Raw genomic sequence first — 232,755 nt, forward strand, 5'->3', positions numbered from 1 at the left:
TCTTCCATCCATTAATAGTGAAGTGAAAGCCAGAAAAGATAAATCATTTGAAGAAGCAAAAGGTTCCATTCAAATTGAGACTCTTAGTTGGAGTCTCTTAACTTTGCACCATTATCCTTTTATGCTTTTTTGCGATATTCCGAATAACATCATTTTAAATTACAATCGATTCGAGCGAATCTTCCAACCGGTTCAAATCTACCTAAACAAACCGCCTAAAGGTATGCAACGCCCAGTACAATATGGGCTGTTCAAAGCTATCGATAGTATTCTATTTTTCTTTCCGGTGAATCTGGAACTTGAATCTTTCTGGTACGAACTGCACAAGATGAAAAGAAACTAAAACTTTACATTTCCTACATGCAATGTGTTTTTGAGGAAGAAAAAAAATACAAATGCAACACACATTTCTAACGGATGCGATTAGAGAATAGGTAAACGAAGAAGAAAAAAACACACACATATCTCGTCAAAAGACGCCGTCTATCTTCGACACCATCAAACGACTTTGACGGAATGCGCAGCATGAAACCAACTTTTTTTTCAACTGCTCCAAGCTACTCAACACAAGTAAGGTTTGGTGTGGAGTGTGGTACAATCTACGTGGCAACGGCCGGCGACGACTGAAGAAGGGCTACAGAAAGCCTAATTTTACCATTCTCCTCCAGATCAAACGCCATCCACGGTGTGCACGAGGAAAAACATGTGCAGCGAACGGTTGGTCGACTGCGGATGGGTGAAGCATCCCTCTCGCTACCGCACGGATCGCTTTTCAAACAAGCAGAAGTGCAAAACAGAAACTTCCTTCCGTTTGGCGTGTGTTTTTCGTTTGCGTTTTATTTTTCTTTCTTTTTTTTTGTACTCATCCTTTCAATCCCGAACCGGAACCGGAAAGGGTCAAAACTGATGTTGGTGAGGATATTCATTAGCTAAGCGTGAACCTGCTCGCCTCTGGCGGAACCCGTCGCGGTCCGTCCGCTCACTATCCGTTTGGCTGGATCTTGTTTCTTGTTCTCTGCCAACGGGGCAGCGGCAGCCTTTGCCTTTGCCGATGTAGTACGATGATGTGTTTACTTAAGACCACAGTTTGCGCCGTACCTTCCACCCGTGCTATTTACACAAGATGGAGTGAATGATAATTTATTTCCAAGCTGTGTGTGTGTATGTGTATGCGTATGATTGTGAAGTATAGAGTGCGCTTTCGTATCTTTTTTCCCTGGCGGGGAGCTTTTTTTATTTACTCCGTTTTCCCTTCCCGCCCCTCACTATAGAGTGGGAAAGAAAACACCACCAACGGCACGGTTACGGTGCAAATGAGTGTGTTTGCATACCGGCTTTTCCTCCTGCACACACCGGTCGGTGGGGGAATTGAGTTTCGCTGCCTTCTTGCATCAAGCATCCGTTTCGCTGATGCACCGTTGCTTCGTGGGACAGTGTTTGCAAGGAGAATTTTTTTTCGCTCTCTTTATCGTTCCCCTCTCTCTCTCTTTCTCTCTCTTGTGCCACCGTTTTGTACCGTACCGATTGCCGTACTGTCACACACATCGAGGCTTCTTAATCACTGGAATGCGCGCTTAGATGCAGCGAACGGTAAAGTACAGCACGAAAGCCTCATTGTTTCCTCGGGCCCGGTTGAATGCTGCTATGGTACTGATTCTTCTTTCAAGGCTTTTAATAACAACCGCAACGAGACAGTGCGCCAGGTCCATCTCGGTCCCGGAGTCAGGTGGGAATTCTAATCAAAAAGAAACTTTTTAATCAAAGACCTCTCTCAATGGGATCGATGGTGAATAGAGAGCCGGTGGTCGTGGTAGGCTCCAATCCGGCTCGTGGGTTTGTGTTGTGGAAAAAAACGCGAACTGGGCAAGGGAATCAATAGCTTCGATTGTTTAATTGAGGGAATGCATCTTACAAATGAGTGCAGTTGGATTGTTTTAATGCGAAATAAATCGTTTGAGAAAAATATGTGTTTGAGTGATAATGCCAATGATTTTCATTCGTCGCTCTTATTTTGTTTGTTTATCTTGTAGTCCTATAGCTTTACATAAATTAATATACCAATTTTCACAAAGCATATTAACATTTATTGAAAGCATCAGGATAACAAACAATTCACATCTTATTTATTATTTTTAATTTAAATTCATTTTATTTTAAAATGTTAATCATAAATAAAATAATTGTTTCTTAAGCTATGTTCTCATAAATGAAGAGTGTAACTGAACTTTTGTTTGAACTGAACTGACATTTTGTAATATATTATCGTTTCTTCTCAAACGCATACCTTTAGTGCCTAAAGGTATGCAATATATTTACTACTTCCACATAGCAAACGCCTGAATGCATGCAATATGTTAGAATAAGGCCCAGGAGTTCATATAAAAGATAAAATTGCTCTATTGAATGTTACAAGCTACACTATTTGTTCATCTAATTTATATTTTACACTGGTTGCAAAGTTTGTTGCAAAGCATGTTGGAATATGAATAAGCACAACAAGACACACAAAAAAAGTTGTCGCCTTAAAACTACTAGCAAATTCATGTGATATGTAAGGTAATACAGTGTGACGAAATGTAGCAAGGTATCATACAGATTTGATTTCCCCTCAGAAAAATCACGCTGCTAGGCTGTAGTTCATGTGACTATATATTAAAAGAATCATGGGAGAAGAGATTCGTTTAAAACTCTGAGACACGCAACGAGTTCCCCGACGAGTAAAAGGACTGTATGCAGTTTCCCCTCGTTGGTTCATCTGGTTAACAATTTGAAGTGTCGCTCTAGAAGGGAGTCATGCGTTATCCTGATACAAAACTACCATTCATTTTCCCCCTTGCTTGTCGCTTTTGTATTCATGTATTCATGCAACTCGTTTTAGGATAGATGTTGCTGTTCGTCATTGAAACACTTCCACACGCCCTACTAGCTCTACAGCAACGTGTTCACTTCATTTTCACATCATGACGCAGCATTGATAGATACAGAAAGAATTTAAACGTTGCAGGGGTTTTATATACTGTTGCAGAAATTTTCCTTAGAACAAAACGTCTCTCCATGGTACGACACAGCAACATAAGGGGATGCTTGGTTTGAATCAAATCACAGGGGAAGTATAGTTGAAGCTAAGCAACAGAAAAAATGAACCACAATTTTTACGGATACATCTGGAAGGATACTTCATGTATGGGATACAGGCGACAAACGTAAATATTTGTTTCCTTTCAAAGATTAATGTGATGTTCTCCAAGTAGTACGATATTTTATTATATTTTTAAGTAGCACAGCAAAGTGTTTATGAGGCATACAGCGTTGTATTTATCATGTTACTGGACGTGAAGCATGCGTTCATGTTTCACACTTTCCACATGACAGAAATATGTAACATTAAAAACCTTGTCCTTGGTGTTACTTTGTGAAGGGAGTGCCGTGCAATTGTAATTAACTTTTCATATTGTGGTAATAATCGTTATGGATTGTTTACAGACTCAATTTCGGACAACAATCTGTAAAAAAATGTTAGCATTTTGTTTACATTGAATATATCCGTGGTATTGTTCGCAGTGTGATTTTCCAGATATGGAAGTACAAATTGAATTATGGATAGTAAAAGCCATCCTACAAAATCATATGTCAAAGAATGGATTCGTTTTCAGATATTCGTCATTGAAAACGCGCTATCATCTTGAATATTCCGTCCAGAATAGACTGGATTTGAGCAACAAATGAATCATCCTTCCCCTATTTTACTTTCCCCTTATTGTTTTCACCCATTTGCTTCCCCATCGAACCGGTTCAAACTGATTTCAAATCGTTTCAGAAACATTTCAAAACATTTCAAAATTTCCCATGCATCGCTCAAAATTTTCCTTGTATCTCATCATCCTCGCGAAGTTGACCAGCTCGTATCTCACTCCGTACTCAACTTAATTCCACACTCACCTTCGTTTCACACTCACTAGAAATCCAAAACGCTCTCACCAGCCCCTGCCGTATCAATCCACTTTCTCTCAGTTTGCTCGTGCTCGTAGCCACCGAACACCGGGTTCGGGTTTCGTACAACCATCGTTCAGGTCCGTCAGGACACTCTGCCATCGCCAATTTTCCACACCGTCCAGCCGAACACTGGCCCGCAGAGTCGGCACTTTTCCACCGGCGCACAGGCACAACACGCACAACAGCAATCGTGTTCGCCCGAGATGCGACGGAAACGAAGCGGAAAGGAAAACAGCCAGCCAACTCGCTTCGGGTGGCGAGACCGTGCTCTGGGGCACACCGTGCGTACCGTCCTCAGTCGCGAACCGAACCTGCTCGACGTTCGACACGACACGTGCGGGAGAAAACGCCGTCGCGCCCGTTTCTCGATTCCGTAAGGGGTGGAAAACGTTCGCAAAACACGGATTAGGAGCAAATACACGTTTTTAAGGTGCGTAAATGTGTGTGTGTTTTTGTGTGTCGCCCACGACAACACAAGGAAGTGGAAATAAGTGACCGAAGTGAGTAATCCTGGTTGGAAATTAATCGGTAAAGGTAAAAAAAAACAAAAACATCGCATCGATACTTTGGGTTTTGGAGCGCGTTGTTTGTGTTCAGTGATGCCACATTAAAGATGGGTCTACGTTTTCTACCCCAAAAAACGGAGCAAAAGGTGTGCCAAGTTCATCCTTGTTTTCGAAAGTGTTGGGTGTACGTGTGACAGTGCATTTGTGCGCCGTATTTTTTGTGTCGCTTTCGCTGAAGCAAAGCAGCAAGAAAAGGGCATCGAGTAACGCGCTCAAAACAAACCCCTTCAGCTCAGCCAGAGAGCGCACACAGTAAACTTGAACCCGAACTGTATCGTCGAGAAACTGCAAAAGCCATTTTGCCATGGTTAGAAGTTCTTCTCCCTTCCACCGCCACCACCACCACCTTCAGCCGGGTACACCTTCCATCAAATTGTGTACAACCGGAGGCCGGAGTTCGAAATAAATGGAGGAAAAAATATCGTAAAAATAAAAAAACCCCTCGGTAGCTTGCTTGCTTTCGCTGCGTGAGAACTTTGGGTCACGCACGCATATCCTTCCGGCAACGAAGGGTACACACACTCACATTTGCGAGTGACTGAAGCGCTGGAAGAAGAAAATTGAAACGAAAAAGAAACAAGCTCGTTAATATCGACAGGAAAACTGAACCACACACACTCACACACACACACACTTGTGACCGCTCCGTTCACGGGTTCTGCAATTTCAGCCCTTTAACGGGACCTCATCGTCCGGGACCACCACTTCACTGCGGCAGGACGGTGAATTGCGGTAAAAATTGAACCACGCTTCCCCACCTTCCCTTTCTTTTCCACCTCTCCTTCTTCTCTGACCTACCAACCGAAAATGTCCTTGTCCCTCAGTGCTGCTTCTACCGCCATTTCCCGGCACAAGTGGTTCTGGTTCCGGTTCGGTATTTTTCCCAGCTTTGTGTACAAGTATTTGTGTAGTTGCGTTAGTGTGTGTGTGTGTATGTGTGTGAACGAAACTGTCGTGTACGGTGTGGAAAACAACAACAGCACAAAACTATGCCGAGGGAGACATGTATTTTACGGCGACAGTGGCGTGAAACGGAAGCTTTCTTTTTTAGTTTCTTTTTTATTTTCGCTAGCATAAAAAACAAATCAGAAAAAGCGTCATTTACAACATTCTAGTGGCATATTCGTAGTGGAAAATAGTGTGAAACTGACACAGTTACACACACACACACACACACGCTTCCATGTCGTGTGAATATCGTCCAAAGTATTGAAGATTAATGATTGACCTGCTGGCTCCTGCCGTCCTGACCAAGGTCCTTGAAAGAGAACAGGTCGAAGCGCTTAGAGTAAATTGACAGAAAGCCATGGGAAAATTTTGACAGTTAAAGTGAACATTGTTTATGTTTAGCGATGGACGTTGCTATGGAGTGAATGAGAGTTTTGTTCAGCATTTTACATTCAATTTCTGTTAGAATATTTGAAGAATTAGAATCCAATTAGAATATTACATGACTGATACAATCCAAGGATCTCATTTATCATTCGTAGCCGGGTTATAAGTAAATGATGGTATGCATATTGTACCAGTGTGTGTCGATTGGATGTTTCATTTTACTCTCAGTGTTCAATTGAAAGTAAAAAGGACTTCTTTAACCCAGTTGAACATGTTAAACATTTCGTTTTTCCAGCAGGGCCGTTGCAAACGGTAGTGGTTTGTGGTCACGGAATGGCAAACAATGAAAAAGGTTATCAATGTTTCTGAATACAGAGTAGACTGCAATTACTTCTCCTTTATTGTCCAGAAGTGATTGACCGCAAGAAATTTAACCAATATAACCTTCCTAATAGTAAATTCGTCCACTTTTGCGCGTTAACTATTAGCCGTTTGTTTGTAAACACTTTTTCATGAAACTGTCAAAAGCGAGCTGAAAATGGCAACCTAGCAACGGGCTTTGCATCGACCTGTTCTCCTTAATAGATCTTGGTCCTGACGAAGAACCCGTACGTGCAGCAGAAGCAGATTGCAGCATTTCAGGCGCAACTAGGAAGACGAGCCGCATTGTGCAGGTGTTATGATACCAGAAGTAAAGTGCACAACGTGCTTCCACCCCGATCGGAGCAAACCGTGAAGTGAAGTGAACGCTTTTTATGCCTTCTTAAAGCAACCGCAAGCAATCGTGGGGCTCGTGTGTTTTGTGTGTAGTAAGGCAGGTTGAATATCGTTTCCTTATTTCTCCACAGTTTCAGAACTCGAGAAGAAACAGGTTTCCCATTTGTAAGCGCAGCACAATCGCGAATGAATCGGTTTCGTCAAGTAGTTGCATAAATCTTGCTGAATTCATCGCAAAAGTTAAGTGATTCCCAACGCTTGAGCGTAACGATTACGCGCCTTTTGCGTCTGTTTTTGCGTACGTCAACAGTTCCAGGCGTGGCCCCAAAACTTCCAGAAGCACCGGAGAACAGCAAGGCCGGGCGTTAAGTGGGTAAGTTTGTGCGGAGAGCACCGTTGCTGGTATTTCTAGGAAATGGTTGTTTGTTCAGCCGCTCTGTTTACTATCGGCAGAAGCTGTAAATTATCTTCCGAACGGAAGTTCTCTCGTTGACCCGTTGCGCTGGAGTGGACCTCGCTGGTTCGGCCTTTCCCAAACTGGACCGTTATTAGACACAGCAAGGGTGTGTGTGTGTGTTTTGGTTGCGCACAAGTTTAGGCTGACTTGGTGTTGAGGAGCACGTGTTGTATATTTGAATGCCAGAAATAAGTTTCCGCAAGAACCCTTGTAATAGAAGTTTTACATGACCGTGGAAGAAGTGGACTGTATTTGGTGGCAAAGTGAATGCTTACTCGCCTGGGGTAGGGAATGCCTCAAATTTGAACGAGCTTTATGCCATTATTTAACAAACGGCTATTGAAAGCAAAACTGAAAGAAAAGCTTTCAGCAGAACCAATTACCAAAGCGACCAAAGTTGGTAGTAACAGCACGAAACTGCCATTCAAAACTGTCCAATCTCTCTCTCTCTCTCTTGCACTTTTTTGACATTTTTTTACACTGCTTCATTTTAGGTTGGGATGGATTCACATTTGAAAGGATGCAAACATAATGAAAATGAGTGGGAGTAAAAAATGAAGCGAAATTTTTACAATAAAACATTAAGAGAAGAATGAGGCCGAACGAATGAAGCACGATGATAGAATTTAAATAAAAATTACCACCAACTCCTGCGTCCACTGTCAAATTGAACGCTGCGGGATTGGTCACGGTGAGTTGACAGTTTTAAAGATATATTTTCTATGTTACCCTTTGACATTTTCTTGTTCAGTTCAGGGAAGATGGATGCGGTTTGTTGGAGGGCATTGCGATTGTAAAAAAACTGCGATAAAACCGTTGGCAATGTAAGCATTAACAATTTGTGTTTTTTTTTTTGTTTGCTTTCCTATTGTAACACGTTTCATTCAACCCGTTTCCTAGAAGCTCAGTGTTTGGGAAACATAATTGATGAATGATCTGGGGATTATTATGGGTTTTACCGTAACAGATGCTTTGATTGGCTCATTTAGAGCGGAGATTAGCATCAACAAAAAGGTTTTTTTTTGTTTTGGTATGATATCAAAGCATTTTTTGCATTTCTTTTTACTTGTACAGAGATTTGTAAGTGTAATTAGTAGATGTAACACTAATGACAGCCTTTCGCATTCGTATGGGGCAGTTTTTTTTAAATTAATTATAATAAATGATTCTGATTCTGGTTACAATAGATCCCCTATTTAGAATTTTGACTATTATTAAACTGTAACAACTCGACGAATTTGTTGCATTTTCCCCTCACCATAGATTAAGATGCATAGCGCCAAAATGTATGCAATATTTGAGATTGTAAAGTGCCCGTATTCATAGCCCGTTTTCATAGCCTAAACTACGGAAAGTTTTGCATTTTGCATACATTTAGGCGCACGTTTTAGGCGTGTACGAGGAAAGCTGTAAAGTTGCGCTCAGACTTCTAGCAATAGCTGTGCCAAATCTTTTGTTATACTCGACCTTTATGAAGGATACAGATTAAATGTATGTAATACATTTGAGGTTATTAGCCAACTTCCCAAACAATCGATCACATAGCATACTTACAACGGTGGTCAAAATGAAGGTTTCAAGGTTTGTACGAACAGTTTACATTCGCCCCGATAACGAGGCTACCAACAATCCTATCTCGCAACTGGAAAATAGCAGAGAGAGAGGAAAAAAAAACAAAATACCGCACTAAAACCTTTATTCACAACCCATTCCAGCCCACAGTGTCGGGTGTCTCACATGGACCCACAGCCGGACTCGTAAAACCGCACCAAACGCCAAACGCCGGTAATGAGTGCTCCGTTATTATGTATGAATTCATAAATTCAATTACAGGATTTGCGACATTTACGGCGATTTCATAGACCGATTTGATGAATGTTTGCCTATCCCCTTGCCCACCCACCGTTCACTATCGGCAGTGGCAATGGCTGCAAATCTTGAAACCGTTACCGTTTTGGAATTAATTGCCATCTCGAACGCTGATAGGAGCGCTCCATAGAAGTGTGCTCCTGTGAACGGATTTCTCTGGCGCAGGACGGTGGAGGAATGAAATAATTTATGCACTCGGACGGACGGAGAGCATGGAATTTCGTCACTGACCAAAAAATGCGTCCACCGGTTTAGTGTCGGCCTTCGACTCCGAGCCTCAGACCTCGAGCAGCAAGCATTAGCGCAGAAAGAGGAGCCCGAACGCCACGGCCCCGGTATCAGTTAATTAAAATGAAACATTCAACTACCACAATTCGAATAAAAGTTCATGTTTTCTCCATTTCGGGAAAAAGCAATTTACGATCCAATGGTCCCGGCCAGCGGCACAGCGTCCTTCCGGACCGTTGCCAGAGCTTTCGGGCCCGAAATTTCGGTCACAATTTGATAAACTAACAGCGACTAACTCCAAATGTTCGGTGGACGTGGGCAGCCAGTGTTGCCAAAAATGCGTCCTCGTCTGCCCGTGGTATGACGCTACCTAGGGCCATACACACACACATACATGGGATAGGCATATGGGCAGCAACTATTACATGAAACGGAGCGGAGTCAAAACCGCAAGCCACGGCGCAACAACGGCGCTCGGCAGAAATTGTAGTTTAATGTACACGCCCGTGTTGGACCGAGCTGGCCTGTGCTGTACCCGCGAACGCTTGCGAAACGAAACGTGTAACGATCGTTCGGTTTCCCAAACAAGGCCCAACTCGCTCGGTAGGCGCAACGTTTTTCGGCACCAATAAGAGAAGGATGAGGCAGGCTAGTTTTTCCCTCCTGCAGAGCCTATAAAACCGTTATCGCAATTTAAATAACATTAGCAGAAATCCATACACTCCGGGTTGGGAAGAAACCCGGCCCAGGCCTTTCCGGTGGGCCATGTGGTTCGAATTTCCCGCACCACAGCGCCGTCGGTGTTGGAGTTGTTTAATATTTTGCTGCACGTTTGTGTACATCTCCGCCTCACTGCTTCGCGCTTTGTACCATTTTGAAAACTCCATGTTTCTGTTACGCCCTGCAGAGAAGCAGAAGGAGGAGGTTGGTTTTTCTTTCTTTGCACGACAAATTCGTTGCTGCCTTTTATTTTGTTTTGGACCAGAGAAGGAGCGTGTGGCGCGTTTTGCGCGTTTCCCACTAAAAATGGCCCATACGTGGTGCTGTTGGCTCGACTGTTCACTTGCACGGCACGCTCGCTTTCTTGAAACCAAGTGAAACCTGACCTCTCCATGGTGGTACCATCGTATCCCCGAAACTCCGCCTCGTACCCCGGCCATTAAAAGTGCGAGTTCGGTTATTGCCGTTTGGGGAAGTTTGATGAATTTTTGATGGCGTTCTCTTATGCGCCCCGACTTTAACGACGCTTTTCGGTGGGAAAGGGAACCGAACCACCCGAGCCCGGGCCAGGTCATTCCTTACACCTTAAGGTTAGCTTTATGCTGCTGCCTGTAGGTCAGCCGTAGTTTTGTGTGGTGTTTCCCCGGGCCATAAAGCCGCAGCTTCTCAAAACGGGTCCAACATCATCGACATTAGCGAAGCGCCCGGGCGCACGATCGGCAGTGGCGCAATTTGTCTCGTATTCACTTTGCCCTCGTGCTCTCGGACGGCTTTAAAGTGGCATCATCAACGTTTGTCGTGGTTGAGAGGAGGGTGAGCTAAAAGGTTTAAAGATGTGTTCTTTGGCTTCCCCTTACCTTAACACTTCTCTTTGCCACGGGAAAACTTCAAACAGCGAAAGGAGTTTTGCTCACACCCGAACGCTTGTGTTTGCCCATTTAGGGTTCATTTGGTCGTCATTTGTAATGTGCCGTGGCTGCGTCTTTACTCCTGGTGAATTTGCACATCCAATCCTCTTCCCTGTGAACTATTTCACCTCTGGTCTGGTATCGACCGCAGCCACAAAACCGACGTAAATTAAAACTTGTGGAATTGGGCATTTTATTTGCCACTTTCGTGCAACACGCCGCACCCCTTTTGTTTTGTTTTTCACTTCTTGCTATTTATGTTTCATTTTGCAAGCCCCCTCGAACTGAACAAACAAACCCGATAACGGTAGCCTAATGAGACGGAGACTGAGGGCGAAGGCTGACAATACGCATTTTTCAACGCATTAACCTCGGCACTGGTCGGCAGGTTTCGCACGCGTGATTAACCGATTTGCGCGTGGAAAAATGAGCCACCGGTTCGCAGGTTCGCTTGCCCGTGCCAGTGCGAGGCAGACAGATTAATGAGTGCGAAAATCAGGGGAAGATCAGAGGGAGGGTGGTAAAGTGCAGCTTAATCGGATAAGGTCGTTACGGTGCGTTTGGACACATCAATAAAATATACCAATTTGTGTAAACACTTCAAGCGAGGTTAATGCATGATGAAGGTAGATTACACAAACGCAAACACACACACACACACACACACCGACACACGCGCGGCGCAATACAATCCGATTGATGAATTACCACCGCTTTGGGCTGCGATTTTAAACATAAAGCCGATGATTGCAGACAGCGAGATAATTCTTTTCCAGCGTAATTACAGCTTTACGATGTGGGATAATAATTTCGTGCAAAAAAATATAAAAAAATACCGGGAGGTTACGATTGCTGAAACGCTCTACGGTTTATATATCGCGTGCGAATAAAACTTTGATCGTTTTACACATTTGGTACGATGATAATTGCAAGTTCGATTGGAAAGCGAGTTCATACTTATCATTATTTGAGGGGCATTAATTGACCATTTTGTATAGCGTATTGCCCACATTAAGGAGTTATTTTACAGGAAGCTATTAAATTTTCCATTTTTACTATGAAACGCCTGTTTGTATGCAATTTTAAATGTTTGATCATGGGTTTGGATAGTAATTTTCAAACATTGTGTAATTTTGTAATTACAGTGGAGTGCCGTTTATCCGGGCTCATCGGGACTAGACCCCACCCGGATATGCGAATAACACGGATAATGAGTCAATGAATATATTTAAGCACAAATTCTTGATTTTTGTTTGAAATTTATCTTATGTTTTGATATAAATTAGCAAATTTTTTATTAACTTGATATTTTTATAATGAAAATATTTAAAATTTTACGTGAATTATATTGTTTTTTGTTATGACAATGTGCTCTGATAACCGCTTTTTCAAATATCCTCCTCAGAATGCAATGTCACCTTTGTATTGAGTTGTCATTTCTCAACAGCACGGATAAACAGATAGCCGGATAAAAGGTACCTGAATAAACGGCGCTCCACTGTAGTTGCCTTTTTTAACGCATATGCTTTTCCTTAAGGTTATGGGTAAATACACATTGCATACCTCTAGGCACTCTTCATTTTAAGCTTAAAGATCATAAAGGTCACAATATTGAGAAGCTCTACATTGCCCACAACCATTCGCCTCTTCTTTAAAGTTTTGCGATCATATTTAAATAAAGCAAATAATCAATTGAGGTGTAGTGGGTATGTTTCGTAAAAAAAGTTTAAAATATAGATTCGAGAAGTCTGTAAAATTCCACCCCAATCGAACTGATTGCCACTTTGAAGGAAGAATGACAACGCTACCGACAACCACCGAGAGCATCAATTGCAATGATTGTTCGCCATTCCTTGCCCACGCTCAGATAAGTTTGCGTTCCATACAACCCACCTACCGAGCCGATCAAGTCGAGCCGACACTTCAGACAATTCAATTAACGAAAAAGTGCGTTCCCATTTCAACCATAACCTCACACGCTTTACGCTTTAGAGAAATTCCAACCAGCGCTTTGTCATGCCAGGTGCTCGTCGGTCGGTTGTGGTGAAACACAATCAATCCTCCCGTACACACCTGATCGATCGGTCCGTGTGTGGGCTGGGTTTTACAAACTTTCCACCCAATACCCCAAAACACTCCTCCTCACTCCGCCCCGTGATCCCGTGATCGGAACGTAATCATCAAAGCAGCAGGTCGCGCTCGAAGCGCTTTGCCGCTTTTCGCATTCCCGCAATTAATACCGCATCAGGCTGGAACGGGGCGAGAGGGCGAGAGGCAAGGACGTTCTGTTGCTGCCCCTCCGGCACGTTTTGGTGGTAAGTGAAATAATTCCTCAAATCAAAACAAGCACCCAACCGTGCTGATTAGTTCGTTCGAAATCAAACACCCACCCGCAACCGCCAAATCACCTTCCTCGGGGCGGTCTTTGGGCTCCGTCCTCGGTCGACGGCAAGGCTCACAACAGGCCGGCGTTGGTGTTGATAGAGTGGTAAACTCCGGTTGTCACTCACGCGGAACTACACCTGCAGCTGAAGATCCTTGGAATGCCTCGGGAGCATCGGTTGCCCCGCACTCACTGCCGGGCGTGTCACTGTTTGCGTTTGTTAAGAGTTCGTTAAACAATCGTTGGCTTCGTGATTGGAATTGACGCGCGGTTGTGGCAAGGCATGTGAACCTGTGCACAAAAGGAGTGTTAGAGCGCTTGAGCTGCTCAGAGGCACTCCATAAAAAGCCCCACTGGAGGAAAGAAGCAAGAATCGTAAGTAATTCTCGAATTATCAATCAATTTAATAATTCCTCGCATGTCGCCACGGCACACCGGGGCCAACCTTGCCTTAATGGTCTTTTGTCCAAGCAAGTCTGTAGCCCACGGTACGGGTAAATAAGGCAAGACATTCTCAAGATTGCACACGTACTCCATCGGCGAGCCACCGCCGGACGGGCAGGCGGCCGTGCTAACTCGAGAAACGTGGCACACGTTGGCCACGAAGGCGATCGCGTTAAAGGGACACACGGTCTCCAGAGATACCTTTGCACAATATGGACCCGGCTCGCCGGACAAATGCCCAGAGCCTAGAAAGGTGCACACGCGATAAGCGGCGCATGAAAAACGGTGTCCAAGCGGTCGATGCTGCGGGCACAAAGCTACTACCTACACACATAAGCGCACTATAATAAACTGTGCATGTCCGTGATTGCATTGCCCTTTGCCTGCATGCCGGTGTGCCTTCGCCACAACCACAACACGCCACCTGACCTGATTCCTGGGAACGTCCTGTCCCAAGCCCGGAAGAAAATAGTCAGCAGCGTTCCAGCAGTTTCCAGGGGACAGTCTTCGATGGAGGCGCTATCGGAGAAAAGAAAATGTTTGAAAACATTTGCGATCCTGTCCCCGCGGGGACGGCGATGCTTGTTGAGCTTGGCAGGTCCTGGCAGGGAAGATGTAGGAAGAACACACACACACACACACACACACACACACACACACACACACACACACACACACACACACACACACACACACACACACACACACACACACACACACACACACACACACACACACACACACACACACACACACACACACACACACACACACACACACACACACACACACACACACACACACACACACACATACACATACACACACACACACACACAGTTTACCTTACGTTTCCTTCCCAATAACAAGCTGCCGTTGCGAAGGAATCGGGTCGGGCCTCAATACGGTCGGTGGAATCTGAAGGGATCGGGTACACGATTCTTTGCAGAAATTCCCCGGCGAGGAGGCGAGCCCTGGGAGAGTCAAATTCGATCCCGTGACCAAGACCAAGGGATGATAATGCAATCCGACAGGCACGGAGACTCGGGGATTTGCTCAAACACCGTTGTCCTGGCTTTATGTTTGGCTCTTGCTTAAAAATCTGCTGCCTCGAAAAGAAAAAGCACAAAAAAGGCAGCAAAATCGACCACCATTTCGACGTTCTTCCGCTACTGTGAACGACCTGCCAGAGCCGTTCCTTATCCCACCCGCCTCCCGGCGCTAAGTATTGCATTCGATCGTCTAAACGGACGGGATCGTAGGCGAATTATGGCAGGCGAGCGCGCAAATCGCATCGGACGTGGCTCGAGAGCGGAATGACCCACGGGCACGGGCACGGTCGAAAGCACGTCCCATGGCTCCGCCAGGGAGCGAACGGACAGCAGCGCGGTGCTCTATTTGGTATTTCTCCCCCTCCGCTAACTTCCTGGTTCCTAGTCCCTCTTTCTTTGCACCCACATCCATCCATCGATGCTTGAGGACGTCATTCTCACGTACCACGGCGTGGGTTTTTTCCCTCTTATTTCTTTCCTCATTCTCCATCAAACCGATCCCGAGTCACATGTGGACGGCGCTTTAAGCGCTGTCCGACGAGGGGGATACGGAATTTGTGGCAGCAGCTAAACTAAACGTTGCTCTCCTCGTCTCGCCGTCAACAGCAAGATGGAAGGCATCGGCCCTCTAACGGTTGACGACGTCCGGCGATCGAAGCATTTCGGGTGTTTGTGCCACACACGAAGACGGCTCGACAAATTCTGCTCCCCGACTCCCTTTGAAAGTGAATGTGTGTGAGTTTTTCTCCCTCCCACTCCAGTGTATTTGTAGCTGTGTGTATGTGTGTGTGTGTGCGGGAAGAATGTTTTCCCTCGTTTCCCGATCACTGCGAAAGCGCTGGGGGAAGCTTGGATGGATGCTTAAAATTTCAATCACGTAATATCGTTTCAAATAGTGTGGATTTTTTTTTATTTCGTTCGCTGTTGTTGTGTTTTTGCCGTTCGTTTGGTTTCGTTTGGTTGCCACATTTTGCCCCGTTCCGTCGTGATGTCCTTTAAAACCTTATGCCTTCCCGCAGGCTGGCCCGTACCCCTTTTGCGAGAAGGGCTTTGGCCGCTGTGGCACGTTCTGGCCTGGCTAGTGATGGAGCTGTGCGGTGGCCTTGCCCTCCTACCTGCCATCCCAGCCAGGCAGAGTTCGGCGGAAATATTTATTAAACCTTTTCCGAGCCAATGGTCCATTAAATATCGAACGAAATTGGTCGGACCCGGTACCAAAGATGCGACGGTCCCCGGATCGAGTGTGTCGAACCCGCCAGGACCAGCGGACAGCTTCTTTGGCTCGCTGCCATCAAGGACATAGCGCCAGTCGGCAAAGTACAGCGAAAATGACCTAACACAACCTTGTGTCCCAGCGTGTGGGCAACGAGCGACCTGGCAAGAAAGAGAGCGACCGGAGACGAGAAATCCTTAATCGTAGGATGATGATTTCGAGCGAAAGTAGGTGGAAAATAGCTCCAAACTGCTGTCGACTTGACAGTGCGGTGGCCGGTGGCCGGTGGCAAGGGTGCTTCGATTTTTTATGATGATTACTTCTGTCGTTATTTGCGGTCCACGAAATACGGTGTGGGCACTGATTTGGCAGAATTTGATCGATCATAATAGCACCGGCGTAGGTTCGCTCTGCTGCGCTGCGGTCAACGGGCTGTTTGCTGGTCTTCCGGGAAATGGGATGAAAATCACTGCTCCGTCGGTATGTGCTCTGGCGTATTTCTGGGCGAGCAGGATAGCTAATTAATGATTCAACCAATCGTGAACTCGTTTCCCAGGATTGGGAGATTAGCAGAGAGATAGAGAGAGTGTGTGTGTGTGTGTGTGTTGGTTTAAGCACGGTGCGCTAGTAGAAACTGAAATCGGAAATCACTAACGCAGAATGGTTTATAGTGGCAATAGGAAATCGATTGAAAGTTTCGAATGGCAAAAAAATGGAATTTGAAAAGGCATGATTCAACATTTCAGCGGTGCTGGATTGCAGCAATCAGACATTCGTGATTTATTTCGAAGCTTTAGTCGTTTTACTGCATTCGTTTCTGCAATTGGGTCGATTTTGTTCTTCAGATTGCATATTGCGCTTTTTGTACGTAGTACTAAATTGTTGTATAAAAACGCCTAGACTTATGCAATTTTCATAACAGACAATCTTTTGAGGCATTTCGTGAGTTTAAATTTTAAATCTTTATTTTCAATTTTCCTGCATAAGGTTTAGGATTATGTAAAACATAATTGTCAAAAAAGGCGAGAACTCGATATAAGGAAAAGGTGACTATATATTATTGAAAAATGTTTGCTCAACATAATATTATTCATCTTGTTAAAAAAATGATGAATTAGTATTAATTTCAATTTCAAGGTTTAAAACATCTACCAGCAACAGCTTTAAATTTTAAATCTTTATTTCAATTTCCTGCATAAGGTTTAGGATTATGTAAAACATAATTGTCAAAAAAGGCGAGAACTCGATATAAGGAAAAGGTGACTATATATTATTGAAAAATGTTTGCTCAACATAATATTATTCATCTTGTTAAAAAAATGATGAATTAGTATTAATTTCAATTTCAAGGTTTAAAACATCTACCCGCAACGGCTAATCGTCCTATTCCTTTCTACTCAACTTCCCGCCGTGATTGTCCAGGAAGCAGAAAAACGATCGATAAAATCATTTCTCTATCTCGCCGCAGTACAACCTCAACAAAGATTCATTTTTCACCACCACCACCATCACCACCACCACCATCACCACTACCAACTACCATCATTACCATCACCCCAAGCGCCGTGCCGCAATCATTACGGCTACCATTCGTTTCGTTTCGCTCGTTTCCAATTATTATTACGTCCTTCACGCATCGGCGCTAACAAAATGCAAAGTTATAACAATAATATCACTAATGGTTGCCGCCGTCGAAACTGAGGGAGGGCGAAAACACCGGTGCCCGTTGCTAACCTTTGCCAACGCACCAAGGCGCGTTTTTCCGGGAAGCCCGCGCCTTTCCTTTCCAGACGGTGGGCAAAAATTGATTTTGAAGATTTTATGCTGTGCGTCTGTCACAGTAGAACAAACAACCGTGGCACGTGCACATGGTGGAATGCTATTTTTTGTTTGCGGAGTTGCTACTTTGCAAAGAGAAATGGCCAAATGCGGTAACGCAACGGGCAGGAAAACTTTTGTACGTGCGAATGGTATGCTTTGGTTGGCGTTGTTTAGCAAAGGGAGCTGAAAACTGGAAGCTTCCTAACTTGTTTACTTGTTTTGGCTGTAAGGTTGGTTTAGAACATTTTTCATCCTGCATTGGCAAGCTTTTTTGCATTCACTAGAGTTCCGTTTTACCTTCCCTTATTAATGACCTTAGCGGATAATGCACGCTTTTCAAAATCGAACACAAACTCCAAATCAAAGTCACTACTTGATAAGCTGCATTTTTATGCATTCGGCAGTAAACAAAATTTGAAGTTAACTTTGATGCTTTGTGGCGAAGCGTATGCAACAACGCAGGCACAAATATTAACTAAGCCGATTAAGGGATTAGTGCTGGTAAGCTGCTACATTAGCAGATTGCAAAGTTTGTTGCGTGCTAAGCCGGCCAGGGCTGGACATTCCATCCAGCGTTTGGTTATTTTAAAGCTTCCTGGAAACAGCAAACAGATCGTGTGCGAAAAGCACTCGATTGCTAAAGAAACTGTTTAAAAAATCACACACCCTGATGGAACCATAAATAGCTAATGCTTTAGCAGAAGCAAAAGTGCCCCTGCCCTCCACACCGCTATGCTAACGACCGTTGCATGGGACGCTTTAAAGTTCGCAACGCAACAAACTGTTGATACGAATCGGTTATGATGTAGAAACGAAAAGAGAGGGAAAGAGGGAAAAATGAAGCAAAAAAACGTTTCTAATACAATGGATTGGAACAGTTTTTGGAGACTAATCGACCAACCCGTCCTCTGGTCGCGTCTCTGAATCGAACGAGTCGAAAGCGACTGGGTACAGGCAGGTTGTTGATACCGTAGCAGGCAATAATCGCTGTTCCGTGTCCTTACCCATCGAGGGGATGCAGCTTGGCGCTCGTGCGGGAAGGAAAAAATAAATTACCACCACTTTAGCTAAAACGTGCAGGGTGCGTGTGCCGGCTATTTCCGTCCGTTCCGATCGATCCAGCGCTCTAGTGTGCTCCAATCGGCTTCAAAGCTTCCGAGGTTGGTCCATTCTGGTACGCTTTCCAGTGCGTTGCGAACCATGAAGGATGTAGCCGCTGGATAAAGTCTGGAATAGAGAGAGAGAGAGAGAGAGAGAGAAAGAGAGCGTCAATCAATAGGCACCCTGCAGGTCCCTTTTCTAGTCGCAAACACACACACACACACATACTCACACAAACAGACACATACGGCGTGAGACCAGACTCTCCGGGGAACACGCGGGCAACAACACCGTCTGGCACCGTTCTGGGGCGAGGACATGAACAACAGGAGAAACCAATGATGAATTCTAAGCCGTACAGCGAACTAATCGCCCGTGACGGCACGCAGTCGACCGTCATGCTGTGCATATCCGGCCACCTCGAAAACACTGCCCCCATTCTCCCGCCGCGTCGCTGAAACGGCCGGCAGGTATTTCCCTCGCCACGGTAATTGATATGCCCGAAGGATGCACTTGCACCGTTCGATTGTAATGGAAATTAATCCCTCTCCACGTTCGCGTTGGGTCTTGCAACTTGAGGGAGGTGCTGGAGTGGGGTGAGGTGGTGTTGATGTCGCTGCGCTAGATGGCGCTATTTTAAGCGGGCAGAGCGCGCCCTCTGCAGGCAAACCACTCGAAGCTACGTTTAGTCCTCTCTTGCCCTCTTGGAGTTGGAATTGGAGGAGCGTTTTTTACCCCGGTGTGTTGATTGCCCCCTCCATCCCCTTGCCGATCGAGTGGCCCAATATTCGGACGTGCCACACGACGGGTCACGTAGGTGTGGTTCATTATGATTTACAATTACCATTGCACCTCCAGCTCCGCTTCCCCCACACCAATCCTCCGTAAAGCTGGCAAACTTCAAATTGCACCTTTCGCTCGGTGCCCACGAGCGAAGGAAATTAATCCAGGAATATGGTGCCGGACAAAAGAATGGCTGGCAATTTCCGGATGGTCGAGAACCTGATGGCGGAAGGTCATCGAGCGAGCACACACACACACGTACGTACGTTCGTTTCTTGGCACCTGCCACCTCGGAGCCCGCAATATTTAAATGCTACCTGGCAAATGAACTCGGACACGATCTGGTTTCGGTGCTGGTTCGGTTAGGTGAAGACACAAGAACAAAAAAAAATGGTGGCACTCTCTCACAGCTATTATTTGACCAAATGAGTGAACCGCAACGAACCGATTAAAGGAATGCATACAGCCTTCGAAAGCGACAAATGAGAGGGCAACGGTGATGGTGTGTGTGTTTGAACCCGATGGCCCCTGTGGGTTTCCGTCTCCTGCAAGCATTACGTTCGAACCGGTGTGTGACCCCGAAAGCGCATTATTCCCTACTAATAGCACTCCCTTTTAATGGAGGGGCTGTATTTTTCGTGTACTTTTTCTTGTTGATGTGCCTTTTCCGCTCGCTACTGCTGCAAACTGGTATTTGATTCGCTGCTAGGTTCAATTCGCCGCTGTTTTTGTTCCATCGCGGACGTCCTGACGCTGTACCGAGATGTGGTTCTTTGAGCACAATTCTGGCAAGATCTATTCAGGTCGCCAGCGGCTTCCGTTTTCATGCAAAATGGTAAATATTTGATGTCGAATGGTCGCTGGTGTTCATGGAATTAAAAGCGGAATAAATAGAGCCGTAGTTGAAATTATGTGCCCACAACGCTTGGGCCTGCAATAGGAGTAACAAAATTGAGGGAAAAACGTCATGATCATTGCTTGCCGAGGCACGAATCGTGTTGATGTTTAACGGGTACATGAATTGAACATTTCGCAGGGAATCTGTTGCAATTTCGAGGAATCCGTTGATAAGTGGAACAATGGGAAGCATACAATGACGAGAAGCTGTTAGGATTTGAAAATGGTGCTTTTATGTGTAACTTTCTAGGTAGTGTCGCGGTAGGTAGGTAGAGTGGTTGATATGGTGTTAAAAGCATCAGTTTTAGGAATGACTATTAGCATTAGAGCGTAAAAACGGCACTTCGATCGTATGTAAGTGTCGTTTGTAATGAAAATTGCATACTTTTAGGGGGTTTAAAATGATTAAATCGAGCACCTCTGATAACAAACAGCTTTTTAGTTGTGTTGTTATTTAACTAATTACACAACAGCTTATGCAGAAATGTTTTGCTAGTAAAAGGTGCTGTCAATTAACGAGCTGCAAATAAACTCTCTCTCTCTCTCTCCCTCTCTTTCTGTTTCAATATCCGGTCATACGACTTGGCGGCAGCCAATCGAACAATCAAACAATGCTGCCAGCTATTCCGGCGATTGTATTTATTGTACAGTGCCAAACCCCTGTTTTCAACATTTTTTTTTGTGTTGTACTCTACACGCCACACAAACATACACACATGCTCGTACGAAACAGTTCTAATTGGTACGTTACAACTTTACCCTTTCGACTGGCAACTGACTAACAATATTCGCAGCAAAAAAAGGATGGAGGACAGCAACAACAAATTAAATAAAATAAAAAAAACTCTCATATCCTCACCATCAGTGTTTACAGTTGTACTTGTTTTTTGTTGTCGTTGTTGCTATTTCTTTTATTTTATTGTCGCTCATTTTAATCAACCCGTGAGCGACAATGAACGATGGACAACTCGGCGAGACCAATCACAATTACCGGTCTCGAAAAAACCCGATCATCCCTCATCCATCCACATCCGCTCGGTTTGTATAACTCTATCTGTGCGTGTGTGTGTGTAAGTGCAAATGGTCACTATTCGGCTTCCGTTCCCATTGGCACCGGCCGATGGCCCGGGAATTCGATTTTGTGCCACAGCACAGAATCATACACATGGTCGAGTTCGCATAATGAGTAAATTTTCAATTCATGAAAATAATGAAATAATGATTTAATGCGCACCGTACACATAATCAAGCCTTTGTCCATCCATCTCTCTCTGGATGCTGGACTGAATGGTGCTGGGGATGTAAAAAGGCACCCGCCCGAGTTGTTCGGTTTTTGTTGCTGTTGTTGCTCATGTTGTCCAACAATCAGCTTTTGAGAACGTGTAGCTTCTGCGTCCGTTGGATGGATTCATCCCGTAATTTTTTGCCCCGTTTTTCGTGACGGCGCTTCATCGATGTGTGTAGTAGCTTCACTCTACAAATGGTTGATTATTGGTTGTCCGGATCGGATATATATTTTTTTGTTCGTTGTGCATTTTTTTTGTTTCTCGATTGTACTTGATTGTACCCCATCCCTGCTGTGAGCCCCTTGCTCTGCAGTGTATTATTGCAATCATGCACTTGCGTGCAATTGATTTCGCATGTGCATGTAAATTAGTTTTGGATTAAAATATAATTTCATCCATAAATTGATGAAAAATCGTCCCAAACCGCACCGACACGAGGTCAGCAAGGGTTTATCGATGAAAAGAAAAAAAAAAGCTCCAAATTTATGTGAGCGGTTAGCCTGTGCATGCTTTTGTTCTTTTTTGCGCATGATCTTTTTTTCCAGAGTTTTAAATGTTAGAACGTCTCGTACGGTTGGTTGCAGTTTCAATGGTATTTATTGCAGCCTGACCATGTCTTGGCAGGGATGGAACTCCTCCGCTGTTTGTATGTTGACCTTGCTGAAGCTCTTTGCTCTTCGTTTGTGTGTGTGTGTGTATTTGTGTGTGTGTGTGTGTGTGTGTGTGTGTGTGTGTGGTGTGTGTGTGTGTGTGTGTGTGTGTGTGTGTGTGTGTGTGTGTGTGTGTGTGTGTGTGTGTGTGTGTGTGTGTGTGTGTGTGTGTGTGTGTGTGTGTGTGTGTGTGTGTGTGTGTGTGTGTGTGTGTATTTGTGTATGTCTGCGGTGAGAAAGGGGCTTGAGGAAAGCAATATTTACTACCGATTTAACTGCCCTTGCACCTTGCATATCGATCCGGAACTCACCGCCAGTGTGCAGATGCGGTGGAGAAATAATCGATACCTTTATGAGCTGGCATTGAACCAGAACCCAACAGGCCGAGAATAGCTGATAGGAAGTACGGAAAATCTTGGGTTTCATCGAGCTTATAGGTAGACATGCCAGGATACATCACACCATGATTAGCCTCCACCATAATGGATAGAGCGATGGGAGGATGAAACAAGCAAACAAACAGACACCGACAACACCAGCGTATCGTATAACGAGCTGGGAAGAATTTGTTCAAGTGCAATGTTTTAATTAACAGGCTTCTATTTTGCTATCGTCTATCGCCAACGTATGATGCTTACTTTGCAAAGAGTTGAATGTGATCATATGACGTGAAAAAATGCTTCAGTTATCAGAAAACAGATATGTTTTATAGCACATTCCATACAATGTGCTTTTTATGGGATACAGATGGAATTTCATTTTGTTTTATTTTGAGAAATCTCCTTGAAATGTTTCTAAAATGTTTTTGTTATGGCATTTTTTTAACGCTTTCATCGACTTTCATTCTCCACATCGTTTGCTTAAAATGATTCAACCCTCAGTTTAACACAATTTTACGGCAATTAGTCAAGCTGCATGACAAAACGCCTAAATGCATGCAACCCGCAGCAACCGTATTTACTTCTTAATTGTGTAGATAATTGCCCTCCTTACTGTTGACAATCTGCACTATAATTCACGTCAAAATAGTTTTGCATGTTATTTATGAGACATCAGCGTTGGGTTGTGTAGTTTGTACACTGAGTGACTTGAACTCTACGATGAGTGTACTACGCCTAAAGGTATGCAAACGGTCTTGTTACCTTGTTGATAACAAGAAGTGCTGCATTTCACTGTTGTTTTTTCAAATCGAATTCAATGAAGAAGTTTTCTATATGTCAATGTCAATGTCTATACTGTAAGCTCAAACATTAAAAAAAAAACTCAGAAAGTACACGTGTGTCTGTGTGAGCTTAACAATCAATTGTTTCCCACCCGACAACAAACCATCACTTTCGGCAAATAATAAAGCGCATGGGAATCTTTAATTAAAAAACTAAACAACATACATAACCCATTCGAGTTCGAGCAGCTCTCGCTTTTTGCAATGTAAATATTCCCCAACATGCTTGCTGTTCGCCAATTTTATGTAATCTACAACCGCTACTACCAAAGACTTTACACTCGGTGCACTGTTGCGTTCCACTCCGCACACCGATCACTACCACAAATATATGAGAAGTCGGTTATTCTCGTATCGTTGGTGATGCGCTCGCTCGCTGCCTCTATTGTCAAATGTCGTTATGAATAAATTTGCTACCACCGCCAGCTACCGCCAACTGCCACCGGATTGGCGATGCAGTTTGGTGCGGTCGGTGCTGGAGCGCGTGGCGGTTTTAATAAAAGTGTTTCCCATATCACCACCACTTCATTTCGCCCGTCCGCCAAATGCAGCAAATGTGCCGCTTCAACCGCGACAACATTCCATCAGCGCATCCATTTTGTGCTCGGGCATGCAATGTAAGGAAGCTTGGCTCGGCAAGCCCCATTGCCTGCAAGCTGCACGCTTCAAGTGCAGGACCATTCTTTGGCAGCGACACTGCCACTGCCAAACCATTTGTAGACGACACCAGCCAGCGATCCATCCACCCCAATCCATTCGCAGGGTCGGAATGAAACTGGGCATACACATACACACACACACACACGATGTATCTTGTTCGCTGCATCCCTGCTGTACACCCAATTGCTGACGTCATTTGGTAGTGGCACGGTCTCGACCTTTTGCTCGCATACGACGCCGTCGCGATTGGGCTTTTCCGACTGCTACAGTTTTGCAGCCGCTTCATTCCAGTCGTTCAAAACGGGAAACTGGAGCAATCGAAGGGATGCAAACTCAAAACAGAACGAACGATGTAACCAGTCCCAAACTAACCGCATCCATCTTGATACTATTCTCTATCCGCAGGTAACCTGTACAGTCGTCAGTATTGCAGCAAGGGGCAAAAACGTCAGCCAGCCCATTAAAGGCCCGTAGCCGTGGCAATGGTCCGCTCTGCTCCAACCGTCGGTCGGTGAGGAAATGGAGCGAATGCTGCCTCGGTTCCGGTGGGATATGTTGACGCGCCGAATCATCATCACCATCATCAGCCAGCACCAGCATCGACATCATCGCCACCGACGTCATTAAATTGAGCATCGACCGGATTCATCACCCGCATCGCACACTCCAAGACCGGGGCAACAGATTGGGTCCGGCCAGGTTGTGCGTCAGATCGCCCACAGGCGCTTGTCGCACAGATTGTGTCGCAAGCAGCAAAACAACAGCCTAAAAAAGGTCCACACTCACCCGTCCAACTGGACACAGCGTGCGTTTCGAGGAAAAGGCAGGCCGAGCAAAGGAGAGAGAGAGAGAGAGAAAGAACGCAGCGAGCCATCCCAACGAGCGTGACCCAAAGATAGCATCAGGCGGAAGCGTTGGGATACTTGAAACAACAAAAAAGAAAACATGAAAACCGACGGTTTCGTACGCGTGCTGTGGTGGAAATTGGTGCTAATTATAAATTTAATAGATGGAAAATCGATGCACGAAAAGGACAAACACGGTAAGTCAACAGGCAGTATTGCACGATATTACCATTTTGTTGTAGCGATTTTTTTCCTGTGCTGCCTCTAGAATCTTGTCCCGATGGTGTTCAGTTTGAACTGGCAAATGTGTTTCCCTTCCCAGAATCGTTATCTTGTTTGAAGCGCTGATTTAACGCCGGGACAGCATAATGCGTTGTGTTAAATTTTAATAACCCCAGCGTGGGAAAATTACAACCAATCGGGTACGGCCGGGTTGTTTGCGGCGCTATTATAATCCATAATTGCGTTACACTGTTGGTTATTGTTTACATGGTTTAGTACAAAACAAGTATTTTCGGAACAATGCAGGTTTAGCTGCCTTCAGGTCTGTTTTAACAAAAACGCCTAGAGTTATGCAATTAGCTTGCCAGTGTAGCCGTTGCCGGCTGGGTGTAAGCTTATTTTAAGGCAAAATGAGCATACTACTGTAAATGAACAACATAATGGTTTATAATAGAGATTTTGGATCATTTTTGAATTAAAAGAATACACACAAAGAACCCCAAGTTCATGGAGGAATTGTAAACAAATTCAAGGATTGCACAACACAAAACCCAAACTCTCGTGGAAAGCAAGAAACGGAAATCATTGCTGACACTGTCGGAAGTGTCATCAAGTCACAATGATTCATGAGACTTTCTACTTTACCTTTTGGTGTATAAATATATATGTGTGTGTGTGTGCTCTGTCAGCTTAAGAACGCGCTTAATGCCACTCCAAAAATAAAAGAAAAAACAGACGGCTCATTTTCATTCAACGCTTTTAGTCCTTTTCTTTTTTTTTTTGTCAATTTGTGAAAACAGTTGAACTTTAGCAAATGTGCTATGAAAAGTGCGCACTGAATAGGACAGCGTACACCCAGGTACCGCCGACCAGGTATTTACCATTTAATTGGTGTGAAGGCGAAGGCTGCTACAAAGAGGTGCCTTCAGATGCCACCCCATGAACCGGTCCAAAGTGACAAAACCCGAGCGCGTCAGTGGGCCATTTCTACGCCGGCCCGCACGTCGGCAAGAAGGTCAAAAAAATGAGCCCCACCCTGCCCCACGACACCTGCTGCACCTGTCGCATTGCACGCCACTTTGCCAATGATTATGAGATTATGCTCTTTAGAAAATGTCTTTTCAAGTGGCACCGGCAAAAACACAATACCGAAGCGATGGTTTTGTGTGTGCTGCTGTGCTGCTCCCCACGTGTTCGTCCTACCATCCATCCCAGCGACTCTTGCTCGAACTCCTCATCCATCCGGCACCTTGCGAGCGAAGCCGACGAACTCCAACCCGAGACCCTCTCCCCCCCCCCCCTCTTGGGTACTCTGCACACCATAAAGTTGGTAAAATTAATGAACTCCTTGATGAGCTGAGTTCTTGAAGGTTTTGGATGCCCTTGGTGTGTATCCATTACACATTGGAGCCACATCACCTGGTGCCAGCGTTCGGTGAGGGAGGTGGGTTGGTTATGCTGGCCACCCCGTTGAAACTGGCATGGTTTTACGTCCAGCAATGCTGCTCCGTTGGCGAAAAGTGAAACTTTCCAACAATGGCCCCCGTCGGTTGGTTGGTTTGCTGCTACCTAATTCAGCTAAGAGCATCCAGCTACGTTCTTCGGCTGTCCTCAAACCCACAACTGCGTGCTGCAATACTTTAGCTGGCTGTATACGAGCAGGAGCACTGTTTTGTGACGACAGTCAACCAACCTGCGCCGAGAGTGAGAGATCAGCAAGTTTTTGACCCCCAGGATGGATGGGAGCTCCGACGTCAAGAAGTTCCGACCGCTTTGTGCCGCTTTGTGTGACAGTGGTGGTGGCAGCACATAACATTAAAACTAAATAAAGAATGCCTACCGCGGTTTTCTTTGAGTTTTTTTTCTGTTTGTGTCGACAAGAGGACGGAAGATGGATAGAAAACTTGTCCACACGGTTCGTGCTGTCTTACACCTTGTTAGCGGTGTGCAGATGGAGCCACAGTTGTACAAGCGAGAGAAACAGAGAGAGAAGTACATCCAAAAGGACTAGTTTGGGGTGTATGTGTCGGATTTAATTCCAATCATTCGCTTGAAGCTCCGTGTGTGTGTGTGTGTGAGAGTTCGTGTGCTGGAATGCTTTTTTCTAATCTCAACAACCAGTCAACACAATTGTGTCTTGCATTCTCTCCCCCCCAACAACTGCTTTGACCCACCGACCTACCGACCCACCGAGCACCTGTTTGACGAATGCCAGTTGCTGTAATCCATGATTCCATCTGCCTGCCACAATTCCATCTTCAGCATCGTTGCAATCGTAGCATTCATCGTGGCTTTTGTAACACGATAAATTAAACTTTTAATATCCTCCTTGTGCCCCCTCTGTACACTCCCCCAGACCTCCAGGATCTGAGCCACGCAACCCTGGCAACAATATCATCCTGCTCACCGTTCCATTCCCATTACGGTTTCTTCTTCTTTCACCATCGGGCGGATAAGTTCACGTGGTTTTTGGTGGTGAAAATCTTTACCGAAAGAATCCATCCCTCCACACAATCGCACACACTCTCGGCGTTGCTTTACGTCTCGCTCGCTTTTGGCGCCAACTGTTACCACCGCAAGCATTTGGGCGAAGGAATGCTCTCGCTTACAGATGGGTTTTGTGCGCCGGTGGCCGCGTAGATTCGTGGATATCAGCAGCAGCACAATACGCACACGCTACGGCATAAATCACACATAACGAATTAATCTTTTGTTGTAATCACATCCGGGGCACGAATCCTCCCGCTCCTCCCAGCGCACGCTTCCGTCGCTCCAATCTCGCGGCAATCTCGCCATCTGTAGCCTTCCGTTGCTAGTTGCTGTTGGTGCGGGGGTGAGAAAATGAGTTTCTGGTTGATTTTTCACCAGCACCGCCCGCCACCCATTAGGCGTTGCTTTCTGCGGTCGGGTACAAGCATTAACCTTAATACAACAAGCGACCTCATCCCGCGCCGGTTACGAGGACACACCGTTGTTAGACAAGAAATGAAGCCGTTAGCTTAAACGCGCGCGAAAGCGTTTGCTACCAAACCGATGTAAGCTTTCGCCACGAGAGTGGGCGTTGAATTGTGGGCTTGTAGCTGGTGGCGGGGACATCTGGAAAAGTTTACATACATTTTCTCGCATTATTCAGCCAAGAACTTGTGTTTCGGGACCAGCCCGCTTGATGGGGACCTTAACAAGGTGGTTTTGTTGTAACGATTGCATACTTTAAGGCGATTTTATTTATACAATATTATTTGGTTTTGAAACATATGCTCTGAGACTTCTAAAATTGCCAATTTACTGCCACTTTGCTTTATAATTTGGAAGAAAGAATTCAAAACATACTTTCCATACAACTGTTGGCCCAACTTTTAACGCAAGGTCACTGTGAAATCTCTGATCGTAGGTTTGGTATCTGCGTAGTATCCCACCTGTCGACCTTATCCCTACGCCCACACGCCGACTGGATCGTTTCGTGGCGAAAGGAAATTGCCACACCAACTGCTGGAAATCCGGATCTTCTTCCTTTCCGTTTCTCTCCCTATTAATTCACCCTCCGTAATAACTACATACGCTCGTACCGTACTGCGTAGCGTACGCTTACACACACACACGCATACCCGAGGTAGCGCGAGGAGGGATGCACAACCGGTTTGCCAAGGCGTAATGGGTGCTCAAGATAAATAAATTTATCTCCAACATTTCCGCCGAAATTTGTCAACCATTTGCATTGCGGCGGGCGGGCGAAAGGGATCGGCGAGGGGAGAGGAATTTAAATTTCTCAATTTTACATGGCAGGTAAGGGGGGCGGGAATTTTGACCCGATTTTCATCCGACACGAGACGCCAATCTAACCTGCAATGGGAGCAATGGGACGCATTTTTCGGGCTGACGAACTGGAGAAAAAGCGAATGGTTTATGTTCTTCAATTTTTAAATAACTCACAGCGCACGCACTCGATGAAGCGATTGTAACATTTATCATATGGTGAGCGCACACGGAAGAAATTTGAAAGGGGAAAGCTGTGGAATACGAAACAGTTGCGAAGCGAAATGGGGTATCTATGAAGTGTGTTTATTGCAATGGTTTGAAGTCTGGTTTTAAAGCGTCTATTAAATATGTTGCCAATTGATTGGACTTTTCCGAAACCTATTTTAAAGCTACTCCTGTACTTGGCACAACTTCCAGGAAGTAAACATAATATGCGCACATATATATTTGCAACATCACTTTGCATGAGAACGGTTTCCGAAAATGTGCAAAATCGATTATTCGTTCCGTTGAATCAGCACCGTCCTTTCCCCAGATCAAACATCTTTAAGCCGTTTCGATGTTTCTTCTGCCAGTTCTCATCTGATCTTTTCGCTATAAATTTGCGCTCTTCTTCGCGCAACCACAGTGTTTTCCATTTTCCTCGCACAATTCCACCGAGCTTACCGAGCTCGCCGTGAAGTAGTATGCTAATCGGCATCATCATTTTCAACGTTAATGTTTTCTCCGCGCTTTCGCGATCGATACGCGACGCTGCTTTTGGAGGCAGGGATAAAGCACGCCACACATTGACATTGAAACAGCATCGACACGCATCAGCGAAAGAGAACAAGTTCTCAAAAGTCATTCTCGGCGAGGGCAAACATCACTCCGTACATCGGAGAATGGATGTATAAAACATCTTTCCGCCGAAATTGGATCGAATTTAGCAGAAAGACGCGTACACCGTGGCTTATGCGCACACACGCTCACACAGAAACACACACACACATGTGCCACCGGTGAGCAAAACTTTCATCTTTCTGCAATCCGTACTCGGAAAACAGCCTAATAGTACATGACAAACTTTCCCATTAACCTTCGCACTACGCGGCAGCGGATGACACGAGGAAGCAGTATCGGTCGCGTGCGTTTCATTTGGTGCCGTGACCGGGATGCCGGAGTGCTGTGTGACAGTAGCGCAAACGAGCGAGAGAGAGAGAGAGAGACGCGCTTCGCGTGAACAAAACTTTGCGCAAATGGGAAGCGTACGTACGTACGAACTCCAGCGCTTGCTGGATCTTTGCCGGGGAGTCAGAATTCATTACCACCGCTGAAGGTTGATGGGACGGCTTCGGCTGCCGCGCTCGCAGCGCTGCAACACGATACTCCGTCAGTCAGCAAGCAAGCGGTGCGAGTATCTGTCACTTTTTTGTTTTTGGTGTTGTCTGTCTGTATGTGTGTGTCTGTTGGTGCTCTCTGTGTTTCCATCTAAGCCGTCTAAGAAGCTCTCGGGAGACGCTGCACCAGCCCAGCGTCCCGCCTCCCAGCCACTAAGAATGATATCTTCATTAGGCAAACAGTCGCCCGCGGGCAACGGTGAGTGAGGGCTAGCGGGTGCTTCGGGGCGCGGTAGAACAAACGAAGTACCGGATAAAGCTCAGCTAACGTTGACCTCGTTCAACTTTGCCCTCCTTCCTTCCTGCACAACGCCAGCACGGCGGTACAAAACAGCCCCAGTCCCGTCCCCATGCCAATGATAACACCCCAAACACCGGGTCCCCGCCAATCGTCTAGTTATTTCTTTTAAAAGCTTCTGCAAATTAATGTGACTCGGCGCTCTTATGACTTTTGCCAACTTTTTTTTGTTTTGCCCGAACCATCATTTTTCATCTGGCTGCGCTTCTCCCGCCGCTCCATTTCGTAGATTGTTTCGATCGCCCGGCAAAGCCTACGCGTGCCTTTATTTCGGGGGAACCCGGGCAAATTTTAATGAAGCACCTCGTTTCGAAAGAATTGGCTCCACTTTTTTGTGGAGCCCCGACAACTACTCGCTGACATATTTATGTAGGTTTGTTGTTTTGGGGGCGAAGCACATGTGCGTTGTTTGTTGATTGATATTTGTGTTGGGCATAACGTTTCCACCAGTTCCGTTGCACCGGTGAGTTGAGCGCGATTCGAAAAAAAAAATAATAAAGCAGGTACTAGAGTATGTGTTAACATCTTTATTTGGGTACGGTCGCTTGGGTGCGGACGAGGCGTTTAAATTTTAACCAGAAAATATTATTTAACATCAAAATATTTCCCAGACTCTGACTATATCAAACAGTTGAAATATTCCGATTCTAAAGAATCCCGACGTTTGTATGTTCGCCAGGTGTAACGCACAACAAGTAACTTGTTCATATTACCAGGAAGCTTTGGGCGCTTGGAAGTTTTTGTCTGATTTCTCTGAACCAGAACGATTTTGAATTGAGTTTGAGAATATAATTACCTTCTGTGTCAACATGCACTTTCTGAAGTATTTTTGCTGTGGTTATTGGTGTTCTTAACGATGGTGTTGTTGTGACCAAATGTGTTATTATACTTTCCTTATATGGACCCTTTTCCTAAGAACCTCCAACACGCCATTGCAGGTTTTAATTTCCCGTTTATATCATCATGCATTTTTCATCGTCCCGGCATTTGGACCGGGTTCTTGTTGAATGTTGAAGACGTCCTACGCACCCGAAAGACCGTTCAGTGCCTCAAGAAATGTTACCCAAAGCTGTAATGCTATCATTCAGTTTGTGGTATCGATCGATTATCTAACGCACGTTTCCATATGAGATATATTTAGACCTATCAGACAGTGGGTTTTGAGCTTGATAACTTCTTTTAGGGTAGAGTAGAATACGTGCAACTACATAAGCTTGAGCAAATAATAACTTTTGAATAACTTTGAAAATGTGATCAGAGCACCAACAGCCATGGAAAGTTATTCAAGTCTAACAAACGTTGGACGATCGAATGAAGTTTTGATGTCTAAATTAGTGACGTAAAAGTTCCATGGGCAGCAACTTCTTTCTGTCCCGTTTTCTCCCCCGAGCTAACGCTGCACATTAAAAACCTTTCGTTCACTGTAGCGTTAATTAAAACTAACCCAACTAATAGCCGCACGGTAAGTGTTTGTTTTCGACGGTCGAAAAACTTTCACCCATCTGAGGCGTTCCTCGACGCGGCCCAACAGTGTCCCATTTCAGCTTAACGCTTTAATAGTTTCCGGTGCCATCACGGACAAATGCTTCATCGATTACCGTCCAACCTAACCAACAAAAAAAAAAAGAAGCATAGCCCATCCTTTCGTCAAACAAATAACGTCAGCAATAGGGCGGGTGTTCGAGTTAGGGTTTCATTTAAGATTTTTCGGGGCTAACCGTATAAAACCCCAATCTTCTTGGCAAACATCCGGTGCTTCGTTCGGGCTGGCTTGGCATGATGGATCCCGATTGGCCGGGGCAATGAAACTAGTTTCCATTTCATGAGACTTTCCACCCCCTAATGAGGTCTCCTCCTCGCGGCCCGGGGGCGTGGAGGAAATGGAATTAGTTTTTCCATTGTCATCGGATCAAGCGGTTAGGAAATTGCTAATTAACTGTTTCGGTTTGCAGAGGCCTGATTCACAGTTTCACAGGTGCCAACTCCTGCTGCTTCTCCTCACAGGTCGCCTAATGACTTATGGGTGTGAAAATAATCCATCGCCTCCCGCCGGAGCGAGGCGTCGGAATTAAGTGACTGATATTGAGGAAATAAAACGGAAGGCAGGGTATCGATTAAACTACCCCACGTTGAACGGACGAGCGTGTGGGCAGTGGGTGTAAAAGAAAAGGCAGATTAAAAGGTTTTGTGTACACTGCCAGGGGTAGTGTGGGTAGCTGTTTTCGGGAATGAGCAGATATATCATGGTTGGATACTGTATCGAGCGAAAGATAATCATGAAAATAATCCATTCTATATTGTGTAGGTGATGCGTTTGTTCAGTATCGCAACAGAAAAAGAGAGAAAGAGAGAGATAGAGAGAGAGAGAAAGAGAGAGAAATAGAGAAAGAGAGAGAAATAGAGAAAGAGAGCAAGAGAGAGAAAGAGAGAGAAAGAGAAAATACTTTGCAGTTTACCTGGAAAGAGCAATTCAAAAGTTAAAAGGAGTTTTCCACACAAAAGGACAATGAAATGAAATTCTAGAATTTCACAACAAAGCAGGAGTGGATTATTTTTATCATTTGTTTTGCTCGTGTTTTTATTACACGTTTAAAAATTTATTTCTATCATCATGCGTCATATAGTTGTGACCAGTACAGCGCCTACCACAACTATATGGACAGTCGTTTTTCGCGATTTGCGAAAAACCCATAAGAGATAGATAAAAACAGTGAATGTATGAGTTGTGCAGAGTACTATTTCACATCTCTGTTTCTTCTTCTTCTTCTTTGGCGCAACAACCGATGACGGTCAAGGCCTGCCAACCCACTTGTGGGGTTGGCTTTCAGTGACTTATTGATTTCCCCCCATAGCAGGATAGTCAGTCCTACGTATGGCGGCACGGTCTATTCGGGGCTTGAACCCATGACGGGCATGTTGTTAAGTCGTACGAGTTGACGACTGTACCATGAGACCGGCATCTCTGTTTATATTTTTCAAATTTTTCAAAACGTTTTTACGCGACTTATTATGAAAAAACAAATTTATGGTCAAACAAATTACATTTCGAAAAACAGGTTTTTTGTGCTAACTAACGCATTCAAAAATCGTTCGAAAATATAAATAACATATTCAAGAAATGTCATAAATAAATATATTTTTTAACGATTTTGTAAAAGTGATTTTATAACATTTTTTAATGTTTTATAAGTTTTATAACAGTACTTATAAACATATAATTTTTAAAAATGATCAAAACATTTCAAACAAAAAATCCTCACATGTAATGATTGTTTTGAAAATGCAAACCAAAGTATGTAAAAAGATTTTCAAATTTTTTTTTGAAATTGCCATGAGACCCTTATCAATTTTGTGACCAACGGTTCAAAACTGATCCGATCAAACAAAAGCGACACAAAAACCTCAACAACGATGTTTCAGCAGAATCTAAATATTTGCTGCTGTTACATACATAGTAAAGGAATGTATTCCTAGCCCGATATGTTTTTCTTCCCACCACCCACTTCACCATCGATGTTCTCTTAGACCGCTACAAAGGCACAACTCATACATTCACTGTTTTTGTCTATCTCTAATAAATTTTCCGCAAATCGCGAAAAACGACTGTCCATATAGTTGTGGTAGGCGTTGTATTTTCAAACTACCAGGCGCCTCCATGATGGAAATTTGTTTTGTTGCAACCACAGATTTAATTTATTTTTAAAACCTATGATAAATTTATTTTATTTTCTTTTTTTATTCGTTTACATTATATTTACAGTACCTCTAGCCTGAAATATATTTTTACTCTACTTCTAAATCGATATCTAATCTGATAATCTGATATCTATTCAAATTAAACTTTACTAGGGTAAATGTACCAATAGTGGTGCAATTTGTAGTGGTACATATGTGTTTTAATGGATTCAAAGTGCAATGGCAGATCTAATGGTAGGCGGACTAGGCGGTCACCTGGGGCCCCGCCGATTTGGGGCCCCGTATATCGCTAGTCTTTGGTATGCCGTATGTATTACATGTATGCCATAGGGACAGAGTACTAGCGACAAAGGCCCCTGGAAGGATGGACGTTGGGGCCCCGAGGCTGGCGAATCATTTGCCCCACCCCCACCCCCTCCTCGCCAGCAAAAAAATTTAGAGTCTGTGACTGATTATCGTAGGGGCCCCTCGACAACATTTCAAGTTTACTGTTCAATCTTAGTGATGGGCGTTTCGGAGCGCACCAACGGCTCCGGAGCCGGCTCCGGACTAACGGCTCCGGAGCCGGCTCCGCACCAACGGCTCCGGAGCCGGCTCCGCTCCGACGGCTCCGGAGCCGGCTCCGCTCCGCCGGCTCCGGAACCAGCTCCGGCTCGGACGGCTCCGGAGCCGGCTCCGCACCAACGGCTCCGAAGACGCACCAACGGCTCCGAAGCCGGCTCCGCTCCGACGGCTTTAACACAATGGACCAAAAGAACTTTTTCAATGAAGTTTCAATCGAGGAAATCCGTAAATAGCGGAATAGGTCATGTTTAATAGAATTTATATGGTAGGCGGACTAGGCGGTCACCTGGGGCGGAAATTGTCTGGAGCCGGTCGGAGCCGGCTTCGGAGCCGTTTTGCCCATCACTATTCAATCTCCCTACAGCCTACAGTTCAGTGCCAGTTCAGTTCAATCTCCCTACAGCAAGTAATACCCCCCCCCCCCCTCTCCGCTAAAACACTAATTACCATTTACAGGGGGCCTCAGCATGTCTTACTGCCTAGGACCCCCGATACCCTTAATCCGCCACTGTTAAAGTGTCAGGAAGGTAAATTCATGAATATTTTAACAAATAGCTATTGGAATATGTTTTATCTTTGCAATCACAACCATTTTTACCATGAAAAACATCAAATTTACGAAAAAATATATATTTTTGTGACTGCTTCGTTGTACCTATAATGGTGGTATGGTTCCTATAGTCGTCGTATTGTGTTCCTATAGTGGTGGTAAACAAAGAAACATCCAAATCAGTGTATATAATCAATTAAACTTAGTTTGGAAGCTGTTTTCGTGTGAATAGTAAGGATTGCTGCCATAATAATGATATCTTGCGTAAATTGATCGAAAAAAACTGTATAAATTTGATTGATAAAACTATTGGCTAAAGCACTGCATCACACCTGTCGTCAATCCACACCAGAATGAGTGTGCTTGATTTTGAGTCAATTTTTCATTCAACGAAATAAGCGAATGTTGGCCTGTTTTTTGTAAATTACCTACATAAAACTCATTTCTGTTGCATGTTTTAGTGAAAACAGTACGACATGTCAAAAATATCCTCAAAAAAATCTAAAACGACCTATTTTTATTGATTTTATAACTATAACCACTATAGAAATATGCCTGTTTTGTGTACCTATAATGGCACTATGGTAAAAAAAAAACACTTCAAAATGCGTAAATATGCTCAAAAGGCAAATAATTTTAGTGGAACAATAATATTTCATAACATTTATGTTGAAAAACTAGTAATTGCGTTGTTGTGTGGTCATTTAGAACGTTAACAGAAATATGAGTTTCGTTATGAAATCCTAAGTTGACACATTTCACAAAATGATGAACTTTTCGATCACTAAGTAACAGAATGGCCCCATTTATCTGTTAAACCCCTTTTTAAAAGGCTAAATACGGTACGTTTACTCTAATGAAGGATATTACAATATTGTCATTTCACATTTTCGATTTCGAAACCCGTGAAGAATGGGAAAATAATGAAAAATAACTGTGACCGAGCTAAAACAGCAACTATTGACTCAATTGAAAAATTCAACGATCAGTCGTTTGAAGAATGAACAGCGTATGCAAGCTCATCTCAAATAATAACCAAAATTTTCAAATTTCACGTTTCCTACTATCGCTGCCTTGGCTACCATACTGTACAATATTGCAAGCTACATTTATTGCTTCTATAATCTCACGTATGTGCAGTTCAGCTTCATGCAATTTCTATGAAAACAAAAGCAACTAGAAGATGATATTGCAACTTGCAAATTCTTTTGTAATTCATTTGTGTACTTTTTTCCCTATGTTCACACACTCGAATCGATTGAATGTTTCCAGCTTACTGAAGATACCTTTTTAATAGCGGAGGAAAATATATCCCACAATTTCCCGCAACTCTTCCGAACTATCAACAGCACTCGCTATCAATAGTTTTTTGTCTTCCATATTCCCGTCACCCGGAAGCCATCCGGGTTTCGAAACCGGCCGTGTGAAGCGTAGTGAGTTTTCATGGAAATTCATCGAGCAATAATTTCCACCTCACTCGTTACGGTCGTTGAAAGCCCGCTCGGCACCACATCCCGATAACTGACCGCTACGCTATATCAACAGTACGCTTCCCTGGCAGCTGGCAGCGATTCTGAAAGCGACTCACGGTAGCGGCAACATCACCGACCAAGTAGAAAAAATACAACAATAGAAAACCTTTAACAATTTTATTACCACATCCAACCATTCACTACCACCGTCTGTGTGTGTGTGTGTATCCCATCAAACCATTTTTCTCCACAGTGAACCCATTCTGCTAGCCTGCATTCCCCGTTTGGAGGTGTTTTGTGAGCCGGAATTGATGGTCCATAGTTATGACAGTAGCCGCAGAATAATTAATGTGGACTACCTCATCCCCCCCCCCCCGGGTAGCTGCAGTACCACCAGTTCGTGGAAAACCGCAACGCCTCTTGGGAGGATTCGGTAAAATGCCGTGCCTGCGGTGCTCATCAAACTCTAATGCTCTCCAGCGTCAGTGTCTTGCCATTCACACACTCACACACCCTGAGAGAGAGCTGGCTTGATGAAGGGGTGTCCACTCTACAGACTAACTCTACACAGACTAACACACACACAGGTGGTGAGAGAAAAGCCACTACACACACGGCCATTTCCAAAAAACACCCGTATTATGTTGTAAAATCCGGCGCACAAACGCAACGGTGGCTCCACGGGGCGTCCTGTTCCGGTACGAAGCGGGACCACTTCCGGGATCTGGTCCAGCCGCACGGTTGACCGGGCACGTGATGATGATAAATTATCGCCACCGCGTACCGCGTGTTGCGACACTTCCTGCTTATCTCGAACACGGCGCCACAGCGTCCGCAACCGTACCGTGTGTAGCAGTATCGAAATCGAACCACCGCCGCGACCACACGGTCCTCTCGGTCCAGTGTCTATCTATGGCGAGGCGTCGCTCAAATTTGCCAACGGATGATCTGCTCGTTATTATGACTATGACTGCACAGTGAAGTGGAAGCTGCCCAGCCTGAGCCTGAGCTGGACCGCAGACGACGGTGACGAGAAACACCCGATGGCTTCGGGTGTACACCATCGCTCGGGTGGACTTTTACGAGGCAACAATTAATCACTCTGATTTCTCGCTTCACACATACTCACACACACTTACGCATTCTCTGTCTCTCTCTACCACACACGCACGTTTGTTCGTCTTTTCGTCCTCACAGCACGACTACCGGATGCATGCATGCAGTTTGACACTAAGCTAGTGCACTAACGCAGGGGCAGCTGTTTTTCGGGGGTCGTACCGGCAAAGTGTTTTTGAAACACTTTTGGAGTTTGCTCATGAATATTCAGGGTACTGCAGGACAAAAATTTGCGACACACGGTGGTTCGTGGGTGTATTAATTGAAACGGCACCACATTCGGTGCAATCTGCTCGCTTACGTCGCTTACGATCTCCGAAGCGATCGGGCCGACCGTGAGACGCGAGAGAGTCTCCCTTCCTTGCCTTTCTATCGGGGGTTTCTTCCTACCTATTCTGTTTTGTTTGCCAACGCCAGCCAACGTTTGAAGTGGGGTTTCGCTTGTCGCTCATTTACGAGCGACCGGCTGACAGAGCTTATCCCAGTTATTAATGATGTGCACGGGATGCTTGTTCACGGATTTGTGACTAATTCTATTGGACGGCAATTCGGCGAACTCTGGTGCGTCGTTTTTTTGTCTTGCTTTGTTTCTTTTAGCCTGAAGCGAATGGAAGAGATTTGAGACGTTTTTAGTGAAGCCCAATAGGGCGTAACAAAGGGATGGATGTAATACAAGGGTAGAGGATTACGTGTTTCTTTAATATTAAAGTAACATATTTTACTTTGAGAAATGGATTTCTACACTAATAAGGATTAAACATTTGAATGCATAGTACGCATGCATTGGAGCCGGTCTCGTAGTACAGTCGTCAACTCGTACAACTTAACAACATACCCGTCATGGGTTCAATCCCCAAATAGACCGCGCCGCCATACGTAGGACTGACTATCCTGCTATGGGGGGGAATCAATTAGTCACTGAAAGCCAAAGCCCACAAGTGGGTACAGGCAGGCCTTGACCGACATTGGTTGTTGTGCCTAAGAAGAAGAAGAAGTACGCATAAAAGTTAATTCTCCATTCTTTCACCTTTGATGTAAAAGTCTATAAATGTGGAAGACAATAAAACAAAGTTAATATTACTTTATTAATTTTTCCTAAAATATCAAAACACAGTGCAACATGCAACACGACAAAGTGCCAAATTTTCCATGGATCAGGTTTTAATGATTTTATGAATTCATTGAAGTGATTGATGTTGAATGTTAAACTCGATTCAGCTTTAAATAATTTCACAGAAACAATTCAGAAATGATTCAAATAAATAAATTAAAGTAAAACAGGAAGTGAAGAGTGTTTCTTACCTTAATTATCATCCTGACTGTACCTTATTTCACTGATATTTTAAACATATAACAAGCATTTAAATGAATTCGTATATTTCTACTGGCGTGATCGATGTGGCACGCGAGTAGAAATAACAGCTACTGCCGCTACTACTGCGGCACCAAGTGCAGAACAATCGCCGAAATTGCACCGACTCGCGCCTATCGACCGGCTGCATAAATCATCTCACAAATCAGTATGCGTTGTATCGCTATGGTGCGTGCGGGTGAAACATTTAAATTCGATAGCTCACCCAAACATAATAGCACAAACACACAAACACACACATACATACACACTCGTGTACTTACGTGATCGACCCCTTCCTTCAGTTCTCCCTCTCTTCTTGGTGCACATCGTGTGCTTCATAAAAGCCGAACTGTTTATCATCGACCAGACGACGAAATGCTTGCATTTCGGCCATTTTGGGGCCACACTGGGCCACTGGATCGATGTGCCATCCTCGGCACTCTGCCGCGCCTTCTCTCGCGGCACTTGCAGCGTACCCAGGCGCTGTTTTATTTTTAATTTTATTTCCGTAAGCGTTAATGAATTATTATTGAAATAATACTGTACCGGTGGGGATTAATCCGGGTCGCCCATAAACCAGAACAACCACCTCCCAGCCTCCCAGGGCGCGAGTGGGACAATTGCTTCAACTTTGCGATGGACACTTTTGAGCAGGGTACACACACAATTCATGGCGGCATGGAGAACGGGTCAGAATCATTGATCAAAAATTAAAACATCCCCAAACGATGGGTGCTTGGGAGATTTTCATTATACACAGACACACGCACCGTCAACGCTATCAATGCCTCCATCACCGTCATCATCACCGTCATCATCATGAACGACAGCATAGTTTATCTGGCAGTGGAGGAAAAAAAGCCGAGGCACTTCGACAATAACCTCTTTTCCAATTTCATTGAAATCAACGCACAATGAGTGCGCGCTCCTTCTGGGGGTTTATCGTTTTCATCGCGTTCCGTTGCGTCGTACGCTGGCTTATTGTTGGGTGATTTTTCAGCTTTACACACACCCAGATACTCAGACACAGACTCTGGTGGGTTTCCGTTTATTTTATTGCCGCGCTCGGGCGCATGAAAAATGGATGCAAGTAAAAGTGGAGCGAACTTATCTCCAAGCAAGCGGGAATCGAAAAGCCGGGGACACAAAAGGACATTGAATTGCATTACGCACGCATACAGACGCAAAAAACCCCGAGCACAGCGATACAGCAATAAAGGGTTTGTTGAAAAAGGATACATCACCGAGGTTGGAATGATTTCGCTGATAATTTTCCGCTACCCGAATGGGGGGTTTTAAAGTAATAGTAAACATTGATTGTTGATTTTTATTGCTGTTGGCGCTTTTAGTGGCAGACAATTATATATTGACCGTTATTGACCTGATTGTAATATTGATGAATATTAGGAGTTTTCTTATAATTCTTTTCAAAACGTTTGCTTAAACTGCATTATCTTTACTTTGAGAGAAAAAAAGCTACGGCTACGCATAAAAAAAAAGCTCAATACAATCACAAAACATAATTTTGTTAACATGATTGCATACCTTCAGGCGCAATTGCTAATAGCTTTCACCGAATGTACCATTATGGTAGCTTTCGTTTGATTTCAAGCAAGCTAGAGACCAAAGTGCTCATGTTCTCGATTAAAGAAGGGTTTGAAATTGTGCTCGCTGTCTTTGATTCATAAAACGGGCTTTGTATGATGAGTGTTCCATAAAACCTCCATTGTGGATTGCACACTTTACGACAATTGGACGTAGATATGCTTACTTAGAATTAACATCACAAATGATCCCAATATGTGCAGCTGTCCGAGCTTATTTATCGTACTAAGCAAATGCATTTTCTCGTCAACAGCAATTTTCCCAAAGCATGCGACGTATTCATAAAATATAATCCTCCCAAGAGGACCCCCTCCGGACTTCCAATATTGATTAAGCAATTTAAGAAATGCACATTAGCTCTTTCGTCTCCTGCCAGCCAGCCCACCACTTGACTCCTGCACTCCAGCACGAGCGCTGCACCGGAAAATACATTTCATTATCCCGTTCCACTACGTCGAGTAGTCGTCGTCGTCTAAGTCGCTTTCCAGCTACCGCCGGAAAGTTAACAGGTGCAGAAATCCCTTCCATTCTATCTCATTCTTGAGAATGAGAGAGTGCGAGAAAAAAAATGCTACATACAATCAGGCAAAAACGTAATATTGCTACGCCACGGTACAGCAAAAGCCCACACTTTGTCTCTCCATTGCTGGCTTTTTTGTTTGCCTTCTCCTGCCATGGCACTACTACTCCAGTGCAATAAATGTAGATTGCAATGTCTTTCTGACAATTTTACCCGTCACCCGGGCAACACTCTCGCCCACAGACACATGCCCGTCAAGATGCATCGTGGAGTGTTGCACCGTGAGGCAGCCCCGTTACCCCGAGATGCAGGCGTACTTCAATGGAAATTTTACTTTTTAATATTGTAAAGCACTCGCACCATTTCTGTAGTAGTGTATATATAGTTTTTTGCCATTATTGTGTGTACTAGTGGGGGGAGGGGGGGTGAGGAAGACTACCCACACAAAGCACAGTGCCAGTCGACAGCGTGACCAGTTGCATCGCAGCTGCTGCTAACAGTCCCGTCCGGCACAACCGTGCTCGCGGAGAACGGCACAAAATGCAACGGCGATGCTGCGGAATGTTTGGCCCGTAGTGGTGCGTATCGAATGCCCGCATCTGCGGAGCTTCTGTATGCAGCTCGTGCGCGCGATAAGAGGAAGATGGTTTTCACTTGATTATAGTGCATCTTCGCTCGGTGGGTTTGTTGGCTGTACGAGCCGCTGTTATGCTGCTGCTGTTGTTTTTTTATGTTTCCCTTTCCGTATTCATTTCTGCACGCTTTTGCGCCGGCCACAGCCCACAAATACCGAATCCGATTCCGTAACGTTCTGTCAACAGTGCACCGCACGCTCTGCAGCCACAAACACTTGCCCGTGTGCCAGCTGCACGAAACGCTCCCGGACCAAGCCGGTTCGGGATGAAAATGAAACATAACCGAAACAACAAACAACAGACCATCCACCATGCGCCTGCCTTCGACAATGGCTTTTCCTTGAAAAGCGGGAAAGGAAACATAAAACCACACACAAACACACGTGCGGAAAAAGAATACGAGGGGGTAGGTTAGACGAGGGATGCTACAAAAAACATTGCCCGCACGGGAAGATTGCACAATCCTAGTTTTGGAATTATCAGCCACGGGTATAGGCGCCGTCCATAACATCCCGACACATCCCGAACAGTGGAAGGCTTCAAACAATAATGGAAAGTGAAAAAAATGACACACAAGTCGAGGACAACACGGACACACACATACACCACTATCTGTACCGCAGGCCAGAAAAGCGAACCTTCACGTCAGCATCAACCAAGAGCTCACGCAAGAACAATAAGCCCAACAGTCCACCAGCCGCCCGCTTCAGTGAGACCCCTGGTGTCCAAAAAAAAAAAACTATAGTGACAGTGAAGGAAAGGAAAGCAGGAGGCTGTAGGAGCTTTAAAAATTATCAACCCCAAACACAGCCGAGCACATAAATCTTAAACAGCCCGCATCCAATCACGGCGCGAACCGCAACCGTCGCGGCGGCGCAAGTCGTCGCGTTTGTCGGTTCACGTCACGGTCACGGGGTTTTGCGGCAATAGGACCTTTTGTAGCCTCTTTATGTGTATGTGTGTGTATGTGTTTCCTTTCCTAGATGGGGTGGATGGGAAAGGAGCGGGAGGAAAGGCCATAGGCAGACCGGGCTGAGTGCGATTGCCACATGGTAGCAAATTAAAAACTGTCAACGGGTTGAACGCGGGCTGGCAAAACCAAACCAACACAACAAACAAAGGTAGCAGCGGGGAAAACAGGAGGGAAATATAGCAAACTGATCCCGATTCAAATTGTGTGTGTGTGGGTGGGTGGGTGGGTGTGCGTTTTTCATCTCGAGTGGTTCGTCCGAGAGATTGCAATCGGGTCGGTTGGGGCTGCCTTTTCCCATTATTATTTCTATCGGTTTGACGTGCCACAACCGTACCCGCGACACGCGTCGATCGTGGAAGGATAGGGGGAAAAGGCTTTTTAAATTATTTTATAAGAATACTTATTGACATGTCTTAATTACTTTGAACAGTTTTTTCTCTATGTAATGGCTAAGTGTTACTGTTTTTATCGTTTGTTATAATTGAATGAATATTTATAGCAGGTTGAAACTGTCTCACTTTATAGTTTTGTAAATGTTGCACGTGAACATGCCCACCCCGTTGCCCACTAACACTTACCTAATATCTAATCCTAAAACTAAACTTTTGAATTTAATTAGGTAAAGCAGTCAGACACATCAAGCAAGGCGATACAAACGCTAAAAATTAAAAGCAAAGAGTAGTTAAAAAAATAAAATATAAATAACAGTTTCGACAACAGATTAACCAGATGCATTCATAGCTTAAAAGAGCCGGCAATGACAACAGTTAAAACCGACAAGAGAGACAACCAAAGAGGCACCAAAATCACAGAAAATGAATGCACTAACAAACAAGTCAACAGATAATATGGCAAATTATGTCAAAATTTGGCTATCCATAATTTGAATCATTGTTATTTCCCCTTTTTGCTCGTAATGTGTTATGTATAGTGCAGACCTTTAGGCGTTAACATTACCCACAACGTAAACCGGAGCAATTCAATTGAAGTTTTATCTACATTTAGGCGCACAACCGTTGTGAAAAAGTGAACAAGTTATTAGACTTGAAATCTTCACGAGTACCAGTCAGTACCTATTCATTGCAAGTAGAACATATTTCAGATCTATTATCCCATACATAACTCATAACTCTACTGATGATATACTAACACTACTTCACCCGCGCGCAATGAATACAACATTTTGCGCGAGACCGGCATCGCGATAATTGAACCTCCTTTGCTGCCCTCCAGCCTGCAGTCTGGACCATATTTCACACACATTCCATCTCGCTGCAGTGCAGTTCACCAGTTGAACGGTGTGCCAATGTGCCCTGTGGGGTCAAACATTCGGGTAAATGGGCAATGGAAGGTCTCAGGCACAGTTTTACGTTCGAACCCCGCTCAATCACTTCTTTCCAAGCGAGTAGAAGAAGAGTGACTCGCACTTTCTACCCGCTCGAAAACCATATTTTCCAACACAAATCACTAACACACGCCCCTAAACAAGGCCATTGCACAGTGTCCCGGTTCCCGGTTTACACACACACACTCATCCCGCACCTGGTTGCCGTGGGATGGATTCTGAAAACTCGGTTTTCCGCGCACAAACACAAAAAACCCTGCCCTGACTGACCGGGCATATCTCCCCCTGTGGTGTGTGTGCTGTCGAAATGGGATTGATTTGAATGTTGGTATGGCAGGGAAATTAGATTACTGTCAGCACCAAACACGCGCTGTTTCTGTTCCACTTTCGCACCGGTGGTCTACTGTCTGGTGCATTTTGGGGTAGGGAAACGGGAAACAACCCACCCTTCGAACCGTCCGTAGCAGAAAGCGGATCAAAAACCGAAGGTGACCCGAGGTGGGTGGCTGGGAATGGAAAATAAAAACCGATGCAAGAGGAAGAGAGGAGGGCCGAAAAATTGCACATCACATCCGAGTGCTCCGCAAACGCAGTCGCGTAGTGCGGGACGCACGCGAATAGTCATTTCATGCGCATCGATGGAACGCGTGATTGCTGTTTTCGAGATCATCAAATATCTCATTCGATGTTTTTAGCCGAGTCCCGTGACCGACTAGTGTGGATGAGTGGAATGGCAGGCATTTTGTCTGCACACTCCCCCACTCCCCCATTCTCCCACTCCACCTCTGATGCGCTGATTGTACTGTGAGGAACGGGGTTCGAAGGAGTACCGGATAAACTGGATTTCCACTCTTTGGCAAAACGGTTCGAGCGACCCGGGTGAACGGGTTTGAAAATTGGACTTTGGAGGTTCCATTTCGTGTGTGTGTGTGTGTGTGTCTCCCTCACCCAAAATATCCATCATCCATTTTCATCCATTTCATCCTATGCACTCTTTTGCAGCCAGTTGCTTTTTTGTGATTCCTTTTGCCGTTGGATCGTTTTTAGTTCGGGGTTTTTAAAACACACCGTTACTCCGCGCACATGGGGACGAACCCTCTTTCCGGACGAAAACCGATGAGAAAACGATTTTCACCGCCTTGCACTCTCTCCATGGCTTTCCCCAACGGTACACTCTTTAGAACGATTTTCCCATCGGTTCGCGTTAACGACAAACGCGAAATGGTACCGCGATGTTCGATTTATCGTTTTCATCATTTCGGTTTGTTTTAATCCCGTTTCCGGTCGATTCCCGGTTGCGTGTGATTTCTACACCCCCCACAACCCCCCTTCCCTCCCTTTATTTTTCCTTTCAATTTTCTGCGTCTCCATCTGTCCCCACCGGATGTTTGTTTGCGTACGTGTGCATGCTGCGTGTGCGTATTTATCAAATTCACTCGCCACGATTGCGGTGCACCAACTGGCGGTGCAGTTTTGTGATCTGTGCGTTTGCTGGCGTACAAAAGCGGCAACAAAAAACACGTAACATATAGAGGGTCGCTTAGAACTGCAATACACACAGACACAAACACACACACACACACACACACACACACACACACACACACACACACACAAGCGCGCAGACTAGATTGCATCGGAAACGATGAAACTAACCGCCACGCTGTGACCCTCGATCGCACGAGAATGGTGGCCACTAATTGGATACGCTGATTTTATTTATAGCTTCAAACTCTTGACCCCTTTACTGGGCAATTGTAATCTGGGACTTGTTTTTTTTTTGTTGGTGTTTATGTGTTTTGATGAAAATGGGAAAGATTTTGGTTTTGCGGTGGGAGGTATTTCAACTCATTGGTATGGGAAAAAAGGAAGATCAAAGAATTGTAAGTTGACGTAAGTTGGGCTGTTGAATGTATTTTGAGTTGAGGAGGATTTGAATTTCATTGTAACAACGATGGATGATTTGTTTAATCATTTAAAGCTGCATTGAAGGCGCCTTGAGCTACATTGAATTATGCATAACTTTAATACTGTAGTTTTATAACATTGTCAATTATCAATTGCTCCGCCATCACATTACAGCTATTGAACAAACCAGATGCCTCCTGATTGGAAACTCTTAATACTATATGTTGATTAGCGCTTCTGTAACAAGGTTTGGCCGGTCTGGTGGTACAGTCGTCAACTCGTACGACATAACAACATGCCCGTCATGGGTTCAAGTCCCGAATAGACCGTGCCGCCATACATATGACCGACTATTATGCTATGGTAACAATAAGTCACTGAAAGCCAAGCTCACTTCACTAGTGGGTACAGACAGGCCTTCACCGACAGCGGTTGTTGTGCCAAAGAATAAGAAGAAGAAGAACAAGGTTGCAGGTATTGCAACTTATTATGAACTCATACTAGCTCTGGAACTCATTCAGAACCCCTTTTGCGTTTGGGAATAGGTCACATACTGGTCTTGAAATTGAACCCAGACCGGTTCTGAAACTGACGCTTATCTCGGTCTTGAAATTGATTCTGAACCCATCCCAGTCCTTGAACATACTCTGACTCACTACCGATCCTAGACCTGGTACGGAACCCAATGCTGGAATTAGAATTGAATCTGAGTCTGCAGGTCTTACAATACATACTGGACCTATACAGTTCCTAGAAATTAACCCCAACACTTTAAAAATCTGGAAGCTTTTACAGAATCGATTCCATTCCTAAAACTCATCTCCATCCATCCCAATCTTGGAATTGATCTTCAGTTCATGCAGGTCCTTAAATATTTCCTGAACCTATCCAAAACCCAAAGCGGTTCCAGAATTATGCAGAATTAATTCCTGGCCCTATAACTCATTCTGAATCCATCCTGAGCTTGGAAATGATCCTGAACCTATACCGGTCCTGGAACCGAGCTCTAACCTATACCTTCAATGATCCATCTGTCCTGATCATGAACCCATATCGGTCCTGAAATTAAGCCTGGCCCGTTTCTCTGGAGCCTAGTTTGAAATTTTCAAGCCAAGCAAAATCCTCCAGGTTCAAACAGTTCCACTCACACGAACAACATCCCAGCCACTACCGGCTGTTACGAACCGTCCTCACCCTACTCTAAACGATTAAAACACCATCGCCCGCAAGCTGGCGTACCACCAAAAACCATTCCAGCTGGTACAAACTCTCCCCAAAATGCGTACCGAATGCTTCCCGCCACTTAAACACTCGTTAACTTAAGAGACCTTCGCCGACTTCCCGTGGATGTGGCGCACGCGGGAACTTTGTTCGGGGACAGTAGTAATGATAGTAATATAATTCGCAATTTCCTTCCATTCCCATTCTCTCTCTCTCTCTTCGTTTGCAGATGTGTTCAGCGTCGAGGGCGTCGAGGGACGCAGCGTTGAGCTGCACTGTCCCATCACGGTACCACTGTCCCAGGTGTACATGGTGCTGTGGTTTAAGGATAATGCCGGCATCCCACTGTACAGGTATGGTCGCTCGGCCGATGGCAGTACATCATGCAGCGTGATATCATATCGTTCATCTTACACTTCTTTTCTTTTCTTCTCGTTTATTTTTCGGGTAATGGTTGCCGCTGTAATCTCTACGAAATGCGTCATCCCCCCCCCCCTCGAAATGTTCCACTCACACAGTGTCGATGTACGTGACAAAATTTCCCGCCAGCCGGCACACTGGTCAGCGCCGGAAGTATTTGGATCACGTGCCAAATTCAATATTGATAAATCACCGGCATCTTTGCTGATCAAGGTAAGTTTCACCAGAGAGGGGAGCGATAGGAGTTGGACAAACTTTCCTTTGCACCACATTCCATTACAAATTTTAATTACGATTGGGATGGGACGGGGACGACCTTTGGGCATGATGGCCGCTCTGGCTTTTTTGTGTTTGAAGTTTATTTTTTTCGATAGTGTGCGTTTTAGGAGGGAAACATGTAGGTATGTTTGCTAAAGCTTCGTGTTAATTACTGCCATGTACTTCATATTGGAAATAAAAAAAGGGAATATGATTTGATAAATTATTAGCAGTTTGGATTTTTTTTCTAATCACTACGACAGTACAATTCAATATCCATTGTCTTTGACGGAACAATGAGCAAACTAAGGTTAAATGTGGTAGTCGTTTCAAGCCAAAATTTGATTTTTACAGAGTTTTGTTAGTTATGAAGAGGTCAGGTCAAAGGTCATTGTTAGAAACAGAGAGTAGAGGCTGAATTCATTAATTGCTCTTCAATGTAGCGGAATTTGGGCCAAGAGTGCCACCATAAGCATTTCATGTTATAACTCACTAAAACGTGTTTTTCAAAAGCCGATTTAAATCTCATAACCATTTTGCATCTATTTCCTCACTTATAAATGAGTTTCGCTTGAAAACAGTGCAAACAAAACTGTTTTTGAGGCGTTTTAAAACAGGGTCCAAAAAGACGTTGTGTTTTAGGCTATGGGGCAAATAAACGTATTTCTTAGATAATTGGAAATAGTTACGTTTGTGGCACTAGTGTATGTATTCCTACATGTCTTGAGTCACCAATGAACCCTTTTTCATCACTAACTGTATCGCAATATGGTTTGTTGCTGGTCTGTTTTTTCCGGGGTGGAATTCTCTCGTAATTGCGCACCATACCGTTGCACGCTACAACAATGTTTACATTTTTGACAGCTCGCGCCTATGAAATATGGTGGCACACTTGCCCCAAATAGAGATGGCTCTTTTGCCCGAAAAGTTGTAACTTTTTTGAAATTGAATTTTCAGTGACAAAAAGAAAGATTTTTTCAACTAACCCCACAAAAAATTTCACGTTGTCTCAGCTTTACGGTGGTGTAAATATTTTCTAGGTTGAGTGTTCGCATGATTTTTGAGAGCTTTTTTGGTTGGATTAAAAAATTATAATATTCCGCTCAATTTGGAACTCAACATACATCAATTTAAATACCTAGTCATTGGAAAGCAACCAACTGTATACACAATTGATCATTTAACTAAAGTTTTTAAGGAGAAAATGCTTGGTGGCACTCTTGCCCCTATGGCACACTTGCCCCAAATTTAAAACCATAAATAAATTTCCCCATAAGCCATGAGAATATTATTTTTATTTATCGCAAACCAGCTGTTGCCATGGACTCGCGTTTGCATTGGTTGAACTGTCAGCCAGTTATCGGACATCTAACGAAACTGTACGCTAAAAAAAGTATAAGGTTTAGGATATCTATTTCTTCAACCATCGGACTGACAATGTTACAAACAATAAACAATAAACGACACGCTTACTAGAAAGCGCTCAACAAATGCATTCCTTGCAAACAAGCCTAACAGCCAACAACAAAGCAGTACGTGCAGAAATGCACACAACTGGAAAGAGCATGCGGGTTTTTGTAATCGAGACGTTTGCTAAGACCAAACAGCAACATTGACTACATCGACCACCCACCGAATTCACGGTCATGACGTAAACATTTCAATTAAAAGCCCTCAACAAAGCATGAACTTTAAACCCCTACACATCTGGACCGTTGGTGACGCAAATAGTAAGGTCCGCGGGATTAACGTTTGACATTTTGTAAACAGCCCACTAGTGGTATGGTTTTTGTCTCGCGCGAAATGCATCCACTTGCTGACATGCAATCCACACCACCCTCTCAATCACACCACCCTAACGCGACATGCACACTTTTTCAATCAAAAGCGTGTGCCACGCGCAACAATGAGAAGCTTCTAATTTGGTACTTCAAGCAGCAAGGACACGGACACTCGCAAACCCGCTCGTTAAGTAAGCACCCCGTTGAAGCTAGGCGGTGGGTCGCTCTGACGTCCACACGCACGCACACACACACACCAAGGTATTAGCTTTAATAGGGTGTACAGTGCCCATTTTCACTCCTCCTCTGAGCTCACATACGCTCCTGTTCGCGGGGTGGGCAAGAACTATGAATGGAAGGTTAATATAAATATCAACCATAAATGACTCATAAATTCTTGCTGCTCTACCTGTGCCATGCTACTAGCAGCGACCATGAACGTGTGTTTTAGGGAGGTGAACGTTTACAGCGCCACTTCTGGGCGACGCTTCCACCCGATCATGGACCCCACGTGTACATCCAATCGGAACTTCCGCTATAAACACACACACACACACACACATAAGTCCGGTCGGTCACGCTCGTGTGTGTGTGTGCATGTTCTTTTACAAGACCAATAATTTGCTACAGATTGCTCACACCGTTCACAATTCGATAAGATTGCCGTTTTGCACGGGCAGTGGCGGAATCTCGTAATCATAAAAAACAGCAGCAACAGCAACAACACGCTCCCGTGACACGCATACCGACCAGCCAAGAAGTTGTAAAATTAATGAACAAAATAAAATGGATGACAAAAAAAAAGAAGAAACACAACATACACACGCGTCACTAACAACAAACTTCAACCGCGGGTTGCGAGCTGCGTCCGCAAACCGGGTGTAGGCCCGAAAGCCGAATTCATTACGCGGCAAATGTGTATTGAAATTTAATGTCACCCAACCACACCACACCAGGTGTAGTACGGCTGCAATACAAGCACACACTTACACACACATGCCACCCGTTACCCCCTTTGTGTCCTTGTTTCGTCCTCTCTGCGCCTTCACTGAGCGTCCTTTGACGTATTCATGCATGCGGTACGCTACGCTTTCATGTACTTATATTATGCTCGCGCAGTGTCGATGAATCGTGCACACGGTCCACGGAGCTGGCTGGCTGGCTGGACATGGGAACAACCCATGCTTGATGAAAGCGAAGGCACCGCAGGGAGTCAGGTGGAAAGTAAAATCAATGTTTAACCAAAGAAAATCGTGTTTGCGGTTGTAGCCCATCTGCCAAGTGTTTGTTTCACAGCTTTTTTTTTGTTGTTATTGCTGGAATCCCTCTCTCTCTCTCTCTCTCTCTCTCTCTCTCTTCCTCTCATTCCCGGTTTCTCTTTAAAAAATGCAAGAGTAACGAAGAGTATGTTGGCACCGGTTTTATTTGTGTTGTGATTTTGCTGTTTCGGGGCTGTACTTTGTTCCTTTTTTTCACCCCTGTTTTCCTTTCCCTTCGTGTTGCGGCGGGTTCGTGTTGCTGCGTACTGCAAAATCATTAAGCGTTTCTGGAGCCACCGTAGCCACTCGAATGGTGGAATGTTGAAATTCACCAAAAAAAAGGAGCAGAGTTTGGTTCGAACACAACAGCGCGAATGTTTTCCTGCGCGTGCGGGTACGTGCGTAATTAGTGCGAGTATTCGATGGTCAAATGATGAGTCGACTTCGTGCGATACTAGGATCTTGTGCTGCCGCGGGGTTTATCAGCGCACTTTCCCGAGGATGGATGTATTTTTTTTTTGTTGTTGGTGTTTTGTTTATTCAATGAAAGAAAGGATACAGCAGCGCGCCGGCACGGCACGAAGGGGAGGGGGAGGTGGAGGCATACTTGTAAAGCAGAAGCTTTGGCACTTAATTTAATTAAAAAAATACTAATTGCCGTAATGATCAGTGTGCGCTGTACTTCGGCCGCCGCCGGGGGAAGCTTTCGTGACGGATGCCTAGAACGCGCTAGACTTAATTAGCCGCATTGCTAGGCAATCATGGCAGCAAGTGGTAACATATCGTGCCGTGTAAGCATTGCGAGTAATTTTACTTTATCGGAATACACATGTTTGGGCGGAAGCAGTGGAGCATTTTCAGCTTCAGTATGTTTTTAGCTTTTCAAAAGCATTCGCTAGCGTTTTTTCGACTCGACAGGAGATGTATATTTCGACAGTTGCAAGTTTTGTAATCGAAGCAGGCGTTTAAATGATGTTTTCAAAATAACCGTTAATTATTAGATATGATCATTGTTATGGAAACAAACATAGTGTAAAAGAAACTAAAAGGAAAAGCTCAATAAATAATTTAAAAAATCAAATGTTTTGCCTTGTTTCCTATCCTAATGATTACAAAGCAAGGTGTAGACTCTCACATTGGTCATTTGGCATTCTAAGTCACTTTATTATTTATCAATCAACTTAACCATTCATTATTCTTAGAGCTTTTGGTTCAGAAAAGCCAGTACCTGAACACAGCTTTCTCCTATCAGTATGATGGTGCTATGCTTACTCTACACGTCATTCTTAATTGGTAGTGTTCAATTTCAAAACTGCAAAAAAATAGCACATCCTCTGTGATAAAAGGGTCTGTAGTTTACCAAACGCTCTGTGTGTAAATACCAAAGACTGCAATAGCTCGTGCATGTTTCACGTCGATTCCAGCATCGATCAATGTTCGGTAACTCTTCAAAGAAAAGTTACAATTTTTCGGATCAGTACAGCCACTCCCTACTCTCCTGCACACAACTCATCGACGACACATCCTTTCGCCAAACAAACAGAAACAAACATGCAGGAAATAGTGCATTATTTATTCACTGATCTGTTCAGCCTTGCCCCGCCTTGTTTTAGCCAAATGTCTCCAAAGCATAGACAAGGGGGCTTCCATTTTTAATGATGCATCTTGGGCCCGATGGATGTTGTTGTCACTTGCGTCCACTTGTGAATTGGTTGACTCAAACAGCAAAAGTCATTGAAGGTGCATTGAAAATAGCACAACAGGGCAAACGAATGAAAAACTGAAGCTAGCTTTTTTTTTTGTTTGCACGAAAATGTTCTGAACAAAAACATGTTTTTCTTTAATTGTACATTTTCTCCATTTTCTCGTTCTGGTGCAGAATTTAAAACGACACGATCAAGGAGTGTACCGGTGCCGCATCGACTTCCGCACGATACAGACGCAAACGTATCGGTACAACCTGTCCGTCATTGGTAAGTAGTAGTGAGCGGCATTCGAAATTGTTTCTCCTGTGGGAGAAACATGGAAAGTTGCAAACGTCTTTACACATCGCGTACGTTTGTTTGTGCATCCTGCGTCGCGCACATGGATGGATCGCACGTGATAAACTGCACACACACACACTCACACCACTTGATGTACGCGACGAACCCGCGCGAAACCATAATTGTCCCCCGAGCAATGGGACGTCAACTGCTTCGTTGCTAGCGTCGGCGAAACACATTCAGTCACTCGGTGCTTTACGCGCCATTCCACTTCGACAGCTGCAGGCTTCCCTTTTGCAGCAGCCACTTGATGTAATTGATGCACTTAAAACAAGACAATCACTTGTCATTGGCTGCTAATGTGTAGCTAATGCACCGGGGGGAAGGACGTCGACTTGGGAGCATCGCATCTCATTATGATGGGGTTGTGTCACCATCGCCACCGCCGCCACCACTTTGAGCCAATTGCCTCTTTGGGTGATTCTAAATGCATTTTCACCCTCCCATACCCACAGCCTCGTCACGCAGGCTGCACAGTTCCCTTTCATCTTCCCTAATACACCTGGCCCATTTGGAGAGTGTAATGCTGTGGAAGCCTTTCAGCGCCACTTAATGCTGCTGCTGCTGATAGTGCGATGAAACGAATCGTAAATTCATTCCCTTAACTTGCTTATTGACGATATGCAGTCGTGTGTATGCGTATCGTGTCAGTAAATTGGTGCGCCTTCGAGGGTTTCGTTATCGGCGGGCGATGGGATGGTTTGAATTTAATGAAATGGTTGTCTGTGCGTTTTGGAACTCACACAAAACCATCGCTATTGGTGCTCGAGCAAACGCGTACCTGAACTGCCATTCGGTGCAATTACTAATTAAGATTTTGGATAGTGACTGGTTGGTGTGTTCCTGATGGGGATGAATAACGGTCAGGAAATTAAATCAGAATAAAATCACGTTCAAGGCTCGTTCACGTTTTGCGCCTGAAAATAGGCAATACACTAGAATACTAGAATAGTCTGTTAACTAAGGTTTATAGATATTTGTTTGATTTATTCATTTATTTTTTGTATTTTTTAAATTGTTTTTTAAAGGACTCTTGATAGATTTCGCAAAAGTTTATTTTATTTCACCATCTATTGACATTGACAACGATCTATAGAATAGCGCCATCTGTGTGAAAACATGTCAAACTAAGATACGCACTTATTTATTTGGTGCACTTAACGATTTCTTCAAATATTACAATGTTGATTTACTTTCATCATTCTCATCGCATCCTTACCGTGCTCAACTTTATCAAAAGAAAATGAGCTTCAGCATCAGGAATTATGCCACAAAAACCAGGCCGGCAAAACCCTCCGAATGCGGGCTCGGTCGGCTAATGAGCCGGACGAACGGACACTGGTCCGAAGGGAGAGAGAGACAGACGCTCTGCACTGCCACTGGCACATATTAAGACACTACTTACACCCGGCACTACTAAGCCCCTCATTATCTATTTACAGTGCTGCCCGAGCAACCGGTGGTTCTGGATCGGTGGGGACGCCACCTGAACGGCACCAAGCTCGGACCGAAGGAGGAAGGCGATGACGTCGTTATCACCTGCCGTGTTTCTGGTGGTAAGTTTGTCTACATCCACATCCACAAACACACACACACACACACACACACATCGTTTGAAAGTCGGGACAAGGTTCTGTCGCCCTGGCTTGTCATTAGCTGTCAAACCCCACGGTCCCGGCTACCGTTCAAAGCGGCTTTCGGTGGGTGGTTTTCGGATCGGACAGCGTGGGTCGGTTGCGACGTTTTCAAGGCGTCCTTTAAATCCATTAACACCACCACCGTCGCCACCTGCGTGTTAGCTTCACCGCGTCCGTCCCTTTTGCCACTTTCCACACCCACGTTAAGCAAATATTCGCTCCCTCTTCCCACTAAGCTCCCCTGCCAGTTTTTGCATCAGTCAAACCTCAATCAAGCGACTCCACAATGGCGACCAACGCTTAAAGTACACCCTTTCAGCAAGTCTTCCTCTCGCTCGGTACAAAATCCTCCGAACCAGAATTCCACCTGGGTCACATCACCACCTCACGTCACCTTGTCATAATGGTCGCCGAACGAACACACCCAGCACGGACCCGGACAGCAGTGAAGCAAACATAATGGTTGCATCTCGGGGCCTTGCAGCACGACGCTGTAGCATCCCGACCGAGCTGCAGATCGTTCCGGTTTCCATTGCCAACATTCACCACCCCGGAAGTTAGCTAAAACTGTACTCTCCAGTGCCATCCACTTAGGAAGGAAACTTTTTCTTTCTTTTTACACGTGCCTCGCCCTCTCGTCCGCGTACTTTGCGCTGCGTTTCGTCCATCAACCGGATGGACGCTTTGCACTTCAAGCGTCCCACGGACTCATCAAGCTAGATGTGACCGGAGCGAATACTGTAGGGAAGGAAAAGCTAATAATCATCACAAGACTACATCAAACATACTCTCGCGCTGCGGAACAAACTGTGCATCGTCCATCAGTGGCTGCCATCTTCCGAACAGCCACCGCCGACCGGAAACATCGGAAACCCCCCGTACGACAACATGCGTCAATGTTTCTGAAAGCCTTCTCGTACCAACTTTGTCAGTGCGCGCCAGGGGGGAGGGTGCGTTTCGGGCGGCAATGTAATTCCGTTTCAAACGCACATCGAAAGGCCCGTTATCCCGATGACGATTTGATGTCCCGCAGTGACATCACCACCACTAAGCCACCCGTTAGCCCGTTGGAAGTTAAATAAAAATGGGGGGAAAAACATACACAAAAGTGGTTCCTCTCCACTGTCACTGGAATATGACGAGCAGGGGCGAGGGGCGAGGGAGTAGAAATGATAGTTAATTTAAAAAGTTCGCGGATATTGGATAAGTTTCGGTGCCGTTTTTGCGGTTGCTGCGGGTGCGCTTTCGACTGCACTTCCGGCGCGTAAAGGCTTCGCGGTGGCGGCGACCGGCGGCGGATGTAAGTTCGATTTGTGTAACTCGTCGCGTGTAGAGGGCAGAGAGAGAGAGAGAGAGAGGGAGATGAACAAAACATTTGTGACAGATACTACCATCACCTACCTCACCACCGACACCCAGCCTCACCAGCGCATCCGGTTGCGGATTTGCTCGCTCTGCCCAAAACCCTTTTCACTTCACGTGCCCAGGTGCCGGGGCAATGATTGACGGACAGCAAGCGGATCGAGAAAGTTCTGGTTCACTTTTCGCACGCTCCGGACGGGTTCGGACGGGTGTGGGTTGTGATGAATTTTTAATAAATTCACTGCCGGATGTAGCGGTACATAATTAATTTCAATACAGCTTATCGGCATCAAGGGGGTGTTTTTTCCTTCTTCAAAAGAGAGAGAGAGCAGGAGAGGAATCGCAGACTGAAGAGTTTTTGTGAGACAGATCGTTGGTAGCAGACGTATTTCGCAGATGAGATGTGTGTCTAACTGGAAGGTTCTGGGAGGAAATGTTTGATGTATTTGCGAGTGGTGTGGAAATTAAGAGTGATGTATCGGAATTACTTCAAGCTTTTGTAATTGGACTGATGAAGTACAGATATAAATGGTATTTTACATCTCTATTCGCCATCGCGTTTGTGGTACAATCGTCAAGCCGTGCACCCTAAAAGTAAACTCGCAATGAGTTCGAATCCTCAACGAATTAATGAGTTATCCTGCTTTATCCGTACTGTTAGCCTTAATCTGTGTGGACACTACAACTGCCAACAATTTTGACTGGTAATGATAAAGTTCAACGAGCTTTTAATCATTCGTAGTAGCATTATATGAGAAAACTGTGCTATTATTCATCTTTATTACCAATTTCAAATAATGGGGCCCTTTACGATTCTAGTCAGTTTTTTGTATGGAGTTTGACAGTTGGAGGCTGAAATCATGTAAACACTCCATACAAAACCACACATAAAATTAGCCTGCGATTTTTAGTCCACATTATTCTAGCCTCAAAGCTAGAATTAGATTCGAGTGCCTGCTCAAAAAAATGGCAAAACAAGGTGGTGTTTACATTCATCCCAAGGTGCATAAAAGAGATCTGGTTATGGAATCCAGAATCAAAGTGTATGTAGTCTCATAGATTGCTTTTTATAACTAAATTTTAATATAATTTTTTGACAGAATGGGTGAAAACTTTTATTCAAACAATCTTTCCAGAGGCTTGACAAATACTCAAAACACTCTTAAAAGCTTCATTCAGAAACAGAATCGATAAAAATCAGCCTTCTAAATACATACACCTTGGGATAAGCCCACCTGTATATTACCGTTCAAATAGACATAAAACGACAACGTCGCGCACGACAAAAAAAGCTCAAAATTTCACTTCGCGTACATCAAATTAGCTCAAAAATTCGATTATTTCGGATGAAGCAGAAATGTCGCGCGTGACGTTTTTGCTCTATGTCTATTTGAACGGTTATACCGACTAAAATAGCTGCTCGAAAACTGCTAAACAATGCAAACAGCTGACATGCTGAAATTTCAGCCTACCAACTTAAAACGGAAAGGGCCCCAATAATGGAGTTCATTGAAACGTTTTACTAAGCAGCTACTAGCATTGCAGGACAAAAACGCTTGAAACGCTTCACAGTTTTAGTGTCAAACTTTAAGCGTTACCTGTCAAACATTTCGCCTGTCTATTATATGCAATTTTGCAGTGTATTTCGCTGCGTCAACCCTCCATTTCACCCAGTCTATCTGCCTTTCATAACACTCAAATTCTTGTTAGTCGCTGCGTCTCCATCGTATTAAATTCAACGATAGCGGACTTTTGCTGTTCCCAGTACGAAACAAAACCACTCAACACACTGCTGTACATGACAGCCGACGGAATAATTAGCGAACTCGTTGAACACAAGGCTGCAAATATTGCGAAGCGGGTAGAGCAACGAACACACAAAAAAAGATTGTGCCGGTCCATAAAGTGTCTGCTGTAAAGGGGTTCATTACCAAGATGCGGATAGTGCTTGTCGTTGCACACAAGAAAAAACAAACACACACACATTTACACTCATTTTCCAGTTCTGAGGCTCGTTTGTTTGCACCTCACTGCGGGGTCTCTCGTTTTTTAATTCCATTTTCCACCAACATTGTGTGTTGCCTCATTTGCCCAACCGACACCGGAAAACATCTATTTTCCAACCCGTTCTCACCTTCTAGCACGCACTGACGCATACACACACCAATTCATAACATCTACTTGCTTTCTCTTCATCGTTTCTGTAAACACACTCGTACACACACACACATACAGGACGGCCACAGCCCGAGGTGCGGTGGCTTATCAACGGCGTAATCGTGGACGACCAGTACGAGCAAAACTCCGGTGATGTCATCGAGAACCGGCTGCTCTGGCCGACGATACAGCGGAGCGATCTGAATGCCATCTTCACCTGCCAGACGATGAACACGAAGCTGGTCGAGCCGAAGGAGACGAGCTACGTGCTGGACATGCACCGTAAGTACTCGCCGCTGCGGAACGGGTGATATTTATTGTAAAAATATTTGCACACCCCTCACACGGGGCGTTTCCCTTGGGGATGGAAACCATCCCCGGGATGTTTGCCGGAATTTGAAGCCTTTTGCATAAATGTTCGCTGTGCAAAGGAAGGTAGCGCAATGAGCGCTGCCTGTACACGCTGGGCGTGGGAAACATGGCCATCCGTTTCGAGGGATATAAAATTTCATCTCAAAGCCCCTCCAAAGCAGGAATGCATCGTGTCTCCTCTTCCGTGTTCCGTGTGCTGGCATTTACTTACCTACCGGGTCTACCTTTCTCTCTCCCCTTCAACACACACACACACACACGTGGGTACGCAGTGAAGCCCCTGACGATAAAGGTGATCAATCCACCGGCCACGCTCGTGGCGGACAAGCGGTACGAAATCGTCTGCCAGAGTACGGGCTCGCGCCCGAACGCCATCATCACCTGGTACAAGGGCAAGCGGCAGATGCGGCGCACCCGGGACGAGACGGTCGACCACAACACCACCACGTCCACCCTAAGCTTCGCGCCGACGACCGAGGATGACGGCAAAACGCTCACCTGCCGGGCAGAAAACCCGAACGTGAACGGGCTGTTCCTCGAGACGGACTGGAAGATGAATGTTGTCTGTGAGTATGCCGGGAGGGGGGGGGGGGGGCTGGAACAACGGTTCTTACCCTGCTGGCCATGCTAATGGATCACTCACGATTTGCCAGATCCGCCGATGGTTACGATCCAGCTGGGACCGACGCTGGTCGTCGACGACATCAAGGAAGGTGACGACGTGTACTTCGAGTGTCACGTACGGGCGAATCCCGACTGGAAGCGGCTGCAGTGGTTCCACAACGTAAGTACCATCACACAACTGCTGCACGCGGGGGGAGGGGGGGGGAGGCTGCAGAAATTGGGGTCCTACGGAAAAGGAGAGGTTCAGCTGCGCCAGCAAACGTAACCTCTTCTCGATCGATCAATCAGCTGATTGTGTGCCATTAGCATCGCAAGTGGAGGGCCGGATGGGAGGACGATTGCTTCGTCCTACGATGCTCGGAACTTTCGAGCTTTTCAACATGATAAGTAGCACCATTTGGCTAGCATGTGTGTGTGTGTATGTGCGTGAGTGACAGAGAACTTGTCTGCGACCGGAACGCCGGTCGATGAGGGTTATTTATCTAGCGCACTGTTGATCGAATTGATGTGGTTCGAAATTAAGAATTTACTGAAAGCCCCAGCCGTCGGTTTTAAGTGGTTTGGTAGATAATTGGTAGATGCGGAAGCATTTGATGCTTCTATGTCAACTGTTACTTTGATTTATAAACAACAGAGACAAACATTTAATAAATCTGTCTTTATTTTGTGTCTTAAAAATGTTTTTTTATAAAATAATTAGTTAATTATATTGGTCCACTAAGTATTTTTTACAATTAAAGATCATGTGCAACCAAGTGATGGGGTTGGATAACTACATCTGTCCAATATTTTTTTTTTGCAATTCCTTCGTTAGCTAAAGTTCGTAGAAATCCTCACCGCGACACACACAGTGATCTTCACAGTAAATCGAATTAACTGACAAGCGAACTAATTGGCAGGAAACGCTTCAAGCCTACCAGCTGATGTTCAAAGTCAACAAATGCTTCATACAAAAGCGTAACATTCAAACATGCTTCAAACAAGCTTTTTCTTGAAGTTAAATAACATTCCGCCTTCCGAAAATATAGTCTTTTTTGAGATATAATCGAACGTACGGATAGTGTGCTTCAAACCATTATCAAATCATTTGACCGTAGAAGCGCTATCCGTCAATTATTTCACATGCCAATAATTACGTTTGGGTCAGTGTGGCTACAGGTATACTACAGGTGAGCTTATGGCTCTGATATTGTCGGCCATGATGGATGGGAATTGGTATGAAGATTGGCAGGAAGGAAGAAACAGTTGATGAGGACTTTGTATGAAACTTTCAAATTCAGATGTGTCAAAGAACACTATGGACAAACTAACTGGGAGTAATGAATGGACCTTGGTTTATCTATGCGTGTAGCTTTGTGTTACGATGAGGTCATGGACCGTTTCTCTTCGTCTGTCAATCTACATAGAAATTCACGTGCATCATGGCAACGAAAATCCTAACCAGTATCTATCCTGTAGTCGACCTACTCATAGTGGACATACACTAACAATTGTATTGGACGCCTGCAGGTATGCAATACGATGTTGCAGCTTTGGGTTTGACAATTATTTATGAGCTAGATGAAGGTTTATGATGTGGAGTTTTAGGCAAAAAAAAACATATCTTTTTATAGTTCTAGAAGAGTCTCTAAAGAAGTGAAACCAGTAAGTGATTACCCTCTTAGCTTCCTCTGTGAGAAAATGTTTAAACTACCTCAACACTGGTCTACTGTGCGACCAGTGCGATCTACCAGTGCGACACGGTCTAACGCAATACCTTTCTATTGACCAAACCTAACCCCTCTATCTCATGTATTACATCGTACAGATCAAATTACATTACACCGCTCGTTTAATCTACTCTCCGTTTTCCCCCGAACCAGGACGTCCTGTTGCAGTACAACGGGTCCGCGCGCATCATCCAGAGCGGCCAGAGTCTGGTGCTGCAGAAGGTGACGAAACAATCGGCCGGATATTACGCTTGCAGTGCAATCAACGCCGAAGGCGAAACCGTCAGCGACCAGCAGCACCTGCGAGTGAAGCGTAAGTGTGAAAGTTCAAGACATTTTGCTAGCATCCGTTTCCTGCCACCGCCCGGACGCGGTTTTGTTTCGTTGCGGCAGCAGGAGAGTTAGAAATCTTGACCAAATTATAGCCCCGTTCGTCATCAGTTCACCCTTGCATCGTTCACTTCCTTAATATGGTGCCCGGCGTGCTGGGAAAGCTCGACCGGAAATTGATAGTTGATGGATTTTTCTCAATCACGAACAGACCCGTTTTCTAGGGGCTTTTGCGGGGCAGTGAAGGTCTTCCCCAATTTCCGAACACCGACCAGGGCACAGGGGTACCACCCTTTAATCGCTACGCATGATGGTCCTTTCTGGCTGACCGGTTCCCTTTGGCCCTCCGGTGGCGGAAATCGATAGTTGATAGAAATGAAATTACATTTAATTGCCGGCTTCCCAAACACTTAAACTCCCTTCCCCACCAGTCCAGCGGGCCGGAAATTTGCGGTCGACATGGAATGATACCCTTGTGAGGGCTTCGAGGGAGGACGAGAATGTAACCATATTGGTTCAGATTGTGGGTCAAAAGTGTACGCACAATATACGGCTGCATGATGTTTCCATATGATGCAGTTTGTTTGCGAAGTGGTCGGATGGTTTGGATCTATCTGATCTTTACATCTATACAATTCACATCCTGCCCTAGTTATGCGCCTAAAGTTATGCACTCTGCACAACAAAACGATTTTATTACGGTCTTAATTGTAACGCAAACAGCTTCCTTAGTCACAAATAACTAGAACTACAAAATCTTTACCGAAAAAGCGCCTCCACACGACCATAATGAATATGTTTTGCCAATCTCGTTGCTCTCGGAATGATTCAAGCGCTCTGATTAAAGGAGCACTTCTTACAGAACAAACAAATTGGCAGTTGCCAGGGCAACGGATGTCTGCTCCTGTAACAAGACACCATGAATGTTTCATTTAACCTCTTTTTAATGAAAAAGTAAATGCCACCGGGCCGCCAGGTCTCTGCCGGTGACGACTACCACCTAGTTCCACGTCAAGACAGTCACAAGTAAGAGTTGCACAAAAATAGCTCCCTGATCTTTGGCACCCAAAAGCTAATCCAAACTCTGTGTTTTCCCGGAAAGCTAATAAACTCCTACGTTCGAGAAAACCCCAGCCAATTGAGATTATTCCCCCCCCCCCCCACAGACAAGTATAGCCACCTCAGCCCACACATTTCAATGCCAGAACGGCAAATTTACCGTACTACTGAATTGAATTACTAATTTCTTTTAAAAAAACATTTTCCGGGAAAAGGGGGTGCAAAAGAATCTGCTACTGCCTTTTAAACCTGACAGTAAGGTGAAAATATGAGCGGAAATCGCTTACTCTCTGCTTCTTGCTCCCTCGCCGAACATCTTGTTTTCTTGATAAACACTTGCACACATACACACACAAATCTAAAAATCACACACACACACACACACACACACACACACACAAACATAGATTTCAAAAACACACACACCAAAAAAAAATTACTCTAATGAGCCACAGCAAGTTCTACGAAAACCGGTACCCGGCACAAAAAACATTCAGCGCAGCTCCGGTGCTGGCGGTACGGAACGGATAACTAATTCATACGCCTGCCAAACCCTCCCAGCCACCCATCACCCAACCGCCCACCCCTCCTCCCCAGCTCTCCAACGATAAGCGGTTCGCGGTTCTTCCTCTCAAAAGCAAAGACACCATCTCGTGTTTGGAAATATGATTATACCATACGGTTTGGCGAACCATTTGTACCACTCTGTGTGTGTGTGTGTGTGTGTGTGTGTGTGTGTGTGTGTGTGTGTGTGTGTGTGTGTGTGTGTGTGTCTGTGTTGACTGTTTACCACGTCGGTTACGGTTCGAGGCGCACTAACATCGTGCCATGAACCAATGCCACACCATGCCCAATTACAACGGTTTGAAAAACGGGCAAACATATAATTTGCGCTGCGGATTTATAATGAAACTAATTATGCATTTGTACGTGTGAGTATGTGTGTGTGTGTGAAAGCAGGAAGTGCAGTAAAGGACGCGTTGTTTGCGGAGTGACAAGAGGTGCAAGGAGGGGTGCGTGCGCAGCAATGATTGTACTGCCGGATGACCTACGGCTGCCGTATGGCGTCGAGATGGTTTACGGAAAACAAACACCTCAGCGCAGCCCATTTTCCGTTCATTATGCTGCTGAACAGGGTTTGAATGGCTGGCAGAACGGCTTGGGCACACTCACAGACCCTTCTACCACCTTCATCCCACCCCTTGAACGGGCAGTAAAGTTGACTTGAGCCGCCCATGGAACGTACGATTAAATTATTTGTCAAGACTGGCATATCACGATGCTGCGGCAGTGATCGTACCACCACTACCGTTGCTCACTGTTGCCAAACGCGCGCGCTAACCGGAAACCTCCGCTGTGACCTGTCCCCGCATCCTCCCATCCCCCCGGGAGATTACCATGAAAGCTTTCCGCGTTTTGAAAGACCGCGGACACGAGCGTATTAGTTTTTCCGCTGTAAGAATGGGCAAGAACGGATGGTGACAAATGCACCGGAACGGCGGCGCCGTGGCGGCCAGCTAATTTGACCGATGCTGTTTTTCGCTTCCTTCACTCCCTCCCTTCCTACCCTCTCCCCTGGACCCTTGGACGAGGCCGTCGATGCGCAACAAAGTGCGTAAAATGCAACACACTCTGTCCCGCGTTGCGTTGTGGTGCAGCAGAGTCCAGCGAACCGTGCCCCTCACGGTGGCCTAATCAACCGGGCCAGCTTATACGATTTTCATGCACGAACTGTTTTGCTGCTGTAACACCTCTACGAAAAACCGCCGCGAGCGACAAGCAGCACCATGCAGCTAGGGGTCTATGAAAGAGGATCATTTGCCGATGGGAATTTTCGTTGACACCCGTGTGCGTGTGTAGATTGTGCAGTGTTGTTCCTTACTCCCTTGCACGCGCACATCCATCCCTTCAGCTCCCTTGCTCTCGTCCGCCTGTCTGTCCCGTAATGGACCGCACGAAGCAAACGGTGTGCTGCTGCTGCAATACGTCGAAATTGGTGACACGCGTTCCAAAACTCGCTCGTTGCCCGGACCCGGACAAAAAGTTGGCACCACTCTGCTGCCGATGATGATGATGATGATGATGATGATGACCGTGAGCTTTTCAATGCACACCGCACGACGCACGACCCTAATGTGCACCAAGTCCGGTTGCCGGCTGTTAATATGTCGGCGTCCTGTTGTTAGCGGGTGACCGAGGAGGCCCTTTTTCACGGCACAATTTCATAGCAACACCACCCATCAGGCTGACACCATTTCACCCGACGCGACACACATGTACGAGAGAGAGGGAGAGAGAAAAAAAAAGAAGGCGCAATATATCAGCCATTCACCACAGCTTCGCACCACGATCGATCATTGCAGTCAAATGCAGTGGCCCCATTTCGCACTCGCAGCAGTAGCGGGCAGCATCCATCAAATATGTGTCCAGTCGTTCTTTTTTGTTGTTTTGTGTGTTGCTGTTGCTGTTGTATACCGTAAGTCCTTAACTACATTTTCAACCCCTCGATCATCCACTACAGAATTGGCAGAATGCATCATAATGCATCCACTAACACACACACGCGCGCGCCAGCGTTTGCCTTTTTGCGCTTTTGTGGTGCGATGCTGGGTGCGCAAATATTTGGTGCGCGCTACGCTTCATCAAAATATTATGAATGTTAAGCAGCGGTCAAGTATTTCCACGGTTCATTATTTTGCCGATCAGCTGTTTGCGATCAAAGTAGCTTTATTTTTAGGAATGGAATATTTTGCCAGCAACCGGCAATAGAGTGGCCACTTGGGCAATTATTTTGCGTTGTTCAATGTATTGAACACTTGAGCATAGAAGAGCAGTAGGATTATTTTAAGTTGTTCAATGTATTGAACACTTGAAAATCGATGAGCATTAGGATTATCGTTCACCATTTTGGTCCGGATCTATGTGCTCAAATGAGTAAAAGATATGAGAAAAGCGTAAAGCTTCTAAAAGTAATATACGACATTGTGTACTTTTATTTGTCGGCCATTTTTAATCAATTAGAACCAATATTTAAAAAAACAGACACAAACAGTTTTAAAGCCAATCGCAAATGGGCAAATCACTACAAAAGCGCTCAGTAGGCTCGGGCAAACCACTGAATGGGATAGCATTCAGCCGTACCGGCGAACTCGTACGTTCCTGGGAACGTTCGCCGCAACGCTCATTTTTACTCATTTCATAGCCCTCTTTGATCAAAAATTAGAAAACCGTAGGGATTTTGTCCTGCCTAACCCAGTGGTACAACCCTGACCACTCATGAGCAACGAATGTTTAACGACGAACGAGATCGCTGATACGGCTGAATACTTTGGTGCATTTTAAAATATTGATTCGAACATTTTTTAACATTTTTAATAATAATGTGAAATAATTTAGACTGAACATCTGAGGCTAGTTTTACGTGCGATTTTGTACGGAGTGTGGACATGCTTCAAGCCACCAAGTCTCAAACTTCATATAAAGAGCAGGTGGCTAGTATCGTAAAAGCTCTCATTGTTTGAAATTCTTATTTTTGACATCCAATATGTGCTTTATGACAGGAAGTCGAATTTCCCAATTGTATACGTAATACCTCTCCAACAGTGTGCTTTTCAAGATTAGCTAGCGTAAATTAGCGCAAATGTTTTATTTCCACGTACAAAGGCACCAATAATTAAGAGCATTTGCCAAAAAAAAAGAAAAAGTGCACACAATTACCAACACAATCCGATTACTGCCATACATTTACATCGTTGAGCGCTACCAGCGTTCAAACGATCCGCATTTTAACCTCAAATTTCAAAGAGCTCACTTCAAACGGCTGCTTGCTGTGTACACGTGGGTTAAAAATGCTCTACCTCAAATGTCCATGCTCAACTTTGATAACAAAATTACGTTACACCATGAACAATGGGCGCTCTTTCTAATTCAGCCAATGAAATGAAACATGAAACATAATGCCCGGCACGGACCACCACCACCACCACCGGGGGTATAAGCCGTGGTGCCGGGTGGTACCGTGGCAATATATGCAAATTATACATCCCCGGCAACGATTTATTCTATCAAAAGTGATGAAGTGACCACCACCTGCATAGGCTAATGCCCACGAACCGTATGCACACGATCCCGGTCGTGTATGAGGCGTTTTGCAGGGTAGGGTGAAAAAATACTACGCTCCCTATCCTCAACACACACACACACACCCCTAGAGGACGATCCCATACCAGCACCCCTTCGTACAATCGTTTCGATTAATTATATTTAGCATATTATTGAAATATGCGCCATCGCCATCGGTTTCGGGGCACGGGAAAACGCTCGACATCTTCTCCCCGCCGCAACGCGTAATCAGATTATTGCTAAATGCGCTTTTGCAATATTGTCATTTATGGTTTGGCGCACATTTAGAAGGCTTACGTGACCGAATCCGGGCCGCACTGTTGCGTGTTTGCTGCTGCGCACACACGGGCCCGGGCTGGTACCGATACCTTCCGGTAAACAGTTAAAAATGAAACAAAATAATTGCCACCCACCGGATCCGGGTGGGCCACGCTGGTACAGTGGAAGCGTTATTAGAATGGCAAATGCACACGGAAACACACACACACGCTTCCACGCTCTTCCCTTTCCACAGGAAACCGACCCGACCATGAAAACCAAATTTTCATTCCGATAAACGGCTTTTCGCAAACCCGATATATTGGCTTACAAATGAAACGAACAATCGCATCGGGTTTGGTGTTCGTCCGTGCCGTTGCAGCTCTTCTTTCGACTCGCATTTTTTTTTTTTTTTGCATTATCCTGAACGTTCAAATGCCTACAGACGCGACACGCAACTCTGGCTGGTACACCTGGCGTGCAGTGCAACACCACCGGTGGGAGTGTATGGGGAGTGCATTTAACCGGAAGCCTAACCAATCACCTCGCCAAACTGGAACTAATTCCGCGATTAGTTGGCCACACATGAAACAGGCCCCATCCGGGTGTATGTGTGTGTGTGACATCCCCCGGGAGGGAAAAAAAAACAATTTCAATGCGGTCTCGGCGATGATGAAACACATTCTGTATGTCAATGTCTGTATAGAAAGAGAGCAGCTATTATTTTACACCGACAGTCACAGTACGAGCATTCTGCTTCAAAGAGTGTTTATTACACAAGAGCGTGTGTTTAAATTATATGCATCAATGAAGTGGGAAAATGTATTTGATTTCATTATAAATACACTTTACTTCATTTCCAGAACAATTTCATTAGAGAAAAATTTAACCTGCAAATTGCAAGTTCGTTTTTTTGAATTTAGAATGCAACAGGATGCGAGGATAGCGTTATCCGCCTAGAAGTATGCAATACGGCTAACTTACAGGGTTTTCCATTCGAATTAACAACTGTCCACAGTCTACTAGCAATCCTCGATTTGAAAAACACGATTGTCTACCACTTACAAACAAGTCAAGCCGTTTTTGGTACACTGTCCTTTTCAATTTCACAATTGTCGTCTTCGAAAACACACGTCAGATGCGGTACGGTTTGTTTTGGTTTTGGCTGGAACGTGTATCACTTGTCTGTAAGAATTGAACCATGCTGTAAACTTGATTGAATATGGCAGTATGGGAAAGTTGAGCAATTTGGACATGTTAAGCAGTTTTATCATTTGGTTTTAGTTATTCTTGAATCGTTACAGTTTTTAAGTTATTTGGGACGTTGTAATATTTGTTTCATTGACTACCAATAAAAGCACCGATTAATGTAAGAATTCCTGCATTGTATTGAAAAATTAAAGTATAGATAAAACTGCCTAACATGTTCGTGTCCGCATCTGACGTGTGTTTTCGAAGACGACAATTGTGAAATTGAAAAGGACAGTGTACCAAAAACGGCTTGAATTGTTTGTAAGTGGTAGACAATCGTGTTTTTCAAATCGAGGATTGCTAGTAGACTGTGGACAGTTAATTGGAATGGAAAACCCTGTAATGCGGTTTAATTATGATGGTGGTAGACATGTTGCAAGCCAGTCTCGTGGTACAGTCGTCAACTCGTACGACTTAACAACATGCCCGTCAAGTCACTGAAAGCTAAGCCCCCACAAGTGGTACAGGCAAGCAGGCCCTTGACCGACAACGGTTGTTGAGCCTAAAGAAGAAGTTCACAGAACAGCAGTGCTGTTTTCAACACTTTTTGCAGTGTTTTCCCTTTCTAATGCCCTTTACTGCCACTGCCCTTGATGTTGCACCCTCTAATTTTCAATTTTTTATAAACAATTTGATCGTTTGATAACTTCTATCTGTCAAACGCGACAGAGGTTCAAATTTAAAGATTCGGTAAGAACGTGAAAGAATAGTTTTTTTAGCGCAAACGTTTTTTTTTTTAAATTTGATATGCCTAACCATTCTCCTAGTTGGTCTTAAGTGGCGTTATAAGTTGGCAAAGCCGTTTTCGCAATATTATGTAACGAATTACTGATCGGAATTCACAACTCGCTATGCAATTCACAGTGATTTGCGAGAACGCGCGAGGGCTCGCATGCCATACAAGTTCACAGCTCTAGCGCCCTCACATTTAATAGCTTGCGAGCCTAGTTATTTTTTTCGCCCCTAGTTTTAGCAGTTATGATTACAGCACTCCGAGAGCAGGTATGACAGTGCGATTTGTAGTATACTAAACACTAAAAGTACTAAACACTTAAAGCAAATATCATAAGATTTCGTACAGATGACACTAATCGCAACCCTCGCAATTTGTAACGGGAACTCTCATCATATTTTATTTAGGCACTAACACTGCAGCCTAAGCTTCAGATGAATTTAGAAGGAAGTTTTTACACAGCAACTTTTAGTTTCACCAGAAGGTTTATCCTCCCAAAAAAGGCCAAAATTCTCGCCCATTTGAAAACCACTGCCATAGAGTAATGGGATGCAAATTGCCTTACATATTGATGATTGTGAATGCGTCGCAAAAAAAAAACACCGTCATTAGCTTTGATTGATCCACTATCACACTATAAACTAATAGCAAATTATTCGCTTCACAAGTATTTAACATTTCGCAGAAACATCACTTTCCTGTAAAGCGTTACAGCTACATTATATCAGTTTCGGTACATTTCAGCTGTAGTTGTTTTATTTTGTTTCAGTTTTTTTGTCGCTTGTTTGATTTCAGCTGTTTCTGCTCCTGTTTGGTTGTTTCCACTCATCAATTTTCTGTTCCATCCATTTTATAATTGGCTTCACATTCGATCCAATATAATTACAACATCCTGTCCCACTTAAAATGTAGGTGAAACGTTTCTGTTCCTCTTTTTCTCAAATTCATTATGGTTCATAACTGACCCGCACTGGTAAACCGCTGAAAGGTACAGGAGTCAGACCTCGACAGCGGCACCTTTCGCGGGGACTTTAAGCTCAACCGATGCACTTTGATGATGATGTGTGCACTCTACAGTAGTGGTGAAAATACATACACACACACATGTGTGTGTGTGTGTGTGTGTGTGTGTGTGCGTGAAACAGGAGCCGTGGTTTCGCCACGTGTGCAGCACGAAGGGCACGTGTTGATGAAAGTAATTAACGGTCGCTCTTTTCCCCTTCTATTGCTGCTGCTGCTGCTGCACTCTCATTACAGACGTTCCCGTCTGCGCCACGGAGCGGCACGGTGGAAATGCACCCGGTGGTAACGTTACCGACCCGTCCGGCAGCAACCGGAATACCATACTAATTGGCGCGTCCCGGAACGAGAATGTGGAAATTCCGTGCCACATATTCGCCGACCCGCCGGCCAGGTAAGTGTATTTTATTGCGCTGCTTTACCCTTTTGCTTTTGGCCTTTTTACGTCACACTACTCGTTCAAGACGACCAGCATGGGTGTGGGAATAAAAGGGAGTGCAAAGCAGGTCAGTCGTGCCAAGTAGAAGAGATTTTAAAGCAAAAATGAAACTCCCACACAGGATGGATTTTCTTTTGACTGCGTTTTTTCGTTATGAGAATAAAGGGAAGGGAGTCTTACTATGGTCTGGCCTCAAGCCAGCCATACACACAAACACAACGTAAGGAAACGCCTTGCGGGAAAGCAGCACCACCAATGGTGTACGTGTGGCCGCTTACAGTCAGTTGCAACGAAAAAGGGAAGGATTTCGTTCCCTCCCAATTCACCTGTCCCCGCCCAGATTCCTCGAGGTAAATCAACGCAACCCCGGCGAACAGTGGTTGTGTGTGGTTGGTTCGTACGGTCGAGCTTTAACCCACGATCGTTCTGCAGGGCGGAGACCTGAGCGTTGTTAAGCCTACCACACCACACCGCTGCTGCGTGCCCATAACGGAATGATTGAGGAAATGATTTAATTGCGTTACCCCTCTTATCATTGTGTTTTTGCGCTTCGCAACGTACACGTTCGGATGGAAAAGTAATCACTTAGGTGGGAGCCGTTTTATTATTTTACGGCACGGCAAAGTACATGTGGCGGCTGCATTGCCCTTCCGGTAATTGATTAAAGTGTTGTGCGGAATGATGTGTGCGCTATAGTGGTACAAAACATTAACCTATTAATTAGCAGCAAATGTTGCATTAGAAACAAAGCATTTTGCAGCTGGGCAGATTGCCTACCTTCAGGCGCTTTTCGGTTGAACTTTCCGTAGCAACCGTGCGCTGTAAGCTTCGTGCGTTCTACACGCTTAACAATTGACCATCTGCATCATCATCCAAAACACGGTCGGCAAAACACACACACACACACACACACACACACACACACACACACACACACACACACACACACACACACACACACACACACAATCTATTAGCACAAGCGCCCAACTAGTCCTGTGTAATTGCCGCAAACAATAGTATGCCTGTGCCTCTCCTGACATATCCCTTGCGTTCGTCGACTTTAACGGCAGAGAGTCGGTATTTAACACTCGGTACTACCATGGACCATTAGCCAGCCTTCAGTCGAAGGTACACATGATAACACCAGCGCACAAAACACAAACAAGCATCATAATCAACCACCCGAATCATTATGAGCGCTGAAAATACACACAAGGCGCTCTCACACGTGGAAAACGAGCTGGTGTGTGTGTGTGTGTGTGTTTTGCCATTTGATTTGAGTTCCACTTTCTAAAAGCAAAACTTGCTCCTGTTGCAAAACTTGCTGCTCACTAAGCTGGCATGTGTGGGATGTACAAAACATGAAGAAGAAGAAGAAGAAAAAGACACCAAGCACTGTCCCTGGATGTATTAAAAATAAAACCTGTGTTGATTACAAGCAACAGCAAGTGCAGCGGAAAAACGGAGCATGGGAGTAAGAACAACAAACAAAAAAGCATGAGACAGGAAAATAATCAGCAACAGCAACAAAACAAATACCCACACATTCCGTAAAGCTCCCGAACAGATCGGGTAAAGTATTTTACAGACAAACACACACACACACACATGCACACACACACACATGCACGAAACTACAAAAAACCCAACCCACACCCGTTGCGATGAGTTCCACAACCTCAAGCACACGGCCCGACATGTTCCGAGCTACAAAGCTTTGACGTGTGTGTGTGTGTGTGTGTGTGTGGAGGAATTTGGTGCAGCTTGAAGGTACTCCACACAGAGAGTAAGCGAGACAGAGCGAAAGTAACGCGCACGCCAAAAGTTTTGGACCATTTTTGCTGCCACAACAACTTCAGATCCCCCGTCCACGATGGTTTCGTGTGGGAACCACGGCAGCAGCAGCAGCAGCAGCAGCAGCGTTCGGTGCAAGGATCCGGTGCATGTTTACTTATTAAAAAGTTGCCACATTACCGAACCCAACCAGCCCACACACACACACACACACAAAACGCGATACTGCCATAGGGTTGATGAAGCGCGGAGCGCGGGATGATAATTTTGTTTACAATGGTCTCGTTATTTTATTAACATCCATTTTGTTTTAGCTCTTTGTTTCTTTTTCTGTTGGTGTTTTCTTTTTCTTCTTGCCCATTGTTATCTGGTCCCATGCCTGCTCTAACAAGGTAAACACGGCTACGAGCCGCAGCCGGGCAAACCGCGGACTCGAATGTTTTGCGCGCCGTACCTGTTGTGCCACGGCCTGCTATGTTGTTCTTCCAAGAACTATTTAATTATTGACCAACCACAATCGGGTGTGATGGGGTACCCGCACCATCGCTCCAAGACGAAGCGTCTGGCTGGGTCATACATACCCTTTTTCGGGGATGGAGGGAGTGCAGATGACACCAACCAGGCTACGAAAGGCTAGAGAACGTTCCTCCCCCTTTTTTTACTCCAATTTCGTCCTTAGGGAGGGTTGCAAGTGTCTACGGAACCTTCTACGAATGGAATTGGAGGTATGAGACTTTAGACTTGAGAGGACTTAAAAGCCTTTTCCCAAAAACAGTGAAGCATTTGATTGCATTTGATACTTAGAAGAAAGTTCGTCTTGTCGGTGTGCAAGGCCACCACTTTCTCCTTTTCTCCTGTGAAAAACCAAACAACCAAATAATTCCCTTTTCACATGCATCACCGACACCATCCCGCACATGCACATCAAAACACCTTTCTGATTGTCAACTCTCCATCTATTATCGATCTTTATTCACAGGTCGTTTCACTGGCGGTTCAACAATTCCGCTGAAATACTGCCCGTCGATGCACATCGCTACACCAGCCAGGGCAACATTAGCATACTGAACTACGCGCCGGTGACGGATCAGGTAGGTCAGGCAGGGCAGAAACCAGTGGGCAAGTGGGCAGTGGCTGCTGTGCTGCACCGTTCGCCCACCGTCACACCGAGCGTCCAGCTCAAAATGTGGCGATTAATGTTGCACACGGAGTGAGCACCGGTGTGTCGCAAGTGTATCGCACCACATTCGCCAATAACACATTCACGATGGAAAGTGGGTTAGCGTAGGGCGGCGGCGTGATTCTCGCCCGGGTGGGCGTGATTGGATCGATTTCGGTTAACCTTAAAGGTTGCGCCATCCCAAATTGAGGGTTGCTGTCCGTGTGGGTTTGATTTTATTTGCACATTTAAGTAGCTTGTTTTGTCCGGCTGTGTGTGTGTGTGTGGGTGAGTGCTATGAATAAAAAGGTCTGCATAAATGATTGATTGTTCGATGACAAAATGCAGGACATATTTTTATTCACTTTCTAATCGCTACGTTATCGGCAAATCGATCGGTTCTAATTGCTTTTAAATTTTAAATGTTGAGCTTTTTGTAAAACTGGCCGCAGTGAATTGCGATGCAAATCTTATTTTTGCTATGTATTTTTTTTTTTTTTCAATTGAACTGTTACATCTTAATTAGGCCATACGGTCCGTTGAAGATTAAATAAATAATAATAATAATAACTCAAAAGAAAAAGGAAAAATATAACAAAATGTTTAGTAGTAGCACCGGCAAACCGACGTGACAATGGCGTTACAAAAGTGTCCCACACGAAAGTACTGTCATTTACCAGTGAGGCGATCACTTCTGTCAAAGTAAGCTCTGTTTACTGCTGCTTCGATTTAAACAACTTTTCTAAATTAAACTTAATACACTTATAAACTAAATAATCTTTTTGCAAAGGAAGTGTGAGGCAAGATTTTGTGAGAATTATCGGACAAAAGGCCCAGGAAAATCATTTTATAAGTTTCCGAATCAATGCAAAAGATATGGGAAGTACATAAAACAATGCGCATTGGAATTTGCGGAGAAAAAGAAAAAAAAGGTACAGCAGATTCTCGTCTGTGTCAGTGTAAAAAGCAATTCATTATACAGATGGCGCTAGTGTGTAACTTATTTTCATTCGAAATAAGGAGACAACTTTTGAAGCTCATTTTGTTCGAAGTGTCACGTCAGTTTGTCGGTGGTAGTAGGGTAATGTAACCTTAGTACCATTGTAATCATTTTATACAAACATTTATGCTTTGGGAAAGAGATTTTAATTTAACAGCAAAAAACACATTTTCAATTGGCTTCAAAAGACGTAACACGATTCAATACAGAAATATTATTTTAAAAACTATTTTCAACCTTTTTTTGACAAATAATCTCTCCTTCTGCGAAAAAGCTCAATGATACATGAGCTAACCTTAGCAAGCACGCAAAGATTTAACTTTTCTCTTAGGCTACTATGATGCGCGCAATTCTACGGAGTTTTGCTATCAATTCAACCACCAAATCTCAATCTCTAAGTATAGAATACAGTAAAATCTCGTAAAATCTGCGTATGTGGTTTATACAAAAAACAGTTGACTACAAATGGATTATGTTTTAAGATTATGTTTATGCTCTAGTAACGATTGAGCAATGATTTTAATTTTAATATTTCTTTTCTTTTCTTTAACTCTGTATCCTTCATTTGTTACAAGTAACTGTCAAACATTTCAGGCCAAAAAAGCACATCAAATCTTCGCCTAACGCGAAGCACAATTATTGTAAGAAGCCACCACAAAGGCGTTCACACTTTTAAACCCTCTAAACCCAACCAGCGACAACGTTTTACGTGCGCCAAGGCTCATTTTGCCGCGCTCTCTTTTTCTCTTTCTCTCTCTCTCTCTCTCTCTTGGAAAGCACTTCACCGTCTCAATCTCGTCAATCGGGATGGGCTCATTCCTGGTGTGGCACCGACTGTCGTATAACCCGCCAAAGCACCCAAGCACTACTCGGAAGGATTACGAAACCGTACACAAGCGCGAACCGGTACTTTAAATTGCCCGCCGGGTGTCTTTTTTCCCTTCCTTTCTTTCTTTTTTTGCTCTTCAACAGGCATATTTGATGTGTGTCTGGCTGTGTGTTAAAAAATGGTTTACAATACATGCAAAAGAAGGGGGGGGGGTCGAAACTCAGAATCTAAAGGCTTGAGGCAGACTGATTTTTGAAAGCTTCGCCAGTCCCTCGATGGTGCTACCGCTGATGGAGCCACTCCTTCAAGGCCCTTAGGTGTGCGTGTACGTGTGTGTGTGTGTGTGTGTGTGTGTGTGCGCGTGCTTTTCGATGCGTTTTAAAGCAAGGCTTAAGCATTATCCACACCGGCAAAGTGGTTGCAAGAAATGTCTGCTTTCTGTTAGCTTTCCCTCCGCTACCATTATTCACCTGACTTTTCTCCTGACCCCAAACACAAGCAACGCCCCACCCCAGGGGCAACACGCAAGCGTCCGTAAAATTGGTTTATGGCGTACGGCACACGAGTATCGAATTATGCATAAAAGTGAACCGATTACTCTGCGGTTTTGTGTGAATACGTGAATATCCAAAAGCCCGTCTGGATACTACTACCATTCACCGTACCATCGTCAACGAGGAGGGTTTACGGGGTTTACTACACGTTCTATCACTTACAGTGGCCGGCAAAATAAAGTGGCCACTACTTACATTTTTACATTTTTCTAATTTTTTTCGTTAAAAGTGAAGCTATCTTTGTGTTATATTTTTTTAAACAATCTTCATTCTTTGCTCTTAAATGTGCAATCAAAATTTATTGAAAAAATCAAAGGTTTACCAGTACCAAAAATATTTTTAAAAAAATTAGTCCAAATCACACTGACAAAAAAAAGTGCCCACATGAATTATTTTCAACAAATTGATTTATTAAACACAAACAACAACTATTTAATATTTTATGTGCCCCCCTTTGGATCTTAGGACTAACTGCAAGCGCTTTGGCATACTCTCCACTAGATTTTCTATATGATTTGGGTCAAGATTTTCCTAGGCGTTCTCTAGGGCTTCAAAATATTTATCTTTATTAGTTACGCCAGTTTTTTTCACTCTATCATCGAGAATGGCCCACAAATTCTCGATGGGATTTAGATCAGGACTTTGTGGAGGCCATTCAAGCGGTTTTATGCGACATGAGTTGAAAAAAGTTTTTGTTTTCTTCGCGGTATGTTTGGGGTCGTTATCTTGCTGAAACACAAATTTATTTTCTAGACCTGTTTTTATTAGAGATACCTCTAAATTTTCTTGTAGGATGGTAATATAAGTATCAGCTGTCATAATGCCGTTGATTCGCACCAGGCTTCCTACCCCTCCCCAAGAAAAACACCCCCAAACCATAACATTGCCCCCTCCATGTTTCACCGTTCCTTGGATGTTGCGCTCTTGAAGCTCCTCACCTGGTTTACACCACACATGGGACCGCCGTTTTCGGTTAAACAGTTCAAATTTAGACTCATCTGTCCAAAGAACAGTTTTCCAAAACTCGAGCGGCTTATCCGCATGCTCTTGAGCAAATTTGAGCCGTTTTGATTTGTTAGCCTTACTGATGAAGGGTCTTTTCTTGGCTAATTTGCTATTGTACCCCTGTTCTATGATGCGACGGCGAATCGTTCGATCGGATATATTTAACTGAAGTGTATTTTTGATTTCAAGGACTGTTACTTTAGGGTTTTTCTTCACTTCGCGCACGATCCTGGTGTCTGTTTTGCTATCTGTTATTCTCTTCCTACCTCGGCCTGGGCGATCTACCACTGAACCTAACGTACTATATTTTTTAAAGATTTTTCCAACTGCTGATTTGCTGATGCTATACTTGCCAGCAACAGCTCGATGTGATTCCCCGTTCTGAACATCGCGAACAACTAATTTTCGGACAGCCAGAGGAATTTGTTTTGTGTTGTTTTCCATTTTGTGCAACTGAGCCAAATTGTCCAAAATTAAAGTACGAATCCACTTCAATGCCAAATGCTAATGCATGCAACCGGTCGCTTGCCTAAACACCTCATGTCAACAAAAAATCTGTCAAAACAAAACGATAAAAACGATAAGTTTGATCGATTTGCATAGTGGGCACTTTTTTTTGTCAGTGTGATTTGGACTAATTTTTTTAAAAATATTTTTGGTACTGGTAAACCTTTGATTTTTTCAATAAATTTTGATTGCACATTTAAGAGCAAAGAATGAAGATTGTTTAAAAAAATATAACACAAAGATAGCTTCACTTTTAACGAAAAAAAATTAGAAAAATGTAAAAATGTAAGTAGTGGCCACTTTATTTTGCCGGCCACTGTACTTTCGTTTGCTCACCGAAAATGAGCAAAAGCGTCATTGGCGTATGTGTGAGTTGGTAAACACTGTGCTCCCACACCGATATCCCCGGTTGGTGCCACAGTACCTCCCGGAAAACGGTTTGCGCCAGTGATTGGTTGGGTGGAGTTCGAGACATCGATAGCAGCTGTATACGATGCCGGGAAAAAGCTTAATGTTTAAGCCCCCAACTCATTGTCAGTTCCGCCTTCAAGGGGTACATAAAAACGTACCATACTTTGTTGCCGTTCGAGCTGTTTACTGTCTGCCCACGTGCAACTTGTTTTTTGGAAAACAGGCTCGTTCGCGCGGGCTGTCCATTATTGAGTTACAACGCATTCAACGAATTTTATTGTACATTAAAAAGCTAACAAAATAATTACCACACAACTCATATTAAGCGATGAAATATCTATGCTGAGCTGTTTTGCTAGCTTCGGGTGGTCGTTTTACCATATTGGCAATGCAACATAGTTGCAAAAGCAATTAATTATGGGCCCTTTTTGAATGAGATACCAGGCGCCTCCATGGAGACTAACGCATGAAAAGCACTGGGCGGCTCCATCGAAAGTTCTTAGCAGCTTCATGTAAAAATCGATGTTACATTGTTGAAAACAGAATAGAAACAAGAAGGATTTTTTTCCTTCTATAAAACAAACAAATAATAATGTAGTAAAACTCTTACTTTGGATCGGTTTACTTTCAATATTCAATTACATTCGAAAGTAATCTGTAAAATCTTCAATTTCTTTGCACATTTCCACACACAAAAATGGCATCATTTAATTATCAACCAACCTTGTGGTTAGACACACTGCCAGTGTCCTCAATTAAAAGGAATGATAAATTAAATTCAACCTACCACTCCACGAACACACCCTCAAACACACACGTGTACCAAATTGATGAGCCGGCACAATCCGTCCCAAAATGTCGCCCACCTGTACTCTGTCGCCCCGGGGACATGTTTTGGGGAAATGAGCCACAATGTGCCCAAAACAAAAAGAAGAACAAGAAGAAGGAGAATAACATGGCCCCCTTTCGCATCCCGTCATCGATTTGTCATCTTCAGTTTGTGTCTAGCGCACCCCGATGTAGATTCTAGTACCATCCTGGCACACTTTACGACACGATACACTAACCAGTGTCTTTCTCTCTTTCTCTCTTTTATTCTCTTTCTCCATTTTTGTCTCTCGCGATTTATGCTATCTTTGCAGGACTTTGGCACACTAACCTGCTGGGCCGTTAACGAAGTTGGCCCTCAAAGTCAACCGTGCACGTTCCAGCTCGTCCTGGCAGGTAATGTTTTTTCTTGTTTTTCCTGTTTTTTTTTATTTGCAAAAGGCCTTTAGGTAGAGGCACGTGAGACGAGAGCCTGGGTGAAAGGAAAGGGGTCCGCAAAATCAATATCATCCCACCACCTACGAAACCCTAACCTAGATTGTGGATTCTTCCATAAAACCCGCTTCCTCTTCCAAAGTCGGCGGTAACACATTCACCCCCTCCTTTCCCATAGCGAAAACTCTCTTCCAAGCCTGCCCGACCGACCGACCGACTGGGGCATTTGCCAATCGAATCGTTACCCCCCTGCACACTCACTTAGACACACACACACTAGCAGCGACCTATGTGAGACAGACACATGTGTGAGTTCTGGATGCATGGTGGTAGTTTCGTTTGACCGCATCAACATCACGGCGCTCTTCACGGCCAGTGCAAGGGAAAGCAGCGTTCCCCACCATTCGACTACGGCCTGTCAAATGCAGCTACGCAATGCTGCACGCTGCGGTAGCATGGCAATGGATCGTGAATCGTGAACGGATTAAATGGGGGAAACAAAAATAACACCGTGCCCACCGTGTCCCTGCGGCGGGCCTTTTTCCCGCACCATGTCTACCACCGTTTCACGCAGTCGATTTCGATCTATTTTGCTCGTTCTCCTCGTCCTAGTCCGGCCACAGCTCGCACCAGCTTGCAAAAACAAATAAGCACAAACCACCTCCATGTTTTGCCGGCTCGAAACCGACCTCTCCTCTTTCCCCCTGCGACACGCTTCCTATGTTTTCACCTCCAATCCCTCGTTGATGAAATGAAGCCCCAATAACAAATCATCCACACCCCGCGCGCGAGTGTGTGTGTGTGTCATCTTTAATACTTCAGCCGGTTGTGCGTACGTCTCCGGGCTTCTAGAATCCTTCCAAGCTTTTCGACCTTGTTTATCCGCATGTGTGTGTGTGCGTGTGTGGCGGAAAGAGTATTGGTGCACACGTGTGATAGTGACAGTATTCCCATCCACCCAACAACAAAAAAACCCGATCCAGCCGCACCAGTGTACCGTTGGGCATCAATCATTTTGCACATCAGGATTCTCTCTCTTTTTTTTTTTCTCTCGGTCTTGGTTCTTTTTTTTTCCTGCCTGTCACTCTTCTCTCACTCTCGACCCTTTCAGAACGGTCGGACGACCTCGCTTGGTCCTCCATGCGCTTGATACTGGTGACATTGGAAACTGTCAGGATCGTCGTTGCCGGCTGGGATTTTTTTTTTTGGTTTGCTCGCCCCATCTCTCAAGGCTTGCTTTGTTTCGTGTCGTATAGCAACTGCCGTCCTCACTGATGGGCCTTCGCCTTCTCATTCTCTCACACTTTTACCGGCTCATTTCGAATTTCATCCACTCCGTTTCGGTCATTATCCTTTCGCTGACAGCACCCGGTACCCAGGTTTTTGCGTGCAATGCGATAGCGGAGCGCCCGAAGTGAAGCGTGTGCAGCTTTTTTTTTTGGTTTGGTTTTGTTTTACTCCCCCCACCCCTTAACCCTCTGGGAAACCGAAAACTGACGTTAACGTGTCTATCATCGGTGCAGCGCCATCTACCGGTCGGTCAAGAAACTATCGCGCTGGGGCTTTTTTCCCCGGTTTCATTCATGCTTTCTCGCTCGCTCTGTCTGGCGTTACGTTTCCAGTTTTTTTTGGTGAACATTCTTTTTTGATTTTGTTTTTTTTTTACAAAAGCTGACCAGCACTGGCCCAAAAAAAACACCAAGAAACCCTTCTCATTCCTTTCTATCCCTATCCACGCAATAGCCAACGTGCGGGTCAGTTTTTGCCACAGAAAACGTGAATTCACACACACACACACACACACACACACACACACACACACACACACACACACACACACACACACACACACGAAGAAATCGTTTTCCATTTCCATTTCCAATCATCGCATTTAATCCGAAAAAGAATATCCGTTCCGCACGCAACATGTTCGGGCGTACAGGGTTTTTTTCTTCTTCTTCTGCAAATCGGGTCCTTTGCTTAACCCACCAAGTGGGTACACACGCACACACACAAACTCAGCCTAAATCCCATCAGCATCCTCCAACGTGTCCTCCCATGGGTAATGTCGTGTATCAAAACACGCACCTGATACTAACGTTGTTTTTCTATTCCTGTTTTTCTTCTCTATATTCTCCTTTTCCCCCACTGTTCCACACTTCCGGTGGCCCGGTGGTTCCAAAGATCTGCCCTCACCGGTAAGTAATTGCAGTCTGCCAAACCGGACGCAACAGTTTGCGGAAATCCAGTGCACACCCGGCTACGACGGCGGCTTACCGCAAGTGTTTGTGCTCGAGCTGGTATCGAAAAGGACCGGAACGCGTCGGTAAGACTTTTTTTTGTTTGCTGGGGAAGGGTAGGGAGGGGGAGGAAGGAGAGGAGAAGTTGCGTAGGGTATTTCCTTCTAGTGAAGGTGTCCCAGCTCCGCTACGGAATGAGCGGAAGCGGTCGATCTCTTCCGTCTGGAATGTTACAAGTAGCAAGCTTTAAGCTCTTAGCGCTTGAGCGAAACAAAAAATGTTACAGAAATGTTTCAGTTCGAGGATATGATTAATTTTAAACATACTTTGAAATAAAGCAAAGAGTGAAGTATTTCTTCAGCTAATACGTTTTGTTCGATGCGGTTTATTTGATTTTTAAGAATTTAGGACAGAAAAAATAAATGAGATTTAATCATCACAAACAATTTGAAATGATTATTTGTAACCTGCTTAACACTTCGAAGTTTTAAATAACAGTCCATAACAAAATGAGTAAAACATGCAAAACAATAAGGAAATATTTAAATTACCTTAGAGTAACGCCTTTAGTTCTGCAATCTGCATGACAAATGTGGCTTGTGTGGATGCTTTTTATCATTTTTTTCAATAAGGCTCTCAACAGACATTTAGAGTAAGCTTAAAACTTGAAATTTAACTACAGTATAGAGCAAAACAAGCGAAGCTTTCACCTAAAAACCTCATTATGCAATCGTTAGTAGCGCATTTCATATAAAGCTTGTTAAGAATAATCAAGACGATATAAAGATAATACAGAATTAAACAAAGATTTCTAATAAAAATTAATTTTCAACGTTAGTATAGCACTGAAAAGTGTTGAGTAGTAGTATCTTTAAAAAATGCTAAAAATATTCAGCTACTGCAACACAAAAAGTGACCACCTTTTAAACAGTGTGATCATTTTATACATTATTTAAACTACTTCTGTTTTTTTTTTGTTGAAATTTTCACCAGATGTTGTAAAGATTTTCTTTTATAATTCCTCTCTCTTATTGCTTTCCGCCCCCCCCCCCCCCCGCAACGTGCAGGTTCAATTTCTCCAACAAAAATGAACCATTCTTCGTGCTGGACCGGCTGGAGAAGCTGAGCGCACTGATGACGCTGGAAAACAATTCGCTCTCCTGCGTCGTGTACGCCATCAATCAGAAGGGCCGCAGCACACCTGTGCTAATACAGGACTTTGAAATTGGTCGCATCCAGCCGTACCGAGCGGGTAAGTGGCCACCGCCTTCGACCGTACCCGTATCAATCGACCTTATTTATTCCCCCTCCTTGCTGTTTTGTCTGTTTTTCCCCCTTTCACCATCCGGCACACCGGCAAAACAAACAAACAAACGAACAAAAAACACAGTGACCGAACGACGAGCGGACGCCATCGAGTGGCTGCCGATAGCTGTTGGCATTTTGCTCACCGTCATAATATTGGCTCTATCAATTTCCACCAAAACATATCTGAACCGCTGCCTCGCTGCCGGCTGCTGCTGTCGTCGGTGTTCCGCCGCCAGTGCAAAGCGGAACGATGCGGCGGCGTCCGATAAAAGTGAGCAGCATCAGCAACAGCAGCAGCAAACGAAAAACGTACTCCTGCCGGATGAGTACGAGTGTGGGACGCACTGTTTGAAGGTACGTTTGAAGCACACGGAGCCACCGTTTGAAGATCAGCACAAACACGACGGCGTATTAATTGCAACCGTGACCTTTGGCTGCTGTGATCAAAAGCAGTGGGAATGTGTGGCTCGCGTTGCTATAGTGTTGTTTGTTGGACGGAAACAACGTGACGATGCGCAATTAATTCCACCATTTTGCTCTCGTCTCTTCGCCTTTTCTCCCAAAACCAGCTGAAAAATGTGCAAATGTTACGAAGGCACAGCTCGCGCAAGAAAAACTGCTCCAAAGACTCGAACGACGACGAACCGGAGCCAGACGTCATACCAGCTCAGTTTAACATGGGTAAGTGCGTGCGTAGCCGTTATTAGAGACATGCAAAAACAACTTTCCCAAATGCTACTACTAAGCACGTTATATTTTTTCATATATTTCCCCCCTCAAAAACAGTGTCCTGCACTCCGCTCATAGCGACACCGCAGCACACCGATACAGCCGCCCGCGACAAGGTACGCTGCGCAAACTGCTTTCACTCAAGTGTCCTCAATATGTCCCACTTACCGCCTCTATCTTTCCTCCCCCCACAGGACGCACACCAGTACGGTGGCTTCACGTCCCCGCCCGCCACATATCAGATGGGAACAATCGTTGACCATCATCCGGCCGTGCCACAACAGGACACGGCGCTCGAGTACCGGACGCACGGTAGCATCGTCGGCATACTGCCTACCGCCCGGACAGCAGCGGCCGAGCTCGATATCAACGTGATCAAGGACCGGCTGCTGACGACGCGCGTACCCGAAAGCTGCGTTTGACGCGTTGCAGCAGCGCCGTTGCATCGATAGAAGTTGTTATAAACTCAGCACAATATACCCTACACCCTATATACATGCGCATGAGGACGGCGGTGGTAGACGGAGGGACGTGCCACTTGACATCCTGCACTGTTCCAACCGGCAGCTACTGGCCACTTGCCAGCGCCAGCCGGCACAAGTGCCCTCTACCCAGTCGCAACGCGTGATGTGACGGGCGACACGCAAACCTCTCCTGGTGTATGTGATTTTATCTGCTGGTTTGTTTTTTCTTTTCTTTTTCGATTCTATTCTATCGAAGGAAGTGAAAAAAGAGGAAATGTATAAAATAAGCAAAGCTATCAAAAAACTGACGAATGTGAAAGAGGGAACCTGTGCATATCTTTGAATTGTCTTCGAAAAGGCGTGAGAGTATTATAAACCCTTCCGCGAGCTGGTTGGGCCAACTTATGAACCTAGAACTCAATAAAAACCGCACAAAACTGAAGTAACTGAATGTTTTCAAGTGAAAAAAAAAACAGTTCGTTTTCTGTGGGCGAGCAGAGAGATGTCTTGTAATTCTATTTCCGTTCATGAAGCGGTGCGTTTTGTTTCGGTAAGCCCTTTTGACGAGAACTGTTTAGCTTTTGTTAGTGTTTCAAAAACCAACCTCTGAAAAGATTTTTAATAAAACAAAGTGAATCTTACTGTATCAGATGTCTTTGTTTGAATGGAATTGTGTTTGGCTGTCGGTTTGATGTTTAATAGCTACCTTTTTCCTATTGGATACATTATGAAATTTCAATATTCTTTCTTCTTGTTGTGCTGCTCTATCGATTGTTGCGATTCAATTGAATATTCATGTTTATTAGTAGATACCGATTTCGTTATTTCGCTTTTGAACCATCTTATTCCCTCGTTTGCATACATACCCTACACATGATGCGTCCCTGTAACACTATTTTGCTTATTCTAATCACAGCGCCGTTCAGCTTACCTAGCTTTTCTTTTTTGCTTTGCTGCTTTTGGAAATGCTCGTGTCCCACTTCATCTGCTCGTACGTGTCCATCCACGAGTCCATCGTTTCAAAATCGCTCGTATCCGGCGGGAACGGGATGCTCCTGTGGTAGCGTGCCTCCACCAGACAGTTGATGGTGGTCCGCAGCAGGGCAATCTGGCGCATAATGTGCCTGTTCGCTGCGATACCCTCCTGCAGCTCATCCGTCACCTTCCGCGATGGTGGTTTCGGTGGTGCTTCATCAAACACAGCATCGACATCCTCCTCCATTCGCACGAGCTGCGTTTTCCTCCGATTGGTGCGGCTCGCTGAGGCGACCGTTTTGGGCGGTGTCTCTGGTATTTGAGGGACGATTATTTTGCTCTCGATTTCCAGCTCCTGGGCTAGCACCGGCACCTGGGCCAGATCGGTCTCCTCCTCCGGCATATCGATCACCAGCTCCCTTTCACTGCCCGACGAACCGTCCGACTGTTCTGCGGCGTCCTCTTCTTCCTGCACGGTATAGCTCAGGGTGGGTGCGTTGTCCTGGATCGTTCGCACGTCCAGTATGCGGAATGGTGAGTCTTTATTCGGTTCTATTAAACCGGGGGGACGCGGTTTTTTCTGTTCCATTGTGGTCGAGTTTTGTTTACGTTTTGATCGGACGGCACTGAAGCGAATGGGCAAAACAGCCAGAGTGACCAGAAATACCGATTTATCTGTATTCCTACCGATTTTTCATATGCCTACCGATTTACAGATAAGCCTCCTAAAACTACCGATTTTTCATTTAACCTACCGAAAATCACAGAATTTTGATTTTTCAGTCGTTTAAGCTTAATCTGAGGCGCCTCATTTGTTACTTATCGCGCTGATGCACGTTTGTTTACCTGGCACTTTTTATTTTTATCCGTTAAAATTTAATGTTCATAATAAGTAGAAAATGTCAGTTGCGTGGATTCCGAGAATTGCTCGTCAAAGAAAATCATTTAAATTTGGATTTGAATCTCGCTGTCGGCGGTTAAAGCTTACCCGACAGACAAAGAGAATGAAATTTTCAGGCGAGGGGAGAGTAGAGACACACGGTGGGGGTCCGGCCCAAGATCGGATCCGAAGTCCGTTGTTTTGGGCTAAAAATTAAAAATGGCGGATGGAGCGCTACCACGGAAAGAATGCGCTCTATTGCATGCCTTTAAAATGCACGAGGCGCTCTCACTGAAAAGAACGCTCGCTCGCGCTGTTTCATTGTATTTTCCTTATACCCCTTCCTTTACACGGACTTGATGCACCCGAATCAAAAGAAAAACTTTAACACATCACACTTGGTTAATAAAAGACGCACACTTTTTCATTCTCTTTGCTAGTAGGGTAAAAAGAAATTGATCGTTAAAATAATGGATTAAATTTAAATGGTTGCGTTCTCAACAGTGCTCCTGCCGAAATCTTCCAATATAATCTGGCCACAATGGTCCGCAGGTCAGGCGAGCTTTTTGGTGGCCACCGTCGCAAAACCGTCGCAAAACGTCAAAACCGACGTCGCATGTACTGCAAACCGACGTCGCCAGCGAGCGAAACTCGCAACGATTTCGAGGCGCTGGCGACGGTCGTTTTTGACGATTGGCGACGGTTATTGACCTTTCGAGTGAGATTTTGCCCTGCGGGCCAGTGTGGCCAGATTATATTGGCAGATTTCGGCAGGAGCTCTGTTGAAAACGCAACCATTTAACCAAAGTGAGTGTATATATCAGGTGGGCTTATGGTGTTCTTTCTCACCAATACATCGACACACAATTTGATGGTTTGCTCCATAACAAAATCTAGAATGCCTTGAAGTTTAAACAAAATATCGCAATAATTTTATGTGGTTTTGCTCAGGCGTAGCACAAAGAAAGAAGCCAAAAAAACCTACGCGACGGCCAGTTCTTGGATTAAAATTCCATCTGCGAAATTCTATCTAAAATTCCAATTAAAAATTAAATCTGAAGATTACTGGATAGCAACCCACGTGCCACAAATCCACTAAACGACCACTAAACGGTTTCTAAACGACTCAAGTTGTCTACGTAAACGGAATATAGAAAGACTTCGTTTAGCAGACGGCAAACGACTCATGCATTCTAAAAATAGCAAAAAAAAAAGCTGGTGGCGCTATCTGTTGGAGGGATATCCCAACCAGTTGAGCTTCATCGCTTGAAGGAGAGCTTTCTCATTTCCTCTGTACTGTTGTGTGGTTTCGCATTGAAGTTATGCATCGCTAAAACTAGAACGGCGATACGATTGCTTAAATACTAAACTCCAACGGAAACCACCAGCACTGAAGGAAGTGAAATTTGAGTAATGGTTGTTGGTGTTGATACCCGCGTATCTGACCATACGACCATTCATATAGATTGTTGCTCAGAAAGTTAGAAGGCTATATTGGTCATGATAAGATGAAACTTGTCGAAACACATTGCAAGAAAAGGATAGCAATATAATGATGAGTTGTAATACGCCATCTATTGATCAAACCAATGAAGCTGTGAAGCTTTCATTTTTTTCTATGAATATTCAATTTTCCAGTCGTTTAAGCTTAATCTGTGGCGCTTGGGAACAACACAGTTCCCTAGCAAATCTGATATATAGGAAACGATTATTGAATCCGTTCAGTCAGCGAGCAAGGAGAAGTGTACCAAGCGAACCAAATATGAATTTATACTGAAAGTCAGCATATGTCCTTTGCTCCTGTTCAACAGACCATCGAAATATCTCAAATATCGAGCAAAATTGTGAAAATTTTGGATAAAGTTAGTAGTGAGTCCATAGAAAATTCATCAAAGCATCCAGTTTGTTATGGATCTAACTGTCAAACCAGGGTTTCTTCCTATTTTCGTTTTTAGACGTCAAATTGCACTGGATAAGCCCACCTGATATATCAACTAATTTTGCATTTAACCTTTGTTTCTATGACCAAAAATACACCCCCATCTTTATGATCACCTACCCGGGTAGGTCATACATTTTGTATGAGAAATTGCTCTTTTGCGTGGTAAATTGATCATATCTTCTGTTTTAGTTATTGAAATAACTTCAAAAAAAAGCTTGAAGTTAGGTGTATCTTGGGGACCGCCTGTATATGAAAAATAATTAGGAAAATCCCTTTTTTATACTGGAAAGAACGAAGTTTTATGCAGTGTTTGAATTTCTATGTATATATTGATTTGAATTATATTATGGCATGACTTATGGGATTATGGTAACGGATTAGAAACAGACAACACTTCAAGGCTACAATATAAACAAGGACCTAGATGAGGATTAACTGAACTAAGTAATGAATTACAGCATGTACAAATGATCTCAAACAGACAAGTGAATAAACATTAGCAAAGTAAAAGTTCAACCGTCTACACTGTGGTGATTTCCGAAATATTTTTTATTAATAACAACTTTTTATTCCGTCCAATCGAATAGTCGCGTCCATCCTTGCTAAGATCAATCACAAGACTGACGATTCTCCTCCTCGCCTCGAAAAGCCTGCTATTTTGACATTTCCATACGAACGGATGTATCTACCCAAGTGCCACAAATCCACTAAACGACCACTAAACGGCTTCTAAACGACTCAAGTTCTCTACCTAAACGGAATATAGAAAGACTTCGTTTAGCAGACGCCAAACGACTCATGCATTCTAAAAATAGCAAAAAAGCTGGTGGCGCTATCTGTTGGTGGGATACCCCAACCAGTTGAGCTTCATCGCTTGGAGGAGAGCTTTCTCATTTCCTCTGTACTGTTGTATGGTTTCGCATTGAAGTTATGCATCGCTAGAACTAGAACGGCGATACGATTGTTTAAATACTAAACTCCAACGGAAACCACCAGCACTGAAGCAAGTGAGATTTGAGCAATGGTCATTGGTGTTGATACCCACGTATCTAACCACACGACCATTTATATAGATTTTTGCTCAGAAAGTTAGAAGGCTATATAGGTCATAATAAAATGCAACTTGTCGAAACACATTGCAAGAAAAGGATAGCAATATAATGATGAGTTGTAATACGCCATCTATTGATCAAACCAATGAAGCTGTGGAGCTTTCATTTTTTTTCTATGGATATTCAATTTTCCAGTCGTTTAAGCTTAATCTGTGGCGCTTGGGTAACCACACGACCATTTATATAGATTTTTGCTCAGAAAGTTAGAAGGCTATATAGGTCATAATAAAATGCAACTTGTCGAAATACATTGCAAGAAAAGGATAGCAATATAATGATGAGTTGTAATACGCCATCTATTGATCAAACCAATGAAGCTGTGGAGCTTTCATTTTTTTTCTATGGATATTCAATTTTCCAGTCGTTTAAGCTTAATCTGTGGCGCTTGGGGCCTCTCGCTATCTCACTCTCTCTGCGATTAGCCTGATTTTTATTTTGAATGCGCCGATACTTTTCGTTAATCGCTATTCTATCTTAACTGTTTTCATGTTTCTACTCAATAAACTTATATTTGTATGTTCTTATCTGATTATCTGATCATTATTAAATGATTGTTACTTGCCTTATTCGAATCTATGATATATATTTATTTTCCTGGCTGCTCTCGATCCCTACATATACGTTATTTTCTTATTCCCAAAATATCACAAGTTTTCCCCCAATTTCACACCCGGTGTAATTTTCAACATGCAGCTTTCCTGAAAATTTGAAGTTATTTCAATTATTAAAACAGAATATATGATCAATTTACCATCCCGAAATGCGAAATGTGAAAAATCCCATACCAAATGTATGACCTACCTGGGTAGGTGGTCATAAAGATGAGGGTGTATTTTTGGTCATAGAAACGAAGGTGAAATGGTTGCGTTTTCAACAGAGCTCGTGCCGAAATCTGCCAATATAATCTGGCCACACTGGCCCGCAGGGCAAAAGCTCACTCGAAAGGTCAATAACCGTCGCCAAACGTCAAAACGACCGTCGCCAGCGCTTCGAAATCGTTGCGAGTTTCGCTCGCTGGCGACGTCGGTTTGCAGTACATGCGACGTCGGTTTTGACGTTTTGCGACGGTTTTGCGACGGTGGCCGCCAAAAAGCTCCCCTTGCCCTGGAGCAAAGTGACCAGAAATACTGATGTATATCTATATCTAGGAGCGTTTCTACATACACCGAGAATGCAATTGAGAAAATAACTGACAGCATGCTTTGACAGCGACTGACAGCATTTTCACTGAGAGAATTCTCCTCGGCATGCAAAGAACGATGGAGCTGAGAAAGAATTAAATAGGCAGTTTATAGCGATCGATCAATTACAGTTTGCATTTTTGCCATCTAATAATCGTAGAAATATTATCAAAAAGTAAAAGAAACTTTTTTGACTTCATTTTAGCGATTAAAATGGATTTTTTCAACATCATTTTAAAAGTCTCATCTCGGCGCTTTTCAGAGCTTCTACACACACCAGCGTGAGAAACCGGTTGTCAATTCTCTCACAGCCATCTCTCAGCTGCAGTCTCGGTGTATGTAGAAACGCTCTAGGGTTTGAAGGAAAAAATCTCAATGTTTTATTCATTGAACTACAAAACTCAGCCAAACAACCCAAGTGCCACAAATCCACTAAACGACCACTAAACGGCTTCTAAACGACTCAAGTTCTCTACCTAAACGGAATATAGAAAGACTTCGTTTAGCAGACGCCAAACGACTCATGCATTCTAAAAATAGCAAAAAAGCTGGTGGCGCTATCTGTTGGTGGGATACCCCAACCAGTTGAGCTTCATCGCTTGGAGGAGAGCTTTCTCATTTCCTCTGTACTGTTGTATGGTTTCGCATTGAAGTTATGCATCGCTAGAACTAGAACGGCGATACGATTGTTTAAATACTAAACTCCAACGGAAACCACCAGCACTAAAGCAAGTGAGATTTGAGCAATGGTCATTGGTGTTGATACCCACGTATCTAACCACACGACCATTTATATAGATTTTTGCTCAGAAAGTTAGAAGGCTATATAGGTCATAATAAAATGCAACTTGTCGAAACACATTGCAAGAAAAGGATAGCAATATAATGATGAGTTGTAATACGCCATCTATTGATCAAACCAATGAAGCTGTGGAGCTTTCATTTTTTTTCTATGGATATTCAATTTTCCAGTCGTTTAAGCTTAATCTGTGGCGCTTGGGAATTAAATCAATCCAAATAATCCAGCGAAATTCAAATCACAGCACGTACGATAAAATCGTACCCAAAGAGCACTGCTGCAGTCCTAAGCGGTCGCGTGGAGCCCCGAGAAAAAAAACTTGTCACCACAAAAAAAAATGTGCTTCTTATCCGGCGCTCTAGCACCAATCGAACACGACATCGAACATGAAAAATGTATGGGATTTGACATGTTTGTCTTGTTTGTTTGTTCGTGTCTGACAGTGCACCTCCATATGATTATATGGGTTTGTTCGTGTCGGATGTCGTGTTCGATTGCTGCTAGAGCGCCGCCTTAGTCCTTCTTTGGCTTAGAATTCCAATTTTCAGATCGACACTTCAGAAAAATCTTCATTTGTGTAACCGCTGAACCAAATCTAATCCATATCCTAAATAAAGGATGCATATTCTCGTGAGATGTGTTGTGGGCAGCCGTGCCGACCCCTGGACTTGCCGTGGCAGTTGCGCTGCCACCGGTCAACGTCCAGGAGGACGACAGTGTGTCACACACACTGTCGCACACACTAAGCAGCGCAAGGCTTAGTGTGTGCCGAGCGCACAGTTAGAGTGTGTTTGCGAGCCGATCGAGCAGGAGCTCTCGGCAGGGGCGCTCGGTGCGGCTGGTGCGCGGCCACCGTACTATTATATTTTAAAGTGTATTGGTTGTTTCGTTTATGTTTTATTTATTATGTACGTTATAAGTGTTTTAATAAAAGTAAAAGTGCAAAACACAACAGATGAAACTTTCATTTTCCGCATTAGCACTCCCTCCCATCCCGCTTAACACTTCTTTCGCCTTGACTTCTTTTAAGTTTCGAGTTTTAACTTACCGAAAACTACCGATAAAATTTTGATGCGCCTACCGAAAACCGCCAAAATAATCTGGCCACATTGAAAACAGCAGAGCCAGCGGTTGTGAGAGGGAGACAGATAGCACAGGAGCTGTCAAGCATTCGGTGCAGAACTGGACTAGATAGCATATACACAATGGGACTGAAATATTTCAATATTGCTTTGCTATATTTCACTGAAATTCAAAATCACCGTTCAAAATGAAATTTCTTGTGAAAAATAATTCATTTTAAAAATTATTCTAAAAAAAATAAAAATATCGCCTTTTTACAATGTGCTATGCTCGTTTGGGGGTTTGTCATCTCGTCCGTGATGCGTTGCAATTCAAACCACTAATTTCATCGTTTTTATTTAATTTATTTGTCACTGATTCACTGTACGACTTATTAATAATAGTTAGTGTTTGTTTGTTTTTTTTCTCTCTTTCTCTCATTTACTCTGTAGTTTCACTCGACTCGCTACTAGGGGCACTTGCCATTGTGTGTGTGTTACCCCTTATTTTCTCTTTTCATGCGTACGCTTATGCGTATTTTTTACTTTTTCCCTTCTTGTCTTTTGCACCTGTTCCGCGTCACTTCACGGCCCAGCTTAAAACATTACCACGCGCTTGCAACGAGTTGATTTACTTTATGTTACATCTGCAACAACTTCAACTGCCTCCTGCTTCGCCACTCAACATTCACACGCACTTCTTTAGCAAGCACAAAAACATAGCTTCCGATAGCGTCCCTCAACGGTTCGCGAGAACTGTTCGGTTAGTGATTGATTTCAGTTTTTGGTATCGTCCTCGTATGCGGATGGCCTGATCTGGGGCGATCTATACATCTGTATAATGTGTGTTTGTGTTTGCGTATGTATGTAGTAGAGTGTTTGTAGTTTTACTTTTTTTGTTTTGCTCAATTGTACACTCAACTGTTTCAAAATGTGTTACTCCAAATGTAATTTTCCACCAATTCACACACTTAGATATTTTTTCGTATTTATTGTGTTGCTAGCCTCAATTACTGTAAAGAGCGCGAAACTCATTCTTGAGCTGTTTTTGCCTCGCTCAGGTGGTTAGTCATCTCTGCATTAGTATTAATTTCTTGCCAGTTTAACAAATGCATAACTCTCTGCCTTAATTTCACTGTTTTTTTTAATGGTGCACTGAATACAAAACTGTTTTCTCGTTTTCTAAATGTCAACTTTTTGCTTGTAAAAACAAGGTTGATATGTCAAAATCAACATGTGCTTCCTGTATTAAGATTGCTTTTTCTTTTCAAGTAATTCTGGTTGCGTTAAAGTTTAAAAGATTTCGTAATTTGAAATGTGTAGATTGCGGATATGTGGTTAACGATCAGGTGGTTCAAGACACACACACAAAAAAAAAACATAAGCCCAAAAACTCAGCTCATCCTGATCAACTGATATGCAAGATTCCTCAACATTGGCTCAACTGCACCATCGCTGTGATGCACACAACCTCGAAAAAACTCAAACAGAACGTTTATCGAAATTATCATCATTTGTAACAACTCTTTCGATTGTTATTTATGGTGTTGCTTTGGTTAAACAAAAACGTTTTATCAAGCATATTGCATACTTTTAGGAGTTGTCATGAGAGATTCTTACAAAGCAAACAGTAAATGCAGCGGAACACGCCCAACGCTATGCAATTCGCATCACAACATGGCTCACTTTGCTTCTTACTTTAAGTGTCACATTGGTGGAAATGTATTAAACAAAAACAGTTTCTTGTTTGCCGTCGTTTAACATTATTTTTCCGCCGAATGTGTCGAAGTGTTCCGCGCAGGAAACATTCATCAAAGTGTTCGATTGGTACGCCGTTTTCATCCTTTGCTCTTCTTGTTGTATCTTCTGTGTTTTATTGTGCTTTTTGTATTCTTTCTTTTTTTTTCAATGGGATCCTGTTTGCTTGTTTGACATTATTTACAAATGTTTTGTTCGCGCTCCAATTTTGCCCTCCTTACCATCCCTGCTCCAGTGCACAAAGTGTATTTTTTTTTTCATTATGTTTCTGTACGTTTATGTTTTCCTTGTTTCTGCTGTTTCATTGTTTATGGATCGTTTTTCATATGTTGTGAAGATTCGTATAGTTTTTTTGTTTAATGTCTGATGGTTTATCTGGTTGGTATTCTTGTTTGATGTTCCTTCGTGTTCCTCCTCTGGTTTTATGTTTTAGTGCAATTACAATATCGAACTATCTAATTATATTCACTTAGTTTTGTTCATTTTTCACTGTTTGGTTTTTCCTTCCATTTTCTTTTCCCTTTTTTCGCTTCTCACACATGTCAGTGTTCACCTGTCCGAACCGCCCCAGGGCTTTCGGGCTCGTATGCTAGAAACGTAAAACCGAAACATATACAGCATTCTTCTTGTCATTTATCAATTTGGTTTGCTTTTTCCGTGCGAAAAAACTTCCTTTTTTTGTCTTTTACTGTTTCAGTACAAACAGCTCAAATCAGTACAAATCAAACAGTTACAAACGTAAACTTATACCACAAAAAAGCAAACCAAGCTACGTGGGAGGAGGAAAAATAATCAATATTACAATATTTTCCACCATTCTCTCCTCGCGTTAAGTGGATTTTGATTTTTTACTCGCGTTCCATACGCCTTCAAGTTGCAAGAACACGGTTTGATCGCAACCCCCACCATTTTCGGGGTTACATTTGTTGTTGTTTGCCAGTACAGAGAGTCAACTATGGTTCCATTTAAAATATTTTAGATACCTTAATAGCTAGCTAGAATGTGTGTGTGTGGCTGTGTGAATTTTTTTATTAGATATTCTATATCTTTTTATGTATATATATGACTGTGTATGTACGTGTGTATGTGTATATATATATAGAATTTCTTCCAATAAACAAACACCGTTCTGTTGCTTTGTCCAATTGGAGTTCTAGATAGAGTTCAACCTACACTTCAGCTAGATTCCGTTTCTCCCGAAAGCGGAACCAGGTCCGCGATTTCCTTAGCGCCCCATTTGATTTCTAGCAGATAGTCGCTTTTCCTCCCTTCGTAGAGCGTGCCGTGTACTTGTAGTTTATAACTATATGTCGCTTACTCTGCATTACATTACAGTACTATATGGAAGACATTATATAAAATTATTTTTCCGGCCCGCTTGCCCTGCCTATCTCGTGCTCTCGCGTCACTCTCTCTCTCTCTCTCTCTCTCTCTCTCTCTCTCTCTCTCTCTCTCTCTCTCTCTCTCTCTCTCTCTCTCTTCTCTCTCTCTCTCCTCTCTCTCTCTTTCTCTCTCTTCTCTCTTGCACTTTCCACCCCTTCATACTTTCACGCTCTTATCAATTTCGATTGTGTCAGCTTCGGTACGATTCGATCTTTCGACCCAATGCGTTTCATTAGCATTCTGTCTTAGTGTACCTTCTCCGCCTCACTCGGAAGAGCTCGCGTTACTACTCGCCCTCACTAATGTTAGATGATTTGCTATTGAATTGTAGTCTCCATGAACAGATTATGAAACGACATGAGAGCATGAAAACTGGGGGGGAGAAGGGGAGATTCGAAGTATGTGAAGTGGATAGTAATGTGATTGCTGGTTTTTTGTCCATCTCCCATTCAAAATGGCACTACCAAGTCTGAACGATGGAATAGATGCTTTAGATAAATGTACAAGCTGGCGTACAACGGTATAAATGTGGCAATGGTAATGTTGGGATGTAAGAGATAACTAGTGATGTGTGTGTGTACGTGTGTTTATGTGTATAGTTTTGGAATCTGTAACTTCCTTGCTAGTTTCGTTTACACTTCTTTCATTGTTTGAGTGGGGGAGGGGGGGGGGTGTTCATTCTTTACCATTCGACCCGTAAAGAAACACAAACATAACTCTATTACACCAATCCATAACATTTCCTTCCCCTGTGTGCTTACCGCTTTCCTTCCACCATAGCAAATTACTACTAATATATCTTTGCGGTCGTTGCTCAGATCTTGTTCACTTATTGCTGCTCGTTCACATTTGTATCGTACGGTTCCGGTGTAGGTCTCTTTAAATTCATTTCCTCAACTCAACACACGCTGCACAGCAGCAGAGCATCCCGAGTGGACGCTCTGCTCTGTTTTTTTCCATCGTAAAAGTATGTTTTTTTTTTAGATTCGTAAAACATCAAACTAAACAGCCAGGAGATTAAATTTCTACGTTTTGTTTTGTTTCGATTAGAATTTTTCAATAGATCAAACAATGTACTTATTTTAAAAACCAACCGAACATTCCACTATTCAAGGCAGACAATAAATCATACAGGCACGTGGCTAATGTTTGACAGACAATTGGGCCTATTTGTTTGTTTTCAGAATTAGCAGCATTAGCTTCATCTCGAACTTGTGAACAAATATTTCAACCTTTTAAATGTATTCTTCCTCTATCGTAGAGCATTGATCTATTTCTTGTGTTTTTTCTTATGTGTTTTTCTTTGTATGTCGTTCTCGTTCACTTTTGCACTGAATTTGCCCCTGGACAAAAAAGAAAACATGCACACAGGCATATCGTAACGGTAACCCAAACCTAAGCTCGTTACATTACTTACATCCCCCGTTCAGGTCATAGAATTGTTCAACTAGCGTAAGCCAAGACACGAAAGTGAAAGTAGAATTTACTAAACCACTCGACTAACTGACAGCAAATGGAACGGAGTTGTATTTGGCTAAGTACTTTTGCACCGACTGCTCGTCTACCGCCCTCGATCGCTCTCTCGCCCAATCTCCAACGAATTATGCAAAGAATTTGTGTATCATTTTGCCTATCATTTTTTTGCTTCCAAACCAAACCGTCACTAAACTCACCCACCCACCAACCACGTAACAGAACGATTTCACTAAGCCCGCCGCCTGTTGTTCCTACTTGCTGCTGCTCACAGTACAACTCGACTTGAAATTCTCAGCTAATGTAATGGATTGTAGTAACACTAACACTAACCATCGTACTTGGGAGGGGGTGGTTGTGCTTCTACTGCTACTACTGCCACTACTGACTGTACTGCTACCTCCTGCCGCTCGGCTATGCTGTAACGGTGCATTTACATTTAGCTACATTTAGCTACATCAACTCAGGAGAAAAACGCCAGGTCAAATAGGCCTTTATCGTAAATCGGAACTTTATACTGACTGCCACTGATACACCTCCCCGGCCTTTGTCGATGCTGCGTCGGTCAGTAGTGTTCATTTGCATGTTTTTTTTTATGTATTTATTTGCTTATCTCCCCCCGTTGGTGTGCTCCCATGGTGAAAATGGGGGGGGGGGAGGGCTCGCAGTTTTCACCCCCTGTTCACCCACCCACCGCATGAATATGAGAAGTTCTAATCTACTAACTTGCCTAAAGATGAATTAAAGTTGATGAATTGCAATAATCTTTGTAGGGGAGCTTGTATTTTTTTTTCTTGGGCTCACCACGAATGTTTTGTCTTATACTTTTGTGTAAATTGTTTTGCTCATTATCGTATTGTCCAGAAAGTTGCTGCTTGCCACGTTGCTGCCCCTACGCCTTCGTTGTGCGCCCAGTGGGTAGTAGTAGTAAGTGTACGTTTGCTGTCTTATTTTTGTTTAATTCAATCAATTTATCCACTTTTCCGGCTCACAATCACACATTGAACGGCATCGGCTTCCCATCCTCCCCCCTGGGGGAAAAACGCATCGGTTCAATCGGTGCGTTTTATTTGACCTATTCACTTATGCGTAAGTATTTATTACTGATCTGTACAGGTAAAATTTGGAATGTATCTTACAGATTTTTTGGCCATATTTTATGTGTTGTTTTTGTATGTAGTTGTGAGTGTGTTTCTATTCCTGTCCCCGCATGTTTATCTTTTTTTTTTTTGGTCAAATGTTACGGAAGACGATGAGAACGAGCTTAACTCAAACATGTTGATAATATGATCCATTAGTTGAAATAATTGAAAGGCAAAATAGATAATATTACAACTGAAAAATATGTTAACAGCTTGCTATTTATCTTAAATTAAATAAATAATAAACTTTGATCGAACACTTCTGCCATACCAACGAAAACTCTGCTCTAAATAATAATTTTCATCGTCTACCGTATACCATCTAGCATTCAGATGTGTTTGCCACTAACGCTTAAAGAATAAGAATCCTCTTTACTCTCGGTTAAACACTGCGTTGAATGCATCTCGGCATAACAAGATCAACATCCAACCGGGTCCCCACACCAAGTGGACACCGTTGCAGTGACACTCCTAGTGTCCCTGCAACATTCTCTTTTTCCACTTCTCACTGAAACGCTTGACGGAGGTTAGCCATTCATCTAATGTACAAAACACCGGGCACATTGCACCAGAATAGTACCGGTCGATGTGCCCAGTGTTGGGGGAGGAATAACTCATTCACATGCCAACTAAAGGTATGTCTGGGTCTCTGTATAGGCTATTTGGAATGTCGTCTTGATGACACTTGCACGCTGGCTTCACAAGTAGCTCTTAGTTTTTTTTTCTGAATTTGAGATGCAATTTTTTGCCACTTTAATCGCTCTCTTTTCAGTTTTTCCCCTGCCACCATAACCGAACTGTATACATTGATAACGTTTGCCTTAGCATTAGTATAGTATTTAGTGACGTCGATGTAACATCCAACACGGAGTGTCTTTGACGCGCCGCGTACTTTTTAGTTGCTTCTTTTCGCATCCCTTTCCCCTTGACACGTTCAGAACTGTCGGAAAATAACGTATCAAACAGCTAACGCACGTGAACAAAACCGCCCTATCGTCCGTAACGGAACAGGCGTAACGTAACGCGGTAATCTCCTTTTAGTTGCATACGGTTACGGTTGCAAAAGTCCATTCATTCGACGAGTCAACGAGCGCTTGCAGTCCACTCAAAATACATGCAGACTGCACAGAAGGGTTTTTTTTCCTTTTCTCTCTTTCTCTTTCCCTCTCTCCCTCTTGGCTTCTCTTCACTTCACTACAACCAAAAAGAGCAGCCCAGCAGCTGCCCGTTCCTTTAAAATGTAACCTCACCGAACACTGCCTATCACGCGCTGGCCAGCACCCATATCACAATAAAGGTCGCTATCGTCGAGTACAGGGACGCATGGAACAGTGAGGTGGCGGTGCCGCACTGCTTAATTTCAATCTCCTCCGGATGGTAGCTGATGCATTTGCCGGGCCGTTTTCTCAGCATTTTCTCCTTGGCCATGCGACGCACACCGCAGGCTCCTGTGTCAAAACAAAAAGATAATGGGGAGCATTAAAGCAATCTGCTAGTGCTGTACGCTTTACGTGTACGTACCCGCACCACCAACGACCTCTTGCGGGTCAATGTCCAACTGCTTGGAGCCGCAGGGACACAGCACGTCCACTACCAGCAGGATGAGATTGCTGTTCGGTATTTTCTGCACACTGAACGGACGCTCACATCCGGACGAGTGACAGTTGGTAAGTTTGCCCTGAGAAATACAGATATAGCTCGCTTAGTACATCAAATAAGACTAAGACACTATGTCACTAGTCATTACCTTTAGTGGATTGTTCTGACCGCTCGAATTCAAGCGCTCCGGTTGCAGCACGTACAGATCCGTCTTGAGATCGCACGGTCGAGCATGGGCCGGATCGGGCACAACGCGTGGCCCTGCCTGCGTATGCGACCGCTGCGGTGTCGGTGTCGATCGCTGATCATAGTCCGGCGTCGTTACGTCGCTATGCTCCGGCGGCAGCTCATAGTCCGGCTGCTCGTAGTCGTACGTATCCTCATCATCGATATCGTCCGTGCCGTCGTAGTTGTAGTTGGAGTTTTGCCACGCCCCGATCGGCGTGGGCAACACCGACAGCCAGTACGTCGCGAACGACACAAAGTACTGCAGCAGCCAAGACATCGGTCGAACAGGTTTCAATGGCTCTCCCGCCCCAGTGTAGGGGTTGTCCCGATCGGAACAGATGCCCTGGTAGTCCATCAGCGGTACCCGCCGGTAGATGCGGTCCTGCACCAGCGAGTCCATGATCGTACCGTCGATTTGGCCGAAGAACTTACCAGTGTGCTCGCTACGCTCGGACAGTATGACGAACCCGTTGTCGTCGAGCAGATAGCAATCGAGCTCGTCCGACGCACAGTTCTTCTTGCAGGTCGTCGAGGCGGTACACTGAAAACCAAGAAGAAAAGCCAGACGATGACAGATGGCGTGCGGATGGAGTGTTGAAAGACGTGTTACCTTGGACGTAATGTTGATGAAGTGCTTGAACAGTGATTCGTGCAAAAACTGTAGCCCAACGACGGCGGCCGGCGCCTTGTGGCCGCGGTGATCGATGAAGATGGCGTGACTTGCAGTCACGAGCGTGGAGCTGTTCTTGCCCGAGTATCTGTGCAAGTAGGAAGAAGCGGGGAAAAGCGTTAAGGTGTTAAAAAGACGAATTCGCCGTAGAGATAATCGTACCCAGAGTTGAAGGGAACGCTGAACACGAATCCTTCCGGCTCGGTGGCATACAGATCGACCGCCCGCTTGTACCAGCTCATGTCCATCGCTCGTGCGTTCGTTTCGCTAAAATGCCTGCAAAACAACAAAACCAGGATTACATTGGTAAAAACGCAACGCTTCCCGGGGTGCACTTACGGTTCCGAGGAGTCCTCCGAGTGGGGCAAATGGTCAATCCAGCGCAGCAGCCCCGATCGCGTTGCCACGAACGTTGTCTTCACGCTGAACATGCTGAACCCGAGACGGCTGGGATGCGGTCGTGTACAACAGTAGTAGTATTCGTAGTAGTAGTCCAACCAAACACCGAATCCATTGCAGCGTGCGCAAGAGTTTCGGTTTTGGCAAATGGCCAAAGCGTTTTCGAAACAAACAAACCACCAAACAGGAGGAAAAAGAGAAAATGAAGAAACACCAGTTAAAGTACTTGTTGAACACGCATCACGGTGAGCCATAGGACACCCCGATGGAGCATACACGGGTCCGCTATTATTGGATTATCTTTCGGCGACAATCTTTTACCCCCGACGACACTTGCTGGATGACGGTCTAACGGTCTCTCCACCAAAATCCCAAACTTACGTATTACAACCAAATTTTCGGCCACTTTCACGTATCCCCAACGGAAGGGAAGAACGCACAAAAGTGCCCGATATCTGACCGCTAGCCAATTAAATATGCATGCGTTCCAACCCTTGGTGTCCCCTTTCCAGCGACTAAAACACACATACACCCCGTCCAAACAAAAAACTCCCCAAACGTTTACCCGTATCCTCCAGAGAGAGAGCGTAAAAAAAGAAGCACAAACACCTCTCGGTGTACCCTGGACGCGGCTCATCGGCTCACTGCCAATTCATTATCCCGTCCAGCTTGACTAATGATTACGGTTCGCCGCTCGGTGCCTGCGGCGGCCAATCACAAGAACACATCTCCCCTACGGAGAACCCCGTACGGTGGTCGTTTAAAGATTCAAGCTTCCTGAGACTGCGTCCGAACCCGGTGCCACCATGAATCCCTACCCTTCGCCTTCCAGGGGGGGGGGGGTACGGCGACCCCTCACGCGGGGGTTGGTTTAATGGGTGAAAAATTTAAATTAATTTGCCCACCACACCACTTCATTTGCCCGGCGCTCATAATGATCATGATTAGTAACCATCAGGTCCGGTGTTGATGGTGAGAGACAGGACAGTGAAAAAAAGGAAGCATCTCGCCCCCCCCCCTTTTCAGCAGGATAAGCTTCATTACGGTGTGTGTACTGTTCGCGTGTACTTGGGGCAAATCCGCTCCCAATTTTGCGGAAGGGAGAATGAGGCGTTTGTAATGGGTAACACGAGAGAAACACTCACTGGACGATGAACCCGGGTGTGAACCGGGAGGTGAGTTTCCGGTACATCGTTAAAACCTCTCCCCTTCTGATGGAAGGGAGTAGAGTGATTTGACCTTATCTGTTTTTTCAGCATTTATTTTTCTTGGTTTTGCTGTTTTGCTCGGGGTTATTATTTTATAATCTTTCCAAATCTCTTAATATATTTTATTAAGCTGAAGATTTTCTTGATATTTTTAAATTGAGTTTACAAAATATAGATAATTTGCTACAATTTAAATAAATCTTGTTAAGTTCAGTTAAGTTAAGATAAATTAATCTATTTTTAACCCATCACTAAGTATCTCTTGTCCTTAAGACAAGAAGCAAACGAAAGCAGCAAACATTAAATCAAATTCCCCTCTAAAATTCCAGCCATTCTTTCCCATCCCCCTGAAATGGCTCGGACCAACGTGAGAAGCAACGTGAGAAAAGAAACGAAACGCTTTTTGCTATTTTCATGTGGACACTCAAGATTACCTGTGCAGCAAAGCCATCAACGTGGCAATGGGGCTATAAAGGCGGTGAAGAGAAATAAATTGTGTGTGCATATGTGTGCGTGTGTGTGTTTATTTATTTCCACATAATAGGTGCGAGAGTGTATGGGAGAGAAGAAGAAAGGGGACGAAAAAAGACACAAAGAAAAAAGACAAAAACACGAGCCACACAGAAACGGGCGAGTTGCAGTGCAAGTAGAAGAGTGCATTGGTTAGTTAGAGATGGAGATAATTATTCCGTTTTGCTTGTCGTGCGATGTGCGTGCTTGTTAGTAAATGGGTTATAATGTGATTCAATGCGACATGTGCGATCATAGTGAAGATGAGCTACACTACATTTTACACACGATTGACACATGAGCATAATGATGCATAATGGGAGGAAAACTTTCGCTCCCTTTTTGGATTTCCTTGATTACAGTGTGTGCCTATACTAACTTCGCCGTACACCTACCTTCGATCTTCTTTCCGCGACGGATGGCTCGGCGTGCGATCCAGCCCATCGGTTACGATCGCGTCCCGCACCAGGCTCTGGACGAGGGTACGGTCGCAATAGTACGGTTCCGCTTTGCGCGAACCTTGCGAGTTAAAGTGGTGCTGAGCGTAATGCCCGACCGGAATGCCACCGTGCCCGTGGTGTGGCTGAGGTGAACGTGGACGTACCTGTAGGCGGGAAAAGGGAGAGAAGAGTAGGGTGAAGCAACGAGAAAGAGGGAAGAGAGGAAATTGTAACGTTTCGGTTAGTAGTGACATGCTCGCCACAGTTACAGCCCACGTCGTTCCAGCGCTTACCGACATCCATTTCCAGCCGGGCCTGCCGACACGGGCCAAAAAGTGGAGCACCTGCTCTTCGGGCGTATCGAAACTTTCGTCCTTGTCTCGGTAGGTGGACTCCTCCGTACCCTCGCCATTGCCGTCCGCGTCCTTCAGGCTGTTGTACTCGCAGTACACCCAGTCCGGGTGTACCTTCCAATTGTTGCCCTTGAAATGTTCCGTCACTGTTGGGATGAATGGATATTAGGAGGAGATGTTTAGTGATGATATCATTTCCCGCTAGATGGCGCCACTGAGCTAGCTGCTAGGAATTGAGATCTTAACTTACCATTGATATGGGAATGCCTAATCTCCTGCTGGGCATTCAGCTCGTGCACACCGTAGGAATCGGGCAGGGCAATGCCTAATGAAAACGGTGTACCATCGATCGCACCGTAAAAGTATCTGCAGGATAGAATCATGTGTTAGTAACTTAGGAAGTTTATGTGAACCTGCAAACATACTTCTGAAAACGCAAGGACACACGCTTCATCGAGTCCAGATGCGTTAGTACGGTGAGTTCGTTTTCGCCTTCCTTCTGCATAACCATCTCATTGCGTAGCTGAAATTCGAAAGTAAACAGGGCCGAAATGACTTGTTGCTCTAAGCCTCATTAAAAGCACCCTTACCTCCTGAAGCGTATTGGCGTAGCGCTGGTCGTGCCGTTCGTTGATCGTGTTGCTCGGATTGTCCACCTCCGGCAGCTCGACCTCGGTCAAATCGACCGAATTGTACTTATGCTTCAGGGTCGCACTGTACTGATCATTGTCGCTCAGCGGCCGCAGATCCGGATGGTACAGCACGCGCCCATTATTGTCCACGATGAACGCGTACCCATTCACGCCCAGCTTGTGCTGGGGGATCATCTTCTGGATCTCCTCGATCGGTACGTCCGTCCCGACAACGCCGAGCAGATTGGCCGCCCTCGTGGAGTGATTGCGCCGATCGAAAACCGGCGTCGATACGGTGGTGACCAGCTTGCGACGGTTTTCACTCTCCCGCCCAAGTATGCCGCTGCGACCACCCATAAACACCGGACTCCAGTGGACGGGATGGTCCGCTTGGTACAGCACCATCGGACGGGCCATAACGAGCGCGTACTCGACCACCTTCTTCTTGGCCTCCTCGGGGCTGTTTATCTGCACAAAGAAGCCTACCGGAAGCACAGAAGTGGGGTTTTAAATGCAAAACGTCTGCGATAAAGTCTATAAACTCTCAATTAAAAATCACTTTTTCAATTATCCCTCCCGTATGGCTATATTAAAACATTGACACACACAAGCACGTGGCCTTTTCATCGTTAGCATAAGCACACAAAAAGAAAAATTCAACTAATCTCCCTGCAGAATTTCATCTCACATCTTTCTGATGCCGCAGGTAACTCCCCGGGACCCTCACCAGACCTACCTTTATTTTCGCACGCCATTTTATAGAGATTTTTGCCCCCGCTCTTGTCCGTCCCGATCAGGTAGGTGAAAATGCGCACCGGCATATGCGGATGGTTGTAATGCTTGATCACCTCCATGAACGTATCGCTCGGCCCATCGGTAATTAGCATAATGGCCTGATTGCACTGGCTGCCCTGCGAGCTTTGGTTGTACTGTGTGGAAGAAAAAGGCATCTGAAGAACAACTGGAGATGGGAATTACGGTACACGAGCTCCTTACCTTACGCAGCAGCTCGAAAGCCGTCTCAAGGGCCGCAGAAAAATTGGCTGTATTTTCACACTCCACCGCATTGATGGCCGTCTTCACTTCCTTCACGTTGTCCGGGGTGGCTCGTACCTTGAGGAAGGGGAGTTAGTGGTATGGAAGGTAGCATTGTACAAGTCGTTGGAGAGCTTGCAGAAGTTATATCTTACCATCTTGTCCTGGAAGCAGGGCACAATCACCCGCGATTGATCCGAAAATGAGATCAGATTGAAAAAATCATCATCGCCAAGTGTGTCCAAGATGGCGCTGGCAGTGGCAACCGCCAGCTGGTACTCCTTGCCACTCATCGACCCGGACGAATCGAGTAGAATTATCTGCACCCAAAAACACACACACACACACAAATGTGAAAAGGATGTGTTAACATTCCGAACAAGTTTCACCAACTTTAGTTTTAATAGTTCGCCGAGAAAGCCTGAACAAGCCTCCCTGCTTCTTACCACATCCTTCGGCGAGGAAGCCGCCTGTATGAACCAATCCTCCGAGCGGAAGTCGTTTATCTCCTTGCTGCCGTACGACGTCTCCGGTGGCCAGGCGGTGCCCGGAAACCGGCGCAGAAACCCGGTGCTGCTGCCAAAGTACTGCCACGACAGGGCAGAATCGCGCTCGATGTTGTTCGCAAACAGTGGATCCAGATGGGACGACCACTTGATGGCGCTTTGTGTTTCCGGATCGTCCAAACTGACGCCCGCCGGGAGCAGCACCGAGCTGAGGCTGATATTGACGGGGTAGCCCTCGAACCGACGCATATGGCGGAGCAGCATCTGCCGCGACCCTTCCGCCAGCCGGCCATCGGACTGGTACTCGTTGATACGGCGCGCGTCGTAGAATGTGCTCGGGTGCGCTTTGGACGTCGCCGACTCCGGGTCGGACTCGGACAGGGCGGCCTGCTCTGCAGAATCCATTATTCGCTGTGAGTGAAATAGAAAAAGACGATACGAAAAAAACGATAAAATACTCTTATAAAGAGCATTAAGCTTCTTGCGTGTGTGTGTGTGAGAGTATGCTCGCTAGTTGCGGGGTTTTATGGAGCAGAAAGGACGCATTAAACGGATGCCGCTAATCCCTTTACGAGAAACCATATTGCGTCCGAATACAATGTATATGCTTTACGCTTCAATCAAGCATGCAAGTACCTCACCCTCGGGCACAACAAGTATGAAGCATCTTCTGGACGGTTGAAGAATGAGAAAAATCAAAATTCTCCAAACATCCATTAACAAGCTCTAATGGACGGACGTAACCCAATTGGCAGAGGCTTACCCAAGGAATCTACAACATAGTGCCTTCCGACAGCAGAACTAGCTCTTGCACTGAATACCCAACACTCCAGACTTCCAGTGAGCTAGTCAAAAAATTGATCCATTACGATGCTTTACCTCTTCGGGTTTTGACAGAATTCACATGTTATAGTGCCGTCTGCCCAAAGAGCCTGGCTAATGGAGGTTTTTAACGCTGATATGCGGCTGTTTGGATTCGAACACGACTGACTATGCTTGCTTTGAAGTTTGAACCAGACGTTTGCCGGAGGCTAAATGCTTTCGTCTTGTGGTAAAGTAGTAAAGTAGTAATTGAATGTTATTGATTTGATGCCGAGCAAAAAGAGTTTCTCCATGTTAAAGATATCAGTGTAATTTAGCTCAATCTGAGCTGAAATAGCAAATTATCGTTTCAATTCCTCAGTTTTTGTAATTTTTCTGATGTTTTTCGCCTTTTCTCATGAGGAGCTTACAATTTTTACTTAATAGTATATTCAGAAAACGCATCTTTTTTAATTAGCTAAAAAGCAATCCGGTTCGAAGGACCAAAACTTTCGTATTGAAATGCATGGCACTGCTAATATGCTCAACTAATGCTTCCTTTTTAATTCCAAAATTGTTTTAATATGCAAAACCATGCAGTTTCCACCAAGCAACATGCTTCCCACGTACTATTTCCTAGCCAATTAAATACAAGCAATCGCAATCGAACAAACACGCCAACGCGTATTTAAATTCGAACCCATTCGTTAAAACGGTTCGAACGGTAGTACCCGGCGGCTACGAATTACACACTGTTGCACATAAAATCCCATAACACTGTTTGTAAGTCGTACAAATTAATCGAATCGGCGTTAAGCAAATTTTACAAGCGTACGAGCATCCATCGTTGCACAACAGGCCGGCCAAACGTTGCTGCTGCTGGTACCACACTTGCCTTGCATATGCGAACTCAGAGCCGGGAGGAAGATTTCGTCCCCATTGCTCCGTTGTTGCTCCTTAATAGATAACGTGAGCGGAATAACTATTATCATTTTGTACTGGCGTGGCGTGTGCGCGTGTAGCTGCATGTGTCTGTATGTAGCGCACCAGCCCGGCAGGAGAAGGAATCCTTTTCCTTGCCTTTACGTGTTTGCGACGCTTCCAGCCGCATGAGAACGCGACGACGGGCGACGCTTTTCATCCTTTCGGGCTTGGCACACAACTTTCGGGTAACAATAGTAAAAGGATTCCCACGCCCAGTGTCACCATCCCCAATGCTGAGTCGCCCATCGGTATGCAGCAGTGGGAGGAAATGCTGGTGCTGTTGCTTCCTTTCCGTACGATACCATTATTTCCGAGACGCTTCCGAACTCCCAGTTGAACACAGTTCCCGGGTTAGGGTTCGTATGTGTGTGTGTGTGTGTGTGTGTGTGTGTGTGTGTGTGTGTGTGTGTGTGTGTTTTTATTTATTTATTTTTTGCTTCTACCCTGTGAAGCAGCTAGCCCCTAGCTCGCATCGCTCGCACACCAGAAGCGGCTGTTGTATCCATGTGTACATATAAACTATATTTTCCATTTTAATTTAATAGAGAACGTCGTTCCACCGAAGTTGGCATGGGCACGGGTAAGACGCTACGCTACGGCAACGGCAAACTACCCATTCCGGGCAGGCTTCTCGTGGACAGCGCCGTACACTCAAAAGTCAGGCCCACATTATATTGGCCTTCACGTGCAGGCTGGTTGACTATAGTTTCTTTCGTTTCTCTCTCAGCCCGCCTTTTAGAAGACATATTACGCCCAAGAGCCGTTTTTCCCCCGGTTCTAGCACAAGCAACAATCGCACTCTTGCCGCGAGATTGCCTAACCCACTGGGGCGTGTGACCGAATGGAGTAGGGGGGTTGGGAGGAGAAGCTAGGAGGAATCTCCAGCGGACAATAAAAATATCGAAATTAAAGCGTATAACTTACATGCCAAGGACGTTTTTGATATTACGCTTGACTTGGAAATAAATTTCTAAATATGTTTCACGCCAACCATCCACACCACACACACACACACACACACACACACACACACACACACACACAGTTGTCGAAGCGCACCGTGGTGTCTTTTATTTTATCACAAGCTGCAAGCAATGGAATGGTTTGAAGGTTTACACGCTCGATGGCGCACCCTATTTATTACAATGAGGAAGGCGGTAAAATTGCCATTTAATTGCCGCTTTGTTTTCGGTACATCTAATCCAGCGAGGCTTGTACAGTATGGTTTATTCTTTTGAAAATTTAAAATATATGAAATTTAAATTATGATTTCTTAATAATAATAATAACATTATTGTTTAAAATGCATTCAGTTTTCTAATGGTTCGGTCTTTACAGTAAATTACTCTGAAAACATTATGCTTTTACAGCATTTCCGTTGACTGCTTCCACACATAACAATATTTTGTTTTACCAATTGCATAACTTCAGGCGTTTATAATGCCATTTTGTTCAAAATCAACAATTTGTCCTTCAAACTGTGTTATAGTACCATCCGATAGATTTTACACGATGTTTTTTAGCACCAATTTATATATCAAGACTGTTGAAGGTACGATCTGCAATGCCTTTTCTCTTCGAAATAACATTCAATAAACATTATCCTGCACATTAGCTGCTTTAAGTGACGGTTCAATCTACCCGCACATCACATGATATCCTATTTATCTTCCACTTCTCCTACTCAAAATCGTTTCCGAACACAATCCTTTCCCCGAGTTCTCATCCATTATCCCCTACCCATGTTTTCTCCTTCCTCAACCCATTAAACCTCGCTGCAATTAATCAATAGTGGTGGTACCGTATCGCCCACACCAGCTGTATAACATGTTGCCGAATTCTTCTACTGCATTTACCCCACTCAAAACCTCTTTCCCCAAGCAACAACATCTTGCGGTAGCGGTAGCAAACAGTCGAGCACACGAAACGGAAAGAATAAACACGCTACCCACAAGCAGCGCACTTGGAAGCAAATGGAGTAAAAAGTTCCGCGCTCCTGTTGCGAAACGGCGCGTCCAGCCAGAATGGGAGAACGTTGTTAGCATTAGCAATTGCGATACACGTTTGCACACCTAAACCACCTTCCTAGCAGCACGGCAGCGCAACATTTTAGCACAACCGGCACAAAACGGGGAAGGCGTGCAATTCATTCCAAGCAATTCTGTGTGGATGGGAAAAATGTGTTGCCAGATTTCGAGACCCCTTTTTTAGTGGTAGTGCTAGCTCTCTTCACCTGTCCGGATGGATTCGCAGCGACGTTTAAAGTAACACAGCAGTGCCGAGGAGGGAGAAAAATCAGCGGAGTAGAATCGACTACACTCAACCGGTCGCTTGTTTGTTTGCAACGTCGCCACTGTCGGGTGCAACATCACGGTGGTGGCCAATTTCACCAAACATACGACAATTTTCAAACACCGCACCGGCGCACACCCCGGAACCACTGAAAGGGAGTAGCAAAAAGGAGATTGAAGAATTTTTCCCAACTATGAAGCACTGAACGTGAACACACTTAGTTCGAGAGTTTCTTTTGTTTGCTAGATTTTCCCCCGGCTAGGTGGTTGGCGGGGATTCTCAAGCCCGCTTCCAGCAGAGCTGGTTCGAGTGGCCCGAAAAGGAAACAGCTATGCAGGCAAGGGCGGTTTTTGCATTTGCATTCGGGTTTGGAAGCGGTTTGGCTCGACTCTTTAGAATATAAGTACTGTTTTGTTATTTAAATTAGGGAAAATTTCCCTTCTTGTCGTAAATAGTGAACTGTGCTGCCGTGTATAATATCGCTTGGCCGGTGAGTGGATAAGAAGATATGTTTTATGAAAAGAATAATATTTTCTGGTTGTTTTATGTCGGCTGAAATTCGTAATGCAAAGCGCCTAAATGTATGCAACAAAATGCAAAAGGTCGTTCTTAGTGATCTTAGTGAACATTACTATGGAAGTTCTATTTAGATTTCAAATCTGTTGCTTAATAAACATATACATTAAATAGGACAACTACATAAACTAACATTTTCAATTGTTTGCTTTCCTTTAATAAAATGGAAATTTCAGTTCTAATACGTTTGACGAGCTAACGATTCTCGTTCGGTAAGATGAGATACGGTGATTAGGGGTTTCCATTCTTCCTCTCAAACGCAGACTACCACTAACACCCACCCTGCGAGTGAGCGAACCCTACACCCACCCAAACACTACCCACACGCGCTCTCGATGAAAAGCTGTATTTGATACGATTGAACTTACCGGATGCAAACTTCATACGGCTTTCGCCTCTGTGCCACGCACTCACTCACAAAAGCAGTTGGCACAATGGCCGCCCAGCAGTTAATCGACAACCCGACGGGAGGTGAGGGTGTAGTATATTTGAGCATTCTCTGCTTTCCCTTGCATTTCCACCCTTCCACCCCCCCCCCGCTTTCAGCCCACACACGCAAGCTTCCTTTTGCTGCCCACCTTAAATCGCCTCGCCCCAAAAAACGTCCCACGCGCAGCTCTCCCGGGCGCTGTACGGGCGACTTCAATCGCCACAATATGCCATTGACCCTTTGCGAAAGTTAACCTCAATCTGTTGACCCAATAACATTGTGTCCTGGTACTTCACATCCGGTGAAAGGATCTACACCGAAGAGCGGCCCACAGTGGCCCATTCTCAAACATCCGTTCGGTTCGGCAACTGAATGATTATTTATCTCTGTTTTTGTGCACAGACGACGTGGCGGGACATGGGACAGGGGATTTTGAATTTGGTGAATTCAAGGGAGGCCCCCAGCCAATTATACAAGTAGGCTGGTATGTTTGGCGAGATAACAGATCGTCGTTTGACGTTAGTATCATTTAACGTTAGCAACTGAACTTTAGGTTGGAAACTAGAGGTTAAAAACATTTAACCACAAAATTAATAACTCAAGCATCATATGGAACATTAAGTATTTGTGACATAAAATTACAATAATATTTTTAAGACCTTTCCAGCAATGAGAAAACACCAAGGTTCTAATTTTAAAAGCATTTGCAGTAGCTTGTGAGTAAAATTGTCTATAATTCAATAACTTGCAAACATACATTGAAATAACCTGTTCCGTCTCAAGCACATTTCCTAAAATAAAACTCTCCAATACATCTTTACTTCCTTTCTCTTTACCCAAGAATATCCTAATGCACCGTTTGCGCCAAATCCTTCCCATCACATACATGAAACAAATGGCATTATCTTGGCCGAAGCAGAGGAAAAATTAGATGAAAAATCGGTCAAACTTCCCGTCCATAAACTTTCTGTCCCGTACGCATTCCACGCACACACCATCCTAATGTCAGTTCTTCCGTCATTTTCCCTCCATCTCCGCAACACGCACACACACCCGTCACGGCAGCGACATCCATCATCGCGTGTGGCACCGTTCTTCCCCCCTCTCACCGGGGCAGGGCAAAGCACACACAAGCCAACACCAAATCCTCATTAAATCCCAGCTCGGATCGAATAAAAATCGCTGACGCACTATCATAACTCACGCGCTCCCACACGGGCGGGCAGACCCGTTACGCCCGTTGCGTGGGGTGGCATCACATCGCGGCACAACCAGTCAAGGGGCAGCAGGCAACAGACAACGCCGGATAGGAACAACAGCAACAACAGATAGGGGCCATTAGTTCACACACACTCGCAGCGGGTGAGCTTTTAGCGCCCGGAAGGAATCGATTCGATTCTCGATCGATCGCGCACAGGACGGTGACGATGATGGCGGCTGGCAATGGCACGGATGGTAGTGGTAGTGTCGGAGTAGTTTTTGAACCACTTTTGCGAGAACAATTTCGCCTGCAGGCTTTCGCGCATTTTGGGAAGCCTCTTTCTGTCTATCGAACCAGGGGAAGAAAGCACGATTACAGGACGCAGGCCGAGAGAACGATGCGTTACAGCGAGTTTTCGACTAGGGGGGTGTCCCACCATTATCCATTTCACGTTGGATCAATAGACGTGAAGCGCTCAGACTGACAGACCGCGTACATCATCCAGGCCAGTTCCCCATCCGTCTACTACGGTACGCTGCGCGCTAAAGTCAGCAAATATTTTATTATTGCCGTAATATAGACTTTTATTGCTGGCAGATAATAATTCTTGTCAGTAGGGCCGTGCGTGTCTAGCGCGGCATTGTTTTGGCAAAGACATTATGGCGAATCTCGTTGCTCGCACGGCCATAGTGTGACGCAGTTTCAACCTTCGCCACGGTTTAAAGGTCCCATCCCCTCTTAAAGCGTTGACATTTCGCTCACACATACACCACCGACACCAGGCCCGTCACACGAGCACGAGCTTATACCATCAGTCATCCTATCTGTCACTCAACGGAACCATCTGAACAAACCCATAAAATGACCTCAAAACGACACCCAACACATTCACTTCTTTTTTTTCTGGTTGGTGCTGCTGCTGTGGTGACTCTAAACGATACCATTTAGCACCACAAGATCTCGGGTTGGAAAGGAATAGTAGATGTGTGGTGTGGGAGGGATTGTGCAACAAAAAAAAAACACACCCCAAAAATTAGAGCACGTCAACGCCGACGAAACTTTGAACATATTTCCGTCCGGCCACCACCCGTTGACCCTGAACATAAACAAAAAACTGAGCTTTGGGTGGTCTTTGAGGCAAAAGAAATGGCTACTACTACTATGATCACCACAACTACTACTACTACTACTAAACTGTGACCAACCTGCTACTATGGTTCCGTTTTAGAATCAATTAATCATAATCTGTCACGCAAAATGGCAAATCTTTAATTTTGCGCCATTCCCGTTTTTCTTGCCTAGGTCCTTTTGCGTCCTTGCGGCTCAAACACAATGCACGCCGTCGCAATGCACAGATCATTAAAGACCGGCCCTCCATCTCTCTTACGCGTGAGCCTTCCCAAGCCCAAGAAAGCAAGGCCTACAGCGTCTGGTCGCGATGTTTTCTCCCCGTTCGTCTTCTCCCGGGCTTGTATCGACCCTACCGATTCATCCAGAAAAAGGCCCGAGGAAAAATGTCACATCTACCGCTTGGTCCTTTGTCAAACTCGAACTCGAAGAAAGCTTCGCTTTTTCGTATACACTCTAGCGGAACTTTACTTGCGAGCAGGAATTTACCCATGTCTCCTTGCTAGCAGCAGCAACTCCGCAATGTGAAATGTGAGAGGTAACCGACAACAGGAGAATAAACAAAAAAAACATCTCCGGGAAGATGCTCTCGGTGGTGTGTCGTGTCCCTTTTAGCTTTTCACTCTATCTGTGTGCACCCCTACCCTCAATGAAGCGCCCTGACGTAATCGCAACGCGACGAAAGAACAAGAAATTCAGTACATCATCCTTCACCCGAATCACAAAACGAACCCCGAAAAAAGGAACACAACGCTCGAACGGAAGCCCACAGCAAGCAACCAAAAAAAAAGAACGAAATGGTGTATGGGTACTCCACTCTACTACTCCTTGCTTTCGGTTCATCACTCCTCTTCGTCTCAAAGGTCCTTGATGAAACGGCACAACACAACTGACATGATGAATAATCGTCAAGATTCCAGGCTAATGTCTGGGAAAATCATTGCCACCGTTCCGTTCCGTTCCATTTCATTTCGTCTCTCGCTTGGGGATCGGGAGTAAGGAAGAGAGAGAGAGCATCGGGGGGAACCCAAACGCAACCCAAACACTACACCGGAAGCTACAGAGCTAATGCTTTCATCCCTTCTCGCCTCTCGTCGCTCCAGTGCTGGGGCCCGTTGATGCTGACGTTCCGATTGAATTTGCACCAGCAGGATCCAGAAACTGTCACTTCTCTACTACCGATGGAACTGAGACAGTGGAAAGACCACGCACTGGCAGGCACGGCCTGCCTTTCTGGATGAATGTCTTGCGGTAAAGGCGGAAAAGAAAATGTTAATGCGAAAAAGCTTCTTCCTTGTACCAGCCGAGCCACCACCGAGCGAATCGATCGAGACACGGCGTCGGCCGCACTAAGATGATGTGGGCCTGTTGGGCCCCCCGTCAGTGTGTGTGTGCGTGTGTCTTTAGCCGTCCTGTCACAAATGCGCACCAATTTGCTAGACGCACAGCTACAACGTGGTCGGGAGGGCAGGTTGGGATAATAATTGAAACATTTGTCTACTTTCGCCACCTTCCGGCTGGGCAGGATTAAGGACCCCGAGAGCAGGCGATGTGACTGGGCTCCCGCTTTCGGTACCTTCTTTTTTTGTCTTATGGTTTTGTGTTTGTTTGGTTCTTATTTTCCCCCAACCAAGGGCCACCAACAAGCGGGCAAAGCTGTACCTTACCGTTTCAATCTGTTGTTGATTTGCGACAACAATCACATCAACCCAAGCCCTCGTAGTCATGCTCACGAAGTTAATGGGTGGAAGTATTAAATTAGCAGCAAAGTCTTTTAATAGAAAAAATGAAGATTTTTTTTTGGGGTTGGTTTACATCATTTTCCTGCTCGATGGATACGCTTCGGTTGATGAAGTTAGAAAATGGTCAACCAGCCAAACAATTGAAGAACGGTCTTTCTAAGTGTATCAAAGAACAACATTGAGTAAGAAGCAGTTTATTCTTCTACATCCGTCTGCAAGTTATTCTTTTGTTCAATTATGTTTGAAACCTGCTTTTATGAACTACTTGGAAATAAATAAGCAATGTTGTTACTTGATGCCCTTTAATGGGCAAACTTGTCGCAATAAAGCTGATGTTGGTGCGTAAATTGCATACTTCCTGGATGAACATTTAATTGCTAAGCAACACAATAATTGTGAAAATATTTTGTTCAATATAGTAATACAAACGGAAAAAATAAAAAAAAGTCATAAACTACGAGAGAATTTCATTTGGCATTTCATTTCAACATCTTTTTTTGGGACCGTTACAAACAATGTTTGGCCTCCTCGGCCGCTCTTGAAGCATATTCAAGGATGCCCACGAAAATGAAAGATAATCACCTGCTTGATAATGTTATTGAGACGCTGCACACACACAGACACAATAACGGACCCCTCTTGATCCCAAGCACGGATCCAAATTATTCTATTCAAACTCAACAACTCGCAATCCTTCGGTCAAGGACGACCCACCGCGGAAAGGCAACCCCGACCGAAAACAATAGCCCTAGCGCTATTCAATTTGTATCACTTATCCGCTTTTGCTTCCCCCGTAAGCCACCGTACAAGAGCAGCAAAAACAAATGCACAGACACACAGGCCGAACAACAACAACAAGAAAAACACGAAAAATACCATCCTCACGCCCTTTGAAGTGCTCGCGTTTACAAGATTTAAGGGCACGTCTTGCTTTACGTATTTTTTCCGCCGTCCCTAGGCTTTTGAATAGATTGCGAAGGGTGTAAGTACAGCGAGAAAGAGCTCACACATACACATAGCTCCCTGAAGTACTTCGCGGATCATCAAATCAACAGAGCCTGATTCTTGGCGCACAATAGAGAGCCAAAGATGAGCATCGTTTCATCATGCAACTGTGATGAGGGCGAAAATGGAAAAAAACCCGTAGACGCACCCCCAGGTCACGATGAAGGCTCTTGGCGCGCGCAAAGAACAATCGAACAGAATTGAAAATAGAAAACTGATTTCACGGACGACAGCCAAGGAGGGGCCAGCGATGATGACGACGACGGTTTCGGTGCAATTGGCCGTACGGAGCTTACAGAAAGTAGAAGGTTATTTACTTTCAGGTCGGTTTTCTGGTTTACTGTTGCCGTTCTAACCACACACACATACACTTGCACATCACAGTCCTGCGCTCAGTAATCGTAATGGAATGTCAACCGCATCTGGGCGGATGAAAAGCGATCGTTTGTACGTTCACTTTAAAATGAAGGGACTCAAAATGGTTCCTTTTGCATTACTTGCATCCTTCTTCCTTTAAGGTTCGGTAAACGCAATCAAATACCACAAATTTATTTATTTTTCTCATCAAAGAAGAGCTTTTGTGTTACTAGAAAATAGAAATACAAATTATAAGCCAGCAGATAATTAATTACAGTTACTTTGTTGTATATAATGCATTCAAAGCTTTAAAGAAATAACAAACATGCTAAGCAAAAATGTAACAAAACATCAAAGGATAAAATATTGTAAATAAGTCCTTGATTTCGAATCTGCAAGTACGAAAGTATTTCCCCTTTTTGTCGGTCGTGACTTACTCGTGAAGGCCTGAGTTTGGGGCGAATCTTGTATAAACTTAGTCAGAAGAATAAAAAAAAGCCCAATCCCAAGTTCTTCCCTGATTTCAAAAGCAGCTTACAACAGGATGATTTTAGCGACGCCATTCAAAGGCACGCAAACTTTAGATTGCACAAAAGCAGGAAAGGGAGAGCAAAAAGATAGATATGCAGAGAAGAAAACCTAGCAAACGAAACTCTAATTGCTATAGATGATTACTTATAGTAAAACTTTCATCATTAAGCAACGGTACGAGAAAAAGAAAAAAGAAGCTGAAAAAGCCTTAACAAGAACCAAACGATACTGGCAACTGCTAGAAGAAACAGAATCTGATCGATGCAGGCAACCAGAACCACTCGTCCAACCTGACCCGTTTCTTCCTGGCAACGCAAAGGCGGGAACGACTGCAGTTCATCCCACCTCCGGAGAACGGGTCCCTCTCCAGCGGGTGCGAACTACAGTGGACCGGAATCGGACCGGAGGACCACGAGCAACCACGATGACCAACGAACCGGTGAAAATTATAACGAAATCAACCAACAGCAATGAGAGCCCCCACGAACGATGGGTAGCTCCTTCCCCTCCCTCGAGCTTTATGGAAACTTGAAACTAAAGTATTCTTTAACCATGCCCTTGCATCGCATTTTTCTCATTTGCCCTATCATTTTCGCTTTTCCTTGCTGCCATTTTGAGGGAAAAGGCAGCGATGGTCCAGCTCCCGGATGTGAGCACATCTTCTGCCACATTTTTTTTTTTGCCATCGTTTTTTTCTTTGTCTAGTTTTCTCCATTCCGTTTGAAGCGTTTAAGCGGCAGCGCCGTACAAACTTTTGCCCGTTGAAGTACGCTTTCCCGTGCGGCGGCCCCATGGGCTGGCTTTTGCGAGCGGACAGCAAAGGCACTATTTTCCCAACACAATTCCCCACCCGGTAGTAGATGGGCATCTCATCATCTTCGGCTTCTCCGTGGTCCCTGGTAATTGCTTCAAATTGAAAGTAGAAATGAAACCCAACCTCGTGAGTGCAATGGTGAATAGTTCACCGGGCGGGCCGGACGGACAAAGAGCGAAAAACGGAAAAAGGGCAAAACGGGAAAACGGGCTCGCACCAAATCCTTCGAACGAAACGCTCCCTACTCATGGCCGGATGTGATTTTACCGAAGAAACCTTCCACCCAAGATCCCAAAGATAGAGCCAGAGAGCCCGGCCCCGAGCCGAGCTCGAGCAGGGAAAAAGAAGGAAACAAGCATTAAAAAAGTTTCGCAACTTTTACAGATGTATGCCAGCAAATTGGTGTCAAAGTGATTTTAATGCACAGATAAGTTATAGCGAAAGTTTATCACACCGCCTCGCAACCGCCCGTGTCCACCGATAATGGGACTGGCGGCATCACATGGGCCGAAGTGACGTTCGTCACTGGTTCACTGCTGGACGGGACGGAACGGCCCTGAAAGTTGCCATCATAATTGGATCGTGTCTGTTTATGGAAACATTAGGAAATTAGAAACACGATAAAGATGGACGGGGACGCGCGAAACAACTGTGTGTGTGCTGCGCCCCCGCCCGTCCGGTTTGCTGTGCTTCGAGAAACTGCAACGCTGCTTGAGTAACAGACAGGCACACAAACACTCTCACACACACAGAAAGGCGGGCGAGCGCCCAGGGGACCAGCGGAGGGCCAGAGAACAGCAGGTTGGAAAAGTTGTGCACTTGCGCATTTGGGGTCACATGTTTCGGGGCCCCGTGCCCGGCACTGGTGCATGTTGGCGTGAGGATTTTTGAAGGGAGCAGTAGAAATGTGCCCAGGGGAGGGGCAGCTGGTTGTAAAATGTGCAAAGTTTCCGTGCAGCTTGTAATTAATTGAAGTAATCACACCGATGGTGTTTGGTAACAGTGTACGTATTATTGACGCTACGGTATGATTGTAATTGTAGGAGAAACTCTTTCATTTTTCTTTTCTTTTTTCCAACCATTACAGGCAAACTTTACCGTTAACCTAGCTCTACACCCATGGGCGACGGATAAGCTGAAGATGTTGATGCTCATATCAGCACATTGGCGAGCGACGAACTGGATGAGGTGTTTTAGATTTAATTAAACAAATGCACTTCTTCACCACCGAAACTATTGGTATTGGTGTTTAAATTTATGAGTGTTAAAAACATTCCATTCAGTTTACCACATTCCAGAAAACAAAACATTTCCTTTTTATTAATATTAGCATCAAACTACGAATGCTTACGTCTTAGTAAACCGGTTGCATTTTATCTTACCCGTCCTGATGTTAAACATCTTTTAAAACGAGTTCTTATCGCGCAGTAAATGATCATTTTGCTCTAAAATAAAAAAAAATACAAGAGCTTCTTATGTTATTTTAAAAATCCCATTACACCAGTTGACAAACTTTCTCTGCATTTTGAAGGAATCGACAAAACCGGTTCATTGTTAGCCAGGAATGCAATATGTTGTATTGAAATATAACCTGAAATTCCATTAAATTAGAATACAGTGTTTTCCAGAGGTTCTCACAGCTATGAGACACTTTATTGACTTTTTCTAGTGTGAAATGAACTTACTGTAATTGGGAACTGGACTTTATAGCACCTTTGTTGGACAGATCAAATGGGAATTTCCAAGAAGCCTGTCCAAAAAGGGTGCTATAGAGTCCAGTTTCCATCATATAAAGTTCATTTCCATTAATAAAGAGTCAAAAAAGTGTCCCACAACTATGAGAACCCCTGGAAAACTGTGTAAAAAGTAAGAAATATTATCTTCTATATATATAAAAATCTCGTGTCACGGTGTTTGTTGCGAGCAACCTCCGAAACGGCTGGATCATTTTCAACGAAACTTTGCACACACCTTATGGTGGTATGAGAATAGGTTTTAAGAATTATATCATTTTCAGAAGTTACACTAAACTTAATTTATTAGCAATTTTCTAATCCCATACCAAGAGCAGTATTGTTGTTGTTGTATACATCGCTTTGACGCTCGGTGTTAAGTGCAGTTTACACTGGTGTTAAAACCCCGCAAGCAATTTCGAGAAGTTTGCGAGCTCGCACGAGGCCTTGCAATTGCGATAGCTTTTTAGCGCTGGTATATGGGTACAGATATTCCCCGATATACGCCATATTCGATATACAGGCGGCCCCCGAGATACACGGTACCTCTTATACGCGGATTCAGATATACGCGGTTTCCTAAATTTGACAGTTCTTTGAGCAAATTGTACTGATTTGACACATCTATTGTAAAATGCCAAATAATTTCTGTTTTGATCGGATGTTAAAAACTATTTCAAAAGGTACAGGTATTCCTCGATATACGCAATTTCGCTATACACGATTTTCTTAATTTGACAGTGCTTATACTAATTTGATACATCAAATGTCAAACTAAAAATAAATTATCTTTACGTCAAATTTAAAAAACCATTTTAAATGGTACAAAATTTTAATTTTTTAGTTGATTAGTAATCAGATCAAATAACTAATTTAATGGCTAAAACTTACCCCTTCATGCAGAATGATACGAAAATTAGCTATAATTTGACCGAAAACATCGAAATTCGACTTACGCTAAGATTAGAGATACGCGATTGCCCTCCAGTCCGCATTAACATCATGGAGTGCCTGTATATGATATATGGTATATGGGTCCAATAAACTCCGTGATAAACCAAAAACTTAGTGGTACCCAAGCGGATGATTGTCATAGCACATCTTTATTACATACTGTTATTATGATTGGTAACAAGAATCGAAGCTTTGGGATAAAATCATAGTAATCATTTTAATCGTTGTTTTTATACTTCTTGGAATGCAAATTATTCTATTTTTTATTAAAACGAGACATTAATTTTATCCCGTGTGAGACCGGGTAAATCAGCTAGTATTAATATAAATAATTGATTTGTAATGGAGTTTTTTAGTTAAAGATCTGTCCAAAAACAAATGAAAAAGCTAGTTAAATACAAATTAAAATCATTCAACCATTATTACATTGCATTCCTCCTGCACAACAGCTGCATTAAAAAAAATTCTTACAAACATCGTTCAAACCAAAATGCATCAATCAAATCGTTTCAAACTGGCATACTCGTACATACACACATACACACACACACACACACACACACACACACACACACACACACACACACACACACACACACACACACAATGTAAAAGCACATTCCTTCCCTGGCATGTACCATTACACCAAAGCACAATTAATTCAATCCTAATAAAATTGTTAAACGTGTCATTAAGTTCTACACGCCAGCGCTGCTGCTTCTCGCACTTGTTGAGCAAAAAACCGCAGCACAAAAGACAAAAGAAACACTCAAACATACCACCACCGCGTTCGAATCCCCCCTCCGGTTCGAAGCTTGCTCATCAGTAAAAACATTCGTTTTAAAGACCAACACTTACAGGCGCCATCGTATTTCACGAAAGAGTTGCGACTGATAAAGCAATCGGTTAGATGGAACGGGTGAGGTTAGGGGGGGGAAGAGATAAGGGTGAATTGGTGAAGGAAATCCCTCCCCTGCTGCTCGTGCTTTGCCGCACGCACAGTACCTAAGTGGAAAATAATTGTTCACGCTACAAATAAATTAACCTCTTCTTAATCATCTAATCTGCTTCCGTGGCGTGGCTGCAAACGGCGTACTTTGTGGCAACACTTCCGCAACAAACACATTTACATATCATACACACACAAACAGTTTCGTGTCCCGACGAAAGGAAGCGGGCGCTACGATCAATGTGGGAAAAAAGAAGCAACGAGAACAACGAAAAAACGCACACGAACAGGACGCAAAAAAAACAGCCACGCGCCACCCATTCGGACGGGCGCCCCGGGTCCAAAGTAAATAAACAAAACACGCTCCGTCCGATTGCTGGGTGGGAAAAGCTCAACCCTCCTTTCTAGCACCATCCCACCTCCCCCATTACCAAAACTGGGAGACAATAAATTCCACGATAATTTTACGATTCGTTCGCCACCACCACCCACCCCCGTTGGGACCACCCGTAACGATGCCTCACATTTTATTCCGCAACGCTAAAATGACAGACGCGGTAGGAGGGGATGGAGGCGCTGTGAGCCCCAAATCGTACCATGTTCGTGGCGGGAGATCAAGCTCAAACCCTGGTGGCAAACGGCAGCGGCACCATTCGTCACCGTTTCGTCATTCGTCATCGAGAGCGCGCAACGTGGCAAATGCTCGTGGAAATACGGGTCGTGCAAACAGTTTCCGTTACCATCTACCCTGCCCCTCGCACATCCCTTGCCCTTCCACCCCTCCCGATCCAACATAGCTTCCCATCGAAACACAGCGCAAAATCGACATCAAAATGTGCCAACGAAACGCGAAGCCGTAGCTGCCGGAAAATGCTGGTCGAGGGCGAACCCACAGCCCGCGTCGCGGAATACCAACCCTTGCCTTCTCCTCCCTCCAACAGTTCGTAACCCCTTGCACGCCGCACGCTCGTACGCTTTATTTAGCACACCGTCATACCATTGACTGTGTGCTGGCTTCAACCAAGCCGACGGGCGATGGCTTTAAGCAGCGCTTAATGAGTAATTTCGAAGAAAAACGATGAAAAGTTTCCCGTCCATCAATGCGCTGCTCGCTGACTTTGGCGGCTGTCTGAGTTTTCGCCCAAAAACACTTCTGGACGCTGCTTCACAAGCGTTCACAAAAACGTTCCCAACACAGGGCACAAGAGCAATACACTCGTTAGTGAAGTTTTCCACCATCACCACCATCGAACGGAGGGCGGATTTGATGTTCGAAGTAATGTTTGAAGATTTTCCCATCCACTGTGCGATCACACTTCACCTGCCGCTGCCGGTGTGCGGTAGTGTGGGACGCGTACGCGCTTTTTGGGAAGGAATTGAACCGTAAAGTTCCAAAACAATAGCTCCAAGACGGTCGATGACATTCGGAAAATGGTGCCAAAGAATTAATGATATGATAAGTTTAAGCTCGCTGCAAAAGCATTAATTTATTTGAAAGCTATCGAGCTAGACACTTCCTCTAAAGCCATGTCACGCTTCGTGCCGGAACGCTGGAAACAGTAATGGCTTTTTGATGGGCTGAAATTAAGCATCGTTTAATTGGACGAAATTGAACATAAATCATAAGGAATATGAAATTTATTTTAAGCCGCTAGTTCATATATTAAATCAAAATCAGGCCACTTTATCTTGCCTTTTTACTCAAATCCAATCGTTGCTCGAAACACCAAGCAGCGCCCTAATGTAAGAGCCGGTTCAGAACAAAAGATCCGACTTCTAAACACGGGTGAAACCATGTGACCCACTTCTTAACAACTTCTCACAGAGTGTGAAGCGACAAAAAAAACAAAAAGTAACTAGACTTCCCTAAGCCCGAAACACATCTGGCGAACAGCTTTGCATTCAGAGCCGTGAATGCCAATGGAGAGTTAATTTATGTTACATCCATCCGCGCACAAATGTTTTAGCACCATCGTGTCGTGTCTCCAGCGTCCACACACAAGCGTCCGCTGGCGTTTATTCGTGATGGGTTCGCGATACGCCCGCTCTTGCTTGCCTGTTGGAGCACAGCATATGGTATATGAATTAATTTTTCCATTTTTGTGTGCCAATGTCAGCGGCGCTGGGAATGCTCCAAAGAACTCGCCTGCTGCTAGAGATCAGTTGAAGTTTAGATTCGATCTAGGGTGGATCTCAATTCTTTGCAGCTTGAAGTCTGGTGTGCTGAACGAACGCTTGCTCGGAAGCATGTGAAGTGTGCACAAAGGAAGATTTGTGATTTACTGCAAAATGTATTCAATTTCTTTAACAAGGTGTGTATTTCTTCAAGCGGTTGAAACAGATTTTTTGTGATGTTGAAGGTGTATATTATGTTTATACATTGAACCGGTGCCAATTTGCTTTGTTCCTTATCGTTCTTTTGCAATTGAAATGTTCTCATACAGACTGCTCATGCTGTTACTGTGTCTGACAAGCGTTGTAAAGTCGCGTAAGTTTGTGCCCAAGTCAATCGATCATGGCAAAAGTCTCTAGCATTATTCATTCTCTGCTCAAAACGCTAGAAATCGAAGACGAAGAGGGAGACGATTATGAGGAAGGTCCGTGCGGACGCTGGCGACCGGGCGATGTGGATCTGCGATCGTTCGACTTGATCCGCGAGTTCCGGCTCGATCAGATTGAGGCAAGCAGCAAGCATATGCACCGGCTGCAGGGCACCAACGAGTACCAGACGGCCTATCGCTTCGAGAAGGAGGCGAACCTAACGATGCGCTCGGTCGACGCGTTTCCGCTCGGGCTACCGCATCAGTTTTCCTTCGAGTGTACGTACCGCATCGAGGATGAGGGCGAATCGTCCTGGCATCTGTTCGAGGTGACGAACGAGGTGCAGGAAAGCCAGCTAGCCATCACGCTGAACCCCGGTCGGCAGATTCTGCAGATCGGACTACCCGCAACCGAGGGTGAGCAGCAGATTGTGGAGTATCATCACACTACGGTGAGCTGGGTCAAGTATTGCGTGACTAGTGGAGTGCGTGTTCTAACTGATTCTCACATTCTCTAGCTTTTCGATCACAACTGGCACAAAATTATGCTCGGTGTTACGAACGATTATCTGAACCTTTGGGTCGATTGTCGTCCAGTGCGCGATACCGACGGAAATCTTAACGTTCCCCTGGAGCCGCGGGATCGTTTTGACGTAGCCGATGGGTACGTTTCAATTTCCAGGTTTGCGGAAACTTCCGTCTTTGAGCCAGAATCTCCCATCATCGATCTGCAATGGATGGTAATGAACTGTGACCCAACGCGCCCGGCCCGGGGCAATTGTGACGAACTGCCCGTGTACGATGTCGCATCTTTAACTGCGAATCTTCCGAAGGACCGACCCCAAAGTCGGACTGTAATACCGTCTGTCCCCCGGGATACAACGGAACAGATGTGAGTTGTTGTGCTTTTTTCCGTTCAATTTTCTCTAAAAATGGTGAATGCTTTTACAATTTCTAGGGAGCTCCAGGACCAGCGGGACCTCCCGGACTTCCAGGTCTAAAAGGTGAAGCTGGTGCTTTTGGAAGACGGGTAAGCTTAACTTGCTAATGAACAAACAGAATAGACACATTCATAATTCTACAACTTTAGGGACCTCCCGGACCTCGTGGATTGGAAGGACCTCCGGGACTTCCTGGAATTGGTCAGAAGGGCGAGAAAGGAGAGATCGGAGTTGGTATTGCTGGACTGAAGGGACAGAAAGGTGAACCAGGAGTCGCTGCTGTGGCCGGGTCGACCGTAGCCGGTCCCGTTGGACCGCGAGGTCTTCCCGGTCCCCAAGGTCCTCCCGGTGCAGGCCTAAGAGGAGAGAAAGGTGATGCCGGTGCCCCGGGTCGTGATGGACAATCGATAACTGGACCACGTGGCTTGATCGGACCGCCCGGAGCGCCAGGCCTTCCCGGTGCGGACGGTTTACCTGGAGCAACAGGTGTAAAGGTAACGTTACCATTGCTTTAACAAGTTCCCTCCTACAATGTAAATTTACTTGTAACAGGGAGAGCGCGGCGCACCAGGACCAAGAGGTGAAGATGGAGTTGGATACCCTGGAGAACCGGGTCCAAGAGGACCGAAAGGAGAGCCTGGTAGTGCTAGGGCTGGTGCAGGTGTAGCAGGACCTCCCGGACTGCCCGGACTGCAAGGAAATGACGGTGCAAAGGGAGAGAAGGGAGAATCCGGTACCAGAGGACTCCCAGGCACTCAAGGACTGCCGGGCATTCCCGGTGCCCCAGGCCTACCAGGTCCTCCGGGTGCTCCCGGTGATGGTTCAGGAGGAGGTGGCGGCGGGGGAGGAAGATACTTCGAAAACTTCATGTCCTACGGCCATCGAGGACCTACGGGTTATACCGGATTGCCCGGAGAGAGGGGCGCCGGTGGTCTGCGAGGTCCAGAGGGTGCTCCAGGCGTACCAGGTCCTCCAGGTGTGGATGGTGCTCCAGGACCTCAGGGAATACCGGGCCTACCGGGACAAACCGGACCTCCGGGTGTTCCAGGTGTCCCCGGCCGTACCTACACTGAGGCAGAAGTAAGCGACATCTGTCGGGCAGTGCTACGAGATCACATTGCCGAACTGACGGAGGGATTAATTGGACCTCCTGGGCCACCGGGAGTTTCCCGTCCGGGCAAACCTGGTACTCCGGGACGTCCGGGCGAGAAGGGCGAGCGTGGATTCCCCGGTTTCACCGGTGATAGGGGCATCCCGGGAGAACAGGGAGCGCCAGGCGTTGCCGGACCACCGGGAGAGCGTGGAGAACCGGGCATTCCGGGCGAGAATGGGCGTGACGGTGTTGGCTACGTTGGTCCGCAAGGTCCGGTCGGTCCCCCCGGACCGCCAGGAGATTCCGTGATAGGGCCACCAGGTCGGGCAGGTGAACGTGGAGAGCCTGGTAAAGCAGGTAAGTTACAGATCGTACGTTATACGAGATGATTTGCAGGGCATCAATGCATGCTTCGTTCTTTTCCACACAGGTCATCCAGGCGTTCGTGGAGCACCGGGTGTTCCTGGCGTTTGCCCCAACGATTGCTACATGGCGGCAGCGGCAGCGGCTCAGAACTTCCGCACCAACCAGCAAACTAAAGGACCCAACTATTAGCCCGAATGTAGCAATTAGCCGAGATGCTGCTAAGCAAAAAATCAATAAAGTCTTCTTGCATTTCAATTTAATGGGAGAGCCATTACTATAAAACATAAAAAGAATCTTGAAGCTGTTTAATGCAGATATCTTGTATTGCAAGATGCATACTTTAAGGGGAAATTCTATGCATACTTGAAGGCAATTACCTGTAAACCTGAAAACGAGAACACAATTTCACCGCTCCATAAATCAGGACAAAAGATATTTAAAAAGCAGTAGACTTCCACCCCATTACCACCCAATAAACTAATACTATAATCGATCCATAATGAATACTCTCAGCGGCATGATAATTTTCCAGTGCCGTCGTTGTGTTTGCATGTCACCGTTACGGTAACTAACTGTCTACTTATCAATGGGCCCCGATAATAGCGGCAAAGCAGCATAATTATTCATTCAACACTTTCATATCACCATCATTACATTCCATCAAACTAATGGCGTAGTACACAGTGTGTGCGGTTGGTTGAGTCCTGGGCGCGACAGGAACAAAGTACAAAAACACATTCCCGTCCCGTCAATCCCTTATTTTCTCTGCATGCGACACACAACTGCTGCCCAAAGTTCCCTTCTCCTTAGAAATTCTCTCTGACATACACACACCCACACTAAGCCCATGTCCCTAAGCGGTACATTACATGTGGCGTGGCGTGTTAGCGAGGGCACGTCGAGTCGAGCGGAGTCAAACAATCGCGAAGTTTATCTCGCCATTTTCCTTATGTTTTCCGCTCAGGAAGTGAAATGTTTTTCACTTTGCTGAGCCGACCACCTTCTCCTGCTCGGTTTGCTTCCCAGGCCGCCTTCCCGAACGCCTTCGATCTCGTGTGTACAAAGCATGCGATGTCAAAGAGAAGAGTGTTGCGCTTGCGTTTTTTTTTTTTGTTGCCGTTGTGCTCTCTTTCTTGCAACAGCCATTATTACAACCGAATCGGCCACTACGTACCACACCCTTTTAGCGCTGTAAGGAAGAGGTAAAGGCTTTCCGCTTTACTGTTGTGGAGCTTTGCGCAAAGCGGAAGCACAAGGGGACGGCACACAGCGACGACGACATGGACCGTTGTAGCAGATGCTGTGACTTGGCTGTCTTTTACATCGACTTTAACTTGCCCAGTACTTTATCCTTGTCGCATCTCCCGACCAGAGTGCGCTAGTGCTCGGTACTTACGATTTTCTTTTCTTACCGCACACTTCTTCCCGTTCCCCAGCCCGTCTGGACGGTTGTGCGTACTGGTACCATGCAAACGCGATATTGAGCATACTGGTGCTGGTCTGAGCCTACACAGTGTTTGCTGCGAGGAATCTTTCTATTACATGGCGATAGGCATACCCGACACAGCGCACAGCTTCTCCAGTTTGCATTATTTCCTAACATTTCCCTCTCCCCTTTTCGTGTTACAAAAAAGCTCCCCCATCCCTTTCTTCCGGTTGCTTACCCCCGGTTGCACGCAGGGACTTTTCTTCGGCCCTGCCCGTACAATAACACCATACCCCTGTGCAAACCGTCCCGCTAAGCAAAAAGAACGCAGCGTCGTGCAAAGGCGACCGGGCTTTTAGAGAATCGCTTTTATCTCAAGAAAACGGTTCCCATTTTCCGGATGAACCATTTACGCCATGTCGGGCACGACAGTCAGAAGATGACACCGAAGGAAAGGAACAAGCACGGCACGAGTAAAACGGTTTCGGGAGAGCAGTACGGATGGCGTGTGCAGTTGGCTCCGGAGAGAGTAAGAGATAGAAGAAAGAAAAGCATCGAAAAAAAATACATACAGCAGTACAACGGCAAATTATGCACGATGGTGTGGCGTATGTGGTGCGGCCGGAAAACCCACCGACACCATTAAGACCGACAACACCACCACTAACACCTCGCGCAATAGATGCAATAAACAATAAATATTACAGTCTCATTTCTGGCTAATGCCATCTGGAGGTGGAATGTTTTTATTACAATTTGTTTTTTCGTCTGTAAATGAAAACAGATAAAGAAAATTTAGCCATTTTTTTCCCCACCATTGCCTTAATTGTAACCTAGTATTATTGGGATGTGTCTCAATTTTATCACACATTTATTTTAAACCAGGTAAATTAAAAACGTGTAAAAAATGTGTAAAAACGATTCAAATGTTTTAGAAAACTTCGAACAGGTAAGACTTAAAAAACGAACTAGCGTTGTACAGGTTACATAACTTCAGGCGCACTGCCTTTTACCAATTCGATCAAGTAAACGCCTAAAAGTATGCATGTTTCTAAAAAAATCTGTCTCGATGTTTATTACGCAACACTTTGACGAATTTATGCGTCCGACCCGCTGTCACTTTATTTTCGCTCACGAAGGTTTTCTATACTTCAGCCCTATCGTTATGCGTCCCAAATGTAAACCCTCCCTTCGTTCGTTCGCTTAAAAATGCAGAAGCACATTAAACCAAGGACATCGTGCTCATACAATATTCGTAATTGAATAATTAAACACCCACAAGGTACCGTGTCCGTGCACGATTTTCCACTAGCACCAAATATTGGCCCAATCTCACGTATCATTCCACGGTGTTTTTTTCTTTTTCTCCCAAAAATAATCACCCCTCCTTTGGTGGTAAAATGCCAACTAGATGCCCCATCCCTCCGTTTGTGAGGGTCCAATCTCAAACATACCTGATTAAATTCATCCATTTTCCCATCCAAGCTCCGGTACACCGCTTGTTATCGTTCGCGCGTCGCATTAATTCATAAACCGAACCCTTCATCAATAAGTCATGGCAAAAAGGGTTCGCGTCTTCGGTCCCCGACGCTCTGTCTGAAAATCTGATCCCTTCCCTGTCCGGCACGTTCTCAAGCACGGATTCCGTGTCAGGTATATCGATAGAGTGGGAGAGGCAGGCAAAGGTAAGCGGCCGTATGCCAGCTAAATGGAACCGAAATGGTATCCACGTGCCATAGAGAAAATTTCACCGTTTACCTCCTTCAATCACCGTCACATAAAATATTCTATTAAAAATCAAACTCCTACAGGATGCCTTTCCCGTTTCCACCGCCGAGGACGCTCTGTAAACGGTTCAAGCAAGGTCACGAATACCGTTGCCGTGTCAGCAATCGTAAAGAAGAAGAGTGTTTTCTCTTCAAATTGAAAACCAAACTTTTCATCCCTTCAAACTGTTGTTTGGTACCGCCGAACAAACAGGATCCCCCTCCCTCCAGACATCCTCTTTTTGTCCAGACGCTCAGGGTATCAGATCCGGCACTATCGGATCCTCTTCCAAATATGAAACCATAAATAAGTCAAATCCCATAATTCATGACCCGTGGGACAGTGGAACCAGCATGTTTCGTCTTGCGGAGGTCACTTTGAGCGAGCGTCGGAAAATCTCAGCTCATATACCTATGGATATGTCTGAGTATGTGTGTGTGAGTATATGTGAACACCCTATCCAATAGATACGTCTGGATTCGCCATTCTCCACATCTCGATCCCCTCAGCATTGTTTAGCTGATAGACGACAAAAATTATCGATTATCACTCTCATCGGTATGCGGAGCGTGGCAGCAATATGAGCACATTCTGCCGGAGTTTAAAACTGTGGAATATGGTATTTCTGCAATGGAGCACCGACAACAGCAGCAACAACAAAACATCTCGGGTCAAAACGACAAACTTTTCATCCACCATAAAACAGTTTTCCCCGGCCTTGTCCAACAAACTGTGGCCGATTTCAAGCCGAAACATAAAACCCAAACCGCCGAAGGAACGAGAGAAAGAACCTTTGGCGATACACAACACAATAACGAAACCCTATAGCCACTGCCGCAACAACGCATCACTCCAACGCCTTCCCCACACTGTATCGGCTGTTATGGGGCTGGCCGGGCCGGGCGTGAACCTCTCGCAGTCGTTTAGCCGCCATTGCACGTAAGCCAACCGGTCCCTTAACCTAATGTGGCTAAATTTTACAAGCTTAGCTCGTCACCACGAAATTCAATCTTCCTGTCCATATTGTACGCCCGTCCGCCCGTGACTGACGCATCAGCTGAGTTCGTCAGCTTGTCTGTGCCGCCCGTTTGCGGCGGCTATACCGAACTACGGCCCGTTCGAGTGGCGACCGGTGACAACGGTGCCGACACGACAGGCAATCGCACATTTTGCCCTGTATGGGTGGAACATACGACAAGAAAAAGTGATGATTTTTATGCGTTAGTTTTTTCTTTGCTCTCTGAAATGGGAAAGATGAGCTACAAACTCTAATGGAATACGTTAAATAGTGTTGAGACAATGTTACCCTTTTTGATCGCAGCTTTTGTTTTTTTTTTGTTTATTGAACTGTTACAGCAAACAAAAATTTAAAAAACCAAGCACAAATATCATGCTAAACATTAATTGAATCTGTAATTCTTATTAACTATTAAGATTTAAAACTTTTATGTTCAGTCAGAATCATATCAAATAATTTATTAAGTGACTAAAACCACCCCCCGTACTTGAAAAATTACACGAAAATTTGTGATATTTTGGCTGGAAATCACGAGACTCGACTGACGCGCAAATTTGAGATACGCGGTATTTTGCGGCTGTTTTCGGTCCCCAGTAACCGTGTATCTCGGGGACCGTCTGTACTTTGCATTGCCAAGTTATAATTTATCCTAAAAATATGCAATCTACATAGCATTTACTTACTCAACATTTTAAATGAAATTATTGCCAATATTTCGTATGCTTTAGTTCTTACAGTATTACTAAAACAACTTTGTTGGCATGATACATCCCTCAAACGTTTTAAGTTACACACTTTGGCATCATAAATTTGTTTAACTTGCACATTTTGCTACTTTCGTCTTGTTTTCGCTATTTTAATAAGATTTTACTACACCTCTTACAGATACAATCCCGCAATGCCACGTGGACAGAGCTGGTACATCGAATAAAAGCTCCGAACAGCGGTCCAACTCTAAAGCACGCACCATTCACAGCACACCGATTCAACTGAGGCCAACATACCCGAAATCGCCATGTAATGTAGGGCACACGGGCAACATGGACAACGCTTAATGAGCGGCCGCACGCTGTATTTCGTCATGTTTTCGGAAGCACGTTTTCCAACACAGCACACAAACACAAAACGCCCAAAAACCGTCCACAAAAACCTACCCCATCATTACGCGACATTTACAGCATCATCTTCAGCACAACGAGTTAAAGTCAGACCACCAGCTCGTCTGGTAGCATACTCCTGCTCCCTGTACATCCATAACCTCACCAACCCATTGATGGTGGGTGGCATCGTGACGTTTGTCTTTGCCTCGCCCGGGGTAGGACGCACCCCCCCGGGTTTTTATGATGCTTGGGTGGAGGAATTTTTACGCGCATACACAATGAGCGCCAATGTGGAGTGGAATTTTTAATTGAATTTCAACACAACACGAGTGAGCTTTTTCAACTCCCTCCCAAAGTTTTCTGCCTGGAATGTGAAACATAACATCCAACAAACTAGCAGGCCAATATACTAGACGCATTTGCAGCCACTTTTTTCACGAGCTCTTCCCATGTGCTTTTATACACAAGGATCCGTTGTAAAAGTTATTTTACAAAAATAACAGATTAGCCATATTTGCTGCGTAAAGTAAATAAAAGAGTAAAGAAACATAACTATTTCACTACACTTAACTAGACCCAGGATCTACACGTCATCTTCAGACGCTCCGTTAAGATCGTCTTCCCATCGGTCGCCCTTCTTCGACTTCCGAGTCACGCTTCCGCACGTCGGCCGCACATTAACGCACGGCTGGTTATTGATTTTCAATTCTCATCATGACACTCGATGTTACGCACTAATGCTTTCACCGCTCCCGGCCAAAACAACGGTTTTATGGGGCCAATTTACGAATTCATCATTTGCTGAATGATTATTATAGCCAATTGTGAAATGGGGTTTAGTTGGATTTGAATTGAACGCGCGAGCGATGCCGCAAGGGAAATGAGCGTGCGCGCGCTCGCGCCCCAGTTCCTCGATCAAGCGATGTTAATTATTACGGCAATACGATACTTCGATAAATTGCTCGCCCCGCTGACCGGAAATTGATTGCTGGGGATTGTGTCAAAGCTTCACATCACGGCGCGAAAGGGGTGTTGTTCTCTCGTTTTTCTCGCTGCCCTCCGCGCTCCGTCGGCTCTTTCTGTCTCTTTCTCGTGTAGCAGATTGGGCGCTATTGAATAATAATGGCACCATTAGCGTCTCGACAAAGCCGCGGCCCGCCTAAAATGTGCTTTATTATGCAGAAGCAATCAATGCGGAAGCCGACACGGCCCGCCAGTTTTAAGCTAGGAAAAATCGCTAGAAAATTCATAACCCTCGTTTTGGTGCAATTAAATTACCATACGAATCGCTTGCCCGTCATTACTATTTCAATCAGCGTGTGTGTGAGTTTATGAGCAAGGATTTTCCAATCCCACCGGAAGAAGGATTTAGAGGCATTATAGAAAGTTAACTTCAATGTTTAAGCAAATTTCTATAAATTAAAAACAATCTGAAAACCGTCTGATGTTTTGACATTACCGTTTTGTAAATAATCTACAGCTTTGCCTACCTTTAGACGCATTTTAAAATAATTTTGATGATTTTTTTTTATTGTACATCATTTCAGCAAAAAAAGAACATCGCAATGCCCGTTTCATGCTCCAGACACACTGGAAGATAAAAACGGGCGGCCACAAAAGCAGCTTCATTAGTTTTGCCCTGTTTTGCTTTACTGTGTACTCCCTCGCTCCTTGCTCTACTTACAACAGTGTCAATTTTGCTGCAAAAGATACTATCTAACATTCCCGTTCGTGACAGGTTCTGTTTCGCCGTGCTGCCCGACCTCGTTCCACTTCCGTTAGCAGCCCCACATTGTCCCCACCGGTAACGACAGAAGAAAGGCATCATGGAATACGGAAAATTTATTAGCCCATCTCTCCTCGCCCGTGTGCCACACTGCTTCCCTAGTTTTCCATCGGAACCTCTCCCGAGAAGGACTCCCGAGCAGCAGGACTTTTGTACTCCCGTACTGCTCTCTTTCTCTCTCTTTTTCACAGACTTTTTTCCCTCCAACTGGAATGTGTACCAAGTTCATCCCGGGGAAAAGCCTCAACCAATGCCCCCGACGTGCCGGGGGTGCGGTTACTAGGATATACACATATTTCAAATATACTTTCCGTTCGCCGAAAACGGAGAACCCAAGTTGTCGTACCGCGGTACTCTTCCTTCAGCCGGTCCCCGTGTACCGTATGCCTTTCTTTTTGCCTTTCCTCGAATGCTCATATTTTTTTTTCTTGCTCTCAACAACACTCCTTTTGATTATTGTTGTAGTGCGCCCCATACACTTTCCAGAGTCCCTATCCCTGCCAATTCACGGACATACTAAATTCATCTTCTTACAAAATCTAGACACACATACACACACAAACACAACACCCACACAGAGAGGCAAAAAAAAGAATGAATCAAACCCCAACACGGCCCAACTTATTTCTCGAGTAAGCGATTTACTTTTGATGTTTTGCATCGGTTTCGGGGTTCATTTTTATTCTTAGCATTTTCCAGAACGGGTTTGCATTGCCCTGACTTGCGTCCCGGCCGTTGGTCGCAGTCAATTTTACAGAGGTTTCTTTCACATGCAAAGGGAAGCGCTCCGCATTCTGTTGCACACCTGTGCTTCCGAAACCGGAAGCGGCTCACAAGCCGGTGCGAAATGGTCAAACTGGCAGAAGAAAATGCCTACTCCTGCAGAAAACGGGTGGACGCAAACAGTTCCACGGAGCCCGGTGGTGGAAGGCAGGAATTAAACATTGTGTTCTTCCGCAAGAAATCAAATTCGCACTTGTAACAATGCTGAGCCGACGGCGTGCGGAAAACGGAAGCCCACGCAAAGCGTTAAACTACCGAAAATGGAGCTGACTAAGAGAAATGGAAGGTTTTTTTTTTTGTGTTGCCCTTAGCTGTTTCGTCGGTTCATAAAATACCCATTCATCCCTGGGGCCCGTTGTCCTGGTGTAGGCAAATCTTTAAAGCAACATTTTTTCTCATTCTTGACAAAGGTAGGGAAAAGAATGCCACTAGCCACGGTGCAAAGCAAAAACTTCATTACAATATGGCCCTTTTTATTCCGTTTTAAGCCTCTTCTGCAGCAAGCTTTTGATTCAAAAAGCTCTACAAAAACAAAACTTTGTGCCTTAATTTCATTATGTTGTGAAACACGACCGGATTCGTTGCTTGCTTTCTTGGGTCGGCATATTTTTTGTTTGGCTAACTTTGTTGTTCAAAACAATGTAATACCATGAAATTTGGTCTGGCAAGAAAGCAACGGCATCACTAAATAATTAAAAGATAGAAGAAAAAAAACTTGTGCAAAGTATTTTAAGTAGATATCCAAAGATATTAAAGTCTTAAAAGGTCAATGTTGCGCTACGGATAGCATACATTTGGGCGCTTCTTTGCTTCGTAGAGAAATTAAACGTTACGAATGAATACAATCAGCTTGATAGACAGGCTTTTTGCCCTTTTGAATCATCCCTTCAACTGCTCTGATACCTTTTCTTTACGATTTATCGCAAAAGCAATTGCAATCGTACAGCATCAAACGCTTTTCATCGCGTTTTAATGAAAATGTGCCTCAAAACGGTGCTTTTAAGCTCACTTAATGATTGCTTCAACCATTCTGCCAACAGTACGCCGTCTTAAAAGCTCATTCACCAACACTTCTCTGCACAATTCCAAACCGCTAAGCACTTCCTTTGCCGAGCGAAATCGAACTAAGCCCTGCCGGGACCAATAATCAAATAAGCTTCAGCAAACCGATTGACTGTAGGAGAAAAATTGATCCGATTTTTCCATTCCCCCCTGCGCTACTGTGCCGCTTTTCCGTGTGACGTAGAAAACCAGAAGAATACGTTGGATCCCTCCGTTAACAATTGCTTCCCCCAGTACTATCCGGAACGATTGCATGGTTAAGCCGAAACATCTCCCCATCACAATAGAAACGAAACAAGTTTAGAGCGTATCGTTGTACACCTTCTACCGTCGCGTTTTCTTCTCTCTTGCTTTCTTGCTTTCATTGCACCACCAGGCAAGCGATCCTTTCCACACCCCGACCTCATTTATCATGCTCGGTGCCGTACGGTACGCCGTGAGGCATAAGAAGAGAGAAAAAAACCTTCCCCGAAGGAAAGGCGCCGGTGATGGTGGTGTTTTATTTTCCTTTTCACTCCACTCAAAGCAATGCTCGGGCAAAACCGGTTTGGAGCGTTCATTATTTTGCTTTGCTTTACGGATTTTTTTAAACCCCTACAAAAGCCCGCCCCTGTGTTCGATAAGCTTCCCGGGAAAGCCTACCCTTCGTCTGCCTCTAGCCCGCACTGCCGCCGGTGGCAGAAAGACAGCACAGAGCGGCAAGCGGACGGGAGGCAGCAGTCCGAGCAGCCTTGAGGCTAAATCCAATTTACGGAGAAATTTCCGTTCGAAAGGTAATCAAACGTTAATCTGACGCTGAAACGAGGAAGAAACTGCCGATGCCAAACCAGCCCCCTAGATCGCATGCACCGAGCATCTCGTCCTGCCAGCAGTACCTATGGGCCCCCAGCCCTTCTATAGAGCTCTTTTTATTCGCTTCTAGATGTTCTGCTTTCATTTTTTGTTGTTGTGGTACACGCTCCACGGGCAAACAATCCGGCACCGCATGAGTAGTTGCTTGCCAATGCTGCTTAAGAAAGGTCGAAAGGGAAATCCTCCTCCTCTATCACTGGTTTAGAGACCTCCCAAGCCTGGGGGAAAGGCGGCTCTCGCTCAACAACTCCACACAGAATGTTTCTCAGAAAACAGGGCACTCAACATTCCCCAGCACCCAAGGACAGGGCAGCCCCACACCTACAAAGGTGAAGGTGTTTCGGCAAAACATGTTTCTGCACACGTACGGTAACAAACAGCTACAAAGGTAATGCTCTCGCACCGAAAGGGACGCAATGCGCTACTCACCATTACGGCGTTCATTTTGAAATCCATAAAGTTCTTCACTTCCGCCGCCAGCTCGCGCAGCAGCAGTATGCCATCCTTCCGGGTCACGTCCACGTCCGAGTCCTTGAAGCGCTGCAAGAGAGGAGGAAAAACACACAACAAAGATGATAATCGGGTGTCACTGCTAATGTACGTAGGGTGCGGTGCGCTCCAGGGCAACACATTTGAAGACGTCATCATCTCGCCGGTGCCTTAAAAACGATGATTGGCTAGAATTGTTGGACGGTTGGACGATGATTGCTTATGTATTTAATGCAATTGAAAAAGCACTGCAGGTAGACTTAGTTTTCATTGATTTTCAGGTAGAGAAACATAAACGCGAGCAAAGTGAAAGTACCAGAATGACCAGCGATAGTTTAACAAATGTATTCTATTCCTGCAATCGGTATATCTCGACATCATGTTGAAGGATTTTTGTTTTGAACAGTTTACTTTAGAGTTCAAAAGCTGAATTGAATGTGCTCGTAAGGGACATGACATGACCGATCTTAAATGAAAAGGATAATGCCATCACAAATGGCCATGTCATTTTGGTTTCTAATTTGATATTGTAATCGAGAATGATCGAGCTTTTCTGCGGCAAAATAATTGAAATTGACTTATTATTTCATCATATAACCTCTCTGCATCTAAGTGTACATTGGCGCATTGTGTGTTTGCGTGTGCCTGCACACAGTTATTTGCCAGCGAACGAAGAGATAATTTGATTAACAGATAAAACATAGGCCCTACTTCCCCCGGTCAAGCTAGTCGACATATATTGTTTAAAGTACCGCACAAATAACACAACAATACACAGCGAAATACATTATCACTCCCCTCACTTGCTCCCAGAACGTTCCCCATACCCAATCCCCCTGTATCGAGAGCTGTAAAACGAATTAGTATCGAATGACATATTAATCTAATTATCAATCATATTTTATCGCTTATCCGTTATCAATCAAGGTAATTCGGAAATCATGTTTCCACGATCCCTGCCGAACCCGGGTTTCGGTTCGTTAGCTCGGCCATCGCATCAAATCGACACGCCACCGCTGCACTGCTTTCCCTCATCTCCTATCACTCGCACCATTCGATGGCATGTGTCTGCAGTACGCTTTTCCTGCACGCCTGACACCACCAGCCAGCCACGCCACCACGCGTTCTCAAACACTTTGGGTGACTTGACGCTTTACCGTACGCTCGTGCTTCACTTGTGTGTGTGTGTGTGTTTCTGGTGCGTAAAACGGAAACAATCACGTCCCATCGTAATGAGCACGTGTGCGCAAAAGGACCGAAATGTGGCCGGTGTGGCCGGATCTTTGTTCTAGCGCACATTACGCACCGGGGAAAGGAAACTCATTACAGGCCTTTTGTTCGGGACGGGGTCACGATCCCGAAAGGGACACGATCGAAAAGACGTTAAAGTCTGCGCTAATCGATGCTGTCGTCTACCACCCACCGCAGCAACTCCCTTTTCGCTACGCCCGCCCACCCAAACGCCGAATCCTAATGGCGCTAAAGTGTCGCAAAACGGACCGGATGATCGAACCGGGCCGAACGCTTTTGCCTTGCCAATGTATGTGTGTGTGTGTGTGCGTAAATGCTCAAACCATAACCGATTACGTACGAGATGGTTCTCTGCAACACTGCACCCTTCGCTGCTTTCCTCCGCAGGGTGTCTGCGCTCTAATGCCTCGAGACTCGGGAGTTATGTGCAAATGCGGTCCCCCGTACGGTGTGCGGAATGCGGTCTCTAGCTGTGGCCTATTAGCCAACCATTGGGTGTAGAAATCCGCTCGTTAGTCTGAATCTGCTGATGGCGAATGTCTGGAATTTGTGTTATTATGTCAAGTTACTGGCCCCCGTCGTGTCCTGCCCATTTTGACCTATCTGGGTGAGAAAATTGCAGTAGTGCCAAACCGTAGCAGCGAGCGCAACAATGACGCGACGACAAACAGATCGTTAATTGTTTAAATTATTTAATGCCCGTTTAGCGAGGTTTACGGATTTCGAGTATCATGGTTTATAAGGAAAATTGGCCACATTAATATGTTTGTAAAATAGATAAGTTGGTTAAATGAGTCTGCCTCATCGGCACTCACATCACTTTTTTATAAATACACTTTTAAACAAAATAACAGACAGAATGTTGTTTCTGTATTCACAAAATATTGATTGATTTGAAACCATCCCAAAAGGAAGCTTCATGAAATGCAAAAAGCTTTAAAATATAACTAACAGTTGCAACAAATTTATCCAGCCAAGGAAATTCCCGCACAAAACAAATATGAAAATATCCACCCCTAACATTTCCACCAAAATAGTGCTACTTTCTACCGAAAAAACAAAACAGACAAAAGCACAGTAATCCTTCACGAAACGGCCATTACGCACGTGGTCCGATTCGCATCAGCCAGGCCGGGCAGGCAAAACGAGTTTCGTTTGGTTTAATTAGATCCTTGCCTGCGGCGATCGCGGCGGCGGCATCATTGGCAGGATACAAAATGGGATTGCATACTTTTTCGATCCGTCATCCGTTGCCAGCCCCACGGAGGGAGGGAAGTGGATGGACCCGTCATCATCCGTCACCGGCGACAGGGCGCGATTAACGCTGACACCTGCCAATAAACCGTCGGCTTCAGCAAATTAATCCCAGCATTTCAGTGCTCCGGGCATCGTATCGCAACGCCACCGGGCTGTTGTCGTCCCTACCTCGCTGGTCGTTGCGCAATGCAGCAACTAAGGTAAGAGGAAAGATTTTCCAAGAAAACAACTGCCACCAACGCTGCCGATGCTGCTGCTGCTGTACCTGTGGGTGAGTGCACTCGGCACTCAAGCATCCTTCATTTCCGACGAAAAACATCCTCAAAAAAAGGACACGGAACTTCGGATGGACGCGAAGAAAACGCGAAAACGCTAATAACAATTATCCATTCAATTTGAATTTTAATGCCATGGAAATGATTTCGCGGAAAACGCGTCCCCGGTTCATCCCTTTTCTCTTTACGCTTGTTTTGTTTTGTTTGGTCTAACCTTCTCGTCCACAGCTGCTCGCAATGGTTGCTCTCCCAGTGCCCCCAGGTCCCAGGGAAAACACAGCGAACAAAACAATATCCCACCCAAGATGGGCTCATCCTTTGGGCGTCCTTAACGTCGACCACAGCCAACAACGTTTCGCGCTTAGTTGACTGGACATGAAATCGCTCGCTCTCTCTCTCTCTCTCTCTCTCTCTCTCTCTCTCTCTCTCTCTCTGTCTCTCTCTCTCTCTCTCTCTCTCTCTTTCACAACAGAGCGAGACAATGGGTGTACGAAAATGCGAGCAAATACACCAATGAAAGAGGTTGGGGAAAACAAAACTCGACCGTTTGGAAAAACAACAGCTTCAGCTTTGCACATTGGGAGGGTTCGAAATGCCCAAAGACAGATGGTCGTGAGACGAACAATGGGGCATGAAATACGCTCTTCCCTATTTTCCTGTAAACCTTAACTACCTTACTTCTTTTACTCCCCGAAAAACACCCCCTTCGCCACGCCATCGCGCCCTGCAGGCAAAGCGTTCCTGGAATTCATTCACCGAACCCTGACGGAATGGACGCACGAATCAAGAGCGAGGCAATTAAAACCTACTGCCAATGGGCGCCCCAGCCCCTTGAGCAACCCTTCCTTCCAGCGCTGTTCGCCAGCAAGCATGGCCACCGATAATTCCATGGTGTCAATGATGAACGGAAGGAAAATGAAGCGAAATTTTCCCCCCAATTTACCTGGGCGCAGTAGTGCCCATTCCACCATCCTGGTTCCGTTCCGGTAAAATGGAATCGTTTCGGTGAATTCTGCCCCTCGGGGTACCGTTTAGGATGAGACACACACACACACAAGCATACACACACACAGGTGGGAAGCAGACCTTTTCGCAGCCAGACAACTCTTTACCACTCTACCACTACTTGTACCGTGGATACTTCAAAGCGAAGTCAAAAACCATTCACGAACAGACCGCGAACGTTTAAAGCCGTTTCCATGCTCGGGTGCCTGGGCCTGGGCTTTTGCTAATGACGTCCCGGTACATGATCCCAAGATTCAATTTACGGTGGGAAAAAGTAGAGCGCTTGCTTTGTGGTGTGCTTTTTAACTGTGAATGAAATAATTTCGGTTCAACGAAATTAAGGTTCAATGAAGGTTGCCGATCGTAAATCCTAGTCACGGCACCAAGTGCACATGCTTGGATAGAGTTAGTTTGTTATCATCATATATTTTTTCTCGGATAGCGATCTTTATCGTGTAGAAGCTGAAATTTAAGGTTAAAGTCACCAAAAGCAGCATGACAACCCTCTTTATCGCTTTTTACGTTTTCTAGATTTAAAATCAGACCAACGACTTAATCCTCCAAACAACACTTTCATCTGCAATCTTCGCAACAAAACTAACCCTTACCCACACATGCCTCCAATGTGCTCCAAGGCGCTATTTGCGACGACAGGAATGCCGAATCACGGCACTGCAATTGACTGCTGCAAACAGCGTTGTTAGCGCGTGTGTGTTGCATCCATCCTGGCACGCTCTGCCACAGCCATTGATAAAATTGTTCCAAATTGCTACCATCAACAAATCAGCCCCCGCAGCAGTAGCTGTCTGCATCCACCGAAATCCACCACAGACAGCTCGAGATTGCAGCAAACGCTTATCTGCGCAGGCAAACATTCTCTCACGTGGTGGAACAGTTTGCGCTTCGTGTACAGTTTGCCAAGGACTGGACCTGCAGTGCTACCGAGTCGGCGGGTGTCGGCCCTGCTAAGGCGACTGCCACAAGGTGAACGTTTTCCATCCAACGTACAGACGATTTTATCCACAAGCACAAACACACACCTAGACACATCTTACAGCTTACAAAAGCTACAATTCGCGACTGGATCTTGAGTACATCTACTGCACACCTCGTAGATATCCTCCCAGCGCGCTGACGCCTTTTGCAAGGACTTCCAAAGCATTCACACACACACAGACACACACGAAACATGCCACCACACTGCCCAATGAGACTTAATTTAGTGATTTGCCAGCACCGGCCCAGAAGCACCCAGCACTTTCCCACGACGAGTTATGTAGTGGCAAAACGGTGAATGCGCGTTCGGTGCTCGCTGCCTGGAGATTGGAGCGTGAGGGACTCACTAAAGCTGTAGCTTGCTTCTGCACCCGGATCACGTATCACCGGGACAATCGTCGTTTCTAGCGGTAATGGGCGCTAGATCGCTAGAGCCCCTAGTTCTTCGGCTCGCTCCCTCGCAAAACCGTCCGAAATCCCTTTTTGAATCCACCTCGGCATACAGTCCCACCCGTCACCCCGTTCCAGCGACTTTGAATGGACCTGTGCACACACAAACACACATACGCACACACACACGCACTCAAAACATAAACAGGATGTGTTTACTTTTTTCTTGGTACGTTCTCTCCCAGTGTCTCCCCCTCCCATTCTGTTTCTCAGTAAATGCACTCTCGCTCAAGCAGGGCAAAAACACGATCGACAGGCACGAGCCACCATTAATCTACGTCCCGGGGTGGATAAATATTCAATATATATTCGTTTGCTAAGTGCCGGAGCGTGGCAAATATTTTATGCCACACGGGCTCCGACTCTCAAGGAGCTCTCGTGGACTGGGGCAACCCCAACCATAACCTGTTAACCTTTTCCATTTCACCCGAAATAAAACACTTCCCCAAAATGGGTGCTAAAAGATTGCCGAGATTTTGCACTTCCACACTAGCGGATGCGTCCCATGTACCGGTGGTTGTTTTTTGTTATTGTTTTTTTTTTTTGCTAGTTTAGTAACTCGCTGGAGGATAAATCTTGGCCACCGTTTGCCGAGAAAAGCTGTGCATTAGGGTATGGCAGTAAATTTAAAACCAAAAAACTCTTTTACAGTTGCTCTTTGACACGCGTTTGTGGATTCAATTGAACGGCGTTGCAGAAGAGCAATGAACAAATATGGCTTTATTAGGTTTATTCGGAAATATTACATGATACAATGTTTTGTTTCAATTTTGAACAGCAAATAAGGTTTAAAACTTAAATAATTACTTTGTTTTATAGATTTTAAACTGTACCAAAATTTTAAAGCAAACAAAATTGTTAAAAACGTATGTTTATCACCAGATACATACTAAGAGAATGTTATAATAACCTTACTCCATCAAAATTTACTCTTATCATCATTCTTATCCGCATTCCCTGTTCCATCGCTATACCCCCAAACGCTGTCGTAGCACGATACATGCACAAGATGTTAATGCACTGTTTTACTTCATCACGCACCGTGAAGTAATATGTGCATGAAGGTAGAGCAAACACAAAACACGAACAAATGAGCAAAAAAATCCGGCACCAAACTTCCCATCATTTCGCTGGTCAGCGTTCGACGTACGAACGGCGGCGCGAACGGACGTGGCTAACGATGTGTAAGCAGAAGGTAAACACCGTACCCACGGTTTGCACATTAACCGTCTTCTGGCACCATCCACACGAACGCTGGACAATGTAAATGCGATTCCTGTGCGCGCACACAATGTACGCTGCTGGCACACATTGTTGCACACCTTCGCCCAGTGCTGCAGCATCAACGCGTGGCGAGTATGCGAGCGATACTGAGAAAAAAGTTGCACCCTTTTACAGCGCATACACACACACACACATACACGAATATATTCCACTTCCTTGGTTTTCACACTTCTGCCATTTGTTTCTGAGAACCGTTGCAGCAGGCACCGGCTTTGCACCGGTTAAGTGCTACATCGCAATCAACATTTTACTCGAACACCTCATGAACACGTTAACAATCATTGTTTTCTAGGCTTCACGCTTATCGTGTGCCTCTTGGCGTGCCGTGGTGGGAAAGCGTGTTGAGGCAGGAAATCACGTTTGCATTCACGGTTGCACGCTGAGGTGGAGCAGTAGCGTGGGAATAATAACTGACAGGGGCGGATGTACTGTACCGTGTTGGGCGCGTATTTTTCTTGCTTGAAGAAAGCTTCACTTTTCCTTTATATCGAAAAGAGACATGCGTTTTTGGCAATTTATCAGAAAGTGTTGATTAATAAAAAAAAACATTGTGGTTTTAACAAAAATGAAATAAGAATAAGATGGAGGCGCATGGTCGTTGTTGCTTTGCCATGTGCTTCATGGAGGCGCATGGTGTTTTCTAATTCAGTGGAAAATCGTTTTCAAAATGTTCCATTTCAAAGGATTATGAATGAAAAGTAGCAATCAAGCTTGATATTTAAACAGTTATTTATCAGTGATCAAAGCTATCGAATACGAATCGCACAATATAAGCACAAAAAAAGATTTAAAAAAAATTCAACTCAATACATTTCGCATTTCAATTATGTATAGCAAATCAACTATCACAAACATAAAAAGCTTCATGGATACGACAAAGTAAATGCTCTTTCTGTCTCACTTTCACACAAAATCATGTTTGTACAAGCCACATATTCAACCCACCCACAGTGTATTGCAACCATGGCTGCAAGTGTTCATCCAAAGAGCTCACAAGAAAAAGGCGGCCCAAACGAGCAGAAGCACATCAATCTCAATGCCAACCTGGGAGAAGTTTTCACATACCGACTAGTTTTCTTGGTTGAAAATTGGCTCAAAACGTTGCATCACATTCCACCGTCGTTGCATCCTCGTCCTGCCGAGCCTCGTTACGTCGAGAACTAATTTCCCATCCCGAGCACCACCCTTTCCTCGGCTGTCGTAACACATGGAACGCACACCTGAACCACACACACACACACACACACACACACACACACACACACACACACACACACACACACACACACACACACACACACACACACACACCCACACCACACACACACACACACACACACAACACCACACACACACACCCACACACACACACACACACACACACACACACCACACACACACACACACACACACACCACACACACACACACACACACACACACACACACACACCACCACACACACACACACACACACACACACACACACACACACACACACACACCACACACACACACACACACACACACACACACACCACACACACACACACAACACACACACACACACCCCACACACCCACACACACACACACACACACACACACACACACACACACCACACACACACACACACACACACACACACACTCACACCTCAGCGTATGCTTTTCACCTGCACTACCCTTTTGGTCGATACGGGGCACCGCCTTCAAGGTTTTTCATCGCTTTAAAACCTTCAGCTGCACCATAAATCTCATTCTCGTGCGACCCCCTCCTTCCCCCTGCTTACCACCACCCCGGTAAAGCCTTTCTGATACATCAATTTCTATCTTTACAGCCCCAACAACAACACATACCCTCTGGCAACCCAACTCACCCCCCCCCCCCCAGGGAAGAATTGACAACCCAAGGGAATCCTCCACACTCGACGCAAAATCGATTCTCCGAGGGACCGTGAAAATCCGTGCCACAACGTCGTCAGGTAGCCACCCTTTTGCGAACAAGCAAGGAAAACTCGTCTTGCACGCTTCCACCCGCGATTATGCCCCAGGCAGGCAACGATACAAAACGCTCTGTCAATGTGTAGCAGCGCGACAGCACCGACCGCGCACTGTAGCCTCACCTTTTTCTCCCCGCATGGGGCTGCAGCAGCTCCAACGCTGTATGCACAGAGACACACACGTGCCAGAAAAATTGCCACAGGGCCACGGTGCGCTTTTCGCGGCAACGGTGGTGGGTGGCGCGCAGGGGTAATGGAGGAAAGTAAAAACTTTCAGCACATATCCTCCGCTAAACAACGCCTTCCAGATGCCTCAGGCATTGCGCGCAGTATTTGTATGTGTGTGTGTGTGTGTGTGTGTGATAGAGAGAGAGAGTGAGTGTGCGGAGGCCACATCGAGATAGCTTCACTTTGGCTTCACAATTTTCCACAAAGCTTCAACTACCGCTAGAAGGTGGATGAAGACGGGTTTGCCCCAAAATATACTCAACGGTTTGACACACACACACACACACACACATGTACACGTGTACAGTACCTCGTTCACGAACATCACCTCACGCACACACACACACATACATTGCAAAGAGTCTAGCAGAGTCGGTGAAAATACGGATGGAACATCGCAAGCAGGGCCCGTTCTCACCAAACTAGCAAAGCTGTTACATACACTCCACAGCAACCTGCCACAGCCACGGCAAATCTCTGCGAGAACCCTTTTTCCCTTTCCCAGTTCCCTCCAGACACTCAGTTTTCCCGTTTTTAGGACCAAAACCCAAGGATTTCGGATTCCTCTCCGCCTCCGATGCGCCTCGTTGTATAGTAGCGCTTGACTAATCTTGACCGCTTTTTCCACAGCAGCAGCAGCACGGTGAGGCACTCCCTAAAAGGTTAGGGATACCACCTTCACATTATTGGGTCTTCAGGTAAATGCCTTTGTTGGCTTACAGCGCACAGACACACAGACACCACTAACCGCATAGCCGAATCATTTAAAAAGCCCATCGCCTTTCCCTAAACGTAGTAGAACCATTCCGGCACTGGCGTGAGCCAATCAATGGTTGCTAGCGACGGAAACTACATCCCTGTTAATCTCCTCTTTTAGGAGTCTGCCTTGAAAGTCTATGAGGCAGGTGGTTCAATGGGGCTAAAAATTAGCAGGAAAATGGCTCCCTTTCTCCACCACTAAGGACGCTGCAACGCTGTACAGAATTAATCCCTGTCACTTTCTCTCGGCTTTTGTGACGAGCAGGAGGCGCGCATTGACTTCGAGCTAAAATCATGCCGGCTGGCAAGCAATGGCAGCAGTATACTTACATTTCTGATGTCGTTCACTTTGGTAAACTGTCGTCCAAACTCCCACAGGTCGACACCGAAGCGGATGGCCCAGTTTCGTACTCTGCAGAAGAAAAAATGAGGGGGAGGAGAGGAAATAGAAGAAAAAATTAGTTATTTCAAGAAAGAGAAAAAAAGTGAAAAAATAATGCATGGCTTATATCCTCGATGCACCAGCGCGAGCGAAATGAAGCAGGATATCCTGCTACTCACTTTCGCCGTTCACACTGAAGGTGAAATTTATCATGTCTATTATCGATGAGATGATTGCGAACGCCCGCGCGAAGCATTCCCCAGCGCCAACCGGGACACCGGGATTCCCGAATCTCGAACAGCAGGAAGCGACCACGGAACTATGATTGGCTGTGGGTGGCTGTGCTGAACTTTGCAGCAAATCCCCCCTCTCTCTCTCCTCTCTCCTCTCTCTCTCTCCTCTCTCTCTCTCTCTCCTCTCTCTCTCTCTCCTCTCTCTCTCTATCTCTCGGTCTGTTGAGTAAAGAAGCACACGGGAGCACAGCTAACACGGACGGCGACGAAGCAGTAATGTAATATCTGTCAATACTGCAAACTGTGCTCGGTGGTCGGTGCAGCGAATGAACGGGACGAGGGGTGTGCTGCAGGCCACAACGACTGAACGGACGATAGCATTCCTTTCTATTCAAATTCCTACATAAATTTTCCACCAAACCACCACCATCACTCGGCTGATCGGCGGTAACGCTGGAGGAACACAGATATTCGCGCTATTGGTGGAAACTCTTTGCAATTCACACTGCAACACACACACACACACACACATACGCACGGCTACAAGGTTGTGTTTGTGAGTTTGTCTGTGTGCTGTTGTCGCACCGGATGGCGCACACTATTCCGGACGATATCCGGGAACTACCCTAACCTCAAAGCCTGCGAGCAATATAGCGCGAGTGACATGAAAAAAAAAGATACAAATACACACACACACATACACACACATAGAGCCTTAGGATGCAAAATGTATCGATGGTAAAGAAGAACTTTTGCAAAGATTTTCAAATTCATCCAGGCAAGTTTTCGTGAAGAGGGGCTTTTCTTTTTCTCATACACAGTTTGCCACATGACAGCAGCTTGGAGCGCAAGCAGGGGGAAAGAAAGGAAAAGACATTTCACACTACACCACCAAACAATGCCACACACACACACACGCAGAGAGAGGCTGGTAGTAGCAAGCGAACAGGCGTTCGATACGGTTGGAGAGATTTATTGAAAATTCTTTTCCCTCAAAAAGCTCCGGCTGTCAGCCGCAAGTAATCGGAACTCTAGAGTTCCACACACTTTACCCCCGCACACATGAACACAGTGCACCCGCTTACCCGCCCCACTCCCCCTGGCAGTGTTCAGGTTGCTCACAAGTGGGCAGGATGTGTTGCAACGGAGTATATAGGTTTCAAAGTGAACAAAGGCAAGAAGTCGAGGCTCAAGAGCTTTAAGCTTAATTAAGATCGGAAACTGCACACACTGGTAACTGGTTGGACGGAGCGCATTTCTTAGCACTAATGGATACTTGGTGGGCGGGTATTTCAACTAACCAGAGTTTTCACCCGGAAAGGTAAGATGGAACTTATTTGTTGAATTCAGTAATTGGTTTCTGGCAAGTGTTGTATATTACTGTTTATGTGACAATTTAACCTCCAGTTTTGATTTACTTATTAGTAAGTGAATAAAGACTTGGCATGTTGTGACTTTTAATAATACCTTAAATGGAACATAGCCGGTCTCATGGTACAGTCGTCAACTCGCACGACTTAACAACATGCCCATCATTGGTTCAAGCCCCACATAGACCGTGCCGCCATACGTGTAGGACTGACTATCCTACTGTGGGGGGTAATCCAAAAAGTCACCGAAAGCCAACCCCACAAGTGGTACAGGCAGACCTTGACCGACAACGATTGTTGAGCCATAAAAAAGAAAGAAATATAGAAATGGAAAATATCTGTTGATACATTTTCACATACTTTCTTTAATCATTTGAGACGATTCGATTTTAAACAAACAATCAAATGATTTTTGATTGTCAATTTAATATACGAAAAAAATCCTACTTAAATATTACTTAAATCTTACTTAAATATATAAAACATTAATGGCCTTAAAAAAAGTTTTTAAAACATAAATTATGGGGCCCTTTACGATTCTAGTCAGCTTTTTTACATGAAGTTTGACAGTTTGACAGTTGCAGAAATCATGTAAACACTCCATACAAAACCAAACACAAAACTAGACTGCGATATTCAGTCTAGATTACTTCAGCCTCAAAGCTAGAATTAAATTCGAGTACCTGCTCGAAAACATGCCCAAACTAAGTAATGTTTTCATTTATCCCAAGGTGCATTAAAGAGATCAGGTGGTGAAATCTAGAATCAAAGTGCATATAGACCAGGTGGTCTCATCGCATATTTTTCATAATCAAATTTGAATATCATTTTTTGACAGGACGGGTGAAAACTTTTGCTCAAACAGGCTTTTTGGTAGCTTGAAGAATACACAAAACACTCTTAAAATCTTCATTCAGAAGCAGAAGCGATAAAAATCAACCTTCTAGATACCTCCTCCATACACCGTGGGATAAGCCCACCTGTATATTATACCCACTTAGATAGCTGCTCGAAAACAGCTGTACAATGCAAACTGCTGACAGGCTGAAATTTCAACGTACGAACTTAAAACGAAAAGGGCCCCTGTCATAGAAATATATAGGGCTGTATGTAAAGATGTTGATTTGTACTGTAATGGTGACTAGCGTACAGTACAAATGTCGAACATTAAAGCCTCCATCATCCTGCCTTCTTTAAAGCGTTCACGGGCAACAATATTCGAATGCATTCCAACCCAATATGCCACCGGCCCTCCGATACGATACGCGTTTGTCGTTCGATCGATTCGCCCCCTTTTGCCCCGAAACCTTAAACAACGATAAAACGCTTTGCGCAAAGTTATGACCGTTACGACCGGGAATATTCATTTTCCTTTCTTTGTTTTTGATGTTGGGGAAGAAGCAACAACAAAAAACAAAAATATAATAACACTAACGTTACTACATCCAATAAACGGCGTGGAAAACACCAACAACAACGACATTCTCCGTTATGACTGTTGCTGTTGCGTTTGTTTTATTGCCTGCACGCTCCATCAATCTTAACGTCGGGGGTTTGGCCCGCCGCTCATCGCTTCCAGCGTAAAACCGATAAAAATTCGCAGCAAAAAGATGCAAGTGACGTTTTCGGGCGGGCCGGCGAATCAATCGCGGTCGTATTACGCAACATAACGCTAATGCTAGAATGCTGTTATACGTTCGTTGGTCTGTGTGTGTTAGCAACTGTTTTTTCTTCAATTTCATCATCTACACGATGATGGATGACATGTGCGATGTGTTAATTTCTCTCTTTTTTTAGATCAGTGTGCAATTCTACACCGTGACATTCTGTAACGGTTGAGAAGCTCTACACAAATAGCTGTGGATTGCATGCATGTGAAGTAAGCAGTCCTCTTGAAGAAGATGATGGCAGTTGATAGGCTCCAAGTATTTGCCGTGCTGTATAATCTAACTTTATACTTGTACCAAAAGAGAGTGAGTGCATGCTTTCGTCTTACTTCACTGTGCACTATGCACTAATACCCTCTTGAAAACTCTGGCGAAGTTGCATCCATATGTTGACTTCGAGAACATCATTGTCATCGCCACGCCATTGTCGAGCCACGAGCAGGAGCTGTAATGAATCTTCCTAACGGATCCATTTCCACTTCTCCTTTTGGTTTCAACAAAATCGGCGACAAACATCCATTCATGTTTCGGGTCATCCGTTACCCGCAAACCCGTGAGAATGTTTGACTTTCCACGGATTCCCCCAGACAACGGTTTCGGTGGTCGATGAAGTATTTCGAAACTACTTCCCAATCACGATCCGATTGCGGCGCTGGCCGGAAAAGCGACACGCCATTCAACGCGCGTCCGGTCCTAGGCCACACTTTCCAGAGAGCTATCGCCGCAGCATGCAAACTACACAACCCGTTCCCAAGAGACCACACTTTCCCACAGCCCCCGCCCAAGGTGATTATGTATTTTTTGTGCAGCATGACGTCCTCTCCTCGAAGCCTGCGGAACGAACGAGTACTCGGCAGGAGAATCCATCCCTGCGCTTTTGTCGAGATAATTTAAACAATTTAAACTTTTCAACTACTCCTGCTCCTCCTCCACCTTCAGCACACCAGCCGGCAGCCACCAACGAACGGATAAAGGAGACTACACTGCTTTCGGCCCCACGCTGAGACAATCCTACGGGGAAACGCCCAACGATTGCGCTCGCGGGTGTAGCAAGCAAAGCGCGCGCTACGTGCTGCAACACTCGAAAATTCTGCACCGGGGCATGCACCGAGCAAACGACTCAAAATGACGGGATAGTGCGGGTGCACCGTTGTGATGCCGTGCTCGGCAATAATGAGATAAAACAGCGAACCCAAGCACCCTCCAGGGAGTCGGGAGGGAAACAAGTGCAAACACAAAACAGTCCATGATCGTGTTTTGCAACCGTGTGGTGTGGCATCGATCGAATCGGTTCGTAATGTTCCTAGCATTAGTATTTAAATGCAAATCGGTGGACAAAGCTGTGTGTGTGTGTAATTGCAAATCACCAAGAAGAAATGATGTTTCTGTTAGTTTAAATGATTATTTAGAATGCTTTGTCAAGTCTCCTTCAACTTCAAAACTATCACCAAGCATTTGAATGATTTTTTCATTGCAAAATAACACCTACGAATGCCACAGTTTTCATTGTCCAAAATTATCACAGTCCCTGTAACACAATATGCCCCGCAATATTCCACTAAAACAACATTACTTACTCGTTATGCGGAATATCCTCGTCCGGGTCGGCACTGACGGGGGTCGGATCGATCGCTAGCAGCAAACACACCAGCAGCAACAGCGAGCCCGTCAGCAAATGGCGCCGTCTCCAGCGCCACCACCTACTCTGGGGCAGAGGCTCCATCACACTCCGACCACACGTGCCGATCGGCCAACCGGGAACACACCGGGTGCAAGCAAAGATCGATCGATGTCACTGTTTCAATTTCGTGCGGCACTCACCGCCAAACACCCGGTGGGAGGGCCCGCTTGCCACAAACCACACACTCGTCACACACACACACGCACCTTCACCGATGAAAGGATGACTCCTAGGCTTTTCTTTGGTAGCGAACGACACTTTTCTTGGGCCAATATTAGGAACTACCCTACTGGTTTATGGTTTATTTATCTTTGGTTTATGACCCACCAGGCCAGAGACAACAGCGCCTCGTAACGCGTGGGCTCACGATATATTCGTGCACACATACACACTAACACACAATTTCATATACACTAAGCGCGCGTAAACACATGCTCACACACACACATTGGGGTTAATGCATGCACATTACGGTAAAGATCAGTGTGCGATCCGGTTCACAAAACACATCGCCAAGGAAGAGCATTGTACCACCTCCTTCTTTTGTGTCGTGCAAAGAACCTGCAAGAATACGTAACCTATGCGACAGGGAAGGAACAGAACAGGATTCGTGTTTATCAATAAAACATACAATTTAAATATAAATTACACCACATCACGCGCGCGCGCCCCATGCCGTACAAGAATGGAGCGACATCGAGCGTTTTTTGGTCATCATAACGTTTTATGGCACACTAGCGGTTTCTTGGTAGCACCGAAATAGCCCCTTTACCACAGCTACCGAGTATTTTTACACCTTCTCTGGCTGTTACAGTAGTATTGAAACGTTTTTAGCAGAAATTTCGGCTCAATTTCCAACGAATGAGCTCTCTTTTTGTGACACAGCGCGATAATGCACGAACCTAATAAACGTTTCAGCAAACCTTCAGGCAGCTCTCTGAGTGCAGGCTGCATCCAATACACACCACCGCGCCCAGAGCGGGTTCTACGCTTCCCTACTCTCTCACACACACACACACTCTTGAACAAACTGCAGTTGCACACACACGTGCACCTGCTTGCAACATACTACACTACGGTGCAGCAGCAGGGCAGGGGAGCAAATTCACAACTCTCACTCACGCAAGCAATCCAACCAACACAAACACACCGTACCGTACCGTACTCGGCCCGTTTGGCAGCCCACGCAACGGTCCGGAAGTGCAGCGTAAGAGCACGTGGTGCGTGGTCGTCGTCTGTGGCGTCTCCGATGTGTGGTGCGTAGGATGCGGAAATTTCAACGACACTCTCGCTCGCCTGTAGCTCTGTGGCTGGTGCGCCTAACACCATAACACATTCGTACAATAACCAACCATCATCGATTCAACTGACTTCTTTTCTCTTTTTTCTTTTTGCTTTTACTCCTTGCGTAGTGTTTTATCCATACGCAATGACCTTGTGGTGGTTTTAAGTGCTATGTGTGTGTGTGCTCACAACTTTTTGAAGAATTCTGGTGGAGGCGCATGGTGCACGGTACAAACGCGATCCATTTTTCGGCCTGCAACGCAATTACACTTGCAGGTTGAATAACGGTGCAGATGGATGTACAAAGTAAAGCTCCAGTGTTTGGGATAAAAAGAGGGAAAAAGACAAATAATAAGGTACAAAATTTAGAATTAGAAACCAAAAAACGAATAAAACGAAAAAACTAATAAAAATTTAACAATTTCAAAAACAATAATTTTTTTAACAAAATCCATTTAACAAAATCGCCATAACACTCTTAGCAAAGCGTAAAGATGTTTGCAACAACAAAAAACACACACACGCACCATTCTAGACAAAAACTACAATTGTTTCTTCGTTTTTTCTTCTCAATTGCAAACGTTCTAGCCCCACCTCTACACTGTTGTGAACCACTTCAGCACAATCCCGTAGCCAATGGAGTTTGATTAATGCTTCACTACCGATTTGATGATGCTTCTCCCTCCCAGCCACACACACACACACACGCACATACGTACGTATTTCTTTGCTATTTTTCCACAGATATAAAACACACAATGTACCAAGAGTTCTCTTCTTGTGAATATTACTCTCTTTTGCTCTTTTTCTCTTGCTCTCCCTCTCTCTCTCTTTCTTTCTCTGTTTCAACAAACGAAGCCATCTTCCATCACGGTCACACACGAAATCTTCATCGCGCGTACGGTTGGAGGTTATGGGCGAAGATAATCTGTAGTTTTTCGTGTACAGCTTGTTCTCCTCTTCTTACAAAGCAAATGCAATTCTTCTCAGCATCTGCTAGCTTCAGCATACAGCTTTACAACACCGACACAGACACACACGCACTGACTGCCCGGATAGGCGAGCCTTTTCATCATTTACTATTTGCCATCTACACCTACTACTACTTCTCTATGCAGGCTTATCGTAGAGCGTAAGCGTAAGAATAGTATTTCGCACAGCCTGAACACAAAGAACACACGTTTACACACATATCATACGCATATCCTTTGGACATGTAAGCGACAAAAAAGGCACCACAAAACATCACACCGTCAATCATAGCGCAAATGGGATCTGTAACTCAATATCCGTCCGAAAATACACACACTGAAAAGCTTACAGATCACATGGCCTTGAAGCGCAAAATGCAACTTTCCACTGCACAAAACACGCTGCACACCACTGGCACGACGATGGGAATGATTTGTAATCTCGTCAGCTTCATCAGCTCTTGCAGACGCAGTGCACGCAGCGAGAATTCAATCTGTTCGTTGGCGGGTGGCAGTGGTACGACACCTTTCTGTGGTGCCTTCTGGTGCTGCTGATGCTGCTGCTGCTCCTGCTGCTGCTGCTACTACTACTACTACTGCTGCACTTACATACATTTTCTGTCACCTCATCCCACACCACCTTCAGCCTCGGGGATGAAGGATGCTTTCAGCTTCAGCTACCGCGCGAAGACACGAAGGCACACAGGGAGCGATGATTGGGGCAAGGCTCGTGCCGTCTCGTTCCGTTCTTCGGCAACGATACGGGCACGGCAAGCACATGATCACAGGCACGCACGCGTGCCACACGGGAAGAAGGACCTGCCCTTCACCAGCCAGCCAGCCACAACAGCGCGCGAGCGAGCCTTACACGTGGAGAGTGGCAAAACAGGGAGACCGAAAACGGGACGCGTAGCGAGAGAGAGAGAGAGAGCAGGACAGGCAAGCGTCCGTTCGGCACCGTCGTCTAACATCCGTCTAATCGAGTTAGTGTAATCACCACCCCAACGATCCACTACCGCCGGAGAGAGCGCGGGGAGCGAAATGGAAACGATTTTTCGGTTCAGCTACCTTCGTTGAAGCCAGCCCGTCCGCTCTTTTGGAGGGGGAGGGGGGGGGGTTTGGGATGGATGTACCATCACGAGGGGGCGGGTAGGCGCTCTGGAACGTTGCAAAAGTTTGGCGGCAGTAAGAAAAGCAACCAACCGATCAAGAGAAAGAACGACTGTGTGTGTGTGTGTGTGTGGATGAGAGTTTCACCAGGCGTGGAAAAAAGCGCGATTAGATGTTTTTTTGTTCGTGCCTGTCTTTTGTCTGTGTTTTGTTGCACTCATTTGTGAAACGCGGGGTTTTTCCCATTCTCTTGAAGCGGGATGGAAGGCGATGCTGATTTACTTTGGAGCAGATTTCGGTATGGATATAAATTTGCACAACCACCCACCCCCACCAATCACGGCCGAATTTGAACCAACAGCTCCACCACTCACACACACTGACACATACAAATTGTAGAAAAAGGACTCTCCATCCAGACCAAATCATAGTCCTTTGGTGAAGTGCCCTTTTTGGTCGTTTTTTTTTTGTTCTTTTTAGTTTGCGAACAGCTTTCAACTGAACTAGTTAAACTGCACTCAACTTCCTCCTTGTCCTTGCAGAGTTGCAGTTTTTCCCGTCTCCAAACTCACAGGGTGCGTTCGTTTTTCTGCTGAATTTGATGTCCCTTTCCAATACTGTACCACCCCGTCCACCCCAACAGCCACAACTTTTCAGTAATCCAGAGGGAGGGTTGGCGGGTGCGGGTGTAAGCGTCCCTACACCAACACCGTTGTGGGCCGTAGACCAGGCGTAGACACGGAGCAGCACGATGGATGACAGCGAGCACGAACCCGTACCGTACGCTAGCCGATACTACCGAGACCGTCGATGTGATACGCGCGTATTCCTTGAAACCCGTTTTTCTTCCGCCCCGACCCCGTGAGAGAATGCCCCACTCGCTCCGCTTGCAGGTAGCGTACCGCCGCCTCTTCGCCATCGCTAAAAACGCGGTGCTTCGTTTTTGCGCGAGACACAGTGCCGCGCGCGCAGGCGCTGCCCAACTCTCCCAACCAGAGAGCGGCTGCGAGCGAAGAAGAAGAGAGAGAGAGACAGAAAATTGGGAGAGCCTTTTTTCCACCGGTTACCACCATTGCTTCCCTTGCAGAACACTCATCGTAGGTACAGCAGGGTCGAGGGGGGATGGATCAGAAACTTTAAACAAAAAAAATACAGCTACCCAACCCAACCATCGGTAGCACCCCAAGAGCGATGCCGTTCTTTTAGGGAACTGTTACAACACTTTTCACACTGCCTACTTGAACTTTTTCACTAAAGTCACACTTTTTCAACACGCACACACACACACCTTGCTTGAATCAGCGCTGCAGCGAAGCTGGGTACAAGATTCCCCGAACAAATGGGCACCCAAACGAGCACGGGAACACGCACGGGTGAACGACGCCGCCACTGTCGAGCGCTTTTTTCCTTCTGCAGAATTGGGGGAACGACTCTGCCAAACACTGACACTTTGGGGCTGCGGATCGATAGACGCGTCTGAAATGTCCTTTTTTTGACAAAAGGCGATGATGGGTGTTCATCACGGTGGGTGGTCTGGTCTGGTGTAGCTCCAGCAGGAAAAGCCTTTTCACGCTCTCGCCGCAAGGATTGTACCGGTGAGAGACACTTTTAAAATGACGGTTTCAAGGTTCGCCAATTTTTTTGTTTGAAGAATATTATCTTTTAATACTTTTTCTTCTAATAATATACTTACCTACTTGTAGTCTCTTGCTATTGCGGTTAAATGCACGGATTGCACCCATTTTGGGTTTTAATCTCGAAACGAACCGTGTGTAACAGGACTTTATCCTTGTTAACAACTTCGGATGACTTTCTGGGCTGGATCCTCCGGTGTTGTAAGTATGACATGACCCTCACACAGGAACCTGAGGACTCTGGAACCAATTGCAGCAATTACAAGAACGTCCTAAAGCTTTTAACACTTGCCAACTGCTCCAAGGTCTCAAGCGACGAACCCAGAATTAGTTCAACAACTGCTCCTGATTCTTCAACTGCTTTCTTTAGTTATCAATCTCGTACTAAACTTCGAGATTGCTTCTCTCTGTGTACTACGATGAGATTTTATGATTTCTTAAACCTCAGATACGTCCATTGGTAACTAGATTAAAATTACAATGACAAACGATTAACATCGAACAATAGGCACAAATAAAAATATACTAAAATATGATCTTCTTATCCTTTATTCATTTATTTATCTTTTATTACATTCGTCCTTCATCATACCCAATCATCCTCGTACACTGCCCCCCCCCCCTCCTTGTCCACTAACTCTACAAGTAGAGCGAGGCGGCAAACACGATATCACGCTTCAGCAACCGGATCGCTTCGGAGAACTTATTCTCCAGATCCGTGTTGCCGATCGTTTTCGACGCCTGCACCATCTGGCGCAGCAGCTCCTCCAGCCGGCGCATACAGCGAATGATGGAGCCCTCGAAGATGTCCGTCATCTTGCAGAGCTGCGCGAACGAGGCGCCCTTGCACCAGCACAGCACCACATCCATCAGGAAAGGTTTGAACGACTCCACGTAGCGCTCCTCGTCCACCTCCACCTTGCACTCGTTCGACACCTTCGCAATGCGTCGCGCCAGATCCTGCATCTGCCGCAGCGGACCGGAAAGCTCGTGGGTCGCTGCCGGCATTTCGTTGCTCTTCTCATCGCACACGAAGCAGCTCAGCAGGGCGCACGATTGCGACGGCGTCAGGTCGGTAAACGTACCGTTAAACACCATCTCGGTGATGAGCAGCTCGTCCGCACAGCTCAGCTCGCACGCAACGCGCCCCTTGAACTCGATCACGTCCGCCGCCGTACAGTAGCCCAATCGTCGCAGCACCCGCTTCCGGTGCTTCAGCTCGCTCATCTGCAGCAGGCTGCGCGCTTCACGCAGCGCATTCTTCTCGTTGCGCAGCTCCTTCTCCAGCTCCAGCTTGCTCATGTACTGCGCGTACAGCCGCTCGAGCCCGGCCGACTCGTGCAGCGGGTGGGCGAACAGGCGCTTCTCGAACTTATCGATCATGTCCACTATGCCCTGGAACTCCTTCTCCTTGATGTGCATATCGGTGATCGGGTTCAGCAGTGGCGGACCCTGCGGGAAACGCTTCTTCACCTCCTCGATCGTTTTCAGCACCGAGCGGCGATTGTCCGCCGGGCGCAGATCGTTCGGGTAGTAAACGCGCAGCGAGCTAATGCGCGACACGAGCTTGTGCAGCACCGGAACGACCTCGACCGAGCCGCGCTTGCCCGGTGGGCACGGTTTGGGGATGCCCTCCTTCTCGAACCCATCGGCCACGTGCAGTAACACATCGATGACCACCTTCTGCTCCGTCTTGAGTGGATTCTGCTTCGAGTCAGCGTTCTCCTTCTTAAAGTTCACGATAATGCCCCACTCGAACTCTCCCGCGTCCGATTGAATCTTTATCATGCGTCCCGGCTGCAGGAACGGCACCAAATAGACCGGCCGCGTGATGTACTCGCGGAACTCCTGCCCCAGCCGATCGAGCTGCTCCCGCACGTGGTGGTACGAGATGATCGACTGCTCGTCCTTGATCTCTACCGCCAGCAGTTGCTTCTGTTTTTTCTGCACGCGCTTGTAAATTTCCGGTATGGACGATTGGTTCTGAAACTGGAAGAACGACCGTTCCAGCATGTACTCCGGGTTGATCTCTTCCACGCGCAGCAAGTTCAGCACCATGTTGTACGTCAGGTGGAACGCGGAATTGATCGGATCCGCCCGGCCCTGCACAATGTCCTTGCCGACCGCGGGCGACACGGCCTCGTCGATCATCAAGATAACGATACCCTTGTCGTCCAGACCGCGTCGTCCCGCCCGGCCCGACATCTGGATGTACTCGCCCGACGTCACCCAGCGGAAGTCTTTGCCGTCGAACTTGCGCGGGCTAGTGAACAGCACCGTGCGGGCCGGCATGTTCAGCCCCATCGCGAACGTTTCCGTCGCAAACAGTGCCTTTATCAACCCTTCGCCAAACAGGATTTCAATCGTTTCCTTCAGTATGGGCAACAGCCCACCGTGATGGATGCCGATGCCGCGGCGCAACAGTGGCAGCACATTCTCCACCTGCGGCAGCTGACGATCCTCCTCCGTCAGCACGTCCATCGCGTTGTTAAACACCTCGTCCACCAGCTTCTTCTCCGTGCTCGAGTTAAAGTCCAGCTTGGCCATCTGCATCGCGTACACCTCGCAGTCCTTCTTGCTGAACGAGAATATGATGACCGGCGCAAAGCTGCGCTCCATGATCATCTTCACGATCTTGAAGATGTTCGTTTCGCCCGCATTCGAAGCCTTCAGGCCACCCTTCCTGCCCTTCTGATCACCCTTGGCCGCTTCGCCCGCCGTTTGCAGCACGTTCATTGCCGTGTTAAAGTTGTCCTCCTTAAACTGGCCTCGCTCGTCCACCACCAAATGTATCCCGTCGCCACCGGCCGGAAACAGGTAGTGCTGCAGCGGCGTCGGCCGATAGTCCGTGTACACCACGTGGCACGGCTGCTTGTGCAGATGGCACACCCACTCGGCGAACTGGCGCGCATTCGGTATCGTGGCGGACAGAAACACGTAATGCACATTGTCCGGCAGCAGGATCAGCGTTTCCTCCCACACCACGCCCCGCTCTTTGTCGCGCATGTAATGGATTTCGTCGAATATCACCCAACCGACCTCGCGCATAATCTCCGACCCACGGTACAGCATGTTGCGCAGAATTTCCGTCGTCATGATCAGGCACGAGGCGCTCGGATTGATCGTCACGTCGCCCGTCACCAGACCGACGTCCTTGAACTCTTCGTGAAACTCGCGATACTTTTGGTTCGAAAGTGCCTTAATCGGGGTGGTGTAGATGACGCGCTGCTTGTCCGCGAGCGATTTCGCGATCGCGTACTCGGCCACCACCGTCTTGCCGGCGGACGTGTGAGCGGACACCAGCACGGACTGATTGTTTTCGATGCACAGGATCGCTTCCTTCTGGAACGGATCCAGCACGAAGGCGTACTCTTTCGCCGGTTTACCGGTGGCCGGTGCGAGCGGCATGTACTTCTGGTCCGGGTAAACGGCCACCTCGTGTGTGCATGCCTCCGGCGACTGTATCGTGTGTACCTTGATGCGGCTTTCAATGTTGTCCAAGCTGCAGAAACATAATAGCATGGTGTTACAAAACGAACGATTTCATACGGACAGAGTGTCACTTACTTAATATCGTCCAGTATCGATTCCACCTTTGCCTTTTTCGCCACCTGTTCCTCGTCGCTCAGCACATCCACCACCTCCAGCTCACGCTTAGGAGCTGCGGTTGTTGACTCTCTAAAAACATCAATTTGCAATTAAACCAAACGCATGCTCATGGTCCAACGCGTTCGAAACAAACCTTTTCTTGCTGGTCGCTGCATCGTTGTTTGGCTGCTTGGCCGATGCCGAGGACGCTGGTTCGACCACCGGCACGGGCCCATTGTCGTCGTCGTTCTGCTCGTCAAACACACTGAACAAATCGTCCACATTCGACATCTTGGGGTTGCGCTTTTTCTACGAGAAACGTACACTTTGTTGCACACAGATTTATTAATACAACTTAGCAGCGATGGAAATTTCAACCTTTTCCTAGTGCAGAAGCGTGTAGAGTACAGCGTACGCACGTGCGATGGTTGTTGATGTTGATATGTTTGCCCTTTCGTCGAACTGACAGATTGGAAACCAAAGAAGGAGATGATGAAGCAAGAATGATCGCGCGGATGACAAACTTTGGTGAAGTTAAAATGACAGTTGAATCGTGTATATTTCTTGTTGAATTACAGAGAAGGATTATTTTTATTTTCACGAAATTGGTCGTTTAGCGAAAAACATCTATTATTTCATTAATACCAGCAAAATAAGTGAGCATTAAATATGAAAAAAATACATAACTTAAACCTTTAGCATTTTTGCTCCAGTTTCGACAAATTTCACCGTATTGCGTTAGAGCCTTTCACACAAATACAGATCATTGACTATTTTCATAAAATAAATAATTTTTTGCCAAGAACATACTTTTATATGATACTAAATGACATCAATATCAAGGAGTTAATAAGGCTGGAACCAATCATGCTAAGAAATGCCAAAACAAATTAAATATCACCATCCATACCAACTTGGTGCCACGAAAAGGGAAAATATGCCAACATAGTAAATACCTTCTACTCCCCTCCCAATTGTTGCCCTTTCCCTCTCCCACCCAGCGCCCATTGCCCAGAAATAAAACACATTCGTTTTGTTTTGTATGACTATTACAACTCCTATCGCAAATTTGAGTTGTTCGCTTTGCAATCTCTGCCTTGAAATCGTTCCTTAACTCATTTTATTAATAGTATTATTATTATCATACTCAAGAATGCTAATTTGTTTGTTGTAATTACTTGTTATATATCGATCATGCAAATGTTACCATTTTGCGATTTGCTTTTGTTGTTTGCTTGTTTGCTCTCTCTCTCTCTCTCTCTTCATATTATGCTTTCACAAGTATGCGTTGTTGTTTTTTTTTCAATTACCTTTTGTTCTCTTTTGTTTTATGTGACTGTGATTTGCTGTTCTTTTTTGTTTCGTTTCTTTTTTGTTTTCTCTTCTTTTGATTCATCTTTTTTTAGAGAGATTGTTGATGTTTTTTTGCTCTTACTTTGCATCTCACAGTTCATTCTTTTCTTTCTTTCTTTTCATTTTTTTCGTGTGTTTTGCCAAATCCAGAATGGTGTTTTTTTTCGTTTGGCTTATACTTAAAAGCTACTACAATTCGTACGCTTACGTTTCGAGGACCAATCGCGCCACTACTAACTTGTTAGTATGATCATCGCCCGAAATCGCACGATACGAAGGATTACAGCTGCTGCTTGAAGAGATGCGTCTTATTCCTTTTAACCAGTTGGTGTAGTAATCGTTTCGTATTGTAATTCGAGCGACGACATACAAAAGCAAACGAGGCGCAGTTGGTCTTACAATTGCTTTACAATGTAACCGCATCATCATTCGGTATCGTTCGCTTGATTGGTTTAATCACTCGACTCTCTAAAGTAAAACGCAGACGCACTTGACTCGTTTCTTTTCTCTCTGCTAAACCAATTACAAAAATTGGGGAAGGTTTTCTTTACATCACACAACAGCTACTTCTATCTAGTTCTTGCCTTTCAAGTGCTCTTTTTGTTACGTACTTTTTTTAAACACAACTCCGATAGCTTCTAACGACAACATTGATTCGTGTGTTATATTATTTTGTTTTGCGCACACCAGCGCAAACGCTTGGTTGACGTTCGGCGCGCACAACTGCCGAACGCAATTTAAAATGGCTCACAAATCATAGCTTTAAAAAAAAGAAAGAAAGGACGAAAGGAAGAATGCAACAGTCGGCAGCGTACTGATACTGTATGGATACGTCCATCATAAAACAACCAAACACGTGCAGCTAACAATCTCAAGCACCTACACGCATGGTGGTTGGTTTCCCTCATCCGCGCCTTAAATCCGAACCAAAAGGAAAAGATAAAACATCCGAGAGATCGCGCAGATCGCAAAATAAAGCAACTGATTTTCATTAAAACAAACACAATAAAAGTAATCATCTATTTTCCTAATCGACTGTGGGGTGTGGCGGCCACTCTTGCCTGTGCCAATTTCAAACCAACAAACAAAAGAACCCACACTGTTATGCGTTATAAAGCATATGCATATTCCTACTTCGTAACCGCTTGCGCCCACTTTCTACTGCTAAAAAAAAAAGACTTGGCCACTCTAACAAACCACAAAGAAACACGCCCAAGCATTGAAAGAGCATTAATTATCGTCCAATTAATATAATAACAAAATAAACGCTTCAATCTAAAAATGAACGAAGTTAACGACGATAGTAAGGTAGTGGATTTTAGCATTTTAAAAGCGGGGGGTTTCACACACGCAACACACGGCACGGCACACGCACACTCTGCTAATTCCTATCGAAAACGGGAACGAAAAGCCCTAACCGAATGGAAAGTTACATTTCCATCTTCACGCCTGGTAGGTAGGTGTCGATTTTCTCGCTGCCCCTTAACGGCGCCAGGAACGTTCCGGCTCAATGTCGTCCTCTTCCTCCTCCTCCTCCACCATGATCGGCATCTCGATCAGCTCGTCCGTCTCGGTCAGCGTTTCCATCGAGGAGGAGTGCAGTTGGTCGGCCGCACTGCCCCCGCTGCCGAGCCCATCCGATCCGCACCGTCACTGTCGTGCTGCTTCAGGGACGCACCGTCCCCACCGTCGCTGCTGCCACTGCTAGAATGGACGAGCGGATTGCCGTCGCCCCGGGCGCCCTGCTCCTTACCCGAGTCGGCGGTTGTCGCCGTCATGCCCGCTCCACCAGCCGATGCGCCGGCCAGCGATGCCGCCGCCGCCGCCGGTCCCGGTGCCGCTGCAGCCACCGTCGTCTGCCACACTATCGTGAGCGTTTTCTTGTTAAATAGCTTACCGCGCGCGAGTGCCTTCTCCGCCACCGGTCGCGTGCTGAACCCGATCGTCAGCGACGGTTCCGCCTTGTCGAGCTGGTGCTTCGTCACCTCGCCGAACTGCTTGAAATGGTCCAGCAGCGAGTCCGCCTCCTCCTCGACGAACCCGGTGATCAGGATGGTCGTTGGGCGGCGATCGACGCTGGTCGAGCCGGGCGGTGCTACCCGCCCAACGGGACCGCCCTTGCGCCCACCACCGCCGTACGGTCCCTTCTGGCCGGGCGCGATCGTTGCCGCCGCCGCCGCCGCCGCCGGACCGTCCGGCGTGCGGAACGTGCGGGTTTCCTGCGCAATCTGCTCCAGCTCCGCGTCCAGCATCTCCTTGTCGTGCTGCTCCTTCGTCTTGTGCTTCGGGCCGTGGGGTCCGGGGCCGCGCGCCGTATTCGCCTTCAGCAGCTGGTGGTCCTGCTCGATCTCCTTGCGCAGATTGTTGATCTTCACCTGCAGCTCGTCGAGCGACTCCTTCAGCTGGGGTCGGCGCGGATCGCTCACCTCGTTCGTCACGATCAGCTCCAGCAGCTTGCGCTGCTCCTTCAGGTACCCGTCCATCAGGAATACCTTCCGCTCGTTGATGCCCTTGGTGAACTGTTCCTGCCGCTTGCGCAGTATTTCGTTCTGCGCACGGGCCCCTTTGTTGCCGCCGGCGTTACCACCCTGCAACGGCGCGCCCATACCGGGGCTGATGTACTTGTTCGCGTTATTGCCACCGTGTGCTTTCGGGCCACCGGGCTGCTGCTGCTGCTGCTGCGGTGCGAGATTCTCGTTCCCGTTTGCCAACGGATTCGCGTCGTCCTTCGCTTGGAGCGTTTTGCCGCCTGCCACGATCGGGCCGGTCTGTGTCGTGCCGGTCGCACCCGCCGAGCTTAGATTGTTGTTGATGCTGTACTGGTTCGGGTACGTCCTCCGCAGCGAGTGTTCCGTCTTTGCCGACGCCGTGATGGCCGGCTGATCACCGCCCGCCGGTGGCGTGTGCCAAAACACCTTAATAAACCGATTGTTCAGCACGGCCTCGGTACTCCGGTACGCGACGTTCGCTTCCGCGTGCGACGAAAACGTCACAATTGCCGCCTCCGGATCGTTATCGTACCGGATCTGAATGTTGGTAATCTTCCCGAACTTCGAAAAGTGATCGTTCAGATGCGATATCTCGTTCAGCCCGCGCGGAATCTTGCGCAGCTCCAGCGAGCAGTTGTGCTGCGTATTCATCATCTGCATCGAGCCGGGGCCGCCCGGGCCGCCACCGTGTCCCCCGCCCGGCCTAGGTCCGTGCCGGTTGTGCATCGGCATCTTGCGCTTGCCGCCACCGCCCATCATCATGGGCCCTGCGTCCGCGATGGCGACCGCATCCTCCGGCTCGAACCGATTGCTGCGATGGTCGGCCGACACATCTCCGCCCTTGTTCGCGTCCACCACCGGTACGGAGATCAGTTCGCGCTGCAGCGGCGTCGCACCGATCGGATTGCCCGCGAAGCCACCACCGCCCTGCATCGGGAAGCCGGGCGACACGCCACGGAACTGTACACCCATACCACCCGGTCCCGGTCCTCCGCGGGGTCCAAATCCTCCGCCGCCGAGGCGCTGGGCCAGCGCGGGTCGTATACCGGTCGCCACGCCGCCGCCGCCGCCGGCGCCTCCACCCATCCCCGGTGGTCCCTGCTGCACGTTCGGGTGTTTGTTCCACAGGGCGGGCGAATCCGGACTGTACTCGGCCGCAATCGGGCCGCGGATCTGTGCAATCATGGCCGGATTGTTCAGACCTTCCAGCACGAGCGGATCGGCCCCGTGATCCCAGGGGCAGGTTTCGCCGCGCATGCAGTACCCTTTCTCGTCGAAGTCGCGGCACCGCTGACGCTTCACCGAACCTCCTCCACCGCCCAGCGGAACGGCCGTTGCTGCTCCTCCCTCGCCCGCCGCCGCATTCAGCACGCGATCGAGCGCTCCGACGGACGGTGGCGGTACGGGTGCGACCGTCGGTACCACCCCGCCGACGGGAATGATCGGCACACCGCCCGTAACGCCGGGCGGTCCAACCAGCGCCGATACCGGATTGACTACGGCCGCTCCATCCACCACCATGCCGCCACCGGCCGATGCCACCGTGTCACCCGCCACCAAAGCACCACCCACCGCTCGGGCTGCTGCTACCGCCGCCTGACGGACCGGCGTCATCGAGCGGGCCATCTTTCGACGGTCCGAGTTCGGGGACGGCGAACGGCTGCGCGAGTGCGAACGGATCCTTTGCGAGCGGCTGCTGCCTACACCGTTGCCGCCGCCGCTGCTACCACCGCCTCCCGACGATGCTGCATTCGTGCCGGCGCCCGATCCTGCCATCGTGCCACTGGCATTCGGACCGCTGTTGCGCCGATCACTGTACCCCTTCCGCTCGTACCGACGGAACGAATCGCTTCCACGGAGCGGCGACTTGTTGCGGTACGAGGACGAACGGCTTCCGCTGGACTTTGAATCATTACCGCTGCCACCGAGGCTGCCACCTCCAGCACCACCACCGCGAGGACGCTGCTGCAGTTCGCGCGAGCGGGATCGACGCGTATCTCGCGGCCGCTCGAACGATCGCGACCGGGACCGGGAGCGGCTGCGCGATCGATTCTGCGTCCGGCGGCTTCGGCGGGTGTTGTTGCTGCTGCTGCTCTCTTTGCCCTGCGGGATGGAAAAGAAATGTGTACAACAGATTTAGTAAACACACACACACATATTCAAAGCTTTTAACATACTGTTGCGCACGTGCACACTGCGCACAGCAGCATATGTTGATGCGTACAAATAAAAGCACATCCGTTCGCAGCGCAGCTGCTGCTTTCATCATTGCTCAAATCATTTAACGAAGAGAATAAATACACATTCCATCGTCACCACTCTTGGTACATACATACACGGCCTTCCGCCAGGGTAAATAAACGCAAAACTATCATCCCATCCCACCCGCCGGCGGGTCGGGTCAACAAAAACCGGGGTCGGTTATCTCCCTTTTGCTCGAGCTGTGAGCGTTTGAAATACGTAACACAGAAGTGGATGAATGATGCTGCTGGCTCGGGCAGGTTCGAACAAGTTCATGCACGATGTGCGCTCCGGCGGTGAGGTGCGCGCGCAGTCATCAACGCGCGGCATCCATTGGGAGGAGAGCATACTGAGGAGCAATGGCAATCCCACACGTAAATAGGATGATTGCACCGTCGTTGCTGCTGCGGTAATGGCGTTTGCTTTATTATTCTATGCCGTAGTTGGATTTTGGTGCTACAGATACACGTGATTGTAATTTTAATAAGCATAAAAAAAACAAATGATGCCACGCAATTAAATAATTTGAGTTCATTTTCATCGAGGCAGCATTTAATTTGTAGGAATATTGATTGTTAGCGATGATCTTCTATTTGCTACAAGCATACACCATACATCCTCAGACAAAAAAAAAAACAATTCAAAATATGCAAAATTCATCTCAGAATAAAAAAAACAATTTTAAACACACACACACAGCAATTACGCACTCTCGCAGCTCAGTTAGGTGCGGGATGGAGTTGATGAATTGAATGTGCCTTTTATTGTTGATCGTAATGATGATGAATGCATCTAACAACGATCCGGACAGCAGCACAACGGCTCAACAATGTTTGCATATTGCCTAGAACTGTGTTTGTGTGTGTGTGTTTATGTGATCAAGATCTCTGAACATAGGGCGATCTTTCTGTGCACGCTGTGTTGTTGTCATCGCTAGCTCATTTGTGCTTAAACGCCTTCAATTAAAAGCAATTTTCAGACATCAAAAAAAACCCTTCCACAACGTGGCACACACAAAACGATTCAAAATTCCAATAAGATTTCTCAGATAATCTTTCTCTACTTTTCGGCATGCTTTTACCGTCACACAGCAAACACAGCTTAATAATCAACGCTCAACGCTCAGTGCAGAAGCAACAGCAGCAAGCGACGCAAAGGAGGGAAAATTGTCAAACCAAATGAGAAGGAGGTCAAGGATAGCCATTCTTATTCATTCGTTCACATACATTCCCTTTCGCCTTGCGAGCACAATCTGTCCAAGCATCTAGCAGCCTGCCTGGCTGGACTGGACTGGGCTGCGGGGTGTTGGTCGCTTGTAAATTAAGCAGTTTCGTGAGCTCCAGCATGGAAAGTGGTTAATTTTTCAATAAGAAACAATCAATCGATACTGGTTTTTGCTGATCGAGCCGTGCCTAAATGTCATCGGGCCACAACCAATCCAGTCCATTAAAATTGATCTATTTTTTACATAGAGCTTACTGGTGTGTAAAGTATGATTTATAAAAATAAATAAATGGAATTGACAAACTAGTTGCAAGAAGCTGTCTGCTTGTTGCCCCTGAGCATAGGTGAAATTTTTGGTGAAAAACAACACAATATGTTCAAAATGGCCAATATAGTGCACTTAAATTGTTGTAAATGCGGGTAGCAGCAACTCGTTTGAATTTAAATAATAAAAAGCAAATTAACTAAAATACAATGAACGACTGCGCCTCCTACATGGAAGCGCACGCATTATTTTTACTCCATGCGTATAACACAGAAACCGTCTCTCGGTGTGTTTGCCACCACATCATCAACACACCTCACACCCCGGGTGTCCAACAGAATCCAAATCCGTGCGCTCCCCCATTGCCATTGCTGTGGCGGTGGTGCACCCGTGAAAGCCGACCATTTTCATTTGCTGTTAATAATATTTATAGTCAGCCCAGCAACGCGCGGGATAAATTTAGCACCCAACTCATCGTTCGTCTCGCTCTCTCTCTCGTGTGGACCACCACCACCCCTCGTGTGGGGTTGGGGTGTCTTGTGGTCTCCCACGCAGCAACAAGGTACCAGAGTGGGATGAAGGGGGTGGGGGGGTTGCCATTGCAAGCATAATGTTGCCCTTTGCAACGCATCTCAACACACTTACATGATCATCCTTGCCGGATCCTTTGATGGGCGAGTGCTGCTGATGGTGGGTGGAAGAAGACTTTTGGCTGCTGGCACCGCCACCAAGCGTTCCTGCTCCTCCGCTACTGCTGCTAACGGATGGTGCGCCGCTGGAAGAGGTCGTTTCGCTGCCGCGTCCCTTCTCCGACCGCTCACTGGTGCCACCACCGCCACTGTGATGATGATGGTGATGATGGGACGAGGAGGTGGATCGTTCCGACGTGATCGAGCCGCTGGTAGCCGTCACTCCACCACTGCCAGCTGCCGACGAGCCGGACGAATAGTTGGAGCCGGCCGAGCTGGCGACCGCTTTCGACGATCGCCCCCCCGTGCCGGACGACGACGACGACTCCTGCAGCGGTGGCGTAAACTCGCGCTTAATCGTCGTCCGGGAGCTGCTGGTCACCTCCTCGGCGTGATGGTGGTTCGTGGAAGCGCCGGCGGGTGTCGTGGAAGCCGCCTGTGCTTGGGCGGTGCTACTGCTGCTGGTAGTGGACGATGGCACAGCGCCGACCGTCGCACCGTTGCTCACCACAGCCGGAGCGGATGGGACTGCCGGGGCCGGCGCACACTTCAGATACTCCTCGCTCTTGATCACCCGGAACAGCCGGTCCAGGAACGGTTGCGTTTCTTCCGACAGGAACACGTCCAGCTGCTCCTTCATCGACACGATCAGATCCTTCTCCGGCTTGTCCTTCTTCAGCAGCGCCAGCACGTACCGGGCGAGGGCGGCCGGATCCGCATCGCACAGCGGTTCCAGCACCGCCGTCAGCCATACCTTCAGCGCTTCCGTGTTGTTGATGAACATGACTGCGCGTCTGTGTGTGTGTGTGAGTGTTGGTTTGAAGCGTGCCTGCTAATGCGTGTATGTGTGTGTGTTTTTCTCGCTCTCCTTTTTGCACTTTAGCGCCTACTTTTGCCTGCTGTACACACCAGATGGAAAACGCACTTCCACCTTCTTCCTCCGCTTGCTTTGCTGCTGCTGATGCTGTTGGGCTACTGCAACTTCACTTTGGACGAAATAACCCGAAACCAACACACACCTCACAAACGGGTGGCGTACGGAATTCTGGCCGCTTGCGTGACCACGCGTTCACTAAACCTGCACACCCCCTTTTGCGCCTCTATCTTGCCAACTCACACACGCACAAATGACGACGATGGTCGTCGTCGTGGTCGTCGTCCACGCTACGTTTCAGGCGATTGTGTAATAATGGTTGTCCCGCGTGCTGCTGCTACCACACGACGGATCGCGCGCGCACACACACTGTACACACCTCTATGGGGCAGGCAGGCACTGTAAGTTCGGTCCGCTGTCTCTTGCCGCGCACCACCACACCGTGCGCTCTCTCCTTTCTCTTCACCTTTCCGACGTGCACGTCCGCACGCACTCACGCACTGTTTGAGAGAGTGTGTGTGTGTGCCGTGAGATCGATGGTGAAAAGTCGGGACAAGAAAATCGGGTTTCACTCGCACGAATCCGCCATGACAGGGGAAATCCTGTACCCTGAACCCCCTCCTGCTGCGTGAGGTTGCTGCCACTGCCGTATGTGTCGCTGTTTGTCCGTGTGTATGTGTGCGTGTGTCCGTGTCAGATAACGAACTGGTGATGTGTGGCACCTTCAGGGCCTAGCGATTGGCTATCGTTCGTGATTTCGTGCGTTCCCACTAATCACTAAACGCACTCTGTGCGCTCGTTCTTCACGCACTTTTCTCCTCGCACCGATCGACTAGTTGAAGAACACGGATTTTCTGCTGGTCGCTTTACGCTTGGTTCGAGCTCTATTTTGGGAGCCTTTGCCTTTCTGCGCTGTTCCAGAAAAAACTCTGGCGCTAGGAAAACTGGGAACAGACAGCGGTGCGCCTGTTGGCTATACCTCAAGTGCTGTAAACACATGGACCAAGCGCGCTGTTTCGAACACAAGGTTGCTAGAGTGAGATGTTTTTGCTTTCGTGACCTTTGTATGTTGTTATTTTTCCGTGAATTTGGTTTATTTTTACTTAAATCTGTGAAATAAAATAAAATTGCTCAAACTGCATTCTTTTCTTCGTCATTTAAGTGTGTGAATATCATTTTATTGTAAAATTTTGGAAATTTTCTTACCACACCTTGGCATGGTACCCCCACCAGGCACTCGCACAGCTTTTGACGTTTCTGCTACCATATTCGAACTTGCTCGAGTTGTTGTTTTTTGTGTTTTTCTTTCTACCAAATCTGACAGCGCCGCGGAACGAAAAGGTTCGTGCGGAGAAAATCCTCACGACGATTACGGTTTATTTTGATTCGCATCTCGCCATCCGTTCGTTTCGCGTAATCCCGCGGAAATCCACACCGGAAAGACAATGGCCTCCTCCGACACCGGTGGCGTCAAGCCGATGTCCATCACGGGCCGGATGGTCCGTGAGCGGGAGCGGCTGCTGGGCATGAGCCCCGAGGAGCGAGCCTGGCGGGCCCAGTGGCTGAAGGATCAGCACCTTTCGCCGAACGAACCGAAGTACGTGCCGGAATACTGGAAGGAGCGGTACAACCCGATCCGCCGGGCATACCGCGCCCCGCTCAACATGGTCCAGAACGTACTGACGCCCGTTATTGTAGGTTTTTTGCGCGACCACAGTAGTCCAGCCGGACGTTGTTATGTAATGATTATTCTCAAACCCCGTTTTTCATCGTTTTTTTCCACAGGGTCTCGAGTGGGCACACGCGGTCCGTTTCTGGACGGGCAAGGTGGCGATCACTGCGTTTGCCATTCTGTCCACTGCCTACTACTTTAAGTACAACCAGAATGTAAGTATGGCGATGGAGGCTGGTGGTTTCAACACGTCACGTTTTGTTTACATCCATCATCGTATGAGTTCCATTCGCTTCGGTTGCAATTGTGGTTTGAACATGTTTTCCCTTTCTCATTCGCTCGCAGGATTGGACTCGTAAGGGAGGCTGGCGTGTGATTCACTCGCGTGAAGCGGTGGTGCCCGGAGATGCTGGCTATCCTAACTTCCCGAAGCGCGACACTCCGGCCGACTACGCGGCCAGAGGCTTCAAGCAGTCGCCCATCTAAATGTTGCCGGACGGATTGCACCGAATGCAGCGGGTTGGATTTGTATGTAGATAATAAATAACGAAACGGCACGAAGCTGGAAACGGTTTCTCTTCATTAAAGCTGGAACTTGGTGCAAGGGCCCGATTTATTCAGTTTTCGGTTGATATCACCCCGGTAGTCGTGCAACGCCCTATCTGAAAATATATTTCGAATTGATAATTTGAATTAAAATGCTAATGATATCCATCATAAAGCATCGATTTTATCCTAATAAGCCACAAAATTCGATTTCAATCCCATTCCGTGCAATTTATCGAACTAAAATTACAGAATACAAATTGCAATCCAAACTTTTCTACCAACCCTATCACCAAAGGTGTATACAGTTCAGACAAATGACAGCTCGCAATCAAATCCCCAACCTGACAGCCGTTTTCCCTCGCACGATACGATTTGTTTGGCAACAAATTAGCACGGAATTTCTAACTTTTTCGCCATTAAATAACGCAACCGAACGTACATCAGCTGCTATTACTTCCCAAAACCGACCGCTCATCCATAAAAACAAACTCGTCCCCGCCTACCCCATCCCCCAGGCCGGCACACAGCTGCAGTCGGAGCGGAACAGCTGACTCGCGGCACACACGCACAGCATGGAAAACATTGGACCGTGCTCCGGGCTACCTCACCACCATCGCCATCATTTGTGTGTCGTCCGCGAGGGCGAAAACATGTCGCCGTTTTGTTTCGAACCGAACTGAACCCGCTTGCTGTGCTAGCCGACCGCGTGCACACCCACCAAAGTGTCCAAATATTTACCCGCTCTCCGGGGTCGTGGAGTGGCTTTTGGTTGTGAAGTGCGGGGTGCCATCGAGCCAGTCCAAAGTTCCGTGTGCCGTATCGAGGGCGGCGGGGGCGAGTGCAATCGTGTCAAGCACAACGGCACACCACGATGGCCACCAGTGGACAGTACGTGCTGATCATTAACCTGAGGAAAAGCTTTCTTTTAGAACGTTGTTAAAGGGTTGGTAAGGAAATTGGCGCGTGTAGAACAAAGTGTGTTCGTTTTTGTTCGACCGTGCGTGTGTGTGTGTGTGTGTCGGTGAATGTGTGTACATGTTTACATAAGTGTTTCTTTCCGGTTTGTCCCCGTTTCGAAAGTTCCTGGCATTGGTGCGGCCACCGGCTCTGCTCTGTGCGAAATGTGTAAAATCATACTTTTCGTCTTTGGATGTTCGACTGCCAGTTTCCTTTATCCCAGCGTACAATAATCGATTCAAAACATCATTCCACCCTCTCGCCACCCCCTCATCACCGCCAACACCTTCACTCTTCGAAGGGCTCTTGAATGCCGAGGGTTGCTGACCTAAAACACGAGACTTCGCTCGCCGCTCGGCTGCATTCATTTGCCAAAGCCGTTGCAATAGCGAACATTATTATGTAATGCCAGTGTGAATGCAACGCGACTACGCACTTTCTTCTACTACGATACCACCAAACAACACAACCACCACCACCACCACAACACCACTACTACTACCAGCACTGCTGTAACAACGGGGGCACACATAGCCACTCACAACGGCAGCGCGAGCATTTTACTCCATCCTTCTCCATGACAACCGTGCGATAAACCGGCAACTCCTCGGGACGGCGACGAAACCGTTGGATTTTGCAGGAAGAAACATAAACAAAAATCATAACCCACCCGGCCCCACGGGGGGGAGGTACTATTTTCGGGCTGGTTCAGGCTTTGCAAATCCGCTAAGAAAAATAGGCCAAGCAGTAGGCAGTTGTTTTTAAATTGATGCTTGGACGGTTCGAGGCAATCAACGGTTCCACAAAACGGAGAATGGTGAAAACAGCGAGCATCGAACATTTAGATGATTTTTGGTGACAAAAAAGCTGACCAAAGCTAGGGAAAAAACAGGAAAATTTCTTAAAGGAACAGCATCATCTCCTCGAGCAGCCCATTAAATCCCGGTGCCTGGCGTGTCGAATGCACCTGTGGAAGAGGAGGGTATTCGGGGCGATCCTTTAGTCCATTTTAACGAGCACTCCAACGCGGTCCCGGCTGCACAAGCGGTAAGTTCATCTCTTTTTTACATGTAAACCATTTCTAGCGTCGATCTAGTTTTAGGGTATGCAAATGCAAAAAAAAAACTGTTCTTGTCGAATGCAGGCTGTCGGATTATTAACGGCCAACTGAAACCCTTTAAACCCCTTCTGCTGTGTGTTTAGCATCTGCAAATCGCCGTGCAACACAATCGACTAGCACAGACCAACAGGCGCATCCGGTTTGTGGTTGTTGTCTTGTTTGCGTTTTTTTTTTTGGCTACCAATTTTGGCGACAAACAGCCTATTTATAAACCAACCTCCCGAAGGCAACCGTAGGTGTGTGTGTGTGTGGTTTTGGTATGCCGGTACACGAGTCGCTCGTTGCGGCAGTCATCCGGTGCCCTTGCTCGAGAGATTCTTCTGCATGTTTGCGGGTCCGCTTGCTTAGATGGCGACGTTTCGAAGGGATGCAATCATCCCCGAACGCAGGAGAGCTCGTGAAGCGCTAGATTCTCGGCGTATAGTAGGCGTTGCAGCCGAACGGTAGTCGTGTTCCTAGACACGGTTGTGGTGTGTTTGCTGGCGGCCACCAGAAGTAGTCGCGTCCGATCGTTGTCTCCCTGCTGGTGCCACTATGAGCAATATGGCGACGGACGGGTCACGCTGAAACGGGTCGGAATCGGATATAAAGTGATTTCAGATAATTTGATTTGATCCGTAACCGCCGGTACAACGGAAGTGAAGTGTAACGAAACGAACATGGTGGTGGCGCGCAACGTTGCGGAGAATGACAGTAAGTTACGAACGGCAAGTTAACTCACTATTGTTCATATCCCGTGGAAGCGTTGCTATTGTGCGCTATAGCTTTATCATCCTTCCTTTTACCACTACCGAGGGTTAGACCACACAGTGTTAGCCCCGCACACACACACACAAACATCGATTGGCTTAACCTGATGTGTCGACTTGCTTCATTTCTGATTGTAATATTCATGAAACAAATCGATTTCTCATGCCAGTCCTTCCTCGTCCGTTAAACGCAAAAGGACAGTTCGTTTGGAAGCAAGCACCGAGGCACCCGGGGGTATGCTAATGCGATTGGAAATCGTTACGCTAACGCTGCCTCAAACAGGAAATCGCTCCCATGCGTCCGGTAGGAAGGAAAATTCCAGTGACTCACCCGATCTGGCAAAAAAAGGCAAAGGACATTGAGGGCCGTTCGAATAGCAGTGACAATTTGTCTATCCCATGGGGATGGTGATGATCGTGTGAGATCGAGGCGAATGTGAAGATTTATGACACTTTGGCAAACTTACAAAAATCCAACACCCGGAATAAGACTCGTGAAAGCAGTATGTCTATATTTTCCGGCACTCGCCTAGGTGTTACTAACGTGTTTGCAGTGTGAAACTGTCCTTCAAATGCAGCACGTGCACGTCTTCTTACACAACAGAATAGACGAAAGCCGCATCTAGCAGAGTAAGGAAGTGACGGGAGGACCTAAATTTAAAAACAAATCCTTTCCCCTGTCGGTGATTCCGTGTATGATTCTCAGCTGCAAGCGCGATCACTGACATGATCTCTCCCATTCCTCTGAGGAAGATAATTGGATCTCTTCCCTCAAGTGCAATGTCTTGCTGTGGTGCGTCGCTTTAAGCCGCTCTCTCTCTCTCTATGCCTTACAAAGACGTCGCCCTAGTTGAGTTCAATGTATTCAGTGCGGCGAAGAAGGGCAACGAGCCCTTTTTTTGCTGTTGTTTACTGAACAACGTGCATTCTTCCTGTCTTATCGTGCGAAGGGGCGAACGGAGAATAAGAAAGAAGCATCAATTCCGTACGTCTGAAACATGTCTACAATGAAGCAGGAAAGCAGCGTCACAACAACAAGAAAGAAAAAGGGCGTGCAATGTGCTCGGGAAGCCTGCACAGGTTTGGCAAGTAGCGGGAAGCGATTCGGTATGCGATTGTTTATTTTTGGCGATAGAGAGGCAGCGCACCATTCTGGGGCTTGGCTTTTAGTGCTTGGCTGCGCCTGCTATTGGTGTCGGTGATGTGTGGTGATGTATGCTGCTTTTCGGCAACTGAGGCCGCCTGGCCTCGCAATAAATTGCTATCAATTTTTCGATTAAAACCCATCAACCCCCGGTTGTCGGTTGTCTCCTCACTCGTTTCAGCCCGCGAAACGGACGAGCCCCCTTCTCGCGGAGGTCAAACGGTACGGACGCGTCAGAGATGTTGTACACCACCACCACGAACAACCACCACATGGACATGGGAGGGTCGGTCGGTATCGATAACAATATTCACCGTTTGTGGCGTTGTTATTTTTGCAACGGCAAATTGTTTGGAGCGACCAAAAAAAAGCGAACAAACGAAGAAACGCTGCCTGGTTTAGGCTTTTGCGTCATCGTCCCATCGGGGTCACCCTGGATGGGGTGACGTCGTTGAACTTCGGAGTGGAAAATTCAAACCAGAGGGGGTGTGCAGCTTACCTCTTCTAATGAGCTGTTGGGTTTGAAACACAAAGCAAATGATTTATGCGATTTTTTTTATGATAAGATAATCGATAGCCTCATGTTGGAGTGTAATTGTGGATGTGATCAGCTGAAAATCAAAGAAGTGCTACAGAATAGAACATGAGCTCAGTCGAAATATGACGACATAGAATAAGATTGTCCATTTGATTATTGATCAGGTGATCAGCATTCTGTTACAAATCGCATTTTTTGCACTATTTATAACAACTATGGCCATTGATAACAGCCGGTAGAAGCTGTGCCGCATATAGTAAAACACGAAGCACCTGATTAATTTCACTGATAACCGCAAAACCGTTGCCACTTTCACGGTCCACGGTCGGCTCACCCAGCCGATACTACCGCGAACCAGTATTATTATCTCACCGAAATCTGCGTATTAGCTCAATTGACGAAACATATTACCGCTTTCGAAAGGCATTCATGCACACTATCACTTGCCCGCGCGACACAGACCGCACCTTGTCCGCCCATCTCTTGGCCCACCGGGCTTATCACCGTTCCGCGGGGTGGTGTTTTGTAATACAAGGGAGAGGAGTCGAATGAAATTGGCAAACGATCGCGTGTGTAACCAACAAACAGTAACTCTAGCTCGATGATAGAACCACTACCAAAGCAGTTATCGCCGTCGTTCCGTGCCGGCTGGGTGCTGGGTGGCGCGTCCGCGTGAACATTTGCGCCGGAATTTGGCTTTACCTTGCGAGATGTAAGTCGACGCCGACGGAGAAGAGCATTCGGTTGTAAGGTTTGATTGTGGAGTCATTATTATTGATGAAGCAATTATCATGCTGCTCGAAGAATCAGCTGTGATAATGAACCCACTGCGTCTGAAAGGTCGCTAAAATACACTGGCTTCAAGTTCGCTTTCCGTGCGCTCTATTCCGTGACCACTTTAATACCGTAATTCCCTTTCTTATACATACGTGAAGCTTGAAGTTATTTGATACAAATAATTGAAACAATCCTTCTAATATGTTGCTTTCAATTTCTTCCCTACCAGAACCATCGACCGGTGAGGCAGCTGCAGCAACGAGCGACGGCGACACGACGATGCAGCAGACGGCGGCGGCCACCGGCCGGACGGAGATGCGTCCGGTCAAGTACCATTACGCCGACTCGTTCTGGTGCACCTACCTGGTGTCGGTGTTTGCGGCCAGCATTGCCGAAACGGTCACCTACCCGCTCGATCTGACCAAAACGCGCCTCCAGATACAGGGCGAGGCGGCGGCAACAGCGGTCGATGCCGAGGGTGCCGTCAAGAAGGTACGAAGGTGGTGTGTGTGTGAGTGCGAAGTGTGTGGCTGTCGCGTGCCCTATCTAATCTGGCTGGTGCTGTGTTGTGGAGCTGTTTTGTGGCGTATTATCGGGCAAACTCGTTCGAGATAAAGTGGCCAATAGGTTTAGACAGAGATGAGAATTAGAGATAGGTTTGTGTTGTTTAGCATTGTGAAATGTTGGATAGTAAGTACAATGTTGCCCGGAGGAACTGAGATAAGATGTTTTTGAGAAGTTCTAGAAGGGTGCAATTGTAACTATTTATTTTGTCAATTGGCGACATGTTCCTAATCAACTGAAATAACAAAAACGTGATCTATGACGATAGGTAGAGATTGTTTGGAGAATTAGGCAAAAATATTTGTTTTGAAGAAATTTTGGAAAATGTATCAAACATTTTTATGCTTTATCTGAACTTTGATTCCAATTTTCTAGACTTTTTTATGTAGCTCAAAGGTCAAACGATAAATTTCTTGAAGAAGGCCACACCTTCCTCCTGCTTTGAAGTTCAAAATAACAATCCGAATTTTCAATATCTTCCCACTTCCAGCTCAAATACCGTGGTATGTTTGCAACCGCTACCGGCATCATCCGCGAGGAAGGAGCGCTAAAGCTTTGGCAAGGTATCACGCCCGCCCTATACCGGCATCTTGTGTACAGGTAGGGACTGCGCTGCCAAACAGTCTGCAGCGGACAGTGCAATAGTAAGTCGCAACACGAAATAACACTTTTATCTTCTTTTCTTCCAGTGGCGTTCGCATCGTAACGTACGACGCCCTCCGCAAGAAGCTGCGCAATGGGAAGGAAACCTTTTCCCTCTGGCAGTCGGCCCTGTCCGGCGTTGGGGCGGGTGCACTCGCCCAGTGGCTCGCTTCGCCCGCCGATCTCGTGAAGGTGCACGTGCAGATGGAGGGCAAACGGCGAGCGATGGGGTTGGAACCACGCGTGCACAGTGCGGCACACGCGTTCCGCGAAATAGTTAGCCGCGGCGGTGTGTTTGGGCTGTGGAAGGGTAGCGTGCCGAATGTGCAGCGCGCCGCGCTGGTGAATCTGGGCGACCTGACTACCTACGACACGGTGAAACACTTTATCATGCACAAAACCGGACTGCCCGATTGCCACGTGGTGCACATCATGTCGTCGATCTGTGCGGGTTTGGTGGCGGCAACGATGGGCACGCCGGCGGATGTCGTGAAGACGCGCATCATGAACCAACCGACGGATGCTAGTGGCAGGTAAGTTGATATAGATTTAAAAAACACACACACACACACACGCTGATTTCATGCACTAATTCCATTGCGCGCTTCATTGCAGGGGACTGCTGTACAAGGGTTCGATCGATTGTCTGCAGCAAACCATCGGAAAGGAAGGCTTTTTCGCACTGTACAAAGGGTTCCTTCCTGTCTGGATCCGTATGGCACCGTGGTCGCTAACGTTTTGGCTTTCGTTCGAGCAAATACGGGCCAGCCTTGGTGCTAGTGGATATTAGGATTAGGAGCAGGAAAGCCACAGCTACTACAAAGTGCACAAAGTGTAGGTTTGTTAAATACTGTTCCCGATCGTTCAATTTTTCGCAGAAATATCCCGAAGTAACAGATTAGTAGCTCCCTTTTGTCTGGCACATTTTTCCCTTTTTGTGCCATTTCCGTTTACACCATTCGTTGTTCTTCATCGTTTAGCCTTTAGCTAATTATATGTATTATGTCCTTTTGTGCGTGTTTTGAGTTGTAAATATTATTGTCAGCTCACGTGTGCATGTCCCCACACGCTATGGAGCTCCTCGCTACATTTTCAATTACGAACGAGAGCTATCGTTGTTCAGCTGTTTTCTTATTTGAAACTGTGATTTAGAGAGTATAGTTTGGTCAGAGAAAACAAGCAACGACTCTTTGTAGAAAGGGCGCACCGGCTCGGTGCCGGTCTGATGGTAGCTGCCGTAGATGGTAACTTGGTCCCAATTAGTGTACGGTTAATTGTGTTTGGATTAAAGTTTTGGTTTCACCTCGACAGTAGCACACCTAACTGCTGCTCCGTTTATGATTGGTATGTGCGTATCAGCATCTGGAAGTGCGGTCGATTCGTCCGTTTTTCATCATCACCGTCTCTCCGGTCATACATCAATACGGCTCAGGGAGTACAGTAAAACAAAACAGTAAATGTTCCTCTATCCTCTTGAAGAAACGGTCAACTAAAATGAAAATTGTATCGAAAACACTCCTCCTCTGCAAGAATGTTTTTTTTTCCTAAAGTTCCTTAACCCTTCGAGCATATGTGCAAATATGTAATCGTAACCTTACGCCTTCTTGCGGTGAGTGGAAGAACCATCTCCTAATGTAGCTCTTAGCAAACTCCCACGATAAAAAAAGGAAAACCAACGACGACAATACCAAACCTTGTACGATAAAATGTAGCATTAAATGTTTTACGGTGGAAAGGGTGCGGGCATAAAAAGGCACAGAACTCGTTACACGAGCGTTACTACTGTAGTATCATGTAGCAATAATGAGGATTTTGGTAAAAGCAAGTAGTGAGATCTAGCAAACGACCATCGTTTGGTTTTAATCGATAGTATGCCCAAAAGCAAGTTGATAAATCTAGCGCTATCACTGATCACTTCTCCTCTTAGAAACGGAAGACATTCGTTATGTTTGTCCCCAAAACAACCGATCAACTCCTTACTATACACAACCATAACTAGCCGTGTTATATAGAATCTTCTCGAAACTATTGTAAATTGTACATAGAGTAGGTTAGATAAAGCGAACTTTGGTGCAGTTTAATTATTACTTTAGTCAACAACAACAACCTACGGGATAGGGGTTTACAGTTTTGAAATGGTTGCAACATAGAGAAGTAAAACGTACGACAAATAAATGAAAATAATAGCCAATGGTGAGCTTACATTCCATTGCAACTTTAGTGAATATCACATCTGTGTTAAACATCTGTGTTAAAGGCTCTGTAATGGGATGGGATCCGAAGCCCTCCGAGGGATAACATAGGCTCTCCCATCCAACTCCTATTCCGACACGTCCTCGTCGTGCAGAGTGGTAACATGTCCCTTCATATATCCTAGCTTGGGTACACGGGCTAGATCCAACCCTTGGGCGGATGGTGGCATATGGCGAACCAGGAGGGGGGTGGGTATCCCGGGAAACTGGGTGCCTGAACGTCGGGGGGGCAACCCGACGCTAAATAAAACGGCCACGTGGGCGCAGGGCCAGTCACCCAGTCCCATGGAACAACTGACTACAGAAAGCATCAGAAGGATACGAAACGGACTTAACGATACCGACCCAACGCAATGCCCCCGGACAACGATTAAAATGGGCTCATGGAACGTACGCACTCTTAGCAAAGCCGGAGCCTTGAAACAACTTGATGACGCCCTAGCCACATTGAGCATGGACCTCGTAGCTCTACAAGAGATTCGGTGGCTAGGGAACGGTGTGCACAACAGGCGTGGTAAGCAATGCTACGATATTTACTACAGCTGCCACGACCGCCACCACGTGCTCGGAACGGGTTTCGCCGTAGGTCCCCGGCTGAAATCCGTAATCATAGATTTCAAGGCTATAAACGATAGGCTATGCACCCTGCGCATGCGAGGCAAATTTTTTAATATAAGCCTCATAAACGTTCACGCCCCTACCGAAGATAAAGAGGAAGAGGAGAAGGACCTATTTTACGGCTAAGAAGGCCTCGCTAGAACTATAGATGCGTGCCCCAGGCATGACCTCAAAATCATCCTGGGGGACTTCAACGCAAAAGTCGGTAGGGAGCCAATGTACCGCCAATACACTGGCTGTCACAGTCTGCATGAGCACAGTAACGATAATGGTAGTAGATTGGTCCAGTTCGCCGCAGCGAACAATCTGGTTGTAGGAAGTACCAAATTTGCGCGGAGGGACATCCACAAAATGACGTGGGCGCACCCGGATGGCGAATCCTTCAACCAGATCGACCACGTGTTAATAAGCCGCCGACGACAGTCGAGCCTGTTAAACGTCAGAACTTATCGAGGAGCCAATATCGATTCCGATCACTACTTGGTTGGCTTAGTGATACGTTGTAGAATCGCCCGCCCCCGCACCAATGGGGGCGGAGAAAACACGCAGCCTCGGCTCAACACGGACTCTCTAAGGGACATTACTGTCCAACAGGAATTCAAAGCCGCTTTAGACGAGTCTCTACTACCAGAAAACAGATATGAAACTACGAGCGAGAGGTGGAACGCTCTAAAAACAAAAATAATAAACTGTGCAAGAAATATACTCCCACCACGTCGTGGCAACACCAAATCTGGCTGGTTCGACGATGAATGCAGACAAGTGACCGAACGTAAGAATACTGCATACCGAGCAATGCAGCAACGGCATAGAACGCGGGCATGCGCAGAGGAATATTCACGGCTCAGACGCGAAGAGAAACGAGTTCACCGCTCTAAGAAGCATGCTTTGGAAGAGCAAAACATGCGGGAACTCGAGCAAACCAGAGAGGCGTACGGACCGACACGAAAGTTTTACCAAGCGATAGCAGGTCACCGAAACAACGTGGTACCTAAGGTAACCTGCTGTCGCAACAAGGATGGAGATCTGGTTAGTAACCAGCCAGAGGTCCTCTCGCGGTGGGCTCAGTACTTTGATGAATTACTCAACGACCAGTTAAACGAACAGCTAGAAGCGCCACTAGCAGATAGTGTCATGCTACTGCCACCTAGCATAGAAGAAACACGAAAGGCTATCCGTCGGCTGAAAAATAACAAGGCACCCGGAACCGACGGAATTGCAGCTGAACTGGTCAAGAATGGAGGTGCACGACTAGAAAACGAGATTCATCAAATTGTTACTGAGGTGTGGGATAGCGAATCGATGCCTTGTGATTGGAATCTCGGCATCATCTACCCCGTATACAAGAAGGGAGACAGGTTGGACTGCAACAACTACAGGGGTATTACGGTGTTGAATACCGCCTATAAAATATTATCCCTGATCCTTCAGGATCGCCTTGTCCCGCACGTCGAAGAGATAGTAGGAAACTATCAAAGAGGATTCCGAAACGGAAAATCAACCACTGATCAGATCTTCACCATGCGGCAGATCTTGGAGAAGATGGCTGAATACAAAAACGACACATACCATCTCTTCATAGACTTCAAAGCCGCATACGATAGCATAGCCAGGGTAAAACTGTACGACGCTATGAGCTCATTTGGAATCCCGGCCAAACTGATAAGGCTAGTTAGAATGACTATGACCAACGTCACATGCCAGGTGAGGGTGGATGGAAAACTCTCAGGACCTTTTGCTACCACCAAAGGTCTGCGCCAGGGGGACGGGCTTGCCTGTCTCCTATTCAACTTGGCGCTAGAGAGGGCCATCCGCGACTCGAGGGTGGAGACTACGGGAACCATCTTCTATAAGTCAACCCAGATCCTGGCATACGCTGATGATATAGACATCATTGGTCTGCGGCTCTCCTATGTAGCAGAAGCCTACCAAGGGATTGAGCAGGCGGCAGAGAGCCTCGGATTGCAGATAAACGAGGCAAAGACCAAACTGATGGTGGCAACATCAGCGGACCTACCAATAAATAATCCGAATCTACGTAGGTGTGACGTACAGATAGGTGAACGCACTTTTGAAGTCGTCCCACAATTCACCTATCTTGGGTCAAAGGTCAGCAACGACAACAGCATGGAAGCTGAGTTGCGCGCAAGGATGCTGGCTGCCAACCGGTCATTCTACAGCCTGAAAAAGCAGTTTACCTCAAAGAACCTGTCGCGACGGACGAAGCTGGGACTATATAGTACCTATATAGTACCAGTACTCACATACGCCTCTGAGACATGGACACTGTCCAAATCTGACGAAACCCTCTTAGCCGCGTTCGAGAGGAAGATGCTCAGAAGGATACTTGGCCCCGTATGTGTGGAAGGACAATGGAGGAGCCGCTATAATGACGAGCTATACGAGATGTACGGCGACCTCACTGTCGTACAGCGTATAAAGCTCGCCAGGCTCCGGTGGGCTGGCCATGTTATACGCATGGAAACGGACGACCCAGCCCGTAAAGTCTTTTTAGGCCGTCCACAAGGACAGAGGAGGCGTGGTAGGCCCAAATTGAGGTGGCAAGATGGCGTGGAGGCGTCCGCCATTAAGGCCGGGATAACGGACTGGCAGACGAAGGCGCGAGACCGTGAGCGGTTTCGGACACTCCTGAGGCAGGCCAAGACCGCAAAGCGGTTGTAGTGCCGGATAAGTAAAGTAAGTAAGTTAAAGATTATGTTTTAATTTTAATTATTCCTAACTTAAAGTAGTATACTAGATGTGATTTTGCCAATATTTGATTTATTTGCGCAAGATTACTTTTTTATTTTAATTATTTATTACGCTATCGCAAAACTTACTCATATAATGTTGTATAATTTTCAGAAAGAAAGCATAAAATTACTCATAAGCGGATAACACAAAGTCAAAAATCAACATGAAAATAATTGATCGTAGTCCGAACGGATTGAACGGCAAAGCGAATCTTTTGAACAACACTGTATGTTGCCGGTTCAGAGCGCTGACCAGAGAGACTACGGGCCATTTTACGGAGAGCAAAATGCGCCCAGCTGCAAGGCAGAGCGGTAGAAAACGAGAGATACTTTTGACCTGAATGGCTAATTTCGTGAATCCGTTCAATCCGCACTATGATCAAAAATCAACCCGAAGATTTTAACATTTTTAGATACTGGTAAGATACTTGTAAACCATTAATACTAGAGATAAGCCATTTAATTTAAGGAAAAAAATAATGTGAGAATTTGAATATTTTCTAACAATTTATCTTTTCATCTCCCGTTGCAGCCACAACAATCCCAACGTTCGTCGATTTTTGCCACCTCGTGCATTACCGCGCGGCCGTTGTGTCGCACCGGGACCGGTTCTCTCTAACCCGCGAAATAAAACGAACCCCAGTGTAACGGATATTACGACTGTAGCCGCCGAACAGTTGATAGTCTCGTACATACATCGCAACCACACGCCGGTCGGTGTATTCGTTTTGCGTTGTCGTCGTGTTGTCACTGCTGCCTGCTACCCGCGCGTTCCATTACATTGTGTCGTCGTAAGAAGCTTCTTTCCAACCGCTACAAATATGGCCAACATTGGTAAGTAGCAAAAGGGGAACTAACCTACGAGAGAGTTTGCTGCTTTATAAGGAAGGAAGTGGTCGATTGAACGTGGCAGAAAAGCGTGTGACTAACAAACGAAAAACTGCTTTAGGTTAAGTGAATTAGGGATCAAAAAGATCACGCAGTTAAGTGAGTCAGATGATGCAGAAGGCTTTCCACTTGTAAGGTGTGAAAAAACACAAACGAGCTTCCATCGCTCAAGATGTTTCCCAGAGGCCACTTCACACTAGTCACCCGACCGGCATTTTTGGTGAAAGTAGTAGCTATGAGAGAGAGAGAGAGAGAGAGAGAGAGAGAGAGAGAGAGAGAGAGAGAGAGAGAGAGAGAGAGAGAGAGAGAGAGAGAGAGAGAGAGAGAGAGAGAGAGAGGGGGGGGCCGAACAAAACGACAAAACACCATTCCGCTGTAGGTGGATGTTTCTAAAAATAAATGCGAATTTTGTGATTTTTCGCTGCAGACAAATGAGTCAGCTCGAGTGCATATGGATTGGTAGAAAGGGAAACAGTTTCCGCACAGCTTGCGGTGGTAGGTAACGCCAACCGTAGGAAGATGCTATCGATCGAAAGTATGCACATCATCCTGCCCTCCCCCCCCCCCCGTATGGGGTCGCCCTTCTACTTTGTTTTGCTTGTTTGTCTGTTTGGAAGGTCATCGAAGCGTTATTTTTGTTTAACGCGATGAGGTCAGCGGCAGTTGAATTTAATCAACAACAACCTCTCTCTACCCTCTCCCTGCCGGCTTATCGTCGCGAAACATTCCACATTTGCCCACGATCGTCGAACGACTGCCGTGTGACTGCTTGTATACGATCAAATCTCTTTCCCTTGATGACCATGATGACGTTGATGATGTCACCGTCGTCTTCCACGTTCGTGCTAGGCGGCTTTAGTAAGTCGCCATGAATAGTGCACTGCTCAACGCGGGTGTAGGCATCCACCACACTCCCTCGCCGCCACTGCACAACCAGGCCACTATTGTGGGCTTTGTGGAATACGTGGCCCCACAGCACTCCCACTTTCCTTGGCGTGGCTGGCGGCCCCCGTTGCTAATAAAATGCGGTTGTTATTCGAGAACGTTTTTTTTTCTTTTTTTTTATGGAAAAGGTCGGTCGGTATGACGCTATAGCATTACCTTTGCCTCATCGTCGTCATCATCATGGTTCCACAACCCGGTGCGGTGCAATGGTGATCGTTGTTAGTCGGCTAGCGGCTAGCGCTAAAATGGCTAAATTATTCCGAAAGTGCACCGGTAAGCGCATATTTTCCCTTTCCCTCCTTCGTACGCACCATCGCCGATTATGGTTGACCAAATGGACACCGGGCAGTTGGGGGAACTGGCCGGTTGCACCTGCCGCATACCAAAAACTTCGCAACATCGATATGTTAATGGCCAATCTCGAAGAAGAAGTTTAAAGTAGCGAAAGAAGATAATCCATGTGGACACGATGTGTTATTTTCATTTTATGCAGCTAACGTAGAGGAAAAATACAACACGAAACGACGACATGCCCAAAAATCGATCGATTTTTGTTCACCAGTTTTTATCTCACCGGTTGGTTTGGTGATGATGATGCAATGCGACGGTTTTGTTTTTGGAGTTTTTGTTGGGAGAAATTCCTTTTAAGGTTTTGCTTTTGTATCGATTTCGCCAGTACTGTTTCGTGTATAGAAATAAGAGGTCCACGAAGCAATAACCCTGTTGTTGACCCTTTGCTTTGAATCAATCAAGAGGAAAGTGGGAACGAACGAAGAAAAACTATTTTCAGTCAGAAACATCGAACAAAAAAATGCAAAAGTACGCGCAGAAGAAAACAATCTCTGTTCTACTTCGGCTGTGCCCAACCAAGCGTGTGTACCAGTGTGCCATTTTACGAGCGTATGCAAGGGGACCGCAGAATGAGAAGCTCCGTTCTCTGGAAAGTGGTGCCAATTTCGGTGCCAAACATCATGAATCAGATTCCGAGTTTTTTATTAACAAAAAAAAAAGAAAAAATGTTCTTCCTCACCATCATGTTAGAAAGTTAGAATAACAACAATACACTTAGGTGTTACATTTTACACAGTACTCGACTGCTTAGCGCAAAAGCAATGCGCGCGCTAACGAGCGACTCATGCTTGGGCAGCCGGCAAGCGGTAGAGAAACGGTCAATTAGCACCTTCAATTGTTACAAACTAGCTTTGACTAAGATAAGGTCAACAATGATGGGTCCGTTTGCTGGAATGTACTAGACCTAGCCAAAGAGAGATTGAGCGATTTTGAAACCATTTCAACCATCACCACGTGGGCGCTTTTTATTCAAAATTTGTCTAACGCTTCCCGTTTTCAATTTGGTCGCAAAAATCATCCACATCTTGTTCATCATCTAATACTGCACCCACACATCGCAAAAGATCCGGTTGCGCACCGTCGATACAAGGAGAAAAAGATTGTAACTAACCATGCTGCTGCTAGTACTGCTGCCGATGCCGGTGACGATGGCCACGTGGCTGAAGAGCATGACGGGACGGCAAAGGCAGCGGTGGTAGAGGAGGAACCATTGGAACAGCAACAGCAACCACAAACAAAGCTGTCCAGTGGGGGTAGCGTTGAAACTGTTTCCGGTGCACCAATCGAACGACGTGACCCGATCGGTAAGTAGATCGCGTGTACGTTTTTCGTTCGTCTCTCACACACACAATGCGCCAATACAGGGGCGGTTTAATGGTGCCTGAGGGTGCAACATAAATATAGAAAGGTTTATGAGGGGTTTGTGGCGATTTTAACAGTTTCGATTGTGTAGCTTGATGTATGTATGGGAACTGAGAATGAGGTGCTACTGTGCAGGTTTTCCCCCTTTTCTCCCTTCTCCGACACGGCCCCTTTAATATCGTTCCACAACCGTTCCATTTTTTTCTATTTCCATACCATCTGAACTGCGAAACTACCTAGAGCTGGAAACGGAGGACAAGCTGGAGTACCGCTTCGTGCCAACCGGCAACGGGGTGGTCAACTTCAAGGTGCGCGCACCGAACGATGCCCACATCGCGCTCACCACCAACCCGGAGGAGTCGGACCCGATGCTGGAGGTGTTTATTGGTGGCTGGAAGAACACCAAGTCGGTCATTCGCAAGAACCGCACCAAGCCGGACGTGGCGGAGGTGGAAACGCCCGACATTCTGAATGCGGGCGAGTTCCGGGGCTTCTGGATCCGTTGGCAGGATAATGTGAGTTTCGGTTTTGTCGCGTCGAATCGAAGCAAAATAAATGTTAATTTAAATTTCCTCCTCCCTTTCAGGTGGTTACGGTCGGTAATGAAGGATCGGCCGCTGCCTTCCTGTCGTACGAGAACCCGGAACCGTTCCCGATCAACTGTGTCGGTTTCTGTACGGGCTGGGGTGCGACCGGATCGTGGCTGATTGAACCGGCCTCGGAGCAGGCGAGCCCATCGGCCCCGACGGCCGCCGCCCTGAGTGCTGGTGGTGCTGCCTGCTGGGTTGCGGCGGCTAATGGGGAAATTCCACCGAACGCAGTGGTCGGTGGTTCGGACGGTGAGGATATGTACATTGGGCGGGCCCAGCACGAGGGTGGCATCATCCCCGGCAAGGTGGTCGCCTCGCACGGTGTGTGCTACATTGCGTGGGGTGGGGCCGAGAACCCGAAGGCCGAGTACGAGGTGCTGTGCGATTTCGGGGGCGAGTTTGTGCCGGCGAGTGGTAGCGACATTCCGCCCACGGCCCTGCCGGCCGGCGAGTCCGAGGACGGTGAGCCGCTGTTCATTGGGCGGGTGACGCACGAGGGCACGGTGACGGTGGGCAAGGTGCAGCCGTCCCACGGCGTTTGCTACATTCCGTACGGCGGTCAGGAGCTTGCGTTCGCCGAGTACGAGATCTTCGTCAGTCCTTAGGGGGGGCGTCCAAAGCGGCACAGGGAGGTCCGTTACCAATATGCGTTAACCCTTTGCGCCACTGCCTTTGCAGGGGGTGGCGAGGGAGATGTTTTAGAATTATGCTTTAAACATACACCCACACACCAACACATCTTACATGTAAACATGGCGCAGCACGCAGTTAAAAGCACAGTCAAACACGCACACATAGTCAAGTCGGAGGAGAAGCAGAGCAACGGGGTCGAGCTTACTTTTAAAAAGCGCATGCCTGCAAATGTTATTAAACGATGTAGCTTTAGATATTTATGATACCCCACAACGAGATAACAGTATAATAACCCTTTTCAGTGCAGTAGCAGGGAGGCAGTTCGTTAAAATAAATGATCTAAAGTAACAGGAACGGCGCATTTATTTATTTTTGTTGGCCAGTGAGCACACTTTTTGTGTAATGCATGCACACATTGAAGGAAATAATAAAACAGAATCTCTTTATCAGAAGAAATGGCTTTAAAAGGATATAAATACGTGTTTCTATTAGTCAACAAAATGTAAACATTTTACAAACAATCCACAATGCACTCCAACTCTAATACTTTGTCGACATAACGGTCAAATCAAACGTTCGGCGATTGCTCACGAGTGAGTTACATCTTCCTCATTTGTTTACATTCACTCATGAGTGCAACTCACCGCAATGCTCATGAACATACAATTTATAAACAGGCTAGTTTTAGTGTCTAGTTATCAAAAAGTAGTAAGAATACAGCAAAATAGCCACAAGTAAAAAATCTTATTTAATAAAAGCTCAAAATACCATTCCAACCTGTTGCACCTGCCATGAGCAAAGCTTCTCACTGCATCGACTTTACTCACGACGTGCTCACTTGTTATGACAGTGCGCGTTCACCCCTTCCGAACATCTCAAAGCAGCCGTCGCAAGGTGGAATGTCCAGTTGTGCAAAAGTTGTGCATGAAATTGCGATGCAGGTGCAGTGAGCGCTGATCAAGCAATCCTAAGGATCGTTCCGGAAAGGGCGTTCTAACAAAACCCGTAGCCTTTATTCTACAACATGGTGAATTACAGTAAGTGTTTCGCTTCGCTTTATGTTTCTTCCATTGCTAAAAACTCCGTGCCTGGCGCCTGTTACCTTTCCCTGAGTAGTGGACTGATGACTCACCGCTAACCTATTCGTTTTGCAGCGTCCACGCCGCGGCACATCCACTTCTACGACATTCACGATGACGACCGGTACCCGCGCACCGCCCGCAAGCAGCAGCTCCACCGGTGGGACGCGCTGCACAGCATGAAATGGGTACCGTACCAGGACAGTGGCCCGCTACCGCCCAGTGCCGTCGAGTGTGGCAACAGCAAGCGCACGAAGCTGTACCTGGGCCGGGCCGAACATGCCGGCTCGGTCACGCCCGGTTTCATCAACCCGGCCAAGAAGGTGTGCTACATTCCGTGGGGCGGCAAGGCGCACGAGAAGAAGGTGTGCGAGATCCTGTGCACCGCCGGGGAGTTTGTGCCGTGCACCGAGACGAACGTGCTGCTGCGGGCAACGCCGGCCGGTGTGTCCGAGCAGGGCGAACCGCTGTACATCGGGCGGGTAGCGGTGGACGGGCAGCTGGTCTGCGGGAAGGTGCAGCGATCGCACTCCGTCTGCTACATACCGTACAACAGGAAGGAGGAACCGCACGTCAACTTTGAAGTGTTCATCAAATCTCAGCAGTGAAACACGGCACCGACTGGTACATAGATATATTATACTCGTGCGGCGACGATGTCGGTGACGAATTACGCTTAAGGGGGCGGTGGCGTTGGCCCATGCGATGCGATTTTAACGGACGAAATTTATATGGGATTTGACCGATAATGTCGGGCGTGCGATTTCGTCGTACGACGGAATCAAAACTCCTTGATTCCGTCGGATCGTCGCATCTGATCTTATCTGTCATCGTAATTGTGTAAGTTATGTAGGAACAGTATCAGTTTATTTTTTATAATGTTTAAAATATTAAAATTATCCAAATAATCACAACATTAACCGAAATGGCGTATGACAGCAATGTCCGATAAAATCGCATCGGATGGAAGGTTGCCACCACCGAAAAGGGAAACTTAGATAATGGCTGTGTAAAAATTTTCAAACCAGATAGTGAAACGCATAGCGCACTATCGGCTGTAGGGACTGGGGACTGGAGAAAGAAAACAAAAGATTATTTGTAAACTATTAAACTGCACGCTAAATACAAGCTGGTTGTATGGTGACGCGAAACGGTTTATTCATTCAAAAAAATGCAGCAGAGGAGGTAGTCGTGTTCCCGGTGTCATGTCATGTTCCCGGAGGGTGGACGTGAAAACGTTGCGCTTTCAGCGCCCAGGCACTGGTTGATTAAAGCCGGCAGTGGAAACGTAAACATCGTACTCGCGGAAAGCTTTCTCGACCCCACCGACCGCGATGTAGCAGCAGGAGTGCTCCGGCTGCACCTTGCCAACGACCGTCGTCGATCCCAGGCGCACCAGCCCAATGTAGAGCGGCTTGCCGTGCTCGGACACACCGCCCCGCAGCGCTCCGTTCGGGATGTAGCCGCCACCGACGTGTACGAAGTGGCCCTCGTACCCGCACAGCACCTGGTAGTCGGATTTGGTGTGCTCCTCGCCACCCCACACGACGCAGCACGCCTTCTTCGAGGGTACGATCCGGCCCGGCACGATCGAGCCGCGATGCTTCGCCCGCCCGATGAACGTCACTTCGCCTTCGTAGCCACCGACGACCGCATCGGGCGGTACCAGCCCTTCGGCCGCCTGCACCCAGCGGGCATTATCGAGGTAGGCGTGCTCGGTGTACCCCTGCGACGGTTGTACGTTGTACGTAAAGTGAGCCGTGAACTGGCGGTTACACATGGTTAATTGCTTGGGGAAGTTTCACACTTCGCAATCAAAGTACACTTGTTCACGCTTAAGCAATGTTGTTCGTTGCACGAGTATCAAGAAGATCAAGCCATCAAGCCGTCATTAATCCTTCTTTTTTGGTACATGTATATTGTGGAATTCGGCGAAAACATATCACACATACTATCGCCGTTGAGAATATTTCTTCGCTTTGGTTGTTGCAGATTTTGCATTGCCTTCAACACACACAAACACAGAGTCAGGGGATATTTATGAAATTAGGGGTTGTAAAAACCAACTCGCATTTTGTCTTTAAATAAACATTTTTGATTACACTTAGCACTGCACCGTTAAGCATATTAAATGTGTTTTTGTTCGACACGAACCACAAACGCCCCTTTTTTTAAGACTCATCAAAGGCACCCTTATACTCCGCTTTGGACACGAAAATTTCGTAATCGTTGAATCTTCTCAGAATTCCATTAACTACGGCCTGGCAGCAAAACTCGTCCGGCACTATGCTTCCGACCACCGTCACCAGCCCCATGCGCACCAACCCGATGAATATCGGTTTGCCGCGCTTGGTCACGCCACCCTGCAGGGACCCTATCGGACAGTACCCGCCGCTCGTCTGCACGAACCGCCCGTCGTACCCGCACAGCACCTGATAGTCGTGAACGACGTGCTCCAACCCCTCGGACACGATCAGACAGGCCTTCTTCGATGGTATCACCCGCCCCGGGACAATCGCTTTCCGATGCTTGGCCCTTCCGATGTAGGTCGTTTCGCCCTCGTAGCCTGCAACGACCGCTTCCGGCGGTACGACACCTTCCGCTGCCAGTACCCACCGGGCACCGTTCCAGTTGTAGCAGTCGTTGTAGCCGTAGGACGGATACAGCGGTGGTGGCTCACTACCGCCCCACATAGCCTCTGCACTGCTCTGGCGTTCGGGGATCTCTTCTGGTGCGGATGCGTTCCGTTCCCTCCCAACACAAACGCACACTGAATGTCAGACTGATGGCGCCGCGATGTCGCAATTTTGGTTCAATAATAACACGCACACACACACACACACCATCAAATGCGCACTCTCCCCAAAATAAGCACGCACACACCCCCAAAATGTATGTTGCGCTCGGCAGCATGCCCTGCATGCTTTGCATCCCCCCACCGACCGTTGCTAATATGCTCATCGCGGTTGCTTTGATATGAGGGAAAGGGGAGGGCCTTTCACAGCGGTTTAAATTCCAGAGCACGTGGTCATGCGGCTTCGTTGCATGCGCATTTTATAATTTTCGTTTTGCCTAATTAAATTCAAAACACATTTGAGGGGCTTCATTAAATATGGAAAATATCGTATTTCTAACCGACAAAATTTTCAAAAAATATATAAACAAATCTTTTTTTAATTTTTACTTAATTTAACGGTTTTCTACATAATTTACAACACCCAACTTTGTTTCTAAAGTTCAACCTGCCAATAGAAGCTGACTGAATTTATTGTTCACATCAACGAACCCCTCCCCATCATCGCTTTCGCTCGACTCGTCCTTCTTGCCTTCGTCCCAATCATTTGCCGGTGGAACCGTGATCGGTTGCACGTGCGCTACCGACTGTTCCTTCCGTTTCGCTGCCCTTCCCGTCTTCGCCCTCACCGTTCTACTCTTCAGCTCCGGTACGTAGGTTTCCACAAACCGCACCATCACGCAAACCGCCGCGTAAAGTGTTGGCGAGTGGCGGAATATCACCGTACGCTCGTACTCACCAAGGTCCGCCCGGTTCTTCATCCCTTCGTACACGTTGTACACGAACAGCGTGTTGTACAGCTCGTGCATGCGTAGATTTTCCACCGGATAGCCCAGCAACGGCGTGAGAGCGTACAGATTGAAGCAAACCGACTGGAAGCTGGCCAGTGTGTGCATGGTGCCGGCCTCGATCCACATCTTACGCCTTCCCCTGACCTCCTCTTCTTTGTACGAAAAGTGTTGTATCAAATGGTCGTAAGCGAGCAATGCCGACGCACGGGAAGTTCCGCTCGCTAGCTTATTGTAGAATGTTCGATTAAATGCCACGTCCGGCTTCCCTGTAGACTGTTCGCTCGTTTTGCTTGTTTGTCGCTGTTGCTCCAAATACTCCCGATGCGCCTGGCGAAACTGGTCCACGTTTCGGTTCAAACTTTTCAGCGCCTTATCCACAATTTGAAGCTGCAAAATGCACACCACGAGCGCATGCACGTGCGCCAAGTTTACGTCGGGACAGTTCTTCGCCCAGTAGATGATCGCCAGAAAGTAAAGGCGCAAATTGCTAGGAACGCTGCGGATCGTTTCAAACAGCTCGTCACACTTTTCGATCCCAGCGGCCTCGAACAGTTTCCGCAGGATGGTAACGTTTGGCAGCTTGGCAGGATCGTATACGACCCCTGCGGGCAGACAGGCATCGGTAACGGTAGCGTTCACCACACCCGTACCGGGCACCCGTCGCGTAACGTACTTAAACTCGGTCGTTTTTACTTTAAAGCTTGTTTTGAGGATCGCAAACACGGTTCGCAAAATAGGACCGCTTAGCCTGTTACTGTCCTGCCGCTTAACGTCCTCGATCTGGGGATAGTTGATGTACAAATTCGAATGGATCAAATCGGCCAAAAAGCGTGGCACTTGGGCCGCGCTATAGATGCGCTTGAACCAGTCCGGCCAGTTCCGGTCGGTGAACTTGTTGCGCTTCAGCTCCGGCCCAATCAACGGCTCATGTCCGTCCATAATGATCTCTTCCGCGTCAGATTCTTCTTGTACGAGATCATTTTCATCCTTGTCGTGCTCCTCATCACAGGAGTTGTGTCGTGACAATTCATCTTCCTGGTCGTCTTTGCTTTTCTCCTTTTGTCCTTCGTTCGATGCAGCTTCCTCCTCCTCCTCCTCCTCCTCCTCTTCCTCACTATCGAGAAAGCTTGCCTCGTCGACCGTTTCCATCGTTTCTTCGCCATCAGCAATCGCTCCCAAACGTGTTTGAAGATCCTTTTCAATCTCATCGTCTTCCAGTGGCGTTTCTTGCGCCGTTTGATCCTGCAAACCGAAATAATGCAACGCGACGCAATCCTCACAATTGTAGCCACGGATCGCCGTCAGTATCTGCCGGTACACTTGCTGCTTTTGCTCGCCCTTAATGTGTCGTATGATCGCCCGCGTTGCAGATTCAAACGTGTGGTTCTGCAGCCACTTCAGAATCACCTTCAGGCGACGCTCCTGCTGATTGATTTTCCGGTTCACCCGGCCAGTACTTATTGCCTCATAAAACGCCCGTAGCACATTCCGTTCGATGTAGTCATTCCCCAGCAGGACGGCAAACAGCGGGATCATCTCTTTCCCTAGCTGGTCGTGCGGCCCAGTCAAATTGTCGATCGTGTACAGGCAACAGTCGAGGTAGGAGTACGTTTCCACCTCTCCTTCACCTTCCACCACGTCCTGATCGCCGCACTGAGCGATATACTTTACCCCATCGCCCCGTTGTCGCGCCTTTTTCGTCTGCTTTCGCTCCACAATGCCAACCTTAAAGTTTTCACCCTCCCTGTCCGACACCTTGCGGTACACCTTGCTCGACAGCGTCACGTACGGGATGTACTGCACGTCGTGGATGTAAAAGTCCGAATCGTAGCTCAGCACGGGACAGCCGAGCTTGCGGGCCAGGATGGCCACCTCATCGTCCGCCTCGAACGCGCAGCGCATGAACGCAACGCCCGACTCGCGCATTGCGTCGACGAACACTTCTCGCAGCATCTGGGGCGTTGCGCTGTTGATCGCGGGCACGTGAAAGCCTTTCATCTTCAGTATGCGCTGCTGCATCCGGTACCGCACGATGGCGATCTTGCGCGACTCGTAGCCACCGTCGAGCAGCACGTACGGGACCACGTTCACCAGCTGCAGCTTGTCGAAAAAGTCCACCACCGTGCGGTAGTACGCGTCGTAGTTGCCGCCCAAGGCGAGCCCAACCTTTTGAGATCTTTTGAACAGCTGCACGCACAGGTTGTCGCCATCGATCACGAGATTTGTGTCGTGTAGTTCGTGCGGTTTCAGATAGACTGCTGCGTTCTTTTCGATAAACGTGGTTAAACCACGGACACCCATTTTCGGTGGGAAGTTATCGGGGGGAAATCAGCAGAAAACTAACTTTTCTAAGCGGAGTTTTGCACGCGTGCCGGGTTTGTTTACAAATAATGAAGACTGATTTGAAACCCGTACAACATGGCAAGGGGTTTTGACGTTTAAACATCGCTGCATCTCGCTCATTTTCTTTACTCTTCCTTTACTGCCTACAGTGCTCTTTTCGAAGTGAGTCCTCTTCCACTTCACTTCAAACACTTCGTACACCTTTGTCCATATGCCCAGTATTCTCCGGATTATTCTTCACGCTTCAATGCGCAATTTGCTCTGAAAAGGAAGCCATGTTCGAAAAATGTGTCCTTTGATTTCGAAAAGCCTGATGCAAGCGTGTGTGCATGTGTGTGTGCGCGTTCGTTTGCCAATTTTGACAGTCAAACGTCCTGTCAGTGCTTATGTAATTTGTTGACATCGCGCGCTCGCACCTTTCGCCCCCCTTCGGAAGCAGCTGAGCAAGGATAACGGCGATGCACGTAATGAGGTCGCACGGAACGCTCCATTCATGATCGGAGAGAAAAGGATTCCGCCTTCACGCATCTCCTCCAGTTTACACGCGCCAAGAAGCTCCTCGTGCTGGTGAGTATCTCGTGCTCTCGAGAGCGTCGTCTGCTGTGTGTGCGCACCACACACGAGCGAAATACCAAATCACTTCCCCCCTGCAAAGGACCGGCAGCTCTCCATCCGCGCGAGAGAGAGAGAGAGAGGGAGAGTACCAAATGTCGCGTCCGTCCGTTTTAATGCCGAGTAGGCCTGGCGTATAGGCGTGCTGAAGCGGGACCGTATCCGTTCTCCCCGTGGCCCACAGGCACGTGCGGGTAAAAGAGAAGATCAATCCGCACCCGCCTACCTTTCCGGCCGGGCCGACGGAGCTGAGCAAAAGGAGCGCTACTGGCAGAGGGATGAACACAAAAAGCGCGGAGCAGAATTCTGCAGTAGTGCTTTTCTTCCCGTCGTTAACGGTGCACGATCCGTCGGTGCGCGGTCCACAATCGCGGCGACATTTGATACCCCTCCCCCACCCCCCAGGTTCGGGTCTCGGGAATGTGGTGGATTTGGGGAGCGCGCGCGTGTGTGTGAGTGTGTGTGTGCGTAGGCACAACTAACAGGGCTGTCCCGCAGAAGTAAGCCAGCAATCCATTAATCTTGTTCCGGCCGTGCCCCGTGTTGCTTCTGGCTCCGCTCACCATCATCATCATCCGGTCAGTACGGCCAAACGAGGGTGCAGGGTGTGTGTGCCGTATTGTCCCTCAAAGCAAAAAATCACCAAGAAAGGCAAAGGATACTGTGTTTTTCTGTTTTGGTGTGCAATCTTGAATCTCCACGTTGCCCCGGACCAGCGGCACAGCAGCAAACAGGCGGCTTGAATGCAGTCAAACTCCTACGTAAGGAATGTAAGTTTTCCCTCTGTACGAGCCGTGCCGCACGGAAGCAACCATAATGTGCCGTGGTGCGAATGTGGTGCATTTCTTTTTCTTTGCTTTTTTTGTATTCCATCCCCGTGACTTCGATTAGCTTTCCGATTCGTCGGTCTGTCGGTCGGTCGGTCGGTGGCGCAGGTTTCGAAGGGACCCACACCGACATCATAGAGGCCATTGACTGTGTGTGATGGGCCACACTGCTGCTTTGGACTGTCAAAAGGGCATGCACAGTGAAGGAGCGAGAGAGAGCGCGCGAAATACCATGTGTGTTCTCAAGTGCGTGTGTGTGTTCAAAAGGACGATTTGGTGGTGCCCCAGTTCTAAGGGAGCCCTCCCAATGACCAGTGTCCTTAAAGATCAGTTTTTAATTGATTTTTCGAGTTTAAAGTAGTTTCAACGCGTGACACTAGCCTACTATCTTCTAGCTTGGAAAGGACCATCGAAGAAGAGACCTGCAGGTGGTGGTCTTTCTCTCTCTCTCTCTCTCTCTCTCTCTCTCTCTCTCTCTCTCTCTCTCTCTCTCTCTCTCGCTCTCTTTGACTCTTCTCCACCGCAGTGCTCTCTGTACGGGTGTTCCATAAATCAATATCCTGCCGAGTATCGCTATCGCCTTGCCGCTGCGATGGGTCCTTTTTCATTTTTCTTTTGTTATGACCTCTCCCCCCCCCTCCCTCCCCGTCAACCCCTCCCACATACACACTAGTTATGTTTATGCTGTACCCGACATTTAGTGGTGGGTGGCAAGCAGGAAGGAACGGACGCAGGGTCAAATAAGCAACGGATTCGCATGCAGCACGCGGTTTTGTGCGGACAAACCACCACCACCTTAACCACCGTTTCCGTGTGTTCCGAGTGCGAGTTGAATTTTAAGTTTCACACTTGCCTTTGGAACGCCATGTGGAGAGGGAGCCATTTCCATTGCCAAATTGCGAACACAGCCAGCGCGGAGCTGCGAGAATCTTTTGCATGCGCGGATAAAGCATGCTTTTATGTAATCGGGCAACATCAACTCGACAAGAAATTGATAAGTCGGCACTTTCGTGTGCCACCCCTCGACCGCCACACACACGTGGCGCTGTGTTGCGAAAGCGTGGCGCTCATCATTATCTTCTCCCCGCACTAGATTCATGCCATGCCGGCCCAATCAGTGTAAGGCCCCCAAAAGGCTATTTTTGGGTTAAGGGCTTCTTTTGCTGTTGTGGACGTTGTTGTTGCCAATAGAATTTGAAGAGAATGCTCGAAAGTGAAGGAATACACTTGATGTGGAAGTGTGGTCGGTGCCGCGGTGCCCGGCCTGCGTGTGCTAGAAGCTTATTTAGATCTAATTTTACCCCCTTTTTCCACCGTTTCCGTTCCCAGCGCACCACCACTCAAGAACGATGGCTTCGCAGAATGGGCGCGAATCCAAGGATGGTCCGCCGACCCAGGGACCGGTCGGGCAGCAGCAGCAGCAGCAGCAGGAGCATTCGTGTGAAATTTGCGGCGCTTCCGGCCTATCGGACGAGGCGATGCGCGACCACACGCGACAGTACCACGTGGAGGGCAGCGCACAGTGCCCGTTCTGTGGGCTCTCCGGTGTGCCGGCGGCCGAGCTGCTGCTCCATGTGAACCAGGCTCACCTGGACTACCTAACGCCCGAGAACGAGCTGATGTCGTTCATCGACGATCAAACGCCGAGGTAATAGCGGTGCAAAGGTCCAACAAAAAAAAAAAACGCGCATTAACACACTTAAAGCTTTTGCAGTGTCGACGGGGATTCGGACTCCATCTCCGACTGTCGCGGGCTGTCGCCGTCGATCACGTCCGAGCTGCTCACGCCGATGTCAGCGTCCGGTGGGATGAAGGCGGCGGGTTTCAATGGTGGTGGTGGTGGTGGTGGTGGTGGTGGTGCTAGTAGCACCGCTGTCAACCAAACGAGCAGCAGCATTAGTACGAGCAGCAACGGCCTGATGATGATCAGCGCTAGCGAAAGTTTAACGACCGTATCGTCCAGCACGGGAAGCCACAGTAGCAATCATGCACAGGGCGCCGCTTCGCAGCAAGCGCCGGGATCGTCACAGCTGCACTACAACGGTGCAGCACTGGCGGGCAAGATGATGGGAAGTAGCACGTCGACGGCGGCCGGCAGTAGCATGAGCAGCAGTCGCTCCAGCTTGGGCAGTAGTAGCACGAATCTGAGCAACGGTTTGCCAAACGGCGGACACTGCTCGAATGGGAAAAGCATCCACAGTCAGCATGGGCACGCAACGAACGGCGGCGCAGCGGGAAGCAATGGGAGCGGTGAGGTGCACGCGAATGGTACCAGTGCCAGCAAGGACGGCACAGTAATGAATGGCGGTGGAGCTGGCTGTACCACGCCGGCCGGTGCCGGAGCCGGTGGGCAAGGTTCCCCCTTGCGATCGCAGCTAGGGCTGAAGCTAAAGTCGCACAAACCGAACGCGTTCAGCATCGGAACGGCGGGCCCGGAAATGGCAAACGGTGGTGCGAATGAGGCAACCGGCTCTTTAGCCGGCCCGGCCACGATGACGATCACAACGAAGCAGGCGAGCCCGCTGCAGTGCTTGCTGTGCCCGTACACCTCCGACAACCCGACCGTGCTGGAGGAACACATTAACCGGTCGCACTTTGATCCGCTCAGTCCGGGCGTGAATGGTGCGGGCGGCGGCGGTGGTGCGGGAGGAGCCGCCGGTGGTAGTGGCCAGCACGCTGATACGCTCAGCGTACTGCAGTGCCCGATATGCAATCGCACGTTCGAGTCCGGGTCGGATCTGGAGCTGCACGTGAACATCGAGCATCGGGACATACTCAGCCCGGCGAAGGCGGACGGTGGGCGGGCAACGAACGGTACCCCGTCCGGGGCGGCAGCCGCGGCCTCTGCACACAACGGTGGCGGCTGGGGTGGCGGCACCAGCGGCAGCCTCTGTCCGGTGTGCGGCATTTCGTTCGATCACATGAAAACGCAGGAGATGGAGTATCACATCGAGAAGCACTTCTCGAAAAGCCCCCAAAACCCCTACCAAGGAGGTGCTGCGGTTGGTGGTGGTGTTGGTGGCGGTGGCGGTGGTGGTGTTGGTGGTGGTGGCAAGAACCCTTCCGCCGTGGCAGTGGATCTGGAAAAGCAGGCGCAAAAGCTGCGCGAGCAGCGCGAGTTCGAGATGCTGCGCGCGCAGTACGGGATGGACGATCAGGGTAACTTCCGGGAGCAGTCGGCGGCCGCGATGCAGCGGGCGGTGTACGCGGGTGAGATGAGTGTGGCCGACTACTATGAGCGGCAGGTCGGGTTGCGGGCGGCCGAATCGCACGGCGTCGACGATGGGTCGTCCTGCACCAAGTCCGTGTCGCCGAGGGTCCTGTCGCTATCGTCGTCCTCGCCGAACGTGATCAAAACGTACGTTTGCTCGAGCGTTGATCATTACGCGTCGAGCTATGGCGATAAGGGATGGGGCTGTGGGTACCGGAATTTGCAGATGATGCTTTCCTCCCTGCTGCAGGTATGTTGGTGGTGTCATCATTTGTGGAGTGTGTACTTAAATGTTAACAACCTTGCTTGCTTTGCAGAACACATCGTACAACGAAGCGCTTTACTCAGCCTGGGGCTCGCATGGACCGGCCCGGACGGCCATGCCCAGCATCTCCCGGCTGCAGCGCATGGTCGAGGCGGCCTGGGCCCAGGGCTTCGACATTCAGGGCTCGGAACAGCTCGGCTGCAAGCTGTACAACACGCGCAAGTGGATCGGTGCGACCGAAATCGTGACCGTCCTGTCGTGGTTGCGCATCCGCTGCGAGCTGGTCGACTTTCACCGGCCCACCTCGGCGGACGGGCGTCACCCGGAGCTGTTTAACTGGGTGCTGCGCTACTTCGAGGAGCCGCGCATCCACACCCCTCCACTGTACCTGCAGCATCAAGGTAGAGGAGCGTGTTTTCTTCTCCCTTTTATTCAATAGTTTACATTGCGTTTCGCCATTTTCGGGTTTTTTTTCAGGACACTCACGCACGATCATTGGAATTGAGCAGCGAACATCCGGGTTGTCCCTGCTCGTGCTCGATCCGAGCCACGGTCCGCGGCAGGTGGCAGCGCTCGGTTCGTCGCAGGACTCGTTGCGCTTGATACGTAAAAATTCGGCCGCCATGCGTGCACCGCAGTACCAGGTCGTGGCGGTGAAGGGACTGATCGATACCGAGGATCAGTATCAGGTGAGTTTTTGTTTTATTATTTCGATTTATTTGTATAAAAATACGCCAATTAAAATCGTTTTTTTTAATCATTTGTCAATTCTTTAAAAAATACCAAAAATTATCATCCCTCAGGCAAGCAAGGTGTTAAAATCCTTACGTATACCCCCCGACCGTTGACGAGCTACGCTGTGCTTCCTGGAGCCGGTTCGTCTTACAGCAGCAGCAGCAACAGCACCAAAACGTTTTAAATTCAACCCAATAGTGCTACAATAATACGTCTCCCTCTCTCTACCTTCGAAAGGGAATAACGCACGCACCAGCAAAAAAAGTGATCTATTAATCGTGTTTTGTTTTATTTTGATCGTGCCCTAGGCTTGTTTTTTTTTTACTTTTTAATATACACGCGTGCGCCGCCGCTACTGTTACCACTGGCCACCACAAAGTGAAATGCACAGCGCAGCGCTAGAGCAAAATTCGTATATCATACACAAAAGTGTGCAGGATGGTGTACCACTAGAGCAACATACACGTGTGCAACTGAAATAAGGTGTTTAAAAAAGGAAAAAAAAATGCTTTGCTCGCATGATATGGTGTACAGTGAAAAAATAGGGAATTTCGGTTAGAATGTTTACCCTTGCGCCCTTCTAAAAGAAAGAGTTCAAACTTAGTTTTAGTAATACAGTTCTTACTTCGTTTTATTCGTTCCCTAATAACTGTTTTAAACCCTTCAATTTATTTGCTATTTTTTTGTTTCATTATAATAAAGGGTTGGTGTTAGGATAAAAAACAACAACGATATGTAATTATGTGATTGTTTTCGTTTTATTTCTGTTGTTGTTAGTAATAAAACTGCCTTTAAACTAGTTTAAGCGTTTGCCAGTTGTGCTCAAGAAAAAAAAAGATTTCTCCAGCTAAGCTACTAACCTGATCGGTCTAAGTTTTTAACCCTTAAATGGCTTTAAAATCATAGAAATATGAAAGAATGAAATTACCGTTGAAAGGACTTAATTTTTAAAACAAACTTAGCTTTAATTTAAGAGAACAACAAAAAAGTACAGTAAAATGAGTTGCTCAATTATTTGTGCTTGTAATGTGCCCAATGCAACGAGCACCGTAGGCAGTGGTGCAGTAATAAAGTGACGCTCGTTTCGTTAATTGATCCTTTAAATCCTATCGGTCAAATCGGGTTCAGATACGATGTGATGTTATTAAGCCATTCGGACATTATTCGGAGCGTAAGGGGAATTCTAGTATTTCTAACCACTTCGGCGCTCTGTGGTACAGTTTAGTAGGATGATAGACATACACACTGTGCGAGAGGCACACCGCCATTACCGGAAACCCAAACACAGCAACAACTAAAGGGTAGCACACAAGACAATCCTTTTCCTCAAAAGAAAATGCAAAAAAAGAAAAATCGCGCACACATTATATAGCATCACACGAAAGAGTATATGACGGACATAATATTAAAAACGTGTGCAGTAGAGCAATGAAAGATAACACAACATAACAACAATTGTAACCACACTTACACACACACACACACCTGCAGGCAACAAGAGTGATCCTAGTGAAAATACCTTCAATTAAAAAAAGGATTGTGATATAAGTAAAGATCATCGTGTGTAGTCCAGATCCGATCAGCACCTAATAATAAAAACACTGCTAATCCTTCCATCGACATTCAGACACTCAGACAAAAAAGCACACTTACCAAGCATACAACTACGCGAACGCATGGAATAATTGTTTTCGGAGGTAGTTGGAGTTGGGCGGATCGCTAAGTGGATCGAAATTTCGAAATAAACAACAACACACTAAAATACGGTACAAAGTAATACAATTGCAACGAGCGCAACAAATGTCCTTCAACACAGTACGTATTTCACTTTCGCTGGCCAGAAGATGTAGGTATTGCTTGGGCCGAATAATCAAACCGAAGTACACCTAGCGACAGATAGAGAAAATTGAAGAGAGAAACAAACAAAACACACACAGGTTGTAATGGTCCTCCAACGGATGTAGTAAGCAATTAAGTGCACTAACATCATTATCATCATCATCATTATCATTGCCAAGCTTCCCTAAACATCAATCGATCGATTAGATTGCGCTGGAAACAAATAGGCTTAGTCTCGTTTGTGAGCAAAATGCGCTTGGTTATGTCTTATTGTAGCCATTTGTTTCGCCAACCCTCCCCCGGGCAAACTACATAAACCTAACAAGCAATACCAAAAACCATTTAAGCACACATTTGACATACCAGTGAATATCTCAATAGCTTTAACTGCACAACAGCAACCGCTACACAAAACTGTTTAGTGTGATGTTTTTTAAAGCATACGTACATTTGCTCAGGAGCCAACTATATACAAAGAGTGTACAAGATTAGTTTTGCGATGCGTTAGGAGCACTTAAATATTTTGTTATACATTTTGCAAAAAGCGTAAATGTGGTGCAAATGAGCGCTTGACCATGGAATGGAAATAGGAGCTCGATTGTGAGCGTCGTAACGCAACGATGAACATGCTTTTATTTTTTGTATTGCTCATTTTTGTCGAGTGTCCTTTCAAATGCAACGATCCGTCTGCTGCAAACGATCGTTGATCGAGGTTAACAAAACATGGTTATGTAAGACCGATCAGTAAAGTGATCACACGCTTGTACTGCGCGCACTGAAGTATTGGAACCAGTTAGAGTTAAACGCAATTAGAAGCTAAGGTAGTAGTAGTGCTACGCATTGTATCGATCATTAGCGCAAACAAGATGATTTCGAACAGTACGGATTGTGTTTGATTATTATCTGCTACCTGCAAACAATGTCACTCCGCTTATCACCGTCCACGCGCCATTGTCATTGTATAGTATAATGAAAAGGGAGAACTATTTGCTATTTTGCTGACCTGTTTAAAGACACGACTGGGGAAGGAAGAATAATTTTGTGAAGATAAAAGGCAAGAAAGTTCTCCTGCACAATATAAAACGTAAACCCGACAACAGAGGGATTAAAGGAATTGAATATGCTACAAATCTCACGTTGGGGTCACGTCGGAAGAGGAAGGAAGGAGCTAACAAAAACAAACGAAAATCAAAAGTAGTCAAAGTGTGGCGTGTCTACCACATGCACATAAGAATGGCAAATTATGTAAAGAAGCACACATTTTACTACACATACTTTCAGTTCCTACGCCATTTGCGTTTGGCCTGTTATGGGTGGAACTACTCGACTCGACGCTAAAGTAGCACTAGACAGGACAGGTAGAGGATTAGATGATAGAAACCCTTTAGCGAGAGAAAGAGAGAAAGACAGAGAGAGAGAGACAGAGAGAGAGAGAGAGAGAAAAGCGATACGAGAAACACCAATAATGGCCCATGTACGTAGTGAAACGTGACCACAAGCAAACAAAATTATAAAAATATAACAAGTAAAGGTTAAGGTAACAAGAATACTACGAGTACCTCAACTTGGACCCTGTGTGTCTCCTTGTCGCGAAATGCACGAAACACGCAATATCGTGGCAATTGCAGCAGAGTTCGGATGTGAATCTGGCATTCGGTTACTTATATCTCCCCAGAACAGCGTTTTTGAGTGTGTGTGTGTGTGTTCATGGAAATTTCTGCTTGCAATCAAACACAAAATGTTGCGCTTTGAGTTTGTGGCATGTTCGTGAGCTCTAAAGTAAAGCAAATCAACTAGAAACTAACGCAAACTGCACTGGAACATTGAAGAAAAGTGTGTGCTGAAAACTCAAGTGCAGAGTGTGAAGGAGGGAAAAGCATAGTAAACAAACAAAAAAATATGAAAAGAACAACAACAAAAGGAAGTAATAAGTGAAACTACATACCAGAAAATACAGTTTATTTTTGTATGATCGATACTTGAAAAGTCACATAGTTCCATAACTAACTATATTAACCCGATAGTAGCTAGATATAGAGAGAGAGAGAAAACATAGGGATTGGAAAAGAGAGAAAGTAAGATAAAAAATGACGTAAAGACTCTAAAAAATACCTACCACTGCACGCAACCCGCACGCAAAACAAAAAAAAACACTGCGCCAAACAGGACAGGAGCAGTGAAGAGAGCATACAAATATATAAAAAGTAGCAAAACTTAGCAAAACTTCATAAAACTGAAACACGATCGGCAAAAAACACATACAAAATTTTCCAACAATACACAACTGTTTACAACAAAACAGCAATATAAAGAGAAAACCAACAGAACCCGAACAAGAAAAGAGAACAAACGACATAATTTTGCAAAATGGCAAAGTGTTTGTCTAATTCATCTTAACAATTCGTGTAAAAAAAACGATAATCCAAACTATTTGCTTTGTTTTATTTTTCCTCTTCTTCTACTTCTTCTTCTTATTGTTCTCCTTCCGACAAATATACGGTTTCGGTTGTGCTAAAATGTTGTTGAAAGTTCTACGGAAATGTTGGGAGCTGGGTGGCTACATTGGAATTCATTTTTAACAACAAATAACTCAACATGGATTTATCTGTGCCTCTATACTATATACCCCGACCGAGAGCTACTAACACAAACATACACACACACATACTTGCACAGAAGCTGTGTGAATTGTGCAGGTGTACATAAGGGAGAACGAGAGAAAAACAGTATGTGCTTCGAAAGGACAATTCTTACAACGCTTAAATCAGACGAAATAAGAACGCTTTAGTCGTCCCACGAGCGCTATTGTTTCCTATGAGTGTGAAACTAAAAGGTAACTAAGCCAAGAAAATGAAGAAAAAGAAAAAAAACAGGCTAAGGAAAGAATAAGAAAACAAAACAAAAGAAAAAAATGGAAAGGGTTAAAGTGCATAAACAGTACTTTTCAAGCGATACGAAACGATAACAAAAAAAAGAAGGTAACATAATTACAGCACACACACACACAAAAACACCGGTGATAACGATCGTGTATCTATCGAATTGCAGAACTTAATTTAAAGCAGAAAAAATCCGAGAAGCATCAGCAAACAATGGTGTAAAACAAGAGGGGTGAAGATTTGCACCGAAAACAAAAAAACAAGAGCACAATAAACGTAAGTAAAAACAAAAACAAAACAAAAAATCTATGAAAATTTCAAACAAATTTCATTGTTTGAGGAATTGCGTGACGCACTTAAGCACGGAAACAAAAACAAAGGAAGAAAAAACAAAAAAACATAAAGAAGGAGAGGAAAAACCGCCCGGTGCATCATTTTAACAAATTTGCTTCTTTAAAAAATATATAAATATCCGTAATTATCAAAACAAAAGAAACCAACAAACAAAACAAATCCAGTAAAACCAAAACAACAGCAGAAACCGAAACTAAGGAATAGCACAAGAAAAATCAACGATACACAAGCGATACAAGGTGAAAAAAGACGAATAAAGAAAAGGGAAAGTAATGAAAAAGAAATGAAAGAAGTGTACTACTGCTCAATAACACCTGGTAACCTGCAAGTCAAACATGGTAAAAAATGGTTGTTTTAGTTCAGCTGGTACACGTTCAAAAATCGGTTTCAATGTCGTCGGTTTTCCGAAGCCAAATTACAGATGGAAATGCTTTTCCAGCGCTTGCCAGCATTCGTAGTAGCGGGCGTCCAGCTTTTGGCAGGTTTCCTCGCCCCAGCGCGTTACCGCCATGCTCAGCGATGATTCGAACATGAATGCTTGCGTCCCATCGGCAACGCGTTCCGGCTTCAGGTCCGCATTGGACGCACCCTCGAAGCACCGATGGTCGGGCCCGTGCGGTGTCATCATCGAGTGTAGCGAGGCACCGCCGGGCATGAAGCCACCCTCCTTCGCCTCGTACCGGCCGAAAATCAGGCCCATAAATTCACTCATGCAGTTACCTTGAAGAAGAAAAGTGGTTCAGTGGTTTCAGTGGCTTTGAAGAAAACAGCATAGCGAACAAAAGATACTTACGATGATAGTACGGCGGACGGAAGGTATGCTCCTGGACCGACCATCTCGGTGGAAAGATGACGAAATCGGCGATCGCCGTGCCGGGCCGGTTGCTGGGGCAGGTCAGCACGGTGAAGATGCTTGGATCGCAATGATCGAAGCTGACCGAGTTGATCACCATGAAGCGGGCGAGATCGTACTTGTACGGCACGTAGTTACCGTGCCAGGCGACCACATCAAACGGTGAATGGCCCTGAGTGGCGACAAACAGTGCGCCCTGGAACTTGGACACGATGCGATACCCCTCGACCGAACGATCCTCGAAATGGGCCGTGGGTGTTAGGAAGTCACGCGGATTGGCCAACCCATTGGCACCGATCGGGCCCAGATCGGGCAGCCGGAAGTGACCATCGTACACCTCGAGAATGTAGCCACGGGACGGTCCTTCCAGCGCTACGCTGAACCGGATGCCTTGCGGAATGACGCAGATCTCGTTTGGCTTTACGTACAGTCGGCCAAACTCGGTCGTTATGTCCAGTGGACCCTGTTGGGGAACTGAACAAAGATGAAAAGGGATGTTAGTTATTCCTTATTTTATTTTTATAATTGCAATCAATGTGGTCACCAATAAGGCTTTAAATATTCTTTGATCATTCCCGTGAGTAAAGCTTTCTCAAAGATCATTATCTCTTGGCGTCTCGAGACTCCGGCAATCTACGATCTTTTAGAAGGTTCCCAAGAATAGACGGCAATGGACTTATGAGCTTTACGACGAACTAGTGTTACTCCTGTCTGCTTCTAGTCTGATTGTAGTCTTAGGTATAGCAAAATTTTAATGCTACACGCTTAATAGTAGCAGCTAATCTGCATCCGCTATGTTAATAACTCGTAATATAAGGAAGAAAGAGCCAAGGACTGCTTCATTTCAGATAGCCTTCGGTACCTTTACTGAAAGGAGGCTAGGCCTTCACCATACCATGTTGGCTTCAAAGACTTATGGTCGAATTTATGCGCCACCACCAAGAGAACATGGGATCGGATATTATCATTGGGACACTGAATTTGGCCTGGCAGTTGATACCGTATACTACTACATCATACATACTAATTACTATTACCTCTTTTCTATAGACAAAATTGTAATAAGCAGTAACGCGCATTATTTTCGTAACTTCCTCCGTACAAATCGCCGTACTTACGTTGAATGTCTACGGCGATTTGCTAAAACAACTGCTGTTGGAATGATTCATTGGTAAATATGGTAGCGGTATCGGAGTAAACCCCATCAGTTCATGGACCGGGATAGATTCTTGATACGTTCCATGACTGGGATTCTTTTTGACCACAACTAAAAAAGATTTTTGGATTTTGGACCGAGATCTGGTTTTAGAGCTCATTTTTATCCCAATGCCGCTACCTACCGGTTCCAGGAATGGTTTGGGAACGGTATCAGTTCCAGAAATGATGTGGATTCAAGGTAGGATCCTGAACTCATTTCCAGGAACAGCATGAGCTTAATATCAGTTTCTTGCCTGGTATGAGATTTAGAATTGGTTCCAGGAATGATACTGTTTCAAGATCAGTACCAGGATCGTTATGTGTTCCTAATCAGTTTTAGGACCGGTGTGGATTCTTGATCAAATCCAAGACCGATATGGGATTTAGTTCAATTTAAGAATCGATTTGATTTTAAGATCAGTTCTAAATTCAGTAAAGAATCCGGACGATTTCTAAAATCTGTATGAGTTTAGGAACAGGTATGGGTTTCAAATCAGCTTCTCTTGATTTGCCTCTTGGAAGAAGGATTCTAAAACCTTTGCGTACTGGCTTGGCTTTCAGTGACTTATTGATTTACCCATAGCAGGATAGTCAGTCCTACGTATGGGGGCACGGTCCCTTTGAGGCCTGAACTCATGACGGGCATGTTGTTAAGTCTTATAAGTTGACGACTGTATCATGAGACCAGCCAAACTATTGTATACCCCCGAAATTACATTGCTCAATAAGGCTACATTGCGCAATAAGGCTACATTGCGCAATCAGGCCAACTTATCCAGTGCGATTTGCCTGTAGGACAACTCGAAGGGTATAGGGTATTGGTGTCTCTCTCCATACTAAGTATGAGATTACTTTTTGAATGTACGTTAGTCAATCTTAACATTAGAGAAGCACGTGTGTATAAAATATTGTAACGAATGACACGTATATGACCATCTACGTTTTATAAAAGACAGGTTAAGCAGGTTGCAGAAGTAATTTCTACTACATAACCAGATACTCAGTCCTAACTAGCTAAAAATGTTGCGGATGGGAAACGATCCTTGTCGGGAATTGTGAATGCAATTGCAATACAATGCTTTCTGAATGCTTAAAAGTATAGTCACAGCTAGATCGATCGCTTCTCTTAATAAAAATGTATGATCGTTCTTCAACACTCCATCAACCACGGTGTTCAGTTAGTACCGGGTTCATGCATTATTCAAAATGCATCAAAGACAGCTACTACTTGCGTCTCCTGTTACCATTGGCAACTATCATTGCAACAAAGTATTATGTTCCTACCTATAAGCATATCGCCATCGCTATTGTAGAACGCCGTATCCTTCATCGAACAGTTGGCAAGGTACACATGCACGGCCAGCCCATTGCGGGCGCGGACATCGCCCGCCCCACACACGGTATGCAGTCCCGCCACAAAGTCCACCTCGCTTCCGGCCGCCGGCAGATCGAACGGGTTCCAGCGCATCTGGTTCGGATTGGGGTGCTGCTCTTCCCAGCCAGTTCCGCGCAGGAACGGTGCCGCACCCTCGAACCGCTTGAACGGTTGATGTACGACCGAGGGCCGGATGCGGTACAGCCACGAGCGGGTATTTTCCGTGCGCGGTGCGGTAAACGCACTGCCGGAAAGCTGCTCCGCGTACAGCCCGTGGGGACACTTTTGCGGTGAATTCTGTCCCACCGGCAGGGCGTTCGGGAAGCGGGCATCTTCCGAGCTGAAGTGTGACCCAAATCCGGACAGATACTGTGGATAGAGAGAGAGAGAGAGACGTTTACGTTTAACAAAAATTGGACTTGAACGATCGAGTTAGATGCATCGAAAGAGAAAATCCAAAATTAGAATTCGTAAAGGATGTATATGATACTGCGTTTTAAAAACTGGTTCCTTCACTCTCGTCCACTGAGGTGGAATCAACCTGTTTGAGTGTTTGCCGCTTGGATACGGGTTGGAGGCTCGTCAGACAGCTTCAACGTGTTATTCGAAGCGAAAAACTAACACGCAATTATCAGTTTATCGTAACTACTACAATATTAGACTAAAATTGCACCATATCCTACGATCTGCTATCTCAAAACATTAGGGAGGACTTGGTCTTAACATCGTCTTATCATGATCCTCTTAGGAATCTCATCTCTTTCACTTTTTAACTCTCTTATTCTGCCTCGTACCTGATATTCCGGCATGTTGGCTTAGATCACGATAATTACACAGATACTGGGTACACTTTTTATTTTATCTTATCTCACTGATCGCCGTACACTATTCACACTGGTATCACTCGTACTCGATCGTGCTTCTTTCGGGGCTGGTTCTATCTCCAGATTAAGCTCTCTGCCTGCACACTCCACTCGGGTAGGCGACACACGACTGATGCACGCCCGGGCAGTTCCGTCTGTTATTAAGCATTCAAAAATATTCTAATGCCCGAACCCATCCTCGTCACCATTCTGCTGCTGCTGCTGCTGCTGCTGGCCAATCTTCCAAACCGGATTCCTGCTTGATCATCGAAACACGGCTTTCCAGTTTCTGTGACGGAATGTGTGCAAGGAACGGAGTGGTAGTGTGACACCCAGCCCGGTAGGAGTGACGTAGTTGTTGTTTACGATGCCGCCACCGACCTGATGGTTGTTGCCAGGACCGGGAAGTATCGAGAATGGTCGCTCGCTGGCCAACAGCAACAGGCGCGCAGCATCAGAAACGATCGGGAGAAACGATGCTCACTCTGATCCTGGCGATCGTTTGAAGTTGTTGGTTTGAAAAACTGCCACCTCATGCGCCATTTCCCATGATACATCGGTCGTAACTCAAATCGGTAACTCAAATTGATGTTTAAATTGTAATGTTGAAAAATAACCCTCAAATCTCAGCTTACCGTGTTGTTGTCTCTCTGCGTTGGGATGGGTACTCCCGAAACAGATAAGATAGTAAATTTGGCGGGAGTGCTGGTGGGGGAGGATTTCTTACCGGCTTAATGCCATTTATTGCGATAAGATGCTGTGCATATGGTGCCAGTCTTGCACTCATACAACGATTCGATCGGCTTGTGAGAGTGTAGGTCAAATCTGGTCAATCCAGTTTCCTACCCGGCAAAGCCGGTTCAACCGAACGCGTCGCGGTCAAAGGTATGGTGCCGTTGTTGTGTTCGATTTATGCTCGAACCAGTTAAGTTATGTGTTGTCGGTCGACGTTGAGCCACGTTCGGACATTCTGTGGTTAGTTGCAGTTTTTTGGTAAAGTAAATCTTGGTGAAAATGAGCTTCCGAGCGTTCGTGTTGATTTTTGCCACTTTGTGTTTGTGTGAAACGTTATCTTCTATCAGGTATGTTGTCTGCTAAAAGAGATAGAGTTTGCGAGGCTCTTTAAGTATGTGACTAATGAGGGAAACCAACAATCAAAAGGCTGTAGTATTTAAACGCATTTATTTTGCAGAATTGAATGTCTCCACTTGGTTATCTTTTTTGGTTGCAGTAGCTTCATTTCATTGCAGCACTGACGTTCATACTTTAATTCTTCAACAAGTAGTAGGGCAAACCTGAACTAATGACCTCGCTGGTCTTGTAGAAGAGTGGATAAATGTATGGGTTAGTAACTAGAGATGCAAGAGTAACCATTTAAGAGCGAATATCTAGTAGGTTCGTTTCATTCTTCATTCGGAACGGTCGGAACTAGGTGCAAAACGTTGAACCTAGTTGGTTCATTCGGAACAATTGGAACTGTTCACAGCTAGGTACTAAATCTTGATTAAGAAATGAAGTCGGGGCAATCGGAATGAATGGAACAGTTACAACGGATGGAACGATTGAAACGGTTGGAACCATGGGAACGGTCAGATATCAAATATCAGCAATCATTGCTATAATCAATTTACAAACCCGTTACGTTTCCGTTCCTATAAGACTTGAACCTAATTGCATTCTGTTCTAAATATTTCAATAGCAACACGACATTTTTGGACTGTTCCTTCTGAAAAAAAGAAAATAAAAATTGTCCCAACCCTTTTATTCCTGTTTTGGGTTCGATTCTCCTATGGTCTGAGAAACCAAGTTAGGATAAGGATAAGTTTGTTTGGGATCATATTTATTCAAAGCTAGTTCTAGGATCGGTAATAGGTTCGGAACTGAGACAGGTTCAAATAATGGTTTAGCTTCATGATTTGTCAATGACTAGTTTTTAGAACACAGTTGAGAGGCACTACCGAAACCGAAATTAGTTGATTTCCTATTCCGTTCCTGTTATAAAACCAACCATGATTTCATAAAAATTTAACATTTTTAACATAACAAAAAATAAAACTGAAGCCATGGGTGCTTTTTTTTTCTGGCACGCACTGTCTATTGTGACTACTGTCATCGGGCGCATTGTTTACATATCATTCGACGGCAGCAGATCACAAATCAGCTGTTTAGTTTCACAGAAACAATCACAGCAAGCACTGGTCGTAGGAAGGAAGGTAAGATAACAGCGTGCACAACACACACGGCAGCAAAGAAGGTAGGCCAAGAAAAGCCAAGAAATTACTGCAGGGAAACCAATGTGGACCATACGTTAAACTACAACCATCCAAGAACAGTTCGATATTTTCATAGTTTTTTTGTTTTATCTTCGTTACACACACTTGAACCGCGCCTTGCTACAAAACACTTCAAAACGGCGCACTCTGCTCCCGTTGATTGTTGAGTTAATATTTAGAAAGAAGAAGAAAATTATAATCACCACCGCGCACTCCCGGAGCTGTTGATAACGCGGCTGGGTTGCGTGCCATTGTGTGCGTGTGAAATTAGCCCAGCGGTGTGTAGTACACGCGAATCGGGGCTTCAGCGCAAAGAGTAATTAGCCCCGAACTAGGAAGGCATTCTGTCCCGTCGTACGACCCTTACACGTTTGTTTAAATCCTTTCTTTTTTTTGCAGTGCTCAAACCGCATCAACAATGGTCAACTCGGGACAGCGGCCGGTCGTGCTCGTAACTAACAAGGAAACGCCGGAAAAGGGTATCAACAAACTAAAGCTAAAGTAAGTAAACGACTCACACACGCATACTGTGGCCATGTTCATGATTTGCACCTTTCTAACGTCCTTCTTCCCACCCCTCTCCTTCCCAGGGCTGATGTAATCTTCCCGAAAAGCCATCCTGCCACACGCGAGGAAGTGCTCGAGCTGGCGGGCCAGGTCGATGGCATCATGTGGGTCGGCCATATGCCACTGAACGGTGAGGTGCTGGATCGGGGCGGTTCCCGCCTGAAGGCGATCTCCACCATGTCGGCCGGCATGGATTACGTGGACGTGGAGGAGTTCCGGAAGCGCAAGTTCCCGCTCGGCTACACCCCAATCGTGCTAAACGATGCGGTGGCCGATTCGGCCATCGGGCTCATGATTGCCGCCGGTCGGCGCTACCACGAGGGCCGGCTGGCCATCGATCAGTCACAGTGGACGGGCGGCCCGCAGTGGCTGCTCGGGCAGGACATTAAGGGCAGCACGGTGGGCATCATCGGGCTGGGCGGCATCGGGCAAACGATTGCGAAACGCCTCAAAGGGTTCGACATTGGGCAGCTGCTGTACACGGGCCGTCGGCCCAAGCCGGAAGCGGAAGCGCTCGGCGCCAAGCTGGTACCGCAGGACGAGCTGCTGCAGGAGAGCGACTACGTGTTCATTACCGTACCGCTCACGAACGAAACGCGCCACATGATCAACGAGAGCACGCTGGCCAAAATGAAACCGACCGCCGTGCTGATAAATGTGGCCCGTGGTGATATCGTCGATCAGCGGGCACTGGTGGCGGCACTCAAGAACGGTACGATCTTTGCGGCCGGATTGGATGTGGTGTCGCCGGAACCACTGCCCGCGGACGATGAGCTGTTGCGCCTTCCGAATGCAGGTAAGCCTACGATGCACACTCGAAGAAGAGCCCGTCAGGAGAGTCATGGTAAGAAGCACTTTCTTAATGATTTTTTTTTTATCTCGTTCAGTTGTTATCCCCCACCTGGGCTCGGCCACCGTGCAGACACGGAACAATATGGCGGAAATTGCTGCATTGAACGTGCTGGCCGGCATCGCGGGAACACCCATGTTCTCCCCCTATCCGTATTAATCATTCTATTACAGTGTGTTATAGCGAATAGAACAAAAAAGAGCCGGCATTTGTTTTTGCACCCCGTTTTGCATTTGACCAACCAACTAATACTTAACTTTAGGCAACAACGACTTAGAGCGAAGGCAGCATTATTCGGGAACAAAGATACTAACAATGATACAAAAAAGGCTGAAGTAGAAAATATTCCTTGAGGCAAACTGACCAAAAAAATATGAAATAATCAATCTTGTGAAACGTTAGTACAACATTTTAGGTTTGACGGTCATTGAAGACTGATTTTATACTGCATCACTCTTTGTACACAATGCATAGGAAAAGGAGGATAGGGAGCATCACCTTGCAGCTGCTAGCATTGCATCCTAATACAACGGTCTATGCCACCACCCCATTAAAGTGCCTTTAAGAGCAAATGGTTGATGAAGTGAATGGACTTTTTTTTTTTTATTTGGCTCAACAACCGATGCCGGTCAAGGCCTGCCAACACACTTGAGGGGTTGGGTTTTCAGTGACTTATTGATATCCCCCATAGCAGGATAGTCAGTCCTACGTATTGCGGCACGGTCTAATTGGGGCTTGAACCCATGACGGGCATGTTGTTAAGTCGTACGAGTTGACGACTGTACCATGAGACCGGCTTCTGGACTTTATGGACTTTATTGCGTCTGAAATTGTGCTGGCATCGTTGTATTCCGCAAACCGTGCATTAAATTCTCCACCGCTCGTACAGCCATCTCGTCGCGCGTCCGTTTCGTTGCCGTTCCCAGGTGTGGTAGAATCACTGCAACAGAAGCATCACGTAATAAATGCAACAGTTTTGCTGCACTTCAAGTTGTATCTTACCACAGTTTGGCAGGTGAAACAACTCACTATCCGGCGGTAATGGTTCATCCGTCACAGTATCCAGTCCAGCCGCTCTTATTTGTCCACCTTTCAACGCATCCAGCAGGGCAGCTTCATCGACGATCGCGCCACGTGCAACGTTGATCAGTACGGCAGTTGGCTTCATCGCTGCAAATGCTTCCCGGCCAAACATCCGAACGGTAGCGATGGTTAGGGGACAGCTGATGAATACAAAATCCGACCGTACAAGCAGCTGCTCGAACGATACGAACTGGGCATGGAAGGATTCTGCGCTCGCTTTGGGACGCGGGCCACAGTAGAGGATGCAGCCGACATCGAACGCTTGCAGTCTTCTGGCAATCAATTTCCCAATACCACCGAATCCTACGATACCGATCGTTGATCCTTGGATGGGCTGACGCTGATAACATTCTTCGCCAGCGGTAGATAACAGTCGCTCGTTGACGGAAAGCATCAGACCGACAGCTAAATCTCCCACCGCACGGTTCGGGATGTAGGGTGTATGTCCCAGGGGAATGTTTCTTCTAGCCAGCTCCTCGACATCGACACAGTCTACACCGTTCATCGTGAGGGAAATCGCTTTCAGCTGTGCTCCGCATGCATCCAGGACCTCTCGGTCCAGCTTCATCTTGTAGCTCGTCCACAGCAGCCCATCAACGCCCGGGCAGAGATCGAGTATTAGAGCACGGGATGGGAAATCTACCGTTGGGACGATCACATCACATCTACCAAGGAAAAGGAGAAAGATCTTGCGTCTAGAAATGCTCGGTTTTTGGGGGTTTAAATGATACTCACTCCTTGCGCAAACGCTCCAATGCAACCGGCTGCACCTGATGATGCGTCACTAGCACTCGGGGGCGCCGCATGCTGACGGGAAAAGGGATGCTTTCGTTTTAGCGATGAAAAATATACAAAATACAACCGAAAATTAGCAAAAGCAGTAGAACTTTCATCGTGAAGCTATTTGATGATCACTTGCGGACAACAATCGTTTACCAACTGGCGTTTACTGGCGTGCGACTACTCGATCGATGGTGGAATTTATGTTGTGGAGAACACTATTAACTGTACTTTTGATACTTGAAGCTTCCCAATCAAAAACTCGCATTGTGCAACGAACCTTTTCCATGGGCATGGGGAAGGTTGATGAAAGTGTGTTAAGAAGATCGCTCTTTATCAGCTGTAAATTTTTGATTGTCGAATGTGCACACAGCAATCATGCATAAAACAACAAAACACTATCAGAACAGTGGTTGTATTTGTTGTTTTGTATTTGCTAAGAAAAGAGAGTAAAATTTTGCTTACAAAGAAGACGCTTGTTTAAATTTTTGAAATCCACGATCAACCACGTGGTGATCATTTATTATTTTCTTATATTTTGTTTTATTTGTTTTTTTTTATGAATTCACAAAATAGTTTTGTATTTCAATAAAAAACTGAAGCATTGACATTTTTTTTCAAATCGGTCTTTTTAAAATTTCACTTTCATTGCTAACCCCACGTGGTGATCGTTTTGCTATTTTTTAAAATAAAAATCCTTCACTGTATTTTACAGAACCGTTTACCATTCAGCAACCCCGAGTCGAGATTAAAAAAAGTGTGTTTTCTTTAGCCGTTTCCCTCCACCAATCATGCGTACCGGAGTGGTACGCCTGGCACGAGCATTGCCAAAGATGCTGGACCCCCCGCTACAGCAGCACAGCTTCGGTGCCCGTCGTCCCAAGTTGGCCGTAACGTGTGCCGACATTCCCGTTCGCTACATCGATCTTCTCAAGCAAAAGTTTGTAGCCGTAACGTTGACCTTGCCCACTGAAGGTCAGTTAGTGACTCATTTTGTCCGCTCTCTTCCAGCTGCGATGTGACCGTGTGCCAGGGAACGAGCCGTGCCGACATCCTGCGCACCATTACCGGTGCCGAGGGTATTCTGTGGCTCACGGGCGATCGGCTCGATGCAGAAGCGCTCGATGCAGCCGGCCAGCAGCTGAAGGTGGTCTCTACCATGACGTCCGGTATGGATTACGTCGATGCTGGTGAGTTCACCAAGCGCGGCATTGCCCTTGGCCACACACCGAAGGTGGTGAACGATCCGGTGGCGGACATTGCAATCGGGCTGATGCTAGCCGCGGCCCGGCGGTTCCACGAAGGTCGGCTCAAGATTGCCACCGGTGAGTGGGAAATTCGACCGCAGTGGATGTTGGGGCAGGATGTTCCCGGATCGACGGTTGGCATCGTAGGGTTCGGCGGCATCGGACAAACGATACTGAAGCGTCTGAAAGGGTTCGACATTGGACGGTGTCTGTACACGGGTAGGAGCAGAAAGCCGTCGGCTGATCTGGTCGGAGCGTCCTACGTCGATCTGGCAACGCTGCTGCGGGAAAGTGATTTCGTATTCATCGCCTGCCCGCTGACGGGCGATACGGCAAGGATGTTCAATCGCGAAACGCTCGCGCTGATGAAACGGTCGAGCGTGTTGATCAATGTCGCACGTGGCGGGATCGTCGATCAGCCGGCGCTGGTGGAGGCGCTTCGCGAGGGGACCATTTTTGCTGCTGGACTCGACGTGATGACGCCGGAACCGTTGGATACGAACGATCCACTGCTATCGCTGCCAAATTGTGGTAATTATTTTTAATTATTTAAATCAATCTTTGAGATTAAACATCGTTAATACTCTTTTCCATTTCAGTTGTCGTGCCTCATCTGGGCACCGCTACCCAGCAGAGCCTTCTGGACATGTTTGCTATCACAGCAAATAACGTGCTCTCCGTTCTGGCAGGCGGACCACTAGTGGCACCGTATCAAAAGCGATAAAATACATTTTATGTTTACATTACTTTTTATTAACTCTGCCTGCCAGTCAAACCCAATCCGCTATCATTCTACATTTAGCTCCATCGATAATGTGCGTAGGCACGGTTCGCCTCACACTGACGGTGCAGCTCGTGCTTGCGCTTAACCACCTTGCCCTGATTGGCGGCCGCATCCAGTATCTCCCACGCCATCTTCTCCGGGAAATGCACCGTGCGCTCCTTCTCCCGGATCGCTTCCAGCAGCCACTTCATGGCGAGAAAGTACGATCGCTTCTCGGTGATCGGCACCGGCACCTGGTACCGCACGCCACCACGCTTGATCGGGGTCAGCTGTAACAGTGGGCGACAGTTTTCCACCGCCTGGTGCAGAAGCCGGCGCGGATTCAGCTCCAGCTTAGCCTTTTCCTCCTCCGACTCGGACAGATGGTACCGTTCCAGCTGTAGCCGCTTGATGTTTTCGAACCCCTTCTCGACCAGGTCGCGGGCAAGCTGTTTGTTGCCCTGCTTCATTACATAATTTGTGAACTGGGCAACGAGCGGATCGTAAAACACGGAGCAGTTTTGATTGCTGAGGGCGGCCTTCACCGGGACGTGCGATACCTTCGACAGGTCGCCGGTTTTGTGCAGCTCCTCGATCTTATCCCTGTTCACGATCGGTTCGATAAAGTGCGGCCCGTACTGGGACATCCGGGCGACCGGCACGATGCACTGGGCAGCCGCATGCCTGTGAGGGGGTGTTGGATGTTTTTGTGTGGATTAGCAGCGATAGATATGGGGTTGTTGATGTTTTACCTTTGCCACACGGTGCACGCTATCTTTCGCAGCATCTCTAACGATAATTCAGTGCAAAATTACATGAAATTAAATGCAAAACATTACTTTTTTCGTGTGCGGATATCGCCGCCACACCGAACAGTTGATGTTGATGCGTTTGACAGGACGTAAACATTGGAGCGGGGGAATGTCAGCAATGTCAATTTTCAAAATGACAGTTTAGATAGTTTGTGGAAATCAGGAATATGAATAATTTGTGCAAGTGCGATTGGAGAAGTTTTCAATACAAAATGTGATTAACGAATATATTTTACTTCATCTAGAAATCAGCATTTTTGACCTGGATTCCTATGGTTAAGATAACGAAACAATATTACGCTCAATTGTATGGATTTTATGGGCCGAGATAGACACAGTGTCGGTTCTATCGATGGGAAAAATGAAGTTTTTGTCGGAATCGAATCCGGATAGTAGGTCTGAAATCAGTTTTCCAAATCGATTCCGGAATAGGCCTAGGAATTCCGGAATTGGAATCGGCTCTGGAATTGATTCCGGAATCGAAATCTACTTAGGAATCGGAATCGAAATCGGCTCCAGATTCGGAATTCGCTCCGAAATCAGAACCGGAATCGGTTTCGGAATCTCCATGGGAATGGGCGTTTGGGTCCAATTATTCTACGTATTGATAGCCGCAAAAAATCAAAACTAACTTGTAAACTATCCATTCTCATGGAGATACCCGGACGGATTTCGCTTCTGAAATTTCATATTTCAATTCAAGAACTGATTCTCATTCCAGAGCTCCGGAATCGGTTCCACAATCTGTACTGGCTCGATATTGGGTTGGGAAATAGACATATATTCAGATTCACTGGCTGGAAAGGACTCGCTACGGATCAGTCCCTAGAGCAGCAATGGTTTTGGAATAGTAGACGGTTCAATACAGGATCAAAATCAGTTGTAGGATAGAAACAGGCTCATAATCAGTTATTGTTCCGAGAAAGATACGTTTAAAATTATGATAACTTATGTATGATAATGCAATCTGTTTAAATAATTTACAAACAATCCATTTTTATTCATTTCTACCCATCTCTTGCTGCTCACTTGCTAACAACATCATGGCCAAATACCTTGTTAAACGCATGCACGTCGTATATTTCACCGTACTGATGTACCAGCTTGTACACATCGCCGTTCTCGTGGTTTTTCACCGGGAAGTACATCTTCAGAAAAGATTTGGGCAGCTCCGTTCTGGACACGAGATCGTCCACCGAGTAGATGCGGTTCTGCCGCTTACCCTTCGCGTCCAGGAACGATATCTTCACTTTGCTCAATCGATCGTCACAATACACGAACCCGACCAGATTATCGGTGATCATTCCGAAGAGCGAAAGAGTCAGCGATGTGGTAAAGCCTGCAATAAGCAAAATAATTACATTCCGAGTCTGGGCAGTTAAAGGGATTCAAAACGCAAGTGAAACAAACCAATCGCTCCTACAATCTCGGCAGTGGTCATCGACCAAATATCCATGTAAGCGAGCCCGATTGATATGGGAACGGAAACGCCGGTGCAAACCATGGGGTAGAATTTGAGCCTTTTCAACGAAGCCGTCAGCATGATTGACGGGAAGTGGTAGATTGTGGTCCAGTTTGTAGCGTTGCTCTCATTATCCTTTTCCGTCGAGGTTGGGGCCGGTTGTTCCGTACTTGCTAGTGCAGAGTTTGTGGAACAGTGCCGTACGAGGCCACCGAATGCGAGTTTGTTGATGTTTTGTTGCTGCAAACAGATCGCCTGCCGGTGGTGGATCAGTGATGATATAACGCTGCCCTTCTTCGTGCCTAAACTTTGCACGAGGCGTAATGTGCGCAGCATGTTGAGGAAGTATTTTTTGCGCAATGTATTTCAGTTACAATAAGCCTTGGAAGAAGGACTGCTGTTAAATTGGACGAAATAATAGACGGGAAGTTATTTGGTGCCGATTTGTTTTTCTATCTCTCCACTTTTTGACAACCCAAAACGAATGGAGTACTAGAATGACAGATGTCGAATGTAAACAAACCAATGTCATTCGCCATGCACAAATGTCACAACAAACTTCTCGTATCAAAACACGTGCGTCGCATTTCCCTACAATATTTCGAAATTGTACAAGAAAAACCGGACAAAATGAATACTAAAGTGAAACTAAAAGAAGTGTAAGTGTTTAATGAGTGATAAAATCTCCACAAAAACAATCGTAATAAATTCCTTCCCCTATAAATTCTGGTTCTCGTAGGTACGAGGTCAAACAGCAGTACAAAGCGTTCTACACCGGCGGTACGATCGTATGGAAGCCGGATGCACAACAATTCCTATGCTTAAACAATGGAACCATTAGCATCGTATCGATCGACAACCTGCACGAACCGGTCGCACTGGGCGAGCAGGAGACGGACGGTGAAATAGCGGAGGATGTTATCTACACGTTCGCCGTCAGCAACACGGGCAACAGCATCGTTTCCGGCCACCGGTCCGGGCTGCTCAAGCTGTGGGACGGTGAAAAGCACACGGTACAGAAGATGTGGAAAACCGTTCACCAGGGACCGATCTCGCGGCTGGTGTTCAATCCGACCGACAGTGTGATCGCGAGCGGTGGGTCCGACTCGACGATACGCTTGTGGGACCCAACGGAGCAGGTGTGTCTGGGTACGCTGCGCGGTGCGGAAGGATTGATCAACGTGATCGTGTTCCATCCGTACGCGGACAGCAAGATAGTGGTGGCGGTTGGTGATGATACGAAAATCCGCGCATGGGACTACGAATCGCGCAAGCAGATCAAAACGTTCGAAGGGCACTTTTCGCGCGTGACGGGTGTGTCGTTTTCCGAGGACCGAACGCACCTCGTCTCGGCGGGGCGGGATAAAATTCTCATCCTGTGGAACTTTGAGTCGCAGCAGGCAGTGAAAACGATTCCCGTGTACGAAACGCTCGAATCGGTGGTGGTGCTCCCTGCCGGATTGCGCGTTGGTGGCATCAAGCTGAAGAAGGGCAAAGTTTACGCGGCATGCGGTGGCGAGGAGGGATTGATAAAGGTGTGGGAAATGACGGGCGCAAAGATAATCTTCAAACAGTCGAACAGTCTCGTGGCGAAAGCTGCGGAAGAAGGTGGGCTGGCTATTACGCACCTGTTCTACAGTGAGCCGCACGGTCGGATGGCGGTCGTGTCGGCCGACCACAACATTCTGGTGCACGATTGCGAAAGCTTCGACTACGTTCACCAGCTGTCTGGGTTTAGCGACGAAATACTGGACCTGATTCTGTTCGGCAAGCGCGACCAGCACATCGCCATGGCAACGAACAGCAGCGACTTTAAGGTGTACGACGTGAGCACGATGAACTGCCGGTTGGTGAAGGGCCACACGGACATTGTGTTGTCGCTGTGTGCAAACGATCGGTATTTGCTTTCCTCCTCCAAGGATAACTCGATCCGCCTGTGGAGCTTTACCGAGGAACCGTTCACGATCAGCTGCGTTGCGATCGGGCTGAAGCACACGAACACGGTCGGGTGTGTGACGCTGAGCAGGCAGGGCGGTAATTTCTGTGCCAGCGTCAGTCAGGACCGTTGCCTGAAGACGTGGAAAATACCGAAAAAGTTTACCACCGAAGAGGACGGCGAGCTGCCGCGGCTACAGTGCAGCCTGACCGCGTTGGCCCACGAGAAGGACATTAACTGTGTGACCATTTCGCCGAACGATCGGCTGATAGCTACGGCTTCGCAGGACAAAACGGCCAAACTGTGGGACGCGAGCGATCTGAGCGTGGTGGGCGTGTTCCGCGGCCATACGCGCGGTATCTGGGCGGTACGGTTTTCCCCGGTCGATCAGATACTGCTCACCAATGCGGCCGACTGCACCATCAAGCTGTGGTCGCTGGAGGACATGACCTGCCTGAAAACGCTCGAAGGACACGACAGCTCGGTGCTGCGCGTCGAGTTTCTCTCCAACGGTATGCAGCTCCTGTCGGCGGGTGCGGACGGGCTGGTAAAGCTGTGGTCGATCAAAACCTCCGACTGCGTGCAGACGCTGGACCGGCACGATAACCGCGTCTGGGCGCTGTGCGTGACGCGGGACGAGAGTGTGTTCTACAGCGGTGGCTCCGACTCGCAGCTCATCCAGTGGCAGGATGTTACGGAAAGCAAACGTCAGCAGGAGCTGGACCAGCGCAAGGACACGCTGCTACAGGAGCAGGAGCTGAGCAATCTGTTGAGCGAGCGGAAGCTGCTGAAGGCGCTGCGCCTGTCGCTCAACCTCGACCGACCGCTCAGCACGCTGAAGATCGTTAACGAGGTGATCCGAACGAAGGAGCAAGGCCTGGAGGACACCGTGCGCAAGCTGTCGAACGATCACAAAGAGCGACTGCTCCGGCACGCGATCGAGTGGAACACAAACAGCAAAAATTGCCGGCCGGCTCAGCTGGCGCTCAACGTACTGCTGCAGGAGACGCTGGCGGGCCGGTTTCAGGTAAGCGAGCTGAACAAACACCTCGAAGCGTCACTTCCGTACACGGAGCGGCACTTTAAGCGACTCACCGAGTACGTAAAGGACCTAAAGTTTGTCGAGTATTCGCTGCGCTGCATGCAGCCACACGCGGCTAGGATGGATTAAACGTGCACCGAAACAGCGGGTAAATAAGGAAGCAAGAGATGAACCATCAATAAAGAAAAGCGCTATTCGAAAGATGGGCGCATTTTAAACCATTAACTGCCTGTACGCCCTCTCAGCATCTTGTCGTCGGTTTTCTATTGCGTCCGTAACTATAACAGCTTATTGTTGGTTTAGTTTGGTCACCTGAGCTGCTGCTGCTGCCGCCGATGGGTGGTGTTCTCCACCGTAGCGGTACTAATCCCGGCCCCACAAGTAAACGTACTTAATTTATTCACAAACATCTGTTTACCCACCGCGCTTCTGTTTGGACAAGTTAAGTGCCGCACTCGGCCCGCGGATGTGTTGTGTTGTGCGCGCACTAATTAAACTGCTTTTAACCAGCGCAGACAGAGCGCGGTCGACCGTGGAAGTAAGTCAAGTTTAAGCTAACACGCTCAAAGGGTAAAGGGCTTTGGTTTCTCTAAAGGTTCAAAAACATAGGGCATTGGAAGTAATTTGAACTATTATGGCATTAGTGTTGTTAGTTCGTAAGTTATGTATTAGAAAAAAGTGAATTGGTACACGCAATTATCTTGGTTTTTGTTGTCAACGTTAGCTATTTTATGCCCAAATTTAATTCCACAAATGGTTTATATTCACATAACATTCAGTGGCGGATTAAGGGTATTGGGGGCCCTAGGCGGAAAGACGAGTTGAGGCCCCCATTTTTGCTGACGGCTAGTCCGCCTACCGTTAGATCCGCCACTGATAACATTACATGGGAAAAATAACCCCTATGGTTAATTAGTTTCGATCAAAGATGATCGATCCTACAAACAATTTGGATTAAGATTGAAAGATGTCCACAGTATCTGTCTTTTAATCTTGTTTTGTGTGAAATGTTGAAATTAATTTTAATTTTAATTTTTTTAATTTGAAACTATAAAACGCAATATTAGAAGATTTCAACATGTTTTTTTAATAGAAAAAAAGATATTCCATAAATTTCGGATCCATTGTTAAGATCTTCATCACTGTACATATTCTACTAAATTTCCTACAGTTTTTCGTACTCTAATTCCTGCGCCTGGAAGATTCTTGAATCTTGATGGATACATGAATTTTGAATCTATAGAGAATCACGAATCTTTAGAGATTCGATTGAAGATTCATATGAATGAATCATAATGCAAGATTCATAATAACCCAACACTAGTATGGAGTGTTGACTGGAACTGGAATTGTATTAGTTCCACATACGGACCAAGTATCGTGCCGTACCCGACAGTTCCAGGTACTGTTCTTGAAAATAATTGAAATCGGGAGCTATGTATAATGAGCGGGTATAAGTATGGGCTCATGATAGGATCCAGTGCAGGTATGGGCTTATGATTGGTTCCAGGACCGGTATGAGTTTATGATATCTTCCAGGTCCTTTATGGGTTTATTTTAATTTCCAGGATCGATATCGATTCGTGAGTGGTTCCAGGACTAGTATGGGTTTAGTATCAGTTCCAGATCCGGTTTGGATTAAGTATCAGTTCCAGTTCCGATATGGATTCAGCATTAGTTCGATATGGGTTTATTATTGGTTCTAGAATAGGTACGGGTTCATGATAGGTTTCAGGACCGGTATGGGTTCATGATCAATGCCAGGGTCAGTAGGGTTACATGATCGGTTCCAAGACCGGAATGGTTTCTTGATATGTTCCAGGGCAGGTATGGGTTCATAATCAGTTATTGGACCAGTATGACTAGTATAGATTTCAGAATTGGTATAGGTTCAGTATCGGTTCCAGGACCGGCATAAGGTTATATGCAGTTCTTAAACCAGAATATGTATTGTATTGGTGTCAGGATGGTATGGATCAATATGGGTTTGGTTTTTGTTTTATGTCTCTTTAAGGTTCTTCATAAGTATCTCGTTTTAATTTGGTTAAAAGGCTATTAATTTTCGGCATAATCTTAAGAGTAAGGGGATCTTGGAAATTTATTTGCACAGCCCTGTATTCTGGCCAAATTACCTAGTTCCTAGTCAAATTTGGCAAGTAATGTGAACTCAAAATAATGAATAAATAATTTTTTTTATAATAATAAAATAATGGTCTAAACTGAGGTTTCAGGTTTGAAATTGCTTACATTTTCATTAATTTGAACATTATTTGTAATATTGGTATGCAATGCACTAATTTCAGTGGCTGCCATTGCCATTAGTTTTCGTATTTTAGCATGTAAATATGTACCACTTCCTGTCCACGTTTTCAGGCAATGTCTTTAACGCTTGACCTTTTGATTTGGCTATGATAATTGAGGATAAGGTCCATTGTGCAAAAAGTACATGAAATATAGAAAGAAATATGTAAATTTGATGACATTTTTAGCAATGACCATTTTTAATGTCATTAAAGTTTTTATTTATTATACGAAAATTAAAATAATGCATCTAGTGAAGAGGTTGAACAATTCATTATATTGTTTTGAGTTCTGACAAAATCAATATTTTTTTTTTGGTCAATTTAGTCGTAATATTTTGTTTTATTTTCATTTTCTTGTCATTTTCTCCGAAAACGTATAAATAAATATCTAAATACCAAAAGAACTAAAATATTGATTTGGATTCATGTAATCATTTTTAAATTACTACACAAACGGAAAATATACAAAGTAAAATAAAAATTAAACATCTCAACAATTGTAAGGAAATCCCGCAATTTATTGATATTTTAATGGAAAAAAGCATCTAATTCAGAAGTAGAATCGTCTATAAAATTCATTTCAATGTACATGTACAAATAAAATCAACAAAAAAAGAAGATGAAGCGTTTATTTAAAGTACACTAACTATATGTTTATCTCTACTTAATACATGCTATTGAAACTAGAAGCAATAATTAAAAAAACATAACATATCACAAAAACACCCAGCGGCGGATTTATCCATTCCGTGATCCCTAAGAGGTAGGTAGGTCAATATGGAGTACCCAAACCGCCCTCCTAATTATACGCAGAGTTAATGTATCAATATTAAACACTATTTCAAGGTTAATAGATCCCAGTTCTCGTTAATAATTTTCGTCACTGATAGCTTTTGTCTAACCTTGTTCCTGGAAAATTCTTGGCTGTATGCGATCTCTTACATTTGGGTCATTTTAAACAACTTGGGGTTCCTTTTTAGGTCCCCTTTGATTGCCAAAAAAATCAAATACATTCTTTGGTACATTTAAAATATTTTCTATTTATCAAAATGATCATCATTTGTGTGCTTTTTTAAAAAATGTTTCATTTAAAAGCCTTGTATGATGCCTTGTTCACACAGAATATGAACCCGAGCTGCAGCGATCCTTGAACGATCGTCTCAAAATCGGTTCAACGGTACTAGCGCAGCCCAGAAAGTAGCCATTGCCACCATTTCACCCGTTTATCAATGGGCCATATCAATACGTACGCAAATAATGAACTGCCACCGACCGAGATCGGCCAGATTTGCCCTTTCCCGCGCGCGCGCACATTAGTGCTGCAAAGTGCGCCTCTCGCGCCTGTAATTAGTATTCACATGCGTTCACGAACGGGGCAGCGCAAGCGGGGCGCATTGTCACCGTAATTGGTATGCTGGAGCCGTTGCCCATCTTCCGATATGGTTTAATTAAGTGCGACCTCCGCCCCGATCGCTACTCTCTACCCATTCCTCTTTTCAGGGAGGGTCGATTGTCCCGCGTAACCCAGACCATAACCTCGAACATCGCTGTAAGAGAAGGGTGGATCCCCCCCTTGGTGGATGGTTAAGATTAAGAGAAATGTCCTCGGCCACTAACCACTGTACTGTACTGGAGGAGCGCTAGGTAGGCGTTGGATACACACAGCGTCTGTTGTGTGTCAGCTAACGCCACCTTATCTGCTGCCAAAATCTCTTTTGCACGGAACTGCTCTATTTGTTCTCTCATTTGCAGTGAACCAATATTTGGTCTCCCCACCCGGGCGCACACTAAAGCTGACGTAATTTCGACCATGTTTGTTTGCTAGTAGTGTACACCCGTAACAGATGAGCAGGCGGTACAGCGCGCCAGTGTACCCACACTAATTAACGTAACGATTCAAATATTTACCTGCACGATATTTGGTGGTGAGAAGCGCGTCTCGCGTCCCGCTTGTGTGTTTGACTATGACAGCTCCTCTGTGTTGTTCGCTTTGTTCTGGGATCCAAGACGGCCGTATCTTGGACGGCCAGCTTAACGTACACTTAATTACGAGTCCCGCAACACGTGCTGCATTGCCGAATGGCCGCTTCTTGCTTGCTTCCTGTTGGTTCCATTCACCTTTCCCTTCCAGGACACTGATACGATCATGGAGGGCCACACTTCTGGATGAGGGTAAACATAATAAAAAAGCAAGTACGTCATATGCTCCCGCCCAAACACATCCCAAAACAACGTTTGTTTGCTGTGGCAGTTTTGCTTTCAACACAACAAAATCACACCACATTTCGAACACACCACGGCACCACATGACCCAGAATTTTCCGGATTGATCCGACTGGAGCGTTGTTGTTGCACCTTCCGTTGTGTACAATCGAAACCCAAAACATCCTGCACGCGTTACATCAAAGACGGCGTTTAAGGTGTTCGCCCCAGCGCCTACTAGGAGGCAAGTGCGTGAGATAACGGGAACGCTTTGCCGAAGGGGGTGTCGGGGGGTGTTTTCTAATGGCAATTACTTGTTCGTTCGATGGTACGCTGTTTTGTCATCCTGTGCACAGAGGGAGAAGGGTGGCAAGATTATGATCAGCGATCGTTGGCCGGCAGTTGAGCGGACGATTGTGGTACCCATTTCCCATTCATGGCTGTTTGTTTCGTTGGCCTCGAAATCTCGGACCGGGAGCTCCGTCTTCTCGGGAAGAACTTCCCCCTCCCCCCTCTTCTGTCGCCATATGGCTGCAAACGTTGAACAACGGGTTTTGGAGCTTGGAACGAGTGCTATTGAGGTGGAAACATAAAATGATCCCGCTGTGGTCGTTGACTCATCACTACAATGCGAACACTTGTTGGCGAAGAGCATTTCCGGTGCCCCTTAGGTAAGAGAAAACAATGGCGGAGGAGGAATTTGTTCATTGTGTTCAGCGCACGGGGAGCACAATGGACGAGAGAATTCAACTTGCGCGAGATTTAAAAAAAAGAGAGAACTTTTTTTAAGGTAAAATATATTCGGATTTCATTTTTATTTAATATATCCACATATTTTCGTTACAAACGGCCAGGCGCCTCCAGCTTGCTCCTTTGGTACAAGACTAGTTGGTTTAAAGTTAGTTTACTAATTAATCTTAGTATTACTAATAGTAGTCTACAGGGAATTCGTATTGTCATATGCTCTCACATTCCTATTATCAAAATATTTGTTTTGAATTTTACCCAATACATCTAATATTATGATTTTTGCCTGTTGTAAAATGTCGTATGGCCGGTCTGGTGGTACAGTCGTCAACTCGTACGACGTAACAACATGCCCGTCATGGGTTCAAGTCCTGAATAGACCGTGCCCCCATACGTAGGACTGACTATCCTGCTATGGTTAACAATAAGTCAATGAAAGCCAAGCTCACTTCATTAGTGGGTACTGGCAGGCCTTGACCGACAGCGGTTGTTGTGCCAAAGAAGAAGAAGAAGGAAATGTCGTGAGATAGCTATATAATTGTAGTTTATTCTATTTGACTTCCAAAACCAACAAGTAATTTTGCATATAGCATAATTTAACCAATTATAATAATTCTACCAAACGCAAATTTTAAAATCGTTGTAAAGGTTTTTTTTGTCGCTTTTGTTTGATCGGTTCAGTTTTGAGCCGTTATTCACTATTAAAAAAAAGTATTTTTTGTTAATCCTTTCTAAAATATGTCATTTATATTTTTGAACGATTTTTAAATGCGTCTTTATAGTTAAAAGACGACCATAAACTTGTTTTTTTCGTAATAAGTCGTGTAAAAATGTTTAAATTATTTTTAAATATAGAAAGATGTGAAATGGTATTCTGCACAACTCATACATTCACTGTTTTATACAACGACTGTCCATATAGTTGTGGTAGGCGCTGTAGGTACAAAACAACTTACACGCATGACAGTGGTCATAATCATAGAATTAACCAAGCACATTGTTAAGTTTATCAGAATATTTTTGCTCTTATTTTTGTTAAAATGCCTAAAATCACTTCAAATCAAATGTAGTGACAACGTGGACTTTGCATTTTTTATGAGGAATTTAACAAATTTTTATCATCTCTAGGCAGCCCATTACTTAAATAACTCTCAAAGCTACAACCCTAGGTTCGATCGCTTGATTCTTGTCGGAATCAACACACAAACAGGTAGGTATTAACTTATCATCAAAGCCTCAAGGCATTTACTAACTAAGAGAGATTTAGTAGCTGTTTTCCTTGATCAATTGTTATATTAGATAAAAGCAGCAGATATAGCAGAATATAGGCCAGAAATTTATCACCACAAGAATAAAAGCTCAAAGTGAAGCTCGATTAAAGTTGTTGAACTAAATGCCCTTCAAATAGACCCTAGTCAAATCGATCGTAACAAGAAGAAGAAAAAACCCGTTATTTACCCGTTGTACACGTTAAACCTTTTTGTTAAATGAATACTGTCCTAGGGATTTTTTTGGCAAAATTTCAAATTTCTGGTTTGGTCCTGATTGATCACTGTTCATGAAAGATCACGGATATGCGATACTGAGGTGCAAATGCTTGACAACTTTCTAATAGTTGGCTAATGGCTGTTTGTTTGTAATGACGATGCAACGACGATGCACGCCTTTCGGTAATGTGTTTGCGATAAATAAATGTTTGGTTGAATCTATACGATTTGTTTGGTTTGATCAGATGATCGCAGATTGATCGTCATTAGAAGCTCTATGTAATAACAAGCTTTTCTGTTGAACAAACCTTGTCTGTCAGCTTACATAGATTGTAACGTAATACATTTTTAGAAATATTTTTTTATAGTTAGATTCTAATATTTTATAAATTATAATAAATATCTTCAAACCAGTTCTAAAGTTAGGTTATTTAAACCATAAAGTCAAGGGATAGGTCAGGGTCATGCAAAGTGTAGAACTGCGTACAGAAATCGAAAAGACAAAACCACCCAACATTTCCCGTCCCATTGCGCTCATGTCGCCCAGAGATAAAATCATACATAAGCGTAGTATCAAACCCATTGATTCATTTCGTGTTGGTCCGATCTTTTTACACCTGTTTCCGTGCGGTATTGCGGCCATCGGGTTGGCCCCAAAAAGTTGCTAATTGAATTTGATAATCGAACCCCGCCGGTCCGGCGGAGTTGAAGGGGCCGAGCAAACATCATCAATTGATACGATAATGAAGATGTATGCGACGGAGGCTTTGGCACGATCTGGATGGTCCCTGGTGGTTTCAGTGGTTTCTGTGCCGTTTCGTTTGACATAATAGTGGTGATTCGCACTTTCACCAGTATGTCAGCAGCTGCTGTTATGGGATGGGATGTGTCATGAGTCATTTAATGATCGTTACATGGCCGCTTAGAAGAAGGTTAAGATTGAAGAATTATTCTGTTAGCTATTTAACATAATAAATTTAATTAACTGTGCCATGCCGTGTGTTTGTGGATAAGAGAGAGAGATTAAGTTACGCAAATAAGCCATCATGATTCATGCTAGTGCTATTGCTCTGAAAATTATCTTTTCTTATGAAATTTACCAGTATAGAGATAATCCTTCTTATCACAATCGTAAAAGGATGTAATCTGTTTGGATTAACTCTTGTTAAAATTTACATTTCTCTTTATCCATGGGGACGTAGAATTGTGCAATAATTAGCTTCATTCGTGTTATTCACACGATGCGTCACAATCTAATTCAAGCTCGCTCAAGATGGTACCCAAGCAAACAGAATGTCGTAAACTGACCGCACTTGGCGGGTGTTTGTTGTTAAACAAATGTTTAACAATATTTTCATCATCCTACAAATCGATTTTTGCTGTTTTACATACAACAGTACTACAAAACAAAACACACACACAAAAAACCCCTACCAACCGATACTAAAGTTTCAAGAGGTTCAACGACGAGGGGGAAAAGCTTCTCTCCGCCAATCTCCGCCAAAACACTCGTACACTTGGAGCATCAAAACATCATCATCGACATCGCCATCCTCATCATCGTCATCATCATCATTCATCGTCAATCGCGAGACGCAGAGCGCAATTCGTGCGCATCGTGAAACGGTGTTTGTTTTTGTACCGCAATATCATACCTGTTTAATTGTATTTGCTTGCTTGCCTAGGGTTTTTGAGATAAAAAACGAATGCCTTTTTTGCGTATGTGTATGTGTTTGCTATATCGATTGAGAAGTTAAGAGAACTTTGGTGAGACCCCTTCGCAGGAGCCCTTTTTGATCGTGTTTACCAAACTTTGTAGTTTATTTCCTTTGATCTTATCGTAAATCACACTTCAAATTTATGATTTTTAAATCAATTTATCATTTTAATTGATTTTTCGTTTTGATTATTTTGTATCTTTAGTTATTTTTATCTTTTTATTTGTTTTTAGTTTTGATTATTTTTATTTAGTTTTCTAACATGATTTATTTTTATTTTATTTTATTTATTAGTCTGCATCTATATTCAAAATAGTTTGTATATTTTTTTAGCTTCGTCCTCAATATTATTCAAGCCATTGTTACATTCTTATAATTTTTTAAGTCCTTTTTGTGCTACATTCCCCCACTTATGGCACAGATGTTGTTGGAGAAGTCTTTTATTTTAATTTAGAATTTTTGTTACTGTTTTTGTTGCATGTCGTGAACTATTTGATATTGACTCACAATATTTTCAATCAAATTCACTCATTTCTTTTTAGACACCCCTGAGGTTGATAGTGACTTTTCAACTCACAGCACACTGTTAACTTTACGTCGGCACGAGACTAAGTTATTTCCGCTGTTCCGGTGAGGATCTTTCGTATCAGTTGCTAGGGCGACCAATCTGTCCCAAACACGATGTTTTATTACTGTTTTCAAATATGACGCTCTTTTGTTGTTTTAGAGTGTTTTCCACCCTGTTTTGAGGTAATTTTTGTTGTACCCCGGGGCGTGAATCACATCGCTCTCCATTGCTACTTATATATTTTGTATTTGTTGTATTCATAATTAATCCTTTTTTATAATTAAAATCACGTTATTAATATGTATAGTTTTTGTGTTTTTAAAATAAAATATCAAAAATTCCTATTACTCCAATGCAATTGTACAATGGCTTGTCACTAAGGCTGACGAAACGTAGTGCAAACGTAAATTGGTTTCTCATGAAATGGTTATCTTTTTCCTTCCGGCACGATCAAAGCATCGTCGCTGCTAAACGTACTGTTTGTTCCTGGAAACAGACCTCGGTACCCGTCTGTGCAGTTCATCGTGGACCACCCCCACACGGATGGATCTTTTTTTTCTGTATTTTTGAATTAATTTCAATCATCTACAATATTTCAGAAGCAAACGAAAAATCGTGACACAAACAGAGACAGAGCGCACCCAAACGGCACCAATGGGACAAACAACGGCCATTTGGGGCCACTGGTCTCCGATGGCCTCGAACGGAAGAGTCACTTCCTTCCTGCGCAACCGTTTGGTGTGTTTCTTTGTTATTTGAAAATGGCCATATCGGTAACGAACGCGTTACCGGCAGCCAGGGACGAGACCTTCGGTGCCAAATCGTGATAACGAGATTTTTGGGGGGACAAATGATTTTCGGGAGGTACAACCACCGGGCAAGGAATACTGATGGGACACCACTTTGTGTGATTATTGAGTTATTGATGAAAATCAATTATTGTTAAGCGGTCCCGAAGAATAGATAATAGACGATGGATTTATGCACAGAATGCATGATCGATTTTATTGCTTTTAAGTACAGCTGAAATGGTTTTATTTAATCGACAGCAGCAAACGAATGGTGGATTCTACATATCCAGTTAATCTGTTACAACCGGACCTTGAAAATGTGTAATACCTGTATACCTTTTTAGAGAACAAGCTAAACATTTTAAATATCCTTATCAAGTTTAGATTGGGCGATGTAAAATCATCTTAGGACACTAGTTACAAATGAATGGTGAAAAAAATATTAGGTTATTGTTGTTGACAGACTGTTGTGCCAAATAAAGTGGATAGCAGTCAATGCACGTTCATTATTGTAGTAGTAGTGTAGTAGTGGAATTTATTGTGGATATGATATAAAGTTGTGTGCAAAAT

At 45.9% G+C, this 232,755-nt stretch overlaps 21 protein-coding genes across 48 annotated transcripts; 10 read left to right on the forward strand and 11 right to left on the reverse strand.

Annotated features, from left to right (window-relative positions):
* Positions 1-4,133: 4,133 nt before the first annotated feature.
* LOC121596557 (nephrin-like) lies at positions 4,134-83,925 on the forward strand. 6 transcript variants are annotated; one of them, XM_041921607.1, is made up of 20 exons: positions 4,134-4,527; positions 6,743-6,984; positions 24,711-25,347; positions 47,994-48,117; positions 48,283-48,397; positions 53,362-53,455; positions 54,970-55,083; positions 58,762-58,965; positions 59,328-59,621; positions 59,709-59,839; positions 61,542-61,701; positions 70,399-70,555; positions 73,377-73,488; positions 79,005-79,086; positions 81,310-81,451; positions 82,433-82,617; positions 82,756-83,027; positions 83,243-83,354; positions 83,460-83,518; positions 83,597-83,925. In XM_041921607.1, exons 3-20 carry the CDS (start codon positions 25,251-25,253, stop codon positions 83,822-83,824), a joined length of 2,682 nt encoding a protein of 893 aa, XP_041777541.1. In that variant the 5' UTR covers positions 4,134-4,527; positions 6,743-6,984; positions 24,711-25,250; the 3' UTR covers positions 83,825-83,925. The 6 variants fall into 6 exon arrangements, with proteins under 6 accessions (XP_041777541.1, XP_041777543.1, XP_041777540.1 ...); XM_041921609.1 differs by having other exon boundaries at positions 4,134-4,521; XM_041921606.1 differs by having other exon boundaries at positions 4,134-4,493.
* A 459-nt stretch (positions 83,926-84,384) lies between these two features.
* LOC121596558 lies at positions 84,385-85,477 on the reverse strand. The gene is made up of 2 exons (XM_041921612.1): positions 84,573-85,477; positions 84,385-84,472 (listed from the first exon to the last, which is right to left on the reverse strand). Exon 1 carries the CDS (start codon positions 85,428-85,430, stop codon positions 84,798-84,800), a length of 633 nt encoding a protein of 210 aa, XP_041777546.1. The 5' UTR covers positions 85,431-85,477; the 3' UTR covers positions 84,385-84,472; positions 84,573-84,797.
* A 13,238-nt stretch (positions 85,478-98,715) lies between these two features.
* LOC121595729 (voltage-dependent calcium channel subunit alpha-2/delta-4) lies at positions 98,716-156,080 on the reverse strand. 8 transcript variants are annotated; one of them, XM_041919922.1, is made up of 20 exons: positions 155,770-156,080; positions 150,608-151,289; positions 145,709-145,790; positions 135,813-135,923; positions 105,093-105,563; positions 104,802-104,966; positions 104,608-104,724; positions 104,348-104,540; positions 103,570-104,093; positions 103,405-103,502; positions 103,230-103,345; positions 102,920-103,125; positions 102,582-102,790; positions 102,111-102,143; positions 100,409-100,516; positions 100,232-100,345; positions 100,010-100,157; positions 99,320-99,940; positions 99,094-99,250; positions 98,716-99,020 (listed from the first exon to the last, which is right to left on the reverse strand). In XM_041919922.1, exons 2-20 carry the CDS (start codon positions 150,751-150,753, stop codon positions 98,836-98,838), a joined length of 3,804 nt encoding a protein of 1,267 aa, XP_041775856.1. In that variant the 5' UTR covers positions 150,754-151,289; positions 155,770-156,080; the 3' UTR covers positions 98,716-98,835. The 8 variants fall into 8 exon arrangements, with proteins under 8 accessions (XP_041775856.1, XP_041775852.1, XP_041775854.1 ...); XM_041919918.1 differs by lacking the exon at positions 155,770-156,080 and adding an exon at positions 155,365-155,544; XM_041919920.1 differs by lacking the exon at positions 155,770-156,080 and adding an exon at positions 154,700-154,849.
* On the forward strand, positions 122,790-125,844 carry LOC121595730 (collagen alpha-1(IX) chain-like). The gene is given in 9 exon segments (XM_041919927.1): positions 122,790-122,961; positions 123,094-123,137; positions 123,211-123,641; positions 123,708-124,017; positions 124,020-124,081; positions 124,148-124,219; positions 124,280-124,624; positions 124,683-125,580; positions 125,654-125,844. Coding segments are annotated over 9 exon segments (2,310 nt in total). The 5' UTR covers positions 122,790-122,938; the 3' UTR covers positions 125,779-125,844.
* A 166-nt stretch (positions 156,081-156,246) lies between the features above and the next one.
* LOC121597218 (exosome RNA helicase MTR4-like) lies at positions 156,247-159,751 on the reverse strand. The gene is made up of 3 exons (XM_041922819.1): positions 159,453-159,751; positions 159,278-159,388; positions 156,247-159,212 (listed from the first exon to the last, which is right to left on the reverse strand). The coding sequence occupies exons 1-3, from the start codon at positions 159,587-159,589 to the stop codon at positions 156,350-156,352; spliced, it is 3,111 nt and encodes a 1,036-aa protein (XP_041778753.1). The 5' UTR covers positions 159,590-159,751; the 3' UTR covers positions 156,247-156,349.
* A 2,474-nt stretch (positions 159,752-162,225) lies between these two features.
* LOC121595642 (zinc finger protein swm-like) lies at positions 162,226-169,516 on the reverse strand. Its single transcript, XM_041919766.1, has 2 exons — positions 167,516-169,516; positions 162,226-165,243 (listed from the first exon to the last, which is right to left on the reverse strand). The coding sequence occupies exons 1-2, from the start codon at positions 168,341-168,343 to the stop codon at positions 162,226-162,228; spliced, it is 3,846 nt and encodes a 1,281-aa protein (XP_041775700.1). The 5' UTR covers positions 168,344-169,516.
* Positions 169,517-169,729: 213 nt separating this feature from the next.
* LOC121595385 lies at positions 169,730-170,666 on the forward strand. Its single transcript, XM_041919319.1, has 3 exons — positions 169,730-170,127; positions 170,219-170,320; positions 170,451-170,666. The coding sequence occupies exons 1-3, from the start codon at positions 169,879-169,881 to the stop codon at positions 170,589-170,591; spliced, it is 492 nt and encodes a 163-aa protein (XP_041775253.1). The 5' UTR covers positions 169,730-169,878; the 3' UTR covers positions 170,592-170,666.
* A 393-nt stretch (positions 170,667-171,059) lies between these two features.
* On the forward strand, positions 171,060-179,336 carry LOC121595380 (mitochondrial uncoupling protein 4-like). Of its 4 annotated transcripts, XM_041919311.1 has the most exons (6): positions 171,060-171,601; positions 171,735-172,658; positions 176,169-176,431; positions 176,994-177,103; positions 177,193-177,678; positions 177,761-179,336. In XM_041919311.1, the coding sequence occupies exons 3-6, from the start codon at positions 176,219-176,221 to the stop codon at positions 177,933-177,935; spliced, it is 984 nt and encodes a 327-aa protein (XP_041775245.1). In that variant the 5' UTR covers positions 171,060-171,601; positions 171,735-172,658; positions 176,169-176,218; the 3' UTR covers positions 177,936-179,336. The 4 variants fall into 4 exon arrangements, with proteins under 4 accessions (XP_041775245.1, XP_041775243.1, XP_041775244.1 ...); XM_041919309.1 differs by lacking the exons at positions 171,060-171,601; positions 171,735-172,658 and adding an exon at positions 173,068-173,424; XM_041919310.1 differs by lacking the exons at positions 171,060-171,601; positions 171,735-172,658 and adding an exon at positions 175,751-175,874.
* A 3,725-nt stretch (positions 179,337-183,061) lies between these two features.
* On the forward strand, positions 183,062-187,891 carry LOC121595377. Of its 3 annotated transcripts, XM_041919296.1 has the most exons (5): positions 183,062-183,187; positions 183,301-183,602; positions 186,017-186,256; positions 186,555-186,829; positions 186,901-187,891. In XM_041919296.1, exons 1-5 carry the CDS (start codon positions 183,144-183,146, stop codon positions 187,507-187,509), a joined length of 1,470 nt encoding a protein of 489 aa, XP_041775230.1. In that variant the 5' UTR covers positions 183,062-183,143; the 3' UTR covers positions 187,510-187,891. The 3 variants fall into 3 exon arrangements, with proteins under 3 accessions (XP_041775230.1, XP_041775231.1, XP_041775232.1); XM_041919297.1 differs by lacking the exon at positions 186,017-186,256 and having other exon boundaries at positions 183,072-183,187; positions 186,537-186,829; XM_041919298.1 differs by lacking the exon at positions 186,017-186,256 and having other exon boundaries at positions 183,077-183,187.
* A 526-nt stretch (positions 187,892-188,417) lies between these two features.
* On the forward strand, positions 188,418-189,760 carry LOC121595384. Its single transcript, XM_041919318.1, has 2 exons — positions 188,418-188,574; positions 188,692-189,760. Exons 1-2 carry the CDS (start codon positions 188,562-188,564, stop codon positions 189,222-189,224), a joined length of 546 nt encoding a protein of 181 aa, XP_041775252.1. The 5' UTR covers positions 188,418-188,561; the 3' UTR covers positions 189,225-189,760.
* Positions 189,761-189,862: 102 nt separating this feature from the next.
* Positions 189,863-190,396, reverse strand: LOC121595643. The gene has a single exon (XM_041919767.1). The coding sequence runs from the start codon at positions 190,394-190,396 to the stop codon at positions 189,863-189,865; it is 534 nt and encodes a 177-aa protein (XP_041775701.1).
* Positions 190,397-190,787: 391 nt separating this feature from the next.
* LOC121595644 lies at positions 190,788-191,309 on the reverse strand. Its single transcript, XM_041919768.1, has one exon. The coding sequence runs from the start codon at positions 191,307-191,309 to the stop codon at positions 190,788-190,790; it is 522 nt and encodes a 173-aa protein (XP_041775702.1).
* Positions 191,310-191,676: 367 nt separating this feature from the next.
* LOC121595376 (protein asteroid) lies at positions 191,677-194,826 on the reverse strand. Its single transcript, XM_041919295.1, has one exon. The coding sequence runs from the start codon at positions 194,500-194,502 to the stop codon at positions 191,854-191,856; it is 2,649 nt and encodes an 882-aa protein (XP_041775229.1). The 5' UTR covers positions 194,503-194,826; the 3' UTR covers positions 191,677-191,853.
* An 86-nt stretch (positions 194,827-194,912) lies between these two features.
* Positions 194,913-205,295, forward strand: LOC121595375 (zinc finger-containing ubiquitin peptidase 1-like). 3 transcript variants are annotated; one of them, XM_041919291.1, is made up of 6 exons: positions 194,913-195,111; positions 197,313-197,631; positions 197,689-199,444; positions 199,512-199,860; positions 199,937-200,148; positions 200,263-205,295. In XM_041919291.1, exons 2-6 carry the CDS (start codon positions 197,333-197,335, stop codon positions 200,305-200,307), a joined length of 2,661 nt encoding a protein of 886 aa, XP_041775225.1. In that variant the 5' UTR covers positions 194,913-195,111; positions 197,313-197,332; the 3' UTR covers positions 200,308-205,295. The 3 variants fall into 3 exon arrangements, with proteins under 3 accessions (XP_041775225.1, XP_041775228.1, XP_041775226.1); XM_041919294.1 differs by having other exon boundaries at positions 197,698-199,444; XM_041919292.1 differs by lacking the exon at positions 194,913-195,111 and adding an exon at positions 195,269-195,926.
* On the reverse strand, positions 203,976-210,114 carry LOC121595378 (homogentisate 1,2-dioxygenase). The gene is made up of 4 exons (XM_041919299.1): positions 209,486-210,114; positions 208,601-209,060; positions 206,060-206,593; positions 203,976-205,986 (listed from the first exon to the last, which is right to left on the reverse strand). Exons 1-4 carry the CDS (start codon positions 209,498-209,500, stop codon positions 205,682-205,684), a joined length of 1,314 nt encoding a protein of 437 aa, XP_041775233.1. The 5' UTR covers positions 209,501-210,114; the 3' UTR covers positions 203,976-205,681.
* A 179-nt stretch (positions 210,115-210,293) lies between these two features.
* LOC121595379 (glyoxylate reductase/hydroxypyruvate reductase-like) lies at positions 210,294-213,589 on the forward strand. 8 transcript variants are annotated; one of them, XM_041919308.1, is made up of 5 exons: positions 211,747-211,808; positions 212,007-212,143; positions 212,227-212,328; positions 212,418-213,190; positions 213,282-213,589. In XM_041919308.1, exons 3-5 carry the CDS (start codon positions 212,246-212,248, stop codon positions 213,401-213,403), a joined length of 978 nt encoding a protein of 325 aa, XP_041775242.1. In that variant the 5' UTR covers positions 211,747-211,808; positions 212,007-212,143; positions 212,227-212,245; the 3' UTR covers positions 213,404-213,589. The 8 variants fall into 8 exon arrangements, with proteins under 8 accessions (XP_041775234.1, XP_041775235.1, XP_041775241.1 ...); XM_041919305.1 differs by having other exon boundaries at positions 211,748-211,808; positions 211,904-212,143; XM_041919300.1 differs by lacking the exons at positions 211,747-211,808; positions 212,007-212,143 and adding an exon at positions 210,294-210,439.
* Positions 213,590-213,667: 78 nt separating this feature from the next.
* LOC121595382 (glyoxylate reductase/hydroxypyruvate reductase-like) lies at positions 213,668-215,146 on the reverse strand. Its single transcript, XM_041919315.1, has 4 exons — positions 215,063-215,146; positions 214,247-214,992; positions 214,059-214,184; positions 213,668-213,837 (listed from the first exon to the last, which is right to left on the reverse strand). Exons 1-3 carry the CDS (start codon positions 215,131-215,133, stop codon positions 214,060-214,062), a joined length of 942 nt encoding a protein of 313 aa, XP_041775249.1. The 5' UTR covers positions 215,134-215,146; the 3' UTR covers positions 213,668-213,837; position 214,059.
* A 679-nt stretch (positions 215,147-215,825) lies between these two features.
* LOC121595381 (glyoxylate reductase/hydroxypyruvate reductase-like) lies at positions 215,826-217,095 on the forward strand. Its single transcript, XM_041919314.1, has 3 exons — positions 215,826-216,047; positions 216,119-216,885; positions 216,954-217,095. The coding sequence occupies exons 1-3, from the start codon at positions 215,899-215,901 to the stop codon at positions 217,076-217,078; spliced, it is 1,041 nt and encodes a 346-aa protein (XP_041775248.1). The 5' UTR covers positions 215,826-215,898; the 3' UTR covers positions 217,079-217,095.
* LOC121595383 (28S ribosomal protein S7, mitochondrial) lies at positions 217,082-218,027 on the reverse strand. The gene is made up of 2 exons (XM_041919316.1): positions 217,870-218,027; positions 217,082-217,801 (listed from the first exon to the last, which is right to left on the reverse strand). Exons 1-2 carry the CDS (start codon positions 217,902-217,904, stop codon positions 217,153-217,155), a joined length of 684 nt encoding a protein of 227 aa, XP_041775250.1. The 5' UTR covers positions 217,905-218,027; the 3' UTR covers positions 217,082-217,152.
* An 872-nt stretch (positions 218,028-218,899) lies between these two features.
* LOC121596813 (transmembrane protein 186-like) lies at positions 218,900-227,088 on the reverse strand. 2 transcript variants are annotated; one of them, XM_041922083.1, is made up of 3 exons: positions 226,581-227,088; positions 219,340-219,788; positions 218,900-219,268 (listed from the first exon to the last, which is right to left on the reverse strand). In XM_041922083.1, exons 2-3 carry the CDS (start codon positions 219,725-219,727, stop codon positions 218,955-218,957), a joined length of 702 nt encoding a protein of 233 aa, XP_041778017.1. In that variant the 5' UTR covers positions 219,728-219,788; positions 226,581-227,088; the 3' UTR covers positions 218,900-218,954. The 2 variants fall into 2 exon arrangements, with proteins under 2 accessions (XP_041778017.1, XP_041778018.1); XM_041922084.1 differs by lacking the exon at positions 226,581-227,088 and adding an exon at positions 221,020-221,108.
* On the forward strand, positions 219,913-223,158 carry LOC121596812 (transducin beta-like protein 3). Its single transcript, XM_041922082.1, has 2 exons — positions 219,913-220,050; positions 220,131-223,158. The coding sequence occupies exons 1-2, from the start codon at positions 219,917-219,919 to the stop codon at positions 222,496-222,498; spliced, it is 2,502 nt and encodes an 833-aa protein (XP_041778016.1). The 5' UTR covers positions 219,913-219,916; the 3' UTR covers positions 222,499-223,158.
* Positions 227,089-232,755: the final 5,667 nt, after the last annotated feature.

This window comes from Anopheles merus, chromosome 3R (genome assembly GCF_017562075.2).
Source record: "Anopheles merus strain MAF chromosome 3R, AmerM5.1, whole genome shotgun sequence".
Lineage (NCBI taxonomy): Eukaryota > Metazoa > Arthropoda > Insecta > Diptera > Culicidae > Anopheles > Anopheles merus.

What these genes read in the sequence shown, in the direction of transcription:
- LOC121596557 (XM_041921607.1), top strand. Translation starts at nt 25,251, where the DNA reads ATGAAAACCGACGGTTTCGTACGCGTGCTGTGGTGGAAATTGGTGCTA. An exon ending in GGCTGCAGTGGTTCCACAAC is followed by an intron (nt 59,840 to 61,541) that starts GTAAGTACCATC and finishes CCCCCGAACCAG; the next exon opens with GACGTCCTGTTGCAGTACAA. An exon ending in ACCAGCTCAGTTTAACATGG is followed by an intron (nt 83,355 to 83,459) that starts GTAAGTGCGTGC and finishes CCTCAAAAACAG; the next exon opens with TGTCCTGCACTCCGCTCATA.
- LOC121596558 (XM_041921612.1), bottom strand. Translation starts at nt 85,430, where the DNA reads ATGGAACAGAAAAAACCGCGTCCCCCCGGTTTAATAGAACCGAATAAA.
- LOC121595729 (XM_041919922.1), bottom strand. Translation starts at nt 150,753, where the DNA reads ATGGAGCCTCTGCCCCAGAGTAGGTGGTGGCGCTGGAGACGGCGCCAT. An exon ending in TCAAAATGAACGCCGTAATG is followed by an intron (nt 105,564 to 135,812) that starts GTGAGTAGCGCA and finishes TTTCACTCACAG; the next exon opens with CGAATAATGGATTCTGCAGA. An exon ending in GTCAGAACAATCCACTAAAG is followed by an intron (nt 99,251 to 99,319) that starts GTAATGACTAGT and finishes TGTATTTCTCAG; the next exon opens with GGCAAACTTACCAACTGTCA.
- LOC121597218 (XM_041922819.1), bottom strand. Translation starts at nt 159,589, where the DNA reads ATGTCGAATGTGGACGATTTGTTCAGTGTGTTTGACGAGCAGAACGAC. An exon ending in GCAGCGACCAGCAAGAAAAG is followed by an intron (nt 159,389 to 159,452) that starts GTTTGTTTCGAA and finishes TGATGTTTTTAG; the next exon opens with AGAGTCAACAACCGCAGCTC. An exon ending in TCGATACTGGACGATATTAA is followed by an intron (nt 159,213 to 159,277) that starts GTAAGTGACACT and finishes ATGTTTCTGCAG; the next exon opens with CTTGGACAACATTGAAAGCC.
- LOC121595642 (XM_041919766.1), bottom strand. Translation starts at nt 168,343, where the DNA reads ATGTTCATCAACAACACGGAAGCGCTGAAGGTATGGCTGACGGCGGTG. An exon ending in GATCCGGCAAGGATGATCAT is followed by an intron (nt 165,244 to 167,515) that starts GTAAGTGTGTTG and finishes TCCATCCCGCAG; the next exon opens with GGCAAAGAGAGCAGCAGCAG.
- LOC121595385 (XM_041919319.1), top strand. Translation starts at nt 169,879, where the DNA reads ATGGCCTCCTCCGACACCGGTGGCGTCAAGCCGATGTCCATCACGGGC. An exon ending in ACGTACTGACGCCCGTTATT is followed by an intron (nt 170,128 to 170,218) that starts GTAGGTTTTTTG and finishes TTTTTTCCACAG; the next exon opens with GGTCTCGAGTGGGCACACGC. An exon ending in ACTTTAAGTACAACCAGAAT is followed by an intron (nt 170,321 to 170,450) that starts GTAAGTATGGCG and finishes ATTCGCTCGCAG; the next exon opens with GATTGGACTCGTAAGGGAGG.
- LOC121595380 (XM_041919309.1), top strand. Translation starts at nt 173,391, where the DNA reads ATGGTGGTGGCGCGCAACGTTGCGGAGAATGACA. An exon ending in CAACGTTGCGGAGAATGACA is followed by an intron (nt 173,425 to 176,168) that starts GTAAGTTACGAA and finishes CTTCCCTACCAG; the next exon opens with AACCATCGACCGGTGAGGCA. An exon ending in CCGACGGATGCTAGTGGCAG is followed by an intron (nt 177,679 to 177,760) that starts GTAAGTTGATAT and finishes GCTTCATTGCAG; the next exon opens with GGGACTGCTGTACAAGGGTT.
- LOC121595377 (XM_041919296.1), top strand. Translation starts at nt 183,144, where the DNA reads ATGATCAAAAATCAACCCGAAGATTTTAACATTTTTAGATACTG. An exon ending in TTTAACATTTTTAGATACTG is followed by an intron (nt 183,188 to 183,300) that starts GTAAGATACTTG and finishes CTCCCGTTGCAG; the next exon opens with CCACAACAATCCCAACGTTC. An exon ending in CGAACGACGTGACCCGATCG is followed by an intron (nt 186,257 to 186,554) that starts GTAAGTAGATCG and finishes GAAACTACCTAG; the next exon opens with AGCTGGAAACGGAGGACAAG.
- LOC121595643 (XM_041919767.1), bottom strand. Translation starts at nt 190,396, where the DNA reads ATGTGTAACCGCCAGTTCACGGCTCACTTTACGTACAACGTACAACCG.
- LOC121595644 (XM_041919768.1), bottom strand. Translation starts at nt 191,309, where the DNA reads ATGTGGGGCGGTAGTGAGCCACCACCGCTGTATCCGTCCTACGGCTAC.
- LOC121595376 (XM_041919295.1), bottom strand. Translation starts at nt 194,502, where the DNA reads ATGGGTGTCCGTGGTTTAACCACGTTTATCGAAAAGAACGCAGCAGTC.
- LOC121595375 (XM_041919291.1), top strand. Translation starts at nt 197,333, where the DNA reads ATGGCTTCGCAGAATGGGCGCGAATCCAAGGATGGTCCGCCGACCCAG. An exon ending in ATCGACGATCAAACGCCGAG is followed by an intron (nt 197,632 to 197,688) that starts GTAATAGCGGTG and finishes ACACACTTAAAG; the next exon opens with CTTTTGCAGTGTCGACGGGG. An exon ending in ATACCGAGGATCAGTATCAG is followed by an intron (nt 200,149 to 200,262) that starts GTGAGTTTTTGT and finishes ATCATCCCTCAG; the next exon opens with GCAAGCAAGGTGTTAAAATC.
- LOC121595378 (XM_041919299.1), bottom strand. An exon ending in CGATGGCGATATGCTTATAG is followed by an intron (nt 206,594 to 208,600) that starts GTAGGAACATAA and finishes ATCTTTGTTCAG; the next exon opens with TTCCCCAACAGGGTCCACTG. An exon ending in CCGTCCGCCGTACTATCATC is followed by an intron (nt 205,987 to 206,059) that starts GTAAGTATCTTT and finishes TTCTTCTTCAAG; the next exon opens with GTAACTGCATGAGTGAATTT.
- LOC121595379 (XM_041919300.1), top strand. Translation starts at nt 210,309, where the DNA reads ATGCTGTGCATATGGTGCCAGTCTTGCACTCATACAACGATTCGATCG. An exon ending in ATCAACAAACTAAAGCTAAA is followed by an intron (nt 212,329 to 212,417) that starts GTAAGTAAACGA and finishes TCTCCTTCCCAG; the next exon opens with GGCTGATGTAATCTTCCCGA. An exon ending in GTTGCGCCTTCCGAATGCAG is followed by an intron (nt 213,191 to 213,281) that starts GTAAGCCTACGA and finishes TATCTCGTTCAG; the next exon opens with TTGTTATCCCCCACCTGGGC.
- LOC121595382 (XM_041919315.1), bottom strand. Translation starts at nt 215,133, where the DNA reads ATGCGGCGCCCCCGAGTGCTAGTGACGCATCATCAGGTGCAGCCGGTT. An exon ending in TTGGAGCGTTTGCGCAAGGA is followed by an intron (nt 214,993 to 215,062) that starts GTGAGTATCATT and finishes TTTCCTTGGTAG; the next exon opens with ATGTGATGTGATCGTCCCAA. An exon ending in GTTTCACCTGCCAAACTGTG is followed by an intron (nt 214,185 to 214,246) that starts GTAAGATACAAC and finishes CTTCTGTTGCAG; the next exon opens with TGATTCTACCACACCTGGGA.
- LOC121595381 (XM_041919314.1), top strand. Translation starts at nt 215,899, where the DNA reads ATGCGTACCGGAGTGGTACGCCTGGCACGAGCATTGCCAAAGATGCTG. An exon ending in ATCGATCTTCTCAAGCAAAA is followed by an intron (nt 216,048 to 216,118) that starts GTTTGTAGCCGT and finishes GCTCTCTTCCAG; the next exon opens with CTGCGATGTGACCGTGTGCC. An exon ending in GCTATCGCTGCCAAATTGTG is followed by an intron (nt 216,886 to 216,953) that starts GTAATTATTTTT and finishes TTTCCATTTCAG; the next exon opens with TTGTCGTGCCTCATCTGGGC.
- LOC121595383 (XM_041919316.1), bottom strand. Translation starts at nt 217,904, where the DNA reads ATGCTGCGAAAGATAGCGTGCACCGTGTGGCAAAG. An exon ending in GCGTGCACCGTGTGGCAAAG is followed by an intron (nt 217,802 to 217,869) that starts GTAAAACATCAA and finishes ACCCCCTCACAG; the next exon opens with GCATGCGGCTGCCCAGTGCA.
- LOC121596813 (XM_041922083.1), bottom strand. Translation starts at nt 219,727, where the DNA reads ATGCTGCGCACATTACGCCTCGTGCAAAGTTTAGGCACGAAGAAGGGC. An exon ending in CGAGATTGTAGGAGCGATTG is followed by an intron (nt 219,269 to 219,339) that starts GTTTGTTTCACT and finishes TGCTTATTGCAG; the next exon opens with GCTTTACCACATCGCTGACT.
- LOC121596812 (XM_041922082.1), top strand. Translation starts at nt 219,917, where the DNA reads ATGTCATTCGCCATGCACAAATGTCACAACAAACTTCTCGTATCAAAA. An exon ending in AAAGTGAAACTAAAAGAAGT is followed by an intron (nt 220,051 to 220,130) that starts GTAAGTGTTTAA and finishes TGGTTCTCGTAG; the next exon opens with GTACGAGGTCAAACAGCAGT.